The 288,358-nt window shown below is 40.2% G+C and overlaps 1 protein-coding gene and 1 long non-coding RNA gene across 4 annotated transcripts in view; both read left to right on the top strand.

The window, feature by feature from the left end:
- The first annotated feature begins 65,206 nt into the window (after positions 1-65,206).
- SLC25A13 (solute carrier family 25 member 13) lies at positions 65,207-270,712 on the top strand. Of its 3 annotated transcripts, none has more exons than XM_057550355.1 (18): positions 65,207-65,396; positions 98,577-98,630; positions 111,620-111,762; positions 158,138-158,253; positions 179,961-180,100; positions 195,137-195,283; positions 197,351-197,489; positions 198,236-198,329; positions 198,539-198,623; positions 201,970-202,054; positions 202,536-202,694; positions 215,392-215,444; positions 217,134-217,214; positions 240,873-241,013; positions 258,853-258,991; positions 268,937-269,095; positions 269,190-269,280; positions 269,553-270,712. In XM_057550355.1, the coding sequence occupies exons 1-18, from the start codon at positions 65,382-65,384 to the stop codon at positions 269,737-269,739; spliced, it is 2,028 nt and encodes a 675-aa protein (XP_057406338.1). In that variant the 5' UTR covers positions 65,207-65,381; the 3' UTR covers positions 269,740-270,712. The 3 variants fall into 3 exon arrangements, with proteins under 3 accessions (XP_057406338.1, XP_057406337.1, XP_057406339.1); XM_057550354.1 differs by having other exon boundaries at positions 201,967-202,054; XM_057550356.1 differs by lacking the exons at positions 65,207-65,396; positions 98,577-98,630; positions 111,620-111,762; positions 158,138-158,253 and adding an exon at positions 158,589-158,719 and having other exon boundaries at positions 201,967-202,054.
- A 5,207-nt stretch (positions 270,713-275,919) lies between these two features.
- The window catches only part of LOC130708603 (uncharacterized), a 17,836-nt gene continuing 5,397 nt past the window's right edge, over positions 275,920-288,358 (top strand). The window contains exons 1-2 of the long non-coding RNA XR_009008861.1: positions 275,920-276,038; positions 280,918-281,032. This is a non-coding gene — a long non-coding RNA (uncharacterized LOC130708603). The remainder of the gene's footprint in view (positions 276,039-280,917; positions 281,033-288,358) is intronic.

The raw sequence follows: 288,358 nt of genomic DNA, 5'->3' as shown, positions 1-288,358 counted from the left end.
CAGCATGGCAGTTTCCTCCATCCCTTTGAGGTCACAGCCAGTGCTGCTCTGTGGACTCCCTGGCAGTGGGTATTTGGGGACAGCCACGGCCCAAGCCTTCTGCAGCAGCTCCTGAACCTTATTGACAATGATCTTGTGTTCTCCTTGGCTCCCTGGGAGGAAGACTCATCCTGCTCAGCCCAGGCCTCCCACCAAGTGTGTTACTTGAGGCCCTCAACCCAAACAGGATGGTGGTTGAGTGCTGGAAGTTACTTGACCACCATTACCTCCTCCTCGCCCCCCAGCTGCTCAGTTCAGCCAAAGATGTCAGGAACCCACATCAGAAAGGTTTGAGTTTACTGTGAAAAACTGTGAATATCTTCTAAGTCTTTTTTTGCCCCCATGCTGCTTTGAAAAGACATATGAGATAGGCCCAGTGCAAAGAGGTATTTTTGCATCTAGTCTGGGAAAAAAAAGTCCTTGCCCAAATAGCTGAGAACATTTTTATTATGAAAACCTGGGAGGAACAACTATGAGGAAGATTGATGTCCCCATCAGCAAGGTATACTGGACAGAGGACTGAGTTCCTTGGTGGTGGTCTGTGCAATGGCCCTGAGGAAAATATGGCTGACACTGTGGGCTAGTATACAGAAAGAGAGGCCATAAAAGAGGACCCTGCCACTTCTACCCTCAGAAAATCCCACAAGAGGCAACTGCTATGGGGGACTGTTCCCAAAACAAATTCCGGATCTTGAGAGGCACCCTTAAAAAAATTAAATTTATTCCCTATATATCCATACCACCACCATCTACGTACTCTCATTTTTATGAGGCCACCTCCACCATCAACACTTATTAAACACCCTCTCACCTTGACACCCACATATTCATTCCTTTATTTATTCATTCAGCACCAGACTCTTTGCTAGGCAGTAGGGCCAAGTAAGACCTAACATCAAGCCTTTCTGTGGGCATCCAGGATTGGGCCTGGGCAGGAACCTCTGTTCCCACACTTACACTATCAACTTCCTTTCAATTCTTGTCTTTGCCTTCATTTTCCCTCTGAGATCTGTTCTCTGCCTAGTGGAATATTGGGATGACCATATAAATTAACCAGGCTGCTATATTAACCAAGTAGTATATTTCTTCTTCCACGTAAATTCAAACTCTTGGGTCCTTAAGGCCATTCAAGAATTATCCTAATGTTAAGATCTTCAGGCAATTTGACAAATACAGGGAGGATAAGGCTATAACGTGTTGGATCTATGTCCCTCAACCAATCATTGTAGTCAGTGGCTGCCTTTTTAGTTCATGCAAATGGCCAGCTCTGGTCAACAGGTTGAAACACACAAAAAAGCTCAAATTTCCTTAGGCAGAATTACTTGGTATGAATGTATCTTTTTTTATTTTCCATTATTAATGAATGTGTGTGTAAAAATGTATAATCAAATCTTTAAAATCAAGTAGGCCACAATGATATCATCAGGAAGAGAAAATAAATAATGTTAATACTGAGGCAGAATACCTCTCTGTAGATGTTGGGAAAATGAAGGGAAATAAATATCTGAGCCATATCCACTCATTATTAGAATAAACTTTCTCCCAAATAGAGATTATTTGCAGAATCATAAAGGTTAATTGCCCAGGACTTCCTAAGACTCAGATGGGACAGAGTCCAAAGTATGGCACAGACTCAAGGAACTAAAAAGTTTTCAGGATCCCCTCTTTTTATGTCTCTCTAAGAGTCAAATCAACCCAGACCAATAATAGCAACCTTATTATTAAACATTTTCTAGGGAAATTGATTTTATATGTTGTTTTATAGTCCCATTGCAGTAGTTAAAATATATGCATCATCAAAAAATATTTCTAACATCTAATTTAAAGTTCTAGATTAAACTTAAACCTGTATTCTAGAGGGGGAAGGGGACTGAGAAGAGGTAGAATAAAGATGGAGAGAAACAATCAGTTAGCCTCTTCTTTGTTATAGCACTTGTATTCTTGAAGCCTGTGTCTAATTCCATTTATAAAAATTTCTTTTCCATCATAAGTAATTCTAGATTAATAGGTTGGTTCAAATTAGCCATTGTCTCTTCAACTTTTCTTTAAATGTGTTAATAATAATCACAGTAGTATGGCAAATTCTAGTCACAAAGCACCTTCTTAGGCTTTATCTGTTGTCCTTTCCATTTATTCAGAAGAGACTGATGGGTGCTTTGAATATTTGTGGACAGCTGTTAATTAATCCTTTCACTAACTTGTCTCATTAAGAGTCACGGGTTTCATAATTTGAAAAGATACCTGCATCCCAATGTTCATTGCAACACTGTTTACCATAGCCAAAACATGGAAGCAACCTAAATGTCCTTCGACAGATGAATGGATAAAGAAGATGTGGTACATATATACAATGGAATACTCAGCCATAAAAAAAGAATGAAATAATGCCATTTGCAGTGACATAGATGGACCTAGAGATTGTCATACTGAGTGAAGTAAGTCAGACAAAGACAAATATCATATATCACTTATATGTGGAATCTTAAAAAATGGTACAAATGAACTTATTTACAAAACAGAGATATAGTCACAGTTGTAGAAAACAAACTTATTGTTACCAAGGGGGAAAGGAGAGGGGGATAAGTTGGGAGGTTGGGATTGACATATACACACTATTATATATAAAATAGATAACTAATAAGGACCTACTGTATAGCACAGGGAACTCTACTCAATACTCTGTAACGACCTATATGGGAAAAGAATCTAAAAAAGAGTGGCTATATGTATATGTATAACTGATTCACTTTGCTGTACAGCAGAAACTAACAAAACATTGTAAATCAACTATACTCCAATAAAAATTAATTTTAAAAAAGGAGTCACAGGTTTCAAATTAAGCCAGTTGATTTATATTTCTAATGTCTGAAAAAGATGTGGAATTTTGAGATGATGGCAGTAGTGTTGGTAGAAATAAGATTCTCCAGTTGTCTACATATTTTGAAAGGTGTTTATTACATAGAAGGGCAGTTTCTGTTGAAGGTAACTCTCCCATTTGTTATAGGATAGGTTTTCCTCCTGTCCTGGAGTTTCTGTGTTTGAGAGTCTGGAACAGGAAGTCTGTCATCCACACTGATTCCTGCCTGCAGCTTTAACTTTCTAGAGATCAAAGTGGATCTCTTTTCTATGTTGTCAAGAGTGACAGGCCATCATTGTACAGCACAGTAGATGAATTCTTAACACAAAAATAATAGTACTTCTTCCTCAACTCATTCAATAATATCAAAGTGATGGTCTCAAACAATTTAGTTTCATCCTTCAGGGGCAAGTCATTGAGATTAGTAATCTCTAAAATTACTTAAGAGAGGGACATGTTGTGGTATAATTGCTTCTGGATTAAACATTTTCCCCGTTATCCATCAATTTAACCCTTTTTTTGTCTGCATCTAATCATCATTTGAAAATATAGGTCATGTGAATATTTAAAAAATAAAAGAATGAAGGGAGGGAATTATTCTCAATGAACAAGGATAAGGTATTTGTATTCCTTAAGTTTCAAAATAGTTGTGAGCCTTAGAAATCCACTAAGTATTCCAGCTGGGGACCCAATCATATGGTTGTGTAACCATTTTTCTTAAGTGAACTTTTCTGGTCAGTTATTACCCGTTTCAGAGCATTCAGTTTGGTCCTTAATCAACAAAGACCAAGCATTTTAAAGTCAATAAAAAAAGCATTTCCAAGAAACAATGTCATTCTTTTTTCTAATAAAATCCAAACCTTTCAGTATTTCCATACCAGATGCCACATTTTACTACTATACGTTGTACCAACTTTTCTCATAGCCAATACTAAAACTACACATGTGTGTACAGTTTGAGTTCCACTTTAAGAAATATATTCAATAGAAATAATTGGGCACTACACAAAAATATATGTACAAAAATGTTCATCACACTATTGTTTATAAAGGCTAATATTGGAAAAATTAAATGTCCTTCAGTGAAAAAAACTGATGATACATTCATGAATTGAAATACTGTATAACCACAGAAGATGATGAAATCTATCTCTATAGACAGTGAAATATGTATATGTGTGTGTATGTCTATGTATTTTTTTTCAGGATATGTATGTATTCAGGATATCTATAGTTGCATAAATAAATGTATGAGGTTATTTTTTTGCTTTTCTCAAAACATGTTTTACATGATATGTAGCAGAGTGTGTGCACAGAAAAAGACTTCAAAGAAATATGTGGAAATGTTAACAGCAATTGTACCTGATGTCGTACACCAGCAGTTGTACCTGGGATCACAGGTAAATTTATTCTTCTACTTTATATGCTGTATAATTTTTTTTAAAAATATCTTTAAAAACTATGAAAGTAAGCATGTATATCTTCAATAGTTTGTAAAGCTATTTTCACTTTGGAGGAAAAAGAAGCTCTTAACAGAAAATATTTTATGAGGGTTTTGTTTCTTTAAAGGAAACCACTCAAGTCAGGAAAAACTTCTAGGCACAAAATACAGTGAATTTTATTCATCAGGAGTAATTAAAGAATGGGGCATTATAGTTAAATGAGAGTAACTACATGTACTTTATGTGAGTATAGGTCATGGGCATATCAAAAAGGGCACTACAAAGTGGCTTTCATCCAAACTTTTAAAACCTTCTTTTTAAAATTTCAGCTTACTTTGTTTTATCTGAAGTAGTTTCTTTTTTTTATTGAAGTATAGTTGATTTACAATACTGTGTTAGTTTCAGGTGTACAGCAAAGTGATTCAGTTATATATACATATTTTTTCAGATTATTTTCCATTATAGATTATTATAAGATACTTAATATAGTTCCCTGTACTATACAGTAGGATGTTGTTGTTTATTTTATATATAGTAGTGTGTATCTATTAATCCCATACTCCTAATTTATCCCTCCCCCCTTTTCCCTTTGGTAACCATACATTTGTTTTCTATGTCTGTGAGTCTGTTTCTGTTTTGTAAATAAATTCATTGGTATTATTTTTTAGATTCCACATATAAGTGATATCATATAATATTTGTCTTTGTCTGACTTACTTCACTTAGTCTGATAACCTCTAGGTCCATCCATGTTGCTGCAAATGGCATTATTTCATTATTTTTTATGGCTGAGTAATATTCCATTGTATATATGTACCACATCTTCTTTATCCATTCATCTGTTGATGGACATTTATGTTGCTTCCATGTCCTGGCTATTGTAAATAGTGCCGCTATGAACATTGGGGTGCATGTATCTTTTTGAATTAGTTTTCTTCTTTTCCAGATATATGCCCAGGAGTGGGATTGCTAGATCATATGGTAACTCTATTTTTAGTTTTTTAAGGAATCTCCATACTGTTTTCTATAGCAGCTGCAGCAATTTATATTCCCACCAACAGTGTAAGAGGGTTCTCTTTTCTCCACACCCTCTCCAGCGTTCATTATTTGTAGACTTTCTGATGATGGCCATTCTGACCAGTGTGAGGTGATACTGCATTGTGGTTTTGATTTGGATTTCTCTAATAATTAGCAATGCTGATCATCTTTCCATGTGCCTGTTGGCTATCTTTATGTCTTCTTTGGAGAAATGTCTATGTAGATCTTCTGCCCATTTTTGATTGGGTTGTTTGGTTTTATGACATTAAGTTGTATAAGCTATTTGTATATTTTGGAAATCAACCCCTTATCAGTTGCATCATTTACAAATACTTTCTCCCAGTCCATAGGTTTTCTTTTCATTTTGTTTGTGGTTTCCTCTGTTGTGCAAAAGCTTTTAAGTTTGGTTAGGTCCCATTTGTTTATTTTTGCTTTTATTTCTTTTGCCTTGGGAGACGGATCTAAGAAAACACTGCTACGATTTATGTCAGAGAATGTTTTGCATATGTTCTCTTGTAGTTTTATGGTGTCATATTTTATATTTAGGCCTTTAAACCATTTTGAGTTTATTTTTGTGTGTGGTGTAAGTGAGTGTTCTAATTTCATGGATTTACATGAGGCTGTCCAGCTTTCCCAACAACCCTTGCTGAAGAGACTGTCTTTTCTCCATTGTATATTCTTGCCTCCTTTTTCGAAGACTAATTGACTGTAGGTGTGTGGGTTTATTTCTGGGCTCTCTTTTCTGTTCCATTGATCTATATGTCTATTTTTGTGCTCATACCATGCTACATTGATTACTTTAGCTTTGCAGTATTGTCTGAAGTCTGGGAGGGTTATGCCTCCAGCTTTGTTCTGTTTTCCTTAGTATTGCTTTGGCAATTCTGGGTCTTTTGTGGTTCCATATAAATTTTAGGATTATTTGTTCTAGTTCTGTGAAAAATGTCATAGATAATTTGATAGCGATCACATTAAATCTGTAGAAAGCCTTCTATTTTTAATGACTGGACCAAAACCAAAAATAGGCATCTTTGGATTCAGCAGTTGTTACTAACGTGCATTGATTGGCTGTAAACATACCCAATTCCTCCTGTCTCTTCTCACCCACAGATTCTCATATATGAAAACGACTTGAAGGACTCTAGCCAGTGGTATTCATGCTGGGTTTCATAAAGTTGCTGACCTGGGCTTGTCAGCAGAGCAGAGAAGGGCGGAGGTCCCTCTTTTCCATCTTTTTAATCCTAGAATGATGCATAATGCTTCTTTTGAAAGAAGGGGTCTATGGCAACAGCAAAAACAGAAAGCTTTGAGACACACCCTCATACTACAAACAGGGAAACTGATGCCTAGATGGACTAAGTTACTTATTCACCAGAATAGAAATGCCAGGACAAGAATGCAGGATCCCTGACACTTGTTCTTTTAGTTACTATTTTCACAGCACCAGTTAGGCTCCTCACAAGAAAGAATCTCTATAGGACAAGCAAAGAACAGAGCCAGTGAAAGAGGAGTGTCTTTGTCCCAAATCTGAGGTATTCATATTCTGGCTGAAAATAATTAGCAGTGTTTCAAACTATTAAGATTCCTATGGAAGGCAGCAAACCAAAATATGAAAGTCTTTAAAATATCTAATGCAAGACCTCTGAACAGCCATTGTGTTAAATGTCACAAGAGATTTTCATCTTAGTATTTAGTGGCTGGCAGGAGATGACTCAGTGCCATGGAATTTAATTTTAAATTGTTTTCAGATAAATTCACAGAGTCCAATAGCATGAAACCTTGGAAGGTGACGGGGTGGCTTTAAAGATTTGAGAGTTTTTAAAGCCATATATCAAAGGTTACCTCTGACAGTTATGGGGATTTATCGTGTTCTCACCCCCAATTGTTTCTAAAAGCTCTCAACCATGATTCCCTGTGCAAGAAAATTAAGTTTGGATATCTTGCCATCTTCGCCTGCCTGGGACCTCAAAATATCTAACCCCATGTGCCTAGAAACTGCTCAAACATTCCTTTCTGGGGGCTGTCATTAAATCCCCATTTTCTGGATGGGGACACAGAGGGTGCAACCATTGGTCAAGGTTACCCAGTGAGTCAGCGGCAAAGCTGGGAATGCAACCCAGACTTTCTGACTCCCTTGCCCGTCCTCTGACCATCAAACCACATGCTCCTGACCAGGATGAAACAAGCTTGTCTGTCTCAGCGTTTGGAGGGAGCTGAGTGAAACTGCAGTTTATCCATTTCCCTTTCGAACATTCATATGCCATTTATTTCATCGGCTAATGGGCAAATGGCTCCAGATCATTTTTCACTCTAAAAAACTTATTCTTTATTAATTTTTCAAGGAAAGGCTATCTTAATTTGGAAAAGCAAGAAAGACCACTTTCCGCGCCCCCCCCCCCCCCCCATCGTATCACATTGTGTAACACTGGCAGTGTGGCTGCTTCGAAAACCCACAGAAGCTGCTTCCTTTGCCCTGCCGATGGCCAGTTCCTTTGCCAGCTTCTCCATGTGGCCTTCCTTGTACTGGGGTCGGGCGTCCCGTGGTTCCTGGCAAAAGCAGGTCCCATGGACAAGCCAGGCCTTGACGTGGCTGTTCCTTCTCCTGCTCTTTTTTTTTCATCTTTGGCTGCATTGGGTCTTCGTTGCTGCGCGCGGGCTTTCTCTAGTTGCGGTTCGCGGGGGCTACTCTTCGTTGCGATGCACAGGCTTCACATGGCGGTGGCTTCTCTCGTTGCAGAGCACGGACTCTAGAGCGCGGGCTTCAGTAGTTGTGGCACACGGGCTTAGTTGCTTCGCAGCATGTGGGATCTTCCCGGACCAGGGCTCGAACCCTTGTCCCCTGCATTGTTAGGTGGATTCTTAACCACTGCGCCACCAGGGAAGCCCTCTCCTGCTCTTTTAAATGCTCCTTGACCACAAGAGAACCCAGTTCTCCCACCAGCTACACCCCACATGCCACTTGAAATGTAGTCAGTGGTGACGATCCAAAAGGGCGCCAGCCAGAGTCCAGAGCAACTTTACTAGGGACTAGGGAAAAGCAATACCAGGTCTCCTGCCAGTGAGTACCATCTGCTGCCAAAGACCACAGGGGGGAGAAAGGTTTTTAACACTCTGAGCAGGGGTAAACGCTCTCTCTTTTTCTTGCAGCCCATAAAATTGTTTCTCCCAGCGTTTTATACGCTGTCATGTTTAATCATAAATTATTTCTTCCTCGAAATGAACTAAATTGTTTACTCCCAAAGACCTGTTGCCATTTGGGAGACAACTTTCCAAACTCTGGGTTAGGGTTTTTGACCAGCCTGCTCCGTGCCCTCTCCTTCTGTTGGCAGCTAGTCATCATGCTCTGCCACGACTTTGCTCCAGAGGCTGTCAGCAGCAGCGTGGAGCAGAGAGAAATGCCATCGGGGAGGAGAGAGGTGTGTCGTTATGGTGCTGTCTAGGCTCCTCTTTCTCCTCCCTTGCCTTCGTTAAACCTGTCTAGTCCAGGCCAAGCAGCCCGTGGTCCGGTGACATTCCCTGAAGTCTCCTCAAAATGCAGTGCTGTCCCCTAGTGAAGTGCCGCACCTTCCTCGGCGCCCAGCCGCCTGTCCTCTGACTGCGAGAGACTTGAGGACTGAGGCTATCTCACTACATTTCAGAACAAAGTCCCCACAGACACACAGGGTGGCCCAAAGTCAGTCTCCCTAAAGGTCTTAAAATTGTAAACACTTAAAAAGCTGATCTGCTTGTCATTCCCTTCACACATGGCTCCAAATGCATCATATCCTCCTATTCTCTAGCTCTTTCTGCACAAGCCATCAGGCACTGTGGTCCCATGAGAAGAAATAAGTTTGCTTAATGTGACAGCACTGGGATGTACTCCAGGGAGAGTGACAACATAATTTTGTTTACTATTCACTCCAAGTTCTAAAGAAGTAAACTTCATTAACTTTTCTGATAAAGCACAAAGACTCTATTATTTGCCTTACCCACAAAATTAAAAAAGGAAAAAAAAAAAACTTTGATGTCGCCAAGAAGGCAGGCTTTTTTTGAAGTTTCTATTGCTCTACCCAGGTGATCTAGAGGCTGATATTGCTTCAGTTGGCCTCTGACCTGTGATAGAAACGCCCAGGTCGGGGATTCTGTGCAGTGCTCAGCCGAAGCCTGTCTGCCTATCCATGTAGATTTAATGGTCCACCTGGCGGCTCGACTGCTGGAACAAAGAGGTTTTACATCTCTGGCTAATATTATGTATATATTTATATAGACAGAGATATAGAGATATGCATTTAGATATATAGATAGAGATTTCTCATTTACAGGGTAACAAAACTATGCAGATAGGTATTTAAAGCAGCCTCTCAATCAGAAAATAAGGGACTGGGCTTCCCTGGTGGCGCAGTGGTTGAGAGTCTGCCTGCTAATGCAGGGGACACGGGTTCGAGCCCTGGTCTGGGAAGATCCCACATGCCGCGGAGCGGCTGGGCCCGTGAGCCACAACTACTGAGCCTGCGCGTCTGGAGCCTGTGCCCCGCAACGGGAGGGGCCGCGATAGTGAGAGGCCCGCGCGCCGCGATGAAGAGCGGTCCCCGCACCGCGATGAAGAGTGGCCCCCACTTGCCGCAACTAGAGAAAGCCCTCGCACGAACCGAAGACCCAACACAGCCATAAATAAATAAATAAAGTAGCTATAAAAAAACAAAAACAAAAACAAAAACAAAAAAAAAAAAGAAAATAAGGGACTTAAAAATATACCATGGCCCATGGAAGCCTGACTTAAGTCATAGACGGGCCTAGAGAGACTGAAGCCCCACGAGGGGAGAGTGGGGAGGACAAATCAGCCTGGCCCTCCACCTTCCAAATGTGATAGAAGAACTTATGGGCCCTGTTTAGGCTTGTGTCTTCTTGATTCTCTGTCCACAGGGTGGAAATCTGCTCTTACGATAAAAGATCATGAGAAAAACTATCTGGAAAAATAATAATTTTTAGAAACTGCTTTCAGTTAAAAAAAATTAGCTAGAAAACGAAACCAAACCCCCAAATTAGATATTGGAGCAGATTACTTTATTTTTTTATACCCCCTTTTTTTCTGCTGTAAGCAAACGGTCGTGTGTATGAGTGTGTCAGCAAGCACAGGCCCCGGCCTCTGCTCAGAGAAATTAAACTGCTTTCAAAGGGAGTAGCAGGCAAGACAGCCCAAGAAAAGGAGTTTAAGGCCTTTTGCATTCATTAAAATTTATTTGGAGCACGATAGATCTCCCATATATGTCAAACAGTCATCTTTTCTCCTTTATTTTAAAAGCGGCATTTGAAGATGTGAGAGTAAAGAAAAATGTGGAAGTTTCTTTCACAGAACTTGTTCTTTTTCTTCCCCCAGCCCCCCAATAAAATGGTGTTTATGGCTTAATATTACAGAGTTGGAAAGAAAAGCTGTGAGTGGGAAGGCATGGGATTTAAAAATCTACAAACTGTAGGAATAGAACTATATTTGGAGGTCGAACTTTTTTTAAAAAAGGCAAACTTTGTTTTTTGATTTTATTTTTTTACTGTGGTAAAAAAATATATATAACATAGTATTCATCACTTTAGCCATTCATAAGTGTACAATTCAGTGGCATTAAATTCATTCACAATGTTGTATAACCATCACCACTATCTATACCCAAAATTTTTTTTACCATCTCCAATAAAAAAAATCTATGCTCCGGGAATTCCCTGGCGGTCCAGTTGTTAAGACTCAGTGCTTTCACTGCTGTAGGCCCAGATTTCATCCCTGGTCAGAAACTAAGATCTCACAAGCCGCGTGGCACAGCCAGAAAAGAAAAAAAAAATCTCTGCTCCTAGTTATTATTTAACTAGCCCAATGCCCCTGGTAACACCTCTATTCTTTCTTTCTCTATGAATCTGTGTATTGTAGGTATCTCATATAAGTTGGAATCATACAATATTTGTTCTGTGTCTGATTTATTTCACCAAGCATAATGTTTTCTAGGTCCATCCATATTGTAGCATGTATCAAAATGTCATTTCTAAAAAAAGCAAACTTTCACCTGTAAAGAGTCAGAATTTTGATCTATTTTCTTCTTATTTGCAGCCCTTGTTCTCTGGAGCTTGTTAATGCTCCATAAAGGAAAGCAGAGGTCTTTGATCTTATAAGGGCTTTGCTTTACTTACAGTCTTCTGAGCGCTTGCAAGTCTTTCCTTGTTGACTGAGAAGCCTAAGAGGTTCTGGATTTTGTTTTTATTTTGCTTTCAGATCTTCTGGTATTGTGAACTGACAAACTCCTCTCTTAAAACCAAACGACTGAAAAATCTGACACTGAGGCACTTAACGGTCAACCCCAAAAGCACATTTTTTGACCCTCCTTGACCTGAATACTTGTAATTTTCCTTCAGTTAAACTGAGGAGGGGTACAATGTGTAGGCAATGGGCATTTTACACAACCCACATTCATGACTCCTCCCTTTTTTAATCACCTAGTGATAAAAATGTCTAGTGTTTCTCAATCCCAATGGGACAAATGCCACCTTTTACAAATATTTTGTCAATCCCCCTTTAAAATCGTAAAATGAAATTCATAGGCAATATAACCTATATACACCTATTACTTTTTTTAAAAAAATCAAGACAATGCCTTAAGCATGATATAAATTAGAAATAAAAGAACAATAATTTCTAATAAAATGATATATATTCCAGTAATATGTTTCCCAATTTGCTTGGGAATAACTACATTGAAAGACATAATAAAGTAGTCAGAAGCTGGCATTTAGAGGGAGAGTCACTCTTGAATTCAACAACTACAGATACAAATGAAGACAAATGTGTTATATAGACAACTAAATCCCTTGAGTAATGTTGCAATTTTCCAACAGTTATGCAAATTTCCAAATCAATGAACAACTTAGAAAAAACTTCTGGACAGAGTATAAAGTTTTATTCTTAGAAAGTTTAGGATATATTAAAGCTGTAATAAATATATTGTGCTTGTATGTAAAATGGAGTTAGATTTTCAGTTCAAATAATGCATAAGTTTGTCCACATTCATGACTGTCCAGCTGGACATACGAAAGTCATATATGGAATGCAGAACAATTCTTTGTGCAGGACTGCCCCAAACTTGCATAACATTGACATCGCTAACATTTGCCCAGTAAATATGAATGGCCCCCAATCAGTGTGACAATCAAAATACCCTCAATTTAAAAAAAATAACCCGGAGGTAGAAGTATAACTGGTCTAGTCTTTTTAGAGGTGGGAAGCCAGCAGATAATTTTAAGTGCCTCTAAGAATTCCCAAGTATGTTTACATGCCCCATTTCCAGAGTGGGGTCTGGAGAGAGAAATGCTCCAGGGACAAATTCGGCAGGGAGGCTATTTGGGTAGTTGCCGTTTTTGGAGTGATTTTCTCATGTCCTTGCCCATGCCATGGGCCTGAGAGCTTACCCTTTGCCTTTCTCTTTAGACGCTCTGTCCACCACCACCTTTGCCAAGCTTCATAAATGTAGGAAAGTACATAAACAATTTTACTGTGGCATGGTGGAAGCTCTGGGGTTGAACATGCAAATTATGTCGTTACAGCTTCAAAAAAGGTTCAGGCTCTTTCCTCCATTTCATTTTCCCTTCTAAGTTCACCCTTAATTGCAGACTCCAGACCGAAGCTGCAAGTCTTGGCATAGCTCCCATACTATTAAAAACTCTAAGAATTCCTTTCTATATGTGTCCCCAATCCTACCTCCAACTTGGTTCCGTGCCCACACTAGTAGTTTGTCTGAACCAAACTTGGTGGCTTCCTGCATTCTGTGCTACAGTCACCCTGGAAACTGTACTTTCCACTCTCCAACAGGACAGCCCTGGGCATCTCTCAAACAATCTTGCCACATTTCAAAAATATGTTCTAAAAGAGCCAGATTCCTTCTATGCCTCCACAGAATCTAAAATTTTTCTCCATCGCCAATCACTTATGTTGTCTGCTCAGATCCTCAAGATAATCCTGTAAAGTAGATCAGGGAGATAGCATCTTATCACTGAGGTCACTGAGGTACAGATTAATTGATTTGCCAAAGTTACACAGCTAATAAGTAGCAGAACTGGGAAAATAACATAGATTTTGGGTTGCTTATTTGTTTTTGTCTTTAATTTTTTACATTTAATTCGGTAGGATTTTCAGGGATTATTTCACTAAGTCCATTAAAATAAAAAACTCTTTGGTGAACTATGTCATATTTACTCTTTCCATACTCATTTGAAATTTTGCAAATCTCTCCAAAAGCTTTCTTGCTTTTCATGCTGTCAGTACAGTCGGAAAACCCCTCATTTTCTAGTCTATCATCATATCCCCAGAAGTGCCTCTGCCCTTCAGATGGTTTAAGGTGCCCTTCCTTTGACCCTTTTCACCATTGTTATTTTTTCTGGATACACAGAAAACAGAATTGCCACACTGAAAGATATGTATGGCCTACATTTTGGTAACAGAGGAGTGATAATATTTTCTTTTTTATTTCTGAAGCATATTGTGGGCAGAAGAATACTCTGGACTTGAAACTTCTCAGAACGGCCATTACTCTGTTCACCATTCACTGAGGCCCCAACTTCCCATGCATTTCACCCTGTTCCTAAAGCCCTGACTGCTCTTCAGCCTTCTCCTGTCCTAAAATCCCACAAGACTTCAAGGCCTAGTTTGCGTGCTGTAGCCTCTATGAAGCTTTCTTTAAACTTCCAAAACAATCCCCCTATTTCTCACATAGCACATCGTCTAAAACCTGTTTACCACTTATTTAATTCTACAGGATATTATAATTAAATGCTCACAAAGTTTGTTTTATATTCATTCTTATTTTTGCTTTGCATTAAATTTCACACATTTCCCTGCTCATCATTGCAATTGTATCTCATTGCTTCTTCCTGACTTCATGTTTCTTCTTCCTGGTATAAACTGTCTCTGAGAGGATCTGTAAATGGTAAATTTCTTGAATTCTATGTTTCAATTAGGAAATTTTTGGCTGCAAGTAACAAAAATCCCTACTCGTATTGTTTAAAAACATAAAGGAATTCAATTATCTCACTTACCACCAGGTCCTGAGATAAGTGCAGCTTCACAAGCAAAGACATCACATAAAGGAAAGTTTCTTCTCGCCATCCCACTCTGCCATCCTCCACCTTTCTATTCTGCTCTGAGGTTGACACCCTTCTTGGCAATGGCTGCCACAATCCCAGGAATCACTGGCAAACATGACAATGTCCAAGGGAAGGGCACTCTGCCTCTTTTCCCTATGATCTCTTGAAAGGAAAAGAGACCTTTCATATAAGGCCCCTGGCAGATTTATCCTCACATCTTATTGGCCAGGACTGAGTCACCCAGCCCTTTCTATATGTACTAACCACTGTCAAGGGAAATGGGATTACTATGATTGGTATAGACTAATTAAAATTTACCCTTTGTCAGGCCAGAAGGTAGGGTAAACAACACTATCAACTTGGGACATAGATAACACTTGGTTTTTGTACAACACTTACAGGAAGAACTTTCCAGAATGCACTTAGTCCCCATAAGAGAGTTCTTGAACCAGGCAAAGCAGGATGCACCATGGGTAGTGCCCTGGGTCAGAGAGCTGGTGCCTGTGCTGGTTTAGCATGTATAAAGAAGCGAGGGCAGGAATACTTAACCAATCCTATAGCAACAGTTTTCAGTCAGAGCACTGGTCCTGATGGTGAGAATATGTGGAAGCAGGACAGCAGCCGCCTGGAGGAGTTTTCTTTCCAGTTCTGGTGTCAGCTAGAGATCTCAGAGTTCTCCTCACTGAGCTAGCTTTTTGCTCGGTTACCTAAGGGAACAGGGTGAGAGAATTTGTCTTGCCTCATCCCTGAATCACATGGAGGAAGAATGTACACTTCAGTAAAAAAAAAAAAAGGGGGCTCTACCAGCAAGAGAGAAAGCTCTTTTCAGTAGGCTATTGATATGCCTTATACCTTGAATACTTGAAACGCTTACCAACTATGGTTAAATCTTAATTTTAGAGTCAAAACTTCTTTTCCTTCAATTCTCTGATGATTTTGCTTCAGTGTCTTCTCTTACCCAGTACTGCAGATGAGAAATCTGTGGGTTATCTGTTTTGATTCTCTGGAGGAGCTTTTGCAACTTTTTAAAATCTTTTAAGTAAGAAAATGTCATAATTTTGTGTGAATTTGTGCGGTTGTTCATCCTGTTTGGCACACGGTGTTATCTTTCAATCTGAGAGCTCTTTTTTTTCAGGTGTTATTTATTTGTCATTTACTTGAAGATTTCCTTCATTAGCTCTATTTTATTCCTTCAGACTGGCCCAGGGGAACCATGCATCATTAAACAGGCTTTAGAATTTGCAGATATCTCATCCAAGTCTCCCAACTTCTCTTGAACATTTTAACCTATTTGTTGTTTATGCTCTCTTCTGTAAGGACAGTTGACCCAGTTTTTAGCTTATTATTTAGCTCTTTAGTTTTTCTTTTCTGCTGTTCAGTCCTCCATTTAGTTTTTCTAATAAACCTCATTATTGAAATATAACATGCATAAAGAAAAGTGAATAAATCCTAGGTGTACAGGTTGATGAAGAATCACTAAGTGAACACACATGTGTAACCCTCACAGGTGAAGAAAGAAGACAGCACCAAGAATGTTGTCTTTGCTTCTTTTTTCTTTTTTAAATTAATCAATTAATTAATTAATTTTTGGCTGCGTTGGGTCTTCTTTGCTGCACGCGGGCTTTCTCTACTTGCAGTGAGCGGGGGCTATTCTTCGTTGTGGTGCACGGGCTTCTCACTGCGGTGGCTTCTCTTGTTGCAGAGCACGGGCTCTAGGCACACAGGCTTCAGTAGTTGTGGCACGAGAGCTCAGTAGTTGTGGCACACGGGCTCTAGAGTACAGGCTCAGTAGTTGTGGCACACAGGCTTAGTTGCTCCACGGCATGTGGGATCTTCCCGGACCAGGGCTCAAACCCATGTCCCCTTCATTGGCAGGCGGATTATTAACCACTGCGCCACCAGGGAAGTCCTGTCTTTGCTTCTTTAATATATAGGGTATATATTTCTGATATGGAAACTTAGTAGATTGAAAAAGTAAAGAGACAGTGGAAAGTACTGCTAGAATCATCTTTAACTTAGTTTGCAATTCAAGCCAAGTGTTCATTCTATAAGTACAGCCATTCTGGTCCTGAGGCAAAGAAGAGTTTTTGTTCAAATGAGATAAATGTGAGATCCTCCATCTCTATAATGATCCAGTTCACAATGATATTGCTGACAAATTTTCTAATTATTCCATCTTGCTCATATGATTATTTTCTCACTCATCTTCCCTCTCTATAATATTAGTTCATGATTTTTTTATGGCCAAACCAAAGAAAGTGGAAGTTTCTGACCACACCCTCTCCTAAAAATCTAAGGATGGATTATTGTGCGAGGACCCTGCTGTGGCTAAGCTCCAGCCTGAAAAGGGGAGTTGGGAAGGTTAAAAGAAAATGACTGTCTCCTCTCAGTAAGAGATACATGGAAGTGTCCACTCTCCCTAGACCATCAAGTAAACTAGCTCGCCCATGCCCTCAGGAGTAATCTGGGAGGAAATGGTAGAGAGGTATACTGTCTTCCAAGTCTAATGCTCTGCTTGCTGCCCCCAAAGTTATCGTCATTCATTCTTCTTGTTGAGGACTGACCATCTCAAGAGAAGAAAGATCTCAAGGAATTGATCACAACTTGCAGCTCTTATGTGGATTCAGTGAAGTCTCAACAAATATCCAGGTCATTCAGTGGCTGGAAATCTATGTGATTAGTTCAATTCAACAGATGCTTTTTGAACACCTGTCATTTTTTTTTTTTTTATTCATTCAACAAATATTTGTCAGTCACCTACTCTGCACCAGGCTCTGTTTTAGGAGCCATATAATGGATACAATAAATAAGATGAGACCCTGCTTTGAAGGAAATTCCAATTTAGTTGGAAGGAAAAGTCACACAGAAATAATGAAAACCAATAACAGGAATAGGCATGTACCCTGGAGCAGTATAAACAAATGACACTGGGGGCAGGAGGAGGGAGGTCAAGAAAGGGAGATCATACTCAGATCAGTAAACCAGGATGGCTTCATAGAAGATGGCATTTAACCTTGAAGCTAGGTAGGAATTTGACAGAGATGCAGGAAAGAAGAGCATTCCAAGAGAGAAAACTGCATAAAGAAAGGCATGGAACTGAAGGTAGGCAAAATAGTTGGGTGTGGCTGGAATGAGAATAGAGACAAATAAGCAGAGGTAGATTGTTTTTTAAAAAAGAGAAAAAGTTGGTCTATGTGCACCATACGTATAGATCACAGTCCTAACCAAAGTCAGTGGAAGCTGTAACATCCTAAACAAACTATTTTATAGAAGATATAGAGCTCCTGGTTAAAGGTAAATGATATTTTTGTTAATCCAATATAACCTGGGTTAAATGCAAAGTGCTAAGACGAACGCTTTCCTTAAGGAATCCTCTTTTTAATAAGTGAATTAGAGGAACCAAAAACTTGCCCAGTTTTCCTACATAAAAATATGGATAAGTTAAAGTAAACATTAATGATTGAAGGGGTAGTTCTCGCTGAAAGGAACATGGAAGGCTCTGTGGAAAATGCACATTTAAGCATGGTTTTGAATGATGGGCCAGGAGCTGGAGAAGATGGAAGTGAAATCAAGCTCCTGGTTCTATTTGTAATGCTCATGGACAGCAAGCATGGAGCTTGTGAATCACTTGCCCTCCATAGACATAGCTACAGAAGCACTCTGACCCAGCCAATTAACTGTGGGTATCTAATGAACGTTTCATTAGCATAAATTACTATGATGGATAGAAACTTTATGAATCCTATGCAGCTCTCTAGGCATTTAAATAGGGGCTTTGTTTGTCTTCTGAAATCATTATTACAAACTAGAGGCATATTTACAATACAGTAGTAGAGGAAGGCTAAAGGGGGGTAGTGACCATAGATGAGGTATGAGCGACATGTTCTAAGGCCTTAAGTGCCATCTTAAAAAGTTTAGCTCTTATTCTAAAGACAATGGGAGTCATCAAAGCATTTTGAACCAGGAGCAGGCTTTCACTTTAGAAAAGTCACACTGGCAGTTGGAAGAAAGAAATGAGTGGTAGGTGGGCTGAAGACCTAGCACCCAGTCAATATTCCACTATAGCTGGGTAGCCGGGGCAGGGTGGGCTCGTAACATGGCATAGTAACTAAGACTGGTTTCAGAGCTGGAGAAAGCACTTACTGTGAACCGTCTGGTTATGTCATTAAGGTCCCTCACCACCCCTTGTTTGTCAGAACACTGCTCAAGCCAATTTTTTAAACCAAAAGGCTTAGGAATAAGAATATCACATGCACTGAGGAAATTTTAATTTAACTTTCCTGAGAGTGGGAAACCAACCTCTTGCAAAGTTCAGCACATTCCTCAAAGCTGCTCTCACTTTCCTGCCTCGCTGAGTCAGGCAGCAAAAGGGTTTCGTTGCTAAGACAACTCCATACAAGGCCCTCCATGCTGCGCTGCCCTCTGCAGCCATCTCTGGCCAAACCCTTTGGGGTTGCTTGGAAAATTACAAACCGAAACTAGCAAGCCTACTTCTTCACATATCTTTTACAGAAATCCCACTTAGATATCCCTTTCTATCAACCACTTTATTTCATTTTTTTAAAAAATTTATTTATTTATGGTTGTGTTGGATCTTCGTTTCTGTGCGAGGGCTTTCTCTAGTTGTGGCAGGCGGGGGCCACTCTTCATCGCGGTGCGCGGGCCTCTCACTGTCGCGGCCTCTCTTGTTGCGGAGTACAGGCTCCAGACGCGCAGGCTCACAACCACTTTATTTCTGTTGTCAGTCTCTCCAGCTCCAAACTCTCTCTTCTTTGAAAGGAAACATGGGCTTTCCAGGCAAATAAGATTTTATTTCCTGATATCTTCAGACCTCATTTCCTATTCTTCTGTTTGTTTGTAACTTATCTAAGGAAGGAGTAGAAAGCGAGGGAGAGAAGCTGCCTCTGATCTACTATACGTCACTCAGGGCTGGGTGCTCTGATGCATGAAAGTACCATATTTAAATGCATTTCCTTGTTGAAACATATGACATCATATATTGAATAAGAGCAATATAGAGCATCTGGCTTTCAAAAAGGTATCTGGCAAAGTTTCAGGTTAAGGAACAAGGTGAAGAAATGGGGACTGGATAAGGTTATGTGGTTAGAATGATTCAAATCTGACAATACCCAGAGGATGTTGATTAATGAACCACTGACATTTTGTAAGAAGGGCTCTATTCTTAACCGCCTCCTGTTCATCAAATTCATAATCGCTTGGATAGTAGCATACGCTGTTAATTTTGCAGATGACCAAATACATTTAGTGCAATGCTAAGCACTTAGTAACTGCTCAATAAATGTTTGTTGAATTTAATTGAGAGGAAACTGTTGATACTTTACATGACAGAATCACAATTCTAAATTAGTTCGTTAGGCTGAAAGAAAGTAAAAATACAAATACAATAATATTGAAAAGGGATGGATGAATTTTGTGCTCTTGGGCTCAAATAATCAATGTTACAACGGTAGGACTGAGAAAGCCCAATTTAACATATGAAAAAAAAATTAGAATTTAGTTGACGATAAGCCAAATATGAATTAATAGGCTGCTTTCCTCTCCTTACAAAAGTAATACAGGCTACATAGCATCATGGACAAATCAAGGGAGATAACAGGGTTTGCCATTGCACTATTTAGACAACATCTGGAAACTGTGTTTCATATTAGGCACTGGGTTTTAAGAGGATCATTAATCAAGAAACTGTGTCCAGATGAGAATGGGCATAATGGAAAGGGGCTCCCATGAGAAAAATGTAAAGACATTTGGATTATTTGTCCAAATTATAAAACAAAATGTATGCAGGTGTAAGGGTAATGATAGGAGTCTTCATGATAGCTACTTTCACATGTTGAAAGGCTATCATATACAAGCAAGATTCACATTATTCTTGGTTGCTCCGGAGGGCTTAGCTTAACTAAACTAAGATTAACATAGCTTAACTAGGACCTTGAAAAGAGTGAAAACAAAGCAAAGTTTGGCTGTTGATAAGAAATAATCCTTTACCAAATAAAATAGTCAACAAATGAAGCAGTGAGTGCTACAAAGTAATATTGAAAATCAGGTTACTTTTAGAGAGAAGTATCACATAAAGTAGTTTGTTGGATTTTTAAAAGGACTCTATATTTTGAAGTCCCTTCTGTCTCTAAAACTGCCTGATTGTGATTATAATTATATTGTCTGAAAGCAAAAAACAAATAGTGGTAAACCACCATCAATCAACTAATCATCATGCAGATCAATATGACACATGAAATATTCATTCAGCTGAATTCCACAAGTAATTTTTGACTGCTTCTTTTGTACTAAGCACTTTGTAGGTACTAATTTTTTAATTGAATAAGACTTAGTGATTTACCACAAGAAGCTTACAATCTTGTGGTGAAGAATGACCTAAATAGATAACTTCAACATGTTTCTTAGGCACTTGCACTAGTTTCCAATTGCTCCTGTAATACATTACCAAAACTTAGTAGCTTAAAACATCACAATTTTATTGTCTTACAGTTCTGAGAGTCAGAAGTCTGAAATGGGTGTCACTAAGTTAGAATCAAAATATCAGCAGGGCTGGTTCATTCTGGAGGCTCTAGGGGAGAGTCTGTTTCCTTGCCTTTTCTAGATTCTAGAGGTCACCCATATTCCTTGGCTTGTGGCCCTATTCCTCCAAGTTCAAAGCCAGAAATGTCAGGCATAGTCATTCCCACATTGCTGGTTCTCTATATTCTGCCTCCCTCTTCAGAATTTAAGGGCACGTGATTATGTTGGGCCCACCCAGATAATCCAGGATAATCCCCGCATCACAAGGTCAGCTGAACAGCCATGTAGTATTTAACTCAGTATTGTCACATACTCTAGTTTTTCAAGGGAAGCTGCAGATTTGGATAGTTATATATAAAATACCAGAAAATTTTACACTGCGACTCTTATAAAATACATCCGTGGACCAGATATGGCCCATAGGCTACTAGTTTGCAACCTCTAGTCTAAGATGAAGAAAGTTTTTGACTGATTAACCAGCAGTTCTTAACCTGGAGTCCAGGATAGAATTCAGGAGGCCAGGAGCCTGAATGTGGAAAAAAATTTATCTCCATTTTTATTTATATAACACAATTACATATCTTTTAAATATCTTTATATTAAATAATAGAATATAAATTATATGCTTTAGTTTTTACTAACCTCTAATAGAAATTTAGCAACTCCTTATTTATGAATATCAGCGACAAACCACAGTAGTATTAGGAATGCCTGTAGCTATTACCCATGGAAATTACAAACACTTTTATGTTACATTACAGTGTTGCAACATTTCAAAATATCTTCTATGCTCACCACTACCTTGAAATTATGGCAATTTGTAGATCCATCCTAGATCTAGTTGTTTAATGTATTAATAAAGAAGCACATATAATACCATTTCACGAATTTGCTTCTTTTTTTTTTTTTTTTTTAATTTTATAGCTACTTTATTTATTTATTTATTTATTTTTGGCTGTGTTGGGTCTTCAGTTCGTGCGAGGGCTTTTCTCTGGTTACGGCAAGTGGGGGCCACTCTTCATCGCGGTGCGGGGACCGCTCTTCATCGCGGTGCGCGGGCCTTTCACTATCGCGGCCCCTCCCGCTGCAGGGCACAGGCTCCAGACGCGCAGGCTCAGTAGCCGTGGCTCACGGGCCCAGCCGCTCCGCGGCATGTGGGATCTTCCCAGACCAGGGCTCGAACCCGTGTCCCCTGAATTAGCAGGCAGATTCTCAACCACTGCGCCACCAGGGAAGCCCCGAATTTGCTTTTATTTAAATATTTTGATAACTGTATTTCATCATATTTGGTTACCTTTACCATGCTGTTTTATTTTATATATTTAAAAAGATTATTCTGAGAAGAGTTCCATATGCTTCACTGGACTGCAAAGGAGTCCATGGCACGTGCAACACACACACACACAGACACACACACACACACACCCTTGAGCCAAATGAGGGGAATGAAGGAAAAAGGCAAGGAGAAATACGACTCAAAGCCAACACTCACAACTGTCCAGCTTAGTTTACACTTTGATAAAATGTTAGTATGTGCCCAGGGGGCACTTGTCAATCCCTGTCACTGAGGCAGTGACATTAACTCTTTCAGGCTTCGCAGGTACTGCAGTTAAGTCTAATTTCAACTACCAGGAGTGACTTGAGTCTTGGTGGAAACTGAAGCCTGCTGTTGTTAAGCTCTATTATTAAAGTAATAGCATCTTGTTCAGTTAATAGGTCACACAGGAACGTCATGTAGTTAGACATGAAGATTTTTTGTTTAGGGCTGGCTGGGCTGAGGAGCTACTGAGTGTTTGTTCGCATCCCGTTTAACCAAAGCCTCTCTCTGCTGGTGGATGATGGCTGGTTGCTTTGCAGGTCTGGGAAATGTGTTTGGCCTACTCCAATCTGGGCTGTCTGCTCTGCTTGCTTTGGTTTTGCAAATCTGAGCTCAGCTGTGGGTTTATTTAGTTCCAGGAGACTGGAGTTGGCTTTTCACATTCCTAGGTCTCGTGTGTCTGAAGACCTTCAGTTTGGCTTTACAAATGATCCTATGGTGTAACACTAGCTCCTGAATGGTAACATAAGTTTGGTAATAATAATAAAACAGAAATAGGGAGCTATCAGAGATTATTAGTACTGGCATATGAATTAAACCATATTGCAACAAATCTGTTTCAAGGGTAATAATCTTAGTTTGGACAGAATTGAATTCAAGACCTCAGCCTCGCTGGCATTTCCCACATCCACTTCCTCTAACTTTGAAGCTTTCCAGATCACTTAAATGGTGTACGCTCTCCGCTAGTCTCCAGATAGTCCTCTAAAAGGAAGTCATTCCTACCAAGCTCTGTTTGCAAATGTCTTGACATTTTTTGAGTTGCAGGTAGCTGAATGCTCCCAAAGTTATAAACAAGAGTGTCTCCATACCTGTCTGTGGTTCCTAAAGGCAGATATTTGTCTCTTTTGTTCATTGTGGCATCTCTGCCTGGCACACTGATAGGTGTTCAAAAAATATTAGTTTAGTAAATAAATGAATCAATGCAACACACTTATAATTACAATGCTTCCTTCAGAGGTTATTGAAAGGATTATTTAAGATACCATGTTAAAACCTTCATAAACTCCTAAGTCCTACATCAGTGAGTAAATTGAATTCACTACTGCCATAAACCATGGTTAACCTCATCCCCTCCCTTCATGTTAAGTCCAACGAGAAATGCAGAAAATACATTTATACTAACTTTTGGTTGTATAAGAGTCTTTTGGTTATATAAAAGTCTGTCCCTAAGCAAAACTATATAATTGGCATGCTGCCATTCCAGTCTCCTTTTATCAAGACTTTTGGGGAGCCCCCAACTTCCAGGGGTACAGGGCCTCCCAAAACCTTGTACATTTGACATAATTAGTTTTGAAGATACTTCCATCCTTATTCCAGACACAACACTTCTTAGCATTGCCGCGTCACCATCAAAACTTTTGTTTCCATGTACTATTCTTTCTCAGCATTACAAAGCTAACCTGAAATCCTTAATGTGTATCAGTGTGTCATCAGCAGGTTTCTGTTTAATGTGATATCTTGGGTGGTGCCCATATCTTTCATTAGGATCAGATACTTCAGCTATCCTGGCAAAATGGTGGGAGAATATTGGCTCTTCAAGATCATTTAATGTTATACCACATTGGCCCACATTGTTATACCTATTTTATCTGTGCATAGATCCAACTGGGTAACACACGCTGAGGCTTATTTTGCCTCTGCTCTGCCCTCGGACACTGGGAGACTTGGGCAAATTGCCCCCCTCTCTTTCTGCCTGAGCTACTTTATCTAGAAATTGAAAAGGGAGGAGGGGAGTGCCCCAGATAATCTAGTCCTGTCTGCACCTAAAAGAGCAATAATTCTGGGGTTATCTGTACTATGCTTCAGATGAAATAAATCAGGTTAAAAAGAGAAATTTATAAGAGATGCTGCTGTTTTTCTCACCTTCACTTGGCATCACACCCTTAATGAAATAGAGTAATTCAGGAGCCAAAGATACGATATATATACATACGCACACATACCTATATCTTAAAGCGATAAGAAGACAAAAAATGATTTTTGATTTTTGAACAATGACCAAACTCACATTCTGCAAAGAGAACTATATAAATTTACTGAACTAGAAAATATATACCTCACAGTGTGTTCTCATAACTGTTTTTACTTCCCCCACTTTCAGAATCTTGTGACACTCAGAATGGTTCTTCAGGCCAATTACTACCGGTCACACAGTTCTGCTGCAGGTTTCAGTATGTCTAGCCTGAGCTGTCCGAGTCTTCAGTCTCATCAGGATTATCATCTTCACTACCCATCAATGGGACAGGAAGGTCTAAACTCACATTTGTTGTGGAGGAATTACTTTCTACTTGAGATTCCTTCAATATGCAAAAGCATGGATAGCACCATACTTCCTATTTAATAACATTAAATATGCCTGTCATATTTTATGCCTGAAGAGCTTGGAGTGCTATTATTCAGTTGCTTTGTGTCCTGCATAGTGTACGCACATATACACATTTATGTTAGTGAGAGTAAGGCTAAATTTCTGCATCAAAGAGACACCCCCACACACACACAAAAAAAAGAATTAGTGGCTTAAAGAAACAAATTGCCTTCTCGATCACGTACCAGCCTGAAGTAAGTATTGCCAGTTGGTGAATCTGCTTACATGATGATCATTCAGAAACCCAGGCTAACAGTGGCTCAGCTGTCTTCAGTATTTGCCTCCAAGTAACACCCTAAATTCCATTTATGACCTTAAAAATAGACTGCAAACTGATAATTTTATCACTTTGTAGTTTAAAATGTGACCCATAAATCTACCTATCTCCACCTAAACTTTGCCTCTTTTTATTTTTAAATTTATTTATTTATTTATTTTTGGCTGCATTGGGTCTTCGTTGCTGCGCACGGGCTTTCTCTAGTTGCGGTGAGCGGGGGCTACTCTTCGTTGTGGTGCGTGGGCTTCTCATTGTGGTGGCTTCTCTTGTTGCAGAGCTCGGGCTCTAGGCACACGGGCTTCAGTAGTTGTGGCACACGGGCTCAGTAGTTGTGGCTCACAGGCTCTAGAGCACAGTCTCAGTAGTTGTGGCGCACGGACTTAGTTGTTCCGCAGCATGTGGGATCTTCCCGGACCAGGGCTCGAACCTGTGTCCCCTGCATTGGCAGGCGGATTCTCAACCATTGCGCCACCAGAGAAGTCCCTAAAATTTGCCTCTTTTTAAAAAAAAAAATCATGGCATAGTGACTAATTTAACGCTTCAGGTGTAGTGGGCAAACTGTTGATAAAACAGAGAATTTCCGTTTTTATTAGCTCCATTGACAACCTAATAAATGAATCTGGAGGCTTATTTATTATATATACAATTCTTCTTTATTATATGTATGATTCTTCTTCTGTTCAATAAAAAAGTCAAAATTGGTAATAAAGTCTGTGTTTTTTAACATCTTTTTTTACAATCATGTTAATATGCCAATGTCAGGCTGTCCTTTCTATAGAAGGAACTAAACGTCAAAATATAAACAAAGGAGTGAGTTCCTTTGTGTTTCATTTTCGTTGACACTGAATTTTCCTTCTGAACAAAAATAAAGTCCTTTTTTTCTCATAAGTAGTGACTTTAAATTGACCAGAAAGGAAAAATAAAAAGACAGCGATGTGTTGGCAAATGCCAGGAGACAGTGGTGACTGTTTGTATTTTTGTAGTGCATTGTGAAAGACATTTAACGAAAAAAATTTGAAAGAATACTAAGAATAAATACTTCTAATGGTCTCTGGCTCCCTTTTAAAGAATGACTTGAAAGATGATCAGCATTCATCTTTGATAAATAGATAGTCAAGATAAATAGGGATAAATAGAAAGTCAAGAAAATAAATCAGCTTATAAATGAGCATATTTACCCAAAACCCAGAAAATTTAAAAAGTTATGCTATTCACATTGATAGAATACAAGTTTGTTTACTGCCATGGAGAGCCAAGATATTTTATTGGATACAACTGCCGTATGGTTTCCCTGCTGGCCTAGATCTCTTAGGCAAGTAGACCCACAGCAGCTGAGCAAACACTCTGGAGCTTTATGCAGCTCAAGACCACCGCAAGGTCTGCTGGAGGAGCGGAAGGCAGCCACCCTGTGGAATCTGAGGGAGAGGCTTCTGAGAATGAGGTGGTCTTGGGGCGTCAGAAGCCTGCTATGGACTGAGTGCCAAGGTGTTGAGATTCCCAGATGAGCAAGGTCCCATTCTCACAGACCCCTGAGATCAGATAAAGTCTGGGGACCCCTGCTTGCCTGTGTCAGACAGCCAACGGCACTTGGTGCTAAGTCCCAGCGAACTGCTTCTCCGCCCTCCCACGGCCCTCCCACAGTAGTTTTGGCCCAGATTGGTTCCTGCTACATTTCCTTTCTCCATTGCCATGTAGAGAAGTGTGATGGGGCATGAAAAATAGTATTGCAAGCCAAATAATACACTCTACTTGAAATGACTGGCCTGGTATCTTTAAATAAAAAATAATTTTGCTTCTAATCTCAAATGCCAGTCTACAAACTTGCAAGAAACCCAAAAGACCACAGGATGGGGTGGTATAGACTACAGTGAGGTAGAGAACAGAAAAGGGAGATATCATAAGAGCCTGGGGAAAATGTGGATAATTAGAAAATGTGGGTGCTGTGTTGGGCTTTGAAGGCGTTCAGCTGTAACCAAGGCCTTCCCATGACACAAAAGTGCGAGACAAGGTTAGTTACACGTGTAATCCCTGCTTCTATTAAGTTCGTGAAAGTTAATTATACCAGTGTAGCTTTTAATCTTTTTTAAAATGTGTATTTATTTATTTATTTATTTTGGCTGTGCTGGGTCTTAGTTGCAGCACACAGGATCTTTGTTGCAGCGTGCATGATCTTTAGTTGCGGCATGCGGACTCTTAGTTGCGGCACGCATGGGGGATCTAATTCCCTGACCACAGATAGAACCTGGGCCCCCTGCATTGGGAGCGCGGAGTCTTACCCACTGGACCACCAGGGAAGTCCCCTAGTTTGTATTATTAAAGACAGTGATGATGCAGCCTGAAATCTTGTAGTGTATCCAATATTAACAGAAATAGTTGCAAACTAAGGTTATCAAATATATGAATACATAATCAATGCAAAATATTCTTTTTTTAAAATTTATTTATTTTTGGCTGGGTTGGGTCTTCGTTGCTGCGTGCAGGCTTTCTCTAGTTGTGGAGAGCAGGGGCTACTCTTCGTTGCGGTGCGCAGGCTTCTCATTGCTGTGGCTTCTCTTGTTGCGGAGCACAGGCCCTAGGCACCCAGGCTTCAGTAGTTGCAGCATGCAGTCTCAGTAGTTGTGGCTCACGGGCTTAGTTGCTCCGTGGCATGTGGGATCTTCCCAGACAAGGGCTCAAACCCAGGTCCCCTGCATTGGCAGGCGGATTCTTAACCACTGCACCACCAGGGAAGCCCAATGCAAGATATTCTTGTCAGGTAATTCAGTTGGAAAGCAGTCACTCTCTTCTTCTGTAGCCTGTGCCCACATGTGCACTAGCGTGTGTACACACATGCAGAATGCTCAAGGAAGGACTGAAAAGGGAAAGATGAGTATAGAAAAATAACTAAGGAGAATGTGAGGCAGAATTGGAAATCAAAACAAACTTACATCTGAAATGATGTGATTAATTAAATGATGTGGCCCTCAAACATCAAAGTAATGCAAGAACAGGGAAGTTTTCCAAAGCTCCTTTGTTGAATAAGGGAATCATTTCACTGTATGAATTACAATATACACGACACTAGTCCTCCTTACTAGTCATAACAAAAATTACCTGAAACATATACAGAGTGAAGGAAAGAATTTTGGTTTTGAATACTGAGAATTCAAGAAGAGAGAAGTTATTTCCTCTAAAGGCTGAAAATTTACCATATATATATATATATATTCTGTGACTGTAAGTAAAATTTTTTTCTCCTTTCCCTTGAGAGTCTGAAATAATTTAATCTTTTTGTAATTATTTTTTAGAAAACAGACTGTAAACATTCACATTATTAAATATATATTTAGTGGATAGAAAAGAACAAGAACAAAAATTTCAGCTGAGGAATTTCTGCCAAGAAAAGATCTGATTGAATTTTCATGATGCTTAGAAAAATAGAGTAGGCTGTATTCTGTACATTAATGCTCTTTGGAAAGTTATAGGCTAGATTTTAAATCCATTTTATGATAATAATGTCACTTTAAGTATTGTCATTATATGCTGTTAATTAAGTTAAATATAATTATTTAAATTAAATCATAAACCGAAGTTTCCTTCTTTTAAAATAGAAAAATCTAGCAGTTACCCCTTAACAAAGTGGTCAAATGTAGCATCCCTAGTAATGGGACAAATCGTCATGATGTTACTATTGATGGGATGCTATTCGAAGTACATAATACAACCTACATAGTATTCTCACCAAAATGTTTACCCTGAACATATACACAAGAAAAAAACCAAATCTAGATTACAGGACATTCTCTAAAAGAATTGGCTCTGACCCTTAAAAAAAAGTTAATGCCATAAAAGACAAACAGGAGACGGGACTATTCTAGATTAAAGGAAACTAAAGTGACATGGCAACCATATGTAAATGCATAATCATTGACTGGATCCTGGATCAAAAATAACTACAATAAAGATTATTTTGTAAACAACTGGAGAAATTTGAATATGGATTCTATATTAGATAGATCGTTATTAAATATCTTGGGTGGTTTTGTAGAAGAAATAAGAAATACATTCTTAAGAAATACATTCTTAAGAAATACATGTTGAAGTGTTTAGGGGTAAAGGGTCATGTCTGCAAGTTGCTTTCAAGTGTATATACAGACGTGTGTGTGTGTGTGTGTGTGTGTGTGTGTGTGTGGAGAGAGAGAGAGGTAAAAGCAAATGTTGTAAAATATTAAGAATTAGTGAATCCAGGTAAAGAATATATTGTACTATTCTTTCAGCTCTTTCAAATTCAGTGGATTTGAAATTGTTTAAAGACACTGGGTTACTAAATCACAGATGAACGCTATTTCTCTTTAGAAAGCTTTCAGGTAATAAATGAAGGAATGATAGAATTAGACTGTCTCCGTTTTGTAATCTTTAATATACTCATATATGTAAGCATTGAGCATCAATGGTCATAAAAGGAAAAACAATCAGATATTATACGCCTTTTAAAAGAACACACCACAATTATAAAGTGGCTTTGACAAAAAATATCAAACCTGAAACTAACCCTCTAGTTCAGCTGGTCTAAAACATCAGCAGAATCAGAATCACCTGAAACGCTTGTTAACCACTGATTGTGGGATTGAAAGCCCAGGGTTTCTGATTCTGTAGGCCTGGGGTAAAGTTCAATAATTTGCAGTTCTAACAGTCACTGGGTAAAGCTGAGGCTGTGGTCCAAGACCACCCTTTGAGAAGAACCTCTCTAGATCAACATACTAATTTACAGGAGCTACAAATGACAGAGGAACATGTCAAATAATATCATGGAGATGCTATCAACAAAACCAGACTGTGGGTAAGTAAAGGAAAAAACCCTGTTTCTTAAATCAATTGCAATTTAAATAAAGATGAAGGGGAACGTACAGGTTAAAAGATATACCAACCAATTGCAATTGTAAATTTTTACTTGGATTCTTATTTAACTGCATTTTTAAGTATGTATTACATTTATGATGTTTAGAAATTTGACTATTGACTGGATGAATTATGGTTAATGTTTTAGGTGTATTATTGGTATTTTTTTTAAAAAGAGTTCTTATTTCTCAGATATACATATTAAAATATTCACGAATGAAAAAGTTAGAGGGGAAAAAAGTTTAAAAACATAAATAAAGGCAACAAATCTATAATTCTCAGTAACTTCACTGATTTTTATTCTCCGGCAAGAGTATTGTTATCCTGCTTGTTTCATCTTTAATATTCCTATTTAGCTTTTTTCTATCTTCCTTTCCCCTGCTGGTGACTCAGCTCTTGGAAATCTGAGATAGCCATCACAATTATTTTCACAGCTAAATTCTCTTTGCTAATCTATGGTACACATGTATTGATTTCCTCATAATTTTGACATTCTTAAATGTCAAAATACTAAAACAAGAAGTACACCCATAATCAATATAAGTTCTATTTTAATTACAAGCAAAAATATCAAAAATTAAGTTTAGTTTTATTGTGAATATCAAATATAAAGCATGTATGATGAACATAGAGCTTAAGGATAACAAATGAAAACCTGTGCATCAACCACCCAGCTTAAGAAATAGGATATTATCAGTACCCCTAGAAGATCCCTGTGTGCCCCCATCTAAATCACCTCCCCTGAAAGTAACCACTATGCTGAATTTTGTGCTAAGTATTCCTTTGCTGTATTATATAATTTTGCTGCCTAACACTATAGTTTTGTCTATTTTGATATTTATATAAGCAGACTCATACCATAGTCATTCTTCTGTGTATTTGTTGTTGCTGCTTACAACTTTATGTTTTTGAGATTCAGCCATAAAGATAGGTACAGCAGTAATCCATTCATTTTCACTGCTCGATTAGTATTCATTTGTACAGATACTCCAAGATTTATTTATCACTTCTTGTGTTGATGGATATTTTATCTCTCTTTCCAAATTTTGCACCTCCTTATTTGATTGTACTATTACCTCCATTACAAGGTTACCCTAAAATGGTGATGCAGAGCTGACTTTTTAAAATTTATTTATTTATTTATTTTTAGCTGTGTTGGGTCTTCGTTTCTGTGCGAGGGCTTTCTCTAGTCGCGGCGAGGCGGGGCCACTCTTCATCGCGGTGCGCGGGCCTCTCACTGTCTCGGCCTCTCCTGTTGCGGAGCACAGGCTCCAGACGCGCAGGCTCAGCAGCTGTGGCTCATGGGCCCAGTTGCTCCGCGGCATGTGGGATCCTCCCAGACCAGGGCTCGAACCCGTGTCCCCTGCATTGGGGGGCAGATTCTCAACCACTGCGCCACCAGGGAAGCCCTAGAGCTGACGTTTTAAAGTCAGTTCTTCCTAACTTGAGTAGCATGGCTGCAGTGTTTCCCCTTAATTGTGGTGCTGGCTTTTGGGCTCAAATATATATTTATATCATGTTAAGGAAATAGTCATCTATTCTTATTTAGTTGAATGTTTTTGTCAAAAATCATTGCTGGATTCTGTCAGGTACCTGTTGAACATTTATGGAGATGATCATGTGATATTTCTAATTAGTTCTTTCAATTTAATAGTTTCTTAAAATATAAATGTTATTGATTCATGAAGTAAACTCCCCTCGTTAATGATGTTTTAATCTTAAATTTTGTTGCTAGAGTTTATTTTAGAGTTTAGTACAATATTTATAAGTGAAATTGGTCAATAGGCCTTTTTTTATATAATCTGTCAGATTTTGGAATCAGTATCACTTCGTAAAAATAATTTGGAATAGAGCTTTTTTTTTCCTTAATGTTGTGGCTATCTAAATAGCACTGTTATTGTATTTCCTTTAAAGTTTTGGTATAACTTTCCATAGAGTCAAATGGCCCTGGAGTTTTTCTTTGTTGATTTTCTCTATTTCTTCTAAGGACATCATTTTTTTTTTTTAAGTTTTTCTATATCTTCTGATCAGTTTGCTATTATATTTTCCTAAATGAAAGTTATTCTGTTCATCCAAATTTGCAAATATATTTTCACAGAGCTGAGTGTTCTCTTATTTTTCTTTTAATTTCCTCTGTTTCTGCCATGATTTCTCTATTACCATTTCTTTTTTATTATACAATACTCTGTTAGTTCCTGGTATACAACATAGTGATTTGATATGTCTATACATTTCAAAATGATCACCATGGTAAGTCTAGTTATAATATGTCACCATACAAACATATTACATAGTTATTGACTATATTTCCCACAATGTACATTTCATCCCTATGACTCATTTATTTTGTAACTGGAAGTTTGTACATCTTAATCTCCCTCACCTATTTCTCTCCTCTTCCTACTCCCCTCCCCTCTGGCAACTGCCTGTTTGTTCTCTGTATCTGTGACTCTGTTTCTGTTCAGTTATATTTGTTCACTTGTTTTGTCTTTTAGACTCCACATATAAGTGAAATCATACAGTATTTGTCTTTCTCTGTCTGACTTATTTCATTTAGCAGAATACCCTCTAGGTCCATCCATGAGGTCTCAAATGGCAAGATTCCATTATTTTTTATGGCTGAGTAATAGTCCATTGTGTATATATATATACCACATCTTCTTTATCCATTCATTTATTGGTGGGCACTTATGTTGTTTCCATATCTTGTCTATTGTAAATAATGCTGCTAAAAACATTGGGGTGCATGTATCTTTCTTATATAGTGTTTTCATTTTGTTTGGATAAATGCCTAGGAGTGTAATTCCTGGGACATATGGTAGTTCTATTTTTAATTTTTTGAGGAATTTCCATACTGTTTTCCAGAGTGGCTGCACCAATTTACATTGCCACCAACAGTGTGCAAGTGTACCCTTTCCTCCACATCCTTGCCAAAACTTGTTATTTGTTGTCTTTTGGGTAATAGACATTCTGACAGATGTGAGGTGATATCTCATTGTGGTTTTAATTTGTATTTCCCTGATGATTAATGATGTTGAACATCCTTTCATGTGCCTGTTGACCATCTGTATGTCTTCTTTGGAAAAATGTCTATTCAGGTCTTTTGCCCATTTTTTAATTGGGTTGTTTGGGGTTTTTTGTTTGTTTGTTTGTTTGTTGATGTTAAGTTGTATGAGTTCTTTGTATATTTTGGATATTAACCCCTTATTGGATATATCATTTTGCATTTCTATACACTAACAGTGAGCTATTAAAAAGATTAAAAAAGAAAACAATCCCATTCACAATCTCATCAAAAAGAATAAAATACCTAGGAATAAATAATATAAATAAATAAATAAATAAGTCCAACTGAGAAGGTAAAAGACACGTACTCAGAAAACTGTAAGACACTGGTGAAAGAAACTGAAGATGACACAAACAGATGGAAAGATATACCATGTTCCTGGATTGGAAGAATTAATATTGTTAAAATGATTATACTACCCAAGGCAATCTACAGATTCAGTACAATCCCTATCAAAATATCAGTGGCATTCTTCACAGAAGTAGAACAAATAATTCTAAAATTTATATGGAAACACAAAAGACCTTGAATAGCCAAAACAATTTTGAGAAAGAAGAAAAAAGCTGGAGGTATCATGCTCCTTGATTTCAAACTATATTACAAAGCTGCAATTATCAAAACAGTATAGTACTGGCATAAAAACAGACACATAGATCCATGGAACAGAATAGAGAGCCCAGAAATGAACCCATACTTACATGGGCAATTAATCTATGACAAAGGAGGCAAGAATATACAATGGGGAAAGGACAGACTCTTCAATAAATGGTGTTGGGAAAACTGGACAGCTATATGCAAAAGAATGAAACTAGACTACTTTTTCACACCATGCACAAAAATAAATTCAAAATGGCATAAAGACTTAAATGTAAGACCTGAAACCATAAAACTCCTAGAAGAAAACATAGGCAGTAAGCTCTTTGACATTAGTCTTAGTAATATTTTTTTTGGATATGTCTCCTCAGGTAAGGGAAACAAAAGCAAAACTAAAACAAATGAGACTACATCAAACTAAAAAGCTTTTGCACAGCAAAGGAAACTATCAACAAAATGAAAAGGGTACCAACTGAATGGGACAAAATACATTCTTAGGCCTTTTATTTATAAAAATGTCCACTTACATGTTCTCAGTAGAAACAGAGAAAAGGTAAAAATATGTAAAATTTTAACCTAGGGTAAGCAATGATCTGAATGTAATTGGATATTGCCTAAGAAAGGCAACAAATATTACTTTAACCAAGTTTCCCATGCTTTTTGACAACTCAGCTAATTTTGGTTCTTTTGTTTTACTTGGCTAAAATATTTATTCTTGTCCAGACATTAATCATTTACTATGTATGTTACCTCCTTGTCAGATATTGCTCCTGCTCAATTTATTTATTTGTAACATTAGGTAGATAATATAATGATACTGAGTAGTTTTCATAAGTTAACAATCCTAGATTTCAATTTGCTTTAAAAATAATTAGTTAAAAATTATTTAAATTTTTAAACAAATTAGTTAAAAATATTTGTTCTGTTATCTAAAGTGTAGTGTAGTTTTAAAGCCACAGTATCTGGTCTTCTGACTAAGGCTCAAGAAATACTTGTTGATAATATGATGTAATGAGAAATAATCCAAAGTGATTTCCTTAATTTTGCGGGGTTACAGATATTTCATAGACTTTCAAATAAGAGAATAAATGACCACTGAAAATAACAGAATAAATGCCACCAGCAGGAATTTGTGAGGAAAAAAGAGAGTAGTTTGAAAAAATGATGTTTTCCAAATGTTCCCCATATTTCGTTCAAGGCTCATCTCTCATTCACATTACCTTATTGTTTTTAAAAATGTTTTGTGCTTTTTTGTGTGTGAAATACTGAAGGTTACTTGGTTGATGAATTGTTTTTGCAAATCAAATGTTTCTTTAAAATTCAACAAATTTTCAATGAGGGTTAATTAGGCAGAGAAATGGTTCAGAACTCATTTTAAAACATGCATGATAATTAGGGAACATCAAAAAGTATTGTTAAATTCTAAACAGTAAACAACCTACTGTTAATGATTTAACAAATTCCAAACACTAACCCACAGAACAGAGAACTGACCTTGTTTTTTTAAGGCAAGTATAGATTAGGCTAATGATTTACTCAATTCCTCTTCTCAAAGAGTAGTTTCACCAAAGACTACATTTATCATTGCAAGGGTCAAAGTTCATGGAATTTTGGAGCTGAGAGAGACATTAGGTATCTCCCCATCCACCAGCAGATACACCAGCAGCTGAGGAAACTGACATGGCCAATTCATATTTGGTTACCAACAGGCTGAACTAGGACACAGTTTTCCTGGCTCTCAACCTAGGTTACTTTCTACTATATTTTGCTGTGTCTGTATTAATATATGTAAAAACACTCACAACACTATCTAATAAGTTTACTGTGGTGTATTATTTTCTTAATTGACATTTAAAAAATCTTTTATGTTGAGAATCACTGTGATAAATAACAGGGATACACCAATGAATGAGAGGGAAAGTTTCTCTCTTTCAGGAGTCCATGTTCTGGTGGGAAAAGAACATACACTTGATTAGAAAAGCATTAGAGCAAGAATGGGAAATCTTGCTAGGACTGATTAGTTTTCTCCCCTGGGCTTGTTAGGAGTGGTGGAATCTCTGGCTCATTATGTCGTTTTTGCCCCAAGATCTACCACATTTTAATTACAATTATAATCCCTTAAACTTCTGTGGCCCTTTTCAGGTTTAAAAATATGTCTCCATTACTGTAGCTGATTCTTACTGTAAAATGTGACACAGATATTATTATCTCCATTTTCTAATTTAAAATCTGTAGCTAAGAGTGGGTGACTTACCCAAAGCCTCACAGCCAGAAAGTTGTAGAACCGGTTCTAGAATCCCAGGCTTCTGGCCTTTAGTCCAATGAGTTGGTCGTAATATTAATCAACCTGAATTTCCAAAATTCCAAACATTTAGTTTTCTGGGAATTCTGAGGTTACTTTAGAAGGAAGATCCTTCAGTGGAAGTTTGGGTAACCTAAATATCCAAATAATAGCATGCTTTCTTGGAAAAGGAAAATAGTAGCACCCAAAAATTCCATGGAAGTGCTTGTGGCTCTTAATGAACTGTGAGGATGGCGTTTTGCTAGAAGCATGAAACCACAGTCAGCTTTGAGTTCCTCGGTTTGTTTGTTCCATTTCTTGTCATGGGTATAAGGAAACTTGAAAATAAAATATCACTGAAATTAAATGTGTCTGGAAAGAAGTTTACCAAAATGTTACCAGTCTCTGGGTGGGTGGATTACAAGTTAATTTCATTTTCCTTTTCTGCACTTTGCACATTTCCTACAATAATTGTTATTTTTATAATCAGAAATTATATAATTCATCTATAGCTATATATGATTCCCAACCTATTCAAAAAAGGAAAGAAATTTAAACTTTCTTAAGCTGGATACTTGGATGGACAGATACTTGGAAACTCTCCCAACAAATGAACACCCTTTAAAAAAAAAAAATCAATCTGTGAGTAAGCTAAAGAATTCATTCATACTCCAATAAAGATGTTAAAAAAAAAAAAAGAGTCTTTTCGACTCTGATGTCAGATGCATGTTTACTATATTTACTTACATTTCTTTTGTGGATTTTGAAAAACATGTTAATTCTTTAATGCATCTGAAATCTATTTTGGCATAGGGGTATGAAATAGGGAAATACCTTTTGTTCTAAGTTATTAAGCAATTGTCCTAGTATCATTTAGTGACTAATTCAAACTTTTGCCATTGATTGGAAATCAGAACTTTATAAAAACTCAAGTTTTATATGTAACAGGGGCTGTGTTTGGGGTTTCTGTTCTTCTTCATTGACTGTTTATTCTTGTGCCATCATTGCTTTGGTAATTGTAGCTTCACAATACATTTTAGTGACTGGTGGTGCCCATTACCCTTCATTAATATACATTTTCAATTGTCCATGTCACAAGTATTTCATTCTTTCATGTGGACCTAACAATCATTTTTTTTTAATTTCAAAAATAAATTCGTTGTTTTTTGTTAAAAAAAAAAAGAATTCCTTCAGGCATTCATTCATTCTTATCTAACAGATATTTATTGAGCACTACAGTGTGCCTAGCATATGGCACTTTGTAGTGGGACTGGGAATATAGCACTGAACAAAACGGATAAAAATTCTTGCCTTCAAGGACCTTCCATTTTAGAGGGAGAGACAGACACCCCCCAAAAAGATGAGTTTAATAGAATATGTTAAATGGTGCTAAATGATTAGAAGAAAAATTAAGCAGGAAAGGAGAATGGAGTACTTGGGGTAAGGGCATTTTGGATAAGGGTATTCATGGAAGGTGTGACTGAGAAGGCGACCTGAAAGAGGTGAGGTAGTGAGCCAATGGGTTTCTGGAGGGAGAGAAATCCAGGTCGAGAGAGCAGCAAGTACAAAGGCACAGCGCAGGACTGTGCTTAGCATGTTCTAGAAACAGCAAGGTAGCCAGAGTGTCTGGAAGACCATGAGCAACAGGGAGAAGAGTAGGAGATGCCATCAGCAGGAAAGGAATGTGATCTGACCTATGTTTTCGGATCACTTTGGCTGTTGCGGTAAGGATAGATTAAAGGCAAGCAAAAACAGGCAGGGGGAGACAGACTGAGGACCGCTGCAAGACCTCCGCAAGTGGTGTTGGTGGCTTGAACCAGGATGGCAGGAATGAAGGTAGTGAGAAGCAGATAACCTCTGGGTATATTTTGAAGGTGGGGCAAACAGGATTTGCTTATGGATTGAGTGAAGGTTTTAAGAGAGAGTCGACAGTGACTCAAAGTTTCCAATTGAGCAACTAGAAAATTGGAGTTGTCATTTCCTAAAATAAGGAACACTATGGGAAAAGAAGATTTGAGGTAGACAGAATTGAGAGCTCATTTTTTGCCATGCTAAGTCTGAGGTGCCTATCCTCTACCAAAGTAGAAATGTTGATTTGACACTTGAATATACTCGTTGGGAGTTCAAGGGAGTAGTATGAGCTAGAGATAAAAAGTTGGGGAGTTGGGAGCACAGAGATGACATGTAAATCCAAGAGGCCAGGTAGGAGCAACAAGGAGCAAGTGACACTAGGTAAGAGCAGAGACCCAGGGAGAGCCCTGGGTCCCATCTACATACAGGGAAATGGGGAAAACCAAGGGACAGCACATTCCTGGAAACCAAGTGAAAAACAAGTTTCAAGAAAGAGGACATGATCAGTTGGTGGTAAGTCAAATGCAGCTGAGAATGATTGTGCTTGAGGCCAGTTATTTCTCAGAAAAAAATGGATAGTGTCTGTTCCAGGGATTAACGATCCATAACAGTTATGCCAGAAGAAAAGCATTTTAGAGACTATGGTATCACTTCTTGACCTTCTGACTAAGATCAAGTGTAGAGGCCATGGTATAATGGAAGAATGAAAGATGGAAATATGGATTTGAGGACCAGCTTCACCACTTATTGGCCGTGTGATCTGGAAAAGTCATCTAAACGTTTCAATCCCAGGTTCCTGCGACTATAAGGTAGAAGCAGTACTAGCTATCTCATTCTGTTGCTATGACGAATAATGGAAATAAAACTCCTATCACTGTTCCTAACAAACAGTAGGCACTCAATAAATGTTAGCTTCCTCTTTGTTATTAAATGGCATAGTTGTTGAGGTCAATGTAATGGGTAGGTATATGGACAGAGCCTATAATATATTTTGGACTCCATGAAATTCGTCCTTGGTGATCCAACTCCCCATTTCTCCCTCTTTCTAATTATTCAGGTCCCAAATATGTGTCCCTTGCTAAACTTTTAACTTGGCTTCTAAAACTAAAAATCCCAAACTGAGGAATATTCATAAAATAATTGCCTAATGTTCTCCATATTCTTCATGAAAACAAAGAAAGGTTTAGAAACTGTTCTAGATTAAAGGAGAATAAACAGACATGACAAATAAATATGATATGTGACCCTGGACTGCTATTGGAGAAAAGGGGCTGCTCTGAAGGACATAATAGGGACAAAAATGAAATATGGACTATATATTTGAATATGTATTTTTAATATGTTATTAATACTAAATGCCCTGAATTTGATAATTGTGCATGGATGTCTATGAGAATATCCTTGATTTAGGAAATAGCACTAAGGCACATCAGAGTAACAATCATTAAAAGTAATTATATATAGAATGGAGAGAGAGAAAATGAAAAACAAAAGTGACAAAATGTTAAAAGTTGGTTAATCTGGGTAAGGGGTATTTCTGTATTATTCTTGCAACTTTTTAAGTTTGAAATGTTTTCAAACTAGAAAGTTAAAAATATCCCTGGGATATGCTTTTAATCACTTCATGCAAAAAGCTTCTTTCCCAGATCAGTTTTGGGACAATTTTTCTTTCACATACATTCTATATATTCTTTTATATATGTGGCAAATTTCACAACAACAACAAAATAAAAAATAATGAGGAATGTGTAAATGTCTGAATTTACATGGAAATGTTGTTAGGTGACACAGGAAATTGTAGATCCTTGACTTGAACCCCTTTGGTTAAAGAAACATCACACAGATACACACACACACACACACACACACACACACACACACACGCTAGTTATGCTCAGTTAATGTCTGAAAAGATACAAAAGTAATCTAAACAGTGATTACCTCTGAAGAGTCCAATTGTAATTTTCTCTCCAAAACTTTCTTTCCCCTTTGAATTTTTAAAATGATGATTGCTTTTCTAATTTAATATTTAATTTAAGGTGGTTAATAAATGATACTATTAAAATTTGAAAGCCAAATATCACTGTTAGAATTTGTGACCCAATAAGAAGGGAGTGGTTTTGAAAGAGAGAAGCAGAGCATTTCTCCTGCTGCAAATATAAAAATAAGAAAAACTAGAATTTGTCAGTTTTTGCCTTTTGCCTAGGATCTCACTGTGGCAGGAAGCAGAATTATCACCAATCATTGACAAAGCAACTGTTATTTAGGACTTCAAATGTTTAGGTAAATTATTCTGTACCCACAATTTTCTGGCTTCTGAAAATCCAAGCTTCCCCATGACTTCTGCTAATTCCCGACCTTCAGATCCTGTTTTTCTCTGCTCCTCCATCAAGAGCCACCTTGTTGCTGCCTAGAGTTGCTCTGCTGCCTTTTATGAGGAATCCCGGCACATTCATGGTTTAGAATTGAGTAACTTGAGTAAAGGCTTGAAGAGTGGTGGAAGCACCTTCACTGGGCATTGCCAAGCCTTCCACTGTCCTCCTCTTTCACATTTCACTGACTTCCAAAAATGTGTGTCCCCACCCTGTGACACTGCAGATGTGTGCCTACACTCAGAAGTGCAGTCAAATTCTAGGCTTCAATTGTATCTCTCTAGTGGACCAGCCTGGCCCAGCCAACCTCCCAGTCCCAACTCCCCTTGGAATTCTGGTGAATAAAGTGCTTGTCAATGAAAGTTTATGATTATGGTTTGTAAATGAAGCATTTGATCAGGCACAATTGTGGCAGGAAGGGAACTAATTCATGGAAGCCAACAGGTCTTTGAGTCATCTAAACACTCTTCCTGAAATGCCCTGTATCTCCTCTTCCCTGACCTCATCCCTCCTCATTCTTTAGGACATGAGTCTGGGCTCACTTTTTGCTGGAAGCTTTTTGTAACTGTCTCCCCCTTCTTCAGGCCCATCATCTTTAGACACACATATTAGTTGAAATCATGCAATTAAATGGGATGGTCCAAATGGTGCATGAAATACAGAACAGCAACAACAATAATAAAAATGAATAACTTTGTGATTAGAGATGCAGGCTATAGAGCTGAGCTGCCAGAATTCAATTCTGGATCCCCTACTGAATAGTTTCATCACTCAGACTTTTGCTAGACTAAGAAGAGGTGAAAGAGTACTATACATATTCCTTTAAAGATTGTGGGGAATTCATTTTATTTATTTTCATGAAAATGAGGATATGTAGGGAGTTGGCAGAAGTTTATAAGAATATGTACCGACAACGTTTAATAAGTCTTCCAATGAATTGCTGGCCTTGTTTCTCATCCTTAAGTATTCCATACCTATTCTTCATCCTTTTCACAGTTACGGTCATTGACCAAAAACATCTGTGTTGTCTCTCACCAGACCAGGAAAAAAAAGTCATGAAAGATCTTTAAAGATCTGTCTTAGTGGGAGTCCTGTAGCTAATTAAAATCCAAAATAGAGGGGCTTCCCTGGCGGCGCAGTGGTTGAGAATCTGCCTGCCAATGCAGGAGACACGGGTTCGAGCCCTGGTCTGGGAAGATCCCACATGCCGCGGAGCAACTAGGCCCGTGAGCCACAACTACTGAGCCTGTGCGTCTGGAGCCTGTGCTCCGCAACAAGAGAGGTCGTGATAGTGAGAGGCCCGCGCACCGCGATGAAGAGCGGCCCCCGCTTGCTGCAACTAGAGAAAGCCCTCGCACAGAAACGAAGACCCAACACAGCCAAAAGTAAATAAATAAATAAATAAATAAATTAAGAATCTGTGCCTTTACAGTGGTTGAGAGTCTGCCTGCCAATGCAGGGCACATGGGTTCGAGCCCTGGTCTGGGAAGATCCCACATGCCGCGGAGCAACTAGGCCCGTGAGCCACAATTACTGAGCCTGCGCGTCTGGAGCCTGTGCTGCGCAACGAGAGGCCGCGACAGTGAGAGGCCCGCGCACCGCGATGAAGAGCGGCCCCCGCCGCTTACCGCAACTAGAGAAAGCCCTTGCACAGAAAACGAAGACCCAACACAGCCAAAAGTAAATAAAAAAAAAAAAAGAAGAAAGAATCTGTGCCTTTAAAAAAAAATCCAAAATAGAAGAGTTAATATTTGCCTCCAAGTTGACATCTGTCCTGTCCATCTCAACTATGAAACTCCTCACCAAGTATGGTAGGCAGAATAATGGCTGCCCAAACATGTCCTCATCCAAATCCCTGAAACCCATGAATATGTTATCTTACATGGCAAAAAGGAATTTGCAGATGTGATTAAATTAAGGAGATGGAGCGATTATCCTGGATTATCCAGGATAATCATAAAGTCCTTATAAGTGGAGGTAGGAGAGTGAGAGTCAGGGAGGAGATTTGAAGCTGCTGTGCTGCTGGTTTTAAAAATATTAGAAAAAGGAACTATGAGCCAAGGAACACAGATGGCCTCTAGAAGCTGGAAAAGGCAAAGAAACAGATTCTCCGCTGGAGCCTCCAGAAGGAACACAGTCCTGTCAATACCTTGATTTTAGCCCAGCAAGATCCAATTTGGGCTCTTCTGAACTCCAGAACTGAGTGATGATAACTTTGTGGTGTTTTATGTTACTAAATGTGTGGTAATTTGTTATAGCAACAGTAAGAAACTAATACACCAAGTCACTTACGTTATTTCCTTCTCATACTTCTCTCTAGCTGAAACTTTGTTGTTCAGTTGATTGGTTTGTTAGTTGTTTCCACTCCACTCCACTCCCTCAGGAATATAAACTCCACAAGGTGAGGAGGGGTAGCCCTCAGACTGAGCCCACTGAGTCAAAGAATTACTAATGATGTTGTCAAAATTGTTTGACATTACTTACTAACACCAGAGAACAGGAACATGGTATTCATTCTGATGTGTTCTTAGGAATCTACTGTGTCCAGGGACATGGGAAGCATCTGGATGAAGAGAGGTATAAACAGCTCCTGATACCCAGGAGATATCAATCCAATCACATGAAGTAACAAGGTAATAGTGATGTAGGATTTGTTTGAGCAATTAAAATGCAAATAGAATAGCAATGTTTTAGAAGTCTGTGGTTTAAAAGAAAGGCATGATGGGGCATAGTGGTGAAGAGCAGTGCCTTTAGACTCAAGGCATTTAGTTGAGAATCCTGTCACTTCTTTCCCCAGGGTGACCTGGGGTACTTAATTTCTCCAGCCTGATATCCTTGTTAGTAAAATGGGGATGATGAGATCCATGCCATGGGTTGTTGCGATAATTATTATAAATGAGAAAATGTATACAAGAGTCTTTAGTGTAATGCCTGGCATAAAATAATAGCTCAATAAATCATAACTTAAAAGTCTGATTCATTTCTCAATATTCAAGAGCAATTTTTACGGAACTAGATGGTTTCTCAACATTTCCTCATCAGGATCCTCTAGAGCTGAGTTATCTTATTTTGAAGAGCTCTCCTTCCTTCCCACATCTCCCCACTCCTTTCCCCACTCCCAAATCCATAATTTCTGCTCAGTGCTGAAATGATTTGCCAAACCAGATTCTGTCAGTTAGAGTTTCCCTTTGCCTATTTTCCTTCAAGAGATGGACTCCAGCCAGAAAAAGGGTTTTGGAGGTTAGTTAGGAGACTCTCCAACTAAAAACACAAATGTGGTTTGGGGAGGGTACCATAAGAAGGCAGAAATATAAGACACAATGATTCTTTCTTTGTGGTCAAGATGGATGAGCTATATTTGTTAGGGCAATTTTGTTTGCCTATGTTCTTTTTTTTATGCTGTATATCAGTATAAAATCCCTCATTGTTCATTTTCTACTGGACCTTTCTCAATATAACTTTCACTGTTTTCTTTCCAACACCTCACTGCCAAGCTGATTAGAAAGGCAGCTGATTCTACCTCTCAAAGGTTAAACTGTGCAGTTAAACATATATGCAAAATTTTCTCTTTAACACATAAAAATGCTTTGTTTTATTTCTCTTCCATCTAACCCAACACACAAAAATACTCAATCTCATATTCTGAATTCTCACCAGCTAATGAAAGGAATAATTAGGAATGATCAACAGACAAATAGACCTATGGAACAGAATCAAGAGCCCAGAAATAAACCCAAGCATATATGGTCAACTAATATTTGACAAGGAAGCCAAAATACTGAATGGAAGAAAGACAGTCTCTTCAAAACATGATGCTGGGAAAATTGGATATTCACATGTAAAAGAATGAAACTTGACCCCTGTCTTACGCCACTCACAAAAATTAACTCAAGTGGATTAAAGACATAGATGTAAGACCTGAGACCATGAAACTCCTCGAAGAAAACATAGGAAAAATCTCCTTGACATGGGTCTTGGTAATGATTTTTTTGGAAATCACACATAAAGCACAAGCAACAAAATAAAAAATAAATAGATGGAACTACATGAAACTAAAAAGTTTCTGCACAGCAAAAGAAACCATCAACAAAGTGAAAAAACAACCTATGAAATGGGAAAAAATATTTGTAAACCATGTGTCTGATAAGGGGTCAATATCCAAAATATATAAAGAATTCACATCTCAATGGCAAAAAATCAAATAATCCAATTAAAAAATGGGCAACGGATTTGAATAGACATTTCTCCAAAGAAGATATATAAATGACCAACAGATACATCAAAAGATGCTCAACATCATTTGTCATTAGGGAAATGCAAGTTAAAACCACAATGAGATATCACCTCATGCCTGTTAGAATGGCCATCATCAAAGAGATGAGATAACAAATGCTGGTGTGGATGTGGAGAAAAGGGAACCATTGTGCACTGTTGGTGGGATTGTAATTTGTACAGCCACTAGGGAAGCAGTATGGAGTTTCCTCAAAAAATTAAATATAGATCTGCCCTATGAGCCAGCAATTCCAGCTCTGGGAATATATTCAAAGGAAATGAAAACACTAACATGAAGAGATATCTGCATCCCCATATTCATAGCAGCATTATTTACAATAGCCAAGATGTGGAAACAACCTAAGTGTCCATTGATGGATGAATGGATAAAGAAATTGTAGTGTGTGTACATACACACACACACACACACACAATGGAATATTATTCAACCATAAAGAGAGAGGCAATCCTGCCATTTGTGACAACATGGATCGACCTTGAGGGCATTATGCTAAGTGGAATAAGTCAGACAGAAAAAGACAAATACTGTATGATCTTACCTACATGTGGAATCTAAATAAAACAAAACAAACAAGCAAAAATGAACAAACAAGAAAAACTCACACCAAACTCAGAGAAAAAGAAATCAGATTTGTCGTTATCAGAGGTGAGGGTCAGGGAGGGGGAATTGAAGGAAGGTGGTCAAAAGGTACAAACTTCCAGTTATAATATAAACAAGTACTAGGAATGTGATGTACAACATGATAAATATACTTAACACTGCTGTATGAACATAGGAAAGTTGTTAAGAGAGTAGATCTTGAGTTCTCATCACAAGAAGAAAAATTTTTTCTTTTCTTTTTATTGTATCTATATGAGATGATAGATGTTAATTAAACCTACTATAATCATTTCACAATATATGTAAATCAAAATGATCATGCTGTATGCCTTAAAGTTATACAGTGATGTATGTCAGTTATTTCTTAATAAAACTGAGGGGAAAAAGAATGATCAAATCCTTTGATTCTTAGAGAGTTTAAATGCTGTTATTACACGTGGGGACAGATGTATCTCCTTTCATTTGTTTCCCAAATATGAAGAAATCAGGTAGCAGTCCCAGTCCTAAAGCCAGAGCTGTGCAATGGGAGTTTTCATCTGTAATCTCCTCATATGCTGGAGTCTTTCAGAAAATCCAACCTTCCCACTGAGTGAAGGGTCTCAGTAAATATGGCATCTCTCCCCCATTTATTTTGGCAGCTACCCAGAAATCTATAATAGGGTCATTTTCCTTTTGGGGAGGTGGGAAATTTGAGGAGAGTAGTCTGTGGATTCATGCTTGGAAGGATAGACCCCTTGAAGAGCTCTCGTAATTTATGATGGGCAGTGGCCGGGGGCTACTGTTAACCGTGGCACAGCCGCCCCCGGAGAACACAGTGACTCTCCAGTCGGCCTTTCTGGCTCGCCTGCTGAGACCCACGTGGAACCTCAGTAGGCGCAGTAGGTGGTATGTAATTCCTGGTCTCTCAGAAGGCAATGGAAACCAACTTCAAACGCTTGCAAAAGAATTCAGGCTGTTTAACAGTGGGGATCTTCCAGTGGAGGCGGGTGAATGAATGTCAGCCTCTCTCATTTAGAAATATAAACCGTGGTATATATTTTGCCAAGTGTGTAAGTGTGTGTGAAGACTGGAATCTGTTCCTATCTCAGGCAACTAAATTCAGTTCAATTCATCATAACTATGTATTGAAAGCTTTTTGTGTGTATAGCTCTGTACATTATTTTGTGGCAAATACAGAAATGAGTAATGAAGACAGAAGGAAAGGAAGGTCATATTTATAGAGTTCATTCTATGTATCTGCTTTAATTAAAAAGAATTTTTCTCACAACAACAGTGAGAGGCTGGGCAGTTTAGATGAAAGGTCCAGACTCATGTAATAAAGGGTCAAAATTACAGGGAGATAAATAAAGTAGATATTTCTCTTTTTTCGATGTCAGAGTCCAGAAGTAGGTGCTCCAGCACTGGTATGATGGTTCTGTTCCAGGGACCCAGACACTTTCTACTTGTTGCTCAGCCATCTCTAGGGTGTTACTTTCATCCACGGTCCAAAATGGCTGTCCACCCCATCTACATTCCCACCCCTTGCATACATCTGTTCTGCTCACAGCCTGTTTGCCAAAGATTAGCCTCATGGCTAAATCTACCTGTGTAATATAGACTTCATTATGGGCAGTCTCAGGCCAGGCTAAAAAGCGGAAATTCATTTACATGAGAGAAAAGGCAAAAGATACTGTGGAACATAGGTAGTTACGATGATTCTCATTTTACAGTTATGAAGCTGAGATTCATACGGGTCAAATAACCTTCCTAAGATCCACGACTTCACTATACTATACTGCCTCTCTGCAGTGCTGCGCCGTAGTCGCTTTAGGCTTTTGGTTAAGCTATTCCTGCAAGAATAGAGCCCTGAAATGCCAGAATTATGCCTTTCCACAATAAGTTCTGTATCCTTTATGTAAAGGGAAATAACGCTGCAATGGAAATCATTTAAGGTAGAGATTTAAGATGCTCAAGATCTCTCACTTAGCAAAGGAAAATAAGGTTTTAAGTAAATGGAAATTCCACTGAACAATGGGAAGAAGTCCAACAAACCAAGCAGCCAGGGCAGCAAGGTGGGTGAGACTTGCCTGGGAGAAGTCAAGGCAGGGCCCTCCCTCTCTATGGTTTTATACCCTCATCGTGACAGTGGTCACTGTCACGACTACTCAACTCTGCCATTGTGACATGAAACCAGCCATAAATTAGACAATACAAAAGCGAATGGGTGTGGCTGTGTTCCAATAAAATATTATTTGTGAACACTGTTATTTTGCCTTTCATATGATTTTCACGTCACGAAATATTATTCATCTTTTGATTTTTTTAAAAACCATTTTAAAATGTAAAAATTATTTTGAGCTTGTCAGCCGTTTAAAAACAGATAATGGGTGCATCCCTATAGTGGACTATAGCTCAGCAATAAAAAAAACAAACTCTTGATACACGCGACAACTTGGATGGATCTCAAGGGCATTATGCTGAGTGAAACAGTCAATCTCAAAGGTCACAGACCGTATGATTCCATTTATATAACATTCTCAAAATGACAAAATTATAGAGATAGAGACACATTAGTGGTTAGGGGTTAAACGTTGTTTGGAGATAGGGACATGGTTGTGACTACAAAGGGGTGGCATGAGGGAGATTTCTGTGATAATGAAATAGTTCTGTCTTTCTTGAAGTGGTAACTACATGAATCTAGGTAGGCATGTGATAAAATGGTGTAGACATACACACACACACACATTGTGCCAATATTAATTTCCTGGCTTTGATATTAGACTATAATTATGTAACATGTAACCATTGGGGGAAACTGGGTGAAGGGTACATGACATCTTTCTGTACTATCTTTGCAATTTCACATTAAAATGAACCTATCATTATTTCAAAATAAAAGGTTAAACATAAAAAATTCAAAACAAAGAGTGGTTTGGATTTGGCATGTGGGCTATAGTTTGTCAACCACTGGACTAGAAAAATATTTTCAGAATATAATAGGAAAAAATTAATATGCATAAACATAGAATATATAAGTCAATGAGGGGACTTCCCTGGTGGCACAGTGGTTAGAAATCTGCCTGCCAACGCAGGGGACACGGGTTCTGGTCCGGGAAGATCCCACGTGTCATGGAGCAACTAAGCCTGTGCACCACAACTACTGACCCTGCGCTCTAGAGCCTGCAAGCCACGACTACGAAGCCCGCGCGCCTAAACCCCCTGCCCCGCAACAAGAGAAGCCACCGCAATGAGAAGCCTGGGTACCGCAACGAAGGGTAGCCCCAGCTCGCTGCAACTAGAGAAAGCCCGTGCACAGCAGCGAAGACCCAACACAGCCATAAATAAATAAATAAAAATTTTTTTCTTTTTCTTTCTTTTTTTTTTTTAAACATAAATTTATTTATTTATTTTTGGCTGTGTTGGGTCTTCGTTGCTGCGCTCGGGCTTTCTCTAGTTGCGGCGAGCGGGGGCTTCTCTTGGTTGCGGTGCCCGGGCTTCTCATTGCAGGGGCTTCTCTTGTTGCGGAGCACGGGCTCTAGGTGCACAGGCTTCAGTAGCTGTGGCACACGGGCTCAGTAGTTGTGGCGCATGGGCTTAGTTGCTCCGCAGCATGTGGGATCTTCCTGGACCAGGGCTTGAACCCGCGTCCCCTGAGTTGGCAGGCAGATTCCCAACCACTGTGCCACCAGAGAAGCCCATAAATTTTTAAAAAATGACAATTTGATAGTTTCTATGAAAAATTTAAATAAGCATCCCTTTGGTCCACCAATTACACATCTCCGAATTAGTTCTATGAAAATACTTACACGGGACCACAAAGATATGAGTATAAGGATGTTCACTATAGTATAGTTGGTTTTTTAAAAAGGAAGCTTTATTGAGCTATAATTTATGTACCATAAAATTAGCTCATTTAAAATATACAAGTCAGTGATTTTTAGTAATTTACAGAGTCATACAACCATTACTAAAATCCAATTTTAGAACATTTCCATTACCCCCGAAAGATACATCCTGCCCATTTTTAGTAGCTCCCTGTTTCCACCCCTAGCCCTAGGCAACCACTAATGTACTTTTGTCTCTATAGATTTGTGTTTCCCGGATATTTCATTTAAGTAACAAATTTTAGTTTTAATTGGGACATGCTCAATACCCAACAATATAAAATTTCTTTCACTAATGCTCTAGTACCAGCTATGGATATGATATTAAATCATGCTTAAATTTAGCTTAAAGGCATCAAGAATACAGTTTCAATAAGGAGGAGATTAAAGGATATTAACACCATGTAAGAGAAATTGGTATTAACCCATTTGCATGTATACTGTCTTCCTTTAGAATTTGATAAGCAAAATCAGTTAAACTTTGTCCTAGAGAAATATCATGCAGCTGTTATACTGTTCCCCGTTCATAAGGGTTGCAAAATTGATCTCTGTATTTTCAATGTGGGAGGCATTAGTACTTTGACAGAGTTCTGTTACAGTGACAGTGTTCTGATTATGCCAAATGTCTAATGTACACCTAATGATTGTATTATACACAGAAGCTGCTATGCACTGATTACCAACTGCTGTTTATAATTTTTTGAATACATTTTTCTGATGCTGAAAAAAGGATGGAAAAAGTCACAAGAGGGAGAAAATGGAAAAGAAAGTGGTCCATAAACAATGGGGCTTCATATAGCTCCACGTGGCTACATCAAGACTCATGATGTCTGAGAGTCTCTGACAAGTTTTAAGAGCATGATAAATGTCTAGGTTTAATAGCAATAAGCAAATAGTAGCCTCAGATTTAATATGTACATGGGTGTCAAGGTTATTGTAACACTTGATATCATGAATCCTTGGCGACTTAGGCCTGCTGGCAACTGCTGAGCCTACTACGCCCCAACCATAAATCATCAGTCAACATAATCAATCAGAGATCAATTTTTTTCCTGTGGGGAAACTGCTTATTTAAATGTTCAGTGCTACTTTATATGTTTGTTACGATCCAATTATATTTTCAAATATTTCAGATGTTCAGTAGAGAGGGAAAATAAAGGACTTGGTTCCTTTGAGCAGGGTTGGTGTTATCAATACTGCAAATTAAGCCATCATGTGAGGAAAGCAAGAAGCAAAGGGTAGTCCCAAATGGGACTAGATTCTGAAACTCTACTATCTCCTTTCCATGTGGCATTAGAAGGCAATCATTTTAGAAGAAAGTGAAAGAGTAGTAAGAATAGAGGAACATCTTCCCCGTGGTGTGAAGAACATCTTCCCCGTGGTAAGAACCAAGGCAAGAGAGTGGGGGAAGAGTTTAAGAAACTGAAATTAGTTCAGCTTGACTAAAGCAGAGGTTGCAGTAAGGAAAGTGGCAAAAGATGAGGCTGAAGTGGTAGACAGGAGCCAGTAAGCCGCGTTAAGTTCCTAGGAATTTATTTGAGGACACTGGGGAACTATTAAAAGATTCTGAGTAAAGGAGTGGCCTGATGAGGTTTGGATTTTTAGGTTTCCCTTTGGGCACGGGGTGGAGAAGAGTGTGGAGGAGACTGAAGTTGGAGGCAGGGAGCCCAGGTAAGAGATTGTGTAGAAATTCCCTGGAAGAGGTGGTCTTGCTCTCACTACCACAGTGGTGGTGTAGAGAGCAGAGGTAATTACATGAAGGAATCTACAGCACTTGAACCTACGTGGCTGAACAGGTGCAGAGGGTGAGGGAAGGAGAGGAGTCACGGATGGCCTCCATTTTTCTGGCTTGGGGAGTAAGGTGGCTGCTGGTGCCGTTCATTGAGGCAGAGATCAGAGGGGAGGAATTGGTTGGGGTAGTGTCCAATTTGGACATATTACAGTATTAGTGACCAGAAGGCAAATACGTAAGTAATTATTATGAGTCTGAGGCTCAGGAAGAGAGATAAAGAAAGAGGTAAAGATTTGAGAATCAGACGTCGAAGCTACAGAGGTAAATGAGATGAGACAAGACTGTAGGGAATCTGGGACCTAAAGAGGGTAAAAATGTCACAAAGATAACATTATTGGACCTGGGATCACAGCCCAGGCCTTCGGACTCCCAGTAGAGTCGTCTTGCCTAAGAACCAGGTGGGAGAACAGCCCGACTTGGTAGTTAAGAGCCCCAAGTCAGGAAGCAGAGAGAGAGCAGTTTGAATCCCAGCCTGGCTACACATAAACCAAATGATATTAGGCAGGTGACCTAGTCTCTTTAAACCTTACTTTCTTAAGTTATGGTAAGGAGATAATAATAATATCAGCCACAAGGGTGCTGGAGATTAAAGGAAAAAACATTTCTAAAGCATCTATCTCAGTGTTTGACATATAGCAGGGAATCAACAAATAATCTTACTATCATGTCCAATAAATAGAAGGAAAAAGTTGGTATTATATATAAAAACAATAAATTTCTCCAGAAAGAATAGGGTCTATATCTGGAGGGCAAAGTGCCAACAGCATGGCAGTACTGTTTGATGTATTTTGGGGAGGAATAGGCCCATCCAGAAAGAAAATGATAAATATGCTGTTTATACAATATGTGCTCAGTGATAAATATTCTAAGCATGTACTTCAATAATTCTCTCATCAGAGCAGCCTTGTTACCCCCACCAGATACTGATAATTAATCAACTGAAATGAATCTTTCCAGAATAAACAAATCTGCTATACATGAATGATGATTATGTCTCTCTCAGTTGTGAAGGCTTTTCATAACTTATTCATGCCAATGTTACGAAGAGTTTCCCCTTAGGGAACAAAATCTTCTTTTTGGTGAGACCTCCTTTTAGACTGTTTCTGGTGATCATTTCAGCCATATCCACAGGATGTAGGTAATTGTAAGGATCCTAAGGGGGTTCTGGGGTGCTAGACCACTCTGTTCTCTAGGAGGCAGAGAGTGGGCCCCTTAATATGTTTCACAAACTCTTGAAGTCCTGTTAGCAGAGCTGGGATGGTTTGCCCTAACTGCACTCATGGACGTGGACACCACAACTATTGTGTCCAGATGCAAGCAGATGGCCCTACTGAGAAATCTCTGCATAAGCTGCAAAGGCATTCACTTCTGTGGCTAAGGAATATGGAAAGAAAGTAGATTGTGCCAGACAAAAAGAGACCTCAGCTTGGTCCTGAAGAAAATAACAACAGTCCCATGAATTAAATGTACACATACACTCTAGTTCCTAATACCATCTTCATGCTCATATTAAAGAAAATTCTCCACAGGTCTCTTGCATTTTTGCACATCTTATGAGCAGAGGCTCTGATGGCCTTGCTCCAAATTATCTTATCAGGACATTTGTATAACAAAGGGCCTTGGAAGCTCCTGGACACAGAACAGCATACTTACTGTCCCTTATAAAAAGAGTCAGTTTCCCTAACTAGGGTTCCCCTCCTGTAATGCAACCCTGTGCTTGTGCAGGTATCATGTGGCCTCTTTGCATTGCCCTGTGGGAGTTTGGGTTTAGGGAATCCAAAGCTGATATTCCGGCTGTTGCTTTACTGTGAGTAATAATCTGTTCTTTGTCTCTGACCCAGGAGTCTCATGTCTTCTGCCAGCATCCACGAAACTTGCTAGCTTGCAAGCAGACTAAAATCTCAGACATTTAACAGTTCTTAACACTAGATTTCGCCATGTCTATTATTTAACATGAGTCATTTTCAGTTTTAATGTACTTTAAAATTTTGCCTTTGTGTGTTCCAGTCCTTCTAAAATGAAATTTAGGACACCAAGAACTGATCTGCAGGCAGTAGAAAGGAAAGATATTTCTGAAAGAGACGTGGAAAGCCAAATAGTCAAAGTACGTTCTAAATCATCCACAGTATAGAAAATAAGAAATACTTGTCTATATTGTCTTTGACAAAAAAAAAGCCCAAAGAATGAAAAAAATAGAGGAATATTTTTCTAAAGAGTCAGCCATAAAAGTTCAGAGTAGGAAAAGAACTTACAAAGTTGATTCACTGACGCCCTCCATTGAAAAAAAAAAAAAGACTAACTCTCATTTTCTTCCTTTGCATTCTCCATAATGGCTTTTATAAACTTCTTCAATTTTCCTTAGAAACTTAAAAATTTGATGTACAAATGTATTTATCGCATTCTACTTATGCTAGATAAAAGTGATGAATGACTTAAAACACCCACCCATTAGAGAGTGGTTGAGATGCTGGTAAATTCTTATGATATAATATTAGGGAGCCATTCATAATTATGTTTTTCGAGAATACTTCATAGCATGATAAAGTTTTTATGACATATTGTTAAGTGAGAGAGTAAGATACACAAATTATGTTACCCCAGTAACATAACACATCGTTATAACACACACTCATGCATACAAAGAAAATGATGGGAAGAAAATTACTTTAAAATATTAAATTAGTTAAAACTGGGTTAGGGGAATATGGATGATTTTTTTTTCTTTGTTGTCTTCTATGTTGTCAAAAATCCCTTATAGTCTAATCAAATACTTTTTTTAATTTCCCTTACACAATAGAATCAAAATCAAAATCTTATTCTGGGATAAATAACTTACACTAAAGTTCAATCTTTGTTTAATCCACCATGGGGCTCATTTTAGCCTTTCTCCTTTCCATTTGTAACCCTCCTCACAGTGTGAAGTGCCCTGGGCAGTGCAGTTTTTAGGGGTGGGGTGGAGTAACGCCATCTAACTGATTCCTTGGCCTCCTACTCCGTCCTGCCCCTCCTACCCAACTCATCATACCCTAGCCTCATGTGAAGTCATATATATGGAAAATCCCTAGAATTCCTACCCCTGGGAACTCCAGCCTGTGCCCTGGCATTGCCAGATTTTTCTAAGCTGGCTGTCTAATGGTGCAAATGAGTGCACATTGGGGATATACTAGGCAAAAATGTCTTTGTAGGGATTTCCCTGGTGGCGCAGTGGTTGAGAATCTGCCTGCCAATGCAGGGGACACGGGTTCGAGCCCTGGTCTGGGAAGATCCCGCATGCCGCGGAGCAACTGGGCCCGTGAGCCACAACTACTGAGCCTGCGCGTCTGGAGCCTGTGCTCCGCAACAGGAGAGGCCGTGATAGTGAGAGGCCAGCGCACCGCGATGAAGAGCGGACCCCGCTTGCCACAACTAGAGAGAGCCCTCGCACAGAAATGAAGACCCAACACAGCCATAAATAAATAAATAAATAAATAAATAAATTTTTTAAAAAATGTCTTTGTGACTCACTCCCATCTCCTCCATCAATCTTTGCTGCATCAACTCCTCCACTTTCTCTCTCTCTCTCTCCACACACACACACACACGTAACTCTAGCTCTAGAACAGCACGATTCAAGAGCAGTATAATGCAAGCCCCTAACTAATTAAAATTTTTCTGTTAGCCACATTAAAGATATTAAAAGAAACATATGAATCTTAAGAATATATTTTATTTAACCCATGTCTAAATTATTACTATTTCAACATGTCATACATTTAAAAATTATTTAATGAGACATTTTATATCTGCTTTTCCATACTAAAATCTCTGCAATCCACTGTGTATTTTAGATTTTCAGTACATCTCAATTCACACCAGCCATGTCTCAAATGCTCAGTAGCCATATATGGCTTGTGGTTATACTATTGGACAGCAAAGATCTGGAGAGATCTTTTCTCTCTACAACTTCTGTCCCATGTCCCTTAGCCTGGGGCTTCCGAAAGTGCAATGCCTCATGGTAGCTTTTGGGACCGGCTCCACTAGGACAACTATCTACAATTAACCTGGGGCTTTAGAGGAAATTTCCTGTCACAGATTGTGACACACACCCCGAGGGAAATTGGGGCCTTTTGTGGTTCTGCCACCCAGAATAGGCAGTCACCTATCTGACCTATGAAACTTGCCAGGGTGGGGACTGGATCAAGTGGAGGTCTGTTCCCTTATTAAAGGGCACTCTGGAACTTAAGTACAGAGGCCATCACTGTCCTTAATCGATACCACCCATCCCACCCTCTCCAGAGTAAGAAGATCCCTCTTCTTCTACCTCATGCCTGAGATTGGATAGCTGGCTGACTGTCTAAGCAAATCAGGACAAGGAGAATGTTAATTGATTGAGCCTCTTCAAAATCAAGTGCGCTCATTTCATTGGTGAAGCAACTGAGTCCTGGAGAGGAGAAGTGATTTGCCCACGGTGCCACGGCTGCTAAGTGGCAGAATTGGATTGGAACTACAGATCTCCTGACCCTCAGTCCATTACATCAGGCCTCAGGTCACTTGTTTGCACAATGTTGATAGAGCTAATGAATAAGGTCACTTACTAGCAGAAATTCCAGGATCTACCCCAGAACTATAGGCCATTTACCTGCCCCATCTAGGTCAGTTTCCCTTTCCCAAGTCATCTTTTCACACCAAAGCTAAGAAAACAAACAAACAAATAATTACTCATCATGATAAGTGCCAAAAGGGCCAGAAACAGGATGCAGAGATAGAGAATAACAAGGAGTTTCCTGCTTCAGAAGGGAGGTCAGGGCAGGTCCCTGAGGACCTGAGGGATGAGAAAGAGGGTCTGGAAGAAGGGCTGGCAGAGCTCCAGACAGAGGGAACAGCAAGTGCAGAGGCCCTGGGGCAAGAAAACAGCCTGTAGAGGAACCAATGGCAGTCAGGAAGTGAGGGATGGGAAGACCTAAGAGGAAGGGGGGGGGCATGTTACATGGAGTCTTACACAGAAAAGCTAGACATTCAGTTAGAATTGGATTCTCCTGCCTCTTGATACATGGTGAGTTTCATTTTAATTTTAAATGTTGATGTTTAAAGATTTTCTTTGCTGCATTATGACCTTAAGAGAATTATCTCTGCCACCTGAAAGAGTCCTTGGGGGCTGAATGTGAGGGCCTCTATTTCTAGCGGTGGATCCCTAATGGATTCAGGCGGTAGTGGCAGGAAAGAAGATAAAGCACCACAAAGGCTAGTGGCCCTGAAACTGGACTTGTGATTGTGTCCAACTGACAAACAAGTTCAGACATGAACGATTTGATCCAATCTCTTCAAATTGGAAAATGAGAACTAACACTAATAGGTTGTTCTTAAATACTCAAGTGCTTTCATGTTCTCTGCCTCATTGGAGTTTCAATCTCCAGCTTCGAAAGTAGATTTTCCAATCTTTGTAAATTGATTTACCTCCCTCTCTTCCCCCACCTCTATACTTCCCTACCTTTAAAAGGTTCTGAGACAGTGAGCCTAGGCATAAATAGTCTTCATTTGTGTGATAGAAGGCTCTTAGAAGGAGTAACATACAATAGAATTATAGAATACCGGAGCTAGAAGGAATCTCAGAGGACAGCTGCTCTGACCCTCTCATTCTATCATTATTATTATTTGTAACATATTCCTATGTGCCATATGATTTATATACATTCAATTCAATATCTTAGCAACCTTGCAAAATGGGCGTTTTTATTTCTCTTTTACAGATCAGGAGACTGAGGCTCAGAGAGGTTGATAACTGACCAAGTGTTGCACGGTCATAAGTGGCAGAGCTGGGACTCAAATAGTCTGTCTGATTTCTTTTTATTTTTTTAAATAAATTTATTTATTTATTTATTTTTGGCTGCGTTGGGTCTTCGTTGCTGCACGCGGGCTTTCTCTAGTTGTGGCAAGCGGACACTACTCTTTGTTGCAGTGCGCGGGCTCTCATTATGGTGGCTTCTCTTGTTGCGGAACACAGGCTTCAGTAGTTGTGGCATGCGGGCTCAGTAGTTGTGGCTCACGGGCTCTAGAGTGCAGGCTCAGTAGTTGTGGTGCACGGGCTTAGTTGCTCCGTGGCATGTGGGATCTTCCCAGACTAGGGCTCAAACCCATGTCCCCTGCACTGGCAGGCGGATTCTTATCCACTGCACCACCAGGGAAGCCCCATCTGTCTGATTTCTAACTCACCATGCTAGCTGAAGCTAGTTAGACAAACAGAGAGATAGATTGATAAGGAAATAATAATAAGAGCCAGTGGTAGAATCTACATACTCCAACTTTTTTTACATTGTGATTAGCTGTAAAGAAGAATACAAAAGAGAAATAACGTCTGTATAGAGTTTTACTGTTACTGCTGTTGCTTTATTTTTTTAAATAAAAACATAGGTCTCATTAAACCAGTTTTGGTAAGATTGTCTTACTGAGCATCTATTTCTTCAAAGATTATAGAGCTCTTGATAGTTTCAGGAATTCTTGCAAAAGAAACTGCTGCACTGGAAGCAATGCTGCAGGTGGCCAGGCCCGAAGAACTCATTGTATGAATCGCTGGCTGTTGCTCCTTCCTGCTGGTCAGACACTGGCGGACTGAAGCACCTGCCTCTTTTGATATGTCCCTCCTGAGTACACTGAGGGGCCAAGGCGGCCTAAGCTTGATTCGCCACTACTTTGAGTGGATTGCTGGGCCCAGAGAACCTCAGCCAGATTCACAAACACAGACTTGGACTTGGTGCAAGACCCTGAGGTTTTCTGCTTCTGGGCCATAGAAACTGGGCTCATCCTCTTTAAAGACTTTTGATGTAATTCCCCCCGAGTAGTCAGTTTTGCTTTACTGGGATTGTGTGGGACTACGGTAAAAGGTACCAAATATTCTACTCTAAGAACTCTCATTTCTCTAGATTTGCTACACCAGTGAGAGCATTATCAGAACAAGGTGTGTTAGGCAGAATCATGGCTCCCCAAAGATGTTCACGTCTCTATCCCCAGAACCTGTGAATATGTTACATTACATGGCAAAAGAGACTTAAGGTAGCAGACGGAATTAAAGTTGCTAATTGCTATGGGCTAAATTGTCTCCCCCTCAAAAGTCATATGTTGAAATACTAACCTCTAGTGCCTCAGAATGTGGCTATATTTGGAAATAGCCACATTCTGAGGCTAAATGTGGCATTTAAATTGGTAATTAAGGTTAAGTGAGGTCATTAGGGTGGGCCCTAATCCAATATGACTGGTGTCCTTATAAGAAGAGAAGATTAGGACACAGATATGCACACAGGGAAGACCATATGAACACATAGGCAGAAGATGGCCATCTACAGCCAAGGAAAGATGCCTCGGAAGAAATGAACCCTGCTGATACCTTGATCTCAGACTTCTAGCCTCCAGAACTGTGAGAAAATAAGTTTCTGTTGTTTAAGCCACCCAATCTGTGGTATTTTGTTATGGCAGCCTCAACAAACTAATTAATTGACCTTAACATTGTAAGGTTATCCTGGATTATCTGGGTAAACCTGATGTAATTACAAGGGCCCTTAAATGTAAAAGAGCCAAGCAGAAGAGGAAATCAGGGTGATGTGATATGAGAATGAAACAGGAGGGAAGGGGGCAGGGCACAACTTTTAAAAGAATGACATAGGGACTTCCATGGTGGTGCAATGGTTAAGAATCTGCCTGCCAGTGCAGGGGACATGGGTTCGATCCCTGGTCCGGGAAGATCCCACATGCTGCGCAGCAACTAAGCCCATGTGCCAGAACTACTGAGCCCGCACGCCACAACTACTGAAGCCCGTGTGCCTAGAGCCCATGCTCCGCAACAAGAGAAGCCACCGCAATGAGAAGCCCATGCACCACAACAAAGAGTAGCCCTTGCTCACTGCAACTAGAGAAAGCCTGCGCAGAGCAATGAAGACCCAATGCAGCCAAAAAAAAAAAAAAGAATGACATAGCCATAAGACATGACTAAAACTGGTTAAAACTAACTAGATCCAAAATGGCGGAAAATTTGAATTCCAAATTTGAATTCCTCCAAACCTTGAGCCTCATTATACACTCATTGTAATACATTAGCATCTAAATGACACACCCACCAGTGCCATGACAGTTTTGAGGCTGACCATCAAAGATCAAAAAGTGGGCGGTGGCCCAATTTCTGGAAATCTCTGCCCCTTCCCCAAAATAACTGGAATACTCCTCTCATTCATTAGCCTATGAAATTACCCACCCCTATAAAAACTGACAGCCCTGTACCCTGGGGCCGCTCTCGCCTTCTGAGATGGCCCACACTCTGTCTGTGGAGTGTGTTTCTCTCTAAATAAATCCACTTCTTACCTATCAATTTGTCCCTCACTGAATTCCTTCTATGACGAGACATCAAGAACCTGAGCTTCATGGACTTCCCTGGTGGTCCAGTGGTTAAGAATCTGCCTGCCAATGCAAGGGACGTGGGTTCAATCCTTGGTCTGGGAAGATCCCACATGCCGCAGAGCAACTAAGCCCGTGCACCACAACTACTGAGCCTGCGCTCTAGGGCCCATGTGCCACAACTACTGAGCCCGTGTGCTGCAACTACTGAAGCCCACACGCTCTAGGGCCCACATGCCACAACTACTGAGCCCGCATGCTGCAACTACTGAAGTCCACATGCCTAGAGCCCGTGTTCCACGACAAGAGAAACCACCACGAGAAGCCCATGCACCTCAACGAAGAGTAGCCCCTGCTGCCTACAACTAGAGAAAGCCCGCATGCAGCAATGAAGACCCAACGCAGCCAAGAATAAATAAATAAATAAATACATACATACATACATAAATAAAAATTAAAAAAAAAGAAAGAAAGAAACTGAGCTTCATTAAGTCCTGAGACCAGGTGTGTGATCTCAGTTAAAAGACTGTGGTTCAAGTCCCAATCTGGGTTCTGGCTGGGTTCAAGTCCTGGCCCATGGGTTCAAGTCCCAATCTGGGTTTTGGCTGGATTCGAGTCCCAGCCCTGGGTTCAGGTCTCAATCTGAGTTGCACGGTTTCAAGAAGAGTTGGACCTGCTGTTGTCGGTTTTGCAGATGGTGAAGGAAGGTCATCAGCCAAGGAACGTAGGTGGCTTCTAGAAGCTGAAGCAGCAAGGAAATGGATTCTCTCCTATAGTCTCCAGAAAGCAACACAGCCCTGCTGATACCTTTATTTTACCCTTTTTGGGCTTCTGAAATATAGAACTGTAAGATAATAAATTTATGTTGTTGTGTTTTTTTTTATAGTAAGGAATTATTTTTATTTATTTATTTATGGCTGTGTTGGGTCTTCGTTTCTGTGCGAGGGCTTTCTCTAGTTGTGGCAAGCGGGGGCCACTCTTCATCGTGGTGCGCGGGCCTCTCACTATCGTGGCCTCTCTGGCTGCGGAGCCCAAGCTCCAGACGCACAGGCTCAGTAATTGTGGCTCACGGGCCTAGTCGCTCCGCGGCATGTGGGATCCTCCCAGACCAGGGCTCGAACCCGTGTCCCCTGCATTGGCAGGCAGGTTGTTAACCACTGCGCCACCAGGGAAGCCCCTTGTTGTGGTTTTTTTAAAATTGAGTTTTGTTTATTTACAATGTTGTGTTAATTACTCCTGTACAGCAAAGTGATTCAGTTATACATATGTATATATATATACATTCTTTTTTTAAAATATTCTTTTCCATTATGGTTTATCATAGAATACTGAATATAGTTCTCTGTGCTATACAGTAAGACCTTGTTGTTTAAACACTAAATTTGTGGTAACTTATTATAGCAGCAATAGGAGACTAATACTGTTACTGACTACAAGTTCATGTGCCTGATGCACAGTGAGGCCAAACAAACCAAAACATTGTTGTTTGGAGCAGAGAAAGGTTTATTGCAGGGCCAAGCAAGGAGAATGGGTGGCTCACGCTCAAAAACCCCTAACTCCCTGATGGTTTTGTGGGAGAAGTTTTAAAGGCAAATTTGGGGTGAGGGCTGCAGGGTGTGTGACTTTCTTCTGACTGGTTGGTGGTGAGGTAACAGGGAGGTGCTCCAGGAATCTTGTGCTGAGCCTGAAGTTACCATCTTCCACCTGGGTGGGGGTCTTAGTTCCTACAGGAGAACTCAAAGATATTATGTATATTCTTTCAGGAGGAACCAGGACTGTGTTCCAAAGCTGTACTATTGTTTCTTGACTGCTCCTCCCTTGTTTCTGCATTCCCTCCCTTCTCTGATTAACAACTGTTTATTTTTTTATAAATAAATAAATAAATATATTTATTTATTTTGGGCTGTGTTGGGTCTTCATTGCTCCGCACTGACTTTCTCTAGTTGTGGGGAGTAGGGGCTACTCTTTGTTGTGGTGCACAGTCTTCTCATTGCAGTGGCTTTTCTTTTTGCGGAGCATGGGCTCTAGGCACACGGGCTTCAGTAGTTGTGGCTCGCGGGCTCTAGAGCGCAGGCTCAGTAGCTGTGGTGCCCAGGCCTAGCTGCGCCACGGTATGTGGGCTCTTCCCAGACCAGGGTTCAAACTGGTGTCCCCTGCATTAGCAGGCGTATTCTTAACCACTGCGCCACCAGGGAAGCCCATTAAATTTTTTTTTTTTTTAGGCTGCATTGGGTCTTTGTTGCTGTGCACGAGCTTTCTCTCTAGTTGCGGTGAGCGGGAGCTACTCTTTGTTGCGGTGTGTGGGCTTCTCATTGTGGTGGCTTCTCTTGTTGGGACTTCCATGGTGGCGCAGTGGTTAAGAATCATTCTTAGCTTCTGGTGGTAGCTGTTGACCCTTGGTGTCCTTTGGTTTGCAGCTGTGTCACTCTAATCACTGCCTTTATAGCATGGCTTCTCCTGGTGTGTTTCTGTGTCTTCTTATAGGGACACCAGTCAGTGGATTAAGGGTCCATTCTACTCCAGTATGACCTCATCTTAACTAGTTACATCTTCAATCTCCAAATAAATCACATTCTGAGGTCATGGGGATGTGTTTGGGGGGGACACAACCCATAACATGGCCCCTTCAGTCAAAATTCAGTGCCAGCTACTTTTAAATGGTAGGGAAGAGGGTGGTCTGGGGACAGACAGGAGGGACAAGTATGACACAAGTCACTTATCAGGAGGGCACCTAAGCCTGTCAGGGCAAGACAAAGTAGCAGGTGCCCAGCCAACTTATACTTTATTCTTTCAGATGATGTTTCACATTGTTTATAGGTCATGTGGAAGTCAAGGAGCATCCTTCCTATTTCAGGGCTTGTGACAGTTTAACTTTTCAAAAATTTCACATTTTGAGGAATTCTAGAAGGAAGAAGAAAGCTTAATTAACTGAGTCTGACTCCAAATGTAAGTTGAAATACACTTTTATTCATATGTGGTTACATTTGCATCCATAGTGTGGTAGGTTTGGTGGGTGGACTAATGGCTCCCCCCAGATGTCCACATCCTAATCCCTAGAGCCTATGAATGTTACCTTATATGGCAGAAACTTTTTTGCAGATGTGAATATGTTAAGGATATGGAGGTGGAGAGATTATCCTGGCTTATCTGGGTGGACCCTAAATGCCGTCATAAGTGTCCTTATGAGAGGGAGGCAGAGGGCTATCACAGACAGAAGAGGCAATGTGAGGGAAGCAGAGTCAGAGAGAGAAGATGTTATGTATGCTGGCCTTGAAGATGGAGGAGGGGGCCATGAGCCCCTGGAAAAGGCAAAGAAACAGATACTCCCCTAAACCTTCTGGACAGAGCACAGCCCTGCTGACACCTTGGTTTTAGCCTCTTAAGACTCACTCTGAAATTCTGACCTCCATAATTGGAAGAGAATAAATTTCTGTTTTTGTAAGCCACCAAGTGTGTGGTCACTTTGTTGAAGCAGCCATAAAAAACGTACATACAGAATGTGATTCCTTGTATTTAAATTCAAATATGACTCTCTCTACATACACACATAAAGACATCAAGACTTGAAGAAAACAACAGTAAAATGTTAACAGTAGCTAACTGGTGGAAGAAATGTGAGTGATTTTCTGTCATTGCTATGATTTCCTGAATTTTCCAAGATTTCTAGAAAACATCTACAGATTCTTGATTCTTTTTCTATTTTATTCTTTAGAAGTTAAGGGAATATTATTCAGTCTTTAAGAGTCTTGCAATTCTGACACATGCTAAAAAACAGATGAACCTTGAGGACACTATGCTAAATGAAATAAGCCAGTCACAAAAAGACAAATACTATATGATTCCATTTTTATGAGGTACCCAGAGTAGTCAAATTTACAGAGACAGAAACTAAAATGGTGGTTGCCAGGGGCTGGGGCGAGGGAGGAATGACAGTGGTTGTTTAATAGGCTTAAAGTGTTAGTTTTGCAAAATGAAAAGAGTTTTCGAGATTGGCTGTGCTACAATGTGAATGTGCTTAACACTACTGAACTGTACACTTAAAACTGGTTAAGATAGTAGATTTTATGTCATGTATATGTTATCAACATTAAAATTTTTTTAAGTTCATTTATATTATAAAAGGAGAGCTTCAGTGATACCCTGAATAGATCTGCAGTATTCGATGTGATCTTGGTTACATGAGGTTGTATTTTCTCTGCACCTTTTAAAATCCTTTACAGCAGCCAGGGCTACCCTGTAAGTGACCTTTAGACTTGTCCCGCGCTATCCTTTTCTTTATCAGTTCTCCTGTTTTTGCTTTTGTCTTTATTCTTTCACTCCTTTCATGGTCTTTCTCTGCTGCCTATGAACACATTCGAGGCTTTTGGGTCTTTGTTAGACTTCTTGAGAGTATGTTAATAAATCACTCCTTTTTGAAATGCTTCTTTCTTTGGCTTTTACAACATCATTTGTATATTTCACATACACTCTCCTTACAGAGAAGAGGCACACACTTCAAAACACTCCTCCTGTATTACTGACGGCTGGAGTCTTTCTAACATCTACACCGGAGGCCACTGTGCAAGACTGGGTGAATTCCTTTCTCTCTCCCACCCCCACATATAATCAGGCACCACGCTGACTAATTTTACCTCCTATGTTTTCCTCTAGCCCTATCCCATCTCTGGTTTCAGGCCCTCAGCCTGTTTTATCCGAATATTCCAATAGTTTGGTCTTACCCCATCCTCTACACTGGAAGCAGAGGGATCCAGCTATACTGTAACCCTGGCCACACCACCTCCCTTAAAGCCCTTCAGTTAAGGTGCACACCCTTCAACATGGCACCCAACATCCTCCAAGACATGGTCCCAACCTGCCTGCTCAGACTCTACTTCCACCAGTTCCACAGCCTGTTACCTTTCATGACCAATCACTTTCATAACTTGTTGTGTTTCCTCAGCAGTTTCTGGACCTCCTGCTTCTCCTTATTTTCTCTGGCTGGAAAGCCGTTCCCCTCCACTTCGCTGGACTGATGCACATCCACAACTTAGGCATCATGTCCTCTAAGAGGCTTCCCCAGTCCTCAGCGTGCCCATAGCGCCCTGGGAAAAGGTTGTCGCCGTAACAGTTTATATGGACATTAACTGTTTGTGTGCTTGCTTTCCCACTAGCTCTTTAAGGGCTGGGACCATCTCTCAAGTCATTCTGGGGTTCCAACTCCTAACGCAGTGCCTGGCATATAGTAGGCACTCAGTCAGTGTTAATTAATTAAAATGATTAGTAATAAACACTTTTGTTGATAGGTTATATCCATAATCCACAAAACATTTAAAGCCCCTTTCACTGACCACCACTGCCTTAATTATAAATTTTGGTAGCAGGGACAAATGAATGAAATTCTTATAAAGAGGAAGAAGACCTCTGGGGATTATACATTCGATTTTTCCATTAAAATTTTGACCTGTTTATTTTAGTAGGGCCTATTTTGGGGCGTGTGTCTTTGACTTCTACCGCCCTACTATGCAGGGCTGAAATGAAGTAGCTCCATGTTCTGCACTACATACAGCTGTTTGGTACTTCGAGTTTGCCAGATCTGACCTAAAAGTAGACTTGCCAGAGGCATTTATTTTGCTATTTCCGATCGACTAGTCAATGCTTCGGGACTCCTTATAACGGAGAGGAGCCCCTCTGAAAGGGAACACCTGGCTACACACGGCACCAAGTGTAGTTCTCAACTTCCCCAGGCTGTGTGCCCCGCCTGTGGGTCTCGAGGGCCCTGGAGCAGCCCCGAGAAGGAGCCGAAGCCAACAGCTTCCCTCGTGAGGCCACCTGATCCCAAGAGACAGGCTTGCACCCCGCCACCGGCCCTCGGCCCCGCTTTAGAGGTCGCCGCTGCTGGACAGCGGAGCCGGGGTCACGTGCGCTGGTCCGGTCCACCGCCCCCAGACCCGGGCCCGCCCCGGCAGAAGGGCAGAGGCCATCGGGATCACGCGCGCCCCGGCGGCCCTAGCCGGGCCCAGCCAATGGGCTGGCGGCGCCCGCATGACCCGCGCCGGCTGGAGGGCGTGGGGAGGCAGGCCGGGCGCGCACGCTGCCAGGCTGTATCGCCGCTCCCGCCGCCGTCGGGACGGGAAGTGAGCGGCCCAGACCCGCAGCGCCAGCGAGCCGGTGAGAGCGTCCCGCAGCCGCCCGCGCCCGGTGCAAAGCATGGCGGCCGCCAAGGTAAGCGTCGGCCCGTTGGCCGGCTGCCCCGGGGGGCGCGAGGGGCCCGGGCGTTCACGCGCCGGGCTGGTGCAACCGGGAAAGCAGATAGAAAGGGGCGCGGGGCAGCTGTTCCACCTTGCAGCAGAGGGAGGAGGGAGGTGCCCGCCCCTCCCGGGCAGCACAGACGGCCGGTGAGAAGAACGGGGACCAGGGCCCGACCTTGCAGCAGAAACTTTGCTGGCTGGACCCTCCCACTTGGCCCGGACGGGGAGTCAGTGCCTGGCCTGCGCCTGGCGGGCTGAGCCAAAGCCGGTGAGGAGGAGCGGGCACGATTGCGTCCCGGGGCGGGGAGGGCTCGGGGTCTGCACGTCCGCTCTGCCACCCCAGCGCACAACTGCTCCTGACCCTGGTAGTTGCTGACCCGAGTTGCTTCCCTGGGGCACACTCCGCGCAGAAGCCTAATCCCAGTAGGTTTCAGAGGCTCCGCCCTCCCACGGGTGGGGAAGTCACCTTGACTTCCGTTTTGGAGACTGCTTGAGAGAGTTGGCCTGCGTGTGTGTGCGTAAAAACTCCAAAGCACCCCCATCCCCCCAGGCCCCCCGCTTCTCGTCCTTCTCTCCGCATCTGACAACACTTACATACCGGCCTCGAAGCGTTTGAGAGGCTTCTTTTTAGAAATGACAAAACAGATTGTCTTGGGAGCCTGTAACTCCTGTGAAGTTCTACTTAAAAGGAATTCTGCGTAAGGTGACTCATTCACTAACCCAGAGGAAAGGCAGCTCCGACAGCTTGACCTTTACCCTTTTACCATTTCTTGAAACCTGGACACCATTTCAGTTTCTTTGGACTCCATTTCAACTTTTCTGGCAGAATACCATATTTAGTCCCAATCACTTGAATCATTGGAATTTATTGCTTTTAATTTTAAGTTCACGAAGGCAGCCCTTTAATCAAGCCTGTACAACTTCTTAGCTCATTTTAAGTGCAGTGAACTTAAATATACCCAACATTTCAAACATTTGTCCTTAATCAAAACTCTGTGATAACCCTCAAGAGGAAAACGTGGCCAACACATCATATTCCTATTTATTCCAGCAAACTAATCACATTTGCAATGGAAATTGTAAGCAGACAGATATATTTAAATGCTGTTCTATGACTTAAGTTTCTCTAAGCTTCCTGAAATCTGCAGGCTTTTCGGTGTTCCTAGATTATGTGGCCTAAGTGGCCTTTCTCTTTTCCTTAATGACTCTGAGTTCCATCCTAAGGAGTGTGCTCTGGGTATGCATGTGCAGACACATGGGTATGTATATAACTGTTGTAGTTAGATTCTCTGAGGATCACTGGGATTCATTTTTGGAACGTACATTAGCCCTTTCAAACCCAATAGCCCTTGACCTTTTCTTTGCATTAAATTTGCATGCAATCAGAGTACAAGGCATGAATTATGTTCCCTCAAGGTGACTTCTTCCAGGAGAGTAGGTGGGAGTAGATACCCATACTTTACTGTCATTTTTATGTCTGTAGATGAGTTTAATAATTTTACTTAATTTGGAGATAAAGTGAGGAACTTACATTGAGGAGTATGCATGTAAATGGAGTATAAGACTGATTAACTAGTTTGAAATAAAATAAATGACATGGAGGGAGGTTTAACTTTTGGGTTGTATTTTTATTAAACTGTCACTTCATATCAATAAGTGCAGTTGAATTTTAGCCAAGTAGTGAGAGTCAGGGAAAATGAAACATTTCATTTTTACTCTTTGAGAACTTGTGTTTTTGTTTATTTATTCATTTAAACTTGCCTCTTTTCAGGATTTCTGATGGCTCATGTCATATATACATATATTTATAAACCAGCAAGACATATCAAAATCAAGTCAAAGTAGATGAGAAAAACAGGATAAACGGAAAATAAGATGAAGCCAGGACTAAGGTTACTGGAAAATAAGGATGTATGTACTTGCTAGAGGTGACTGAATTTTCTAGCAGCCAAAGCAAAGAGGAAGTGATCCGTGAGGTCAGTTACATGGGAGAGAGGTCTCCTTTTTCTGCTATCTGAGGGCAGTTTCTCCCCATCTCTTTTTATATGCAGTGAGCAAACTGCATTCAAAACTACGTCATGACCACAAATGTATGTTTGTGGATTCCATAAGGCCATTTCTTATAGTGTTTCTCATTTTAGCTCAAGGGCAGTAAATGTAGGTCCCCAAATGAGCTGTGCTGGTCCACCTTAGTCCAAGAATACCCCTTATTTAGTTGCCTTTGGACTCTTATTAGGGTGAGGTGATTCTGTCCTCTATTAGGCAGTGCTGGGCAGCCCCAATTAAAGGCCATGCTCTTTGCTTTTTCCTGGAGCACAGATATTCCATATTGAACACAGAGCCATAGGCTTAGCAATCTTATATGGGGGTAGGATTGACATCCCCTCGTAAAACTTGAGGAGCCTAACTAGAAGAGAATCCCATCTCAGTGGAGTGTCTAAGATTCTGGAGTCCCAGAATCAGAAACTGGTCTTTTATTTATTCTTTTTTTTTGGCCACACTGTGTGGCTTGCGGAATCTTAGTTCCCTGATCAGGGATTGAACCCAGGCCCTCGGCAGTGAAAGCGCAGAGTCCTAACCACTGGACCTCCAGGGAATTCCCTTTTATTTATTCAAACGTAACTAATTTTTCATGTCCCTCTTCCTTTAAATAGTATAAATAAGAAGGCTGAGAATCTGTTCTTTGGTTTGCTTTTATTTTGATTTCTGCATGATGGTTACTACTTAATGCAAGCGGTATTTGTTTTTTCATGAAGTAACATTGATCTGAAACTTGGTATTTTGAGATGAACTCAGAAAACTTCCATTCTCTTGCTGCCGCCTTTTGTAGGAATAATCCTTATGGGTTCCCTTGATAGATGGTAGATGAGTATTTCTTTAAAAAACTTCCAAGCACTGCTCTACATGTATTGAAATGAAAATGAGTTTTTAAAATTCTATTTTATATATTTCCATAAAAAATTCATTTTTAAAAAGTAGTATTAGAGAGGTTATCCTTTTCTTGTAGTTGTAGTCAACATTCCCTTTTTGTCACTGGTTGAGTTTATCCATTAAGAATGACGAAATTAAACTAGGAGGAACTGTTAAAAGTTAGAGATTGCTCACTGGAGTTCAGGTGTGAGAGATGTTCAGGTATAAAACTGGACTCCAATAATTTGGGTGAAATTAGCCTAGAACTAAAAGAAGAACATTTGGAGACAAGCTAAAGCGTTCATAATCATGAAAATTTGGTCTGTAGTGCTAGTACACTTAGTATTGCTATTCCATTGTTGGCTGAGTTGTTGCCATGATCGTTGACTCATTTAGAATTGTGTGTATTGTGTTCTTTCTAATGTTGCAAACGGGACTAAACTAAGGATATGAAAATGAACCGGACTCCGTTTGGACCCTCAAGAAAACCACAACCATACCACAGGCTAAATCCTCTCATGGAAGTGCCCCAAGTAGGGTTAGTGCCATAACAAGGGCTTATGGGAGCATCAGGGAAGGAGCCCGTTTCTGTCAGGGGAGGGGAGGGAACGTCTGAAAGGTAGTGGTATTTCAAAAGGAATAGTCAGAGGAAGAGGAAAAGACCATTCCAGTGACAGGAAACAGCAGATGAAAGAAAGAGAGGTGAGAGCACCTGCTGCTTTTAGGGGATAGCAGGTAATAAAATAAATAGGAGAGTAGCCAACGCTTATTGTTTACTAGACGTGAGATTCAGTTCTAGATGCTTTTCATATTAACTGGCTTAATGCCCCTAACAGTCCTATGAGTTACATACTGTCATTTCTGGTTTATAGATGAAGACTGAGACACCAAGGGGTGATGTAAGTGGCCTAAGATCTGATAATTAAAAAGTGAAGAAGCTGGGTTTCAAATCAGCCAGTGTGGCTTCAGGGTCTGTGCTCTTACCCTGTCCACCATATTGTTTGCCTGGTAGTTTAGCATAATGGAGAGTAGAGTTTATGGGAGAAGGGGGAGATGGCTTGGGAGGGGAAATTAGATGCCTCTTATTTAAGACTTTTATTTAGGTCTTGTAACTGTAGACCAGACTTTTATTTTTGAGAACCACTTACACAGTGCTTACTGTGTGCCAGGCCCTTTTCCCAAGTGCTTTACAAATAATAACTCCTTTATTTTTCATAATACCCAAAGTAGGTGTGGTCTATTTTTGTCCTCATTTTACAGGTGAGAAAACTGAGGTCAGGAGAGGTTAAGTAATTTCCTCACGGTTATACGGAGAATAAGCAATACAGCTTGGATTTGAACCCTGCCAGTCTGTGCTCAGAGTCTCTGCCTCACCTGCCCAGGCCTTAAAAAGAAGTTCCATTTGCAGAGGTGCATGTGAGAGTTCACATGTTATCAGTTATGGGCATGTGTATTTCCTGACCATTCCAGTCCAGTAGTTTGTATCTGTAGAATGCTTTGGCACTCAGTATATGCTTCATTGTTAAGTGGTTTTTGAACCAGATTGCACAGGCCAGAAATTGTCATATACTTTTTTTTTAAACAACTTTATTGAGATATAGGTCATATGCCATATAAGTCACCCATTGAAAGTGTACACGTCAGTGGTTTTTTGTATATTCACAGAGTTGTGCAACTATCATCACTGTCATTTACCTTTGTAAAAATTTTAACCCCGTGTTCACTAATTAGGACTTGGGCTATATATTTAACCTCCATGTTTTTCATGCTTCTCATCAATAATAATACCCTCTTCAGAGGTTTGTTACTGTGGATAAAATGTGATTGAGTTTATTAAGGATATTCTTCAGGTTGAAGGTTTTCTCTCCCATATGGTAAAAACTGCTAGGTATTTGGTGGTATAATAATAGTATAATAAAACAGATCAGTTTTTTGTACTGGACAGGAAGGAAAGAATGTTTGAGTTGTTTTTATGCAGCCACGATGCTGGTAAGTTTCTGTGCTTCCACTGATGTTTGGATTTCAGGTTTCTTAAATTGATGGTGCTGGATAGGCCTTGGGGTTTACATAACACAATGTTCCTCACTCCTCCCCTCGTTAATCCTGTTCCCTTTTACCAGGTGAAGAAATGGAGTCCCGGAAAAGTTTGTAATTGGTCCAAGTTCCCTTGAAACCCTTTTGCTTTTTGCACTATTGTAATCCAGGGGTTATCAGCACATTATAGTCCTCTGGACTGGTATAAAAGTGCTGATGCCTGGGTCTCACCCAGAGGTTCTGATTCAGTTGGACTTAGGTGTGGCCTGAGCCTCAAGGTTTCTGAAAGCTCCCCAAGTGAATCAAATCTGCTTCTGAGGCTGCCAGCCGCTCTTCTAGGCGGTTTTCGTGCTCTTTGCTTCAGCTCATCCTCTGATGATTCCTTCTTGGAATAAGGAAGGAATGCAGTGAGATAAATGCAAGTCCCTGGCGTGTCAATTCAAAGGAAGGATACACAGGGGTCCCTACAAGTTCTCTTCTTTCTTGACAATTTCTTTTCAGTCCTTCTGCCCCGTTTCACCTTCGTGCTTAGGCATCAAGTTTATATAGTTTTGTAGTTATCCTAGAATATGGGTTTTATCACCAAATTGATTGAAAGCTCCTTTTGTCTCCTGTAAGTCTCAGTGGTTTTCTGTATCCGTGTAGGTGCTTGAGGGGGGAAGTGTTGCAAAGAGCAAGGTTACCCTGGTCTTGCAGCCTTTTCCCTGGCTAACCTAGTTGGGTGCCCATGTGTTGTCAATGTTCCCCAGTTGGGTCACAGGGCTTTACAAGTGTTGTTTAGCAAATAGAGAACTGGGAGTGGAGAGAGGGATGGGAAGGGTTGAAAGCCCTGTAGGGTAAGAAAATCAGGGATCAGGTCTTCTTGGATATGGAGTTCTTTTATAATTGCTGGAGGAACTCTGACTCCTTCCGCCTCTTTTATCTTTTGTCCTATGACTGGCCTCTGCTTTTTTTTTTTTAATGGAAACATTAAAAATGTTTTTAACGGAAACATTAAAAATGAAAAAAAAATTTCTTTTAAAAAAAAATTTTTTTTTATTTATTTATTTTTGGCTGCGTTTGGGTCTTCGTTGCTGCATGCGGGCTTTCTCTAGTTGCGGCGAGCAGGGGCTATTCTTCGTTGCGGTGCGCGGGCTTCTCATTGCAGTGGCTTCTCTTTTTGCGGAGCACGGGCTCTAGGTGCGCGGGCTTCAGTAGTTGTGGCGCGTGGGCTCAGTAGTTGTGGCTCGTGGGCTCTAGAGCGCAGGCTCAGTAGTTGTGGTGCATGGGCTTAGTTGCTCCGCGGCATGTGGGATCTTCCCGGACTAGGGCTCGAACCCGTGTCTCCTGCATTGGCAGGTGGATTCTTTTTTTTTTTTTAATTAATTAATTTATTTATTTATGGCTGTGTTGTGTCTTCGTTTCTGTGCGAGGGCTTTCTTTTAGTTGTGGCAAGCGGGGGCCACTCTTCATTGCGGTGCGCGGGCCTCTCACTATCGCAGCCTCTCTTGTTGCGGAGCACAGGCTCCAGACGTGCAGGCTCAGTAATTGTGGCTCACGGGCCTAGTTGATCCGCAGCATGTGGGATCTTCCCAGACCAGGGCTCGAACCCGTGTCCCCTGCATTGGCAGGCAGATTCTCAACCACTGCGCCACCAGGGAAGCCCCAGCCTCTGCTTCTGTTGCGTTCTTAGATGGAGGCATTCCTTCCTGTGTTCTCCACTCTCTGTGAGGATTAGCTCTGCTGAGCATGGTCCATTCCTACTCACCCTGCTCATCATTTGCTGCTTCATAAGCACTTATCTTTCCCACCATGTTTTCTTGGATCCCTTTGTGTGAATCTGCTGATGTGGTTCTTCTGCTTGGGCTGTGCCCTTGTCACAGTGATGTAATTCTCTTGGCAAAGTACTTAATAGCAACGGAGCAAACCCTTTTTTTCATGGCCTATTTAACCAGACCCTCTTGTTAGGTCAAGTCAGCCCCATCAATGGTGGCTCTGGTCTCTTAGCTCAGAATTATTCCCAGTGGCTGATTTGTAGAGTGGTGGTCTGGTTTGTTGGTTGGAAACGTTTAAAAGATAGAGTACTCGTACTCACCATTTCCTTTGGAAATTTGCTGTGTAGTTGCATGAGTGAATATAGGCCTGGTGATTTCTTTTGACTTTAGGTGCTGACAACATAGCAAAATTGGCAGTGTTGAAATTCTTAGCAATTCAACGTAAATAAACCACTCTATTTAATGGCTGTTATTAAGTTGGTAGCTTTGTCTTGATTTCCACATGTAGTCCCAGTTTCCACATGTTTTCCATGAAAACTGTTGACTTGATATGAAAGTCAGATATTTCAATATACACACTGTTTTATGGTAAAATGTCTTTTGCATAAGACATAAGACAGTAAAATTTGCAAGAAAATTGTCTAAGTAAGTGTAGGGGAGGAAAAAGTTTCCCGCAAGTCTCTTAGGGTCCCTGGCTGGGTCTGAAAATTAAAATGACAAAGACAGATTAACAAAAGAAGAGTATACAAATTTTGCTGAATTTTTATGTGTTCATGAGAACCTTCACAAGACAATGAAAGTGACCACAGCAGAAAGCTTTAAAACCTTTTGGACAGTGAAAAATAAATTTGTAAAGAATTGACAAGACAAAGGGGTTTGGGCTAGGGTAGTAAATGGTGAAGAAGTAACTAGGAAGATAAGGGTGGGTTTAACAAGGTTTGTGTGTGCAGGTTTTTCGGCCCCAACTTCCCCATCTTTGGTGATGAGATTGTCTCCCCTCCTCCTGGAACAGGGACGGTACCCTTTGTAGGGGAGTTTATGACCTGTTTCAGGAAAGAAGGTTGGGGTTGTGTGTGGGGATGGTCAGAGTGACCTTCCTGTTTCTGCTGTTTTCTTAAACTCCTTCAGCTTAAGATATTGAATATGCCAAGGTGCCGCATTTTGGGGTGGCATGTCCTGAACCTCGTCATAAGCCTGATTTGAACAGGTTTTTAGACCTGGGTGCACATTTAGTGGTTTTTCTGAGTTGGACATGACTTGTGTCTGTCTGATCCCAGCCACAGTTGGACTCTGAGATGTAGACGACACCCAGCTGCTCAGTCAGTGCCACTTCCTCATGTGGGAAAACGCTTCAAGAACTTTTTTTTTTTTTTAATTTTAGATTAGTAGCTCTGGTTTAGTGAAAGAGCCCCGGACTAGAAGGCAGGAGAACCTAGATTACAGGTCCAGTGCTTCCACTGATGGTGAGGACGTGGACAAGTCTGCCTTCTCTGCATGCTCAGTATCCCCCTGCAGCACACAGGGCCCATCTGTGACGTCTGTGACAAGCAAATGAAGTATAACCTGGCAAAGCACTTTGGGGATTATGAAGTGCTCTAGGGACTGTCAAGTGATGTCTGTTGGAGACTGTGGGACATTTCTACCTAACTGAAAACTAGGGACGTAGGTATTATTTGACCTACCTGAACAAAAGATGGTGTGCTTTTCTTAAGCTCGTGATCTACTAAATAGTCACCATAATGGCTAGCCAGTCTGGCTGCTTCAGTAATCAGATTCTCTGAGTGGTCCCTTCCTGGAGCCTTGCTATTAGAAGTTTATGGTCCAAGGACCAGGAGCATTGGTTTTACTCCGGAGACTGTTAGAATTGCAGCATCTGTGGACTCATCCCAAATATTCTGTTGCATCAGAATCTGCATTTTAAATGGATCCCCAGGGGGTTGTGTACACATTAAAGTTTAAAGAATATTGGTCTGGAACTCTCATTACTGTGTAATTAAATGTAGCTGCCTTTCTAAACTATGGGTACAGTACTTTTTGATTTGGTTGTAAGTCAGTCCAACTTTTCGCAGAATTAAATACATAGTGATAAAACCCAGTATAAATTTTAGGATTCTTTGGGTTAATTTTGATTCCATTGGGGCCAGGGTATTATTTTGGATGGCGTCTCTGAATTATTATTTAAGGGTTGTACTCTTCTCCATTTCTTTACTACCCACCTGTACTTAAAATTCCTGAAAATGAACTTATGCCTATTCTGTTTTTTGACATTCTCTCCTTTGGGTCACCAGTGACCTCTGTTTTAAAACTGTTGGCCTGTCCTCCTTAGCTCTGGCCTCACAGGACCCCGTGTCCCACTCCTTCCTTCCTGGAGCGCCTTCTGTCAGCTTTCATGATGTACCCTCTCCTGCTTGGTCCCTTAACTCACACTTATTCTCCTTGGCCGGCTTCTTTTTGTCCTTCTGGTCTCCCCTGAAATGTTGGTGTTCCCCAGGCCTCTTGCCTGAGATCCTTTTCCTTCTGACAGGTGATACTCCATGGTACTCCCCATGGGGCAGCTCTCTCAAGCACTGGCCTTGCATTTTTGACTTTTTGTTGGAAATCTCAACTGGTTTGTCTCAAAGATATTCCAAACTCTATTTACTAGAATTGAATTCATCTTCTTGGTCATTCCTTACTTTTAGCTGCAGTTTAACTTTCCTACTAGTTAAAGTTTCTGGTTAGTTCGCTGAGTACTTGTGTGGGCAACCAGGAGAGACACCATTGGCAGGAACTTGGATATGGGCAAAGAGATGGGTCAGTCAAACCCTTCCCATTCCCTGGAGCAGGTGTGTCCCATCTCCTCCATTTATGTTCAGGTCCTCATTCCTTTTTAGGTCCAGCATTGCCATAGCTCCAAGCTGGTTTTGCCTTTGGTCTCTTCTCTGCACTTTCTTCTCCATTCTGCCCAGAACTGTCAAAGGAAGCTTGTAAGATTGGTCCTTGTGTCCCTGTTAAGAGCAGTCCTTTGTTCATGAGCACAGCACTTAACAGTTTTTAAAAAGTGCATTCAAGTGTGTTATTGATTCCAACTATATGCCAGCTCCTATACTGAGTGCTGGGCTTCCCCAAACGAGTAAGCTATTGGACTTGTTTTCAGGAACTCACAGTCTACAGAGATTAAAATGACCAGATAATGTGAAGACCCAAGCTTCATTATTTGATCTTTATAATCATCTACAAGATAGCAGGGAGGGTGTCATAACCTCATTTGACAGAGAAACTTAAGGTTCAGAAAGGTTATGCAAGTAACAGTGACAACAGCAGCTGACACAAGCCAGATACTGTTCTAGGCACTCTGTGTGTGAAGTAATTTAATCTTCACAACAATCCCACGGCATGTAAGCGCTATTATTGTCTCCATTATACAGATGGGGAAACTCATCTGTACAGAGTGGTTAAGTCTCTTGAGGCACAGAGAGATTACATGACTTGCCCAAGGTCACACAGCCTTCAGGTGGCAGAGCTATGACTGGAACACAGGCTGCAGAGTCCAGGAACATAACCACTGTACTACATTGCCCTCTTTAATTTACCTCGCTGCACAGTGTGGCGTCATTATGCCTAATATTATTAAGAATAATATTTAATCTCATTAGTCAGTTTATGCCTCCTTGGTCTTGGCTGTTGTCTCACTTTTCCAGTATTACCTCATGCCCATTCCCTTCTCATATCCTTCACAGGGGTTTGTAAATGTGACATGTCCAACCCCTGTTCGGATTCTGTGCCGTAAAGCTATGGCAACAGTGTAGCAGGAAAAAAGGGAGCCTGTTTGTTTGTTTAACTTAGAGCTCAGTCAGAGGCAGAATGTTTCTTGTCATTCCTCTATATTGGTGGGCAGATTTTGTTTGTTTTTTTAGTTCTTTCCTTCAGTTTTAGGGAAAGCGGTCTTAGTTTTATTTCCTCATCCCTTGAAGTATCTGTAAGGATGTTAAATCCCATGTCCTAGTTTTTATAGTTGGTTTGTTCTAATCAAGATTCAGACACAGTCTGCGCCTGGCATTTGGTCGATACGTCTTTTAACTCTTGTTAATGTCTAGGTTTGACTACCCATCTTTTTTTGTGTTTCCTTGCAGTTTATTTGATGAGTGAATTGGGTACATCTTTCCTGTAGTTTCCCACAATTTGGGATTTGCTGATTGCACCCCCCTGATGTTCGTCTGTCCCTAGTGTTTCCTGACAATTGATAGTTAGGTCTGGATGCTTGATCAAGTTTAAGGTTTTATTTATTTTTATTTTTTGTTTTTGGCTAGAATACTTCCTAGGTGGTTGCTGGCTGCCTCTCTCAGGTTACTGGATCCTTGGTACTGGATACGCCCATCAGGAGGCACGTAATTCCTGGTTGTTTCCTACGTTGTTATGTTTGGTGAGTGGGTTTGGATGTTGCCTTCCTGCTCCACCAGCATTTTGCGTAATGGTTTATTTTAGTTGGCTAAGTTTTCATATTCACAGTTGTTCTTTGTGGTGCATTGTGATGTTCATCCTTTAAAAACACACACGTGTGCCTGTGTGTATACACACACACACATATATATATATATATATATATACATATATATTACAATGAGTGTGTATCACAGTTACAACAAATAGTGGCTATTAAAATCAATTGGATATTAATTAATGGGTACAGAGTTTGTGTTTGGGATGATGCAATGGATAGTGCTCATGGTTGTACAACATTGTGAATGTCCTCAGTGCCATTGAATTGTACACTTAAAAATGGTTAAAATGTTAAATTTTATGTGTTTTATCACAATAAAAACAAATCAATTGAAACTGGATTGTAACATACTGAATTAAAAAAAAAAATTTAATCATTCCATGACTATTGTTCTTCCCCAAAAAGACTCAAAGTGAGATGGAGGTGGGGAGGTGAAATTCTTATTTACTGAAGAATGCCAACTAATCAAGTAGAAGGTATGATAGAATTAGAAAAAGAAGACACATTATTTGGCAACCTGCAGGTAATTGATTCAGGCACGTGTCCTCAGTGGATGCTAAAACCTTCAGTAAAAGATTGTTGGGATTCTCCCTGTCTCAAAGTATCTCCCTATAAATTACTAACTACAAAGGGGAAAAAGTACCGTTATAAGGGAGGGCTCGGCCTGAATCTGTGATCCAATTTAACATCATCAGAAAGAGGGAAAAGCGAGCATGGCGCACCCACTGGTGTGATGCGATGAGAAGCATACAGCGTGACCTTTAGAGATTTCTTGCCAAAAATGTTGAATCTGAATCTAATCATGAGGAAACAATTAGACAAATCCAGAAAATAGGACGTTCTGTAAGACCTCTGGTCTGACTTTAAAAATGCCAATGTTATGAATGAAAAGGCTAGATTAAAGGAGGCTCCCGAAGAGACATGACAACCAAATGCAGTGCTTGAACGTGGATCCAAAATAAATAAAACAATGGCCCTGTTGGAGCAACTTGAATAAGGAGTTTATATTAAATTATACTGTAATAGTTGGCTAGGGCTGCCGTAACAAAGTACCACAGAATGAGTGGCCTAAACAACAGAAATTTATTTTCACACAAATCTAGAGGCTAAAAGTCCAAGATCAAGGTGTTGAGAAGGCTGGTTTCTTCTGAGGCCTCTCTCCTTGGCTCATAGATGGCCTTTGTCTCCTTGTGTCTTTACGTGGTCTTCCCTCTGTGTCTGTGTCCTAATTTCCTCCTCTTATAAGGACACCAGTCTTAATGGATTAAGGCCCACCTTAATGAACTCATTTTACCTTAATAACTACTTTATATATCCTATCTCCAAATACAGATTCATTCTGAGGTACTGGGGGGTTAGGGCTTCAACATACGAATTTTGTGGGGACACAGTTCAGCCCATAACAGATATTAAATCATTTTTAAATTGTCTTGGGTGAGATAGTGATATTGATGTTCTGAAGGAAAATGGTCCTTGCTGTTTCTTGTATTTTATGTTTTCCACTAGATTTTAAACTGATGACAGGGACCTCAAAGTACCTGTTACATAACATTCAGACACTGTTTGTTGAATTGTTCTTTTACTTGGGGGACCCACCCATGGCAAAGTGAAAGGAAGACGGAGATTTTCTGCTGCATGCGTGTGGTTTGTTGGAAACTTCTCTTTTTCTAGTAAACCATTTTCTCAAGCCCCTCCATCCCTCACTAAACTAAAAAAAATAATAATTTGGAATACTTGAGGAGTTGTGCATGGGTAACCTCCAGGAGAGCGCACGATGGAGAATCATAGCTGCGGAGTAAACCTCGGCAGGGATTGGGCTGTTCAAGGTAGATGAATCTCCATGACTACAGAGAAGCTGCTTCAGAAGGAGGCTCCTGGAGAAATGTGCTTCCTTTTGACTTAGAAGGTCCAGCTGTGTTATAGCGAGACATTCCCAGCAGGTGCAAACAGTATGTCTGCTGTTTCAGACCAGCTGGTCCCAATAGCATACTGGGCCCTCCAGGTGGCTTGACAGGAAAGGCTGGTGATATATCCGGTCTCTTATCTGACTCTGCCAGGCCCACTGGCAAGGACTTTCATTCCTTGTGAGTCTTCACGAACTTATTTTATTGCAGGTTGCTGTTGACTCTGTGTTTCAAGATTCCATTTTCTTTCCATTGTGAACTGAGATGGGAATCTCAGTTCCAAAGTAAAAGCTCAGCTCCTGGTTTCCTTATGGTGCTTCTTGGAGGTTTTTGTTAGCCCATTTTGGTGTCCACCAGAGGTTTAAGAAGAGCCTGGTCTTGACCTTTGCCCAGCTTTCCATTGGGTTATTTGCCTTCTCATATTGACTTGTTCTAAGAGCGCTTTTAAATTAAGAACCTTGGCCTTTTGTCCTGTTACACATTATTTATATGTTTATTTTTTGCAGTTGTTTGATGTTTAATGGGTTCATACACACTTTTGATTTTTAAAACTTTTTATGTTACATATTTATTAATCTTTTCCTGTATGGTTTCTGCATTCTGGGTTGCCTATCATGTTTAAACACAGCTTTCCTGCTTAGTATTACATAAGAAACCACTCATGTTTGATGTCAGATGAAAGGTAGAAAACCAGTTTAATTTTTGTTGTTGTTGTTCAATCCCAGGAGGTCATGAACCTTCACTAGTGCCATTTCATCAGCCAGCATGACCTGCTGCCAGACCCTCAGCCCAGACCCTCTGCTGGCTCAGATTCTTAAGAGGAACTCTGATTAGTTCAGAAAGCCAAGAGAGCCTTCCCGTAGGGCTCAGCTGTCCACTGATGACTCAGTCAGCTGGGCCGCTATGAATATGGAAAGGATACAACAAACTGGCAAGTAAGGCACTGCTAGATTCTGTCCCAGCGTATGCTACTTTCATTCAGTCCTGATTCTCACTCACTCTCTCTCTGTAACAGGTGAGAAAGTAGGAAGTCATATTGCTGGTTAGCAATAGAGTCAGAATTCAGACGTCCATTTGCAAAGTCCATAAAAGTAGGTGTAAATAGCATTCTATGAGGGAAATCTGGTTAGAGAATCTGGAAAATCTTCCAGGAGGAATTGGCATTTGACTTAAGCCTTAAAAAAATAGTAGCATTTTTTAAACTTCTCATTATGGAAATTTTCCATAAAAAATTAGAACAGTGTAACAAACTCCCATGTCCCTTTCTAGCCAGTTTCAGTAATTACCAGTTTATGGCAGATGTTGTTTAATTTATACTACACCCTCTCTTGTCCTCTTATCCCTCTGAGTTTTTCATAGCAGATCCCCAACATCATATCTGTAAATATCACTGTGTATATCTAAACAAGATTTTAAAAATGCACAACCAAAATATCATTGTCACATCTAAAAAACTTTTAGTGCTTCCTCAATATGATCAAATATCTATTCTGTACACATTTTACATATTTCCCCTATTGTCTTACAATTTTTTAAAATTGTTTTTTGAATTGTCATCTAAATAAGGCCCAGGCATTGCAATTGGTTGATGTGACCTAATTTTCTTTAATCTCCAGGTTCTCTGCTTTCTTAATCTCCTGTTCTCTCTTTTTTCCTTCTGAAAGTCATTATCACATATGATTAAAATCATGGACTCTGTTCAAATTATGGCTCTGGGCAAGTTACTCTACCTCTCTGTACCTCAGTTTCCTCATCTGTAAAGAGGGCATGGTTGTTTTTACTTCCTGGGTTATTGGGAGGGTCAATGTGCTCATGTTTCTAAAGCTCAGAGCCAGGCCTGGACATAGTAAGCTTTACAGAAGTGTGGGCTTCCAGAGGGGTTTGGAACCAGGGCACTTGCTCAGAGTCATGTTGAAAATCGTGGGAGAGGAAAGAGGAGGGGTTGCTCTAGTGAAGTTGTCCCCAGTCTTTGGGACGAGGATCCTGGCTGTGCAGAGGGCTACTGTTCATTTTCTTTTTTTTTTTTTTTAAAGGATTTTCTTATTTATTTATTTATTTATTTATTTATTTATTTTTGGCTGTGTTGGGTCTTCGGTTCGTGCGAGGGCTTTCTCCAGTTGCGGCAAGCGGGGGCCACTCTTCATCGCGGTGCGGGGACCGCTCTTCATCGCGGTGCGCGGGCCTTTCTCTATCGCGGCCCCTCCCGTCGCGGGGCACAGGCTCCAGACGCGCAGGCTCAGCAATTGTGGCTCACGGGCCCAGCTGCTCCGTGGCATGTGGGATCTTCCCAGACCAGGGCTCGAACCCGTGTCCCCTGCATTAGCAGGCAGATTCTCAACCACTGCGCCACCAGGGAAGCCCTGTTCATTTTCTTTTAACTTCCTCCTGGGTTCTTGACTATTCTTCAATTATATGATGTTGATGCACAGCAGAATTTTGAACAGGTAAGGTATTATTTAGTGAAAGCAACTTTCTGTTGTCCTTTTTTTTTTTTTAATATCTCAAAGCTCTTAATTTTTATTTTATTTATATTTTTTATTTTTGGCTGTGTTGGGTCTTCATTTCTGTGCCAGGGCTTTCTCTAGTTGCGGCAAGCAGGGGCCACTCTTCATCGCGGTGCGCGGGCCTCTCACTATCGCGGCCTCTCTTGTTGTGGAGCACAGGCTCCAGATGTGCAGGCTCAGTAGTTGTGGCTCACGGGCCTAGCTGCTCCGCGGCATGTGGGATCTTCCCAGACCAGGGCTCGAACCCGTGTCCCCTGCATTGGCAGGCAGATTCTCAACCACTGCGCCACCAGGGAAGCCCTCTGTTGTCCTTTGATTTGCTGCTCTCTCTTCTCTGCGTTTATTAAGTTAGCTATTCTCTCTCAGCCATTTTACCGTTCTGTGGCATTATCTGGGCTCCAGCAACTTGTGATCTCCTAAGTAGAACCTTTCAGCACTTTATAAATATGTCATATACTTTTTATATTCCTTTGTTCCCCATCAGGAACATACACCCCAGTCTTCAGAACAGCACAATCAGTTTTTATTCATTTAAGGAGCAGTAGTAATTTGACACTGGCTAATATGTAACAAATTATATTGGGAGTGGTAATTACAATTGCAGCTGGTTGCTAATTACACTGTAACCTTGATGCTTTAAAAAAAAATTGAGACTGAGTTCAGCACGTAATAGTGAGAATAATATTCTCCATTAGGTAAATCTGGCTTCCACTGAACCACGGGTATTTATGTATGATAATGCCGAATCAGAAAGCCTTTTTTAAGCGGCTTTCACCTGTAATGTTGTCCAGTAGCACCATTCATAAGGACAGCTTAAAGTCCACGTCTTTGATTGCCAAATTCCTGGCACATCCTCCAGGTAGTATAATTAGAATGAAGATGACCTGGGCTCTAGGGTCACTTTTGGCTCTATGATTTACTACTACTCATTGAAGACTAAGTGTCTCACGTGCCGCAACTTCCTCATCTGGAGACTGGGATGTTAATGACTTTTCACCTTGAATAGTTTTAGTAACGTTTAAGTGAGATCAGGCATAAAGCCTTTAGCACATGCCTAGCATAGAGTTAAGGGCCCAGTAAAAGTTAACTGGTCAGTGTGAACTGCTGTAATCGGTAATAAATAACCCAGCTCCAAGACCTGACCTCTGCCACCCCTGACTCCAAGAGTTACCAGGGTTACCACTCTGATTTGTGATAGCATATAGCATCACACACTTTGTACCAACCACTCGTTGATAAGTCTGTCATTCCCCCTCAGGGGGCAGGGTCTCTGGTTATTTGGCGTTGTCCTCTCAGTGCCTGGTACATGGTAGGCTTCCCATAGGCGATCGTGTTGCATGAATGAGCAAGTAGAGCGGCGCTGTCTCAGGCAGTGGTTCCCCACTGGGGGCAGGGTAGTTTTGCCCCCCAGGGGAGATTTGGTAATATCTGGAGACACTGTTGGTTGTCGCATCTGGGAGAAGGGGTTGCTACTGGCATCTAGTGATTACAGACCAGGGATGTTGCTAAACATCCTGCGATGCACCCGACAGCCCTCTATAACAAAGAATGATCTGACCCCAAACAGTACGGCCAAGGTTGAGAAGCCCTGGTCTAAGGCAACTTGACTGTATTAGGTTGTGGCCCTGGGGGAAAGGCATGGGGCCTGGGGCCCATCAGCTCTTTGACCTGCAGTTTTCTTAACTACAAAGGAAAAGAATCCAACCTACTTCAAGGATTCAAAGAAAGGGAGATTATACAGATCTGTGCCTAGTGACTCTGCCTGCTTAGTTTCATCTTGATGGTCCTGGCTACCCATGATCTTTCTTAAAAATACACTTTATTATTATTGTTTTGGAGTGGTTTTAGGTTCATAGCAAAATTTAAAGAAAGGTTCAGAGATTTCCTGTACTCCTCCTGGCCGCCCCCCGCACATGCATAACCTCTCCCACATTATCATCATTCCCCCCCATCAGAATGGTGCATTTGTTACAATTGATGAACCTACAGTGACATATCATTATCACCCAAAGTCCGTGGTTTACATTAAAGTTGACTCTTGATGTTGAACAGTCTGTGAACACATTTTATAGTGATATGTATCCATCATTATGGTTTCATACAGAGTCTTTTCACTGCTCCAGAAGTCTGTGCTCTGCCTGTTTTCCTTCCCTATTTGCCAACCCCTGGCAACTACTGATCTTTCTACTGTCTCCATAGTTTTTCCTGTTTCAGAATGTCATGTAGTTGGAATCATACAGTATGTAGCCTTTTCAGATTGGCTTCTTTCACTTAGTAATATGCATTTAAGTTTCCTTCATGTCTTGTCATGGGTTGATAGCTCATTTTTTAGTGCTTAATAATATTCCATTGTCTGGGTATACCACAGTTTATCTACTCACTGACTGAAAGACATCTTGGTTGCTTCCAGCTTTTGACAGTTACGAATAGAGCTGCTGTAAACATCCATCCATCCAGGATTTTGTGTGGAGATAGTTTTCAACACCTTTGGGTGAATACTAAGCAGCATGAATGCTGGATCATATGGTAAGAATATGTTTAGTTTTGTAAGAAACCTCCAATTTGTCTTCCAAAATGGCTCTGCCATTTTGCAGTCTCAGTGATATTGTCAGTGTTCTGGATTTTGGCCATTCTAGTGGGTATGTAGTGGTATTTCATTGTTGTTTTAATTTGTATTTTCCTGATGACTGAAGATGTGGAGCATCTTTTCATATGCTTATTTGCTATCTGTAACTTCTTTGGTGAGGTGTCTGTTAAGGTCTTTGGCCCATATTTTAATCTTAATTGGGTTGTTTGTTTTCTTTTTTTTTTAAAGATTGATTGATTGATTGATTGCTATGTTGGGTCTTCGTTTCTGTGCTAGGGCTTTCTCTAGTTGTGGCGAGCGGGGGCCACTCTTCATCGCGGTGCGCGGGCCTCTAACTATCGTGGTCTCTCTTGTTGCGGAGCACAGGCTCCAGATGTGCAGGCTCAGTAGTTGTGGCTCACGGGCCCAGTCGCTCCACGGCATGTGGGATCCTCCCAGACCAGGGCTCGAACCCGTGTCCCCCGCATTAGCAGGCAGACTCTCAACCACTGTGCCACCAGGGACACTGGTTCTTTGTATATCTTGGGTAACAGTCATTTATTGGCTATTCTTGTGCAAATACTTTATCCAAGTGTTGGCTTATCTTTACATTCTCTTGACAGTGTCTTTCACAGAGTGGAAATGTCTATTTTAATGAAGTCCAGCCTATCATGGATCATGCCTTTGGTGTTATATCCAAAAAATCATCATCAAACCCCAAGGCCATCTAAGTTTTCTCCTTTGTTGTCTTCTAAGAGTTTTACATTTAGGTCTGTGATCCATTTTGAGTTAATTTTTGTTAACGGTATAAGGTCTGTGTCTAGAATCATTTTTTGCATATCGATGTACAGTACCATTTGTTGAAGAGACTATCTTTGATCCTTTGTCAGAGATCAGTTGACTATATTTATGAAGGTCTATTTCTAGGCTTTCTATTCTGTTAGATTGAGGATAATTATGTCTTTTTGGAGAATTGACCCCTTTATCATTATATAATATCCCTGTTTATCCCTGTTAACGTTCCTTGCTTTAAAATGGGCTCTGTCTGAAAGTAATATAACTCCTCTGCTCTCTTTTGATTAGTGTGTGCATGGTGTATCTTTCTCTGTTATTTATTTTGATCTATATGTGTCTTTATTTAAAAAAATTTTTTTTGTAGATGGCATATAGTTGGGTCTTATTTTTTGATGCATTCTAACAATCTCTGTCTTTTAATTAATTGGTACGTTGATGTTTAAAGTGATTTTGATTATCTTTATTGGTGTATCTGATCTTTGTGTATCTGTGGTTTGGTATCTGACATTGATTGGGTGGAAATTCTGAATCATTATTATTTCAAATATTCCTTCTGGTCCTTTCTTCTTCTGGTATTCCCATTACATGTATATTACACTTTTTGTAGTTGTCCCACGGTCTTGGATATTGTTCTGTTTTTTGTTTTTTGTTTATTTGTTTACTTTCAGTTTTTTTTCTCTTTGCTTTTCAGTTTTGGAGATTTCTATTGAAATATCATCAGACTCAGAGATTTTCTCCTTGTTGTATCCAGTCTACTAATAAGCCCAGCAAAGGCATTCTTCATCACTGTTACAGTATTTTTGATCTCTAGCATTCTTTTTTAGTTCTTCCTTAGAATTTCCATTTTTCTGCTTACATTGCTGATCTCTTCTTGCATGTTGTCTACCTTATCCATCAGAGCCCTTAGCATATTGATCATAGTTGTTTTAAATTCCTAGTCTGATAATCTCAATATTCCAGACATATTTGAGTCTGGTTTTGATGCTTGCTCTGTCTCTTCAAATTGTGTGTTTTTGCCTTTTGGTATGCTTTGTAATGTTTTCTTGGTAGCCACACATGATGCACTGGATAAAAGGAACTGCTATAACTAGTCCTTTGGTAATGTGGGCATAGGGTGTAGAGGGAAAGGAAGTGTTCCTAGTCCTATGACTAGGTCTCAGTCCATTAGAGAGCCTGTGCCCCTGGACAGTGTACTTCACAAGTGTTTCTCAATTTTTTCTTCCCCTCGGGTGGGAGGGGATGGCTGGAGGTGGCTGGAGTTGGGTATTTGCCTTCCCTCTGGTCAGCTGGCTCTGGTATTAACCCCAGCAGGTTAGACTCCTCTGAAATAATTTCTTCTGAGGCAGACCTTCTTATAAAGAACAGAATGCTCTGATGCATTTCAACTTGGTTCCTTTTCCTTAAGAGGTAACATTCACAAAAGTGTGGGGAATCCACTATGTCTAGGTCCACCTAGAGTTTTTTTTTTTTTTTTTAAAGATTTTCTTATTTATTTATTTATTTATTTATTTTTGGCTGTGTTGGGTCTTCGGTTCGTGCGAGGGCTTTCTCCAGTTGCGGCAAGCGGGGGCCACTCTTCATCGCGGTGCGGGGACCGCCCTTCATCGCGGTGCGCGGGCCTTTCTCTATCGCGGCCCCTCCCGTCGCGGGGCACAGGCTCCAGACGCGCAGGCTCAGCAATTGTGGCTCACGGGCCCAGCTGCTCCGTGGCATGTGGGATCTTCCCAGACCAGGGCTCGAACCCGTGTCCCCTGCATTAGCAGGCAGATTCTCAACCACTGCGCCACCAGGGAAGCCCCCACCTAGAGTTTTTTAAGTCTTTTCTTGTCCACACTGAGCCTCCAGCAATTGGTCATTGTGATCCTCTGGTTCTGCCTTTCTGTTTCTCCATTTTGGGGGACAGTGGTTTGCTTGGTGACATCACTCCTCTGATGGATCTGGGGAGAGTAGTTGATTTTTCATTTTTTAAGCTTTTTACTTATTTTTAGGACAGACTGGCAACTTCTAAGCCCCTTACATGCTGAACTGGAAACCAGAAGTCTCCCCATCATCTTTTGACTACCTTTCCTGTATTGGAGAAAATCCCCACATTACAAGGCCTGCCTGCTAGAACATATGAGTCAGAACTCAGTTCCCATCTTTCCCTGCAGCCAGGGCACAAGCATGTGATCTAGTTTTGCCAATTGGACGCTCATGTGTGACTTTGATTTGGAAGATGGCAACACAAGGAAGCAGCTTGTGTGTGAAGTTTCCATTTTGGCTGACATGATACGCAGCCCAGGCAACCTGCTTTTGTTGTGGGATCTGAGGTGCATTTCTCACCAGGTGATTCTGGGATAGTTTTGGGCATCACTGGTGGTGCCTTAGCCTTAAGCTGATTCTCCAGGCTTCCCAACATGACTGTGATCATCTAATAGAATTTTAATATACTGTTTTTCTCCTTAGCCTGTTACCTTTTATTGCTTATTTCTAAGTTGGATACATGTTGGACCTACCTCCTCATCTTCCTTTCGTATTTGGGATTAGAAATATATAACTTGTGTTTACAGCTTACATTTTTTAAGAGTAGCTATTAATCACTACCAACCTTATGTATCATTTTAGGATTCACAGAGCACTTTTTCTTCATTCTAATGAATCCTTAAGATAACTTTATGAAACAGATAAGTAGATTTTGTCATTTTGCCCTTTTTATAGATGAGGAAACTAAAACTTGGAGATGTTAACTGACTTGTCCAAGATCACCAAGTTAGCAATACATTGGAACCCAAATCGTTAAACGTGGTGATGTTTGCTTATGACAGGGTGAGCAAGCATCTCTTTCACCATAAGGAGTTGAAAATATAAACAGACAAATGTCTATTTCAGAAAAGACTTATACTGTCTCTTGTCAAATTTTAGTCTTGGGAACATTTACTGGAATGTTAGCTTTAGCTTAATAACAATAATAATAAAATCTAAAATTAGAGCATTTAAAGTTATTTTGGCCTAACAGAACCCACAGCTAAAACACCACTGTTCATTTAACTGCTGTACTCTTCTTCATACAGAATTTTAATGGTGATGGCTTTATTACTGTTTAATGTTTGTCTACAACACATTTCACAAGCTACTGAATCCTTCTGATAAATATCGCCAACATCCCTGAAATTACCCACTTGCATAATTACTCAGCAGGTTAACATTTGTGGTGTGTCTGGTGCTTTATAAGTCAACTGTTGAGTGAGATGAACATTTGAGAGTTGATTACACAGTAAGGTTGTGGTTTGAAGAATGCTTAACATGGCATCTTGTCTGTATATTAATTTATATTTCAGTAACTTTTTTATAATGACTGCTCTTCATTTATTTATTTTTTAACATCTTTATTGGAGTATAATTGCTTTACAATGGTGTGTTAGTTTCTGCTTTATAACAAAGCGAATCAGCTATATGTATACATATATCCCCACATCTCTTCTCTCTTGCATCTCCCTCCCTATCCCACCCTTCTAGGTGGTCACAAAGCACCGAGCTGATCTCCCTGTGCTATGCGGCTGCTTCCCACTAGCTATCGGTTTTACATTAGGTAGTGTATATATGTACATGCCACTCTCTCACTTTGTCCCAGCTTACCCTTCCCCCTCCCCGGGTCCTCAAGTCCATTCTCTAGTAGGACTGCGTCTTTATTCCCATCCTGCCCTTAGGTTCTTCATGAGCATTTTTTTTTTTTTTTTTAGATTCCATATATATGTGTTAGCCTGCTGTATTTGTTTTTCTCTTTCTGACTTACTTCACTCTGTATGACAGACTCTAGCTCCATCCACCTGACTAAAAATAAGTCAATTTCGTTTCTTTTTATGGCTGAGTAATATTCCATTGTATATATGTGCCACATCTTCTTTATCCATTTATCTGTCGATGGACACTTAGCTTGCTTCCACGTCCCGGCTATTGTAAATATAGCTGAAATGAACATTGTGGTACATGACTCTTTTTGAATTACGGTTTACTCAGGGTATATGCCCAGTAGCGGGATTGCTGGGTCGTATGGTAGTTCTATTTTTAGTTTTTTAAGGAACCACCATACTGTTCTCCATAGTGACTGTATCAATTTACATTCCCACCAAGAGTGCAAGAGGGTTCCCTTTTCTCTACACTCTCTCCAGCATTTGTTGTTTGTAGATTTTTTGATGATGGCCATTCTGACTGGTGTGAGGTGATACCTCATTGTAGTTTTGATTTGCATTTCTCTAATGATTAATGATGTTGGGCATTCTTTCATGTGTTTATTGGCAACCTGTATGTCTTCTTTGGAGAAATGTCTATTTAGGTCTTCTGCCCATTTTTGGATTGGGTTGTTTGTTTTTTTAATATTGAGCTGTATGAGCTGCTTGTAAATTTTGGAGATTAATCCTTTGTCAGTTGCTTCGTTTGCAAATATTTTCTACCATTCTAAGGGTTGTCTTTTTGTCTTGTTTATGGTTTCCTTTGCTGTGCAAAAGCTTTTAAGTTTCATTAGGCCCCATTTGTTTACTTTGTTTTTATTTCTATTTCTCTAGGAGGTGGGTGAGAAAGGATCTTGCTGTGATTTATGTCATAGAGTGTTCTGCCTATGTTTTCCTCTAAGAGTTTGATAGTGTCTGGCCTTACATTTAGGTCTTTAATCCATTTTGACTTTATTTTTGTGTATGGTGTTAGGAAGTGTTCTAATTTCATTCTTTTACATGTAGCTGTCCAGTTTTCCTAGCACCACTTATTGAAGAGGCTGTATTTTCTCCATTGTATATTCTTGTCTCCTTTATCAAAAATAAGGTGATCATATGTGCATGGGTTTATCTCTGGGCTTTCTATCATCCTGTTCCATTTATCTATATTTCTGTTTTTGTGCCAGTACCATACTGTCTTGATTACTGTAGCTTTGTAGTATAGTCTGAAGTCAGGGAGCCTCATTCCTCCAGCTCCATTTTTCTTTCTCAAGATTGCTTTGGCTATTCGGGGTCTTTTGTGTTTCCATACAAATTGTGAAATTTTTTGTTCTAGTTCTGTGAAAAATGCCAGTGGTAGTTTGATAGTTATTGCATTGAATCTGTAGATTGCTTTGGGTAGTAGAGTCATTTTCACAATGTTGATTCTTACAATCCAAGAACATGGTATATCTCTCCATCTGTTGGTATCATCTTTAATTTCTTTCATCAGTGTCTTATAGTTTTCTGCATACAGCTCTTTTGTCTCCTTAGGTAGGTTTATTCCTAGGTATTTTATTCCTTTTGTTGCAGTGGTAAATGGGAGTGTTTCCTTAATTTCACTTTTAGATTTTTCATCATTAGTGTATAGGAATGCAAGAGATTTCTGTGCATTAATTTTGTATCCTGCTACTTTACCAACTTCATTGAGTAGCTCTAGTAGTTTTCTGGTAGCATCTTTAGGATTCTCTATGTATAATATCATGTCATCTGCAAACAGTGACAGCTTTACGTCTTCTTTTCCAACTTGGATTCCTTTTATTTCTTTTTCTTCTCTGATTGCTGTGGCTAAAACTTCCAAAACAGTATTGAATAATAGTGGTGAGAATGGGCAACCTTGTCTTGCTCCTGATCTTAGTGGAAATGGTTTCAGTTTTTCACCACTGAGGACAATGTTGGCTGTGGGTTTGTCATATATGGCCTTTATTTGTTGAGGTAAGTTCCCTCTATGCCTACTTTCTGGAGGGTTTTTATCATAAATGGGTGTTGAATTTTGTTGAAAGCTTTTTCTGCATCTATTGAGATGATCATATTGTTTTTATTCTTCAGTTTGTTAATATGGTGTATCACATTGATTGATTTGCATATATATATATTTTTAAAAGGAACTCCTTTATTTATTTATTTATTTATTTATTTATTTATTTATTTATGGCTGTGTTGGGTCTTCGTTTCTGTGCAAGGGCTTTCTCTAGTTGTGGCAAGCGGGGGCCACTCTTCATCGCGGTGCGCGGGCCTCTCACTGTCGTGGCCTCTCTCGTTGCGGAGCACAGGCTCCAGACGCGCAGGCTCAGTAGTTGTGGCTCACGGGCCTAGTTGCTCCGCGGCATGTGGGATCTTCCCAGACCAGGGCTCGAACCCGTGTCCGCTGCATTGGCAGGCAGACTCTCAACCACTGCGCCACCAGGGAAGCCCCTGATTGATTTGCATATATTGAAGAATCCTTGCATTCCTGGGATAAACCCCACTTGATCATGGTGTATGATCCTTTTAATGTGCTGTTGGATTCTGTTTGCTAGTATTTTGTTGAGGATTTTTGCATCTATGTTCATCAGTGATATTGGCCTGTAGTTTTCTTTCTTTGTGACATCTTTGTCTGGTTTTGGTATCAGGGTAATGGTGGCCTCGTAGAATGAGTTTGGGAGTGTTCCTCCCTCTGCTATATTTTGGAAGAGTTTGAGAAGGATAGGTGTTAGCTCTTCTCTAAATGTTTGATAGAATTCGCCTGTGAAGCCTTCTGGTCCTGGGCTTTTGTTTGTTGGATGATTTTTATTTTCAATTTCAGTGCTTGTGATTGGTCTGTTTATATTTTTTTTTCTTCCTGGTTCAGTCTTGGAAGGTTGTGCTTTTCTAAGAATTTGTCCATTTCTTCCAGGTTGTCCATTTTATTGTCATAGAGTTGCTTGTAGTAATCTCTCATGATCCTTTGTATTTCTGTAGTGTCAGTTGTTACTTCTTTTTCATTTCTAATTCTATTGATTTGAGTCTTCTCCCTTTTTTTCTTGATGAGTCTGCCTAATGGTTTATCAATTTTGTTTATCTTCTCAAAAGAGCCAGCTTTTAGTTTTATTGATCTTTGCTATGGTTTCCTTCATTTCTTTTTCATTTATTTCTGATGTGATCTTTATGATTCTTTCCTTCTGCTAACTTTGGGGGGTTTTTTTGTTCTTCTTTCTCTAATTGCTTTAAGTATAAGGTTAGGTTGTTTATTTGAGGTGTCTCTTGTGTCTTAAGGTAGGATTGTATTGCTATAAACTTCCCTCTTAGAACTGCTTTTGCTGCATCCCATAGGTTTTGGGTCGTCATGTTTTCATTGTCACTTGTTTCTAGGTATTTTTTGATTTCCTCTTTGATTTCTTCAGTGATGTCTTGGTTATTAAGTAATGTGTTGTTTAGCCTACATGTGTTTGTATTTTTTACAGAATTTTTCCTGTAATTTATATCTAGTCTCATAGTGTTGTGGTTGAAAAACATACCTGATATGATTTCAGTTTTCTTAAATTTACCAAGGCTTGATTTGTGACCCACGATATGATCTATCCTGGAGAATGTTCCATGAGCACTTGAGAAGAAAGTGTATTCTGTTGTTTTTGGATGGAATGTCCTATAAATATCAATTAAGTCCATCTTCTTTAATGTATCATTTAGAGCTTGTGTTTCCTTATTTATTTTCTTTTTGGATGATCTGTCCATTGGTGAAAGTGGGGTGTTAAAATCCCCTACTATGGGTTGAGAATCTGCCTGCCAATGCAGGGGACACGGGTTCGAGCCCTGGTCTGGGAAGATCCCACATGCCATGGAGCAACTAGGCCCGGAGCAACAACTACTGATCCTGCGCGTTTGGAGCCTGTGCTGCGCAACAAGAGAGGCCGCGACAGTGAGAGGCCCGCGCACTGCGATGAAGAGTGGCCCCCGCTCGCCGCAACTAGAGAAATCCCTCACACAGAAACGAAGACCCAACACAGCCAAAAATAAATAAATTAATTAATTTTAAAAAAATCCCCTACTATGATTGTGTTACTGTCGATTTCCCCTTTTATGGCTGTTAGCATTTGCCTTATGTATTGAGGTGCTCCTATGTTGGGTGCCTAAATATTTACAATTGTTACATCTTCTTCTTGCATTGATCCCTTGATCATTATGTAGTATCCTTCTGTGTCTCTTGTAATAGTCTTTATTTTAAAGTCTGTCTTGTCTGATATGAGAATTGCTACTCCAGCTTTCTTTTGATTTCCATTTGCATGGAATATCTTTTTCCATCCCCTCACTTTCAGTCTGTATGTGTCCCTAGGTCTGAAGTGGGTCTCTTGTAGACAGCATAGAGATGGGTCTTGTTTTTGTATCCATTCAGCCAATCTGTGTCTTTTGGTTGGAGCATTTAATCCGTTTACATTTAAGGTAATTATCTATATGTATGTTCCTATTACCATTTTCTTAATTGTTTTGGCTTTTATTTTGTAGGTCTTTTCCTTCTCTTGTGTTTCCTGCCTAGAGAAGTTCCTTTAGCATTTGTTGTAAAGCTCGTTTGGTGGTGGTGTGTTCTCTTAGCTTTTGCTTGTCTGTAAAGGTTTTAATTTCTCTGTCGAATCTGAATTAGATCCTTGCTGGGTAGAGTAATCTTGGTTGTAGGTTTTTCCCTTTCATCACTTTAAATATGTCCTGCCACTCCTTTCTGGCTTGCAGAGTTTCTGCTGAAAGATCAGCTGCTAACCTTATGGGGATTCCCTTATATGTTATTTGTTGTTTTTCCCTTGCTGCTTTTAATATTTTTTCTTTGTATTTGATTTTTGATAATTTGATTAATATGTGTCTTGGCATGTTTCTCCTTGGATTTATCCTGTGTGGGACTCTCTGCACTTCCTGGAGTTAACTATTTCCTTTCCCATATTAGGGAAATTTTCAACTATAATCTCTTCAAATATTTTCTCAGTCCCTTTCTTTCTCTCTTCTTCTTCTGGGACTCCTATAATTCGAATGTTGGTACGTTTAATGTTGTCCCAGAGCTCTCTGAGACTGTCCTCAATTCTTTTCATTCTTTTTTCTTTATTCTGCTCTGCAGTAGTTATTTCCAGTATTTTATCTTCCAGGTCACTGATCTGTTCTTCTGCCTCAGTTATTCTGCTGTTGATTCCTTCTAAAGAATTTTTAATTTCATTTATTGTGTTGTTCATCATTTTTTGTCTGCTCTTTAGTTCTTCTAGTTCCTTGTTAAACGTTTCTTGTATTTTCTCCATTCTGTTTCCAAGATTTTAGATCATCTTTACTATCATTATTCTGAATTCTTTTTCAGGTAGACTGCCTATCTCCTCTTCATTTGTTAGGTCTGGTGGGTTTTTACCTTGCTCCTTCATCTGCTGTGTGTTTCTCTGTCTTCTCATTTTGCTTAGCTTACTCTCTTTGGGGGTCTTCTTTTCACAGGCTGTAGGTTCGTAGTTCCCATTGTTTTTGGTGTCTGCCCCCAGTGGCTAAGGTTGGTTCAATGGGTTGTGTAGGCTTTCTGGTGGAGGGGACTAGTGCCTGTGTTCTGGTGGCTGAGGCTGGATCTTGTGTTTCTGGTGGGCAGGTCCGTGTCTGGTGGTGTGTTTTGGGGTGTCTGTGACCTTATTATGATTTTAGGTAGCCTCTCTGCTAATGGGTGGGGTTGTGTTTCTGTCTTGCTGGTTGTTTGGCATAGGGTATCCTGCACTGTAGCTTGCTGGGTGTTGAGTGGAGCTGGGTGTTGGCGTTGAGATGGAGATCTCTGGGAGATTTTTGCCATTTGATATTACATGGAGCTGGGTGGTCTGTGGTGGACCAATGTCCTGAACTCGGTTCTCCCACCTCAGACGCACAGGCCTGATGCCCGGCTGGAGCACCAAGACCCTGTCATCTACACGGCTCAGAATAAAAGGGAGAAAAAAGAAAAGAAAGAAAAAATAAAGTTATTAAAATAAAAGATAATTATTAAAAATTAAAAAACAATTTTAAAGTAATAAAAGAAAAGAATGAAAGAAGAGAGCAAGCAAACCAAAATACAAATCCACCAATGATAACAAGCGCTAAAAGCTATACTAAAAATACCAAGAAAAACCAGAAAGATGGACAGACAGAACCCTAGGACAAATGGTAAAAGCAAAGCTATACAGATAGAATCACACACAGAAGCATACACATGCACACTCACAAAAAGAGAAAAAAGAAAAAATATATATATCGTTGCTCCCAAAGTCTACCTCCTCAATTAGGGATGATTCGTTGCCTATTTAGGTATTCCACAGATGCAGGTACATCAAGTTGATTGTGGAGATTTAAGCCGCTGCTCCTGAGGCTGCTGGGAGAGATTTCCCTTTCTCTTCTTTGTTCGCACAGCTCCTGGGGTTCAGCTTTGGATTTGGCCCTGCCTCTGCCTGTAAGTCGCCTGAGGGCGTCTGTTCTTCGCTCAGACAGGATGGGGTTAAAGGAGCAGCTGATTCAGGGGCTCTGGCTCACTCAGGCCGGGGGGAGGGAGGGGTACGGATTCGGGGTGAGCTTGGGGCGGCAGAGGCCAGTGTGACGTTGCACCACCCTTAGGCGCACCCTGTGTTCTCCCGGGGAAGTTGTCCCTGGATCACGGGACCCTGGCAGTGGCGGGCTGCACAGGCTCCCCGGAGGGGAGGTGTGGAGAGTGACCTGTGCTCGCACACAGGCTTCTTGGTGGCGGCAGCAGCAGCCTTAGCGTCTCATGCCCGTCTCTGGGGTCCGTGCTAATAGCTGCAGCTCGTGCCCGACTCTGGAGCTTGTTTAGGCGGCACTCTTAATCCCCTCTCCATGCTCACCGCAAAACAAAGAGGCAAGAAAAAGTCTCTTGCCTCTTCGGCAGCTCCAGACCTTTTCCCGGACTCCCTCCCGGCTAGCTGTGGTGCGCTAACCCCTTCAGGCTGTGTTCACACCGCCAGCCCCAGTCCTCTCCCTGCGATCCGACCGCAGCCCGAGCCTCAGCTCCCAGCCCCGCCCGCCCCGGCGGGGAAGCAGACAAGCCTCTCGGGCTGGTGAGTGCTGCTCGGCGCCGAGCCTCCGTGCGGGAATCTCTCCGCTTTGCTCTCCGCACCCCTGTGGCTGCGCTCTCCTCCGTGGCTCTGAAGCTCCCCCCCTCCGCCCCCCACAGTCTCCGCCCGCGAAGGGGCTTCCTAGTGTGTGGAAACCTTTTCTCCTTCACAGCTCCCTCCCACTGGCGCAGGTCCCGTCCCTGTTCTTTTGTCTCTGTTATTTCTTTTTTCTTTCGCCCTACCCAGGTAAGTGGGGAGTTTCCTCCCTTTTGGGAGGTCTGAGGTCTTCTGCCAGAGTTCAGTAGGTGTTCTGTAGGAGTTGTTCCACATGTAGGTGTATTTGTGGGCAGGAAGGTGATCTCCGCGTCTTACTCTTCCGCCATCTTGAAGCTCGGATCTGCTTTTCATTTATTAGAATGTAGGGAAACTGTAGGATGAGGAATGAGTGACTCAGTGAAGTCAATGAAAAATTATTTTTCTTAAATGTGATGAGACCCCTCTTTCTTTTTTCTTCTCCAGTTAATGGTAACTGTGTTTTGGGGGAATTTCTTTTAGAGTTATTGATTGTATCAGTCAAGGGTCACTTGCAGAGCACAGAATTCACACTTTATCTTTCTGGTTTTCCTTGCCGTACTTCCCACTGCCCCCCTTTTAAACCAGTCATTGAAGTTATGTTATTTTTGGCTGTTTTTATTTTTGTATTTGGGATGTACCTAGCTAGTTTATGTGTTTTGCAAATGCTGTTGCTGTTATTTATAATGTTTGTCTTATCAAAAATTTTACATATTCAGTGATCCTCAAATTCTGCCCCGTGGAACATAGATTTGGGGAATTGACCTGAAATTTCTATACTGTCTTTAAACAAAGGTTAACTTTTCCCAGTTTATGGAAAAAAATATAATGCGTAGTTTTTCCAGTTCTACCCCCCTTCTCCCTTAACCTCCACTTGGTGTGAATGTTATGTGCTTGTGTATAAAATTCTCTATTGAATTAAGTAGCGAATGGTGATAATTCATAGTCATCTGCCAAGAATCCTTTTTCTTCTTGGTGATTTACTCCCTAACTATGTTTGAAAATTACTTTATTTAAATCTCTTGATATAAAAATTTTGTTTTAATGGTGGCATCTATTCTTATAAATGCAAATTCAGAAGAGTAATGATAAAGCAAATCAGGCAATTAGATTGTAAGAATAGTATCTGTAAATATTTACATGCTATTAGTATATGAGAAATATATACATGTATATAAAACAATGGAAGTCAGCCTTTTGGAAAAAATCTAGAGTTTGATGAATCTTCCAAGAAGCCCAATGAACTAAGGATTGTCAGGTGATGCAACTTGCGCTTGCCGAGCAGGTGTTCTGAGTTGGCTTAAAAAGGGAGGCTGCATTTCTTGGCTCCCTTTTTCCGGCTCACAGAACTTGCTAGCTCCTGGTTTTGCCACCAGGTAGACTCCATCTCAGTACACCTTCAGAACGCTGGCATGTCTAACTGTAACTTTACTATAACTATGAAGTGTTCTGTGCACATTAGGTGACCTGACTTAAAAGTGCTGGGCCACTCTATGGATTGTTTTCTCCTGTGCCCTCCACCCTGGGAGAGTTACAGAGTGAAAGCTTTCTTTCTCTCACAGAGGTGTAGTCCTGGTGGTGCATTTTGGGATTAGTAAGTAGAAGAACGCTGTGGGAATTTAGGGCGGGAGAAGTTCACTCTGAAACTGCGTTGCCCAGGGAAGGCTTTATGAAGTGTGTGGCATAGTGAATTAATTTGATTTTAAAGGATGTGTTATTCACATGGAGCAAGAATAGTTCACTTTGTGGAAACTTACCTTTGCTTTTAAAAAGAAACCCAATTAAGTGCTGAGGGTCACCATATGCCTTTTAAAAAAATGTTTCGGTCTTGAGATGTAGAACTCGAAGGGAATTTCTTTGCTTTTGAAGGAGAGGATAGAGGCATTTCATGCTGGCTCATCTTCTCCAATAGTGTTCGTCCTACCCCACCTTTCTCAGAATATAGACCCAAAGGGAGGGAATCTTCTGAGACTCTTAGCACTGTCATCAATCTTAGGTTGGTTAGCAGCCTGTTTTCTTCTCGTTAATTGAACAGCAAAGAACGCTCACTAATTGAGGATTTTAACGAGATTACAAATAGCAAATAAAAATAGCATTGGTGGTTACAAGTAGTCAGCTGAAGTTAAGAGTTATCAGTCTTGCTTTGGGAAACAAGGTGACCAACTAACTGGTTTCAGGAAAACTACCTCTCCTATTCCAGTGATTAGTTAATAAAATTATTCCTGACAGTGGCAGGCCAAGAAGCTCAGGCAGTTACATATTTCGAGACAGAGAACCCATTGTCCAAAGATCTCAGAAGAGCCTTTGCAAACACACAGAAAGGATTTAGAACAATTTGCATAAGCCTCCTCATGGATAAGCGACATGGCTCCAGTATTGGGGGGTGGTTCCAGGAACCCCTCCTTGGCTGTATCATGGGGTGACGCTGTGCTTGGTGAGAATTCAGTCTCCTGACGGTTTTTGCCAGCAGGATGGGGTGATGGGACGCTGAATAAGCCTACTGTTTGGTTCCACATAAGGACTCTTTTGTGTTGGCCTGGGGCAGCCATGTTCAAGTTTGTCTTCTTTTTCCCCAATGATGTTTTTGGACTTTGTGGGCTGGAGAATTAAGCACAACACCTATTCTGAGCTAATCTGTCAAACTTTGCTCTGAAAGGTAACCATAGCCCCTTGTATTCTAGAATGTGGTAAATAGTAGTCATACAAATGGAGACAGGATTTTTTTTTTCGTTGAAGTATAGTTGATTTACATTATTAGTTTCAGGTGTACAACATTGCTATTCAATATTTTTTATAGATTATACTCCATTTAAAGTTATTACAAAACAATGGTTATATTTCTCAATGCTGTATAATTGGAGACTTCTGGTTTCTTAAAAGTCGGAGAGAGGAGGAGACTGCTTGGCGTGACCAGATAGCTGGGCATTCACACCTGTGCATTGTGGAACTGTGGGAAGTAATTCCCTTCTGTTAATATTGTTTGCCTTACTCACTAACTTCTCTAAGAACTGTGTTCTCTTGCATAGTTAACGAACAAGTTGTACTTTAATATTCGCCCATGAAAGGTGTGGGTCACTCTGGAGTGTAGTTTAAAATGCCAGGTGGTTACAAATCTGTTTCAACTTTTCTTTTTTTCTTATTCATTTTGGGGAAAAAATGGTATATATTAAACACTACATATTAGGAGCTTTACTGGTTTCTTGCACGGAATGTTATCATTCTAGAAGCCACATAAGGAGTCTAATTTAAAATCCAGAGAGTAGTTTATGCACTGGGGAAATTTAGTGCCTTAAGTGTAAAAATGAAATCCACTGATTTCTAACCTGGAGTTTATTTTCTTTCAGTCTGCTAGCTTGATTTCTCAGCTTTGTTCTAATAATATAAACATTTTTATGTTTATTTATAGGTGGCTTTAACCAAGAGAGCAGATCCAGCCGAACTTAGAACAATATTTTTGAAGGTCAGTATAAAGGAATCTGTTTTGTTTTTTGTTTGATTTGTGTTCTGTAACTTTGAAGATTATTTTTGAGCAGCTCTTAATTTCATTGTTATATTTTTAAAAAATCCCCCAAAGTATCTTAAGACTTATAAAAGAGATCCTTTACAGTTATATCTATTTTTTTAAATGTATCAGACAGATCCTTGTAGGCGACTGTTTGTGATGGCCGCATGGTTTATATTTTGCTTTCTTTTGTCTCACATGGTATTAGGTATTGAAACAGAGTTGCCGGGGGATGTAGTCTCACAACCCATTTACCTTTCCAGGATTGACTTGTGCAGTTTGATGATACTAATGCTTTTCCTCCTAAGAAGTTTAAAGCTCTTTGTAAACATCTTAGTAATCCTTCTTTCATCCAAAGGGGACTAGCCTTGTCTCTCCTTAGAGATTGTTATTGCTGTCATCATCATCATCTTCATCATATCATTTGACTTCAACTGTGGTGCCCTTGAGGAGGCCCCAGTATGAGTCATAGTAGATACTATATCCCAACAGACACCACACAAGTTTATTTCCTTAGTTTCTTATGCTTGCACCTACTTTGTGATATTAGGCACTGAGTGATTAATACTCTAATAAAAGCCTACCTCAGGTCCCAAACACTGGACCACTTTTAAGGTTATTTAACTGGCAATGAAGTACTAAAAAAAGAAAGAAAAAGCCGCTTTTGTAAAGAAAATTAAAAAATATATATATATGTGGACCTTTTCGAAACATGGTGAAAAGGTAGCTGTGCTATATATAAAGAGGATCAAGCCTTCAAGTGAGAAACTTATTATACTGCTGTGTATCACATATATGGCTTAGGAAGTTATTAATTCTGTGAGCATCACTTTCCTCATCAAACTGTGTCACTATTAAAAAATTGAGGAACCAAGGAATTTGAATACTGATAGGATTATTTGATATTAAAGAATTGTTACTAATTGATTTTTTAGGCCAGGTAATGGTATTCCGAATATGGGAACTATAGAGTCTTTTTCTTTTAGAGATGGACAATGAAGTATTTACAGATGAGATTATGATATCTGAGATTTGCTTTTAAATAACCCAGTTTTCGTGAGGTGTAGGAGAAGTAAGTGGGCAGTATGAGGATAATTTTTGCAATTGGGAAATGGAATATTGGGTTTATTATACTATTCAGTCTACTTTGTATATATTGATATATGAACATTTTCATAATGTCATAAAAATTTGTAAAGATTCAATGAAAAACTTATTTGAAAGTGATATGCATTAGATATGCACGTGATATGCATAAGATATTGATTCAGTAAATGCTTGAAATTAAATAATTCAAAAAAAGAGACAGACTCCAAGAGAAAATGGTTAAAAATATGAGCAAAATATGAGAAAAAAAATTTGTAAGGTGGATTGTATTATATATAAGAAAGCAGCATTCTTTATAAATTTGTTTTTTGCCCAGAAAGGTCAATACAGTGTAGAGATTCTAAGGTGGAAAAGAATTCTGGATAGTGAAAGTCCAGAAAACAGAAACACATTTCTTTCTCACCTAGACTAGTGTTTGTTGCTGTGCACGTTGGGCCCCCCATGATTGGGCTGAGGTGTGTATGAGTGAACCATAGACATTTTAAAGGTGTGTATTTAAGGTCTACTCTTATGATGTAATTCTGGAAGACCACTTGCAGAAGAGCACGTGAGTGGGTTGCTAAAGAACCTAGAGAGATGCATAAAACTTGTTAACTCCAGCTGGCCAAGTCATAATCATTCCTTGAACTCAGGATCTGTGTACTTCCGTTTTCTAAACCAGCAATAGCTGTGGGCATCCTTCTCACAGGAAATGGGAACAACTTAGAGTGTCTCAGTAGGTGGTGCATCTTGGATACTTACTGCTTTTGATGTGATCCAGTGCAAAGGCTCCATGTAAAAGCCGTGCCCACCTTTTGATGGCACGTGGTGGCTGGTGAGGCTGGGTTCAGATTCTGCTTTGGAACAACGTATCTTTTCCAGCTGCTACATCTCAGTAGCAGGCACGTCTTTACTGGAGACAAATGAGGTTGGTCAGGTAGACCCAAGGAGGGTGGCAGTCCATACAGAGTTCTGGAGAGCCACCTGTGGGACTTCTGTGTCAGTGGGCCTGAAGGCTGGGCTGGAATCTTTGGGACCAGATAGGGGAGTGCTGTCTTCCCTTGGCGTGGCTGGGACTACGTGGCTTTTGAGTGAGAGTTGATATGACTTAGAGTCCGAGAGGATGATGTGGGGCAACTGTCCCCGAAGAAAACAGTGGTCAGCAGTTTCTGGAAGGGATTGTGGATCTGGCAGAGGTTCGGGTGATCTCATCAGGCTTGGGTAGTGTGGTACCAACACAAATCCACCTTGGCTCCGCATGCTGAGGATCTCTTGTTTACTCTCTGCCGCAGACGCTGTTACGGGGGAAGAATAGGGAGCGAGGCGCCTGGGGGCTGGACCAGGCGTGTCTCTGCTGGGGCTGGGCTTTTCAGTTAAGCTTGGATCAGCAGTGAGCATGCTGTAAACCTGACTGCTTTGCTGACTTTCTATGACTCTTTCCTGACTTTCCTTATTTATAAATATCCCAGCCTTCTCTCTGCTAAACTAGTTAGATGATTCTTCTGTAGCTTAGGGGAGGTGGAGAGAAGCTTCACTGCACCCTTTGGACCAGATGTGCTGGTAACAGGGGAGTGGCAGCTGTGAAGAACAGAGAGAGCTAGCAGAACCAAAACAGATAAGGAGAGAGGGGTCCTGGAGGGCTAAAATGGGCCCAATTCTGGCTTATTTTAGTTTTTTGAAAAGAGTTAAAATCAATTCCACTTCATTTTTTGAAGCTGCTTACTGTATGTTAAGTACAGTGTCAGGTGTTGGGGATATAAAGATGCATAAATCATGGCTCCTGCCCTTAACTCTCTCACTGTGTGTGTGTTGAAGTGTAAAAAAATAATATGGTTGATCTGCGTTATATAGCATTAATTAGCAGGGAGATGATGTGGGGCTAATTACATCTTCCTAGAGAGGGTCATTAAAAGTTGCGGCAGGTGGTGATATTTGAGCTGTTATTTATCAGATGGAGAAGCTGGAGGAGGGTTGTGGAGCAAAGGAAGACCGTTCCAGGCAAAGGAAATAGCATGACCAAAGCAAAGAGCTCTAAGAGCGCCAGGTGTGGCAGTGGCCTGCAGCATAGGGTCTTAGGCAATGGTACTAGAATGGTAGGCAAGGTGGAACTTGGCATAAAGCATCCCCAGCCTAAGGTGTTTGAATGTCTTTATGCAGGCTTTTCTAGTGATATGTGGCGGGTAATGTTTTGTCTGGATGTAGAAGTTGAGGTCTAGGTGTAGTCAGTTTTGTTTCTAACCTAAACGTTGACATGGGGTTTTCCTCTGCCTAACACTTTCCGTGCTGCTTCATGTTAAACAGGTGTGTATTTGAGTGCTTACAGTTTAAATAAAACCCCATGGAAATTTGCAGTGAGTGGGATGTGCAGAAAAAGGAGACCAGATTTACAGGCATGCAGAAGGTAAAAAAAATCTTAAGTCAGCACAGTCAAGGGTCACTTGTGTGGTTAAAGCAAATGCCACAGGAAATGGGAGGAGGGAGCAGTCCCTGTGGCGGGGAGAGGTCAGAGAAAGCTCCTTGGAGAGGGAACTTGAGGAGCCCCGGGATCGCGTGGGAGCTGGAAGGCACTGAGGAGGGCAGCTGAGGCTTCTGGGAAACAGGACTACATTGGAGGGAAGGCCTGGAGGTGGGTTTGGGAGCAAACAGCCTCCAGATTGAAGGATTCCTGCTCATTCTTCAAATGTTTATTTAAATTCAACTCTGTGCCAAGGAGTCTGCCAAGTATTACAGTGTGGGTGACAAAATTAGAAAGAGAATTGGGAGTTTGCTATTTCTGCTAAGCAATAGGAAGCCATTGAAGGTTTTCTGAGTTATCCAGCGACATGGAGTGTGGGTCTGAGATTTGATTGGTGCAGCAAGACCATGGGTTAGGCAGCTATGGATGTAATTCTGATGTGAGACCCTAATAACTTGATGAGGGTTTTGGTAGCAGGGAGAATGGAGAATGGGCAAGTTAAAGACATTTTGAAGGACCATTTGATTGAAATGACTGATCTTGTATTCTTTGTCAACAAAAGCATAATATATACTTTAAAAAATGTTTGTAGGCAAAATTGGAAAAAATAATTCCTTCTTTGAAAAACTTTTTTCTTATGGTAAAGCAGTTCCTATTTTTTGAGAATTTAAAAGGCAGTTGTATATAAAGAAATGTAACTTGTAATCCATATATATTTATGTCTATATGTTTATATATACATGTATCCATTTCCCTCTCCCTGTTTCTTTGTCTCTGTGTATGAATATAATTATTTTCCTTAACAGGAGGAAAAATACTGTTTTGTATCCATTTTTTCCCTCACCTAAGATGTTATGAATACCTTTTCCGATAATTGAAAGCATTTCTGCATTATTTTTATTGCTATCATATTACTGTATATGGCTGTTTTACCATAATTTATCTAGCCACTCCCTATTATTGGATGTTTAGTTGTCTTCTCTGCTCTGCTATTATAACAACACTGTAATGAATACCCTTAAAACTACATTTTTGCATATAGCTAGCATTTTCTTAGGATAAATTCATAGAAGTGGCATCTTTGGATTAAAGAGTGGGTTTACAACACTTTAAGGCTTTTGGTTCTTGGCACACTGCCTTTCAAGAAGATTGTGTCAGTACACGTTTTTGGGAGTATGGAAGTTTTCATTTCTCCACATTACGACGTCAACTCAGATTATTGAAAAAAATTCAGCAGCAGCAATAAAAAAACCTTTCTGCCAACTTGTTAGTTGAAAAATTTTATCTTCTTTTAAATTTTTATCAACAGTAATATATTTTTCTGTATTAACTTTGTGATAATTGTATTTAAAATTTTTTGTTATAATTTACAAATATACAGAAAATAGAGTAGTACAGTAAACACCCACATAACCACCACTTAATTTAAATTAATATTTGTCATATAGTTTCACATATATATATTTAATGACATATTTCAGTGTAAGTTAGCTGTCACCATGATTCAGCCGAAATACGTTGGCATACAGCTCCAAATAATAACAGTTTCCCTCATGGCCATAATATATATCACTGTGCACTTAATAAAATTAATAGTAATTCCTTAATAACATAAAATACTTGATCCATATGGAAATTCTTAATTATACTTTATTCCACCCCTATAACAGGGAATCAGGGTGAAGAATGGTCAGACGTAGTGATGAGGTGTGCACAGCATTTCTCAGCGGCTGGAAAACAGTCAAGGAGGATTTGCCCTTCAGCCCTCAGATGTGAATGATTTGTGGCAAAAATGGGTGGCTGGATGATTATAGTTCTGGTGTATTCACAGTTGATAGACTATTTTGTTCCACCAGTGGTGAACAGGCCAGTTAGGCCCCCTGGCCTCTGAGCATACAGTGTAGTGACACATTCCTTTCCTTTGCTACTGTATTCATTGGGTGTGGTGGTCTTCATGTTGACAGCTGGTTTATTAGTCTTCATGTTGACAGCTGGTTTATTAGTCAGGGCTCTCCAGAGAAACAACCAGTAGGAGATATCTCCCTCTCTAGCTCTAGCTATTTATCTATCTAATGAGATTTATTATGAGGAATTGGCTCACACCATCCATTGTAGAGGCTGAGAAGTCCCGTGATATACTGTCTGCAGGCTGGAGACCCAGGAAAACCTGTGTTGTAATTCAGTCCCAGTCTGAAGGCCTGAGAACCAGGGGAGCTGATGATGTAAATCCCAGCCTGAGGGCCAGAGAAGATAGGTCCCAGCTCAAGCAGTGGGGAAGGAAGAAAGGTGTGAATTTTTCTTTCCTCCACCTTTTATTCTATTCGGTCCCCAATGGATTGGATGAAGCCCATCCGTATTGGGGAGGAAAATCCACTTTACTGAGGCCACAGATTGAAATGCCAGTCTCATCCAGAAACACCTTCACAGACACACCCAGAAACAATGATTAATCTGGGCACCTGTTGGCCAAGTTGACACATAAAATTAACCATCACAATTAGTATTATACTAGGTTGTGCAAGGAATCCTAAAAGCCTTCCCATTTTATAAGTATATATGTTTAATCATATTAAAACGTCCAAAAATTGTAAGGGAGAGAAGCTTCAGGTCATTTGTAAAATGTATTACCGAAGAAGGATTAAATGACATTTCAAAGATGTGGTAGCTGCAAGGTATAGTCCACTCCCCAGACAGGGACCCTCTGTCCATCAGTCTAAGGAAAACCTTTGACATGTTTACTTTAATCACAGGCAGACCACCCCAGCCTTGGTGCTGAGCTGGTTTTTAAAACTGCAGAAAACTGTGTTCTTTGTGTCCAAAGTAACATGTTCTTACATTTAGGAGATGATTTATCACCTCTAAAAAAATGAGGCAGATAAAATATCTGAGATTTTTAAATGTAAACTATTTTTTTTTTAAAGATATGAATTGCCAGGTAATTGGTACTGTGGTTTGTTAAACTAGCCAAGGTATTTTTTTTTAATTTATTTTAATTAATTTATTTTTGGCTGTGTTGGGTCTTCGTTTCTGTGCGAGGGCTTTCTCTAGTTGCGACAAGCGGGGGCCACTCTTCATCGCGGTGTGCAGGCCTCTCACTATCGCGGCCTCTCGTTGCCGAGCACAGGCTCCAGACGCGCAGGCTCAGTAGTTGTGGCTCACGGGCCTAGTTGCTCTGCGGCATGTGGGATCTTCCCAGACCAGGGCTCGAACCCGTGTCCCCTTCATTGGCAGGCAGACTCTCAACCACTGCGCCACCAGGGAAGCCCAATGTAAACTATTTACTGAGCGTTAAATGAAGTGCACAGATCATAAATGTACAGCTCCATGAATGTTCGCAAAGTGAGTACACCCATGTGCCCAGCACCTCCGAAGCCCTCTGATGCCCTTTCTAGTTAATACCCGCTCCTTCCAAGAGTAACTAGTTGTCTGACTTCTGTCACCATATATTAGTTCGCCTGGTTTTCAACTTTATATGAATAGAATAATACAATATGTATTCTTGTGTCTAGTTTCTTTCACTCTTGCTTTATTTGTAAGATTCATCCATGTTGTCGTGTGTAGTTGGTATTAGTTTATTCCATTGTGTGAATATACCACAGTTCATTTAAACATTCTACTGTTGACATTTGAGTTATTTTCCATTTCTTCACTATTCAAAATAGTGCTGCTGTGGGGTGGGACCAGCTTAGCGCTGTGGTCCCGATCCAACCCCTCTGGCCCTGATCCAGCCTCTAACCAAGGTACACACATGGGGGAAAAAGTGAAACCCGCACAGAAATGCAGCCCTAAAGCCCTCAGGCCCTGACCATGTCCCAAACCAAGGCAGAGACTGCTGTCATACCCAAGAGAAACCCAGCTCCCAACCCCAATAGAGCTGTGATGGCCACTGAGCAGAGAAGCCCTGGCTTGCACATGGCTCTGGCTGTAACCCCTACAACTCCAGCTCCCCCACCTACCAAGGCGGTAGCTGCCAGTACACCCTGGAGAAGACGCAGCCCATGCTCACATCAAGTCTATCTCTCCCACCAAAGCCACCGGGCACGTGCAGACTGCATATGGATGCTCCAAGGACATGCCTTCAAGGCCAGGAGAGGTAATTGTTTCACCTAATTTCATAGAGACAGAGAAAGTTAAACAAAATGAGAAGACAGAGGAAAATGTTTCAAATGAAAGAACAAGGAAAAAAAAACCTGGAGAAAAGACTAATGAAAAGTTAAGTAATTTACTTGATAAAGTGTTCAAAGCATTAGTACTAAGAATCTTAACTGAACTGGGGAAAAGAATAGATGAACACAGTGAGAATTTTAATAAAGAACTAGAAAATATAAAAAAAGAACCAGCCAGCACTGGAGAATACAATAACTGAAATGAAAAAAAAAATGCACTGGAGGGAATTAACAAGAGATGAGGTGATATAGAACATATAAGTGATCTGGAAGATAGAGTAATGGAAATTGCCCAATAAGAAGAGCAAAAAGTAAAACATTGTAAAAAGTGAGGATAGTTTAAGGAACTTCTGGGACAACATCAGGTGTACTAACATTTGCATTTTAGGGGTCCCAGAAGGAGAAAAGAGAAAGGAGTAGAGAGGGTATTTGATGAAATTATGGCTGAAAACTTCCCAGATATCCAGGTACAGGAAGCACAGAGGGTTCCAAACAAGATGAACCCAAAAAGACCCACACCAAGACATATACTTAAAATGGCAAAAGGTAAAGATAGAGAATTTTAAACGCAGCAAGAGAAAAACAAAGTCACATACAAGGGGACCGCCATAAGGCTGTCAGCTGATTTTTCTGCAGAAACTTTGCAGGCCAGAAGGGAGTGGCATGATATATTTAAAGTGCCTAAAGGGAAGAACTTACAACCTGGGATACTCTACCCTGCAAGATTATCATTCAAAATTGAAGGAGAAATAAAGAGCTGCTTGGACAAGCAAAAACGAAAAGAGTTCATCAGTACTAAGCTGACCTTACAAGAAGCATTAAAGGGTCTCCTTTAAGTGAAAAAGAAAAAGCTCCAATAAGAAATTATAGGAAGGGAAAAATCCCACTGGTAAAGGCAAGTATATAGTAAAGGCTGTAGATCAGCCACTTAAATAAGCTAGTATAAAGGCTAGAAGCCAAAAATTGTAAAATTAACTAAACTACAATAAACAGTTAAGAGATAGTCATGAAGATGTAAAATATGACCTCAAAAACAAAATGTGGCAGGGAGGAATAGAAAATGTAGATCTTTTAGAATGTGTTTGAACTTACATGACTTAATCAGTTGAAAACAAGTAGATATAGGTCAACATATATGAACTCCATGGTAACCACAAATCAAAAAACCTACAGTAGATATGCAAAAACTAGAGAGAAGGGAACAGAAATATATCACTACAGAAAATCATCAAACAACAAGGGACAAGACTAAAAGAAGAAGAAAAGAACAGAGAACAACTATAATACAAAACAACCAGAAAACATGTAACAAAATGACAAATAACATACTTACCAAAATAATATTGCTGTGGACATTAAAATGCTAAAAGCATGGGTTTTTTTTGTTTTTTGGTGTGAAATTGCTGGGTCTCTGCTTACGTGTATGTTCAGTTATAGTAGATATTGCCAAGCAGTTTTCTAAAATGCTTCACCAGTTGCATTTGCTTCACATTTTGCAAACATTGGTTATTTCTTTTTAATTATCTTGTGTATGAGTAGTGGTATCGCACTGTAGTTTTATTTTCCGGTTTCGGTGGAATTTTTTAAGGGGTTGGTAGCTTGACAGTGATTCTAAAGATCATTTGGGGAAAATCAAAGAGTGATTATGGCCAAGAAGACTTGCAAGAGAAAAGTAATGCAATGTTTTGTTTTATTTTTATTGGAGTATAGTTGATTTACAATGTTGTGTTAGTTGCAGGTGTACAGCAAAGTGAATCAGTTATACATATACATATATCCACTCTTTTTTTAGATTCTTTTCCCATGTGGGTCATTACAGAGTACTGAGTAGAGTTCCCTGTGCTATACAGTAGGTCCTTATTAGTCATCTGTTTTATATATAATAGTGTGTACATGTCAATCCCAGTCTCCCAATTTATCCCTCCCCCCATTCGCCCGTTGGTAATCATAAGTTTGTTTTCTACATCCATGACTCTATTTCTGTTTTGTAATTAAGTTCACATTCATTCGGCAGATATTTATTGAACATGTTTCACTATCTGCCAGGCAACAGTCTGGAACTTAAGGATATAGCAGTGAGAAAGGAAAAAAGTCCTGTCCTGGCAGAGCTTTCCCTCTAGTTATAGCAATTAAGATGCATGTAATCTTGCAAGAGTAGACAGGTCAATGCCTAGGATAGACCTGAAACATTTCCTGCTTCAGTGATGACAGGAGCTGTCATCCCATCCTGGCATTCTCCCATGGAGTTTGGTCAGAGTACATCTTGACCTTAGGAAGCCATTGATGACTGATCAGAAGTGGTACTGAAGATGGACTTGCTTGCCAAGCCTTTCCCTGGTGACCATATGATAATTTAGTATGTGGTAAACATTACATCCTAAATGGGGGAAGAGAGAATGATTTGATGTATGATCCTAGGACAACCAAGAGAGTAAGTAGAAAAGACTCAAGGTGGAGGATCCTTTCTTCAGACCACATAGAAAAACAAAGTACCAATAATGTACTGAAACTTAAAGGTAAAAGATAAACGTATTCAAGAAAAGCTAAGAGAAAACGTGGGTGAATATTTAGTCTTGAGATGAGGAAGAACTAGTTTCTAAACTTAGAAGTAATGGAGGAGATTGCAAAGGAGATAAAAATCTACAGACTCAATTATATAAAAATATTAAACGCGAATAATATTTACAACAAGTATGATAGACAGAGGGGGAAAAGGCTATGTTCTCACACTGTTGGTGAGACTGTAATTGATACAATCTTTCTGGAGAGCAGTGTGTTAATAACTTTCAAGAGCCTTAAGGATGCTCTCCTTTGACTCAACAATTTCTCTTCCCAGAGTCTAGCCTTAGAAAGTTGCCAGGAATTTGGACAAATGTTACATACAAAGCTGGTTACCTTAGCTTTTTAAAAAAAATACCCCGAACTGGAGATAATCCAGTAATAATCTAATGTCTACTGATGGGAGAAGAGTTAAACTGTGTTTTTAAATAAATGAATTATTCGCTACTATAAGCAAAGATAGGTATAATTCTAAATCATAGGATTGCTGTAATTAACAGTGACATTTCCTTTATATTTCAGTCTTGTTTTGCCTCAGTTGGGAAAATCAAAGTATAATCCTTCTACATTTGCAAAAAGCCAAATTCATTGCTAACTGAAGAATAGTAAGATTAGTGGGCCATCTTTGAGCTTTTCTTTTGTACTGTGCTAAAAAATGTTAAACAAAAACCAATAATCTAGAACATATATAAAATACCTGTTGTGTATAGGGCATTGTGCTAAGTGTGTTACATGATTGTTCATTTATTTCTAGTATCAACCTTAAGAGCAGGTAGTGTTGTTATCCCCATTTTACAGGTGAGGAGCCGGAGGCCCAGAAAGCTTTAGTTACTTACCTGAGGCCCTACAGGTGGTTAGATGCAGAGGCAGAAGCAGAGCTCTCTGCAGCCCAGGCCCGACAGACTCTAAAGCCCGTAACTGAGTATCTAACCAAGAGCTTATCCCACACTGGAATGACTGAAATGTAGAAATGACAAGTGACTTTTTTTTTTTAATTAATTAATTTTTTAAAATTTGTTTATTTTTGGCTGCGTTGGGTCTTCGTTGCTGTGCGTGGGTTTTCTCTAGTTGTGGCACGCGGGCTTCTCATTGCGGTGGCTTCTCTTCTTGTGGAGCATGGGCTCTAGGCATGTGGGCTTCAGCAGTTGTGGCACATGGGCTCAGTAATTGTGGCTCTCAGGCTCTAGAGCTCAGGCTCAGTAGTTGTGGCTCACGGGCCTAGTTGCTCCGTTGCATGTGGGGTCTTCCCGGACCAGGGATCGAACCCGTGTCCCCTGCATTGGCAGGCGGATTCTTAACCACTGCACCACCAAGGAAGCCCCGACAAGTGACTTTTTAAAACAGTTTTAATTGGGATTAACTGCAGTTACAGAGGGAACAGAGATGCTATCATTGCGCCTCTGTTCACTGTGCTCTCCCATCACTGTGGCTCCTGTCACCCAACTAGCTCTCTTCTTGTAGTTCATGGTCCTCATCTCTCCACCCCGCAAATCACTGTTTGATCCCAAGGATCAAGAGGCCCTCTCCTGCCCCATAGGAATATGTGTGATGTCCGTGTTGTTTCTCAGCATTTCCCACAGCCTCCGGTCCTCCACAGAACAGAAATGAGCAGATTCCACTTATGTGAACTGGATCGTCTTGCAGGCAAGACCTGGGGGAACGCTGTGAAAAAGCATCACGTGCCACCTTATTCTCTTTTTTTTTTGGCCACACTGCGCGGCACGTGGAACTTCCCTGACCGGAGATTGAAACTGTGCCCCCTGCAGTGGAAGTGTGGAGTCTTAACCACTGGACCACCAGGGAAATCCCGCCACCTTATTCTTGTTGACCATTTCTGCTCTAGATGGAGAGGACACTAACCACAGCAGCATTTCCTACCTGCTTCCATAAAATCTCACAGCAGCCCTGCTGTGAACAGTTTGCTCTCCAGCTTATCCTGTTTGTCATCCTTTTTTTTTTTTTTTTTTTTTTTTTTTTAACATTGTTGCCTTTGAAACAGGAAAGGGGGCAAAAGAATTGGATTGTTTTCATTCATGATTTCAGAATTCTACTTTTTTTTTTTTTTTTTTTTTTAAAGCTACGTGTTCTTGCTAAAGAACAAGACAAAATTTGTCCTTCCAGATTTCTGTAAACCTGGGTTTCTCAAGCTCAGCGCTGTCGCCAGTTGGCTGGGTGTCTCTGTTATTGGGGTGGAGGGTCGTCCTGTGCGTCGTGGGTATTTAGCGGCATCCCTGGCCTGTACCAAGTAGATGCCAGTTTCTGCTTCTGCCTCTCCCCCCAAGTTATGACAATCAGGATTGTCACCAGACACTGCCAGATGTCCCCTGTGGGGAAACGTGAAAACAGAGGCAGCTCAGAGCTAGAGAACTGCACCCCAGAAAGTCAGGTAACGTACAGAGAAGGCTAGTCCTTGTGCATTGTGCTTGGCTATTGGGGACATTGGTGTTTGTAAGCTGGACAGTCAGGCTAAGCTGCCTGCAGCTGAGAACCGCTGGTATAAAAATAAAACTCGGCAAACTTAATGGGGTTTTGCTTTTTATTTGGAGCGATGGGAAATAACTGTCCTTGCGAAGAGTATATTGTCATGTCTCATATTTTATCCATTGAATATTCTCAGCTTTTTCACATATTGGTTATATACTTTTGAGAACAAAATATATTTTCTCTCTTTTTTTAAACAGTATGCAAACGTTGAAAAAAATGGTGAATTTTTCATGTCTCCCAATGACTTCGTCATTCGATATTTGAATATTTTTGGAGGAAGCCAGCCTAATCCAAAGACTGTGGAACTTTTAAGTGGTGTGGTGGATCAGACCAAAGATGGGTATGTTTATTCTTAATTATCTCGTTTAATTGTTTTCTGTTTGAAACAGCTTTCTGTTGCTTTAATGATTAGGAAGTCAGTGTTTACCTTCCCATCTCTTAAGAGCATTTTCTCTCCCTATTACAATTAATACGTTATTTTAGAAATAATACCCTTAACATTTCCTTCAGTGTTCTTATCACAGTTGGGGATTCTATATGTGTATTTCTTGACATAGTTTAAACAACTATTTATAGTTTCACAACTCGTGTAGTTGAATGGTGTGAAGATGTACTCAAGTGTATGTAGTACATTGGTACTTTTGAAGGCCACTGTAAAAATTGTGAGTAAATGTAAAACGTAGCTCTGTGAACATAACTTTTCTACAGTCTTTCTCTCTGCTCAAGTAACTTTTAAATGTCACATATGATTAAATGTTCTAAATCTAACAGACAGAATAATGATTCCAAATCCCCAAGAAGGGCATTCTGCCCAAGCTGGAAGAGAGACACTGGACCATCTAAAATTAAATAGGACACTTTGCAAAATGCCTTTGGATTTTTTTTCCCTTACCAGTCTTTTCTGTTTACATTTTTAAAAATGAGTCATTCCTAAGTTGTGTAAGAATGCAGTTGGCTTTTACCATTAAATGCAGAATTTTGGGCTCCGAAATATTGGTAATATGACCGCCAGTGTCCCCTAATAACCAAGTATAATATATAAGAAGTAGCTTTCTCTGTATAAACTGCAGAAGATCCAGCCGTCTGGCCTTGCCATGTGCCAGCACCCCCTTTGATAGATTAGCCACCTGCCATTCTGGGGTGGTGTTCTTTAGCTCTGAACGTTCTCTGTCGGTCCTGTGTCTGATTTTCCCACATGCATGGGTTTGAGATGCAACCAAAGTAAACTCCAGTGCTGCAGTGCGAATGCTCTCAGTTTTACCAGCACCTTCCTTTTCTTGCTTATGCACCTGTTGTTCCATCATGCATGGAAGTAACCTCCTCTAAAGTGAAAGTCTTGCAGATGGGAAGGGAGTGGGGAGGAAATTGGCAGTTATACGTCTTGTAATATGCTGGCAGATTGCTGGATTATACTGTCTCTGTTTGTTCCAGTAGCAGTTACTTGGGTTACTTCTGTTTTCTACCTCCCCAAGGTGGGATTCTTTGCTTGATAGGAAAATGTCATATATGAGCAGGTCTTCCTTCCCTCACAGGACCTCTCTGGGGAGGTGCAGGGTGAGGCAGAGGTATATTTCACAGTAGTCCATTCAGGCTAAAGCTAGACAGAACATAGATTTATTCTAGCAAACATTTTTTTTTTTTTTGAGGAAAATTTGGTTGCTTACACATCCTCTGTGCTTACAAGATTCAGAAGAAGTGTGACCAAGCTCACATGCAATATGAATTATCAGACTCAATGTTTAAGATCATTTTTTTCTTATTTGATAGTTAAATTCTTTAAGCTACAGGAAATTGAAAGAATTCAGTGAATGCCCAATAGATACCTTTCATCTAGATTGACTTAACATTTTTAACACCGGTGTGCCTTTTTTTTTTTTTTTTTTTTTTTAACACATACACTTTCTGCACATGCACACACATTTCCTCTTTTGGCTGGACCATTTAACTATAAATTGCCGGCATCAGGATACTTCAGTGTTTATCTTCTAAGAATAAGAACATTCTTCTTACCATTATCATACTTAGGAGGATTAACAATGATGTGAAATATATAATATCCAGTCTATTTAAAAATGTACCAGATCTCTCCCCTCACTCCCCACCTCAAATGGCTCATTGCCTTTTGTTTTTTAAATCCAGGATCTAATCAAAGTTCTTGTATTACATTTAGTTGTTGTATATCTTTTAATCTAGAACAGAGCCTTGCCTTTCATTGTTCTTTCATGAAATTGAGTTAAAACCCAGGCCCAGTTATTTCATTGAAGGTCCTGCATTCTGGACTTGTCTGATTGTTTCCTCATGACTTGGATTCATGATAGATTTTGGGGTGCAGGTTAGGAGAGATTGTACTACCTATTGTATCTGCTCAGGAGGTACCTCGTCCCGGCATTGATGACACCATGGGTATCCTGTTTCCCAAGCAGCCTTTCACCCAGTCGTTTCGGCATCCATGGTGATCCTTTTCTGAGTCAGTTATTACATTGATGTTTGAAAAGTAGTGATTTTTCTAACTCTTTATTTGTCCTCTATTTATTGTCTACCATTCTTCGGTAAAGAAAAGCTTTCTTCCCTCCACTCCCTTTTCTTTCTCTTAATTTTTTATGTCATTATAAACTCATGGAATTCTTTATTTTAAATTCAGTGCATTATAATCTATTACTGTGTTCTCTGAGTTGTTCAGATTGTCCCAGTGAGGTCACTGGGAGTCCCTTTAACCTGGCTTGTACCCTCAGCCTTTGAGTGCTCTTTGCTTTTGGTAAATAAGATGTTCCAGGCTCGCTTTGGATTTGTCCTGCTTCTGACCAGGAAAGTACTCTTTTCTCAAAGAAGTCCTGGTTCCTTTTGTTTGGGACTGGTGCTTGGAAACAAGGACCTAGGCACTGTCTCATTGTTACCAGGGTAACTTTTCAGTGGAAAGAGCTGGAAAATATACTTTTAAAAAGTTCATAATGATATTTCCTATTTAAATTTAACATTACAGGAGTTTTCCTTCTCTTCCATTTTGTACCTCTTTCTTTCCGTGAACATTTTGGTTCCTAGATGCATTAATTTTGTATAATTGTAGTATCTTGTAATGTATTTTGCTTCCTTTCCATCCCACCCCCATTAACACACATGCTTTTCCTATTTCTTTTTACATATAGTCTTCAGAAATAGAGGCTTAAATTCATTAGACATCAACAATGTAACATGCATTTAATATATATAAAGTAACATAACATGTATGTTTTTTCAAGAGTTTATAATAAATCTGAAACGTTGGCTTTCTTTTCCTGATTTCCCAGATGAGAACTGAGGGATCAAGCAGTTTGCTACCAAAAGGTGCCCAGGCTTGTCTGGCTCTAGTCCTAGGCCTTTCCACTGTTCTGAGCTGCCTCTTCTCTCATAATCTCACAATCCTCTTTAACTTGACATTTTCTTTCTGATTTTTTGTTATCTGAAATCTTAACATTTTACTGTGACAGAGAAAATCTTAAATGGTCTCAATCCTTTGCCCTATGACTAACTTTTCTTTCTTTTTTTTTTTTTTTTTTGAAGTATTGACAGTGCATAGCTCAGGGAAAAGGGAAAACCATCACACACAACCTTCTCAGCTTGCCACAAATATTTTGAATTTTTTAGTATCTTCCATAATTTGTTAACCTGCATCAATGTTTTTCGTAATTTGAATTCATTTTAATTGTAATCCTCTTTTATAATCTTTTCGACTGTATCAATTTTCATTTTTCCATATGCTGTTCATATGAACAGTGTAAATAACTTCATCATTTTCTAACAGATTAATATACCATACTTTATGAAATCATGCCCTTATAGAGTTATTTCAGTTTCTACTTTTCTATAATAGATGGTATTAGAGTGAATATCTTCATGTATATGCCATTTTTACCTTCTGTTTAATTACTTCCTTAGAAAGAACTAAGAGAGGGATTCCTGGGTCTAAGGGTAGAAATATTTTATAGCTCATCATATGTATTGTGATAATTCTTGCCAAAAGGACTGAGAAATTGAAGAACTTGTCTCCGGTATTTAAGCTGACCGAGTTAGTAGCATAGGACCACTGTTTAAGACCCATGCAGATGTTCCTGTGCTATTTTCCCTAACCCTGACACACAGCTCCACAGTATTTACTTCAAAAATAGATATAATCATACATCTTTTCTCAGTGTAAAATGGTGAATGTCCTCATTTCCCCTTCCTTTCCCTTTCCGCAAGTCACACAACATCCTCCCAAATCAACTACTGTTCCTTGAAAAAATTACATGACAGAAGCCACACAATGGCCCACAAAAGCACAACGCACACGCTGAACAAACAATGAGGAAGTGCTGGAGGCCGTGCCATTAATCTGGTCAGGCTCTCTTGGGGTGTGATCACCTAGCTTGACTGGCCAGAGGGATTTTAGTGCATAACTTTATTAAAATTTAAAAATCTATTTGTAAATTGACAACTTCAGGATTTAAAAATAATGACAGCTGTGCTGGCCCAGATGTCATGGTGACTTGAAATACTCATTTTTAGTTAAGTACTGGTCCCCCAGCTGTGGTTTCTTGAGTCCAAGGTCCAGGTCCTGCATATTTTACTATCTCCAGTGTCTAGTCCAATATCTGCCCTCTGTTTTGCATCAGTTTGTTGACTAAACTTAGGTAAATGTACTGAGAAGTTTTTGCCCCCCTTATGTTATGAAAGCCCAGGAGTGTTGGGAAATGGAAGCTCTGGTTCAAATTCTAGGTTACTCATTGTTGGAGGCTCAATTATGGCCACCTGAAGATACCAAGATATCATAATCCCTGGAATTTGGAAATGTGACCTTGTGGAAAAAGTGTCTTTGCAGATGTGGTTAAATTGAGGATCTTGAGATGAAGAGATTAGGACACAACACTGGCAGGGGCAGGAGGCATTGTGACCACAGAGGCAGAGATTAGAGTGATGGGGTCCCGAACCAGGGAACACCTGGGGCCACCAGAAGCTGGAAGAGGCAAGGAATGATTCTTCCCTAAAGAATCTCCCTTTGGACGGAGCGTGGCTCTGCTGACACCTTGATTTCAGATGTCTGGTCCCCAGAACTGTGATAGGACGAATTCCTGCTGTGCTGAGCCGCCCACTTTGTGGTCAGTGATTGTAGCAGCCCTAGGAATTGAGTACCCTCACATAGATATCTTCTTTGGGAAATGAGAAGGCCTGTAGTTGCGAAGAATTTTGGGGGGACAGAGACCAGCCAGCCTAATACCGAAAGGGAGCATTTTTTTTCAATAGTAGCTTTTGGCTAGAACCAGGCATTTTCCAGGCAGAGACCCCTGCTGTAGACTGTCTCCTTGAGGGCATGGCCCTTTCCGGAAGACTTCAGCTCTGTTTAGGGTTGGGCTGAGCTTTAGTGTGGAAGTTAAACACCTGTGCACTGCATGAACTTACGGGCTTGTTGGCAAAGGGACCTTGTTTTTCTGGAGCCCTCTTGACGCTAATTTAATGACTCATGAGGCTGTGGCTTGGTCAGCCTTCCACGCTGGGAGCATCTTGTGGAGGCCTGTCCACTCAGTCATCCAGCAGCTATTTGAGAACCTCATCTCTGTGCCTGGCACTGTTCTGTATGTGCAGGATACCATGTTGAGTGGGAAAAAGAGTGCTTGCCTGCTTGGTGCTTCTAATTTAGTGGGACAGACAGGTGTTCATCAGAGAATCACAGATAAATGTGAACTGATGTTGTGATGGGTGCTATGTAGGAGAGACATGGTGTGAGAGATAGCAAAGGGGGCTTCATGCCAACCGGGAGGTCAGGAAAGACTTCCACTGAGTGACATTTGAGCCATGGGAGTTGGGAAGGTGCCAAGAGGTGGGGGGACAGAGGACAACATTGTAGACAGGGAGAACAGTGGCTGCAAAGTCACATTCTGAAGTGCAGAGGCTGGCAGGCCTGGAGCATGGAAAGTGCAGGGCACGGGGGGGGCGGGGGTTGGTGGTAGGCCGTGGCCAGACTGTGTGGGAACTTGTCCTTCATATTAAGGATTGGGGGTCTTTGTCGTAAGAGCAATGGAGAGCCATCAAAGGATCGTGTGAGTCTGGGGATTGGCATGATCTGCCTCTGTTAAACATGATCCTTGCTGTTAATATTCTTTGATTTCACCAGTTCTCACTCTCCCTTCTAATAGCCTGTTGTGTTTAGATTTCCCTGCATTCCACTGTTTTAATAGATTTAATGATGAGTTTAATCAGTTTGTGAAGTTCCTGGAGGGTGCCCGGGCCTGGAAGCCTTTTGTAGGTGGACCTCTGGGTGAGGAGGGTTTTCCGCGCCTCGGAGGAGGGAGAGAAGGGGAGGAAGTGGGTTTCTCAGAGCTCCTCCCACTCAGACCCTCTTACCTTAGCGAGACAGTGTGTATTCTCCCCTTGTTGTTGGGTTTGTGTGTATAATTTTTGAGATATCTTTTACGTTTGGTTGTCATTATGTTTTTGTTTAAAATGGGAATGAAGCTTTTTTAACTGCAATTTTAATACATCGTTCACATAGCTATCTACTAAGAGCAAGGGAAGAATAAATTGTGTGTGTGTGTCCCTTTGAGCTTTGCCAATATGTTTCTAGTTGTTGTTCATTAACTGAAGTCTCATTAGAGAGGCTGGGGCTCAAAAGCTATTTGACTAGTACCTGGCCTCACTTGGGAAGACTAAGCATGGCCTGAATCAGCCGGAGGTATTGGCTCCCTGGCCTCTTGGGCTCAAGATGCTCTCTGCCTGTTAACAGGTCCGACCCCTGTCTGTGTGGGGTGGGCCCTGGGCAGCTCTGGTGTCTAATTTGTTTGCTAGGATTGCTATTTTCCATCTCAAGGGTGGAACCTCTTTGCACTCCACGCAAGAACAAAAGTTGGTTCTTCTTTTGAAAAAGGGAATTTCAGAAATCCCTGATTTCTTTGTTCTTTTTCTCGGACATTTTAATTATGAAAAATTTCAATAAATTTCATACACAAAAGCGAAATCCTGATATCTTAGTGACAAGCTGACGCATCCAACTTAACACCTTGTCAGCCCCTATTCCTCATTGAATCAAAATGATAATGTAATCGTCATCCACAAATAAGTCTTTTCTCTTCAGAGTACAGAGAATCAATCCTGGGACAATTCCCATTTTGAGGCATGAGGCATAAGGGTGTCAAAGAAGAAAAGATTAAAAAAAATCTCAGGTTTTAAAATGTGTGGCTATATAAAGTGTGTTCTCTGCCTTTCCTGTGTTCTCTGCCTTTCCTATTTTCGCTGTTTATCCTTCTGAGAAGGAAAAAAAGAGCTCCTTTAAATACTTCACAAGGTGAAGGAGGATATAATAATGTTGTTGATGATAAAAGCATTTTCATATACCTGTTTTCACTTTGCGAGGCTGTCGCGATGAAATCCAGGCCTTGGCCGCATGCTGGGAGTTAATGAGGTTTACAATTGGCAATGGTTAAAGAGTATTAGGGTAATGTATTTACATCAGCAGTTCACAGTCTGAAATGCTCATCATCTGTCAAATACAGTCCAGAATCAATAAGAGGAGGTCTTTCAGTTTGCTAATGAGGAAAGTTTTCTACACTACTCGGGTGGACACAGATTTCAGATAAACGCCTGAAATTCATAAACCGTAGAATTAAGCAAAGGCATTTCTTTAATTAAAAAAAAAATTGGTACTAATCAACAGCAGTCACCTGAGAAGCTTAAATTTTCTTCTTAGTCATCAGACTCCCAAATTAATCTACCAAAACAAAAAGCCTCATTAGCAGCTCTCGTTGAATCAGTGTCATTTTTTTCTTTCTCTCAAAGTGTCTGATTAACCCCCTTTCTTTTTGCATTACTCACTTTGTGTTAATATTTGATGTCTGAAATCATAGGGGGGGTGCATGCAATGTGGCGGCTAGACGCTGTCTGTGCAGAGTAAATTAAAAAGAATTCTTAAAAAGGTTTCTATTATGTCGCTGGTATATTAGAAAACCTTTAGGAGTGTCAGGTGCCTGGGTTTATTTTTCTTCTTAATTCCTGAAAGCATTGATTAGTGAGTAGGTGCTGATTTCACTCCTCATTCATATGTAAGGATAGCCCTCCTTCTCTTCCCCCTTCTACTTACCAAGCCAGGCCCTCATTTGGAGAGTTTTGCTTTCAGGGGGAGGTGAGAAATGGGCCATAGCTGGAGGTGAAAGGGAGGGTCTTTTTAAAATGGGTAGAGGGCAGTGTAATGCATGCTGATGGGAATGACTGCAGAGAGTGGAGGATTGACAGTGTAGGAGAGAAAAGGAGGAAATTCTGATACATTCCGAGAGGGAGGTGGCCTCTTGTGGTAACATGGAAAGTTCATCTACAACAGCTGCTCTCAGAGTGTGGTCAGTAGACCCCCGGGGGTCTCGGAGACCTTTCTAAGGAGTCTGTGAGGTCCATACTGTTTACAGAAAAATACTAAGACATCATCTGCCTTTTTTTGTCCTGTTGTATTTGAACTGATGGTCTTAAAAGCCACGGTTTATAGAACTGCTGGTTAGCACCAATTCAGCAGCGACCCCAAGCCCGGCAGTATGAGCGGTCATCGTATGCTTCACCCGCACGTGTTCACAATCATGGTAGTAACGATGATGCCAATTCTGTTTCAGAGTGTCCTTGAAGAAGCAGTAAAAATTACTGACTTTTTATTAAATCTCACCCTTGAATACATGTCACTTACAAATTCTGAGTGACTAAATGGGAAGCATCCATGAAGACTGCTGGTTACTCTCCTGTGATGGTTGTCAAAGGAAAAGCAACTCAGGTGCTCACTGAGCTAGTCATTTCTTAAATGGAACACACTTTTTGAGAGAATTAAAATGTTCACGTGACAGCCTTCTGATACAGCCTTTTCTGATGTAATTAGTGGTGATAGTAATAATGTGGTTTTTTAATATAGTGTAATGCAATGTGCCAACGTTTGGAAGATCTGCATAACTTAGGGAAACATCTTTTCCAGTTGACCAGTACATGGTGTTAGAGAATCATGTATGAGTCAAAGGTCTATTCAAAGTGCAAGATAGACCCATGGATTTTAATGTAACCAGGTGGGAAAAGTTCATTGAAACAGTTTCAGATTCCACATTGTAGCGAATCTTTAAGAAACTATCCCTTGTTGGGATTTGGTGTTGTATCATAGAATATCCACAAGTATCTAAAAAGGCTATTAAAATGCTCCTTCCTTTTCTAACTGTGAATCTGTATGAGGCTGAAATCCTTCATATCCTTCAACCAGAAAAACATATTACAGCAGATTGAATGCAGCTGTCTTCCATGAAGTCCGATATTTAAGAGATTTGCAAAGACATAATACTGCTTTTTTCTCACTACATTTTTTTGTTTTAGAAAATAGTAATTTTTCATATAAATATGTTATTTATATTACCATGTAATAGGCTTATTCACTTTTTAACGAATTAATGTTTTAAGAATTTATCAGTTTTAATTTCTCACACAGTAAATACGATAGATACAAACCACATAAATAAAAGCCCTTTGGGATCCTCAATAATTCATAAACACGTAAAGGGGTCCTGAGACTTGAAAGTTTGAAAAATACTGAGCTAGAAAAATGGAAGATAAGGTACTATATGGGCCAGAGGTGTTGTATCGATGTGGTGGTGGGATTTGGGGGAAGTTTTCTTCTGATCTCCTTGGTTTTTCTCTGGGAGATAGATGAGAGGGAGGATGCCGGTGAGGTATTGGCAGTTTGAGGAGAGAGGAGAATATACTAAATATTCATTTAGAAGTGAATGGATAAAGGAACACAGCATGGCTGCTGGGTTGGACCCACTTGAGGTCCCACCTGAGGGCTTGTGGTCATGAAATTCAAAGCGAGACCAGTTAGTGTGGCTGTTTGTTTTCTAGCTACTGAGGCCAGCTGCTTATCTGCTGTCATGGAGCAGGAAGTGTTGGCTATGACTAAGGTTGAGGGCTTGGCCATTGATTAACCCAGAGTAGGTAAGGGCATGCAGGGGAGCAATTACAATGCTTGACTATAGATTTAATCTGGATAAGGGGCAAAGAAAGGACATTGGAATAGCAGGCAATGAGAAGGTGGTAGGCTCAATGAACTGTTGATTTCAGTGAGATTGAAGATTGTTGAAGTTGGGGTATAGAAGGGAGTGAGCAGGAAGACTAGAAGGTAGTGGCCAAAAAGTGAGATGCATGAAATTGAGAATAAGGAGGTATTGCAGTTACTGGTGATGGCAGAAGTCTAGAGTTTGACCGTGGGACTGAGTGACCAAGAATGGATGGAGAAAAGATCATTGGAAGAGGCAAGTTCAAGTAATGGGGAGGCCTGGGTGTTTGAAATTATTGAAAATATTGAGAATTAAGGTAGGAGTTGGGTTGGAGAGCATGTCAGTGAATCAGGAGTTAAAACATGGTGGGGAGGAGATGTGAATCTGGAGTTATTAGGTGATAGAAACAAGTCGGGGTGCTGAGTGCTAGTTATATGGTGGGAGTATTTAAACTGGGGGTTAGGAAGGAAGGATTGGGGGATGGTCTGGGAGAGGCAATGGGAAGGAAGAAGTACACCTCCCCTGCTTATAAGCTTGATGCAACCCAGGACTGCAGAGGAAAGCCCCTTGCTGCTTCAGAAGCATGGGCCTCAAATTGGTTACAGCAAATAGGTGAAGGGATATTTAGAGGACTCCTCTGAAAGGAATTCCCTTTAGAGATGGGATTGAGGATGAGATTTTGCTCACCATGTGCTGTGAATTCTAGGGGGCACATTTGGGGGGGGGTGGTTTCTGGGAGATGGTGGGTGACAGAATAGGGAAAGTGCAGAGTCCCTGTGGGGATTAGATGTGGGTGTTAAAGGGTAAGCTGGGAATCTGGGGCTGCTGGCAGGCTGCTGTCGACATGTACAGGATAAAGGGCACAGTGAGATTAGTCCTGATGAACTACAGATTGTGCCTGCTGGGAGATAAGGGATCTTTGCAGAGAGGCAAGGAAGCTTGGGGAGGGGCAATCTTATTACTTGAAGAATTTTTAAAGCAAAAATATTCTGTGGGATTAGAGCTCTGCTGATGTTTTTATCCTAGATGGTTAGATTAAAGGATGAAAGAAGCAAAGAGTTACTGAGCACATATAGGGTTCCAGATCTGGTGTAACAATTTCCACCCTTTCTCTTATTTAATCCTCATAACAAGTCCTTAAAATAGGTACTTTTACCTCTGCCAACCCTAACGTTACAGAGAGAGGTGCAGAATCATAAAGTTTAAATAGTTTTCTTGAAGTCATATATCTAGTGCTGGAACTAGAATTTGGACCCAGTTCTCTTTGGTTTGTGCCCAATCTGCTCTGGAACTTTGTGTGTTTAGAGAAGAATATTAAAAATGGAGCTTTGAATGAGAACTTTGCATATGTCTTTGCTTAGTAGTTGTGATGCCCTTTGCAAAATTCTTAGTCCCTAAGACTGATTATTTGACCAACTTAAGGTGGACCTAAAACCTTCATGAGAGCTATCCCAGCTATCATCCACACCCACAAACTTGGGGAAAACTGTCCTCACATTCCTCACATTTTTATTTTTTAGGCCAGGAATACTTTTTGGTATACTCTTCCCCTTTTACTCCTCACGGACTGAACCTTGAAGGTACCATTGCACACCGTATTCTCAGAAGGCTCACCTTTATTGGGCCAACTGAAAATACCAACCCTTCTTCCCAGCATGTCAGGATGCTCAGAAAATGTTTGAAGAGCAAATACTGTTCCTTCCCTCCCCCTTGCCTTGTTTGGTTGTCTGGTTTTGCTTTACCTGTACCATAGGTGTTTAAAATTCAAATCTAAGGTTTTAAAGGAAAGGAAATCAAATGTAAGCTCTGTTTCCTGGCTACTTGCAAACGTATTTCTCTACAAATGTCAGTGTCATTGGCACAGGATGTGGCAGTTGCTTAAATTAAAAGTCTTGCATTAAGCTGTGAGGAGTTCCTGAAGTGAAATGTGAGGAGATAGTGCCTGTTAACTTTCCCTTTGATTGTGGCATAATTGTCAGTGAGTCACTTCCTAATAAACAGAATGAGATTCTCAGACTTTAATGAAGGTTTTGGAGGGTAAAGCTGCCATAGCAATCTGGTGTAGAGATTTGGGGATCTTCAGTCTGGAAAAGCAAGAGGTGAAAGAAGATAACTGTTTAACTTTCATAGAAATTCTAGAGAAACTTTATTATATTATTTATTTATATTATTTATTATAGAGTCTCTGTAATAAAGGATATATGATAGTGTGGGCTTGTGTTCTATACCTGAGAGAACCTTGATACTTTAAAAATATATGTCAATTTCAGATTTTATTAATTCATTCAACAAATATTTATTGACGCCAACTATGTGCCAGGCACTGTTCTAAACAAAACAGATAAACGTTGCCCTCTTATATAGCAAATAGACAGTGTAAACCAATAGACATGTGATAGAGAGGCAGGTGGCTGTATCTGTTTACGCAAGGGAAGGAGATGGTGAGTGGCCACGGGCTCTGGGGTACTACAGTCGATAGGGTGGTCGGGAAGACCTCTTGGAAGCGACATGTAGGCAGAGACCTCAGTGAGAGTGAGCCACGTGAGAATCTACGAGTTGAGCTTTCTGGGTAGAGGGAATGACAGATGCAGAGAGCCTGAGATGAGAGTGTGCTTGATATCTTTGAGATGAAGCAAGGAAACCAGTTTGATTAGAGGCTGGTAATGAGCAGGAAAGTGGAAGAAATCAGAAAGGTATCCAGGAGCCAGATTATAAAGGTACTGTAGTATTTTATTTCAAGTGTAGGTAGAAGTCACGAGAGAGTTTTGAGCTCTGGACTGACATGATCAGAATAACAGTTTGAAAGGATCTCCCTAGCTGATTTGCAAAGAATAGAATGAAGTGGGCAAGAGTGGAAGAAAGAAAAAAGATAGTAGGACTAGAGGGCTAGTTGTGGAGATGATAAAAGTGATTGGATTTGGGATTTTCTTGATAGATTGGATATGAGATATAGGAAAGAGCAATCTAAGTGACTGAGGGGATTCTGAGGGAGGAATAGGTTTGGAAGCAAAACTAAGCGTTCTTTTAGGACATGATAATATTCAGATGCCTATTAAACATGTAATTGGAGACAGACTGATAGATGTTGAGATCTGGATTAATATTAGGGGAGAGGTCTGGGTTAGAAATGGGAGTCAACCAAATTACTTCCTTCACCTGAGCCAATTTTCAGCATCAGGAGTTGATGTTGTAATAACTTCTGAAGGTTCAAGGAGTTGTGTGTTATTTTTTTTGTGGGAATGGGGGCCTTTTTTATACTGAGTATTATGAACTCAAAGGGCTTTTATGCATTTGGTGTTTTTTAAAACTTGAGGTATAGTTAATTTACTATGTTGTATTTGAAGTGTACAGCAAAGCGATTCAGGTATACATATATATATATTTTAGATTCTTTTCCATTATAGGGTATTACAAGATATTGAGTATAGTTCCCTGTGCTGTACTGTGGGAACTTATTGTTTAACTGTTTTATGTTTAGTAGTGTGTATATGTTGATCACAAACTCCTAATTTATCTCTTTCCCCACCCTCCCACTATCCCCTTTGGTAACCATAAGTTTTCTATGTCTGAGAGTCTGTTTCTATTTTGTAAATAAGTTCATTTGTATCATTTTTTTACATTCCACAAATAAGTGATTTCATATGGTATTTGTCTTTCTCTGACTTACTTCACTTAATATGATAATCTCTGGGTCCATCCATGTTGCTGTAAATGGCATTATTTTATTCTTTTTAATGGCTGAGTAATATTCCATTGTATATGTACACCACATCTTCTTTATCCATTCATGTGTCGATGGACATTTAGGTTGCCTCCACACCTTGGCTATTGTAAATAGTGCTGCTATTTACAATAGTGAACATTGAGGTGCATGTATCTTTTTGAATTAGAGTTTTCTCCAGATATATGCCCAGGAGTGGGATTGCTGGATCATATGGTAACTCTATTTTTAGTTTTTTAAGGAACCTCCATACTATTCTCCATAGTGACTGCACTAATTTACATTCACACAAACAGTGTAGAAGGGTTCCTTTTTCTCCATACCCTCCCCAGCATTTATTATTTGTACACTTTTTAATGATGGCCATTCTGACTGGTATGAGGTGGTACCTCACTGTAGTTTTGATTTGCATTTTTCTAATAATTAGTGATATTGAGCATCTTTTCATGTGCCTGTTGGCCATCTGTATGTTTTCTTTGGAGAAATGTCTATTTAGGTCTTCTGCCTATTTTTTAATTGGGCTTTTTGTTGTTGTTGTTTTGATATTAAACTATATGAGCTGTTTGTATATTTTGGCAATTAAACCCTTGTCAGTAGCATTTTTTGGAAATATTTTCTCCCAGACTGTAGGTTGTCTTTTCATTTTGTTTATGGCTTCCTTTGCTGTGCAAAAGCTTTTAAGTTTAATTAGGTCCCATTTGTTTATTTTTGGGGTTTTTTTCCCATTACTCTAGGAGGTGGGTCCAGAAAGATACTGCTGTGATTTATGTCAAAGAGTGTTCTGCCTGTGTTTTCCTCTAGGACAGTGGCCCCCAACCTTTTTGGCACCAGGGACTGGTTTCGTGGTAGACAGTTTTTCCACAGACTGGGGTGGGGGGTGAGGGTATGGTTCAGATGGTAATGAGAGCGATGGGGAGGGGCAGATGAAGATTCAGTCTCTCGCCTGCCGTTCACATCCTGCTTTGCGGCTCAACTGTTGGGGACCCCTGCTCTAAGAGTTTTATAGTATATGGTTTTACATTTAGGTCTTTAATCCATTTTGAGCTTATTTTTGTATATGGTGTTAGAGAATGTTCTAATTTCATTTTTTTACATGTAGCTGTCCAGTTTTCCCAGCACCACTTGTTGAAGAGACTGTCTTTTCTCCACTATATATTCTTGCCTCCTTCATTGTAGAGTAATTGATCATAAGTGTGTGGGTTTATTCCTAGGCTTTCTATCCTGTTCTGTTATCTATATGTCTGTTTTTGTGACAGTACCATACTGTTTTGATCACTGTAGCTTTGTAGTATAGTCTGAAGTCAGGGAGCCTGATTCCTCCAGCTCCATTCTTCTTTCTCAAGATTGTTTTGGCTATTCAGGGTCTTTTGTTTCCATACAAGTTTTAAAATTTTTTGCTCTAGTTATGTGAAAAATGCCATTGGTAATTTGGTAGAGATTGCATTGAATCTGTAGATTGCCTAGGGTAGTGTGGTCATCGTAACAATACTGATTATTCCAATCCAAGAACACGATGTATCTTTTCATCTGTTTGTGTTGTCCTCAATTGCTTTCATCAGCCTCTTACAGTTTTCAGAGTATAGTTCTTTTGCCTCCTTAGGTAGGTTTATTCCTAGGGATTATATTCTTTTTGATGCGATGGTAAGTGGGATTGTTTCTTTAATTTCTCTTTCTGATCTTTCATTGTTAGTGTATAGAAATGCAACAGATTTCTGTGTATTAATTTTGTATCCAACTTTACCGAATTCATTGATGAGCTCTAGTAGTTTTCTGGTGGCATCTTTAGGATTCTCTATGTATAGTATCATGTCATCTGCAAACAGTGACAGTTTTACTTCTTCTTTTCCAATTTGGATTCGTTTTATTTCCTTTTCTTCTCTGATTGCTGTGGCTAGGACTTCCAAAACTATGTTGAATAATAGTGGCAAGAGTGGACATCCTTGTCTTGTTCCTGATCTTAGAGGAAACGCTTTCACCTTTTCACAGTTGAGAATGATGTTAGCTGATGTTTGTCACATATGGCCTTTATTATGTTGAAGTATGTTTCCTCTGTGTCCACTTTATGAAGATTTTTTATCATAAATGGATGTTGAATTTTATCAAAAGCTTCTTTCTCCATCTACTGAGATGATCATATGGGTTTTATTCCTCAATTTGTTAATGTGGTTTATCAGATTGATTTGTAGATATTGAAAAATCCTTGCATCCTGGGATAAATCCCACTTGATCAAGGTGTATGATCCTTTTAATGTATTGTTGGAGTTGGTTTGCTAGGATTTTGTTGAGGATTTTTGTGTCTATGTTCATCAGTGATATTAGCCTATAATCTTTTTTTGTGTGATATCTTTGTCTGGTTTTGGTATCAGGGTGATGGTGGCCACATAGAATGAGTTCAGAAGTGTTCCTTCCTCTGCAGTTTTTTGGAATAGTTTCAGAAGGATAGGTGTTAACTTTTCTCTAAATTTTTGGTAGAAATCACCTGTGAAGCCATTTGGTCCTGGACTTTTGCTTTTGGGGAGTTACAGAATTACTGATACAGTCTCAGTACTGGTAATTGGTCTGTTCATATTTTCCATTTCTTCCTGGATTCAGTCGTGGGAGATTGTACCTTTCTAAGAATTTGTCCATTTCTTCCAGGTTGTCCATGTTATTGGTATATAGTTGCTTGCAGTAGTCTCTTATGATTCTTTGCATTTCTGTGGTTTTGGTTGTAACTTCTTTTTCATTTCTGATTTTATTCATGTGGGCCCTCTCCCTTTTTTTCTTGATGAGTCTGACTAAAGGTTTATCAATTTTGTTTATCTTTTCAAAGAACCAGCTTTTAGTTTCATTGATCTTTGCTATTGTTTTTTTAGTCCCTATTTCATTTATTTTTGCTCTGATCTTTATGATTTCTTTCCTAAGAAACAAACTAAGTTTGGGCTCTGTTTGTTCTTCTTTCTCTAGTTGCTTTAGACTTAAGTTAGTTTATTTGAGATTTTTCTTATTTCCTGAGATAAGCTTACATCACTATAAATTTCCCTCTCAGACCTGCTTTTGCTACATCCCATAGGTTTCAGTTTGTCGTCTTTTCATTTTCAGTTGTCTCTAGGTACGTTCTGACTTCCTCTTTCATTTCTTCAGTGATCCGTTGGTTGTTTAGTAGCATACTGTTTAGCCTCCATGTGTTTGTGTTTCTCTACAGTTTTTTTAATCCTGTTTCTAGCTTCATAGCATTGTGTTCAGAAAAGATGCTTGATATGATTTTAGTTTTCAAAAATTTACCGAGGCTTGCTTTGTGGCCCAGCATGTGATTCATCCTGGAGAATGTTCCATGCACACTTGACGAGACTATGTATTCTGCTGCTTTTGGATGGAATGCTCTGTAAATATCAGTTAAGTGCATCTGGTCCAATGTGTCATTTAAGGCCTGTGTTTCCGAATAGATTTTTTGTCTGGATGATCTGTCCATTGATGTAAGTGAGGTGTTAAAGTCCCCCACTATTATTGTGTTACTGTTGAATTCTCCTTTTATGTCTGTTAACGTTTGCCATATATATTGCGGTGCTCCTGTGTTGGGTTGTATTTGGCATGTTTTAGTCAATTGTATGTATCTCATCTTTGGCCAGTGGGAACCTTTTTATATTTTCTCCTTTGTCCTTTTCGATAGGCTCCATCAATACTGGAGTATTTCCTTGCTTTGTGGCAAAGCAGGATGTTATTCTGTATTTCCTGCTCCAGACCTGGACTCAGCCACACATCCATGGAGCTGTATTCTTTTTCATGGGCAGCTGTATATAGAGACTTGCTTTGAGGCCTTTTTCAGTGGATAGAAGGAGGAAAAAGTATTCAGTTTATACTGGTATTTCAAAGTTAAATGGACAAAATTAAAGTGAAAATATTTTTAGTTCTCTGATTTTTAAAAATATTTCTCTCTTCTTTCACTGAAAATCTTGATTACCAGCAACATCACAGGATTACATATTTGCAATATGTAGGATATATTCAAAATAAAAACACCAGTATTGATGCTAACAGTTAGATACTGAAGGAAGCTTAAGATTTCTTTTCAACTCTATTTGTGCTTAGACTTCATACCACTAAGTATATACAGTGAAAATACTGTGTTCTAAGGTTATTTGAAATAATTCATTTCTCTGTGTGGTTTTGCCACCAACTTGATGTATGGTTAGGTTCATTCATTTCAGTTTGTTTTCAATTTTTAGGGACTGCTTTTTTTTCTTTTAGATCTAATTTAATTGTTGTGTATATAAAACAAATGTCTCCTAAGTCAAAACTATATAATAGAGGCAAGGTATACTCAGAGAAGTCTGGCTGGAGATGCCTGTCTTCTTCCCCCTGTCTCCACCCTCCCCCTTATAGCTCACTCTTTTTTCTTTTAGTTTTTGTATTTTTCCTCCACAGGGTGTTTCTCCCCCAAATATAAATAAATTGGTATGCATGTATATTCATGTTCATATTTCTCTCCCCATTCATACCCAAAACCAGCCATGTAAACTCTCTCTATACTGTATGTATACTGTAGTATTTGAGTTCTTTACTACTGTATATGCTACAGTGTATATAGTATATGTGCATGTGTGTGTGTTTTAGTCAGGGTTCTCCAAAGAAACAGAATTAATAAAGCGTATCTACAGCTGACCTTTGAACAACACAGGGGTTATGGGCACTGACCCTCCTAACAGTCGAAAATTTGAGTATAACTTATGGTTGGCCCTCTGTACCTGCGGTTCTTCCATATCTGCAGTTCTGCACACTTGGATTAAATCAATCTTGGATCATGTAGTACTGTAGTATTTACTATTGGGCTGGGGGAACTATGTATAAGTGGATCCTAGCAGTTCAACCCATGTTTTTTTTTTTTTTTTTTTCCAAATAAAAGTCTCTCCAAATTCGTTACTTTCAGGCAGTAACAGATTGTCACATTTAGCAGCTGTCATATATACACCAAAAATTCCGGAGAAAAAAAAATTTGAAAAACTATAATAAATGGAAAGAGAACTTTTCCCAGTTACCTTATACCATTACATAGATTGTAAGAGTAGAAAACAGTAGAAAATTGTAATGTATTGACTAAAATTATTAGTCAAGTGAATGGACATCTCAATTTATCTAGATTATCTAAAATCCTTGCATCTGTGAAATTTGTAGGGAAATTTTTCACTGTCAAGGCCCCCCACCATTTCACTGTGTTATTCAAAAAACTAAACTGATTTTTCTTTTGTAAAAAAATTGGATTTTTGAATCCTGATACTAGCAGGTTTGCAGAAGTTTATTGGGTTGAAAAGAAAAATTATTTTTTATAACATAATGAGATACTTTTTAGAGACTATTCAAGAAATAAATATCAACATTTTACATTGTAAAAATTTGGTCTAAATGTTGTAATCTTGATCTAAACAATTCCTATTTACTTCACAGGAAATCTTTTTTGTATTGGTTTCACATGTTAGCTATAAAAGTTTACACCCCTTCAAACGTAACCTTCTAAATGAAAAATATTCATTAATAGGAGTGAAGAGAGTTTTATGAATGGATGCTAAAAGAAGGTAGCTTCAAAATTAGATAAAATGTAAAAAGGCCTTGGCTTTTATTCAAGTGTATTGTTAAATTTGCTAAATTCCAAGTAATTGATCAAAGTTTTATTGGTTTTATGGGTTCTTCATATAGTCTACAAGTGGCTAAATAAAAAAGGGGGAATCAATAATTTACTCAATTGGCACTATTTCCTTCTGAAACAAAGGAAACTTTTAATAATTCAGCAAGTGGCCCTGATAAACTGCCACATTGTACACAGTCATAATGTAGATCTTAGTTAAAAATGGACAGAAGTCCCACCAAAAGTGGTGGGTTTAGAATGATTTAAATTAGTTAAATGTCTTGAAGATACAGTATTGGAAGATGAATAAGTTCTAGAGATATGCTGTACATCCTTGTGCTCATAGTTAACAATGATGTATTGTGTACTTAAAATTTTTTTCCAGAGGATAGATCTCATGTTAAGTGTTCTTTTTTTTTTTTTGAGATTTATTTTATTAAAGGGTGATTTATTTTACTTAAGGGTGGCAGTGGGAATAGTCATAGATTTCTAATACAAACCAAATACAAAAATCAAATTTTTTAAAAAGCCAATTTTTTCTGCTATTCCACTCAAATTTTAAATTGAGTTTTACATTGTTTCTTTTTTTTAATATTTGAATTTTATTTTATTTATTTTTTTATACAGCAGGTTCTTATTAGTCATCAGTTTTATACACATCAGTGTATACATGTCAATCCCAATCGCCCAATTCATCACACCACCACCACCACCCCCCCGCTGCTTTCCCCTCTTGGTGTCCATACGTTTGTTCTCTACATCTGTGTCTCAATTTCTGCCCTGCAAACCGGTTCACCTGTACCATTTTTCTAGGTTGCACATATATGCATTAATATACGATATTTGTTTTTCTCTTTCTGACTTACTTCACTCTGTATCACAGTCTCTAGATCCATCCATGTCTCAACAAATGACCCAATTTCATTCTTTTTTATGGCTGAGTAATATTCCATTGTATATATTTACCACATCTTCTTTATCCATTCGTCTGTCGATGGGCATTTAGGTTGCTTCCATGACCTGGCCATTGTAAATAGTGCTGCAATGAACATTGGGGTGCATGTGTCTTTTCAAATTATGGTTTTCTCTGCATATATGCCCAGTAGTGGGATTGCTGGATCATATGGTAGTTCTATTTTTAGTTTTTTAAGGAACCTCCATACTATTCTCCATAGTGGCTGTATGAATTTACATTCCCACCAAGAGTGCAAGAGGGTTGGTTCCCTTTTCTCCACACCCTCTCCAGCATTTGTTGTTTGTAGATTTTCTGATGATGCCCATTCTAACTGGTGTGAGGTGATACCTCATTGTATTATTGATTTGCATTTCTTTAATAATTAGTGATGTTGAGCAGCTTTAATGTGCTTCTTGGCCATCTGTATGTCTTCTTTGGAGAAATGTCTATTTAGGTCTTCTGCCCATTTTTGGATTGGGTTGTTTGTTTTTTTGTTATTGAGCTGCATGAGCTGTTTATATATTTTGGAGATGAATCCTTTGTCCATTGATTCGTTTGCAAATATTTTCTCCCATTCTGAGGGTTGTCTTTTCGTCTTGTTTATGGTTTCCTTTGCTGTGCAAAAGCTTTGAAGTTTCATTAGGTCCCAGTTGTTTATTTTTGTTTTTATTTCCATTACTCTAGGAGGTGGATCAAAAAAGATCTTGCTGTGATTTATGTCAAAGAGTGTTCTTCCTATGTTTTCCTCTAAGAGTTTTATGGTGTCCGGTCTTACATTTAGTCTATAATATATTTTGAGTTTATTTTTGTGTATGGTGTTAGGTGGTGTCCTAATTTCATTCTTTTACATGTAGCTGTCCAGTTTTCCTGGCACCACATATTGAAGAGGCTGTCTTTTCTCCATTGTATATCCTTGCCTCCTTTGTTACAGATTAGGTGACCATAGGTGCATGGGTTTATCTCAGGGCTTTCTATCTTGTTCCATTGATCTATGTTTCTGTTTTTGTGCCAGTACCATATTGTCTTGATTATTGTAGCTTTGTAGTATAGCCTGAAGTCAGGGAGTCTGATTCCTCCGGCTCCGCTTTTTTCCCTCAAGACTGCTTTGGCTATTCGGGGTCTTTTGTGTCTCCATACAAATTTTAAAGGTTTTTTGTTCTAGTTCTGTAAAAAATGCCATTGGTAATTTGATAGGGATTGCATTGAATCTGTAGATTGCTTTGGGTAGTATAGCCATTTTCACAATGTTGGTTCTTCCAATCCAAGAACATGGTATATCTCTCCATCTGTTGGTATCATCTTTAATTTCTTTCATCAGTGTCTTATAGTTTTCTGCATACAGGTCTTTTGTCTCCCTAGGTAGGTTTATTCCTAGGTATTTTATTCTTTTTGTTGCAGTGGAAAATGGGAGTGTTTCCTTAATTTCTCATTCAGAGTTTTCATCATTAGTATATAGGAATGCAAGAGATTTCTGTGCATTAATTTTGTATCCTGCAACTTTACCAAATTCATTGATTAGCTGTAGTAGTTTACTGGTGCCATCTTTAGGATTCTCTATGTGTAGTATCATGTCATTTGCAAACAGTTACCGTTTTACTTCTTCTTTTCCAATTTGTATTCCTTTTATTTCTTTTTCTTCTCTGATTGCCATGGCTAGAACTTCCAAAATTATGTTGAATATTAGTGGTGGGAGTGGGCAACCATGTCTTGTTCCTGATCTTAGTGGAAATGGTTTCAGTTTTTCACCATTGAGAATGATGTTGGCTGTGGGTTTGTCATATATGGCCTTTATTATGTTGAGGTAAGTTCCCTCTATGCCTACTTTCTGGAGGGTTTTTATCATAAATGGGTGTTGAATTGTGTCGAAAGCTTTTTCTGCATCTATTGAGATGATCATATTGTTTTTCTCCTTCAGTTTGTTACTGTGGTTTATCACATTGATTGATTTGCATATAATGAAGAATCCTTGCATTCCTGGGATAAACCCCACCTGATCATGGTGTATGATCCTTTTAATGTGCTGCTGGATTCTGTTTGCTAGTAGTTTTGTTGACAATTTTTGCATCTATGTCCATTAGTGATATTGATCCCTATTTTTCTTTTTTTGTGACATTTTTGTCTGGTTTTGGTATCAGGGTGATGGTGGCCTCATAGAATGAGTTTGGGAACGTTCCTTCCTCTGCAGTTTTTTGGAAGAGTTTGAGAAGGATGGGTGTTAGCTCTTCTCTAAATGTTTGATAGAATTCACCTGTGAAGCCATCTGGTCCTGGACTTTTGTTTGTTGGAAGATTTTTAATCACAGTTTCAATTTCATTACTTGTGGTTGGTCTGTTCATATTTTCTATTTCTTCCTGGTTCAGTCTTGGAAGGTTATACCTTTCTAAAAATTTGTCCATTTCTTCCAGGTTTTCCATTTTATTGGCATAGAGTTGCTTGTAGTAGTTTCTTAAGATGCTTCATATTTCTGTGGTGTCTGTTGTAACTTCTCCTTTTTCATTTCTAATTTTATTGATTTGAGTCCTCTCCCTCTTTTTCTTGATGAGTCTGGCTAATGGTTTGTCAATTTTGTTTATCTTCTCAAAGAACCAGCTTTTAGTTTTATTGATCTTTGCTATTGTTTTCTTTGTTTCTATTTCATTTATTTCTGCTCTGATCTTTATGATTTTTTTCCTTCTGCTAACTTTGGGTTTTGTTTGTTCTTCTTTCTCTGATTCCTTTAGATGTAAGGTTAGATTGTTTATTTGAGATTTTTCTTGTTTCTTGAGGTAGGCTTGCACAGCTATAAACTTCCCTCTTAGAACTGCTTTTGCTGCATCCCATAGGTTTTGGATCGTCGTGTTTTCATTGTCATTTGTCTCTAGGTATTTTTTGATTTCCTCTTTGATTTCTTCAGTGATCTCTTGGTTATTTAGTAACGTATTGTTTGGCCTCCATGTGTTTGTGTTTTTTACGTTTTTCCCCCTGTAATTCATTTCTAATCTCATAGCGTTGTGGCCAGAAAAGATGCTTGATATGATTTCAGTTTTCTTAAATTTACTGAGGCTTGATTTGTGACCCAAGATGTGATCTATCCTGGAGAGTGTTCCCTGCGCACTTGAAAAGAAAGTGTAAACTGCTGTTTTTGGATGGAATGTCCTATAAATATCGATTAAATCTATCTGGTCTATTGTGTCATTTAAAGCTTCTGTTTCCTTATTTATTTTCATTTTGGATGACCTGTCCATTGGTGTAAGTGAGGTGTTAAAGTCCCCCACTATTAACTATGTTACTGTTGATTTCCTCTTTTATTGCTGTTAGCAGTTGCCTTATGTGTTGAGGTGCTCCTATGTTGGGTGCATATATATTTATAATTGTTATATCTTCTTCTTGGTTTGATCCCTTGATCATTATGTAGTGTCCTTCCTTGTCTCTTGTAACATTCTTTATTTATAGTCTATTTTATCTGGTATAAGTATTGCTACTCCAGCTTTCTTTTGATTTCCATTTGCATGGAATATCTTTTTCCATCCCCTCACTTTCAGTCTGTATGTGTCCCTAGGTCTGAAGTATGGGCCTCTTGTTGACAGCATATATATGGATCTTGTTTTTTTTTTTTTTTTTTAATTTATTTATTTATGGCTGTGTTGAGTCTTCGTTTCTGTGCGAGGGCTTTCTCCAGTTGTGGCAAGCGGGGGCCACTCTTCATCGCGGTGCGCGGGCCTCTCACTATCACGGCCTCACTTGTTGTGGAGCACAGGCTCCAGATGTGCAGGCTCAGTAATTGTGGCTCACGGGCCCACTTGCTCCGAGGCTTGTGGGATCTTCCCAGACCAGGGCTCAAACCCGTGTCCCCTGCATTGGCAGGCAGATTCTCAACCACTGTGCCACCAGGGAAGCCCCTGGATCTTGTTTTTGTATCCATTCAGCAAGCCTGTGTCTTTTGGTTGGAGCATTTAATCCATTCATGTTTAAGGTAATTATCAATATGTATGTTCCTATGACCATTTTTTAAATTGTTTTGGGTTTGTTTTTGTAGATCCTTTTCTTCTCTTGTGTTTCCCACTTAGAGAAGTTCCTTTAGCATTTGCTGTAGAGCTGGTTTGGTGTTGCTGAATTCTCTTAGCTTTTGCTTGTCTGTAAAGCGTTTGATTTCTCCATCGAATCTGAATGAGATCCTTGCCAGGTAGAGTAATCTTGGTTGTAGGTTCTTCCCTTTCATCACTTTAAGTATATCATGCCACTTCCTTCTGGCTTGTAGAGTTTCTGCTGAGAAATCAGCTGTTAACCTTATGGGAGTTCCCTTGTATGTTATTTGTCGTTTTTCCCTTGCTGCTTTCAATAATTTTTCTTTGTCTTTAATTTTTGCCAATTTGATTATTATGTGTCTCGGCATGTTTCTCTTTGGATTTATCCTGTATGGGGCTCTCTGCACTTCCTGGACTTGGGTGGCTATTTCCTTTCCCATGTTAGGGAAGTTTTCGACTATAATCTCTTCAAATATTTTCTCAGGTCCTTTCTCTTCTCCTTCTAGGACCCCTATAATGCAAATGTTGTTGCATTTAATCTTGTCCCAGAGGTCTCTTAGGCTGTCTTCATTTCTTTTCATTGTTTTTTCTTTATTATGTTCAGCAGCAGTGAATTCCACCATTCTGTCTTCCAGGTCACTTATCCGTTCTTCTGCCTCAGTTATTCTGCTATTGATTCCTTCTAGTGTAGTTTTCATTTCAGTTATTGTATTGTTCATCTCTGTTTGTTTGTTCTTTAATTCTTCTAGGTCATTGTTAAACATTTCTTGCATCTTCTCAATCTTTGCCTCCATTCTTTTTCCGAGGTCCTGGATCATCTTCACTATCATTATTCTGAATTCTTTCCTGGAAGGTTGTCTATCTCCACTTCATTTAGTTGTTTTTCTGGGGTTTTATCTTGTTCCTTCATCTGGTACGTAGCCCTCTGCCTTTTCATCTTGTCTATTTTTCTGTGAATGTGGTTTTTGTTCCACAGGCTGCAGGATTGTAGTTCCTCTTGCTTCTGCTGTCTGCCCTTTTGTGCATGAAGCTATCTAAGAGGCTTGTGGAAGTTTCCTGATGGGAGGGACTGGTGGTGGGTAGACCTGGCTGTTGCTCTGGTGGGCAGAGCTCAGTAAAACTTTATTCCACTGGACTGCTGATGGGTGGGGCTGGGTTCCCTCCCTGTTGGTTGTTTGGCCTGAGGCGACCCAACACTGGAGCCTGCAGGCTCTTTGGTGGGGCTAATGGCAGACTCTGGGAGGGCTCACGCCAAGGAGTACTTCCCAGAACTTCTGATGCCAGTGTCCTTGTCCTCACAGTGATCCATAGCCACCCACCTCTTCTGCAGGACACCCTCCAACACTAGCAGGTAGGTCTGGTTCAGTCTCCCCTGGGGTCACTGCTCTTTCCCTTGGGTCCTGATGCGCACACTACTTTGTGTGTGCCTTCTAAGAGTGGAGTCTCTGTTTCCCCCAGTCCTGTCAGAGTCCTGCAGTCAAGTCCCACTAGCCTTCAAAGTCTGATTCTCTAGGAATTCCTCCTCCCGTTCCCAGACCCCCAGGTTTGGAAGCCTGACGTGGGGCTCAGAACCTTCACTCCAGTGGGTGGACTTCTGTGGTATATGTGTTCTCCAGTTTGTGAGTCACCCACCAGTAGTTATGGGATTTGATTTTATTGTGATTGTGCTCCTCCTACCGTCTCATTGTGGTTTCTTGTTTGTCTTTGGATGTGGGGTATCTTTTTTGGTGAGTTCCAGTGTCTTCCTTTCGATTATTGTTCAGCAGTTAGTTGTGATTCTGGTGTTCTCGCAAGAGGGAGTGAGAACACGTCCTTCTACTCTGCCATCTTGGTTTAGGCTCCTCTCAACCCATGTTGTTGAAGGGTCAAGTGTATAGAGGGATGAGGAGGAAAGGGAGGGGAGTTGGGGGTGGGGAGAGAGGGAGAGATTTATTTGGAGGAATTGCCTCATGCAATTATGGAGGCTGAGACCTCTCACTGTCCACCATGTACAAGCTGGAGACCCAGGAAAGCCAGTAGTGTAGTTCATTCTGAATCTGAAAACTTCCATGCCCTCCCTAGGCACACCATCCTCCCAGCCCTGTCATGTGCTCACCAACCTGGAAGCTGCCTGAACCCTGTATGTAGTTTTGAAATCTTTATGGAGGCCTCATGATCAGTTATTTAACTGCATTTCTAACCCCTCCCCCCTTTTTAAATTGGAGTATAGTTGCTTTACAGTGTTGCATTAGTTTCTGCTCTACAGCAAAGTGAATCAGCCACACGTATACATATATCCCCTTTTCCTTGGATTTCCTTCCCATTTAGGTCACCACAAAGCATTGAGTAGAGTTCCCTGTGCTATACAGTCTGTTCTCATTAGTTATCTATTTTATACATAGTAGTGTATATATGTCAATCTCAATCTCCCAATCCATCCCACCGCCCCCATTTCCCCCCTTGGTATCCATACATTTATCCTCTATGTCTGTGTCTCTATTTCTGCTTTGCAAATAAGTTCATCTATACCATATTTCTAAATTTCACATATATGCGTTAATATACGATATTTGTTTTTCTCTTTCTGACTTCACTCTGTATGACAGTCTCTAGGTCCATCCACGTCTCTACAAATGACCCAGTTTCGTTTCTTTTTATGGCTGAGTGATATTCCATGATATATATGTACTACATCTTCTTTATCCATTCCTCTGTTGATGGACATTTAGGTTGCTTCCGTGTCCTGGCTATTGTAAATAGTGCTGCAGTGAAAATTGGGGTGCATGTATCTTTTCAGATTATGGTTTTCTTTGGGTATATGCCCAGGAGTGAGATTGTTGGGTCATATGGTAGTTCTATTTTTAGTTTTTTAAGGAACTGCCGTACTGTTCTCCACAGTGGCTGCATCAATTTACATTCCCAGCAACAGTGTAAGAGGGTTCCCTTTTCTCCACACCCTCTCCAGCATTTATTGTTTGTAGATTTTTTGATGATGCCCATTCTGAGTGGTGTGAGATAATACCTCATTGTAGTTTTGATTTGCATTTCTCTAATACTTAGTGATGTTAATCATCTTTTCATGTGTTTGTTGGCCATCTGCATGTCTTCTTTGAAGATATGTGTATTTAGGTCTTCCACCCATTTTCTGATTGGGTTTTTTTTTTTGTTATTGAGCTGCATGAGCTGTTTGTATATTTTGGAAGATTAATCCCTTGTTAGTTGCTTCATTTGCAGTATTTTCTCCCATTCTGAGGGTTGTCTTTTCTTCTTGTTTATGGTCCTTTGCTATGCAAAAGCTTTTAAGTTTCTTTTTTTAAAAAATAAATTTATTTAATTTATTTATTTTTGGCTGCATTGGGTCTTCGTTGCTGCGTGTGGGCTTTCTCTAGTTGCGGCGAACGGGGGCTACTCTCTTCGTTGTGGTGTGCAGGGTTCTCACTGTGGTGGCTTCTCGTTGCAGCGCACGGGGTCTAGGCATGTGGGCTTCAGTAGTTGTAGCATGCAGGCTCAGTAGTTGTGGCTCACGGGCTCTAGAGTGCAGGCTCAGTAGTTGTGACTCACAGGCTTAGTTGCTTTGCGGCATGTGGGATCTTCCTGTACCAGGTCTCGAACCTGTGTCCCCTGCATTGGTAGGCAGATTCTTAACCACTGAGCCACCAGGGAAGCCCTGCTTTGAAGTTCCATTAGGTCCCATTTGTTTATTTTTGTTTTTATTTTCATTACTCTAGCAGGTGGGTCAAAAAAGATCTTGCTGCAATTTATCTCAAAGAGTGTTCTGCCTATGTTTTCCTCTAAGAGCATTATAGTGTGCGGCCTTACATTTAGGTCTTTAATCCATTTTGAGTTTACTTTTTTGTGTGGTGTTAGGGAGTATTCTAATTTCATTCTTTCACATGTAGCTGTACACTAACAACGAAAGATCACAAAGAGAGATCAAGGAAACAGTCCCATTTACCCTTGCAACCAAAAGAATAAAATAACTAGGAATAAACCTACCTAAAGAGGCAAAAGACCTGTACTTAGAAAACTATAAGATGCTGATGAAAGAAATCAAAGACAACACAAACAGATGGAGAGATATACCATGTTCTTGGATAGGAAGAATCAACATTGTGAAAATGGCTATACTATCTTTTCCCCTTTCTAGAGAATAGGGGATGGCCTGAAAATTTCAAGCATCTAATCATTCCTTGGCCTTTGTGGTAACCAGTTCCCATCCGGGAGTCCACCAAGAGATGCTTAGTAGAAGACTCATCAGATTGATTTCTAACATAGAGTCCATGTTCAACCTACACCAGAGAATTTGGCAATGAACCAGCTGCTGGTAAAGATGAATTAAAAGGGGAAGCAGGATAGCAAATGTACATACCACTGTAGTTCTGCTTCATTTTATTTTTATTTATTTATTTTTAAAATTATTTATTTATTTATTTTCTTTAATTTTTTGGCTGCATCAGGTCTTAGTTGCGGCACTTGGGATCTTTTCGTTGCGGCGTGGGCTCTTCGTTGTGGCATACAGGCTTCTCTCTAGTTGTCGCGTGCAGGGTTCAGAGCGCTTGGGCTCAGTAGTTGCGGCCTGCAGGCTCTCTAGTTGAGGCACGTGGGCTCAGTTAGTTGTGGCTCGTGGCATGTGGGATCTTAGTTCCCCAACCAGGGATCGAACCCACGTCCCCTGCATTGGAAGGTGGATTCTTTACCACTGGACCACCGGGGAAGTCCCTGCTTCATTTGAATTTTCTCTGCAAGTTCATCTAAATGTACATTTTCAAAAAGAAAACTATATTAAATGAGCAAAAAGAAAAAAAAGGGAAAATATTAAAAGTGTCACTAATTCACCCTGTAACGGTGCAAATTCAGGCTCAGCACAGCTGGTGATTGGCACATGGCCCCCAGGTGGCTAGTTCTATAGATTCATTCCTGGTGAATAATTGAACTCCCAATAAAGTGACTCTTCATTTTACATGATTTAGTTCTTTTGATTCCATTTGTAGCATTATGTTACTCTGTATCCAGAATGTGACCACTTCTTACCACCTTTGCTGAGAGGCATGACCATCTCTCACTGAGATTATTGTAATGGCCTCTTAACAAGTCTCCCCGCGTCTGTTCTTGCTCCCCTGTAGTCTGTTCAACACAGCAGCCGGAGTGATCCTGTTAAGACCTAAGTTGGGTCACGTTGCTCTCTGGCTCACACTCCTTTATGGCTCCCCATGTCACTACAAGTAAAAGCCAAAGTCCTTACTGTGGCCAGCAAGGCCTTACAGTGCCCACTCTCTCCTTCCCTTACCCTTCTACTTCATCTCCTACAATTCCTCTCCCCAGTTAGTCTGTTCCAGCCGCAGTGGCCTTCTTGCTGCACCGTGAACACACCATGCTCAGTCTCACCTCAATGCCTGCGCACTTCCTCTTCCCCCAAGAAGTAGGTCTTCGTGCTGATGACACCTTCTCAGGGAGGCTTCCCCTGAACATGCTGTTTTAAATTGTACCCCCCAACATGCCTTTCTCCTTATAGGGCAGTGTATCTCACAGTGGTTATCTTGTCACATAAGGATTTTATTAATTGGTTTATTGTCTCCCCCTCTGCCTTCTCACACACACTTGGCTGAAGCTCCAGGAAGGCAGGGATTTTTGTCTGTTTGGCTCACTGCTGAATCTGCAGATCCTAGACGGTGTGGCTGGCACACAGGAGCACTCTGTCTGTATTTATTGAATGAATTTGAATGGATTGGACACATAAAGTGCTATGAGTGTGGGAGGTATTATTATGAAGCTGATGAGGGGATGGGATTCTCAGGCTCTCTTCTGGTTCCATATTGAAATTCAACATATTAAAACCCCTGGTTTTCATTTTTTCCTAGGAACTCTATGACATTTTATGCAGTCTCTCTCTGTGACAGGTGCTGAAACTTTTAGCTCATCTTTTTTCTTATCCTGTTTCACTTTTATCCTCTCCAAATAGGCTGGTACCATAGTAGTCTGGGGTTATTCTTGTTTTTGTAAAATTACTGTGAGCGATTCTTTGTATTGAGAAAACCACCCATATGATTAGGTTCTTGACCCTTTTGAGACTCCTTCCCCTCCCCTTCAGCACCCTATGAAGGCCGAGGAGTTGGCTAGCTGGGGACCATTTGGCTCTGCCTCTCTCTTCCCTGCTTATGGGCTGGTGAGTTACAGCTTTCTTCAGCAGAGTCGAATAAATGCGGCCACGTCTCTTCTCTTTTCATAGATTTTAGTTCACACCGTTCTTCCAGTTATTAACTTAGAATATAATTTTTGCAATTCACTAAGGGTTTGCATTTCCATCTAGGGAAAACCTCCCTTGAAAGTACCTGGGATTTGCTGAACATGGAAAACCTCTTTTTGTGGCTTTATGATTTCCTGATTAGTGCTTTCTTCTAGAGTTTTTTTTTTTTTTTTTTTTTAATTTTATTTATTTATTTATTTATTTATTTATTTTTGGCTGTGCTGGGTCTTTGGTTCGTGCGAGGGCTTTCTCCAGTTGCGGCAAGTGGGGGCCACTCTTCATCGCGGTGCGGGGACCGCTCTTCATCGCGGTGCGCGGGCCTTTCACTATCGCGGCCCCTCCCGTCGCGGGGCACAGGCTCCAGAAGCGCCGGCTCAGCAGCCGTGGCTCACGGGCCCAGCCGCTCCGCGGCATGTGGGATCCTCCCAGACCAGGGCTCGAACCCGTGTCTCCTGCATTAGCAGGCAGATTCTCAACCACTGCGCCACCAGGGAAGCCCAGTTTTTTTTTTTTTTTTTTTAATTTAAATCAGGAAGTAAAAGTTACCAACTTAAGGAAAAAGCATTAAACCATTGATGTTGCTTTTCCACAATTAGCAGTAATTGTACCTAGAAAAAGCAAAAGAGTCTCAAAAGTCTTGTAGCTCAATTTGCTTTTGCAAAAATATAAAAGTACTCCCAACAGTTTCTAATTTTGATTATTATTTTTTCTTACAGTTGCTATTCTGTGTTGTAATTGCCTGCTTAAAAAAAACTTGATATTATTATGAGATCTTTAGAAATAGGACTTGCTAATGAATGCAGAGATAGTATGGAAACATATTGGACAGAAAATCTTTATTTTCTTGCCTTTTTTTTGGAATTTATATAGGTTCTTCCAGACAGTAAAATAAACTATAAACCTAAGTAGAGCAGACTTACATAGCTATAGAAATGCTTTTGGTTATTTTAATGAGAATCTGTGTTCATGGGTGGCCTGTGTTAATAGGTGTATTTATTGTGTTTTGTTAGTGATTATTTGTATAGCAAAACATAATTAAATATGAAAAACTTACATTTTTCTCTACCAGATCTTGTGCCAGTTCTTAAGTGAATTATGTTCATGTAGTAAAATTTAAATTAATCTGTATCAAGGATAGGGGTGGAAATAGCATTCTGTTTATTGTAGGTATTGGGTAAAATCCAGAAATACTACTTAATCAGAATATTGTAAGCAGAAATCACTTTTTTGTTTCAATTCTCATTAGTAATGTTTCTTAAGTTTTTAGGCTACTTTTCTCAGCAATGACAGTTTATACAATTTAGTTTTAATTTTTAAGTTTTATTTGAAATCCTAGACTGTCTTAGATAATCATTTAGAACATGAATTGTTACAGAGGCATCAGAGATGTGACTGAATCTATACTGATCCCAGTATATCTTGAACATGTTTTGCCTTAAGATTTATCTGTGCCATCAATTTGTTTCTCATGATTTACCTCATTTCAGAGCAGAATGTTGAAACCAAAATGGGGTATACATTTAATATCAAATAACTTTTTCCTTGCCAACCACATCTCAGCCCCTGGACTGAACATGGTGATTGGGGTTTTATTCAGTTATGTGAGCATTTGTGGAGCAGTGGGAGGTGGAAGCATGGCACCTGAGGCTAAGTCATTCCATTTTGTGTGGCCATTTCTTCCTTATTTTGAATTAGGAAACAGATGTGGGAAGGAGAAAAAAGATCCCAGTTCATCATCATAGTTATTTCTGGTACCTCAAGGCTCACAACCAAGAACTTATTTGTTCTTGGCCGAGCTGTCTCTGTACTCTTAGGTTGACTGAGGACAGCTTTGGGGCTGCCTCCTGAACCTTACTTGATCAGTACCCCCAGCCCCACTTCCAGCGTTTTGGAGCCCGCCTTTCTCCTTTTCTGGGAAAGGTGAGAAAGCACGTTAGAGATGGCCCTGCCATTTGATGATTCGTTTTCTTTTTGCATGTGTCCTTTAAAATTAACATTGCAAATTTAGAGCCCCTTTGGGATGCAGGTGATAGAGGACAAGTTGTTATTGTTTACAGGCTGAGAGATTAGGCTTACATGGAGTTATGATGTGTCTCAGAAAGTCATAATTCCATGGTTTAGGAGCGATAATCTGCTTGGGAATGTGGGTGGGGAGGGGGAGGCTCCAAGTGTTAAGACTATGTTTGTGGAGCCAAGTACATTGTTCTTCTTAGACAAGGATGCTTATTTGGGGTGGCATGGGATGGAGGGCTGATGGAGATTATTGGGGACAGCTGCCATTCTTAATGCAGGCGTTGCTCTAGAACATCCTGTATAAACTGCGTATTACCGTTTCTAAACTATAGAACACCTCATTAAGTTTTTAAATTTAAAATATTTTAGATAGTGCATGATTTATCCCATACTTTTTTTTCTTACTATGTGCCTTGATTTTTAAGGATCTTATTCTTTAAATTAATTTTGTTACTGAACTTGAGTGCTTTCTCTCTCCTTGTTAGAAATGAGAGTAAAAGTATTTGATGGTCTGAGATGGAATTGATGCAGTTATTTTACAACTTTGAGTAAATTTAAAGTAAAATTTAAGAACCTAATCCTTCTTTGCTTGCACTGAAATATTATGACCGTATAGATGAGAAGTGTTGCCCCTGAAACTTGGTCTGAGTTCTCTTGTTAATATAAGAGAAATTTCTGCAAATTCAATTTGGAATCAACACGTGGGCACTTTTAAGATTTCTTTTTCATGGTCTTAAATACAGAAAATCATAATCTATTTTAAGCTTCTTATAAATGATGGAGCACTTGTTTACATGTGTAAAATTACTCTAAGTAGTGTATTGAAGTTCATGTTAATGTTTGCTATTTAATGACACCTAATGATATTCAACGAAGGGTTATGCTAAGCCAAAGAGAAAATGTGTTACCCAGGCAACTGCCTCAGGCAGACTAGAGATTCAGACATATGGCTCTGTAGTACACATTATTTCAGCATCTTTAAGCATAAAGAACCACACATGTAATTGACTGTGAAAAATTACTGCTCAGTTACTGTATTGTATGGTCATAATAGAAGTAAATGAATACGTCATTGTTATTGGAACAAGTCTGTTGGGAACCACTTGTAGACTCTACTATTTAAGAAGCAAAAATACAATAAAAAGAAAATAGCTGGTTTAATTAACATGTAAAATTGGGTTAATTTGAATTCAGCTGGCACAGCAGATATTAATGTTGGCTTTTTTTGTGTGCGTGTGATATTCTGGCTCAAGCCTATGTACTTCTATTTCTTCTTGCCCACACCATGAATAATTTTATTTAAAAAAATATGATAAAGGCTATTTCAGTCATTGAATTTTTGCTTTGCTAAAGGCTTATGTTCTGATCATATCAAAAAAGGTTTTTGCGTGTATCCATAATGTAAGTTTTATAAGTGAAAGAAAATGTTAAAATACTTGAGTAACTGATAATGTTTTTTCAAAGGGCAATCAGTTAAACTTGATTTCATGTATTTTTTTAAAATTTAGTTTACTACTTTTCAGTCAGAGTGCCTAGCTGGACAGTTACTGCATTGGCAGATGCAAGACAGTAGCACATTTGCTCTTGTCACTTTTTGTGTGTCTGTGCTTATTTAGATGCTTCTGACTTGTTTCTGAATATCATTTTAATCATCGTCACCTTGCTTCAGAGTTTCAGAAAAACGCATTAAGCATTGTGTTCCGATTACAAAATGATTTAACTCAATCAATTTTTGGTGTTTTAAAATGTTATTTGGGCAAAGAACACCCATAGATAGTATGGGCATGTGAAGATTGTTCCTTGAGTTGTCTACTGTGCCATAGGTACTCACATAGTCTCTGGAGTGCAGGGCGCTTTTGTGTTTTTCAGCTCTAAACTAATCAAACTGGAGACTGAAGTCAGATATGCAAAGGGTTTGGCAGCATGTACTCTACTGGAAGCATTTAAAGTATATAACTGGTTTCCAGTGGCAATCTAACAGCTAACCTGCTACTTTATGCAGTGATAGGCCAGTGTACAGTGGTCTTTAAAAAATGCTAGTTAACAAATTTACTTGCCTGCTGGCTTTTCAGTTACTGATTTATCGGGCTTATCTGCAGTTTATCTCCCCGTTATCCTTCTTCATTTGCCATTTTATTTATTTTCATTTTTATTTATTTATTTGTTTTTGGCTGCTCCGCGCAGCATGTGGGATGTTAGTTCCCCGACCAGGGATCAAACCCATGCCCCCTGGCACTGGAAGCATGGAGTCTTAACCACGGGACTACCAGGGAAGTCCCTTTTTTAAAAATTTATTTTTATTTTTTGGCATTTGCCATTTTAATAATGTTGAAAGCCTTCTCATCCAGCCTTGAAAGAATAAGGGAAGATCTAGGAAACCTAGATTAAAAAAAAAAAAAAAATCTACTTTGCTTACCCAAGTGGATTTTCCAGTATGGTTTATAACTACTCTTCCCTTTTTTCACCACTGGTCTTTCTCCTTTTCAACTTTTTCCCCCATTAAAGGCAATCCCCAATTTAAAATGAGTTGCTCGTAGTGTTTTTAGTAACTTTGTACGCATTTTATTTTTATAGTTATTATAAAATATTGGCTATATTCCTTGTGTTGTATAGTATATCTGTGTAGCTTAATTTTTACATGATAATTTGTACCTCTTAATCCCCTACCCCTATATTGCCTCTCACCCCTTCCTTCTCCCCAGTGGTAACCACTGGTTTGTTGTCTATATCTGTTGAGTCTACTTCTTTTTTGTTATATTCACTAGTTTGTTGTATTTTTTATATTCCACATATAAGTGGTATCATACAGTATTTGTCTTTATTTGTCTGATTTATTTCACTTAACATAATACCCTCCAAGTCCATCCATGTTGCTGCAAATGGCAAAATTTCATTCTTTTTTATGGCTGAGTAGTATTTCACTGTGTATGTATATTTGTGTGTGTGTGTGTATCTCACCTCTTCTTTATCCATTCATCTGTTGATGGACACTTAGGTTGCTTCCATATCTTGGCAATTGTAAATAATGCTGCTATGAACATTGGGGTGCATGTAACTTTTTGAATTAGTGTTTTCTTTTTCTTCAGATATATACCCAGGAGTGGAATTGCTGGGCCACATGGTAGTTCTATTTTTAGTTTTTTGAGAAACCTCCGTACTGTTTTCCACAGTGGCTGCACCAATTTACATTCCTACCAACAGAGTACACTTTTCTATTAACAAAAACCCAAGTCTTTGGATAGATCTCAAAATGCTGTTTACCCCATGGTGTAATAAAGAGTATCTGTGGTACATATTACTGAACTCAATATTGGTAATTATTCAGAATAGGAACAATGTAATATGATAAGATAGCTTTTTTTAGTTTTTTTTTTTAATAATGATAGATTTAAGAAATAACAGGATAGAGTCTCATGGAGATAGAGAATATGATTTGTCTCTAGTTTTAAAAAGCCTGTGGTGGTTCCTTTCCTTGATGCAGCCTCACTCTTGTGGGGATTGTTCATGATTAAAGCTTTTTTATAACTCAAGGTTAAAAGATGGGAGGTTGGGGGAGGTGGCTGGACACAGGGACAGATTCTCCTGAAGTTATTGGGCGGTATTATTTAACAGGGAAGGAAAGAAGCAGTGGGGTGTACAGCATGTGTAGGTGAAAGACACTTTTCAGTGTGTAATTGAATGAACTATTGGCAAAAGTGAAGCAGAGCGGGGATGGATCATACTTGCTCGACATGTTTGATCCCGCTGATAAGGAAGAAAGTGTTAGAGGTAGAAGAACACCCTGTATAAACCCCAGCAGTTGGCACAGTCTGCCTTGGGCAGCTCGAGTACTGTTTGAAATGAACTGCAAAGCAGTGGCCAGACAGGTAGATCTGGAAGCATGGGCATATCACTCAACGAGTTAAGCTCGTAATTACGAGAGCCTATATATTTATCATCTTTTGGCAATATGCGGGCAGTGATATATGCAGAGGTGGTATTTATAAGCTAAATTCATGATAACAATACAGTAAAATTGCTAATAAAATCTTTAATAGGTTTTTAAAGCCAGGCAGTAGCCTGCTTGTTTGAACAATATTCAATCTGTCGGATTTCATTGGAGCCAATGAATTTAAATAGCCCCTTGGCAAACGCTGCAGTGAGATTTGAACCTGAATGCATGGTAGGGCTGAGGAGCCCAGCTGGCCTCAGAACAGATGCACTCCCGGGAATGCCAAGCCGGTGCCGGAGCCAGGGTGGACACGGATCCTCCCTCTGACTGAAGATGGAAGAAAATGGGATTGTAGCGTGAAAAGCACTGGAGAGAGCACCTGTAAGACATCAGGAAAGGGGGTCTGTTCCAACTTGCCCAGTAAGATCATGCTGCCAGTTAGGCAAGGGAAAACTACAGCTCGAGCCTCTTTCTACCTTATAACTGATGGTTTTTAGAGTATAAAATGAGGTAATAACTCATTGTCTCTTTCTAGAGCGTGTTAAGAACAGTTGCGTTAAATTTACATAATTAGGGCCGTTGAGGCTTAGTTTGTTTGCTCACTGACCATCAACTGGAATATTAAACAAAATCTTTATTTATGACCTCTTTCATCATCTGCCTAAGTAGCGGTTTTGTAACCTCAGTAACTTCGGGGCCTCAGAGTCTGTGCTTCTCTGGCGGCTGCAGGCCACCGGGCATCCCCAGGGCACACCTGACTTGCTCCTGGGCTTTAAAAGCTGTGTGGTTTGACTTCTAGGACAAGCCCCCCAGCTCTGTCTAGAGAGCGTATCCTGGATTTGATCACTTCTGTTTTTCTCTCTCCTGCTATGACCCCGGTCCCGCCCACTGCAGCCACTTCTAACTGGACTCGTGCTGCAGGGTGTCCTGAGTGTTCTTTCTAGGAGCTCACGTCACCCCCCTGCATAAAACCCTCCAACATGGCTGTTTCCCATGTGTGCTTGGAATGAAATCCACACAGCCTGTATGCCCTGCACCCTCCTTCATCCCCATCTCTCTCCCTGCCCCCCACCCCTCTACTCTCCAGCCACTCAGGTGTCTCCCTGTGCCATGGAACTTGGCAAGGTTGGCTGGTCGTAGGTCCAGCCCTCACACTGAGGTTTCTTCCACCAGAATACCCTTGCTCCAGATCTTCCCGTGCTTCCTCCTTTTCATCATTCAGATCCTAATGCCACCCCCCAAGAGGCATTTCCTCACCACCTATCCCCATCATTCTCTAGCTTGGCTGGGTGGGAAGTTAAAAAACAACAACAACAACAACAAAAAAACGGATGGTTGCTCTGATCCCTCCTTATACCCATTAAATAGGCTCGCTGGGGCTAAGAAGCACTATCTTAATGTATTTCTCAGTTTTGTCCTCTACACAGCAGTTATCTGATCTAGAACCATCTCATCTTTATGTAGGTATGTTTGAGCTCATTGCCTGCCTTCTCCACTGGAATGGAACTCCTTGAGGACATGGATTCTGTCAATCTTATTCATTTTCATAGTACCCTTAGTGCCTAGGGCATTGCCTGGCATATGATAAGTGCGGGGTGCGTATATGTTTGGGGGCCTGAACAATGTATATTTCCAGGGCATTTGGGAGGGAGATAAAAAGAACTGGAAAACCCCCAAAGCTATTAAAGATGTTAAAGTCATGGAGGCCAAAACTCTTTTGATAAACTGGCCATCACAGGAGAGCCCAGTTCTGTTTTTGTTTTTTTTTTTGGTTTTTTCTCTTGACATTCACAGATACTTGAACCTGGGTGGTCTGGTGGTTGGAACCCAGTTTTTGGCGTTAGATTTTACTTTTATCTCTGCCATTAATCCTGGACAGTTGTTTGGCTTCTGTTGTAGCACACGGAAGAAGGTAATAAGGAGAAGTTATTTTTGTGAAGCACTCTTGTGGTTAGGAACCTTAAGTAAAAGTGGAAATTGGATTTTGATATGGTGCATTGTCTATTACCAAACTTCCTAAAGTCTAAACAGATCAGCTCTTTATGTGCAGTTGCTTAAACTTTCATAGCCACAGAGTTGGCCTGGAGATAGGAGCCAGGCGGGAGATGAGAGGGACCACACAGGGTACAAGCCATTGCTGAGCGAGAGTAAGCAACAGCAGGGAGGAAGAGAACTGGAGCTTATCCACCTTGGATGGCCAGAGTTAGTGTGACTCTTTCAATTGTTTGCTTCTTTTTTCAGCTCTCCCCACCCCTACCCATTTTATTCAGTCCTTCTGCCACTACCCAAATTTAGGTCCTTGCTGTTCTGTTTCATAGAAATTTTTATTCTCTTTCTTACTACACAGATAATTCAATATGTATGTTATTGAAAAGATTAGAAAATATGGACAAGCAAAAATAAAAAACCTTAAATTTCTAATATTTTAACTACCTGGAGATACACCCATGACTAACACTTTGGTGTTCATCCTTCAGACTCTTTTTGTGTGTGTATAAGATACCATTTTTGTCCATTTTTAACAGAATGGGCTTGTTTTCTACATACATTTGTGTAACTGATTTTGTACTTAATAACATGCATTTGTTTATTGCAGTTTGTAGTGGTTGGATAGTTCTCAGTGTATGAATGGTCCTTTATTTAATCAGTCATGAACTGTTGCATATTGAGGTTGTTTTCACTTTTTTCACTGTTATCAACAATGCTGCTTGAGCATTCCTGTAGATAAAAGTTTGCGCACATTCATTGATTATGTTTTAAGGTAAATTCCTGGAAGTGGGATTGTGGTGTCAAGGAGTGTGGGCATTATCAAGACTCTTGGTGTATTGTTGGATTGTCCTCCGGAGAGTGTAGTGCCATAAACTTCTATCCCCTTGTCGTAAGGAGCCTTTCTTTCTCCTTCAGATCTTCATGATTCTTCCCTGGATTCAACCAACAATCTCCCCAACTCCAGGCTCTTCTCCCTCCAGTTCATTTAACTCTCCTCTGCCAGATTTAAGGGTCTGAGGCACAAATTCATCATGTCACTAAAAGTTCCAGATTTTATGTGCCGTTATGAACTCCATACCTTCCTTTGTGCTTGCCCTCCTTCCAGCACACTTGCACTTCTTGTGGCTCTTCATCTCCAGCCTTCCTTCCTTGGTTCCTGGCTCACCGTCTACCCCCCCAGACCTCCAGTTGTTTGGGGCAGAAATTGTACCTTTTTTTTTTTTTTTTTTTTAATTATTATTTATTTATTTATTTTTATTTTTGGCTTTGTTGGGTTTTCGTTTTTGTTTTCTGTGCGAGGGCTTTCTCCAGTTGTGGCAAGCGGGGGCCACGCTTCATCGCGGTGCGCGGGCCTCTCACTATCGTGGCCTCCCTTGTTGTAGAGCACAGGCTCCAGACGCGCAGGCTCAGTAGTTGTGGCTCACGGGCCCAGTTGCTCCGCGGCATGCGGGATCTTCCCAGACCAGGGCTCGAACCCGCGTCCCCTGCATCGGCAGGCAGATTCTCAACCACTGCGCCATCAGGGAAGCCCCAGAAATTGCACTTTTCATCTATGTGTTCCCGGCACTGGCCTGCGCTCAGCACATAGTGCAGGCGCTGAATTGGAGTCTATGGCCTTTCCTTTCCCCACCTGCCATCTCTACGTGATCATCTCCCCTCTTTTACAAGACTGATGTTACATGACCACATGGTCACATCTTCCCTCTGATGTCATGTGTTCCTAATTTCACAGACTTTCTCCATCTCCTCCTTTTTCTCAATATAACAATAATCTTTCCCTCCTCTGAATTTGTGGAGTAATTTATCTCCAGTTCTCTTATATTACCTACCATTTTTTCTATAATATCATAATTTTCCATCTATATTCTCTACTATAAGTCTTTCCAGGCCGAGAGCTCTTTCTTGCAAAGTTGAGAAGGGTGGGGAAGGAAGCCTACAGTTATGCTACTGTAAAGAAGCACTGACATCATTTTGGTACGTATCCTTCTAGTATCTTCCTCTGTCTATAGTAGACATGTAATCTTACATCATCCTAAGCATAATGTCCAGAGGCACTCCACTTTTAATCCTTTCCTCCTGGCTCAGTATGTGATTGCAGTATGTGGTGCTTTAGCTGTTTTACCGAGACTTTAAAGGACTTGTAACGTAGCTACTGTTATAAATGCCTTTCAGAAGAACAGTAGCTGTGGTGGTTTGGAGAACAAAAATGACTTGCTTAAAAAAATCTCTGCTCGTGTCAGAACCATGAAATAGAGTAGTTGGAAACCTACTCTCCCCTAATCTTTTTTTTTTTTCCGCTGGTTTGTGCACTTTCTCATAGATGTACTTTTTTTTTTTAACATCTTTATTGGAGTATAATTGCTTTACAATGGTGTGTTAGTTTCTGTTTTATAACAAAGTGAATCAGCTATACATATACATATATCCCCATATCTTCTCCCTCTTGCGTCTCCCTCCCACCCTCCCTATCCCACCCCTCTAGGTGGTCACAGAGCACTGAGCTGATCTCCCTGTGCTATGCGGCTGCTTCCCACTAGCTATCTATTTTACACTTGGCAGTGTATATATGTCCATGCCACTCTCTCACTTCATCCCAGCTTACCCTTCCCCCTCCCCATGTCCTCAAGTCCATTCTCTGTGTCTGCGTCTTTATTCCTGTCCTGCCCCTAGGTTCTTCAGAGTCTTTTTTTTTTTTAGACTCCATATATATGTGTTAGCATACGGTATTTGTTTTTCTCTTTCTGACTTACTTCACTCTGTATGACAGACTCTAGGTCCATCCACCTCACTACAAATAACTCAATTTCGTTTCTTTTGATGGCTGAGTAATATTCCATTGCATATATGTGCCACATCTTCTTTATCCATTCATCTGTCGATGGACACTTAGGTTGCTTCCACGTCCTGGCTATTGTAAATAGTGCTGCAATGAACATTGTGGTACCTGACTCTTTTTGAATTATGGTTTTCTCAGGGTATATGCCCAGTAGTGGGATTGCTGGGTCGTATGGTAATTCTATTTTTAGTTTTTTAAGGAACCTCCATACTGTTCTCCATAGTGGCTGTATCAATTTACATTCCCACCAACAGTGCAAGAGGGTTCCCTTTTCTCCACACCGTCTCCAGCATTTATTGTTTGTAGATTTTTTGATGATGGCCATTCTGACTGGTGTGAGAGGATACCTCATTGTAGTTTTTCTTTGCATTTCTCCAGTGATTAGTGATGTTGAGCATCCTTTCATGTGTTTGTTGGCAATCTGTATGTTTTCTTTGGAGAAATGTCTATTTAGGTCTTCTGCCCATTTTTGGATTGGGTTGTTTGTGTTTTTGATATTGAGCTGCATGAGCTGCTTGTAAATTTTGGAGTTTAATCCTTTGTCAGATGCTTCGTTTGCAAATATTTTCTCCCACTCTGAGGGTTGTCTTTTTGTCTTGTTTATGGTTTCCTTTGCTGTGCAAAAGCTTTTAAGTTTCATTAGGTCCAATTTGTTTATTTTTGTTTTTATTTCCATTTCTCTAGGAGGTGGGTCAAAAAGGATCTTGCTGTGATTTATGTCATAGAGTGTTCTGCCTATGTTTTCCTCTAAGAGTTTTATAGTGTCTGGCCTTACATTTAGGTCTTTAATCCATTTTGAGTTTATTTTTGTGTATGGTGTTAGGGAGTGTTCTAATTTCATTCTTTTACATGTAGCTGTCCAGTTTTCCCAGCACCACTTATTGAAGAGGCTGTCTTTTCTCCATTGTATATTCTTGCCTCCTTTATCAAAAATAAAGTGACCATATGTGCATGGGTTTATCTCTGGGCTTTCTATCCTGTTCCATTGATCTATATTTCTGTTTTTGTGCCAGTATGTCCCCTAATCTTGAGTGGTGTAGGCCTGTGAAAATGTGACTTCTGTGTTTGCTTCCATGTCAGCTGACCCGTATCGCACTGTTAGTTGCTGCAGGTGAGCATTAGTGTCATATCGTGACTGTTCCTGTTAGATGCTAGTTGCAGAGCTCATCACAGTTGTGTGATTTATTTTAGAGGACATCTAACATTGTCAAAGAGGTTTGGGAAGTTGAGGGCGGAAAAGGAACTAAGTGAGCTCACCAGCCAGGTCTGAACTTGATTAAGCTTGTATCCTTTGTTGTAACTTACGCTAATACCCATTAAATCTGTAAAGCAAGACTGGAATACTGTTTACACAAAAAAATATATATACATATATAAATGTTTTTAAATATCACGCTGTAAATGAATATAGTACTATATAATTATTCTGATAGCCTTTTAGTCAGATAACCTTGAAAATCCAAAATGATCTTGATGAACAGTAAAACATTATGATTTCATAGTTTATCTATATACCTCCTACATAGATGTATAATACTTGTATCTAACAGGATTACCAAATTACGTACTTTTTTGGTATCTGTAACATGCCTAAAATACCAGAGCATTCATTGGCCAGTTATGGTTATGAAACGACACTGACATTGCCAGAGGAGGATTTGTTCACCCATATAGATGGCCTTCAGGTTTCTCATACCATTTTTTTTTTTTTTTTTAAAGAAATCCACGTTCTTTTATTTATTTATTTATTTATTTATTTATGACTGTGTTGAGTCTTTGTTTCTGTGTGAGGGCTTTCTCTAGTTGCGGCAAGTGGGGACCACTCTTCATCGCGGTGCGCGGGCCTCTCACCATCGCGGCCTCTCTTGTTGCGGAGCACAGGCTCCAGACGCGCAGGCTCAGTAATTGTGGCTCACGGGCCCAGTTGCTCCGTGGCATGTGGGATCTTCCCAGACCAGGGTTCGAACCCGTGTCCCCCGCATTGGCAGGCAGATTCTCAACCACTGCGCCACCAGGGAAGCCCTCTCATACCATTTTGAGAGAGATGAGATTCTCTTTTCCTGGTATTTAAGCCTTTCTTAATTCAGATCTTTAAATTTAAGAAATGTCCTGTTTCTACATAACACTGTGCGATTCGTCTTAACTCACCCACCGTCTGTGCAGAGATAATATATCGAATGTGATTTTTTTTTTGCCTCGACAAACTGCCAGCAAGTTCAGCCGATCAGTGTGTGACTGTATGGTTGCTGGTGCTGCCTTGAGGAGGTCCTGGGGTGTGAGGAGTGGTGGCGAGAAGAAAGGAGCCAATCAGAAACACATTTCTCCTCTGTGCTGCTGCTTCAGTGGTCTGGAGCTGGGCGAGTATGCATCCCTAAGTGAAATGCTTCTGGGCAGTTTCATTCACAGCTTTAAGTAGCCTTTGTTTAAAAACTCCTAGTTCTGTGTTTCCAGTCTTGGCCTATGTATTAATATTAGTTTGCTAGGGCTGTCATAACAAAGCACCACAAACTAGGTGGCTCAAAGAAAAAAAAAAAGAAAAGAATTTTATTGTCTCACAGTTTCAGAGGCTGAGACCAAGGTGTTAGCAAGGTTGCTTCCTTCTGAGGGCCTGTTCCATGCTTCTCCCCTAGCTTCATTCGGGTGGTTTGCTGGCAATCTTTGGCATTCCTGGGTTTGTAGAAGCATCACCCTGATCTCTGCCTTCATCTTCATGTGGCACTCTCCCCGTGTGCATGTCTGGGTCCAGATTTCCCCTTTTTATAAGGACTCTAGTCATTTTGGATTCGGTGCCCACCCTACTCCAGTAGGACCTCATCTTAACCAATTACATTTGCAACAATTGCATTCTGAGGTTAGGACTTCAGCGTGAATTTTTGGGGGACATAGTTCAACCCATATTCACCTTTCTCCTGAGGTCCACACTAGTCCTTTTGGTTTCCTGCTGGATACCATAGTTCACTGTTCCACGGGTATCTCCAATTTAACACAGTTAGAATTGGTCTTACTCTCTCACAATTCCCTCCTTTTCCTTTTTTATTCTTTATCTTTGGTGGTGGTGTCATCATCCCACTCAGTTATCTAAGTTAGAAGTCTTGGAGTAACTCTTTTGTGGCTCTCAGCCTCTGACCTCCAATGGCTACCACGTTTTGTCATTCCTGCCTCAGTTGTATTTCTCCACTTTTCCCCTTTCTCCAATCTTAGTGCTTCAGCTCTGGTTTAGACCCCTGCTGTCTCTAGCTGTCAGGCTGTCTCCCCACATCTCGTCTTTCCTCTGTTAAATTCATCTTCCACAGCAGTTCCTTTTCTAAAATAAAGATATGAACCTGCTATTTATTAACCCTAAAAACCTCCAGTGACTTCTCACTGCCTGCAAAAAAAAAAGGTCAGGATTCTGTAACTGGCCTTTAAAGGCCTTTACAGGTGGCTGGCATGATAGCTCAACCACTCTTTTACTCGGCAGGACCATTAGATGCAGGGTCAGTAACACCTTTGTCCTTCTCTAAATACAGCACACCCCTCTGTACTTAGTTCTTTCCTCGGTGTAGATCGTCCTCCCCCTACCCTTCTCTCTTCTCTCCATCCTCCCTACCGATTGGAATTCTGTCTCAGTCAAATGGGAACCAGGACACTTGGTTTTCAGGCCAAAATGCCAGAAGCCAATTGTTTCACCGTGCACAAGCTGTAACTTCTAATAGTTTTCTCAAAAGTAAAATGAGGAGGTGGAAGGAGATGATCTCTAAGATCTTTTCAGCTTTAAAATTTTTTCTTTGAATGCCACAGCTTCATGGAGCATTCCTTAATTTCCTTAAATTTATTCCTTAATTTATTATTTATTTATTTATTTCTTAAGGCAGAATAAATCACTTCTCCTCTCTGCCCCTTGATGCTTTATTTCTTCTTTTACTTTTGATACTCAGCTCGCGTTCTGGCGGGGTTATATGCACATGACTACCTCTTCTTCCCCCAGCAGGCTGTCAGCTCTTTGAGGCCAGCCGGGAACCTTCCACTCAAATGTGTTTCCCTTGCCATCCCCACCTGCCCCTGGTCCTGCTCACACACACAAGATTCTCAGTGAGACAGACTCTGTAGTCGAGGAGAAAATGTTCTGGGCAAGTGTTCTTCTGTAATACGCGCTGTTCCTGAATGTTCCCCTGCGTTCGGAAGGATGTGTTTTTGGATGGTGAATGACATAGAGACAGTGTAATGAACACACCAGAGTTTTCCTTTCTTTGTGGCATTATTATAATCAGGTGACATTCTGGGAAATAGCTAAGTTAACATTGTAGCACTTACTTTGTATAAAAATGTGTTCTCTCTATAAGATTTTAGAGGTAATTAAGTGTTCTGTGAAACATGGGAAAGCACGTCTGTTTTCTTCTTCTATATCCTCGAGACTTGGACTATCCCAATGTATCATTGAAATATTTGTACATTTAAAATACAAAATAGTGGGAAAAAACTTAGTTCTAAGACAGCCTTTGTGGATTTATTTACTCCTTGGAAGTCAAAGCATATGTGGCCTGTTCTGTTCCTGCTAATGGATAGATGTGATCATATCATGACCTTGCTCAGAAACTTGCATCTCTGAACCTCTGATCTCATTTCACAGTGTTCTCTTATGTACTTTTCTGTCCAGATAAAATTAGTTTCTCACATTTTCTTGCACACTCCCTAGCTTTCTTGCACCTGCCTTTCTGCAGGCATTTTCCCTGCCTAAGGTGACCCCCTTTCTATGCCCATTACTGCATACCTGAATTCACTAATTTTTCGAGACCCAGCTCACATTCCATCTCTGCCAGAAAGCTTTCATTGGTTTCCTACCAAAATTCTGTTATCATCATCTTGGTTCCTGTCTTATGATTTGTCTTTCCTGTATAGTATTCTAGACTAGTGTTATCTGTCTTACCAGACTAAAAGTGCCTTGGGGTCACATTTCATGGTCAGTTTATCTGTATTCTATCCCCCGCCCCAATATCATCCTCCAGTTCAATCCTCATGTGGTCAATGGATATCAGTAATGAATGAATCTTTGTGAACCATTTTTACATGGTGTAGGAAGGTATTAATGAATGACTGAGCTGGTCTATTTTGTTGTTAACAACCATATATTAATCTAAAGTGTCTAAGCTTTATTTTTAGAATCTAACAACATGCCTGAAACAAAAGTGATATGTTGGATAAAAGTTACATTTGAAATTGTAATGCATTTAATGTGTCACCATATCCTCAAATCTGTTGTGTCTTTTAGATTCTGTGTGTTATTTCAGTCCACTCTATGTAAAAGGAAATGCTAAGTGTTTATACATGTTTTTAGGTTTGAATTTTATCTTTTGACAGTGACGTTTTATTTTTTCCCTTAGTGTATATTTGTGTATGCTTTTGCCTTCCACAAGCTACTGACTTTATGCTTTGTGCTTGTTTTGTGTTGCAGATTAATATCCTTTCAAGAATTTGTGGCATTTGAATCTGTCCTGTGTGCCCCAGATGCTTTGTTCGTGGTGGCCTTCCAGCTGTTTGACAAAGCTGGCAAAGGAGAAGTTACTTTTGGTAAGGGGCGTGAGTGTGTGCACACCTAAGGAAGTGCAGACCTGTGTGAGCGGTTTGGGTTTTTTCCCCAAGAATGAAGTGTATGGAAATGGTTTTAAGAAGTTAGCCTGTCCCTTTTAACAAAGATATCTCAGTGTTTTGAGGCTCCAGTTCTTGAAAAAAATGTCTCCCTTCGTGAAAAATTAAGTTTCTGGCTTAGTAGTTTTGATGCTCTGTTTTAGTTGTAAGGCGAGGGAGGGTGGAGCACAACTGAGTCACAGGGTCGTAGAAGGTGAGAGGCAGACAGGATTTGACTGTGCACTTCATTCCCTTCACAGTCAGTAGTGCTTTCCACGGTTAGAATGAAGATGTTAATAAAGTGCCTGAGAACAGAAGGGATTCATGTTCCCAGTACCTTGTGTCCTTACCTTGTCCTCATGGAGCAGCTTGAGTCCAGAGGCAGCGCGCGAGATGGTAATTTGGAGCGGTACGTGGAGAACCCTATTCTTCTAAATAACACGTTCCCCTCTGGCTGGGCTGGCAGTGTCTGCTGTGCTGCCCCCGCCTTTATTTGGGGAGCAGCACCATCTTCATGGGGCTCAGCTGCCAAGCTGCAGAAAACCCTGAAGTCTCCTAAGCATTAGGAGAAAGGGAAAACCAGGACGTGGTGGGGCAGTGGTACATTCTTTTTTAAAAATAAACTGGTTACTGAAGATACATTGTGCAGAAGACACCACATTTCCCTCGGACTGTGCAGTGTCCAGCATATGTTGTCTGTGCATGTGAACCTGGTGTAGGAAGCATTGCCGTGGAGAATTTTGGAGCCCTTTTGGGGCACACAGATTGTGCATTCAGGGGAAATGGGTAATGCACCCATTTTAAATGTCTTTGTTCCTTGTCTCTAATTTATTCAGACTTCTTGGTCTTGTCTTACTTGTACGTCGTGAGGAATGTACAGATGGGGGAAATACAGTTGGTGTAATAGAGCACCATCTGTTCTGGATGGTTCTGGAATTGGAGAGACTTAGCTCCTCCCAGCTCTGCCACTTTTGTCTCTGAGTCAAGTTAATTATCCTTTCAGGTCTTTATTTTCCTTATCAGAAATGAAGATAAAAACTACATGAAGTATAGGTAAGGCAGCCTTCCTCCTCCCCAACCCATTCCTCCACGTTCATTTGACATGACAGTTATTTAAGGCTAGATCAGCCAGGGCAGAGGGAAAAGCACATACATTTACCTGGTTTTGTTTCATGTACTCTGGAAGCTCAGATGCTTTCTGTTAACACTTCATGAGGATTATTTAATATTTAAAAATCCCTAGAATAATTTTAGTTTTTTTCCTCTTCCATCACCCAGTTCCTCTAGCCACAACTTTTCAATGGAACACCAATAAAAATGTTCCCATTAAAATCTCCAAATGATAAATGAGCAGCTAGCTCATGGCGGTGTTGATTTACCCAGTGGAAGTCAGTTTGATGAGAACGTTATGATTATGTTTCCTCGGGGTGAACAACCAGGGGAGCCTGTAAGTTTGCATGAGTTCAGCACAGGTGTACTCGCTCTCTCGTCTTCCTCCTTTCTGCAGCAAATCTGGAGGGAGGGCTGGAAGAGAGCTGGATTGGAGATGGGGGGCTGAGGAACGGACTTCCGGCGTTTTCCCGACTCCGATCAGTCTTCCGTCCATGGGCATGAAGTGGCGGGGCTGATGTTGCCACCAGCACACCACTGGCCTGGCGGAGGAAAGAAGCAAGAGGCTTTGCCAGCGCTGGGAGGGCTGTGTGTGTGTTAGTGTGATTAGGAGAAAAGAACAGGTAAAGCAGCAGAATGTGGGAGATGGGAGTCATCTGTGAATTGTAGAAAGAACGTGGCATGACAACTGTTTCTGCTTCTCACTAGCTGTTTGTTGATGGACAAGTCATTTCCGATTTCTGAGCCTTATTTTCCTTATCTACAAAATCAGGGTAATAACCTACCCTCCAGGACTATTGCACATAAACGGGCCATGTGGAAAACAAAGGCCTTTATAAAAATAATATTACTAAAAGAAATAATGTGAGAGAACAAAGGAGGATTTATCTTTTTCTTCTTCTTCTTTTTTTTTGATCCTTGAGAAGCCCTTTATTTTAACTTGCAGTTTAACCACTGGCCAGGTAGCTGGGAATTTTGCTTACTATCTGTGCTGTGTTGAACAATGTCCCATCTCTGAAGACATACGAGAGTGCTTAAGAAACTGGGGCTTCCAGGGGGCTACAGTTCTGCTTCTCTCCTCAGTTGCTTATGACTGTGGTGGAAGAGTGCATAGCCCATCTCCCGCTACCCTGCCTTCTGCAGGTAATTTGTTCCAGAATCTGCCTGTCTCACAAAACACAAACAGGGTATGTCCTGTATCTGTTTATGATGAGCCAATGGCGTCCTCACCCTGTGGGTGTAATAAAATGTAGCCTGGGCTTTTCTGAGCTATTAATCCCCATTTAGGATTAAACTGAAAGAGCTATGCGTAGTACAAAGAAGATACTCAAATGACCATCATATTGCAAAATAATAGCTGACTTAACATTTTTCATGAGGTCGGGTAGAGTCATTCAGTGGAGGTGAGTGCTGTATACAGCAGGCTTTTGCCAAGTGAACACAATCATACAGGAGGTGTGGCAGCCTTAGGAGTGTTTTGTCAGCAGGTACCTTTAGAAGAAGCTAACAGATAGGTACGTTTTTCAGGCAACTTGTAATGGGGTTGAAGAAATTTTTTAAAAAATGGAGTTGGGCAGAAAAGTGGACTTACCTAGTCAATCCTGGTCTCATAGCCCACAGTATTATAAGGGAATCCAGATCTGTGCCCTGGCTGTTTGTCCATATGAAGCTGTTTGAGAGACACACAGTGGCACTCCTTGCTCTGATTGCCTCCTCAGCTCCCTGTAAATCCTTCACTCAAGAGAGACCCTTTTGTATATCAGAAGGTTGCCCTCCTGAGTGTGCATCTTTGGGAGGAGTAGGCATGGAGTGGCGAGAGAGGAAGGGCTCCTTTTTTAACCTCCCAGGTTGGCATGGTCAGCTGTGGTCACGGGGTGAGCACTGCTTTTGCACTAAACAGTGGGTCATCTGGGGCCTTCCCATGGGTTGCAGGGAAGGCTGGCAAGGGGCCTCAGATCCCCCATGTCTCCCAGCTTTGCATTTCATCCAGAGGAGAGCAGTTACACTCTTTATCTGTTTACATATTAGGTTTCCACAGAAGAGCTCATTTGAAGCAGGGCTTCTAGGTCTAAGCTCAGTAAGCACCAGTATTTGTCAACAAGCCGGTAGTGTTAATGCTCCCACTAATGCTGATTCTGATAACACACTAAACAAAAATCAGATGGAGCGTTTCAGTGTCGCATTTCAGTGAAGCCTTGCCCCGTGTTCTCTGAGGCCTTGTTTATGTTTACCATATTTTCATGTCCAGATCACTCCCTGTGTTTGCTACAATGAAAAGATCTTGATGAGGCCAATTTTGTTTCTTTGATATCTAGTTCATTATGTTCTCCTGTTTCCTTTGAGGGAAAACTTATCTCCACTATTCTTGTTCTCACCATGTTTTCTTATTTTGATACCCGATATTTGTAAGTGCATTTTATGATGCCAACAGGTGTATAACATGATATCAGAATAAGTAGAAAATTCTACTTAACAATTTGCAATTCTGTGTGATTGGAGAAAAAAGTATTTTGTTCTAAATCTTTTCATTTGCATTTTTAGCCTATTTTATATGATAGTGATTTTTTACTCTTAATTTTTTCAAGTGTACTTTATTGAAGTAGAGCATACATGCAGAAGGATGCACGAATCCTAAGTGTACATTTTGATGACTTTGCACAGTGTACATACTTGTTTTACCACCATCCAGATCAGAAAGAGAATGGTACCAACACTCAGTAGGTCTCTTCCCAGTTACTGTTCCAATGGTAGCAAGGGATATTTATCACCACCAATTGATTTTGCTTGCTTTTAAACTTAATAAAAATGGAGTGGGCTTCCCTGGTGGTGCAGTGGTTGAGAATCTGCCTGCTAATGCAGGGGACACGGGTTCGAGCCCTGGTCTGGGAAGATCCCACATGCCGCGGAGCAACTAGGCCCGTGAGCCACAACTACTGAGCCTGCGCGTCTGGAGCCTGTGCTCCACAACAAGAGAGGCCACGATAGTGAGAGGCCCGCGCACCACGATGAAGCATGGCCCTCGCTTGCCACAACTAGAGAAAGCCCTCGCACAGAAACGAAGACCCAACACAACCAAAAAAAAAAATTAATTAATTAAAAAAAAATAGCTCTTTAAAAAAAAAATGGAGTGATACAGGATTTATTCTTTCATTCTCACTTCTTTTGCTCAAATTTTATTTGTGAGATTCATCCATGTTTTTGCTATGTGTATTTTTATTTTGTTCTTTTTCTTTGCTGTGTAGTATTCCATTGCATAACTTTACCCTAATACGTTTCCTCATTCTACAGTTGATAGACATTTGCACATTTCCAGTTTTGATTGCTACAAATACGCTTTGAACATTCTTTTATGTATTTTGGGGTGTGCATATGTGTAGGCATTTATAGGAGTAGAATTGCTGGGTCGTAGAGAGCTTCCCTGGTGACGAAGTGGTTAAGAATCCACCTGCCAATGCAGGGGACATGGGTTTGAGCCCTGGTCCGGGAAGATCCCACATGACGTGGAGCAACTAAGCCCATGTGCCACAACTAGTGAGCCTGCGCTCTAGAGCCCGTGAGCCACAACTGCTGAGCCAGTGTGCTTCAACTACTGAAGCCCACATGCCTAGAGCCCGTGCTCCACAACAAGAGAAGCCACCACAATGAGAAGCCTGCGCACCACAAGGAAGAGTAGCCCCCGCTCGCTGCAACTAGAGAAAGCCCATGTGCACAGCAACAAAGACCCAACACAGCCAAAAATAAATAAAATAAATTAAGAAAAAAAAAAGAATTGCTGGGTCTTAGAAAATGTATATATTTAGCTTTCCGTAGATCTTACCAAACAGTTTTCCGAAGTGGTTGTACCAGTTTACATTCATACCATCAGTGTATGAGAGTTCTAGTTATTTTACTTCTTTGCAAACACTTGCTGTTATCAGTTACTTTCATTTTAGTGATATCTCACGCTGTGGCTTTAATTTGCGTTTTTCTCATTACTTACGGGTTGTACAACTTTTAAAAAACTGTTTATTGGCCATTTGAGTATCCTTTTTAGTATGTGTCTGTTTTCTAGATACAGGGGCTTTGTGGGTTATATATTTCCTGATGTTTTTACTCTGTGACTTGCACTTTTACTCACTTCATGGAGTCCTGAGGAACATAAGTTCTTAATTTTAATGTAGTACAAATTATCAGCATTTTCTTTTATTGGTAGTACTTTTTTTTTTTAATAAATAGATTTATTTCTTTATTTTTTTATTTTTGGCTGTGTTGGGTCTTCGTTGCTGTGCATGGGCTTTCTCTAGTTGCGGCAAGCAGGGCTACTCTTCGTTGAGGTGCGCGGGCTTCTCGACGAGTTGGCTTCTCTTGTTGCGGAGCACGGGCTCTAGATCAGGGACAGCAAACTTCTTCTGTAAAGTGCCAAAGAGTAAATATTTTGGGCTTTGTGGGCCATAGGATCTCTGTCACAACTACTCAACTCTGCTATTCCTATGGATGCATGTGGCTATGTTCCAATAAAACTTAATTTGCAAAGACAGCTGGTGGCCAGTGGAACATAGTTTGCTGACCCTTCCACCAGAGTATTAACAGGAGCATACACAAGTTGATGATAAGACTGGGGATTAAGACAGTAGAATGGGTAAGTTGTGGTGATATTTGGGTATTTGTAATGAGCTATGAAACAAAGAAGGTTCTCTTCTTTGTGTCTAATATGGTTTGGTTAGCTTCATTGAGAAAGTGACTTTTGAACACAAATTTGAAAGAAGTAAGGCAATTGATCATATAGAATAAGGAAGAAGGAGGGGAAGAGACTGTCCCAGTGAAAGGAATAGCCTTTGCCCAGGTTGGAAGGCTGGAATGTTCTTGGCACATTTGAGGAACAGCAAGGAGGACTCATGTGAATTGAGTGAGGCAGGGGGTCCTGGTAGGAGGGGAACTCAGAGAAGTAATGGATCTGATCAAGGAAGGCCCTGTAGGCCAAGGTTAGGACTTGACTTTGATGGTAAGTGAACTGGGAAACCATTGCAGGTTTTTTTTTTGTTTTTTTTTTTTTTTAGCAGGAGAGTGTCATGATCTGGTTTATATTTTAGCATCATTCTGGCTGTTGGTTGAGAATAAATTTATAGAAGGGCAAGAGCAGGAAGAGAGAGAACAGTTAGGAAGCTATTGCAGTAATTCAAATGAGGCATCATGGTGGCTTGGGCGGGAGTGAAGTTAGGGATATATTGAAGAGAGAATCAATAGGGTTCTCTGATAGGTTGGATGTGGCCTGTGAAAGAGAGAAGAGGCAAGAAAGATTCTAAACTCTGGCCAGATCAACTGGAAGGGTGGAGTTATCACCTGATAACTTGGAGGGCTGCAGGCTTGGGGATGGTGGGAGAAAGAACAGGAGCTCACTTTTGGATGTGTTAGTTTATGCCTTTGGATATTTAAGTGAAGATGTCAAACAGGCACTTAGATATCTGAGTGTGGAATTTGGGAGATAGAAATTTGGTAGTTAGCAGCAAATAGATAGTGTTTGAAGCCATTTAACTGGATGAGTGAGTTAGAGGAATAAGTAAAGATAGGGGTGTCTGTTGAATGCTTACTATGTTGTAGGACTGGAGATACAGCAGTGGCAAGACTAAAAAATCCTGATCAGATGTTTTAGGGAGAGAGACAGTAAGCAAATAGAACATGACATCATACGATATATTCTCTATCTACAAGGTAAAGCAGGCTAGGTAGAGAGGAGGGTTAGAAGCTATCCAAGCAGACCTGGAGGAGTCTTTGCACCAAGGTGACGTGATACAGGCTGTGTATTGCAGGAGGAGATGGAGCTACAGGGTCTGGAGGTGATGGTCACTTGAGAGGTGCTTCGACAGTCTAGGCAGGGGTAATGCAGGCCTGGACTGGACCCCCCACCAGGGCGTTCTAGAGGATGAATCCTATATGACTTGGCTCCTGACTGACTGTGGTAAAAAGGAGATCAAAGGAAAGAAGAGAGACCCAGTAGTAGCTACTGAGTTTGTTCTGTTCCAATGACATGTGGTTTTACATAATCTCTTGAGAGAAGGGATATAACTGTCATTTTAATCTTGAAATTTATTGATCACTTACTATGAACTCGCCTTGAGCTAAGTGCTTTATATGTAATTGATTATTTAACCCTCAGAACCTAGGAGGTCTGTACTATTATAATCCTCATTTTTCTGATGAGGAAATGGCCTTGGGGAGGTTAAGTAACTTGTCTGTGGTCCTGGAGTTGCCTGTAGTGGAGCCAAGGTAGCAGCGAGAGGACGGCCAAGCGTTACTCACTGTGCCACACTGCCTCCCTCTGGTGATGACTGTGCTCTGTGAGGACGGCCTGCCTTTGTAATCTAGGTAGGTGCCGATTCATCCTTTGTGGTTTCAGTCTGTATCAGACGTTAGAGGGATTTAATAATTTTTCATGAAGAAGTAAAGAACAATACACGAATGAATTAAGATTTTGTTTATATGACCGTACTGGAAGGTAATTATAAGGAAGAATGTACCTGGATTAGAGTTCTCAGTACATGTAGAAAGTTGCCTCGGTTACAGAGACGTCCAAGGAATTTGTTGAAATGCACTTGTCGTGGGCTTTACCCAGGAGGCTTTATCTTTTGATGTGAGCAGAATTTTGAGTGTAGGGGGAATTACAGAGTGGTGGGAGGGGAAGGAGAGTTGGCCTTTGTGCAGATTGAGGATAGTAGAGGAGACCCTTGATTGAAATGTGGGTGCTGGGAGCCAGGGCCCCATGTGATGGTGCACCCACCACAGCCCTCTAAGCAGGAGTTTTAATTTGATAGGAGAGGCAATTGGGAGTCCTGCAGGGTTGTTGAGAGGACAGGGACAGGATCCGAATGATGCTTGGAAAAGGTGGGTTTTGTTGCATTGGTTGGAGTGGGGCAAAGCCGGAGGCAGACATGTCTGTGATCCTCGTGTAAGCTCCCCATACCGCTGTGAAACAGGCAAGTGGATGATCACTCCCATTTTGTGAGTGGAAGAACTGAAAGTCAGGGTTTTAAAGTACTTACTTGCCCTCTGAGCAAGTTGGTACAGGGTGGTTTTCCAACACTTTCATTTTCCCAAGTTTCTTATTTGTTGATGCTGGGAAAGCAAAGCATTATTGTTAGGAATTTTAAGAATGTGTGTGTGTGTGTGTGTGTGTGTGTGTGTATTTAGTGAAACTGTTAATCTGATATATTTAGTGCGCTCACCAGTGATTGGTTTTTTCATGATGCTAATTTAACATTAACTATTCCTGTTTATGAATATTTCTTCAGTAGTTGTATCTGCAGTAGGCTCCAGTAATAGCCTAACTCAGTAGTAGTGGAGGACCTGAATCTTACCTTTGTCTAGTGTAAGTCACAATTGACCTTCTGAAAATTCAGAGTATGTTGTATACCGGAATACTTCCTCAAGTTGAAATGTAAAATTTTTATTTGCTTAATGCCATCACATGTTTTTCTTTTCCTTTGACTTATCTCTTTCATTACTCTTAAACAAAATTTCATGAAATGTTTTATATGCAGTTGTAAAATTTCCATTCTTAGTATGCACCCAGTTTCATTACCGTGGTGGTGGTGTGTGTGTGTGTGTGTGTGTGTGTCCGCCTGCAGTTTTTCATTGAACTTTAGCAACAGGGATTCTCAACTCTCTGGTTCTAGATAAGTGTTAGGAAGTCCATGAATGGCCACAGTTGTTAGTTGTGTTTTGTCTAAATGAGCATTTGCCTTTAGCAAGTCTGAAAGGAGTCCTGCCAAAAGATAGGAACTGCTTTTTAAAGAGGGACAGCTGAATGAGTAGACGTGTATCTTATTTAAGACTTTTCCAGCATTGCTGTTTAAAAACTTCAATTGTAAAATAGTCTTTGCCCTGAGCTACACTGGGAGACTTGGCTGTCTTGCTGCTTCAGCTCTGTCAGTTGGCCTGGAATCCAGAAGAAACGAGCACAGTATTGATTTCGTATTATAAGCTGCTGTGCCCTCTTGTCCTTTAATCTTAACTATTGAGTGATACTGTGAGTTTGGATACTTTAAAGTGGTGTCTCCTGTTAACGTTGTGTAAGAGAGGATTCTCCTATTAGACAGTCGTAAGGCTCCAAAGTTTTAGTCTACGAAGGCTCTGAGAAGTCCTGCAGAAAAAGTAAATTAACTTTGTCAAACTGTTTGAACAGAACCTACCTTTCTTTCGTGTGTGAGACGTAAATAGAATCCACAGAACTAATGAAGCGATTTCTAATGTCCTTCTCTAGTTAATTCTTTGACGTGTATGTTGGTGTTTGGAGGGGCCCTTCCTGGGTTCACAGTTGGATTTTGTGCAGGAACACCTGCTGTGATGAAAGTGAATTGGAATGCTCTGGGAAAACGAACAGGCTAGATGACACGAGGAACTATGTGGAAACAACCCGCTTCAGTCATTCTGATTCAAGTTGCAGAAAATGATGAGAGCTAAAAGTACGCAGATAAGTTTTGAAGGTAGACACTCAAATTTAATAATAAATGTAAAAAACTAGAGGAATGCAGGTGTTGGACTAGAAGAGGACAAAACTTTAGCCATAATTTTTTAAAGCTCACTGCAAAGAAGGTCATTTATTATTACCTTTGTAAAGACACTTGGAAAATGAAATATTCAAAACGATAACTGAGGGGAAAATGGTTCTGAGAGTCAGAAGGACCAATTATTTGAGCAAAGTTCTTTGTTAATATTCATTCTGATTTTGATGTTTCACAAAAACAACAGGTTATTTTGGCGAGAGGACGTTATTACCCCGTAGTAGATTTTATTTCATATTTTTGGGGAACCCATGTATATTTTCTTAAGACACATTCCAGTAGAGAATGAGAATATTGAATAAGAGCAGTGTGAGTTTTGAGAGGAAATAATCTCAACATTGATGAGGATTGTGGCGTGCCCAGGGACCGAGTGTCTTGTATGAGATCCTAGAGACTGTGCAGAAGCTGTTCCAGTTCATTGGGTCAAAAATCCACTACTTACGAAAAGCTAAGTACGGATTTGCACGATTGACCATAATGGCTTCAATTTTGAAAGATAGTGGTATCAGAGAGCACTTCCAGTTGGTGGGATAATTTGAGAATCATCTATGCTCAAATGGCTAAAATATTGTACTTTTTGCTACTTCATCACCCCATTTTAAAAATAGGGAGGGGGGGGCTTCCCTGGTGGCGCAGTGGTTGAGAATCTGCCTGCTAATGCAGGGGACATGGGTTCGAGCCCTGGTCTGGGAAGATCCCACATGCCGCGGAGCGGCTGGGCCCGTGAGCCACAATTACTGAGCATGCGCGTCTGGAGCCTGTGCTCCGCAACAGGAGAGGCCGCGGTAGTGAGAGGCCCGCGCACCGTGATGAAGAGTGGCCCCCGCTTGCCACAACTGGAGAAAGCCCTAGCACAGAAACGAAGACCCAACATAGCAATCAATCAATCAATCAATTAATCAATAAAAAAATAAAATCTTTAAAAAAAAAAAAAAATAGGGAGGGGGGAAAAAAGGCCTGTTGAGAAGGTGGAGGAATGTCAATTGGAGAGAAAATCACAATAACCACGTGAAGCCACTCCTTAGTTAACTACCGCCTGAAGGTTAAGCGTTCTTTAGAAGACTCGGTATGGCAAGGCCGAATCAGGGGATGTCTGCACCTGGGGGGTGGGTGGGTGTGTGTGTGTGTGTGTGTGTGTGTGTGTGTGTGTGTGTGTGTGTGAAGGGAGAAGAGAACTTGTGAATAGGAAAGAAGGTGTGGAGAACAGAAAGCTAACGGTAAATCCTAAAACTTGAAGCACTGGGAGAATTTGACTATTTTAAACTGTACTGCTCACTTAAAAATAGTAAAATTATACCATTATTCTTTCAGTATAAGAGGAGATAAAAATATTGTTTTTCTAAATTGGAAAATTTGCTGTAATCTTGCTGCTAATGACTGATTTCTTCCAACAGTTGCAAGGCTGTTTTTGCTCTGATAGGTTGATAAAGGAAACAAAATCAAGAATGTATTGGAAGTTCTCAGAGAAAATTACAGTTTAGGTATATGTTGGGGGTGGATAGTTAGACATTTTAATTGAAATAAAACAGTTTAATACTAATAAGGGATCACTGTGGGTGTACATTTGGAGTACATTTGCTCTTGAGCATTTAAGTAGAGTTAAATGTATGTTAATGCTTTTGCAAGAAAATTATTTTTGATAACATCCGTCTAAGGAAACTAGCTTAGGAAATTGGTGTTTTAAACAATAGAGATATTATACTTGCATTTAGGGAATGAATTAGGATTCTTTGTACTGCTTTAAAAATTCCAAAGAGTTGGAGTCTTTTGGTGTGTTCCTCTCTAGTGGTAAGGAAAGTTAACAATAATTAACACAACAGATGATTAAAGCAAGCTTACACATCTGGAGAGTGACCACAGTCTGCTGTAGACCTCCAAACACCATTTTAACTGACCTACTTTTGATTTTATGAAAGACTGCTAATGATTTATTCTGTCCAATTGAAAATAACTTTTTTCTGGCAGATAGATTGAAAACATCTCAGTTGGCCTCTCTTGCTGTTTGATTTAGATAGTGCATGTGATAGAAGATTAATATCGAATGCTAAATAGCTGGTAGCCTTTAACATTTTTCATTGTGAACCAGCATTCACTATGATGACTTAAATAGTGAATTGATCTTGAGGATTTATAGATTCATTAGGCTTTAGAATAGGAAGGATTCTTATCAATAAGGCAGAGCAGGAGTTCTCGTTGTAATAGCGTGGGGGGGGGGGTGTTCATGACAACTGCGGGCTCCCTGGGTCCATCGCAAATCTGCTGACTCAGAGTATTTGGGCGTGGGGCTTGGGAATGTGTTTTGAACAAGCTCTCCAAGGGAACGCGTTTCACACTGCAGTTGAACAACGGCTGGTGTCATTTATGGCTTTATTTCATGGATGTGGAAACAGGCACAGAGAGGGGACGGTGACTGGTTTCGTAGGAACCACAACTTTGTCTTCCAGCACTACTAGACGGGTGACACTCTGTTCTAGAATGCCACGTGACCTCATATCAGGGTAGTCCCATCCCTCTCTATGTACAGAACTGGAAGAGGTTTAAGTTAGCCCTAATTTCTACATGTACCAACACCGTACGTGACTTCGAAATAATATTCAGCGCAGCTTGACTGTGTGTGTGTACGCAAGCGCTTTGTCTGCGTGTGTGCTCATTTTTTGAAAGATACTTATCACCACTGCACCCGCATGTTCAGAATGATAGTAATAATAATACAAAGTTTACAGGGGCTTATAGAGATCTCAGTTTAATGAGAAGAGCTGAGTGTGTGAAGTACTTATTCTGTACTTACTCTGTTTTAATGGCACCCATTTTCCCCCTAGAACTTCCTTGAGCAAGTCTGAATTGTAGCCAGAATACTTCTTTCCTCTTCAGACCCTTAACTGTGATTAATAGAAAAAGGCACTTGTCAAAAGGGTTTGAAATGGCAAACCTTGATATTGGCGCATGTGGCAGTAGAGATAGGTCTGTATCCACTTACTCCATTATGCTATTTAACTTCCGAATTCAACAATTTGTCTTGTGCTCCCTGCTTAAAAGATGATGGCCATATAAGCTGTTGTTAACCATATCAGCAGGGTGAAATATTATTTCCCTTCGAACGAAACCACAACTTTCTTTGAGGATTTAGCCCACATTAGAAAAAGCACCCCAGTGAAGCTGCCGAGAAGTAAAGGGCACTGTTAGCAACTCTCCCTTTGCCTCTGAGAGGGATGGATTACTTTCGGGTTTAACTGAAACATCCTTTTTGTGTTTATTGTATTAATGAAATTTTTAGGATCCATGAGAGAGAAATTGTGGTTCAGTGTTTGAAATAATGTAGCTTGATGAACCTTTTTTATTTTAATGGGAAACTTGTTTTCCTTGATTTGCAGCTTCAAAGAGTGAATCTTTTGGAAATTAAAGTGCATTAATTTAGTTATTCTGTATGGAAACAAAAACATAGAAAGTAAAAATTTGCATAAGTGAAGACCTCAATGATTTCAGATTATAGTGTGGTGGAGGTTAAGGAATAAGAGGCCATAGAATTTGTAAAAACAAATTCAGTCTAACCACTTAATGGCATGTGCAAGTAATTTGCCAATTAAATATTTCTAGTATCTGAAAGATCTTCAAAGCAAAGAGTGGTGGTTCTTAATCTTTCTTAATTTCGTACTTTCAGAAACATAATGGAAAATTACTTAGTTTTTTATCACTTTTCATTCAAAATTTTAATATATGAGCTAAAAGAGGATGATTTTAAGTATTTGAGGAAAATTATTGCTTTTTGAGACATGTATAAACTATGATATTTCCAATCACACTGTGCCTGATTTTTTTTTTTTTTGTATCTTTTGTAAATATTTGGTGCCCAGATAACAATCTTCATTATAATTAAGACTTTAGATTTTGGAATTTTACCATTTTAATGGTCACCTACTATGTTTAGAACATTGTACTGGGCACACTTGGCTACAACCCTCGAGTTATTTTACTCCCATTTTACACATTGAGAGAATGGAGTCAGAGTAAGTAATTTGCCTAATATCACTCATTAGTAGGAAGCAGATTTGAGGGTTCCAGGTTTTTTTTTAAAACACAGCTTTATTTAGATATAATGCACCCATTTAAAGTGTATGATGCAATGGTTTTTCATCTGTTCACATATTTGTGCAACCATCATCAGTTTTAGAATATTTTCATCACCCCAACAAGAAACCCCATACCTTAGCAATCCTCACTCCCCACTCCCATTTTCCCCAGCCCCTCCAGTCCTAAACAACCACTAATCTACTTTCTGTCTCTCTGGATTTGCCTATTCTGGACATTTCATATACATGGAATCATACAACATGATTGTATGATTCATCATACAACATGGTACGTCATACAACATCATACAACACCATGGTCTTTCATGACTAGCTTCTTAGTATAATGTTTTCAAGGTTCATCCATGTTGTAGCATGTAATAGTACTGTATTCCTTTTATTGAGGATGTCACATTGTTATAGATATACCACATATTGTTTATCCATCCTTCAGTTAATGGATATTCTGGTTGTTTCCACTTTTTGGCTATTGTGAATAATGCTGCTATGAACATTTGTGTACAAGTTTTTATGTGAACATATGTTTTCATTTCTCTTGGATATATACCTAGGAGTGGAATTGCTGGGTCACATGGTAACTATGTTTAACTTTTTGAAGAGCTACCAAACTCTTCCAAAGTGACTGCACCATTTTTACATTCCCACAAGCAGTGTATGAGGGTTTCAGATTTCTTCACATCCTCACCAACACTTGCTACTTGTGGGGGTAAACTGGTATCTCATTGTGATATCTCGTTTGATTTGCATTTCCTTAAAGGCTAATGATTAGAACATCTTGTCATGTGCTTATTGGCCATTTTGTCTTTGGAAAAATGTCTGTTCAAATCCTTTGCCCATTTTAAACATTAGATGAATTGTCTTTTTATTATTGAGTTGCAACAGTTCTTTATCTATTCTAGAGTTCTTTACCAGATATGTGATTCGCAAAAATTTTCTCCCATTCTGTAGTCTGTCTTTTCACTTTGTCGATGGTATCCTTTGGAGTACAAAAGTTTTCAGTTTTGAAGATGTCCAATTTATATATTATTGTCCTTGGTTGCTTGTGTTTTTGATACTATATCTAAGAAACTATTTTCCAATCCAGAGTCGTAAAGATTTATGCCTACGTTTTCCTTTAAAAGCTTCAGTTTTAGCTCTTATATTTAGATCTTTGCTCCATTTTTGAGTTAGTTTTTGTATGTGGTGTGAGGTAGGGTCCCACCTTACTTCTTTTGCATGGTTGTCCCAGCACCATTTCTTGAAAAGACTAATCTTTCCCTATTGAATTGTCACCCTTGTTGAAAATTAACTGACCATAAATGTAAGGGTTTATTTCTTGACTCTCAGTTCTATTCCATTTGTCTTATATGTCTATCTCTATGCCAGTACCACACAGTCTTGATTACTGTAGCTTTGAGGTAAATTTGAAATTCAACTTTGTTCTTCTTTCTCGAGATTGGTTTGGTTATTCTGGGTCCCTAGAATTTCCATATGAATTTTAGCGTCTGCTTGTCAATTTCTGCAAAGACACCACCTGGAATTTTGATAGGGATTACACTGAATCTGTGTATCACTTTGGGGAGTATTACCATCTTAACAGTATTAAGACCTCCCATCTATGAACATGGAATGTCTTTGCATTTATTTAAATCTTCTTTAATTTCTTTCAACAGTGTTTTATAGTTTTTAGAGTACAGGTTTTGCATGTCTTTTGTTAAATTTTTTCCTAAGTATTTTATTCTTTTTGAGGCTATTGTAAATTGAATTGCTTTCTTAATTTCATTTTTGGGTTGCTTATTTCCAGTATGTAGAGATACAGTTGATTTTTGTATATTGATCTTGTATCCTTCAACAGTGCTGGACTTATTAGTTCTAATGGTTTTTAAGTGGATTCCTTAGGACCTTGAATACACAAGATCATGTCATCTATGACCCAGCTTTTAAAAATCACAAGTCTTTCCACTACAACCATACTGTGTAGCCTGGGAAACTTATTGGGGGAAATAAGTTGACTTTTTGAGGCTATATTTAGGTAAGAAATGATTACCACTTTGTAATTATCTTTTTATAATCTTAAAAAAAAAAGTGCAGCAGACTTTCAGCCTAGAAACATTTGTGGAGAAAGCAAAGTCCCCAAAAATAAACCCAAAGGTTTTTTGAGCTTATTTGGTGAAGTCTTGCTTTAAATACTATCACCATTATTTGGTGATATTATGGGAACTATAGACCTTCCAAACATAGTTTGTTTGGCACATATTGAAATAACAATGATTATACTTTGAGATAAGCACTCTAATTTGTTTTTACTTTCAGGAGGAGTGGCTGAGCTAAGAAAACTATGATTTTAAATATCCAAAATATATATCTAGTGCTTCATTTATATTTCATTGCTAATTCAGTTTTGCTTCTTTGCCTATATGACCTCAACCTGGGGGTAAGATTTTAAGACCTTGTGCTTTAGACTAGAAGAGACCTTCTAATTTTTTTAAGTTAGTAATAAATCTGCCAAGTGATGCTTATTTGAAAGCCATCAGCAGGTGCGTTATGAATTATAGTCATATTTATTAATTTATTAATTTATTTATTTCACGGAACCAAGGGACCAAAAAGTGTAAAACATTTTTCTCTTTCCTCTCCAGTACTGCAAGTTAGGAAGTTAAGTTTGGAAAGCTCAGGGAATGGTAAAGGTTTAGTGATAGGATGACCCTAAGATCGACTCCTAGAGTCTTTTATGGTAAAGCTCATGGAATTTTCCATGAAAGCGAGAGTACAGAGCAGTTTTGAAAATCACTTTGGTTTTTAGTTTCTGATTTTCCAGCTATATGATGGAAGGAGTACTCTTACCTCTCAATGTCTCACCAAGGCATGGAGAAATCTTAAAACAATCAAATGTTAAGTGAGAAAGCTATTTGAGCCTCCTAAAAGGAGAAGAGAATATTAACCTGAGATGATATTACAGTGTCTTCCAAAGTGAGGGGGAAAGTTCCAGAACCCATTGTGACTATTGGGCTTAGAGATGTTTGTTTTCATGAACGTACAGGAAAATGTTGAGGCCAAGCATTTCAGAAAATCAGTGCCCCACAATGACTTCTTGGAGCAAGATGAAGTATTCAAAGACTTATGAATCTCTAAAATATTTTCAGAGAAAAAATGTGGGTTTTCCAGAGTGACAAAATTTAATATTTTAATTTCTTAAAAGAGTTTATTAGCCTTGAAAATGACTATAGAAATATTGGTAGTTTTCCTCTTTATCCATAATAATAATGCTCGTATCATTTGATTTGTTCAATTACAATGACTTGGTAATCTTAATGATATTTGAGTACACAAGCCTCTGTTAGGTAAGTTAGGAGAGTGAAAAATAAATTTTGTAAAGATTGTATCAAGTGGTAAAAAACTCCAGGTCTTTTTTTTTCTGCAGAATTCCATGACCAACTGTTCTTCCCGTAGCAACATTTTCTTCACCACAAATGTAGCATCAAGTCCTTAGGGTTTGAAAATAATATTTGCTGCTGGCAGGTGATGCCAACATCTGTAAGTGCCTAGACCAGGATCTGTCCTGTCTCAGTGGCTTTGGTCCAATATGTTTTGATTGGACCCTTAATTCACTTCAAAAGAAATGAACCCTTCTTCATGCTGTTGGTCTTTACTGAAAAACTCCCTCACAGATTCATCTGAATAAATCCTCCACGGCCTTTAGGACCCAGATCAAGTTTTACCTTCTCCAGAAAGCTTTTTTTTCTCCCACTGTTGTAAATGCATCCTTCCTTAAACTTCTGTTTCCTTGCCAAGAGGACTGTTGCTGTTTAGCACTTAATCCAGTATACTGTTTGGATGTGTTGTTTAGTTATTTCTTGTGGATTAGACTTGGATTCAGCACCGTGTCTTCTCCTGCCCTTCTACTTCCCGCAGGACCTGATACAGTGCTCCCAGATGTGCTGGCTAACTAAGGACTGGCATTCTTACAGTGACCAGTGTGTTAGAACAGCTGAGAACTGAAAATGGACCCCATTCTCAGGGTCGTGTAGTTTGTAAACTGTCCAACTCCAGGGAGCACTGGTCACATAGGCCATGAAGTGAATGTCAGTCACTGGATTGTACAACCTGCATGTCCCTTTGGGTCTACAAGTGGCCTGTGTGTACACTTACTGCATTACGTTAGCTATTCTGGAGAATCTTTCCTACCTCCTTCCTTTCATATTTTTTTGTCTGTTTCAATGGGGAGTTTAAAAACCCTTCTATAACCCTTTGGGACAACGTTTTTCAAAATGAGGTTCTGGACCCTTGAATTAGAAAAACCTGGGATGCTAATTAAAATGCAGGTTCTTCAGTTCACTTGAATCAGCCTAGGCCTGGGGCTGGAGATTTTAATAAGGAAGACTGACAATTCTTTGCACTTGACTAAAATCTTAGGAAATGATTGTTGTAATGGCTTTTCAGTAGGGTGGAAACTGTAGTGCCTCAAAGGGTTAATACCACTGTCCTGAACCTGTTGCACTATTGTAAACCTTTTCTTCCTCATTTAAGTTCAGCCACAACTTAGTGAATAGTTGCTCTATGCCCACCATTGTGCAGGCACAAGGGGAGAAGCAGATGTGAAAAATATGGCCTTTGTTCTCAAGGTGCTAATAATCTATGTAGAAAGAAAAGATGTATAATTAACGTGTATACTCACGCAGACCTATCTCCATACCTATACAATACTATGTAGAGATATCTTTTTAAAAACACATCAGTAGTGCAGGTCTGTAGGACTGACAGTTTGTAGAGTTGAAACATGTTTTAGAGATCACATATAGCTTTATACTTCAGGGGGACTAGATTTCAATACTTCAGGCAGGCATTTGCATAAGAGAGACAGACAAGCTCTCATGGAATAGTGGAGAAAGCTCTAGACTTAAGGTTCAAAGTTCACAGTTTTGAATTCAAGTCAGAGCTCTAGCAAGCAGTGAATGATAGTTAATTATAGGAAAAATAAGATTGTTGGTTAGAGTCAGTCACATTTTAAATTCATTTACTAAGTTTTGAGTAACCTAAATTTATTATGTATATTTATAGTTTTATACCATATAAATATTAAAATGGATAATAAATGCCTTAGCTTTATATGCCAATATTGGGTTAATACCTTCTGTTACTTTTCTTTGTATTAATACATGTAATTTGCATATATTTAGCCTAAAACACATTTTTACTACATTTAATTGATTTGAATATCCAGCTGACACACCCTTTTTATCACATGCCTGCTTTTGTAAATGTCTCTCATCTTGCTTATGGTGGTAGCAGGAGATATGGAGGGTCTTTTTGGGTAACTTCCTCATCACTGCTGTGGGAGTTCCTGTTGCTCATTGTAATAGTTTGCTGGGGTTGCCATAACAAAGTGCCACAGACTGGGTGGCTTAAACGACAGAAATGAATTTTCTTACAGTTCTGGAGGCGGGAAGTCCAAGATCAAGGTGTTGGCGGGATTGGTGTCTTTTGAGGCCTCTCTCCTTGGCTTGTAAATGACAGTCTTCTCCTTGTGTCTTCACATGGTCTTCCTCTGTGCATGTCTGTGTCCTAATCTACTTTTCTTATAAGCATGGCAATCATATGACATTAGGCCACCCCGCCCCAATGACCTCATTTTAACTTATCTCTTTGAATAACTTATCTCCAAAATATAGTCATATTTGAGGTCCTAGGGGCTATGACTTCAACATACAAACGCAACACAGCACGTAGATCTCATGTCCTGTCACCTCTGAATTCTTCTATTACAACATACCAAACTTTCATCATGAACTTCTGTCTTTCCAGCTCTATCACTAACTTCATCAAGATTTCCAGTGTTGGACTTTTTGTTCTCCAGAGTCATCATTTCTTTATGACTTTTACTTAGCCTTCCATCCACCCATGTCTCCAATATTGGGTTAATACCTTCTGTTACTTTCTATAGGACGTTGAAGGAGAGGTCAAGAAAAGGAAGGACCTCGTTTTTGACAGCTATCCCATGATTATTGCATTGAAAAGTTATTTTACCAGAATGCTTGGCAGAGAGGAATCTTTATTTCACCAGCTTGGCAGAAAAATGGCCACAAAGTCATTTTTGCTTGTATATTTCTCTAAAATTTTATTATAGTATATAAACATTTTTTTATAGAGTAAAAAATTGTGTGTTTTTTTTTCTTTTGGTCACATCTTTGTCATTTGAACATCGTTTCTCATTAGATCATTTATTGGTCTTGATTAGAAGATTGATTAGAAGATTGTGGGCCTTCCTTGAGTCTATCCTGGGCCTGTTTCATACAGAGGCATAGAAATTTAGAATGGGAAAGGAGCTACAGATTATCTAGGTTAATATCTATTCTATCACATATAGCCACTAGAATAATACCTGGCACATGGTAAATGCCTAAGAAATTTTAGCTACTGTTAGTAGTAGAATTTGAACCCAAGTAATTTGACTTTCAGTTCGGTAATTCCTTCTCAGAGGTTTTAGAGCCAAAAGGAAACTTGCAGAGTCTCCTCCTACTTAGTTCATTTCATTCATCACCCCCCACTCAGATCCTCAATTCTTGAGTCACTTCATTTTTCTTATGTCCTTTCTCTTTTTTCTCTTCTTTTTTTTTTCTCTTTTTTCCTAAAAGTGGAGAAGACAGAATAAATTCAAAGAAATTGAGGGTTACACTTAAAAACTTCTTATTTTATTGTCCTTATCAGGGCCAGCCTGAGGTTTTCTGCCATCTTTTATAAAATTTATGCCTGGCATAATTCTGATTTTTACTGCCTTCTCCGTGCAGATACACACCCAATCTTATACTGATGGCAGCACTACTGTTTCTTCATGGCAAGACTTTTAAAATTTCTGGAAACTTTAAAAGCATGGAATAAAAACTTGCGAGTGTAAGGGTGGATGGAAGTAGGAAATTTGGGGGAAACAGTGGAAACACGTGCCAAGGTTTTTTGGCACCCTTTAGAGAATTAAAGAATTTACTTCTTTTTTTAAATAGTTGCAAAGGGAAAAAAACAAGGTAGCAGGCAGTTTGCTCATAAAAGTGAGCAGGTTTGGTAGATTATTTAAAGATGTGAAGGCCAGGACAAATTCATTAATATAACTTGTGTTCCTTTACCCTCCAAACATACACTCATGTTGGGAGGCGGGGAGACTAGTAAATAAAAACGTGAAGCTTTAGAAAAGTAAGGTTTTTCATATTGTTGTTTTCTGTTCTCTCTCAGTCCTCTTACAGTTTTGTGGTAGAGGCTAAAAAGAGGGGAAGAATCAATACTACAGTACATTTGGTAGCCCATCTTAAAATGGGATTATTTGGACCATTTGAGAACTTCTGTCAAGCCAGAGTGTGCAGGATAAAGTTAAAGGTTTGGGCTGTTGGCTCTTCTTCCCATTACCTTTTAAGTGTGGCCTGATGAACAGTGGAACTTTTTAAAGCTTAAATAGAGTCTTAGTGCTGTTGAATATATGCTTCAAGATTTATATCTAACTGATTTCTAAATCCTCAAAAACATTTTAATAGCTTGTTAAAGAGGAGTATATTTAAGACTTGTATAGTGTTCTATGTGTTTCTGTATGTATAAGTATGTTTCCTGCCACTAAAGATTGAATTATATCCCCTGTGCCTAGAAAATAATATTTGTTGAAACAAAACAGATGATGATATGAGATTTAGCTTATTACTTTGTTTTGTGACTACCTTTTAGGGCCTTTTGTGTGTGTGTGACTTCTTGATTTTTTCCTTTTATTTTATTGGATGGCATTATTAACTTTGACTTCATGAGACTCCCAGTTCTATTTCTGCCATGATTTTATAATCTGTGTTTTTAAAGTTGAGTTACTTTTTCTACAAAGAAAGTAGCAATATCCATTTAGTAACAGGTTTTATAAGGAAGAACCCGATTTGCTTTGTTTTAATCAACCTTTCTTTTCTCTTTTCAGAGGACCTTAAGCAAGTTTTTGAACAGACCACAATTCATCAACATATTCCATTTAACTGGGATTCAGAATTTGTGCAACTACACTTTGGAAAAGAAAGAAAAAGACACCTGACATATGCGGAATTCACTCAGTTTTTACTGGTGGGTCTAGCCCTTATAAAAAGTTAAAAAAGAGTGAATAAGTAAAACTAGGATCCTGATGCACATTTGCTAACCCTGGCCAAACCATCCATTTGGAAGTATTTCTTTATTAGTATGTAGAAACTATAGGATTAAATAGACTCTTACTCTGCAGAACCCGTTCCTACTTAAATGGAATACACATTGAGGACCCAGGAAATCAAGTGATTTGCTGAAAGGTCACATAAATCAGGAGGGGCAAAATCAGAACCTGAACTCTTGGCTTATGACTGGTTCCACCAGTAGTTACCAATATTTTGTTTTCCCTTGGGAAATGGCCAGGTGTCATCATCAGCATCTAACCATAGAATCATTTCACCTGAGGCCTTTTTATAGACAAGACACTGGATCTAGACCTTGACTGCATATTGGAATCACCTGGGGATTTTTAAAAACTATTGTTGTTTGGGTCCCCCACCTCTAGAGATTAGATTTTGTATGTGTGTGTGATGGAGGGCAGGGAGGGACTGCTTGGGCCTTGGGGTATTTAAAGCTTTTCAGGCACTTCTGTTGTGTTGCCAAGTTTGAGAATCACTGTTCAGAGCACTTAGCTGTCCGTATCCGGGGTTCAGCTCTGTGGGAGTTATCTGCATTTCTGGGACGCCCCTGGCCCAGTCCCTCCTGACTTCCTCTCTTCACTCCCTGCTTCGTGATAATTTCACTAGGCCACTGATGATACTAACAGAAGGCTAGTAACCAAATACGATCACAGTTTAGTTTTCCTCCTGAAGCATAATTTTAAGACTGTGTTGATTTGGATATTGTTTAGTCACTAGAGATCAATATCTAGATAATGTATAGGTCTGTGTGATAAACCACTCTTTCTTTCAGATTTTTATGCGTTTGTTTGGTTTCTCTAACAATTTTATTTTATTAAATATAATATTTTAAAGACTTGTTTAAGGGAATTAGTTTGCTGTGTGTAAGTCGTGGGTCTTGAGGAAAAATTTGCCAAGGAAACCATCTTTTTCTTCTTTTTTTTAAAAATTGAAATGTAGTTGATATACAATATTATGTTAGTTTTAGGTGTACTCTATAGTGGTTTGACATTTGCATGCATTCTGACATGTTCACCATGATAAGTCTGGTAACCATCTGTCCCCATACAAAGTTATTACAGTATTGACCATATTCCTAACGTTGTGTATGACATCCTCGTGGCTTCTTTGTTTTATTACTGTAGGTTTATAGCTCTTAATCTCCTTTGCCTATTTTGGCCCCGCCCTCCCCAATCCGCCTACCCTAAACACCTTCTCTTCTTTGTTGTTAGTAACATCAGCAGTGGGTATCTTGGTGGCCCTGCTTCCTTCGTGTGCCTGTGACCTTGCCAGAGTCTTCTGAGGAGTGGTTGGAAGCACAGCTGTGGGGCGGTGGAGGTGGAGGGTACAGGGGCACATGTGCACCGTGCCGTGTGCTTTTCACTCAGCATTTTGTGGTCTCCATTCTTAGGCACAGTGTATGTAATAGGTTGACTTTAATAGGTGCTTCTCTTTTTGACTTTCACTGGTATCATTATGATATCTAAAATTTGTCACGCTTTGTAGTTTGCTTTTATTTTCCCAGTCTTTGAAAACTTAAAAAACAAGATGTCTTAAACATGCCTTTGTATTTATTTTAAAATGTGTTAATGTCTATGAATTCCCATTTGCAGTTCTATATAAACATAAACCTGCTTAAATAACTCAGGTGAAGAATGGAATGTGAGTTGTTAGGTTTGTGCTGTTGTTTATACAAGACATCGGGCGCAGTAGGAGGTGGTAACCATTTTGATGAGGAATAATTACAATAATGCTATTGAGACAAATGCCTCCAATTGACTTTATGGAACACAGCCTAATTAACTTTTAGTCTTAATGTGATGTTAGCAGTAGTAAGGATGATCGGGTTTCCCTTTAAGCAAATATCAGTTATGCCGAATTGAGTCAGCTGTAATCCACTCAGCTGCTTCTAGGCCTTCCTCAAGATATGGACAAGCCAGAGGCAAAGATGAGATGACTCAGGGATTACTGATTAGGTTTCCAGCTGCAGCTTGTGGGGCATTCACTTGTATTGGACTCCGATCTATACTGGTGAATACACTCATCCCTCAGTGTCCTGCGTGGGACGATTTTGACTTTGTAGCCAGAATGCAAGTGCTAAACTTTTACTAGATTAAAATGGTCTTGGTAGGTAATTAGGACTTTGCTGTTGTGTCCCACTCCAGGCCCAGATATAAAGGAATTAATGGATGTATCATGGTAGACTTGCTATGAATGCCGATGAAATGCCAGTTTTGGTGTCTACCATTGGGTCACTGTCCCACTGCCCCCATTCAAATGCTTCCTTTGCTTCCTTTGAAGTCTCTTCTGAATGAAGGTAGAGCCTCAGACCTCAACTTCAAATACTTTGTTCTTTGGGGCTCTTTTCTGGATACAGGGACCTTCTTAAAGATGTAAGTAAACGTAATCTCCTATGTTTGGGGCTCTTGCTTTATCAAGCATGTGCCCGCCTTTCTGCTGTGGGGCACGGCTCAGAAACACAGACACCAGCTCCCTGTCTGGCGCCAAGTTCGTGAAAGAACTGCCACCGTGCATGCCACTTGCCTGTCACCTGAGGAGGAGGAGGAGCAGCCAGCCGTAGGGTCAACTTCACGGTGCTCGTGACCTCAAGGAGCCTGTTGTCGAAAACACCGGTCAGTCCCACTGAAGGGCCTAGAAGGTATCAGCCTCACACTCTTGTGTTAACCTGTGCTTATGTATGTGCACGTGTTTGTGCCTGGTGAGCAGTGCAATTCTCTGCAAGGTCAGTTTTTTTCCCCTTCATTTAAAAAATATTTTATTTTATTTTATTTTTAATTATTTATTTATTTGGCTGCGTTGGGTCTTTGTGGCTGCGCACAGGATTTTCTCTAGTTGCAGCGAGCAGGGGCTACTTTTCGTCGCAGCGTGCGGGCTTCTCATTGCGGTGGCTTCTCTTGCTGCGGAGCACGGGCTCTAGGCGCGCCGGCTTCAGTAGTTGCAGCACGCGGCCTCAGTAGTTGTGGCTCGCGGGCCCCAGAGCGCAGGCTTCAGCAGTCGTGGCGCACGGGCTTAGCTGCTCTGCGGCACGTGGGATCTTCCCGGACCAGGGCTCGAACCCGTGTCCCCTGCATTGGCAGGCGGATGCTTAACCACTGCGCCACCAGGGAAGCCCTAAAAAATATTTTACTATACGGAAGCTGGTGTGAGTTTGTTATAAGCCACCATGTGGCTGTGAGGACGCCACATGTTCACATGTTCGTCTGGGTACTGTCTGAGGGGGTTGGTGCCGGTCGTGGGCATCGATTGGATGCCGAGCTGGAATGTTGTTTTCTGTGCTTTGGTTATAAAATTCATAAAGTGGTGAATCAGTTTGATATACTTGGAGCTAAATTTGCCTTGTTTATACTGTGTATCTAAATGACAGTGTTGAAGCAAGTAGCAGGGATGCAAAGCCTCCCTTCTAGAGTCTTGGTAGGGAAGGACTTCAGAAGGGAGTGGAGTCGCAGTCCGGTTTCCCCCAGCCTTAATACTGTTGCATCCACTGCTGCTATCTTTTTTGTGCCGGGTTCTATCGTCTCCACTTAACTGCATGAGCGATGGCGTGTACCTGTGAATGTGAATATAGTTTTATATGTTGCAGTGTATGTGCGTGTATTTTAAAATAGTCTATAAGCCTTTCCAACATATCTGTACTCTCAGCTCTTAGGGCAAAGCTCTCATTTTATGGTTACTAGCTGAAAAATGGATTTTAATGTACTGAAAACAGTATATTTAGAAAGCAGTTCTGAGAAATTTTCCTATTCTATACCTGATGGAACTCCTGTTCATAAATGATATTAACATAGAACTCTCTACCCTGTCTTGAAGTATTTTTGTGATTGTTACTCGCATGAGGCAAGCCACCCAATTCATCAAATGTTTGCTGAGGATGCAGGATTTGTCGAGAGGCCTTGTGCAAAAGGCTCAGAGGTGCAGAGGTAGCAACTTTTGAAATACTTAAAATGTACAAGTCTGGGCGGGTGTTCCTATGTTTAGTCGCCTGACAGCTCAAAAGGCACAACTGCAAACAGATATAAAATGTATACCCTATGAGGATGCTCTTTTATAACAAAAATCCTTAAGGGTTTGTAGCATAAACCCTTATGGCAGGTGTAAACCCGAAACCAACATTCAAAGTGTGGTTAGAGCAGCCGTCCAAAGTACAAAATTAAAGGGCCAGGTACTACTATAAGGTCTAGTTAACAGACCCATTTTACAGATGAAGAGTCTGAGGCCTTTTACTTTAGAGTCTCTTAGCAGTATCTCATTTGTGATTTTGATTTGCATTTCCCTAATGACTGATGATGTTGAGCATCTTTTCACATGCTTGTTGCCACTTGTATGTTTTCTTTGGAGATGTGTCTGTTCAGATCCATTACCTTTTTCTTATTGGATGGGAGTCGTAGGCAATTGTGAGCACAGAGGGAAAGAAAGGCCTCTTAAGTTTTTCTGCCAAATTATTCTGTAGAGTCGGTACTGACTCTCAAAAAAAGAAGTAATAATAGCAACGACCTTTATAATTTACAAAGTAGTTTTAAATATCCTGTTTCTGATGCTAGCATCCCCCAATACCCTGAGAGGTAATTATAATTATTCCCTATTTTATACAAAAGAATAAACAGACTCTAGGGTAAAATTTTGCATTTACAGGTAATTTTATGGGGAAATGCTCATGGCTTTCAATAGGGTCCCAAAAGAGTATCCCAAAAGAGTACAGACCTGCTGTTCTAGAGCTTAACTTCTTCCATAAGATCACAGACATGTGAGGGATTAAAAAATATGATGCCATTACCACTATACTCCACTATGTTGTCTCCAGGGCCATGGCTATGAAGTTAGTTTCTGTTCCTGGAAGGGGCCATGTTTCTGAATGGGGGTGTACAGTCATGCATTACTGGACATTTAGCATTCCTGATCCCTGCCATTAATTGCCAGATATGATTATAAAAAAGCCGTAGTAGGGGTACGTGTTACGGTTGTTTCCAGTTACTTTTTTTTTTTTTTTGGTCACACCGTGCGGCTTGCAGGATCTTAGCTCCCCAACCGGAGATCCAATCCAGACCCTGGCGGTGAAAGCGTGGAGTCCTAACCACTGGACCGCCAGGGAATTCCCCTCCAGTTACTTCTTGATAATGGTTTATAATCATGGGTATATATTTCACATATAATTATTACAGTTTAAAAATCATCTACACATAGGAGTTTCTAACGGCTCTGGTCTCAGGATAGAAAAGTCTCAGATTACTACCCAGTGCGATACGCTTGTTAACTAGAAAACTGTTGCTGTTAACTACCTCTCCTGTAGCATTTTCCAGCTTAGAAAGTGCTTTGGCTTGTGTTGGTCTTTACAGTTGCCTTAGGTGTTAAGCAGTTGCTGTTGTTTCTATATGAAAGATGAGCACGTAGAAGCTTGGAGGAGTTTTTGTCCAAGATGAGACAGGTGGAACAGAAGTTGGTTTTAATTTTCCTAAATCTCTAGCAGTGTTTTCAAATTTTGTGTAAAATCTTTCTGAAGTGATTATTTTAAAAGGCGGTGCCCTGGGCCTCTGTCCCCACCAAGGGTCTGATTCAGTAGGTCTGGATAGGGCCTAAGAGATTGCCTTTCAGACAAGCATCCTGAATTGTGATGTTCCAGATGGTCCGAGGGCCACACGCTGAGAAACATTGGTCTAGATGACAAAACCCTGACTGTTTAAAAGCACAGAATCTGGTGCTCAGGTCTCATCCTAAGGCTGATGGGGAGCTAGGAGAGGCAAACATGATCAGATTGGTGTTTCAGAAGGACTGCTCTGGCTGTTGTGTGGACAGTCAAATGGAGAGGGGTCTGACTGGGAGAGGGAGACCATCTGGCCATTTTCCAATCCAAGAGAGAAATGACTGTGGCCTGGGTTGGATGGTGATGGTGATGAACTGAAGAAAATGGGTTCAAGAAAAGTTCAAGAGATGGGCCTGACCAGGCTTGGTGATCTGTTAGGATGGGGACGGTAAAGGATATGCAGTACTCATGGTTCACTCCTGGATTTTAGGCTTGGGCAAGTGGGAGGATGGTGGTGATTTACCGAGATCGGGAGCACAGGGGGATGGGACGGAGGACATGTTGGTGAAGGCCTGTGAGGAGTGCTTTGCATGTAATCACCATTGACGTGTGTGGCTGGGTTGTTTCCACCTCATCACCTCAGTTCCTTGGGGTTAGGATCCCATAGGAGCCCTACCTATGGCCCCACAGACTTGAGCATTTTTCCAAGAAAATTCTCTTCTTCATTTCATGGAGCCAGGAAATTTCTTCTGTTTCCAGAGGCCTTCCTCCTATTACTGTAGGAAGAAGAGTCATGCAGAAATCAGCAGTGCTCTAAATTGTTGCGAGGCCAGATTTTGAAGGTGGGATTCCATTAGTTAGCCAAGAAATGGGATAGCTGGCTTGGGAGGGAGTTGGGCTAAAAATCCTCTCTAATATCTTCTCATCAAATAGAGTTTAAGACTGAAGTTGCCTGACCCAACAGAAAGCCCTCATCACAAGGGTGTGAGTGTTTTACCATAACTTTATTCAGGTCCTCCTTTTGTCAGGAGATGGATGGTGAGACCCAGAGAGGTGAATCATAGTTGGTAGAGCTAGGAGTAGAACCTGGGACTCAGAGCTGTGTCTGGTGTCCCGACCAGCCATTCATATTTGTTAGGACCCTTGTCATCAGATCATGTGAGCCCCAAGAGAGCCCTGTTGGATGCCAAAGCATATTCATGCAAATAAGGCAACTGAACAGTTTTGGTTCTTTTTGTTAAATCAAACCAACCAGTATTTTGGCTTATGGGTCAACATGGCATACAGACCAACCCAAGTCTTTTGTGTGAAATGGACATTTTGGTTTTCAGGTTCTGTGCCCTAGAGAGCAGAGTTCTGGAAGTCAGCAGCCCCAGGTGCTGGTGGTTACCACGTGTCCCTCTGGAGGCCAGAGATTTGCTGCTCCTAGTCAGCTGTTCTGAGTCATAGGGTTGCAACTATGTATGTCAAGGTATCCTGGTTTAAGGCAAAACTTTCAGCACAAAAGGCTGTGTTGTTAAAAAAGAAATTGTTCCCCCTGCCAGCCCAACATCACCACCAAACAAAAGAAAACATAACCTTCAACCATGGCAACATCAAATTCTCAAGCTTTGGAGTTGAAAGAGCATTTCAGGTGTTAACAAAAAACAATCCTTTGTAGTAGAACTTGCTGAAGCCACAATTGTTTATACAGGTCAGTGGACCACTAACAAAGTCCTTGCTTAGGATTGAGTAACCCAAGCCATTTGTGCCCCCCCCTGGGTCCCCCTACTTGCCATCTGTATTAGTTAAAATATCTAGACCCTGGATCTTTAGTATCCAGAGACCATGATTATATTTGCATTCTTAACATGGGCGTGATTTTTATGTTGATTTTAAGTTGGACCAGATGGGGTCTGTGATACAGCTTTGGTACTGCTTCATAAATACAGCACCACTTGATGTTCCAAAATGAAATAATGAGTAAAGGTAGCTAATGTTGTTTTGCCCTCAGCTTCTCCAAGAGATGAGATTGTGTTTTGTGTCCAAATGGAAACCACTGCTAATTTGGCACCGAGTGACCAGAGATGGGGGAATAGCCTGGTCACTTGGAGAATTAGACGCAGGATTCATTTCATTCGCACTGCACTTTCTGCTCTCTGGGCAAAGGAAATCAGAATTCATTGTGCTGTTGTGTCCGTGGTGTTCATCAGCTTGCTGTTTTGTTGAATAGCCTGTTGTGCAGGCTTTTACAGTAACATCCTGGTAAAAATGAACACACCATATAGCTGTTACCCACTGTGAAGTTTAACATTGAATCAGAAGAGCAAGGAAATTGAGATGGAAAAGCTCTGTACTTGGTTGTTGCCAAGGTGTTGCTGTGTGTGTAGTGTTACTAAAGACCCTTTTAATTAGAGACCCCACCCAGTGAATTGGGGATGAAATTTCACGCTGAACTCTGGAAGTCTGACTGCATAGGCTGAATGTGGGGAGCACAGAAAAATGTTGAGAATGGGAACTACTTATCTCTCTACCTATTCCATTGCCAAGTTCCGTTTTTCACTCAGTTTAAAAATATGTGGATCTTTATTTTAACTAGAATTTTTTCCTCCAAATTAGCATAGGATTATGAAAGTGATACTTATATATTAAATAGTAGAGGTCCTGATACTTGATGTAATATAGAATTTATTTGAAACAGGGCTAAATATAATACCATATTTTATAAGCAAACCTTCTTTATACATTTTTATTCCTCATTTTCATAAATAATTACCTGCATTTTCCCCAGAATTCTTCTACCACCACCCCTAAAATGGAATTCTTTTAAATTATATCTTTGTTGATAACCCGTTGTTATTAAAGTTTTAGATATATATTTTTTAATTTCAAAACTGTACAAAACACAAAAATGCAAAGTAGTCGGGTGTTTTTTGGTGTCCTTGGCTTTATAAGTCTAATATAAATCATCTGGATCTGCTGCTTGTTTTGAGGGTCTATTGGTCTTTTTTTTTTTTTTTTTTGGTTCCTGATAAATTGTTTTCAGGTTGAAGCACAAACTTGCACGTCTGAATAGAGGTGGAGAGAATTTTTGCATTCAAAATATACCCACTTGAAAATTGGAGATTATTAAGGAAATGACAGGCCTGGAACTCTTAGAAGCATGAATGTTAAACCAAAAGTGGTGTAACCCCTATATATGTGTATTTCTGTACAGTTAGCAATTCTGAAGAGTTTGATTTTTTTTTTTTCCCCTCCTGCAGCATTCTGAATGGGTGTGTTAAAGTAGTTGGAAACTGCTACAGTAGAAGCCTAGTCCATTAATCATCACGTACCGGAATAGAGGGAACAGAAAACAGTTCACTGGCAAACGTAGAGAGAAACTGGGCCTCCTTTCACGTGCTGGAGCAGGACTTCCTTAGAGGTGGCCGTCCAGCTCCTTGCTCTGCGAACTTCTGGCCTTAGGTGAAGGAGGGCCCTTTCTCTTTACAGTCCTTCCTGGCTCCATCAGCAGCGTTTAGGAAGCGCCCTGTGGCCTGTTACTGATAAGAGCTCTCTCGGGAGAGCCATGCCTTCATCCCAGCTCTCTGGGTTTTCCACAGGGTCTCAGGCCGTCGATTTTATTGTCTCTACTCACTTATTTAGGTATTGCTTCCATTTTTGTCATCTGCCTGCTCTTTCTATGCATTGTAAGATGATCTCATCCATTTTTACAACTTTTTTTTTTTTTTTCCTTCTGGTTTTTGGTCGGCCTTCCCCTGAAAGGAACGGGCAGCCCACGTAGGATAAGGATATGGCTCTGGAGCCAGACCTCCCGGCTGCATATCCAGTTTCATCCTTAGCGTCACGCGACCCTCAGCTGCTCTTTACCTAATTTTTCCATCTACAAAATGGAGGTGGTGGGTAATCCCACCTCATAAGGTTATTGAAAGATGAAGCAGGAAAATGCCGCTGTCCCTGGAGCATAGCCTGCGCTCAACAACAGTAAATGTTAGCCTTTTGGGTTTTTTTTTTCCCCCCTAAAATCCTGTTGTCTGCATTTCTCAGATTTACATTTCGACCTGTACCTCTGGCTTTCTTTTGTTTGTAGCTGGAGGCAAAGCTCATCTCACTCCAAGTTTCTCCCCGTGGTCAACTAACTACCTCATCTCTTTCCCCTTACGTATTTTCTTTTGTGGTCGATTCTCCTATCTCTCCATCATCCAAGGTGAGAATTCTTTAAGAAACTCTTGTTCCATTTTTATATATAAATCACCACCCAAACTTTTCTTAAAATCTCTTTTCCAGTTATCTGTCCAGATCACTTATGATCCCCTTACTTATGGTTTTACCCAAGGCAGCGTAAGTTAATGGTTGGATTTCTCAGGTTTGGAATCCGACAGTACTTTGGTAGAGATATCAGCTCTCCCACCTCCTAGCTGTGTGACATTGGACTAATTACTTAACCTCCCTAAGCTTCGGGTGCCTCTGGGAGATGAAGGTGTTACCACTTCACAGGACTATTGTGAGGCTTGAATGAAGTCCTGTCTTTGAAGTTCTTGGCGGAGCCCATGGCCTGGAGAAGTGTTCAGGCACTCAGCTGTCACTGGTATCCTCCACCCTAACTGGTCTTCATTGCTCTGTTCCTGTTGTTGGTTCAGAATGACTTAGCAGAACCCTGTTCCTTACTTACTAGGTGATTTTTTTTCAAGACTCCAAGAACTTACATTGGAACGGACTTTAGAGGTTTTTAAACCATTCACCTTGACCAAAATCAAAGCTACTTTTTATTAAGTGCTGGTCGCACGTGACATCTAGTTTTTACCACCCGGTGCAGTCAGGTGTTGCTGAGGCTCTGAGATATAAACACACTTCCCTATGCCCTCCCAGCTAGGCGCGCCATGACTGATACTTGAGCTCTGCCCATTCCGGTCCCAAACTTCAGATTTGTCATTATAACAGATTGCTTCCACAACCCCCTGTATAAAATGAAATAAAATAAAATATGAAAAAATAAATAAATAAAATTCCTTGACATATGTTTCTCAGCCAGTAGTTGAACAGGTATTTCCAGTGACTGGGAACCCCCTACTTTGCAAGGTAGCCCATTTCATTGCTGAATAGTCAGGTTAAATACTTCTGTGTTTTGTGCTAAAACCTGATCCCTCTATCTTCTCTCCATTGATTTTTTTTTTCTTTAAGAAATGCAGAGAACCAGTCTAACTTCTTTTTTAACCTGATAGTCCTTTAAACCTTTAAATGTTTGAATGTAACTATTGCTTCTCCCATTGTTCTCCTCTCCCACGCACGAAGGACGAGTTTATCAATTCTGGTCCCTTTCGTTTTGGAAATGAACGGTAACTACCCATGCTCTATACACCATGCATGCCAAAAGCTCGCCGTCCCAGCTTTACCCCTCTGGACTCAGATCTAGGATGCTTCACCGTCTTAGTAGCCCTGAATAGGGTTAGGTTTTCCTTAAACAGCTGTAGAGGTGCCAGTGGAGAGCTCTGATGTTAAGTCAGTCTGCCATGAGTAGTGAGCCTGGCTATTTGTTTCAAAGGTCATTCATTCTTGAATTAAGTATTTATAGAGAACCTGTGTGTGAGCTCCCCCAGGCCTCCTTATTGGTCTTTCTCCTCCTCAGTCTCTTGAGGGGGAAGGCCCTTTAGATTTGGTTTCTCTCCTCCATAGTCTCTGCTGTTGTTAGGAGGACAGTCCTGGTGTTTGAGAGCGCATCAAAGACTTTTTTGCCTTAATGAAAAAGTTTTGGGAATTTTATTGTTTTCTCGTGAAAATAGGCTACAGAAAAATCTAGAGCATTGGAATACTTTAAAAGCAAATTGACTGTTTATCTTTTCATAGCTATGAAGACTCCTAAGTGTCAAATAAGATTTTTAATCAAATTCCTGACAGCAGCATTATCCAGGCTTCCCGTGCAGTATAGTGAGGTATTAGGAACAAGGTCAGTGCAGCGGGACTGCCTGGGTTTGAATTCCAGCTTTGCTGCTTCCTGTCAGTGAGATGTTCGTTTCCTCAACTGCTACAGTGGGGTTAATAATAGTTCCTACCTCATTGGGGTGCTGTGAGCATTAAATCAGTTTATCACTACAGAGCACTTGAGAACACTGGCAGGTAATGTATGCTTACAAAATGCTGTTACCGTGGCTGTTTTATCATTTGAGGTAATAGTTTTCATTTCCTCACCCAGAAGAAGAAACAGTCATGACATAATAAACAGATGTTCTTCAGAAGGCAACCCCCATCTTCAGTAAGCTACTTTTAAGTTTGGGGAAACACGTAACTGAACGTTTTTACTCTACTATTAGAGAACTACCTGGATCTACTTTGTTTTTCATGGAAATTAGTGTCCCCAGTCTTTAAGAACTGTTGGAAATGTGTTCTCAAGTTGTTCTTTGTTAGGGTTAAAAGTGCTTTCTTGTACCGTGATTGCGGGATTCCCGCTACTGAATGTTTAAGCGTGCACAGAAATGCGTAGTGAGGCCGTTTGTCCTCATTACAGACGCACCCCCTGTCCTGCAGCGGGAGCATCAACCCCCATTTGGGTGTCTGTTTCCCAGTTAGACATTCTGGGTGGATTGGTCTTAGTGTTCCGGCTTCCTGCTCTCTGAGGAGTTGGAGTGACCAGGGAAACCGATGCTGCTTTTGATATAATGATCTGAGGAGCCCCGAGACTATTTTAGTTATAAACTAGGGGAGTGGTAAATAACTGAACGCACTTTCTGGTATTGTTGAGAGTAATCTTGGCTTACGATAGCTTTAGCCGTGGGTCTAGCAATTCAAGGAAGACTGTGTTCATTTACTTTCAATTGAATACATACTGTGGTCATTTTTCGCTACAGGGTGTTTAACAGTTGGTTTCATCCTTCCTTTTAAATTGGAGACACTTGTACAGAGGACCCCTTTTCGTTCAATACATTGTCATTTGTTCACTCAGTTGGTTCTATACAGTACCTGTCACTGAGGATTATGTCCATGGTTTATTGAGTACCTGCTATATCTAAAGCATTCTGCCTGCACCATAAGTAGGATGAAGAGGACACAGTCTCTTTTTCCTGGCAAGGCGGGGGAAAGACAAGAATGTAAATAACTGATTATAATGTAGGATGGAGTCAGACAAGTCTTATAATTGAGGTTCAAGCAGGAGGCCACATGATCAGTTATTTTCAGTTAGGAGGCCTGGTTATATTTACCTAAGTGGTGGCATTTGAGCCACCAAGTGGTAGGATTTCAGGAGCTAGAGCAGGAGGCTATAATCTCCGCCAGGTGGAGGGAAGAGTGTGGACAAAGGCCCGGATGTGTGGAAGGTCTGGCCAGGCTGGGCATGGGGTGCCAGAGACCAGGCTGAGAGTAACTCCTTGAAGGGTCTGGAGAGCCTTGCTTTGGAGATCTTTACGACGAAAGGTTTCAGCTGAGGGTGATTGAAGTCAGGTTTGAGATGCTGAAAGGCAGCTGTCGATGTGTGCAAGGTGGATGCAGAGGTCAGAGAGGAGTGCCAGACTGACAGTTGGGCCCATGGTGACCATTCAGCTGTGGTCTGAGGAGGCCTTGAACCAGTGGTCAGGAGTAAAAAGGAAAAGATGCATTTGAGTGAACTTTCAAAGGTCCAAGTGGCTTAATGTAGTAACTGGTTTACTCTGGGGGAAAGGAAGCTGGAAGAATTGACAATGACAGGTTTCTAGGGTAAGTGACCAGGAAAACAACATGCTAATAATTAAGCTTTGAACACGGGAGAAGGACCAGGTTTGAGGGCTCGGTGGGAGACATATAGTCGTGGATTTAGCGACGTGTAATTTTATGGCCTTTACAAGATACCCCCATGAGTATATTCGCTAAGCAGTTAGAAATTCTGGCGCAGCAGATAGGAGTGAGAGACTTGGATCTGGGAGTCAAGCCTTATGAGAAATCTTAGAAGAAGACCTAGGGAGGGGAGGTCTTTGCCTAGGAGCGTTGAGTGAGAAGACCTGAGGACAGAGGGCTGACAGGTGCCTCCTATTTAAGGAGCGAGTGGAAGAAGCACTAGAAAGATTAGGGTCCCAGACGAGAGTTCCAGGAGGGATGGGCTGGATCAACACTGGCAGGTGCTATAACCGAGAAGAGGCTTTTGAATCGGATAAGAACTCTGATGCTTATTATTGTTTTGTCTTTAAAAATGTGTTATTGTAGACACTTTCAAACTCCATAAAAGTAAGAATAAAGATATGATGGGCCACCGTGTTCCCACTATACAGCTTCAATTATCAATATTTTATCAGTCTTCCTTTATCTCCCCACCTTTCTGTGGGAGGAGAAGGGAGATAGGATACTTCAAGGCATTTTCAGATTCATGTCATTCCTCCCACGCTTTAGTTTGCACTACTTCATGAGGACAGTTAGTTTTCATAAAACTGTAAGTCATTATCTCACCAAAGTTAAAAAAAAAAAAGTTAATTCCTCAGTATCATCTAATAGAACTTTTTTAAATTTAAATAATTTAAAGTCCTTGAAAGCCACATCCGGGATGCCTTTTAATTTCACAGAGATTAGATCTCACTCTAAGGGCCCATTTGGGAAATGGACAGAGTGTCTTGAGGAAGAGAATATAATACTCTCTGCAGAAGGCATGCTTCTCCTACACAGCACATGATGGCTTTTGACGGGAGACCGTGTTTTATTTTTTGATACACTTATCCCCTGAGAATAGCAATAGAAATCTAAGGTTGGGCTTCCTGTCCTTAGATCATATGAATTAAAACGTATATCCAGTGGCACTGCCACGGTTTTGCCACCTCTGATGCACGTACCATCCAGTTCCTAATTCTAGAGTGTTGGTCCTCAGTTGGGACATATGGTCCTCTCTGGAGACATTTTTGATTGCCATGGCCTTGGGGAAAAGGGGCCACCAGCATCCAGTGGGAAGAGGGTAGGGATGCATAGGACAGCCCCCATAACAAAGGCTTAACCTACCCCAAATACCAATAGTGTAGAGGAACAGCATATTCCTGAGCAGAACCACCCTTTTCAATCTGCTGTTACATCACGTGTTTGTGAACCAAGTTACCGTTAAAAATTTTTCTCTGTTCCTTGGAGAGAGGTTCATGTCCCTGTAGGTGTTTTTCCTTTGATCATCTGCATCCCCTAAGCAGGGTTTGTTCAGATCTTGGAGCCTACCAAGCTTCATTCTAGTTTTTATTTTCCTTGTGTCTTTGGACTAGAGCAGAACATGGAAGTGATTTGGTCTCTTTGGGTAAGAAATTTAAGGAGTGTACGTTCTCAAGACATGTTCACCAGTCTGAACAAAGTTCTGTCTTTGGAAGGAGGTAACTTGGGAGTGCTATTGAACAGGTGTGGGGCTTAGTAAATCAAGATTTAATGTATATATTTCTTCACCCCGATTTGAAATTGAGCAGTCATTTGTAGTAAATGGGAAACATAAATGAAGTATTTCACCTTCTTTGTTTGCAGGAAATACAGTTGGAGCATGCGAAGCAAGCCTTTGTTCAAAGGGACAATGCCAGGACCGGAAAAGTCACAGCCATTGACTTCCGAGACATCATGGTCACCATCCGCCCTCATGTCTTGACACCTTTTGTAGAAGAATGTCTAGTAGCTGTAAGTTGTTTTTTAATTTCTATTAGAGTATAGTTAATTTACAATGTTGTGTTAGTTTCAGGTGTACAGCAAAGTGAATCAGTTATACATATATCCACTCTTTTTTAGATTCTTTGCCCATATAGGTCATCACAAAGTACTGAGTAGAGTTCCGTGTGTTATACAGTAGGTCCTTATTACTTATCTATTTTATATATAGTAGCGTGTATATGTCAATTCCAATCTCCCAATTTATCCCTCCTCCTAGGTTGTAACTTGCCATAATGAAATAGCTTATTCTACCTGGTGTAAGCTCAGTAAATAAGGGATTGTAAGAACAAGTCTTACAGATTGTGTAGAGTTTCTTCTGTTTAAACACTAACATTTTTTTATTTTCTTAGTGATATTGCATCCATTACCAAACTTACAGAGAGTGCTTTGCCAGTTTTAGTGGGTAGGTTAACTTGTTACCTGGATGATACGGACTATCTTAAAGAAATGTATTACCTGGCTTTTTTAAAAAGGAAAAACAGACATATAATCGCACATTAATTTGCTTTATATTTTGAGGTATGTCAAATGCTGATCTTTGCTTTTACCTGTTCTCCACGGCAAAGTGGTTTTTCTAAACAAGTAGTGCGCATAGATGTATTTGAGGAGTCAGCAGAACAGGAACCCTAACCCTTGGATTCACTCATTCATTCAGCATGTGTGTGGAGGCGACACTGGCACATGCAGTGGGCGGAGCCTTGCTGTCCTGTGTCATGGAGCTTCCCTCCTAGTGGATGTCCAGCCACTCTCCTCCCTCATGGACCCTGAGGGTGTCCTGGAACATTCCGTGGTGGTGGTTCCCAAGCCTTGGTCACGGAGCTTAAGAATCATCAGGGATAGTTATTAAAAGTGCAGATTCTGAGGTCTCTTCCAGGCCTACCCATTCACCATCCACAGGTGGTAAGGTCCTATAATCTAATTTCTGAGGCTTCCTAGGTAATTGTGATGATCCCCCAGATTTGGGACCCTTATGCAATGGTAACTCTTCCTTTGTTAATCCCAGGGAGAGGACTTTTTGGGTGTTTTCACCATCACCCGAGTTTCCCACAATGCTTACCATAAGGAAGAACTCAGGGGAGCTTTTCATTTTTCCTCTTTTTTTTTTTTCTGGTCCCTCTCTTTGGAGATGCGGTGATCTGACAAGGCCTTTTCCACTCCAGCACTGTGTTAATCTCGCTCCTTTTCTTGGCCCCCCTTCGCTATCCCAACTCTCACATCAGCTATTTCAAACGAGTAGTAAGTGAAGATTTATGTGGTCGTTACCTTATAAAGAAGTGCTTTCCTAATAAAAATATTTTGCCTTGTTAGGGAAGGTAAAATATTTGAAACCTCAAACTGAAGTTCCATTCATAATGGACATGCTGTCTGTTTTCCTTGTCCGCATGAAGAAATATGGTTTCTTACAAATTCTGATTATCAGAATTCTGACCAGTCTTAACCCCCATCAAAGCGTATGACATCTCATAATTTTACCATAATATGCTTGTTTGCTAGAAATCCTACCAATATAAAGTCTGTACTTAAATGCTGATTTATTACTACTTATAAGTAACATGACAAATGATGATATTAATGTTAGACTGACCACTTTTCATAGTATGTTTGTGTTGGTATAATAGGGTTTTGCATGTATAAGTATACACATGTATGCATGTGTATAATAGAGTTTTGCATATCTCAGCTTTTAAGAATTGCTCATTAGATGAAATAAACAAACTTATGAAACATTTCCAATTGAAATTTGAACTCTGTAAATTACTACTGGTCCTGTTGTTATAATCCTACACATGTATTTAGTTTTCTAGGACTTTGTGGAGAGTACAAGTTCTGGTCATGATTAGTTGCAGTTACTTCTAAAAATCATTTATAGCTTTTTTTTAATGTGAAAGAAAAATGCTTATAAACATTTCTTTCTATACATGCTTTCTTGATTACTTCCAAAACTAGCATTTGATGTACATACTTCTGAATCGTCTTCATTCTATAAATGCTTTGTTTATTTTTCTTCTCCCTCCTCTTATTTTCAACTTATTTGAGGCTGCTGGAGGTACCACGTCCCATCAAGTTAGTTTCTCCTATTTTAATGGATTTAATTCACTGCTTAACAACATGGAACTCATTAGAAAGATCTACAGCACTCTGGCTGGCAACAGGAAAGATGTAGAGGTGACAAAGGGTGAGTGAGAATCTGAACTCTTGCCTGCAACTATCTTGGTGAGTTATTATTAGGGTAAAGAAGGCAACTAGGAGTTTACGTTTTAAAGTTTTCTGTCCCACTGACACATAGTACATGTGTGTTCTCCACCCTTAGATCAGACAAAACAATCTTCAGCACATTTTAAATAAACCCAAGACAGTCTTTGAATGAGGGAATCATGTAAAGTTCCTTAAATGTTTTCAAGTCTTACTAAAACCTGAGCTAAATTGGCATCCTCTAAAGTGACCTTCAGAAGTACACAAGGAATTCCATAAACTTACACTGCTGACGGTGTGTGTTGATTGACGATCTCTGATCAAGATACCGGCATTTTAATGGTTTTTTTTTTTTTTTAAAACAGAGAATTCCCTTCGGAATTCCACAGCTTCATTAATATTACGTCCTGGGACCTATGCATATTGAGTTTCATATCTCCTTCCTGGTTTTCCCTGACTTGCAATTTGAATGGCTTCCTGTGTCATTTATTCAAAGCCTTTGGATGACACCAAGCTTTTAGAGTCAGTATTAGAGAAACTATTCTGCACACTCTTTCCAGATAAATGAAAGAACTGCAAAAATTCTTACCCTATTTGGATTGACTTGAATTCTATGACTGTTAATAATAAAGTTTGGTGATGTTCGCTCATTCCTGTGCCTTGAGTTAATGCTGCATTTAGTGGCTATTCCTTCTTGAATCTTTCCCTTTTAACTCTTTTTCCATACAGAGGAGTTTGTTCTGGCAGCTCAGAAATTTGGTCAGGTTACACCCATGGAAGTTGACATCTTGTTTCAGTTAGCAGATTTATATGAGCCACGGGGGTAAGTTGCTCTTTTTTTTTTTTAATTAGCTTAATAAAGGGAGGTTAGGAGGTGGGGTAGGAGGATGGCAGCAAACCTGGAGAAGAAGAAGCCATATTAAAGATGACTCTGAAATACGGGAAACAAGAAAAGAAACGTTTTAAAATTCCATAATGTAAATTTTAATAAATTTGTATTTTGTTGTTGCTTGTGCTTGCTTTTCCCTCTAGACGTATGACCTTAGCCGACATTGAACGGATCGCTCCTCTGGAAGAGGGAACTCTGCCCTTCAACTTGGCCGAGGCCCAGAGGCAGGTGGGTAAAAGGGAGCACACTTGCTTCCTGGTGTTTCTTTGATAGGGTCACCCAACCCCTTTTCACGTGCAATTGCCTTTTCGACACTGGTCTCTGACCTACCATTTCTTTGCTTTGCACCAAAAATCCAGACCATTTCAAAAGGCTGGAAAGAGAAATTGCTTAGAGATGTTCTGAGAAACAGATAATTGGCATTTGCTTTTCCTGTGAAAGATGGGGTGATTTCTTAACCGCCTTAGAAGCCTAACCCTCCCAAAAGAGGCAGAAGATCTTTCCTTCTTCCCTCAATCTTGTGCTAGGAGAGGTGGGGCCGGAGTCCCGTTTTGGTGTCACCGTCCCAGCGTCGTGTTGCGAAATGAAAGCTGGGCTCTGCCCCACAGAGAGGCACTTCATCAGGGCATCGCCCAACTGCCATGCCTGCCGGTTTTCTGAATATCAAAATGAGATAATTTTGTTTAGTCTGGAGTCATAGTTTGAAGGCTTTTAGACCTATTTTCTTTGTGAAAGGACTCATAAGTTATGTGGAAACAATTTGAGGAATGCTACATTTTATTTTATGGTTAACAGAAACCAACCTCTTGAATTTGTGGAAGTCAGAAACCGAAGACCTGGGACCTCTTACATTTAACTCTTACTCGGCTTTCTATAGGTCAGGGTTAGAGAATAAAAGCCTCCAGAGCATGTGCTGTGCTTACATGGTGTTTGTAAAATAAATCCACTCACAGACGAGCGTCGTTTTAGAAAAATACCTCCTTTAAGGCAAAGCCATCTCCGAATCCTGTGAGACTTAACAGTTTTTGGCTGGGAGCTCCGGGTCTGTACAGAGACGCCAGTTTGACCACAATGGGTTGATGCGGGCTGCATTTTTAGGACGGGCAGGCCTCGGGCCAGGACGCCCTCCTTTCAGCTCTTTCCCACCCGATGGCAGCGGCAGGTTTTGTGTGCAGCGTGTAACTCAGAACGGTGGGTGTGAGCTCAGTAAACCCTAACTAGGCACCTCTGGAAAACCAGCTGGCTGCTGTTAAAAGAGGAAGCCGATTTCCCCGAGTGCAGGAGAGAGAACTGTATAATCACGTGCAGAGGTGGAAGCAGCTCCGCTCTCCTCTGCTTTGATTTTTAAACACTGCTTACCAGATGATTATCTCTTCGTCTCTGTGCTACTAGCTCCTGTAGAAATTTGGGGATTAAGAAAAAGCAGAGAATTTTTTTTTTTTTTTTTTTAAAGATTCCTCCTGTTCTTGAGCTGGCAGTGGTATCCCACAAGTTTTCCTCTATGCACTCCGCAGCTTTTGAGAGTTTCAGATGATGGGTGCTTGTGGATCCTGGCCATGAAAGGGTTAGACGAGATTGATGAGATTTACAGCAGGAAATGATTGGCTGCTGCTTTAGAGCAATTCACTGGGGCCTTGCCTGGAATATTCTTTACTATGTGAACCCCAGTGGGCCTGACAACATCGACAGACTCAAGCAATGGAGGTCATCTACCTGGCAGGCTAGGTGCTAGCATTTCTCCTCCACAGAGGAGTGCAGGAGGAGTCGTCTGCCTTGTGTCGTTTTGTGAGCACGCCACATTTCTAGCTTTAGAAAAGTTAAATGAAAGTCTGGGATTTCATTTATTTTGTCTTTGGATGAGTTAGTGATAGTGGTAGGTTCCTCTCCCCACCAACCTATTATTTTCAAAGTATTTTCACTCATTGTTTTGATGCCAGCACCTTTCTGAGTACTGCATATTTATATCCGTGTAAATAAAACAGTGCCTTTCTAACGGATGCATCTGTCAAAATGAAGTTACTATAGTTAACAGATATAGATGGAAATCATCCATCTATACGGAGATAGCGTTGGATGCACCCCGTGGAATCTGCAGAAGAGATGTTTTACTTTCTTAAAGATGCATATTTCTATGTAAAGCTGTTTTCAGTTAAATAACTTTGAAGGAGATTCCAAATTATCTCATTGTATTAGAATTGTGCTACATTGACAGCAACTAAAATTCAGTGGGTTGATAGCTGGTATTGGTCATTATTTTCATTGTTCACCGATCTTAATTATCGTGGCTTTTGAAAAAACAAATGTTACTGAATGTATTTATTCATTCAACAGGTATTTATTAAGCACCAGCTATATGCCACCCTCATGTGACAGCTCTGTGTGACATAAAATTACTATTTTATTTATGTAGACAGAGAATTGAAATACTCTGAAATGTTCTGGCATCAAAAACACCGTAAGAATAATAGGTCAAAAGAACAACCATAATACAACAACTGACTGGCCTGAAGTATGAATTTAGAAAAGATGGACAAAAAAGGGGAGAAAGTATCAAATCACCTGTAGTACAACCACCTAGTTGTAGCCACTGTAAACATTTGGATATCTCTGGGGGATGAGATAGCCAAAATGTTAGTGTTATGCATATACATACCCAAATAATTTTTTTAAAAATCGCATATTCACACACAGTCTTTAACATTGGTTTTAAAAGATTATCATGAAACATTTCAAACATTTTAAAAGGTAAAGAAAATCATACCATGAATACCTGTCTACTCACCATATTCTTTTTAGCCTGTTTTTGCTTTATAATACCTTATGAACACTTTTTCTGAGCATCAAATATCTTTTACAATATTGCTTTTTAATGACATACAATTTTGTTTTAAAGCTATAGCATTATTTTTAACCAGTCCTCCATTATTGGACATTTAGGTATCCTTAGAGTTTTTGCTCTTAAAACAGTACTTTTTAATATTCTTGTAGCTTGATCCTTGTTTATATATATGATTATTTTCTAGCCTAACTTTTTATAAGTAGAATTGCAGGGCCGAAGTTCATGTACATTTTAAGGGTTTGGGTGCGTATTGCCAAGTTTCCCTTCAGTTTATGCTTGATTAAATGGCAGATTTGAGAAGCTCTGTTTTTTTTTTATCATCTCTTGCCAGGTTGGATATTGCCATTAAACAAACAAACAAAAAACCCCAAAACCTATCAATTTGACAATTTGATTGTTGAAGAATGATGTCTCATTAATGTTTTTAAATTTGTATCTCTTTGATCACTAATGAGAATTGAACATTTGAAAATGGGTTCATATTCATAACATTTTGGGGGGCACATAACGGCTTTCATTATATTCAAACTTGATTTTAAAAATTAATAGCAATAATTACTTTTTATTAATAAGAACTTACAAAATCTAATCATACCTTCCTCTTTGACATTTTAGTTGTATCATGAGTTTAGAACCTAGTTGTAACTTTTAAAAAATAGCATGTGCTCATTTTTGTTCTGTCTTCCTTTCTGTCTCCTGTTTTCTCACTCTGCAATTCCTGTGCGTGCAAAGAAGAAGGCCTCAGTCGATACATCTCGACCAATTCTCCTACAAATCGCAGAGTCGGCCTACAGGTTTGGTCTGGGTTCTGTTGCTGGAGGTGAGTCATGGATGAGTGCAAATTTTTCATTTTTGTTATTCCTCTTTTTCCTCTGATTTTCCACCTTGAAATATTGAAGGACAAAGCCTCCTCTGGTCTTTCCCTGAGCTAGTTACCAGTCTGTATCTGTGTGATAGGATAATAACAAAGGGAACTTTTTCCTCATACCTACATCTGATCAGGGACTTAGAAGTGACTTTTTTTCTCTTATTTATCTGCAGATAGGCTTTCTAGAGACAGGTTAATAATGAGGTTAGGCTGTAGTGATGTGCTTTTTTAAATTTGAACTGTCTGTGATATCCTCTTATCAGGAGACACTTGAATGAAACGCCACAGTTATTTATTAAGGGTGTAGAGAGTTTTAAAACTTGTATATACAAAATTTGTTTTTTCTTGCATCCATCTTCTCTTTGATGTTCACCACCTCCCCCTTTCCTCTGACCTTAATTTCTTCTGAAATATTGTTATTCTTTGATTTTAGCTGTTGGAGCCACTGCTGTGTACCCTATCGATCTGGTAAAAACTCGAATGCAGAACCAGCGATCCACTGGCTCTTTCGTGGGAGAACTTATGTATAAAAACAGCTTGGACTGTTTTAAGAAAGTGCTACGCTATGAAGGCTTCTTTGGACTGTATAGAGGTTAGTGCCATGTGCTACATTCATGAAAGAGGAAATAGTAGTCAGAGGTTTGGTTTTTCCATCTGAATGCCTGAAATGTATTAGAGAGACTGTGTTAAAATGGAAATACAGCAGATTCTCAATTATCCATGCTAATGGGTGTAGGCTGGAGGCATCTAGGGCATGGCTAATCAAAACAGCCCATAATCTGAAAGCCATTTATATTGCTCTGCCATATGTTTTATTTCTTAAAAATAATTATTTTCATAAACATGTCTAGTGAGTTTTTAAAAGGCTTGTATTGTTTGTGTTCTTGAACTAACTCGACTCACCACCTAACAGGGAAAGGCAGCTGGGGGACAGGACAGAGCCTACTTGGGACTAATGATTCTCCTTGAATATTCCACAAAAATGCCTATCAAGCGAGTACCCAGGGATTCAGTGCAGCGCTCGTTCCTTGACTGTCTCTTTCTGAGTTAAGGTTGCCCCTTTCCCTTCCTCTGACTCTGTACCCAGTGGAGTTGATTCACATACCTTCTCTATCCAGCTGCTTCTGTAATCATCTAAGGCTCATTAATCAACAAGCACAGTAGCAAGAAGTATGTCATCACAAATGGAAAGGATCCCACAGACCCTGACTGCTTGACCACTGGCACTGGCCTAAAGGACATGACAACTTCCCGGCCACTCCCTCTGTGATTGCCTTCTACAAAGAGAAGTAACTGTATTTGCATCAGCTAAAATCCAGTATCGTGAGGCAGCTCCAGCTGAGCCACTTTGCCATTTGGCGACTGCAAAGCAGACGGGGTCTTCCCTCCCTTTCCCTACCAGGAGATAGTATTTAGTACTCTGCAGAGACAGACCTTGAAGCCGGCAGCCATGTAAGCCTGTGCCTGTAGGCCTCTTCTGCCATCTGCTGACTCTAGTCTTCCTCTTAAGCACCCAAGTTAAAAATAAAACAACAACAAAGACCCCTCTTGAAATCTCTCACCTTAGCAATGAGGAGGTTTCAAACTCCAGAGAAGCTCCATTTCGCAGGTTCTTTTGTGTAGGGAGATAACCTCCATCAAAGGCCTTTTGATCTTTCCTCTGCCCTCTTTCCCTCACCCCCTGCCTCTTCTCACAATTGGGAAGGTCTTTGACCCCAGGTGATTGATGATGACCCTTACAGGGTCACTGCCTTTCATTTGAAATACTTTTCCCTCTTGGTGACAACAAACCTCGCAAATGAAATGTCTCCCGAAATGTCTCCCGAGTAGTACAAGGTTAATGTCACAGTTGCTGCTTTGCAGTGATTCAGGCAAAGGCTACTACTACCTGTTCATGTGGGTTGTCTTCTGTGGGGAGAGCTTTGAGCCTCGAACCGGACAAATGTCTCAGCCTTGGCATTGCTTCACAAACTACTTTTATGGGCTTCCCTTGGTGTTGGATTAAACGTCAAGGGTGCCTTTAGAATTGTGAGAAATAATTTTTGTCCTGCTGAATGCCTTTAATGTGCTTGTGTTGACCTGGTTTGTTTGAATTTTGAGTCCCTTCTCTTTCCTCTTTGACCACACCTGGCGGGTCTTGATTCTTGGTTGCATCTGGAATTCCTTCCTCAACCTATCCTTTTGACCCCATGGACAAAAGAGCTTAAAGCGTACCTGAGTACTGAGCTACTCTGGGCCATCCCATAAACCTCATGCTGTTTCAGTTATATCGGTGAGACTGGCGGAACTGGTTTTAACTCCTCAGGGAAGGGGAGTAAGCCGGCCTGTTAGACAGACATGGAGGCTCCCTTTGAACACCAAAGAGGCAGCTCCTCATCCTTCTCCTGGTTTAGAAAGAGCCGTTTATCTAACCTGTTTTGGGTGCCTGATCCCTAAGGGGTTCTCTTGTCAGAGCATGATAAGTAGAGTGTGAATATAAGGTGATTAGTGCTAGGAGTCACCTGTGTTCATTTCTCCCTGACTTCTTATCTCTTCTGGTAGACAATTTTAGAACAAAAGATGTACTCCAAAGCTTTGTTTAGTTTCTGTTTCGTAATTTGCATCTTGAGAGCAAAGAGGTGATTGGCAGTTTAGGTTTTGGAAAAAATGGTATATAGTCTTGCTTCATAAATGAATTATTCCTATTCTTGATTGGTTGGGGACTAATTCCCTTTAGTGCCTTGCACATAATCATTGATTAATAATTGTGCGTAACTGTATATTTGTAAATGCTTATCATTGGACAAGAGAGGGATCAGATGAAAACGGGAAACTAAATTACCAGCAAAAAATTATAATAGGAACAAAAAAGACCCCAACTGTTTCTGAGAATCAGTATTCTAACCTTCGTGTAGAAAGTCAAGATGTAAACCACCCAACATGTGATTCTTTGACTGTAAATTTCTTACTAAATGTAATTTTGTTTAAAAGTTTAATATTCCAGGGGAAAACAGTTAAATTTAAATTTTGAGAATTTAGAATTGCTGCTGTTCACACTCTACCTAGCAATACTTGAGAAGGTGACAGAGTACATCTCTAATTTATAAACATGTTTCAAAATATTGAGCCTGTTTTTTCCTATTATGGAATTTTGCTTAACGTGTAATTTTTCTGCATCAAGACATATATAATTGCTAATATTTCCCGAAGAGTGTAACTTGGGAATGTTGCATAAGTAAGTTCTCTCCCCTATTTTAAAGCTATATTTGGAGGAAAAGTTGGCAGTTGGCCCTGAAAGAAGGTGCTTGCAGCATGCATCCTTATTACAAGGTTAATGTAACATCGCTCTTCTTCTCTTTTTTTCCTTCTTACAACAAGAATACGGAACTCTAAAGGAAGCGGTTTTGTATTTAGAAATAGTTCCCTGTGGAGGTCTGAGAGCGAAGGCTCTTTTTTTTTTTTTTTAATTTTTTATTTTTTATTTATTGTTTATTTATTATTTTTATTTTGGGCTGTGTTGGGTCTTTGTTCCTGTGCGAGGGCTTTCTCTAGTTGTGGCAAGCGGGGGCCACTCTTCATCGCGGTGCACGGGCCTCTCACTATTGCGGCCTCTCTTGTTGCGGAGCAGAGGCTCCAGACGCTCAGGCTCAGTAGTTGTGGCTCACGGGCCCAGTTGCTCCGCGGCATGTGGGATCTTCCCAGACCAGGGCTCGAACCCGTGTCCCCTGCATTGGCAGGCAAATTCTCAACCACTGCGCCACCAGGGAAGCCCAAAGGCTCTTTTTGAAGAACTCATTCGGCGCGAGTTGTTTTCCTCTGTCCTTTCTCTGGCAGTTGCCAGCATCCGTGGGCGGTCCTGGAAGTTATCCCATCATAAGCAGGGACCACGCTTGAATCACGGCCCCGTCGTCAAAAGGCAGCTGATAACACAGCTATAGGGATTGTTAGCACTGTCTTCAGTTGATGCTGAGTCCTGGGAATTTTTGTGTTGTGAGTTGGTGAGGTCTTCTCTCCATGTTTCTGTGCAGCTCCCTGCTTCTTTGTCTCTCAGAGCCTCTTATCTTCGGGGGTAAGTTTGGTTGTTAGAAATGATCCCCTTAGAAATCCTATGAGACTGACTCTGCAACCCTTCTCTATAATGCAGACTACTTTCTTTACAAGAAAATTATTGATTTTCCTAGGTTTTTCTGTAATTTTTGAAATCCAGACCCTTTAGGCTAAGTCTATCTGTATCACAGGAAATAACACCCAAGAAAATCCAGATCTCCCTGAAGTCACTTGTAAAAGTCTTCCTCTATTTCCTCCCCAGTCTCCAGATTGATTTAATGCACTCAAGTGTTTAAAATCCTTAATGAATTACCTGACAGCTCATTTGGTTTGAATGAACTACATGACCAAACGAGTCAGTTATTGGCTAGCTGTAGACTTGGCATATCAAAAAGAAACAATTGATTGGGTAATCATCCATAATTAAATGCTCTTAACGTCCCAGGAATAACTAATTTCTGCCTCTGATTTTTTGCTACACTCTCCTCTCTCAGATGCTTCAGGTAATGAGATGAGTACCCTTAGAAATTGGAAAATGTTATGGGGAGGGAGGACCATGGGGAGAAAGATGGATTCAGGAGAAATACTTCCTAAAGGAAGGTTTTAGTTTTTATTTCTGTTCATGGGAAAAAAAGAAAACCTGCCAGAAAGGGAAATTAGATCACTTTGTGAATTAAACTTAATTTGGAGTACTACTTAGTCTTTGAGGCAGTTGGCGGAAAAAAAAAAAAAAAAAATTTTTTTTTTTTAATCAGCCCATTGACCAGGCTTGCAGAGTTTTAAATGTGTCTATTTCGGGTTGTCTGCGTGGTGCAAAAGCAGTCGTCTTCCATCCTGGAATGTTCTCAAGGTGACATCTAGAGGATATTGTGATATCTCAGGAAGTTTTGTCAGATAGCTAGTTTAAGCTAGGTCTCTTGGGTGGTTAATGGGTCTATGGAAGGCAGTATCCAAATTATGTGGATCCACAGTGAGATTCCTTCTTGCTTAATTCTTGTAGATAAAAATTCTATCACCAAAATAAAGCAGTTGGAGGTTGTACAAGTCTGTTTTGCATAACTTAAGAAGCCATGCATCTTGGCACAAACCACAGTGAATCCGTACACTGCACTGAGTCATGATGTCCATTCATGTCCACCAAAGCTTCTAATGAGTGAAAAATGGTTTGGTTTGAGTCTTATTTTCTTGGCCAATTTCTGCACATTTTCATTTAGGGTGTTAAGTTGTGAGTAGATCAAAAAGCAGATATTTGGGTATAGGAAATCAAGTGAAAATGAACAAAAGACTTGGACAGTTCCTGAGTTGGGTAATCAAATCTCCAGAAATCTACCGTGAGCACAAAGCATTAAAAGGGGAGACTAAGGTGACACAAACTTGGAACTGAAGTGGGTGGGAGTATCGTCAGAGGCTTGAGAGGGCCGGATGAGAACAATGATGAGCTTAGAAAATTGGGAAAGATGGAACTAGCCATAACCTGGAGAAGAGAAGATTAATTAGTGAACGAATTAGTTCTAGGCCTCAAGAATGATAATTTATTACCAGCTACTGCCAATGCTGAGACTGAGACAAGGGAAATAGATTAAATCTCAGCAGCGAGGAAATTTAGATAGAAGAGAAGATAACCAGGACCCTGAAAGTTGCCATATACTAGAGTGAAAAACTGAAGGAGGAGAGGGTATGATTCTTCTTCCCAATGATCTTCACTTCTAGAAATCCTCCAAATAGGGGAGGAGTCACAGGAACCAAGGTTTTTCTAGACCATGACAGTATCATTCCGTCATGCTTTAACAATCAGTCTCCCAAAGGCATCCTGAGCCATAGCTAAAATAATAGACGGTTCTTGACATGTTGAGCAAAAATATTTAACCCAGATAAACAAGCATTTAAATCTTAATATCTGCCATGCCCCCAGCTCCACTGTACACTCAGCTTGGAGTGATATCCTGAGAGCTGGTGGAAAACTGGATAGTAACGAGGGCCATGAAAGGGGATAGTGTAGTTGGGAGAGGAGGGGCATGCCTCATGCCTGGGGGCTGTATGAGTCAAAAGCAGACAGACACAGGGGAGGGGTGGGGGGGGGGGGAGAAGAAAGCTTGAACAAGTGAAGAGAGAAGGCCATGGAAATAGGAGCAGGAAGAAAAGCTGTGAGGCAGGGCACACAGAGTGCTGATAGCTCCAGAATAAAGGTTAATCTGATGTTGAAAGCAAGGAGGGCTCTCTGGGAAGATGGGGACAAGCGTAGGGGCCTCCGTGGCGAGGTCAGGAGGCTAAGAATTTAACATCGGAGGGGTCGCCTCTGGGTTGAAACTCGATAACATAGAAGAGTGCTAGATGTGGTTTCAGCTACAGCAACAGGAGTATTTTATGCATTAATATCCCCTACCAAGCTCTACTGCCTGTCTCTGCCTTGGATGCCTTGGACGCTGTCTTACGTGCTTTAAGCTACCTTTCTCAGGGCCGGGCTGGCCACTCTTGAGCTTGTCTTCTGTCTGACCTGAGACAGAAATGCTGCTTTCATGACGGGTCTCTCCCTTGCTGTGGCCCGACGTCATCTGTGCTCCTCCGTGTCTTGTCCAGTGTGGCCTGTCGGGACAGCTGCCGCACGGCGGTTACAGTTGTTCGTGGACCCTCAGCCCGGCTCCTGACCCGCTGCTTTCTCTGAGCCTCGTTCCCCGGTTGAGCCCTGACTCCCACTTGCCCGCCAGGTTATAGTCCGCAGCTCAGCTCTGCAGGTCAGCGCCTTCTCCGGTGAGAGCTTCGTATTCCCTGGAGAGGGAGGCGTGGAGGCAGATGCGGGTGCCCACCACATAGCCGCCCTCCTCTTACTGTGGGAAAGGGCCCAGCCCTGCAGCCTGCTAGCCCAGCGTGAGCCGGCACCCAGAGAAAAGTTTCAGAACATTCTGGGCTGGAAAAAAGTGCCTTTGTTGGAGCCATAAATCCACTAGAGTGCACAGGGAGAAGCTGAGCATCCCGGGGCCGAAGAGCCCTGCTTTGGGAGGCATCATGGACCCGAATTCAACTCAGCGCCACAGCTCGGTCACCACATAGTGAGGGGCTCGGGAGAAGCTGCTTAGCCTCTCTAGAGCCCAGTCTCCATGGAAGAGGGAGAGGATAGTGATGCTGATGGAGGTGAAGAACAACAAAAGAACACCTCTGTAGCACTTACTATGTGCTTGGCACTCTTCTGAGGGTTTTGTGTATATTAACTTGTTTCATCTTCGAAACTACCCCATGCACATGGTACTGTGTTTATCCCCATTTTACAGATGTGGAAACTGAGGTACAGAGAGGTTGGGTAACTTAACCACAATCACACAGCTACTAAATAACAGTCAGAATTCAAACCCAGCAGCCTGGCTCCAGACTCCACGCTCTTAGTCGCCCGGCTCTTCTCCTCAGGAGAAATGACGTGGTAAAAAGTTGCCTATCATCCGAGGTTGAGAACTGTTTTAGTTCTTAACTGAAACATTTTATTTTAGCTTAAAAACGTAGTTGAAGATGTGGTGTTACGTCTGTGCTGCTTCCTTATCTTTGCCTAAAGTAAGTGGTGCTGCTAGACACTGTCAGACCGCGTGTGCCCTCGCTGCTTGGTGACAGCTCTCCTAAGGATGGGCACGATGCCATGGGGAGCGGCATTGTACGCCTAACCTACTTCCCTAATTCCTGTACTCCCATAGGCGCCTAATTCCGGGCTGTGAGCATTATTCAGGATGAATTGCCTCTTGTAAGCAAGAGGATAATCAAGAATATGCCTTGAGCAAATAGGTAGAAGGAAACTTTCATCGCCTTTTTTGAATACGTAATATAGGTTGTGAACAGTGTCTGGCTGTTTGTATACATTTACTCATATCATTATCATAATAAACCAGTGAGTCGTAATTAGCATCCTTGGTTTACTAATGAGGAACTTAGAGTTCAAAGAATAGTGTCCCCAAGATCACTCAGCACAAAAGAGGTGCAGACCTAGGATTCCCGCCCAGGTCTGTCTACCTGCATGGCCCATGCTCCAAGCCATTCATTTTGCTGCAGAGCCATTGGAAACAAATAGCCTTAATTAGGCCAGCATTATTAATGAGTTTCTTTCGTAGTCCCTTCTAACTCTGAGATTCTAGAATTATATTTCTAAAAACTTTTTTGAGCAAGACTACAGCTTAGTGGCCCTCTGACCAGCACACTGCTCTCGGGAACTTCCTTTTGGGGGTTCTGTGTGAAGCCTACAGTGGAGGTTCGTGGTATGGGCTTAGTTCCCACACCTCCAGCTCAGTTCTTTCTCATTGGGTTGCATGAAGGATGGGAATCAGAGGGGATAGTGTGATTTATATCTCAACCCCATGAAATCTCAAGACAAAATACTGTATTAATATTGTACCCTGTAACTCTTTTCTCGCATTAGCAGCCTTCTGGTGAAGTTTGCCAAGGAACCATTGCCATATGTGCTGATGGAGCTGAACTAAAATGAGAAGATTAGAAAACTAACCACACTAATAAATTTCATTTGAGGCAGTTGGAAAACAGACTGCTGTTTTGACAAGTTAGAAACAGCACACACATCCATTCTCTGTTTCTAATGGTTAAAATGAATTTCCAGAATCCAACAGAAACATCTTGTATTAGAAGCCTAATTTTTCTGCTGAGTTACCCAGATGTCAAACATACATGTGCTTTAAACTCCAGTGTGACGGCGTTGAAGTGCCTTCACCAGACTGGCTGTTTTAGGCATTACTGAGCCACACTACCCTTCCTCCCTCTGAGGTCAAGGAACCGGGAGATTTATTGAAATTCCCACCTCTCTGACTTTCCTTGTCCTGCAGGTCAGGGCCCCTCCCCTCCCAACGGGCATTTGCCCACGACTAATGGTGTCAAGGCCCACATCTCTACTAGCTCTCAGATTGTCATCCACAGCTACCCTTTGTTCCCTAGTTTGCCAGGGTTGTCACCACAAGAATGGTACTTAGCCAGTACCTCACTGAGTGCCAGCATCTGGCCCAGGTCTTAGGAATGGATTTGTACTTTGGTTTTGTTCTTACTGGGTTGAAGTTACTCATTTAATACAGTGGAACTCAGGGCCTTAGATTAAATTACTTTAACCTCCTAATTACTCTTCGTGCCTTGGTTCTCTGCCCTTACCATCTGTCCTTCACCTGCCTCCAGAACTTTTTACTTTTTGAACTTGACTCTTTAAAAGCCACCCCATGTGTCTACAGAATTTTTTCCAACCCCCTTAGTGTGGCCTGGGGAGAAGCAGCGCAGTATACCGGCTAGGAGCACCCCCTTAGAGCCAGACCACCTAGGGTTGAACCCCACTGCCCCACCTAACAGCTGAGCCACCTTGGGCGGGCTCCAAGAAGTCTGCCTCAGTTCCTCATCTGTTGATGGGATAAAAATAACATGTGCTGAGTTATTGTTATTGACTACTTGTGGTGTAGATTAAATGTGTTGATTCACATAAAGCGCATAGAGAAGTGCCTGGCATGTACTGGCTGTTGTCCTTATCGCTGCTACCATTGTTTATTACAATGTCTGTGATCTCACCACAGCCTCCAGTGATCTCGCCCTCACCCTGGCTGTGCCGTGGTCTTGAGAGATTTTGGTGCCTTTTTACGCTCTGTCCTCTCTGCCTGGATCACCTTGCCCTCTGTTCTACTCATGTCTCTCTTCTCCAGTGAACCTCTGCTTATCCTTAAAGAATCAAGTTAAGTATCTCCTCTTCTTTGATGCTTTTCTCCCTCCTGCAGGCAGAATAACTGGTTCTCTCCACTGTGTTCCCATAGTACTTTGGTGCCCCGGGGCTGTGATACTCAGCACTCTGTTTTTAGGTGGTGTGTCTCCTTTCTGGCACACAGAGACACCTAGGGCTCCCTTTTCTTCTAAACTGACACTGGCTCCAGGGGATGCCACAGATCTTACTATGTTCATCCCAGTTTCTTCCAGTAGCAGGCACAGAAAGCATTTGGTAAATGTTTGCTGAACAAATAAATATTTGCTGCCCTATATATAGTCTTCAAAGCAGGGTTTTCTCTATTGTTTTGCTCTCTGCTGTTCACAGTGCATTACTAAATTTATAGTGAGAAATACAAATCTCGATAGCTTAAAAGGCTGGCTGAAGTGATTGTATCTAACGCTGTAGTCATTTGGCTCTGTGGGCTGTTTTTTAGTAATCATTTAAAAAGACCATCACAGGGTAGTTAAAGAGACAAGAGATCATCATTTAAATCACAGTGCTATCAGCCCATCCATGGCTTGGTCTGCAATTTAATGACGAGAATAATACATCTAGCAAGTAAATATTTAACTAAACACTTTGGTGCTTGACCTGAATGCAGAGAGTAGAATGGAAATTGTAAATGTTAAGATGTAGTTTAACCAGGTTATCCCTGAATTTTACTGGTAGAAATTAATGTCGTACTTTCATAAAGTAATAATAAAGCCTTTCTCCTCATAGATGTTATCTCATGGTATAAGTAAAGGATTAATCAGTGTGCACAGTTTAGGAGGAGAGAATTCTTACTTTGAATAAGAGGCGTTTGCTTTGCCCAGATGGTTCCATATTCACATTTTCTGTGCTGTTTCGGTTCATTTAGATTAAAAAGAGTATAGCCCGTACTCAAGCTAGCAGAAGCATAGGGGAACTTTTGGTAAGAGTTCACATGAGAGAGAAGGAAATCCGAGATCTCATAGGGATCCCAGGGCAGGAGTTTCACTGGAATCTGGCCTCAGTGGGACCGGAAGATGGTCAAGGCCGTCCCTCCCGCCTGTGCACCTTTCACGGGCTGTGTGTTTTCTCTCTCTCGGGTGTCTCCATTCTATTCGCTACGCATTTTCTCCTGCCAGTCTTCTTCCTTTTCGTATCATAGTTGCTACTTCCTTGTGGCATTATCACACACATGTCTTCAACTGGCCACTTTCCCCGCCCCATCTGGCACCTTCTCAGTTTGTGCCTTTGTGCTGACTGGCTCATCGCCTTTGAGAACTCTGTCACGCTCCTGGGAGAAGGATCCTGACTGAGTAGCTCTACTCTTGGTGCCAGGTCACAGGGCCCAGGTTGCTGAACTCATTGGCTGTACATCTTTTAGGTGTCTTGCCCTTGGGGATGAAACAGGCTCAAAATATGGCCGCCTAGAGAAGACGTTGCAAACCCAACTGTTTATAGGATCCAGGCAGCTTCGTTATATCAGTGAACAAATGAGGCTGGATGTGAAAGGCAAGCACACATTTGCCTGTCAGGCAGAGGACAGAGTTGGGTGTTGTCTAAAGGCAGAGACTCTTGAGGAGGATGGCTTATATTTGAATCCCACTCTCACTACTTATCATCTGGGTAACTGAGAACAAACGACTTAATCTCTATATGCCTCAGTTTCCACTCTACAGGGTGGTTTTAAGGATTAAATGAGTTAGTAAAGTGCTTAAAAGGTTGCCTGACACATACTAAACAATATGTTGGCTGTTTCTAGAGGAAATTCTGATTAGCATCAGCATCCTTCTCATTTAGTTTTACAATGAAATGAGCTTTCTCCACTTCTGCCTAAAACATGAAGCTGTCTTGGTCTGTTTAGTTTCTCCCTTTTTGTAAAGCCATAAGCCCAGAGAGATATTTCTCTATTGTGAGGATATCAACAGAGCAAGAAATGATGAACGATAGTTGGTACTTGTCCTTATTGCCATGCTGGCATTAGGGCGTGGCGGGGACCTTGCTGAATTGATGCTTGGGTCCTGTCTAAAGGGCAGAGCCTCGCCCAGCTGGAGATAGATTGCTGTGATGTCAGAAGGAGGCCCAGAGCTGTCAGACCCATTAATCAATCAGTTGATCAATCTAGTCATCCATTCAGCCATCTATCTATCTATCTTTATCATCTCAAATTATGTTTAAGACCTGTGCTACTCAGCAAAACACATCTGCAAGCTGGATGCACACATCCCTCGAGCTAGTGACTTTTGGCTGTAGGCTGTTTCTTTAAGAAGATGATGTGGGCAGGGCTGGTCTCTCCGAAGAGGCTGAGGGTAGACCTTTTAATATAGCGAATTAGGAAAGTGTACTTACTGGTGACGGATAACACCATGAAGACCCTCCCAAGGACAGCAGCATGACACGGCAACAATATATTCTGATCCTTGGGGTTAGCTTACTGAGTGTTTCCAAGGAAAGGCATCTGTCTTTGATTTGATTTTCTTAGAAAGAACAGATGAAAAAGGTAACTTTTTTTTTTTTAGTTCAAATATGTAGGTCCACTACTGTCATAACTGCCTTTCCTAGAAGTGGCCCTTTCCTGTCAAAGACCACACCTCCTCCTTGTGCCCTGATTCTTAATTTCCACTCCACCTATCGTGTCCAAAACTGAGCTCTGCCATCTTCATGTGTACCAGGTGTTAGTGCTAAAAACTGAGCTCTAGCAGTCGGAGCCAGTTACACACACACACCCCACACCCCATACCCCACACGCACACCACACACACACACACACACACACAAACACACCCCATCACTATGCCCTGTTTTCTGCACCACATCCAGAGTGGTCTTTTGAAAATATGAAGTAACACATCACTCTCCTCCTAATGGAAACGCTTCTTACCTAACTTGGAGTATATCGGGCTTCGGGGTCCTGGTCTGCAGCGTGGCATCGGGCCCCACCCGTGCCTCTCCCTGTGCCTGCCTCCTGTGAGGCAATGTACTGACACTCTCCCTCAATTTTGAGCACACCAGGCTTGTTCCCACTCTGCTGTCTTTGCCCCGTCTGTTCCCCTTCCCGAAATGCAGTGCATGTTTCCCCAACTTTTTCAGCAAGGCCTCTCCCCTCCTTCCATCTGAGACCAGTCAGAGGGAGCCTCGTTTGTCTTGAGCTTGTCACAGAGTCATAGTTGCTAAATGTATGAATGGCTGAACCGTGGGCAGTGGTGGGGGGGGGTGAGGAGCTGAGAAAGGTGTTAGAGAAAAAGAATATTTTCACTAAAGTCCACTGATTTAAGAGGCGGGAGGGAAAAAAGCAAATCTGTGGAATAATGAGATTTCCTGTATCACTAATACTGTTGATTTACCCAGTGTGCGAACGATCCAGAATGTGGGGGGGAATTTACTCAGGCCTGATGTGGTTCTTAGACATTAGTACCTAAACATTCCATTTCAAGTCCTCTCCTTCAAGGTAAGAGCAGAAAATGGCAGCGAAGATTGCCCCGGTGTTTACATTGTGATCCCCCTCTTTAGAGCTGTTGATGTGTTCAGTTAATGTTAATTTATTTAATATGCTTCTACTTTTGTTGTTTTTCAGGTCTGTTGCCACAGTTATTGGGAGTCGCCCCAGAGAAGGCCATAAAACTTACAGTAAGTCTTTTGATTCGATGCTTCAGATGAAGGGAGTTTGCACATACTCAGGAATCTAGCAGAGATTCTTTTTTTTTTTTTTTCCTCGTTTTTAAAGTATTTGTTTATTTATTTATTTATGGCTGTGTTGGGTCTTCGTTTCTGTGCGAGGGCTTCCTCTAGTTGCGGCAAGCGGGGGCCACTCTTCACCACGGTGCGCGGGCCTCTCACTGTCACGGCCTCTCTTGTTGCGGAGCACAGGCTCCAGACGCGCAGGCTCAGCAATTGTGGCTCACGGGCCTAGTCGCTCCGCAGCATGTGGGATCTTCCCAGACCAGGGCTCGAACCCGTGTCCCCTGCATTGGCAGGCAGATTGTCAACCGCTGTGCCACCAGGGAAGCCCTAGCAGAGATTCTTATGTGAAACAGCAGGTCTGTGTTTCCTCAGAGGCGCTAACGGATTTGAACATAGAGGTGCTCACCACACATAGCTTTTTATTATTCCCCATTTAACAGCGAACATCTGGGAATGTGGTAATATACTTGAACAAGGTTTTTGGTGGTTGCCCCCACCGTCATCATTGTCAGCATCATTATAGTAGTGGCAGCAACAGCAGCTAAATTTCCTTCAGTACCTACCATCGTAGGTGCTTTCCATGTATTATCTGTTACTGTTTTAATCTCAAGCAAGGTGTGACCCCCAGTTTACGAGTCAGGAAAGTGAGGCCCACGGGGATTAAGTATTTACCTGTGTTTGCACAGGTCATTAGTAGGAAGACTAGAATTCAAAACCAGATTTTTCTGACTCCAAAGCGTATTGTTCAAGTACACATGCTATTTACAGAATTCATGTTCGGGGTGTATTCTGTACACATTTGCCAAAGTGACATGTTGAGGGGTCTGAGTTCTAGTTTAAGTTGATCCTCCATCAGATTGGTTCTCCAGTGCCTGACTCCTGTCTGACAGGTGGTAAGTATTCAGTATGTATTTGTGCAATGGATAAATAATTGCATTTTCATCACCAAGGTCATAAAGCCCCAGAAAGTTAAACTTTACTTTTGGATTGGGCTGTGTAGCATTGGTGCTGAAATTCTTCTTTTACCATCTTATTTTGTGACCTTGAGACAGCTAATCTTCTGACTGATCCTTAAAATTGCTTGTAGTACATACCATTTTGAGAATGTTATACTTAATTAATTAATTAATGCTCTTGATGTTCTCTGAGAATCCTTGAGAAATTTTTTAAATACTGAATTTCTACTAAGCTAAAAGATCTGCTCAGCCAAATTTGTCTCGATGATGCTGTTTTAGATTAAATCTTGTTAGAAGACTTGAAAGTGATTTTTTAATCAAATCCTATAAAACAGTTTTTAAGTTATAAAATGTATGTTTTAATTTTGTCTCTATTGTTAATATGTCTCTCTTTTTATGCTGTTGTAATTGCAGGACATATTTGAACTAAGCTTGTAAGCCACCTCTCTTAATTGTTTTCTCCGTGAAATATCAGGAATACATATTTATATATTTTACCTTTCAAAAACTATGTATATGCTATTAAGAGCAAACTCTTAAGATACTTCATTTATTCAGTTTATGATTACTCCAGTACAGTGACAGAGAAAAATAACATTTATTTACAGTTGTATATTTATATGTGTTTAATGGCTTTCTCTATATTTTTCATCATCTTCTATAAATATTTTTCTTCAAGGTGAATGATTTTGTGAGGGATAAATTTACACGCAGAGATGGCTTAGTCCCACTCGCAGCAGAAATTCTTGCTGGAGGCTGTGTAAGTACCTTTTGCGGATCTCTACATTGAAAAGTCTTGTTTCACGTACATATCACGACCGTGCTACACAAGTGTGGACTAAGGCTTCTGTTCACCACAGGTCCCGTTCAAGGGCAGAGTCTACTAGGGGACCTCGGCTTTTCCTAGACAGGCGGACCACTCCTGAGGTGGAAGGGTAAACGTCTCTGGTCTTACTGCCTGTTAAGTCATGCCATTGCTTGCAGTTGGTTCTGCAGGAGAAGTCATTTGTGGCAGAAGTGTTTGGCCTTTGAACAGATCTTTGCTAACCTTTTCTAGAGTGTATTTTTCGTACATTCTTTCCTCACGGCACCCTCTGCTGGGTCAGGCACTGAAATTTGTAGTTTGAAGTCAGCAGCCATAGCTCTCTGCTTTGCTTTACTTCACAAATGCCAGCAACTCTTCAAGTTTCCCAGTGCTTCCAGGGGAAGGATGTGGGAGGTGACTAGCTGAGTGCGCTCTGCATTGTCAAAAATGCTTGGAACGAGTATTTCTTTATATGCATGAACAACCTGCCTCTTGTTCTTGAGCTCAGCAAAACATCATGTCTTGTTTTATTTCATGTACAGGTTTGTTCATGTGAATGTAAATACCTTAAGTAAGTAAAACTCTTATACAAAGACTGGTGCTATTTAAAGATAAGGTTGGTTAAAAAAACGGTCTTTGATCACTAGGGCAATAAATATTGGTATATTTTCCATCTACACCTGTGTTTCTTGTACAAAAGATAAGGTCACTTTTTTTTTTTTTTTTTTTAATTCGCTTGTTCTGTGCAGGAAATGGTGTTCATAAAATGATCTTTTCTTGAAAAGTCATTGAGTTTAGAAGTTGGGAAAACACCCGAGAATATTAAACCTTTGTCTGGAGAGGGCTTATTGTCCTAATATTGAATGGGGTTCCCTGAATGTAGCAGGAGCTACAGAGTCCTAGCTCCTGGGAATTCTTAAGAGATGGACGGAATTTGGCTACAGCCTGACTCTTTCTGTTTGATCACTGACCTGTCAGAGACGGCCAGGTAAGATCCTCTTGTCCTGTAACTTTAGGAGCATTCAGGATGGAAAAAAGGAGCCTTTAATGTCCTAAATAAAAAGGGCACACAATAATAATCAAAAAGAATATTAGGAGTTGCAGAAATGGCTCTTGCCAGTAAGTACTCGTCCTTTAAAACAACTGTAGTTTCCAGTTGAATAACTAGATTTTCTAATTTTCAACAGGCATAACCATGGGCTATACCTAGTCCATCCTTGAGGCTATTACAAGGGTCCCGAGAGAGCAGGGCATTTCAGTAGGTCAGGTGGGTTTGTTTGGTTTTTTTTTAGAAGTCAGGTTTTAAACTTGCTGAAAAGACATGATTACATATCTCTGTAAGAATTTAAAATGGAAAACTATGTGATACTACTCAAGATTCTGGCAATAATCTTGAGGCTTATTTTCTTTTTAATGAAAGCATTTTGCCCGCACACAGGCCTGGGTGCCAAGGAGATCGGTCGTGGCACGTATCGTCTGCTGTAGGTGGTCTTGTTTTCTCGTACGTGGTCGCCCATTTCAAACACAAAGCACCGATTGGCATCAGACGCGGTGCCTAGTTCTTGCAAAGTGGTGCAGCCCTTTTCAAACCTGATCTAAACACAGGCTTAAAATTGGAGCCACTGGGGCTTTACAGCTACTTAAAATATCTGTGACATGAGGTTTGCCATCCTTCATCTCAAAGGTGGGGAGACAGTGGTCCTCAGTGTTTCAAGTCTTCTGTTTTGACTCCCCCCTACTCCTCCCTCCCCCCGAGTCATTGCTTTGAGAAGTAAGAGTTTATTTTTCAGGTAAGCAATCCTGTTGGTGGCAAACAACCCAGGTCCTTTAGATCTCTGAGTAGTGGGATGACTGGTTCCAGTTCAGCACGTGTTTTTAAAGCAGTAGCAGCATCTTTCTCTGCAGGCTCTGGCGGAGTTGTCCCTGCCGTTCAGAGCCAGTCACACACCTCCTTAGAGAGCCCTTGTGAGTGCCTCTGCCTCACTGCCCAGTTAGGACTACAGAGGGGTTAAAAGGTAGTGTTGCATGGGCAGTTCCCCTTAATTCACCCAAGCATTGCCAGGCATTATCTTTTAAGTCCCCAGGGAGCTCACCTTACTTTATTATCACCGAGGATTAGGAATATGGCTGACTTTTGCACTTATAACCTCAACTGCTGATTTCTTTGAAGATGGCTTTTTTTGTTTATTTTATAATCTGTTTTCTACAAAAACAGGGAAAAGATGCAAGGAGGTCCTAGCTAAATCGTCTCCTAGCTAAACTAAGGCCTGTTTTATTATTTATTTATTTATTTATTTATTTATTTTAGAAAAACAACAAGAATCATAGTAAATTTGAAGGAAAATGTTGGAGGAAAAAGAATAAAATTGATCTCATTCATTAATTTTTGATATAATGAAATCTGTGACTGAAGAGATTAAAGAATACTCTTCTGTTTCATTGGTGTATGTAAAAGGATGAATCTAGCATTAAACTCACTTTTTGCACTAGTTTAGAGCACTATTAAAAATTTGACCAGTTTTCTGAGCATTTTTGTAGATTGACACTTAACAGTAGTGATATATTCAGCACAGCTCAAGGCTACACTAGGTGCCAAGACTGGGGTTTATAAACTCTAATTCTGAAAGGTGTCTTGTGGTTTGTGTTTTCTGCATAAGTTGGTTTTCTACTTTCTGAATTAGACTAGGAGTTGTAGGAGTTTTGACAACTTGTTTGACAACAGTTTTGACAAGTTGTAGGAGTTTAGGTCTTTGACAAAGACCTGGAGCCTCAGGTGTCCCTGCACAAGATATATATATATATATATATATACCTTCTGTTTTTTCCATCCTTTCTTTCCTTTCCTGGGTCAGGAGCTCAGCCCTGGAGGGAGATGTGACTTAGAGTAGTCACTGTCAGCAACGGTGGAGGCTCCCAGTAAATGGGGCAGAGGACAGAGGGCCTGTCACCACTACCCATCTCCAGTTAGGTTCCCAGTGACTTTAAACCTGACATGTTACCTCTGAGTATGTTGTTGTGATTGCAGTGTTGCTGCTACTTTAAGAAAAAATAACATATGTAATACCATGTGGTCTGTAGGCTACAGTCCTTAAATTCTACAAAGTAAGTCTTCTATGCCTCTAGTGGAATAGAGGGTTGAACTCCTGGGGGCACTGGGATCTTTAGTTTTTGATCCTTTGATCTTAAGGTTGTCAGATAAGGAAATACAAATGGCGCCATGACTGGTTTCAGGGACGATATAAATATGATTAATTTATTTGGCATGAAAATCTACATTGAAATGAAAAGAAAAGAAATGATATTCACTGGGTGGAAAAATATGTCAAAAAGGGATAAACCTCTGTCTTATAAAGCTTGTATTTAGTAAAAATTATTTGCATACCAATAAAAATTAATAGTATTCTGTAATAATTTTTGGAAACACAAGTGAACATGCTTCCTGAACAATAGTCCTTTGATAATGGATCCACTGTATTTTTCTTTCTTTTTTATGTTTATTTTATGTTGGAGTATAGTTGATCTACAATGTTGTGTTAGTTTCGGGTATACAGCAAAGTGATTCAGTTATACATATACATGTATCTATTCTTTTTCAGATTCTTTTCCCCTTTAGGTTATTATAGAGTATCAAGCACAGTTTCCTGTGCTATACAGTAGGTCCTTGTTGGTTACCTATTTTAAATATAGTAGTGTGTACATGTCAATCCCCAATTCCCAATCTGTTCCTCCCCCCCTGGTAACCATAAGTTCCTTCTCTAAGTCTGTGAGTCTGTTTCTGTTTTGTGAATAAGTTCGTTTGTATCTTTTTTTTTTTTTTTTTTTTTTAGATTCCACACATAAGTGATATCCTATGATATTTGTCTTTCTCTGTCTGACTTACTTCACTTAGTGTGATTATCTCTAGGTCCATCCCTGTTGCTGCAAATGGCATTATTTCATTCTTTTTAATGACTAATATTCCATTGTATATATGTAGCACATCTTCTTTATCCATTCGTCTGTTGATGGACATTTAGGTTGCTTCCATGTCTTGGCTATTGTAAACAGCGCTGCAGTGAACATTGTGGTGCATGTATCTTTTCGAACTGTGTTTTTCTCCAGATATATGCCCAGGAGTGGGATTGCTAGATCATATGGTAGCTCTGTTTTTAGTTTTTTAAGGAACCTCCATACTGTTCTCCATAGTTGCTGTACCAATTTACATTCCCACCAACAGTGTAGGAAGGTTCCCTCTTCTCCACACTCTCTCTGGCATTTATTGTCTGTAGGTTTTGTGATGATGGCCATTCTGACTAGTGTGAGGTGATAATTTCATTGTAGTTTTGATTTGCATTTCTCTACTAATTAGCAGTGTTGAGCATCTTTTTATGTGCCTCTTGGCCATCTGTATGTCTTCTCTGGAGAAATGTCTATTTAGATCTTCTGCCCATTTTTTGATTGAGTTGTTTGTTTTTTTGATATTGAGCCACATGAGCTGTTTGTAAATTTTGGAGATTAATCCCTTGTCAGTTGCATTGTTTGCAAATATTTTCACCCATTCTGTGGATTGTCTTTTCGTTTTGTTTATGGTTTCCTTTGCTGTGCAAAAGCTTTTGGGTTTAATTAGGTCCCATTTGTTTATTTTTGTTTTTATTTCCATTACTCTAGGAGGCGTATCGAAAAAGATACTGCTGTAATTTATGTCAGTGTTCTGCCTGTGTTTTCCTCTAAGAGTTTTATAGTATCTGGTCTTAAATTTAGGTCTTTAATCCATATTGAGTTTATTTTTTGTGTATGGTGTTAAAGAATGTTCTAATTTCATGTTTTTACATGTAGCTGTCCAGTTTTCCCAGCACTATTTATTGAAGAGACTGTCTTTTCTCCGTTGTACAGTCTTGCCACCTTTGTCATAGATAAATTGATCATAGGTGTGTGAGTTTATTTCTGAGTTTTCTGTCCTGTTCCATTGATCTATATTTCTGTTTTTGTGCCAGTACCATACTGTTTTGATGACTGTAGCTTTGTAGTTTAATCTGAAGCCTGGTAGCCTGATTCCTCCAGCTCCGTTTTTCTTTCTCAAGATTGCTGTGGCTATTCGGAGTCCTTTGTGTCACCATACAAATTTTAAGATTTTTTGTTCTAGTTCTGTGAAAAATGCCATTGGTAATTTTACCATCGAGATACATACGTGTGCATTTGGGTGTGGGTATATGTGTAAATATATCTAATGCTTATGGGAGCTTATATTCATTTTAAGTGGGAAAAATAATTGACATGCTCACATCACTGGTTCTGAAAGGGATTGGTGAGAATATCACCATGGAAAAACATGGCATGAAGAGCAATCTTAATTGCTCTCACCTGCAAGTAAGTGTGACCCTAATATTGTGGCCTATGTTCCCATTATTGTGGTGATTCTCATATACATGGTATTTTTTGCTTGTTTGTACAGCCATGTATCAGATACCATTTTTAAGGAACGTTTTTATAACTCATCTTTTTTTTTTTGCATTACGTTCAATTGCAGTTAATTTTTATGATTTTTGAAAAAGAAAAAGACACAAACACCCATGTGCCTGCCACTTAGCTTAAGATGTCAAACTTGACAAATGCAGCCAGAGGCCCTCTTGTATTTACCTGTCCCAATAGTTTTTTCTCCCTCATCTCCCAAGAGATAAAACTATCCTGAAATTGGTGTTTTTCATTCCCATGCCTGTTTTTTATACTTTTTGTGACATCTGAGTGTATCCCTAAGCAAGATGAATGTTTGCTTTTGGATGCTTCATTCTGACCCAGTGCTACAGGAACATAGACCCAATGATTCCCATACTGATGCCTTTGCATTTTTTTCTTACTAGTGCCTTGCTTGGAAGAAAAGGATAGTAAATGGGAATATTATTTTCAAATGCTGTAATGTGCTGGCATACAGTGAGTATGTCTTATAGATGTGTGGATTTATACGATTTTATATAAATATAGTTGGAATGGTATATTTATTTAACCAAGTTTTATGTAACTTGGAGTTTCTTCGCTAAAGTCATTTCTTCAATCCTACCATTTAAACTCATGACGAATACTGAGTAAATTTAAAATTGTGACCCTCCCCACTGCCAGTACACACGCTCCCTACCTGCCCTACTGTCCCCGCTCCTCCTCTTCTTCCTAATGGGAATGATTTCAGTGTTTCTCTATCACTGAGGAGGAGAGGTGTTCTAGTTATCTATTGTTGTATAACAAGTCATCGTACAACTTAGTGGCTTCAAACAGCAATTTATTATTATCTCTCCTGGTTCTGTGGGCTGACTGGGTTCACCTGGGCAGTTCTCCTTTGTGATCTCCATGTGGTGATAGGCAGACAGCAGCTGGGGCTGGAATCATCTGAAGGTTCCACTGGAATAGATGTCCAGGATGGCTCACACTTGGGCTGGCAGTGATGCTCACTGTTGCCTGGGAGCAGCTGGGGCTGTGGTCCAGAGCACCTACTACGTTCCTCTGTTACATACCTTGAACTTTTCAAACCTTGGCAACTTGATTCTAAGAGAAAGCTTCCCAAAAGCAGGCATTCTAAGAGTCCTGGGCAGAAACTGCAAAACTTCTTATGACCTAGCTTTCAGTAGCGCTTCTTCTGCATTCTACTGGTCAGACAAGCCACTTAGCCCAGCCCGGATTCAAGAGGAGAGAAATTAGACTCTACTTCTCAATGAGAAGAGTAGCCAAGAATCTTTAAACTACCACTGGAAGGTTCAGTAAGCAGTGTTGTAGGATGGGAACATCCTCGTTGCCCTCCACTTTATGAAGATTTCATAGTTATTCACATGTCTTCTCCAAGGACCTGTTGCTGATTCTAGAACCCATTCCTGTCCCACATTGCTCTTGGTTGAAGGGAACAGAAACTCACTAAAAAAAAGCAATAACTAAATGAAAGTCTTCCTGAAGGGTGTACATGAAATGAAATCGAAGGCGCTTGAGAATTGAGGCAGCTCTGTGCACTGGCAACTTTCTCTATTTTCTCTGGGCCTTCTTGGTCTCTCTCACAGGGACTTTGCATCTCTCTGCATATTTTTTTAAGACTTTACTTTTTTAAGAGCAGGTTTAGATTCACAATTTTCAGAGAAAGATACAGAGATTTCCCATATACTCCCTGCCCACCCCCCCACATGCATAGACTCCCCATTACCAGCATCCCCACCAGAGTGGTACATTTGTTACAGTTGGTGAATCTACATTGGCACGTTAGTCATTCAAAGTCCATAGTTTACCTTAGGGTCCATTCATGGTGTCATGCATTCTACAGGCTTGGACAAATGTATGACATATATCCATCATGATAATATCATGCAGAGTGTTCTCACTGCCCTGAAAATCCTCTGTGCTCTGCCTCCCTGCCCCACCCCTAGCAACCGTTGATCTTTGTACTGTCTTCATAGTTTTACTTTTTACAGAATGTCTTATGGTTGGAACCATACAGTTTTGTAGTCCTTCCAGATTGACTCCTTTCACTTAGTAATGTTCATTTAAGGTTCCTCCATGTCTTTTCATGGCTTCATAGCTCATTTCTTTTCAGCACTCGGTAATATTCCTTTGAGCGTACCAGTTTATTTATCTGTTCACCTACTGAAGGACATCTTGGTTTCTTCCAAGTTTTGGCACTTGTAAATAAAACTGCCATAAACATCCTTGTGCCAGGTTTTTGTTGAAAACGTAAGTTTTCAACTCCTTTGGGTAAATACCAAGGAGTGCAATTGTTGGATCTTACAGTAAGAGTATGTTTAGTTTTTTTTTTTTTTTTTTTTTTTTTTTTTTAATGAGGATCTTGAATCAGATGCGTATGTTTGATTGATTGATTGATTGATTGATTTTGGCTGTGTTGGGTCTTCGTTTCTGTGCGAGGGCTTTCTCCAGTTGTGGCAAGCGGGGGCCACTCTTCATTGCGATGCGCGGGCCTCTCTCGTTGCGGAGCACAGGCTCCAGACGCGCAGGCTCAGCAGTTGTGGCTCACGGGCCCAGCCGCTCTGCGGCATGTGGGATCTTCCCAGGCCAGGGCTCGAACCCGTGTCCCCTGCATTAGCAGGCAGATTCTCAACCACTGCGCCACCAGGGAAGCCCTATGTTTAGTTTTATAAGAAACCTCCAAGCTGTCTTCCGAAGTGGCTGTACCGTTTTGCATCCCTACCAGCAAGGAACGAGGGTTCTGTTGCCCCACATCCTTGCCAGCATTTGGTGTCGTCAGTGTTCTGTGCATCTTTTTACTTCGCTGATCCATCTCTTCTCATCCTCATGGTGTTCACTTCCTCAAGAATTCCCGTCATGTTTTTGCTGGCCAACTGGGCTCTCACCCTACAGTATGATCTTCAGCTTCTTTTCATCCTCAGCCCTAGCTAATTGCTCAATTTTGTTTTGTTTTTCATTTAATTTTTGAGAGGAAATTTGATTGGCAATCCTCATCTTTGTGTGCCCGGTTGTAGAGCCGTAGTCATGACCCACCCAGATTTTAATAACTTTGCTTAACAAATCCATTTGTTTCAACTATTTATAAATGTGTTCAAACCCTTCTTGTACCATTTTGGTTTTAGCTTGAATTCTGTAAGTATCCTGTGAATAGTAGTTTAGGTACTTTTGTTATAAAGTATACCCAAAACCTTATTCCTTATGTCTGAGCTTGAAATCACTTGAGATTTCAAACCCAGTCATATCAAACCAGGAAGAAAATTTCCTCCTGTAATGAACACATATGCTCTGGCAATCAGAGCGGGTGAGTCAGAGTGCCTCAAGTGGATTTAAGTCGTACTTTTGTGATCTTTCTCTTCCCAGGGTTTTCTGTGGAGATATGGCCTCATGGTGTAGTTTTCTTAGGGCAGAATTTTAATTTCTCTGTGCAAGTCTCTGTGCACATATCCTACTTAATAAATATAGAATGATATGAGGCTCAGTCATTAAGTTGAATTTCTGTGAGGTTGCTGCTGTGTAACGTGTCAAGTAGCCATGATTTATTATGTTATAATGATGCTATGGAAATAAGGTTATTATTTTTTTAATGCTTAACATTATTATAATTTATTTGTAGTTTAATGAAAATCTAATGGTTAGTTACATTGTTTTCAAATTTTGTTATTATTATTTGGAGTATCTCTGGGAGATTTTTTTGCATATCCCCCAAAATGTAAGACCATATTGTAAGGTTTTCCCCCCCCCCAGTGGTAATTTATAGTTTAGTAGATGACTTCTAACAAGATTCTAGTGAATTAAATTATCCTTGTTTCATAAGCTTTACATTATTTAAAATACTTTTCATTCATTTCTGTATTTTTACAAATGAAAATAGTACCAAACATACATATTTTATTTTATTTATTTATTTAATATTTATTTATTTATTTGGTTGCACCGGGTCTTAGCTGTGGCTCGTGGGCTCCTAAGTTATGGCTCACCGGCTCCTTAGTTATGGCTCACCGGCTCCTTAGTTGTGGCACATGAGTTCCTTAGTTGTGGTTCGTGGGCTTCTTAGTTGCAGCTTGCCGGCTCCTTAGTTGCAGCATGCAAACTCTTCGTTGCAGCATGCATGTGGGATCTAGTTCCCTGGCCAGGGATCAAACCCGGGTCCCCTGCATTGGGAGCGTGGAGTCTTAACCACTGCGCCATCAGGGAAGTCCCCAAACGTACATATTTTAGTCAAGATCATATCATAAACATTTTCTGTCTTTCAACATATGTTATAATGGTGATTATTAAGAAAAAAAATAACCATATTAAAGCTAGGGTAAAAAACAAAGCAAAAGAAACTGCCCATAATTCTTCAATTCTCATAGCATAAGTTTTTTTAATCTGTACTTACGCTTTATCCCTGACTTCCAGCTCTACTGACTGCAAGGCTTAGAGACTATATCAGGTATTATGTATGACCTGTTGTCTTTGTCAAATGTGGTCCTGCTTTGCCACTTGAGCTTTTCTTTTATAACTGTGCTGACAGCTAATTGTCTCCTGGGGACCTTGGGTAAATGTTGACAGAACTGAGACATCTATAAATGTGCAGGACAGGACCCCTGTCTCACTGTTATGCTCTGTATCTAGCCTTGTGCCTGACACATGGGAGAGGCTTAAAAATAGTTGTGGAATGAATAAATGCTTGACTAGAAGGTGTTGGTGATGAGGGCAGTAAACATAGGGTAGTCATTTGATACACTCTGTTGCTGTTACCTTCGTTACAGATGGGCAATGAAGACACAGTGCCTCCAGGGATTGGAGCAGGGCACAGGAATTGATGGACCTTAGGGAATAGCTGTAACATGCCTACATATGTACATACCCAGGATGTTTCGCAAGTAATGTTTTCATTGGTCACTCAGGAAAGGAGCCATAAAGCTTCTATTTATTTTATTTGGCTTCATTTCTAAGAATGGTAAATAAACTAACACACAAATATATGCAGAACCTTAAGAACAGGATGAAGATAAACAACTTGGGGCACTTGGTATAACTTACTCATTATTGCTTATGTTCTTAGTAGAAAAGATTTTATCGAATGGTTAACATGTGAAATTATGTCAGAATCATGAAGGAATCATACAAAAGAGTGGCTTTAAAAAAAAGACTAACAACAGTGAGATACCACTATACACGTTTTAGAATGGGTGAGATCCAGAGCACTGACGGTATCAAAGGCTGGTGAGGATGTGGAGCAACGGGAACTCTCATTTGTTGCTGGCAGGAATGCAAAATGCTGCAGCCACTTTGGAAGGCAGTTTGGAAGTTTCTTACAAAACTAAACATACTCTCATAGTAAGATCCAATAATTGCATTCCTTGGTATTTACCCAAAGGAGTTGAAAACTTATGTTTTCAGCAAAAACCTTTACAGCTGCTGCAAACTGTATGGTTCGAACTATAGGACATTCTGGAAAAGGCAAAACTATGGAGACAGCAGAAGGATCAGTTGTTGCCAGGAGTTGCGGGGGAGGGAGGGATGAATAGGCAGAGCACAGAGGATTTTTAGGGCAGTGAAAATACTCTGTATGATATTATAATGATGGTAATATGTTGTTAAACATTTTTCTAAACCCATAGAAGATGCAACTCCGAGAGTGAACCTTAATTAAACTCTGGATTTTGGAGGATTATGAAAATAATTTTGCTCCATCACAATTTGCCCAGTAAGTCTTCTGGGGGATAGGACTAAGGCACTGGGCTGTGATAAGAACTCTGTGGCCTGCCTGCTTCTATGAAAAGTTCTTTCTCCTTACTTTTACTTGAACTTGGAGCAAAAATAAAAGGTATCTGATGGCAGTAAGGGTTCATAGCACTGGCCTACCTGGCTAACGGCTGCCTTTGGTGGCTCAGAAATGTCATCTTACTAGAAGCAATTCCATCTCGTGATAGACACTCAGCCAGCCAGATGTCTCTCTTCTGTTTTCCTCCCTTCCCCTTCTTTGTGAAGGTCTCAGAGCTATTTGGCTCAACACAGTTCAAACGCTGAACCATCCTTCTGGTTTTCTAATAAATAGGGGAGGGATTTGTTACGATATGAAGATATGAACAAAGATTGGGTCACAGCTTTCATACAGTTAAGATACTTTAGACATTGAAGGTCTGTAAATCATTAAGACATTCTGGTAGTAGTAGTCAAAATAGACATATATAACAGGCAGAGCCCAAATGTGAACGTATTTGACAGCTCTGTAACTTAACTACTTTTTAATGTCAGCCGAACAGATTCCACTTTGGTTTCTTGGCCAGGCTTCTATAGGCCTGTTAAAACCCTGTGAAGTTGAAAATTTGAAACTTAGTATTTGTAAAACACGTAAACAGAGTACCCTTTTTTTCTGTCTTACCATGTAGTTAAGAAATTAAGAATAGGAAATTTCAATTTGGTATCTGTCTCAAAAACAGTTAAGTGGTGCGAATCTATTTTCAAAGTTCTTAACAGTCAAATCACAGATTTTTTTTACTTAAGAGCTTAATTTACACATCAAATCAAAGGAGAAAATCCCATACTGCTTTGTGTTTAGAGGCGTGCATTTAGTCAGTTTAACTAGCTGTATTAGTTTTCTAGGGCTGCCATAGCAAAATGCCCCGGGCTGCATGGCTTAAACAACAGAAATTTTTTTTCTCACACTTATAGAAGCAGGAAGTCCAAGATCAGGGTGTCTGCAGGTTTGATTTTCTTCTGAAGCCTCCCTCCTTTGCTTGCAGGTGGCCATTTTCTCACTGTGTCCTCACATGGTCACCCCTCAGTCTGTGTGTTATCTTTATCCTGATCTCTTCTTGTTCTAAGGACTCCAGTCATGTTGAATTAGGGCACACCCATATGACCTCATTTTACCTTAATTACGTCTTTAAAGGCCCTGTCTCCAAATATAGTCACATCAGAGTTAGGTCTTCAGCATATCAATTTTGGAGGGACACAATTCAGCCCATAACACTAGGGGTTAAGATAAAGATTCTTTTCTCAACTGCAATAAGGACTCAAGTTCTTGACTGAAGCAGGGTGATGACCCCTCATGAGGGCACTGGGTCTGACACTTTCCCTTCAGAGCTTGATAGAGTGAGTGGCGTCTTGGCCTCATGCCCCTCACATTTGCCGGCTTCTCTGTGAGGTTGCTGAGCGCCTTCCTGTCTTCAGTATTTGTGAACAGCAGCTGAGTGCTATTGGGCGCTGTGTTTTAATTTAATTCACCCACTGTTATTTGCGGAATATCTGTTTTGTACATGTGATCTTTATATACCGTGATAATACCCGCACTGCGTACAAATTATTTTCATGTCTCCATTTAACACTGGAGTAGAGAGTAAATGGAAAATATGTTGAAGCTTAGATTTCTTAAGAAATCTTTGTTTTCCAATTTATTCAAATATCACATTCCATTATCACTTGAGTATTCATTTTATATGTATTGTATGTCATTAGGCATTTACTAGTGTAGACCTTTTTTTGTAGTTACAATTTTATTTGTATCAAAATAATCAAAATAATGTACTTGGGTTTTAGTTTAAAAAAACTTAAATTCCATATCTTCATATTAATCTATTTTTGACACATTTAAGCACACATTTTAGAATGTCATTGTGCAATTAGATATTCTTAGCACATGTCACTTGTGAAAAGCACTTTAAATCTAAGTACATTCAATTGAGCATAATTAGAATATCAAGATACATATTCTTCGTATACATTTTGCCACTTAATTTTTTAAGTAGCTATAAGTATCTACCATGTGAATTCAAATTAAAGGGAGGTGATTAAATTACAGTTATAGTTAATGCTTTTAGTTTAAAATATAGCAGGAATAACACTATTTTTAAAAAAAAATACACTGCTACGTTTTCTGTGGACAGCAGATTGATGACAGAATCGATTTTTTGTTGCTGGTGTTACATGCAAGACTTAATATTCTCTGCATATTCTCAAGACTGTTGCCTAGAATGGTGAGGACAGGAGCAGGAGTCATAAGGGCTTTTTCATCTTTTGAGTTCTTTTGACTCGACGCCCCCACCCCCCCCCACAACCAAGTCCCGAGAAAGAATGTTCGAGGATAGTATCTTGGTTAGTAAAGAAGCATTAGAGAAAGGCTTGTTTAGTTCATAACAGGTGAGAAAAAATGGATTATAGGGAAATATGAACTGGGGCTCCTGAACTGATCTTTTAGATAATGTATTTAGGCTGCTGATATGTCCTGTGATTGTAATAGTGAGCAGACGGCCTTGGCAAGTCATTTTTAATTTCCATGTAACTTTTCTTTTTTTTTGGTGGGGGGCCATGCCACGTGGCTTGTGGATCTTAGTTCCCCAGCCAGGGATTGAACCTGGCCCCAGCAGTGAAAGCGCAGACTCCTAACCACTGGACCGCCGGGGAATTCCCTAATCCCATGTAACTTTAAAACTTACTTGTTCACAATCATTGGACCTAAAGTATGTTAAGATCATTTTTGGGAAGATCACTGTTCTTGGAATACTTAGAGAAATTGGGCAGTACATTAAGATTCTGGATTATGTTGCCTTTCTAAATATTTGATTTCTTGAAATTCTACTTTTAAGAAAGAAGTAAGTATCACTTCCCTCAGTAAAGTTAACTATGCAGAATCAGAAGTGTTAACGATGAAGTTAATCATTACATAATATGGCAAAAGGAATTTGGGTGACAAAAGTGGGAGATAGAGAAGAAAAAATCAAGCTTACAGAAGCACCTGGGCACTGAGCAAAAGCTATGATAGAAGCCACATTTCAGGTTCTTTGCAGACTATCTGTCTAGCCCATTTCAGAAAGAGGGGGTATTAGAAGAAAAAAACCTGTATTTTACTTCAAGCCCTGAGGACCGTATCATGTGAAAAATTCGAGCATTTGGAAAGAGTGATGCTTTGTGTTGGTAGAGTGCCATTCACCTGAGAAGCTTGGTGCTCGGGCTTCATGCTGACATAGTTGTAGCTTCCACAGCCCTGCTTCCCTTTCTGGTTGCTCTCAGCCCTCCTGGATGCAAAGGTGAATTTATGAAGGTCGTGGACTTTAGACAGGACTCACGCAGCTAGAACTGTCATATGGAGATGTGCACTTTCATTTGTACTGGTGGCAAGACGAGGTGTCTAGCATCCACTTGGGATAGTTTTAAAGTCCAAATATTAGGACTTGATCTGGAACATTAAGGGTGATTGTGTTACCTTTTCCTTCTAGCAGTCGTATTACCTGATTAGAAGGAGTGCACAGTGCGTCATTTTCAGCAGTGGGGAATCTTCTATACTATACCCTATCTAGTCTCTCTTGGTCCCTTTCGTGACCAGCAGTGCACATTTCCAAAGTGGCTTGCCAGTGTTGAGGGCAGCTCACACCTAAATGGAACAGAGATCAGTCCACAAACATGGTGTTGTAAATTATGTGGGTTATCTATCTGGCCATTGTCATTTTTACCGGGACATGATTATTAACCATTTCTCAGTAACAAAATTTCAGAATTTAAAATACCCACAATTTATTGAATGTCATCTTGAATTTAATTAAATAAAATTGAATGAATTTAAATTAAATAAAAACCATCTGGTTATGTAGAGCTCTGTGACATCACCCATCACTCACAGGAGTTCTTTTTTTTTTAATTAATTAATTTATTTATTTTGGGCTGTGTTGGGTCTTTATTGCTGCACACGGGCTTTCTCTAGTTGCAGCGAGCAGAGACTACTCTTTGTTGCGGTGCACGGGCTTCTCATTGCAGTGGATTGTCTTTGTTGTGGAGCGCGGGCTCTAGGTGCGCAGGCTTCAGTATTTGTGGCATGTGGGCTCAGCAGTTGTGGCTTGTGGGCTCTAGAGCACAGGTTCAGTAGTTGTGGTGCATGGGCTTAGTTGCTCCGCGGCATGTGGGATCTTCCCGGGCTCGAACCCTTATCGCCTGCATTGGCGGGCGGATTCTTAACCACTGCGCCACCAGAAAAGTCCCACGTGAGTTCTTTTCTTCCTTTTTTTTCCTTTTTTACCTGATATAGCTGCTTCCTACCAGTCTTCAGTGTGACTGTGCTTTCCTCAGAAAGAAAGTTTAATTTGCAAGTTTCTAGGGAAAGAAAAATTTGAAAACTCAATTGTCCTGGCTTTGAAGGAGTTTGCTAAACTAAATTCACCTAAACAGAGTTTTGTCATGTATTTATTAATGGTAATCAGTACCACTGGTTGAGCACTGTGGTGTGCTAGGCACTGGAATCAGTGCTTTATACACTTGTTTCCGTTTACTCCTCACATAATCCTATAAATAACAGCTAGAATATGGGCTCTCTGAGGGTTTTGTTCTCTCCTATATACCTGCCCCTGGAGTTGGCACGTTGAAAGCATGAAGAGCATTAATGTCCCTGTGCCCATTTTACAGGTGAAATAAGTTTGGAGTGTGTAGGTTAAGAAGTTTGTCAGAGCCTAGGCTGTCAGCCATGGGCCACGCTGACTCGCAGCAGTGCCCCCCATTTCTCAAGCAGCTGCTCTGTGTCAGGCACTGTGCTAGCTGTGGTGCATGCTACTTTATTTAGTCCTCACAATGAGTCTGTGAAATGCTTTCATCTCTTTGGTATAAATAAAGAATCTAAGTCTTAGTAAGTTTGAAGAATTTGTCCAAGGTCACATACAAGGAAATTATGAAGCCTGAATTAAAATCCAGGTTTCTCTGATTCACTTGCTCCTATGCTGAACCACTGTGCTATATTTAGGTAAAACCCACACTAGTGTAATTATTTTCTAAGCCCGTTTGAATAAAATTGAAAATAGGTCACTAGTTATGCATTTCTGAGTCTGAAATATTCCTCAAGGATTCAGATTTGGCATGATTGGGGGATTTTACCTCCTATTGGCCGGGCTTCCTCATGATTTATTGACTAATCTACAGAGAAAAACTTGATGCATCTGATGAAAATCAATGATACTGTACCTGGGAGAAAACCTCTCTTACATATTTCTTGATGGACTTCAGTGTCTCTGAAGCATTTGCATATCTGGATCTTTTCATTTATCTAGTCTTGGCTAAATTTTAAAAGTTACCGACACTATAAATGTGCGTTAATGCGGCACAGGATTCTCCACGTGACTTTTTGTTCAGAATATTCCTATCTTCAAACATCTTCATGAAACCTGGCTGGGATTTTATTTAGGAAGACTGCTCTGAATTTTAAATTAGTTTATGAAAAAATTGACACCTTTACAACCTTGGACTATTACATTCATTTATAGGAAATTGACATTTTTTACATTTGCATTTAAAATTAATTTACAGGCCAAATGACACCTTTATAACATTGAGTCTCCCAGTTTAAGAACAATACTTGTTTCACTAGTATTCAATCTGTATGCCCTTTGTATTTTAAAAGTCTATATTTTTCTTCATTTCAGTTCTGTACATTTCATGTTAGGTTATTTCTTGTTAATGCCACTTGTTAAAAAAGAAAAAAGTTAATGTGTAAGATTTTTTTTTGGTGTAGCAGTTTCACATTTCTCCTCTAAAGATATATAATGTTTTTGAATGTCGGGCTCTGTTTTTTTTTTTTTTAATGCTACAGAATTTTTTGTCACACTGATGCAGGTATTCAATACAAGTAGGCAATAAAATATTCTTGTTCAGTACCTGATAATAGCCTGGGTAAGAGTCCACATAGCGCCAAACTGAATCTTTCCTCACCTACAGTCCTGTGCATACAGTCAGCTCTTAATAGAGAACCTAGAGAACCACTGTGGAGCTGCCCATGGCTCTGGGTACCCTGGGGCGGGCACAGATAAACAGCCCTACGCAGTGTTTAAACACTGGCTGCGTGCTGCATCTAACAGCCTGTTTCGAGTTGAGGGATAGAAGGCATGAGCAATTGCATTGGGCTCATCCTTAGACGTCATTAGCTGCTTCATCCTCTCGTCTGTGTTGCAAATCAGACTGACTTCACCATAACTTCTACTTGAGAGCCAGAGTATAATTTCACTGTTGCTTCTGAGGGCTCTTTTGTTGTTGATTTGGTTTATGCTTCAGAACTTTAGTTGTGGTTCCTAATGCCAAATCCTGATCCATTTGATTCTATTTTCTTTACCTTTGAAGCCTGTATAGTAAGACTAAGACTAATAGTCAGTTTCTGCTCTGAAACAAAATCATCCCACAACTCTGTATGTGTCATTAAAGCAAATCTGCCAGCTTTACAAAACTATCTTCCACTCTTCCTCCTCCTCCACTCAGAACTTGTGCTGCTTTGCTTAAGTGAAACACAATTATCCCCAGTTCTGTTTATCTTTTCACTCTCCCTAGATCTTTTCTCCTTAATTCCCTAAATTTTCATTCTACTTTGCTTGCTTCCATAAATGACTGCCATTCTCTCTTTTCCACTTCCCTTGAGAAAGGTAGCTTACAGGAGCTCTCTAATTCTTCAGCATCCCATCCCCAATCACAGATCACCCCATGCGCTGGACTTCACCTCCTCCTCCTTGTGTCAGCAGCCACTGTTGGCCTTCTTCTCCCTTTGGGAAGCCCCTTTCTTGACTTCTGAGCCTGCATCAGTGTGCACTGTGGTGTATAGCAGAAGATTGTCATCACTTCTTAGGTCTCCACTCTTGGTGTTTCATCTTCCTCCCACCCCATGTAAGCTCCTGCCTTCAGTTAGCACATATGTGGGGTGACGCCCTCATCTGTGTCTCTGTCCTTAATTCCCAACTCACCCTTCTATTGCCTTCTGGGTATGTCATCTCTTTAGGTTCTTTTGTTCCCCCCTTTTACATATATGCAAAAACTCTGTTCCTTTCTTCAACCCTACCCACTCCTTTTGCCCCACTTTCAGCATCCAAGCCCTGCTGATCTCTGTTGCATCCGCCCACCCCCTACTTCATTACCAATGTAATTGTTCTAATTCTGGCCTTTTTTCCGCTCTCACCTAGTCTGCTAAAGCCCTAATTTTTACCCCTGCCCCAGGGCTCTCCCTCCTAATAAACTCTCCCCTCTGCTGCCCGGTCATCTTTCTGAGACACAGATACTAGTCACAGCACTCTCCAGCTCCTAAGCGTCATTTGCCAGCTCTCTTCCCACCACAGGCACACACAAAGGCACTTCCCCAGAAGGCAGCCCCATTCCCGAGTGTAGCATTCTAGGCCTTCCATAATTTGGACCCAGTAGTCTTATTTTTCACCATCCTCTTTCATACCCCTTCCAGGCCATCTGAAGCAATGATTCTTCCATGCTGCCATGATAAGCAGTGGAAATAAATGCTCAGGCTCTGGCGTCCAGCAGGTCTAGCTTTGAATCCAGACTCCACCTTCCTAGCTGTGTGACCTCAGGCAAGTTACGTAACCTCTTTTCAGCCTTGGTTGCTCACTTATAAAACTGGAATAATATTATTACCTACCTTATGACATTATGAGGACCGAAAGAGAAAATTCTTACAAAGCTCTTAGCACGATGCCTGGTACATAGTAAGTACTCAGTAAATGCTACGGGACGATAATGTTGATCTCATCATAATTATCATTCTAATTAAAATCTCTTTGGACAGATGTGCTGGGTCTCTTTACCCTCTAAGTGTAGCAAGGTCTTGTCACTGTCGCTTTGTGTCATTCTTTGCCTGGATTACCTAAATGCTACTTGCACTTCAGTCACCAGTTGATGCATTATCTTATGTGTTTTACCACCTCCCCAGATTATCCAAGTCAGCAGAAATCTCTCCCTCCTTTGAATTGCCATGGCAATGTGTCTGGACTTTAGCTTTTATCTCATTTATCTTTTCTCACGTGCCATTTTTTGTATTCATAAGGAGTCTATTTCTTGGACTCAGTCTTTCCTCTGCTTGCTGCTTGTGTAACCCTAAGGGTAAGTTGCTGTATTAGTTTGCTAGAGCTGCCATAGCAGAATACCACAGACTGGGTGACAACATAAATTTATTTTCTCACATTTCTGGAGGCTGGAAGTCGAAGACCAAGGTGTCAGCAGGGTTGGTTTCTTCTGAGACTCCTTTTCTTGGCTTGAAGATGGCCGCCTTCTTACTCTGCCTCACATGGTCCTTTCTCTGTATATCTCGGTTTCCTCTTGTTGTAAGGACAGCAGTCACGTTGGATTAGGGCTTATTCATAGGATTTCATTTTACCTTAATTACCTCTTAAAAGATCCTATCTTCAAATACAGTCACATTCTGAGGTACTGAGGGCTAAGACTTCAATATATGAATTTCAGTGGAACACAGTGCAGCCCGTAATAGTTGCTTTAATCTTTCTGTGCCTCAATTTCCTCATATGTAAAATCTGGAAAAACATATGTTTTGAGTAGCCTGAAGATATGTATACATGCAAAGCAACACCCTAATAGCCTATGATGGATGCTTAAGGAATATTTATTATCTCTACTCCTATTTCAAACTCCTTGAGAACAGGAATGCTTTCTCACTCATCTTGTGTCTTTATTGTTGCTAGGACAAACTTTGAACATGATTGCTTATAAATATTTGGTGGATAAATATATGAATGAACGATCAAGTAGGAGAAGTGAGCCTGCAATAGGTATATGTGTTTCTCTTTAGATGGATACATATACTGGATAGCAACTAAGATTTCAGTCACAAAGACGATACTGAGAAACCTGAAGACAAGTCAGTCTCCCCACTGTAAACATAATATGCCACACGGAGCCAGTTCCAATACGGAAAATCGTCACCTGGCCTACTTGTCACAGACTCCAGAAAGTCACAGGGAAATGATTTGTGACAAAATTGCCCACATACAAAACGCAGTGTCTTCACACAGCCAGAGCCTTCAAGTGATGAGGGACACAGAGACATCACGTGCACAATAGGTGTTCCTGTCCACTGTCTGCAGATTCGGCTCTCTTTGATCTCTGCAGAGGAGGGACGTGGGTAAGGTACTGTGAATGGATAATAGACCAGGAGGCTGAAGAGGAGCAGTAGTGCACTGCTCAGCAATCCAGTCGTGATGGTGCCCAGACATCGTGCATCTGATGATAAGCATCTTCTCTTGGTGCCTTGGAGTCTCTCATTTCCTTCCAGCTTGACTCCAAAGAGCCGATTCAGCTTCAGCCCCTCTACAATGTGCCACTTTGAGTCTGTAGGTTCTTTCTTTCTGAGCCCACCAGAGGTAACTAGTATGACATTATTTTTTTCTTAGTATCACTGCACTCTTTCTTCCCACTGCCTCTGTTCCCTGCAGCTCTCTGAAGGGAACTTTTGGATCATCCTTAGTGATTAGACTTCACGGTGCGATGCTAAAAGATTGGTATCTATCAATTGGCTTGGAGTCAAGGGAGTTGAGTATAATTTCTTATTTTATTGTATATAATATTAACTTTTGTGGGTATTAGTTATGATATCAGATAATGAATAAGATAGCAATTCTATACCTAACAATCATACCCTTTAATAATGTTACCACTTGGAGATGTATAAAAGGTTTGTTATGAGATCGGATGTAAAACGTATGAATGTTACTCTCTGAAAGAATGTAGAAAACTGGAATTAGAAATCACAGCTTTAAGCCATTTTAAGCAGCCTCTCAGAGTTGAAAGGCAGCCTAGAGATGATGTAGTGAAGTAAAATGATTCTCAACTCTCACCACACGTTTTAGTCACATAGGAAGGGGCAAGTGTAGAAATCTTATTTAACTTATCAGGAGTAAGATCTAGAAGTCACTATGTTTGAAAAGCTCTGGTAACATGCCACCAGGGAGGAGAGCCATCAGTTTGGGAGCTAGAGGAGAGGAAACCAGTGTGTTTGGAGTCACTGTTTGAGCACCATGCTGGCCTGCTGTACATTCGCCATCTCTTTGATCCTCGTAACAAGTGAGATGGTACGACCAGTAGTGACTGAGGATCAGTTGTCACACGTGATACTCAACTGCCCCTTAGCCGCTGTTGGCAGCACTTGGTGAGTGTGCGTCGCGTTCCTTCTGATCTTCAAGAAGATCCATGTATATGTACGCTGACTGCTCGCCATTCTACCCGTGGTAGACACGGTCTTACCCACTTTTGAGCTTTTAAAAGTCAGCCTCAGGTTAATTCCAACTCAACGAATCTTTCCCAGCACTTCTGCCCCATGAAACAATTTTTAAAATTGTATTCATTTTCGCAACATGAGAACTCAGGTCCAGAAGCACAGACATAATCCTTACTGTACCCTCAGTGCTGTTACTAGGCCAGGTCCTTTTCATCTCTTCATTATGCCTCCCATCAGCAATCCCCTCCGTGTCGCTTGGAAAGATGCAGGTGCCAACTCACAAAATACTCAAGGGCTGTAGACTGGCAGGGGTTGGTCTTCCCACCTGCCTGCGGGTCACAGCAGCCTGGGAGCAAAGCATGGCTCTTCTGAGCCCTGGGAGCAGTGGAAGCAGAATGGCTTCGTGTGGACCAGAAGAACACACCAGCCTCTCCCTCCCACTTTAGAAGGGCCTTTTGTGGGCCTTCTCATGAATACAACCAAGGTTTTTTCTACCACTTCTGTAGAGTCACTCAGGAGAGATGAAGGTGATGGGTGAAACATGATTTAAGCAAGTACAGAGAGGGAGTCTGTGGCAGTCTAAACACAGGGGAATACTGCCTTCTCCATAGTTTGAATGTGTGGAGAGAGGGAAAATCCTAGTCTGTTTTTAGGAACAAATGTGTCTTGACTAAGGTATCAAGTTGGTAAAAATGGAAAAACGATTTGATTGAGTTAAAGGATGAACATTTTTCTTTTTTCTTGGTTAACACTGCTTCTCATATTAGATAAAAATGAATACTGCTACATAACTTCTTTGTAGAAGTAACACATGATCTATGCAGAAGAAACAAAAAACACAGCAGAAAAGAAATCTGTAACCCTACCACCTCAAAAGCACTACACTGGCATCTCTCTTCTACATGATGGTCAGGGATAGCAGGGGGAGAGGCGTACGTGCATTTACGCATCTGAGGGTTTTTACTTCACAATGTGTATTGAACATTTCCCACCTTATTTTAATTGGCAGCATAATATCTCATTTCAGGAACATACTCAAATGCATTTAATCTATCCCTTGCCAGTGCATGTTTATGTTTCTAATTTTTATTTCCAGGTATTAAACAGTACTTTAAAGACCATCCTTACAGCTGGTTTTGATTAGCACAAGCCATTTTGTGAAGGCACGCACGTTGGTTGATAGGATCAGAGGATCTGGCAAGAAGTAGTTTGGTATGATGTTGACCCAAATTGTGCATGTTACCATGATAGCATCTGCTAAGCTGTAAATGTCAGCACCATGTCTGTGGTCTGGTTCGGTGACGTCGCTGTATAATGAAGATTCTGAACTACATTCTATGTCAGCCTTAGTTTGGATGATATAAAAATATATTTGAGACAAGGAATAACAAGTTGAAGTATAGTAAGAATGTAATTGCTTATAATAAATATAGGCTTAGCTTCAAAATAGCTAGCTTAAAATTCCCCTTATAGTGTGCACTTTAGAGATTTCCACTGATGATCTTAGAGGTGAGGCACCCAGCCATTTGCTGGAATGAACACACATTGTTCAAAGTTTGGGTTGTAATTGATTTAATGCATATTTTTACTACTTTGACATTTATCTTGTATGAAAAGAGCAATTCTATACACAGGTAATACGTAAATATAATACATAAGTCCATAAAATGGTGTTTGATGAGCGATCTGATTTTTTAAGAGAAGAAAAAATAGCTTTCATCTAAGTTTGCATGTCCTCTGGCAATTGTTGAAATATTGACAGAATTATGAAGTACATCATGCGAGAGCCTGTGTCCTCTCTGCCCCCCTCCTGTTCTGACAGGCAGATTCGTGTCTCTTTATTTGGATACCACTTGACTTTCATTTTATGGCTGCCTTTGTGTGCTTGGCTTTGAGTCCTGTGGCGGCAGTTGATTGTGCTTCAAGGAATGTTTGTCATTTTAGTGTGAGGACTTGGGTGAGGCCAACAGAAGCCTCTCTGTGTTGGGCCAAGTCTCTGGTCTTTGCTCTCTTTCACCCTCCACATGAAGGAAATAGAGCCTGACCCAAGTCCTCCCAGGCAGTAACTATAATTTGATTCAAACTCATAATCGCTGTTTTAATTGATGGGACAAGGATTGAAATTACAGTCTATTGAGAATAGAACATTCTGAGCTCCTTTGAGGAGAATCACTCTGAACCACCCCGATTTATACTAAATGTTTTCTTTTTCTCCCTTTTAGGCAGGAGCCTCCCAGGTGATTTTCACAAATCCTTTGGAAATTGTCAAGATCCGTTTGCAGGTAGCTGGAGAGATCACCACTGGTCCCCGAGTCAGTGCTCTGTCTGTCCTAAGGGACCTGGGCTTCTTTGGGATCTACAAGGTAACTCTTTTCAGTCATTTATTTGAGTATATGCTCGTCTCCTAAACTAGTAACTGCTCATAGGCATGAAATTGATTCCTCACATTTCCATACCTAGAGAAGATCTCCTGCTGGAGCTCATAGGGTACCTTCATGCCAGTTAGAAGGAGCTGTCCTTTCCTGCCATCTGCCAAATAACTGTCCTTAGAAAACATAAACCGAGGATGAGTATGATGTCATGACCCCCACAGACACTGTTCAGTGCACAGCTCTTTGCCACAGCACTGGGTGGAGTTTTGTTTGGATCTGTTACTGATACAAAAACCGAATTCTCAGTGCTGTTGTCTATGAAGGATAGCTGCCAGGATCACAGGGCACCATCTTTCGGGAGACGGGCTGAGCTCAGTTTACCCACGCGTGCGAAGCCCATACCAGCTCAGGAATTTATGTTCTGATCCTGTACATTCCAAACGTATCCCTATGCGTGCCTTGTCATAATTATTTTGCATCTTAACCATTTATCATTTAGAAAATAGTTTTTCAGAATGATCGCAAAACCAAATTTTAGAAAATTCTTGAAATGTGTTATTTACACTCTTTTACCAAAGAAGTTGTAATGAACTAGAATTAGCTTCGTATATGCCCTGTTGTAAGGCTTCATCAGACATAAGGTGTTCACCGTTTTTCAATGAGAAGATTAAAACAAATGTTTCATGGCCAACATGAATAAGTAAACCTTTAGGGATATAGGAAGGTAAGTCAAACAACTACTTAAAATGTTGGTTTTCATTTATTTACACATAGATATATAAAATCACATTACCTAAAATTAATATTGCTTTTTTCTATACACACATATCAAGAAATATTTTATTCAACTTTCTCATATGAATTTTGAATCAGTGTCTTGATCACCACTTAATCCACATTTTAAATCAGCCATTCACATGGTTTTGCAAAGTCCATCGTCTTCATTTTCGTTCCAAGCTGGCAAGAAGAAGTCACTTTTGGACTCTGTGCAATATTGTCCCTAGAAATTTTGTCCCACAGACACATAACATTACGACAGTTGCTTTCTTTCTTTTCTATTCCCAATTTATCCTGAATGGATATTTAATGGTCCCACATGTAACATATTGCTTTTTAGAGTGAACTTTAAATGCCTTGCTCTGACATTCAGCACAGCATTTGTAAAAGTATTCCCCAGGAATACTTTTTTACCCTTTTCTTTTTAACTCAGTTTTTTAGGTGACCTTGGTAAACATACAGTGTTAGTAATAACTGAGGTTGTTTCAGGTAAATCTGCCTTCCCCAAATAGAGCTCTGTACTTCTCAAGGTCAAGTGGTTGGAAGAGTACCCCAAGATCTGAGACTTTGTGAGGATCAAATATTATGTGACACCCTCTTTTCTGGGGTTAGTTTTTTGGGGGAACCTTGCCTTATATTTAGGCATCTTGTAGTGTTTAGGAATAGACATACTGATTTTTTTTAAGTAGCACTTAAAATGCTCAAGGTGATTGTGCAGTGGAACACAATGTGATAGCTGTTTCATTTACCAAATTGTTATCCAGCTGTAAGAGATAAACAGTATTGTCATGAGGCATAGCATTCATCAATTTGAAGAAAAATCATCTTCTGTTCTGAATTTTTAGTCTCTTGCAGACTATCACACGATGTAGCAGCATGTCAGTTTGACAGGCTGCCAAGCAGTCTTTCAGTGGGTTGTCTGGTAAAAAGCACTTAGGTACTATGGCACTGACTGCTATCAAAATGTCTAGATGGATAAAATGGTAAAAACTTGTTTGCTGACACACAAACAGAGACTGTTAAACTACCTGCAAATGAAACAAGACTGAGTTTTAGTCCTTTTCATCTTCACAGTGTTTCATAATCTTGATCCCCTTTAACACCCCTTGGAAGTAGTTGGTCTCCTAATTTTGTAGTTAGGAGAATAGAGCTGCCAACGGTGGTATCTGAGCTGAAATTGAGGCTCAGAAGTTTCTTGTTTCCACTTTTGTACTAAAATGGCTTTCCTGAAATGAGCAGGATTGCTCAAGTTTGAGCAAGAGACCTCTCCCATATAAAGTTAGTTTAATTACTAGCCTGGTGGTTTAATCTAGTTCAGAGGCATTCCACAGGCCTGGGTGCTGCCTTTCAAAACACTGCTTTTGGTGTATTGGTAATTACCGAGTGAAGTCACTAACAATTTGAGCTTTGAGCTTCTGGAAACTTGATTGCATTGCGAGAGAGTGACCTGGCAGGCAGTCTCCTCCGTTCTGCTGGCCATTTGGTATCATCAGCTAAACTCCCTGAGACCTGCGAGGCTGGACTTGATTCAGCAGAGTGCCCCTCTCCACTCAGTCTGATTGGTCTTGTATTACCACCCTAGCTTATCCTCATTTGTTTTATCCCACCTTCCAACCTCAGGTTTTGTAGCTTATCCTCATTTGTTTTATCCCACCTTCTAACCTCAGGTTTCTTGTGAGTTTCCTTTCTCCAGGCTCACCTACCTTGCCCCACCTACCTTGCCCCACCCCTCCATGGTCAGAAATCACTCTAGTGGTTCTAGATCCCACCTTTTAGGGGCATCACAGCTTTAACCTTGCTATGTAGTTTACTACGTTTTTTGTTTTTTTTTTCCCCCAGAGAGCGCTCTTCAGTGATAAAGCTTTTCTCTGTTTCTAGTCTTGGTTGGGTAGAAAAATGCAAATGACCTGTGGTGACTAATACTTTTAAATCTGGTATGTGTCCCTCTGGGTGGGTCTTGAAAAAGAGAACTTCTATCCTAGTTTAAGGTGGGACAGGTAATCTTCATTTTCCCTCCCTTGGACCTTTTGTTTGCTGTTGTTAACATGACAATGCGGGACCCAGGAGGGGTTGAGTGTAGGGTCTGTCTGTGTGTTTAGACCTGCAGTGCTTAACCTCACTTAATTGGACTTAACCAGGCTTTCTGTTTTTCTCCTAAATTGACTTGCAAAATACCCAACTATTCTGCAACTTCCCAGTAAAAGGTAATTAGAATACTTGCTTTAGAAATACATTTACAACTGAAAAAAAAACAGTGGACGTGGTAAACATTTCACATTCCTAAAGTTAGAAATAGTTTAGAGCAGAGAGAGCGAACTCTGTAAACAAAGTACCCCCCATTATAGAGACATTGTTATAGCCTAGAGTTGGTAGGTGATTGAAGTAAAGGCAGGATAATTAATTGCCTTTGAAAGAGCTGTTTGAATATAATGTAGTTTTTTAAAATCTGCAACAGGTACTACTTTTCTTAAGAATATGTGAGGTGGTATTTCCCTTTCACTAGGTAACTTTTGTTTTATTACATAAGCCCCTAGAGTATAAGTAAAATAAATTCTTATCTAAGAAAGTGATACACATCTACTTTTGAATGGTACCTTTTCCTTAGGAGCCAACAGAGCTTTAATAAGGAGAAAGATTACACCTTCTGAATGGAATAGAACTTATTTAACATTAAATGGCAGCACAGCTCAGATAGACTAAAAGATGCATGCTTATGAAGCAATGGAGTAGTTCATGGCTATTTTTGAGAACAAAAAATGGTCAGTGAAGCAATAATAGCAAAGATCCATCAAGCTTTGTTGAAAATTGTTTTCAGATTGTATAATCACAAATTAAACATGTCCATCTAAAGCATGGAAAGTCACCAAGGAATAGGAGCTCTGTCTACTGTTTTCTAATCAAAGGCCTCTGTCCCACTGCATTTGACAGAGAAAGTCATCCCTTGGTACCTGTGGGGGACAGATGCTCAAGTCCCTTCTATAAAATGGCGTAGTACGATGAATACAGTTGGCCCTCCATATCCACAGGCTTCACATCCAGTTGTATTTTTCATCCACATACATGCGTGTTGTGTATGTGTGTTCATTCATCGTGTGTATACAAGTGAATCATTGGCGCTACTGTTCATAATATCAGAAAGCAAGTGATGACATATGTTCTTGATTATTCTGCTAGTTATCTCAAAGGGATATTGTTTGGTCTTTTAAAGTAAAATACAAGTTTATGTTTCCAAAAAATGAAATAATTCAGAAATGTCTTTAAGAAAGTAAAATTTTCTCTTTACCCCTTACCACCCTATTCTCTCTTTAAAGGATTGCCACTGCTTATGTTTTTTATATATCTTTAAGAAAAGAAAACCTTTCTATTTAAATCTGTATTTATTTCTCTCCTCCCTCTCTCCCTTTTCTCTATCAAAAATTGATTTCTCTATCACATCAATGGTGTATCTCTGTGTTTTAACAAAAACAGAATCCTCCTAAACACACAATATATCTTAATTCTCTTTTCTCATTTTATTTAATAACTGTATATAAGTTTCTTTTAAGTTTCTTTTTCTTTTTTTTTTTTTTTTTTTAAAGCAGTTTCCTATTGATGGGTATTTAAGTTGTTTCTAGTTTGGGGACATTACAATGACAGGGTGAACATCCCTGCATATAGTGTGACATACTTTTGTGAGGATATACAATGAATTCTTAGCAATGAACTTGTTAGGTCAAGGGGCATGTGCATTTTTTTAGTGTTAGTAGATTTTGTCAGATTTCGTCAGTTTACCACTTTTATCTTGGTAGCATACAAGTACGTAAGAATAATTTCTCAAGATAGCAGCTTTTAAAAATACCTGCTGTTATGAGCTCATGGCCCCATATGAAGAAAACAATTGTTTAGTCATGGCTTTGAGGACATCGTGCCATGCTGATTTTCTAACACCAAGGGACACTACATGGTTTTACAACCACCCGAGTGGCAGTTCTCTTCTGATTCATCCACCTTTCCCTTTCACCCAGACCTCTGTGAAAGCCTCCTCATGGGTTTCTCTATTTTGACTCTTGACTCCGTCAAAACCGTAGTCCCCACAGCAGCCAGAGTGATCTAGTTAAAATGTAAGTCAGGTTAATTCATTCACTCGACACCCGTCCCTTGAGGTCTGACTGTGTGCCTGGCACTGGTCTCGCCATTTAGAATGTCACTGTGCAAAGCCAAGCCACTGCTCATTTCGGTGGGTAGAAGTCAGCCGTCAAGAAACCAAATATATGCCATCAGGTGGAGCTAAGGACCTTGAAGAAGAAGGAGGCGGGGTGAGGGGATGGAGAAGGGCCGAGGCTGGGTGGAATTGGGATGTTGCCTTTTTAATAGGGTGGCCAGGGAAGGCCTCTCTGAGGAGATGATATTTGAGTAGAAACCAGAGGAAATAAGAAGCTAGTGTGCCCTACAGAAACTGTGTCTCTGGTGAAAAACTGTCTAGCAGTTAGACTAGAACCTACTGCACTTAGACTAGAACCCCAGCTCCATCCCTGCTGGCCCCGTCCTCTCCACCCTCCATTCTGCACCGCCCGCCTACTCTGCGAGCTATGCTGGCCACCTTTCCTTTTCAGATACTCCAGGCTCATCCCCTCATTTTCAGTTGACTGAAGGCTCTTCCCCTCACATCTTAGCTCAGCAGATGCCTGTTGAGAAGGACACCAGGTCACTCGCTGTCACATCCCCCTCTTCCAGGTCTCTACGTAGCACCCATCACCATCTGATAGTTCCGTCTGTCTCTCTCTCACCCTCATCCAGAGTGAACTGTGATACCAAAGACCTAGCTTGCTCAGTGCTGCTTGTAACAGCTTCTGGCACATAAGTAGACATTTGATAAATATTTGTTGAGCAAATAAATGCTAAGCAAAAGCCAAGTGTTTCCAAGTTACTAGCAATGATATGAAAGCATGGAGAGAGAATAAGTTGACAAGTAATGACCACAGAAGACCAGGATACTGGGGAGGTCACACGTAAAGGAAACAGCCAATTAGATGAAAGATCGCTTTCCCAGGTTCCGAGGCCTCCATTTATTCACCTGGCAAGCTCTGCCGTGGGCACTGGGAAAATGAAAATGAATTATAGCGCATGTTTTTATAAAGAGTTTCCCAGCTCATGGGGGCGGTCAGACACGTAAAGAGACCCTTGGAATACAGCACATGTGGTTGAGAAGGGCTGTCAGAGTGCTGCGCACAGAGTTCTAAGAGAGATGGAGCTGACATAGCAAGAAAGCCAGGGGGCTTTGGAAGGGGAGATGACATTAAAAGATGAGTCATAGTTAACCAGGTAGAAGGCAAAGACAAATGGCATGATAGGGTTTGTGTTTAAGGAGGGGTAATTCAGCGTCAGTGTGGGGAGTGCCACATGGGAAAGCAAGACAGAAGGCTGGGAGGCCAGTTAGGAAGATACAGGCTGGGGATGGCAGGGAGGAGGGATGACCATGACCTCAACTAGGGCGTCATGGTGGGGAGAGGCAGTGGGGGGATATATTTAAAGGATGTGTGAGAGTTAGACTCACAAAGTCTTGGAAAGTGATGAAAGGTGAAAAGTAAAGGAAGATTAAATCAGCCCAGATTTCTGGCCTGAGCACCTGGATGGACAGTGATACTGTAAGTTTTATGATTTCATAATATTTGAGAAGCTGCAAGAAACCTTAAAAGACCTTCTGTCTGGTGTTACCTTTATAATTGAGGAATCGAAGCCCAGAAATCTTAGGAGAATCAGCTAGGTGATTGGTAGGGGGGGCACGGCTAGGCCTGAGACTGTCTCCTGACTCCCTGTCTGGTGTTCTTCTTACTCTACCCTGTTGAATGTAGGACTAGAGCCTTGTCAGAGGGATGGGAACTTTAGATGGTCTTTTAAGGGTCGTCCACATGCATGAAGCTATGGGAGTGGGTAAGATCCCCAAGCCGATGGGACACCAATGATGGAACTCAGAAACTACCCTCATTAGGGTGGCAGGAGTAAGTGAGTATGGGGGAGAAAATAGCAGAAGCAGCTGTCAGGTGGAGAACCAGAAGAAACAGTGCTGTGGGAGCTGGTAGAGAGATGAGATGTAAGCAGAAGAGGAAGAAGTTGAGTTGATATCAAGTGCTGCAGACCAAGGGGACTGAAGTCCAAGAAAAGGCCTTTGAATTTAAAGACGGAGGCCACTGGTTATCCTTAAGAAGTCAATTTAAGGAGAATGGTAGAGGTAGAAACCTGGTTGAGAAAATATTAGCAGATACAGACCTTTCAACCTAAAGATCTTACTGTGAAAGAAACAAAAGTGAAAGCATACAGCAACTGGAAGAAAAAGTAGAGGCGAGGGATAACGTTACAGGGGAGAAGAGGTTGAGAGATTTGTGGTTTGTTTTAATTTGTTGGAAGAACCATGCCTGTCTGTAGACAGAAAAATGAGACACTGAAAATGGAAGGATTTGAAACATCTGAAGATATAGCAAGAGCAGACATTGTGGTAGGACTTTCAGGAGGGACAGAGGCAGGGTCCAGGATTAAAAGCGTGTGTGTGTGTTCACATGTGCGCGTAAGCTCGTTAGAGCTAATGTTTGACGAGGGCTCGCTTTGTGCTAGGCCCCATGTTTAGAGCTGTATACACTTTACATCATTTAATCCCTACTACAGCCTATGATGCAGATAGTTTTTGTTTTTGTTTTTTTTCAGCTCCAAGTTAACAGTTGAGGAAAGGAAGGCTTGATGGGTTTAGGTAATTTTTCTAAGGTCATATACCTTGTAAGGAAGTGGGAGGCTGGGTTTGAAACTCAATGCAATCTCTCTTTGAAACATGAGTTATCACCTAGAGATATCTTGAGCCAGATGAGAGAGAGCATATGTCTGATAGATAATTCAGGGAAGTTCAAAGACAAGGTTCTATGCTACACACGGATATGGAGCAGTTGGCAGTTTTGGGGTCATTGTTGATGCGAGCGTGCTAGGAAAATGGAGATTGAAAGAATTGAGAGGACACCAAACAGCATGAATGTGTGATAGCTTAGGTCAGGGTAGTTATATGATCATTTTTTCCTCATTCCTTTTAGTACCCAATACTTTTTAAAAATGTTAGTTAGAATGGCTCAATTTTGCTTTGTTTTGTTTTTTAGGATAAGCACATGTTACCTTAGATCTGATATCAACTCTTTAAATTATAGAAATTAAAGTGATTTTATCCATTGCGAGGCAAGAGGGCCCTTCTGTTTCCTTAACTCTTGCATTAACCAGCATAGCAGTGCAAACCCCACGTGCCCTGCAGAGAGCCGCATAACCTGACAATGAGCCAAGCTGCTACCCAAATGATAGCTATTTGTGTTCTTTGAAAAATAACTTTGTGCCTTCCTGATAACTTTGTCATAAATATCTGCTGTAAAGTGAACATTTGGGGCATTTTGTCTTATTAAAAGACAGTTATTTTAGAAATTAGTGAGAGGGTATCAAGTACCTCAAGGGGCCAGGTTTTGTATCTAACACGGTGTGAACTTGCGACTAATATTGGAAATGATGTAATACTGTCCCTATTCTGCTTAGAAGTTTGCATTAAAAGGAAACAAACTGGAAAAAAAAAAGACTTAAAAAAACCTTTCTGTCCCTGTGTTTCAAATGCATTATCAGTAAAAGAGGATAATAATGATACCTACATTTGGAACAGCAAATAAAAGGAGACATCCTGAAAAATATTATTTTTATTGAACAGTGCTGGAAGGAATGGAGTGTGCTGAAGGGGGCTAGAAAATATTCTTTAAAATATTAAAAAATGGTTAATGTTTTATCATTCTCCCATTCACTCACCAAATATTTGTTGAGGATTAACAATATGAGGTGTGCTGAGTTACAGAGACGAGTATGGCCTCATTGCCTTCAAAGTGATCGGTATTAAGGGAGGTGAGAGAATAATTCTAGTGCCATAAAGTTCTTTCAGAAATTAATTTTAAGAGGTAGTATAGTTTTTAAAACACGAAAATTCAGATATAAAAAAGTATGTAATAATAAAACATTAGTCTCCTAGCCTCATGCTGTGGGTAACCTAGAGGCAAACATTTTTATCCAGTTAGTGTTTTGTTTTGTTGTTGTTGTTTTGTTTTCTGCTAAGTGCCTGCAGGACTGGTTTCAACGGCTCTTTTTTTTTTTTTTTAATAAATTTATTTTATTTATTTATTTATTTATTTTTGGCTTCATTGGGTCTTCATTGCTGCACACGGGCTTTCTCTAGTTGCGGCGAGTTCGCAGTGTGCAGGCTTCTCATTGCGGTGGCTTGTCCTTGCGGAGCACGGGCTCTAGGCTTGCGGGCTTCAGTAGTTGTGGCTTGCGGGCTCTAGAGTGCAGACTCAGTAGTTGTGGCTCACGGGCCCAGTTGCTCCGCGGCATGCGGGATCCTCCCGGACCAGGGCTCGAAGCCCTATCCCCTGCATTGGCAGGCGGATTCTTAACCACTGCGCCACCAGAGAAGCCCTCAACAGCTCTTTTTTATTTTAGCTCAACCTTTGGAATATAATGTGATGTTCTTTATATTTAGAAGTATTGAAAGTGGTGCTACTACTAGTCCACTGTTCATAGAGGGCTCTGAATATATTTTCCAGAAGTGATAGATAGATTTCTACTAATCTGTCCTTATATTTCTCTGGTTTCTAATTGTGACCGAGTTCTGTATTTAAAAGATGGCTAATTTGAGAAATGTGCATCTACTATAAAATTAAGGAGATATGTCTTGTGGCAGCCAGAGTCCCATGTGGGGTATGATCAATTTAGCAAACTAGTTTAAGCTTACTTGATAGGATTAGGTCCTCTGCCAAATAAAAGATTTGCCCTTAGCCTGATAAATGTAGAGCTCTCCTGTGATTCAGGTATGAAACCATATAGGAGTCACATTCCAGCTGCCAGTTGTTTAAAGACTATATCAGCTAATTCTGTTTTCCCCTCCGACAGGACGGTGTGCTTTTCGTTGATAATAGTAATTGTCTTTATATCATCACTTTTTATTGAAGATCCTTGTGCTAGGTATTATACTAGGTACTTTATATTAATCACTGAATTTAAATTTAATTCTGATGTCAGTACAAATATTACTCACTTTTTTTGGAGAGGAACTTGAGGTACAGAGATTTTAAGAACTTCGCCCAACATCAGGTAGCTAAGTGGCAGAGTGGTGATCTGAGCCCAGGTCTCTGACTCCAAAGTCTGTATTCTTGCTCCTGCAGTATCCTGCTGTTGATTCAGATATAGATCCATATTTAAGATGATACATTTTGACACATATGTGTGTGTGTGTGTATGTGTGTGTATATATATATTAAAAAACTGAATCATTTTGCTGTACAACTGAAACTAATACAATATTGTAAATGAAATATAGTTCAATAAAAAAATTTTTTTTTAATGCTCCCTCATACTATCTGGACAGCAACGAAAATTGCTTTGTTTCTGAGTGGAGGGAGAGAGAAGGGGGAGGGGAAAACCCACCCCTAAGAATCAGGAACTCCAAGCTTGTCTCACATAGGTTTGCAGACTGAATTTATATTTCTTGAGTGATATGAAAACTCTCAAACTGGGATATTTTAAATAATCTTGAATTGATAGTGCCTCCAGCTACCTGGCAGAAGCAAACACAAGTTTCGTTAAGAGGAACCCACCTTCAGCCCAGATGTTAAAGAATTTCATAGATAATGTTCCAAGGAAAATGGGCAGCTCATAAACAAAAGTCTCAAATCACACAAGGAAACAAGGCACTTTAAAAAGAGATGGCAAAAACAACTGACAGCATTTGAAACCTCCAAAGATTTAAAATTTAAAAATTATAGCTATAAAGTGAATGTTTTTGCTTTAAAAATTAAAAAGGTGAACATATTTATGATGATTGAAATTTAAAATTCAGCATTTCAAAATTCTTGCTTTAACAGCAGATTAAACACAGCTGAAGAGAGAATTACTCAGAGAGACAGAGAGTGAAGACACAGGAAAGTGTGAGGAGGTCTAATGGGTATAAAAGAAAACCAGGAGGAAAGGGGAAATGATGGCTGAAAATTCTCCAGAACCATTGAAAGCTATCAATCCATAGATTCAAGAAGTACAGCAAATCCCAAGCAGGATAAATAAAATTAATCCAGACTAGACAATCAGAATGAGACTGCTGAACACTGAAGCTGAAGAGAAGCTCTTAAGTGGCTAGAGAGAAAAGCAGATTGTCTTTAAAGGGGAACAGTTGAACTGATGGCTAGCTTAGAAACAGGAACATTGGAAGCCAGAAGTCATTTGAATGGTATCTTCAGTGTGTAGAGGAAAAAACCTTTCAACATAGAATTCTATACCCTGTAAAAATGTCTTCCAGGAACAAGGGTAAAATAAAGACAATTTTTAGACTAGCAAAACTCAGAAAGCATATCACTGGTAGAACCGTACCAAAGGAAATTCTAGAATGTACTTCAAGTAGGAGGAAAGTGATTCCAGATGGTAGTTTGGAGGTGGAACAGGGGATGAAGAGCAAAGAAAAGTGGTAAATATTTAGTCTAAATAACATTGTCTGAATTTAAATGTGTGTGTGTGTGTGTGTGTGTGTGTGTGTGTGTGTGTATGCATACATATATATGTATGCATGTATGATGGTAATTACAATGCTTAGTGTTATCTGAGCTAGAATTAAAGTCCATAACAATGATAAGATGGAGGGGTTGCTTATAATTTAAGTAGTCTAATGTGCAAGTATTATATAAGAGGAAGGTAGAGATAACAGACTGTAAGTTAAGTATTTATAGTAAAAATTTCAGGCTCTAAACCTTGGGACTAGAAACAAACCATGCAACTTGCAAATAGGTAGCAGGGAGAAGCTGGGGAGAAAGCAAGAAGGGAAAGAAAAGAAAAATTGAAAAGATGGGACGTATTTTACAGAATAGCTTTGTGAAGGGGACAGAGCTTCTCAGAGACCAAAATTCCATGTAATAAAACTCTGAGCCACTTATTGGATTTCCAGTCCATCTAAATGATGAGCATCACTGATGGCAAAGCAACATGTAATAGTAGAACAGTAGAGAATTAGACCTGGCACACGAGTGGCATCTCCTAACAAAAAACCTTGAGTTACCAAGGTGCTTTTGTTAGAATTGCAATGAAATTAAGGAGACACCAATAACCTAAAAGTCCCTGGACTGAAGAAAGAAAGTAGTAGGCATTGATATTTTATATTCAAATTGAAGTAATTTCAGTGTCACTTATATGGAGTCTCCAATTGCTGACTGGTTGATTTGGCTTTAACGCCAGTGACACAACATAACGGAGCTTGGCACCAGTAATGTTTCTCAGCAAGATACTGAAATGCACCCTGTTCAAATCCCTAACTGTCCCTTGACCGGGCAGGAGAGGTGCTGCCAGGCTGTGTATACAAGGGTTAACTCGCTTGGGAGAAGCCAAGAGGAATGCTAAGGGATCAAGACATGACATGCTGCCCATTGTTTGTAGCTCCAGGATCAAAATATACAATTATACATGCCAAATAAATTCTAAACCTGTAAGGTAGGAAAAGAGGGGTGGCTCTGACTACAGGTGCCAGAAGCATTAAATAACCTTCCCAGACAAGGTGCACCACTGTTGTCTTGAATGCTGCAGGGTCCCCCCCGGTCTGGCATTTTCCCCCATGCTAGACAATGTGCATTCACTGCAGGAGTCTCTGTTAAGCCTCTGTCTCCCAGACCTGCTGGCTCCTGGTGCCCAGCCCTGACACAGAGGTGCCTTTGTGAGTGTAATTACCTTCCCCTGTATTAGAAATAGTCTGTTTCAAGCTGTATTTGCAGGTACAGCTAGAGTAAGCAGGAATTAGCATGTGAAAAGACCTGCCCTGGCCCTGACTTCTTTATCAACCACCATCCTTCAGGATGGTTTTTTTCGCTCAGATTGATTGGGCGGGTGTGATACCATCCAAGATGAAGAGCTTTAAAAGAAGGAAAAAGACACTGGAGATAGCAGCGTATGTGTGTAAGATAGAAATCCTGTTGTGTTTTATCTTTTGACAATTTCATGCGAGACAGAGCTGCTGGAGTAAGCTTGGGTGGATGATTCCAGCAACTTAAGAATTGATTAAAGCTCCTTTGGGCTTTCACCATAGTGTCCACATCCAAAAAAGCATGAGAAGTAAAACAGATATTTCCTTTGCCATGGCGATACCGTGGCCAGCGTCTCTAAAGCTGTCTAATTGGCCTCTGTGCATCATGGACCACTGAAGTTAAATGAAGTTCCTAGACCTTAACTAGAATGGTGACGGAGAGACTTTGGAGGGATATGGAATTGGAACGGAGCCAGAGTTGATAATTAAACTAGATCTGAGTTTTGATTCTAGTTTATTCACATATAGGTCTCCCCTGAGATGCCTTTTATTGTTCCTGTCTGTTATTAGTGGGCCTTTTATTAAAAAGGAAAAAAATAATAATAATAATTTCCCCTTTTTGGAGAAAGAGTGCTTTAACGAAGAGTAAGAGATCAGGTGATTGCATTTTTCATTTATTAATTTCCCCCAAGTGATTTTACTGTGTGTACAAAGGAACTTCAGGGCCAACCAGGGAACGTCCAAGGGCAGGGCTGCCTAGAGCAGGGAAATGTGGGGATTTTCTTAAGGGGAGGAACATTTAAAGATTTATTTTAGGTGGTACACACTTTGTCATTTATTAATTTTTTAATGGCCAAAGTACTTCTTTTTGTGTTGCTGACGCAGGCTCTTGGGCAGCATGGAATGTTTCCCTTTATTATAAAGTTGCCTGTTCATAATGGCTGATCACTTAGTAAAAATGGTACATGGGGCAAGTAGAATTCAAGTCAAACAGGTTTACGTTTTGATGTAGGACTGGAGGATGGGTGTTCACTGAGAAGTGAAGGATTTATCAAGGAATCTGGGGAACATTCTCACTGTTGGAACTTTAAATGCCTTTCTCACATCCTGTCTCCCTTTTCATTGTGCCAAACTGGCACCTGCCTTTGTGCCTTAGGCCTGGAGGAAGTCGGCGGGTGGGGGAGGAGGGGTGGGGAGGAGACCAGGGAAATTTAATAAGGCTGTGCCTTTTTCTTCAACCCTTTGCAAAGTTAGCTTTCCTTGGGAACTGGGCTTTGATGCCTGGGGTGTGAGAGAGGTGAGAGACACCTCATGACTCAGGAGAAGTGATGTGCTGCCGGGAGATGCCTGAGCAGGTGCTGGGCTGTGGGAGGATGCAGGCTCCGGGAGAGGAGGCAGGGACCACAGACCTCCTCATCCCCACCGGCCCTCACACTTGTCCTGGACTCGATACTTTACATGGGACTTTAATAATTATTTCCTTGTGTATTCCTAAACCCCTGTCCCCCTCCCTGCCCCGAAGAAGGCAACCTTTGGCCGTTTTGACAGGAGAGGAAGGTTCAGAGCTCAGTTTCCCCCAGTGCTCTTTCATTACACAGCCACACAGCCATAGAGGGGAGGGTACCTCTCTCAGGTCCTAGGGCTGCTTCATACCTTGCTCAGTGGAAATGAGAGTTTCTAAATGTTTTCACCTGCTGGCTAGATGGTCCTGCCTCTGTGGAGCAGACATAGTGGCCATTCCACAGGGTATCTTTCTTCCTTCACTTTCCCTTTCCTTCCTGCTTTTCAGATAATCAAAAACCTGAAACGTCTTACAGAGTCTCACCTTGGCTCCAGCATGCGTAAATTATTTAAGCACATTGTCTGATCCCTGGTAGGAAAAATACAGCATACTTCCGACCATTTTTCCTTTAGTGTTTCACAGTGTAGCTCTGCCTTTTCCTTAGATGTGGTCTTTCTTTGTTTGTTTGTTCATCTGTGTTTTGATCAAGTCATTTTTCTTCTTAGTCATCTGGAACTGTTTTCAAACATCTCTTAAAGCATGTCACACCTCTTATTAGGCTCTATTCTCACACTGATACATGATTTACTGTCACAATTTCAGGAAAGCAGAGTTCCTTCTTGGGAGAACTCAGCTGCTTCTTCACTTGGCCTTACTCTTCTTGTGTCACAGGGATGTTTCTAATTTCAGGTCACGTATCAGTGTATCCCAGGCCTCTCATTTCTCTCTTTAGTTGTGGTGTTTTCTGTGGGAGTTGGCAAAGCCAAATCAGTGTCACCAGGAACATGTCTTAGGCCCTAACAGCCCAAAATTTTGTTGTTTTCTAAATTAAATCAGACAGTAGTTTCTGGCTCCTGGTTGCTTACACTCTGAAATAGGCAACACTGACGTAGGCAGATACACAGCATTGAGAAAGTGTAGACAGTGTGGAGCCGTGTGGAATCTACTCCTTGTCTATCTTCTACTTACTTGGAAAGGGTGGTGTTTGGGTTTAAATGAATGAAGAGGAGGTAGCTAAGAGGTTGATGTGCCTAGCTTAGCAGTCATCAAAGACGATGTAGAGTGATAGGTGTGCCTTGATTGATCAGATGAATGGGGCATTGAGTAGCTTTACCTGAGAGGAATCAGGCCGACCAGGAGAGGAAAATGGGAAAGTGAAGTCATTGCAAAGCTTTGACAAGGGTGACAATACCGGGCCTAATCCACAGGACAGCCAAGACCATGATGATGGTGGAGTTTTTAAAACAGCATATAGAAAAGAAATTTAGGCAGTATGGCTGAGGAGATGTTAGACCGTACCGCCCCCTCCCTCTCCCACAAAAAAGAAAACCAAAAAACTGGATAGCATGAATTTAAGGGGGAGAAAAGCATAACTGAACCACAGAAGCATGACCCCGACTGTGGAACGGTTGATAATATTACTGTGGAAGGTGATGCTCCAAAACATATATGGTGGGTGCAGTGTTTATCTCTTGCTGGTGAAAATTAAGGGCACTTTAAGTTTTTAATACTTTCCTATTTTGTCTGTGATAGGCACTTAATATTTTCTAATCAGGGGGGAAAAACATGTTAAAGGGAAAATATTACCAGCAAAAAAAGAAAAAAAAAAAATGAGCAGAGCGTATAGACTGAAATTCTATTGATGCAGAAATTTGGGAGATGAGGTCCATAGTAAAAACTAATAGATTTAGTAAAAAGCAAGATTTGTGTGAGGAGGAATTTTATCATCCTAAAAATTACTCCAAAGTGATTTGTTTAGTAAGTCAGTAATATGGCAATTTTTTTTTTTACTATATTGAAGGAGCCAGACATGAAGAAGATTTAACTGATCTTAATATGAGTTGGTCATTTGGTATTTAATTTGAATGTCTCCTGGACAGACTCTGCATGTGAGCAAATAGCGAACAGAACTTATGGGAAGGTTTGTAGGCAAAATAAGGAAAAGGAAGTGAAAATAGACAAATAAATGAGTGATAGTATTGCCCTTACACAGTAACTCCCTGGATTATAACTTTTTGAAAAACTAATCATCAGGAAAGGATTGGACGCTACATGGATACTGGTGTTATACTGTACTTTTTCCCCTTGAAAAAACTGGGAGAGGTGGAAAAAACTTGAGTGTCCTGAGTTTTGGACCTGTCTCTGGCACTGCCTCCAAGGAGGTCCCTTAAGCAAGCCAACAGCAAGGCTCTTAATAAACGTGCGATTGATAGGTTAACTGTCCTGGGCATCAATTTGCACATGTATAAAATGAGGAATTTGGGTGTGGTGAATTTTGTAGTTCTTCTTTTCAGTAACGCATTTAACAGTTTGGGTGTTAACAGAAGTGTGGGCTGATTGGCCATACGTGATGATGGGGGATCTGTACTCAGAGTGGCCAGAGGCAGCTTAACACATCCATGGGTGAGTTGATTGAAGAATAGCCGACATGACAGAATCCAGATTCCAAGCATTTGTTCTGGTTGGAAGGATGGGCCAAACTAGGATGAAGTTTAATAGGATTAAACACAAAGCCCTGCTTATGTTACTTGTTTAGGACAACTAATTAAGTTACAGTAGACCTAGGTTAATAGCGGTTCATATGAAAAAGACTAAGGGCTTTATTACCCACAAGCTCAGTGTGAGTCAGGAGTGTAATGCGGGTGTCAGAAAAGCAAAGGCTGCAGTAACAGATGTGTAGTGTTAAGGAACTTTGACAGATTAGAGGCTGGCATCAGGCAAATACCCGAGAGCCAACATCACTAGACCTCAATAAATGTCACTGGGCTTGGCTAGATCTGTGGAATCTGGATGGATTCATTATTTTCCTTGAAGAATCTCTAAATTTGATGAAAATTTTTAGGCATTAGAAATCTGTGAAAGAAATGGTATTAAATCATTAAGTATTGAAAAGGGGGGCTTCTGAAGGTAGGTAGGTTTAGCCTACCTAAAACACAGTATATGTCTTGTGGTTTTCATTAGAATTTTATATCGTATTTCTGGGCATGCATCAATTTTCAAGGCCTCCCCATGGCATTATTTTGGCACCAGAAATTATTTGGTGAAGACTTTGCCTTAGTTGCTAATTGTTCTACACAGAGCTCTTGAATATATAGGAATTATTATAAACATTTTAAGGCTTTAGGACAGGCATTTATCAATGTTTCATAAACCCTGGGGCAGTCGGGCTAAGTATATGAATAAATTGGGGGAATCCATGAACCCCTTGAAAAGGTGTCTAATTTTTTACATATGTGTAATTTTTTCTGGGAAAGAGTCCAACATTTTCATCAGAGTCTCAAACAATATGAAAAATAAACCCCTTCCCCTACCACCTTTATAATTTGTCCACTTTCTAGTGTGTAAATACAGAGGTATCTTGGTTGTTGCTGCCCATCTAATGAGAACAGATCCTCCTTGAAATGCCAGTGACCTGCCGTCAATTAGGGATTTAAAAGGATGTGGCAGGCAGACCTCCGAATATGTTTTCATCGAAATCTTACCATTAGAATAAACAAGAACTCTCCGCTCGCGCTTATACCACACAGTAAAATGTTTTATTTTAAAATACAAGATTCTGATTTATTACTTGCAGAATTTGGGTTATATATATATTTTTTTCTGTTCCCCTTTCAACTTGTAAGTACAAATTTGGTCTTCTCCAGGAATATTTTGTTCTGAGGGAAGTTCCAAAGAAGCTTGATCTTCTCAATGGGATATGTGTTTCATGTGGTTTTTCTTCCTTTTCAAACGTACAGGGTGCCAAAGCATGCTTTCTGCGGGACATTCCTTTCTCGGCCATCTACTTCCCATGCTATGCTCATGTGAAGGCTTCCCTTGCAAATGAAGATGGGCAGGTTAGCCCCGGAAGCCTGCTCTTAGCTGGCGCTATAGCCGGTGAGTGTCCTCAGAGCTCTGTTCCCACCGTGCCACTGCACTGGAATTTTTGCTTATAGTTCTCGACAGGGTACATGTGAGATGACTTTAGATTGCTTTGAAGAGCTACTGTAATGAAAGGGAAAGAAATGAATCTTACTTCTGGCGGGTTAGACTATTAGACAAGCTTAATTTCTCAACTCCAAAAAAAGCTCGTTAACAATTGGTGCATTTGTAGTATTGTTGGATTCCAATTCAGGTTCCATGTCATTTCATAGTTTCACTTCATGGTGTAAGAACAAGAACTGTTCAGTCAGAAGTTTTTAAAAATGTTAATACTTATGCCTTAAAGGTGTCTAACCAAAATAGTACATAAAACTTGTCCAGAATTTAAGCAGTAGTTATTGTCATTGAGAGAAAAGAAATGGAATAGAACTAGAAACAGCTTGGGTCTATTAGATACCTGATTCCTGCTAGCTGTGTAAGGTTGTAAGATTGGGACGGGGGGGGTGGGGGGTGTGGGGTGTGTGTGTATTGAATCTCGGAGAGAAATGACTGTCTTCTATAGTGCTACAGTGAAAGTATCAACAGAAGAAAATAGATGCAGACGTTGGCTTCTACATTCCCAGTGTAAATCCTTAGAGGAAATTTGATTATAGCCCCAGCAGGAATGAGTTCATTCTTTGATGCTTCTCCTTGTTTAGAGACCCTAAAGGCTAGAACAATCTGGATTAGCTCTCCAGGTGATGACAAACACTTAATGAGTTAACAGACCCTAAGGCAGTCATGGGGTGCCTGGGTCCAAACAATTTTGATACAGGTGTTGTTCTCTTCAGACATGTGGCTTGAGTCTCTTGAGAACTACCCCCTGCTTTGAGAAGTTGTTTGCTGTTTTGTGAGCCCCGTGTCCTGCCTGTAGCCTGGGGAGCCCTGGAGGCGGGAACCCATGGAGCTCCTCTGTAATTCTTGGTTAATCCCTTTTCTTCAGAGGTGGTGATGTTGGTGTATGAGGCAGGGCTGTCCTCTCCTGGCTGCTCAGGGAGCCTCGTTGTATGAGTAGCAGTGAGACCACTCTACCTAAATCAGAAAAGCATGATCTCAAGACTCAGCCATAGAATTCCCTTTTTTAATCCCAGTTTAGCCGTTGACTCACTCACCATTTCCTTTATATGTCATTTACAGATGTATAAACGATAATATCTTTTGAACCGAAAGGGTATAATACAATTTATTTCCAGTTATTTACTTGAAATAAGGTAGGACCTACTGGGGAGAAGTAACATACCACTTAGTAGTATGTGACCTCGGGCAAGTTACTTAAGCTCCCCAGGCTTGGTTTCCTCAGCCATAAAGGGAGATGGTAATTGCACTGACTGGAGAGAGTGGTTATGAGGCTCTAGTGAGAGCACCCATGTGGAGGACTTAGCTTGTAGCCTGGCAGAGAGTAAATACTCAGTACATGTTAGCCATCATTATGTTGAATCCAAGAGAATCTGTCTGTAAATCACTCCAAAAATCAATTGCGAAATCAGAAGATAAGTATTAGAGCTCAGATCAAAGTCTAGGACATTCTCCAAGCTTTGTTTTCTTTGAACCACAAAAATATTGCCTTTAACTCTTCCCTTGGAGAAGATAGCTACCCAGACATAATTTTTGTTTCTGGGTACAAGTTTTCCTGGGTGATCCGTGCTGCCAGAACTGTAGAAATTACGAGTGGATTTTTTTTCTCTTTTAAAGTTTATTGTCTTCCATTTTTTGTAGGATTATGAAAATATTGACCATTGTAAAATATTTGGGAAGTATCGGAACACGTAAATAAGATAACAGTATCCATTATTCCATGACTCTAAGATAATCACCATTTAATATTTTTGCTAATTTCTTCCCCCCTTGGATGGTTTTTAACAGAACTGTGATCACATTATAGGTATGTGGTTTTCACTTAGTATCGTTTCGGAAGCATTGTTCACCATCACAGCAAAATGGTTCATGGCATGTGCTGTGGGGTCAGACCATCCGGGTTCAAATTCCAGTTTCCCTGCTGAGAATTGTATGACCCGAATGACTCGGCTTGTTTCTCCACCTCTATATGGAAATAAGAATAGTCTTAGTCTCGTAAGATTATTATGAGGATTAAGTGAATTAATGGATATAAAGATCCAGGAAAGCACCCGGCACATAAAAAGTATTTTTAAATGTTCAATAATAATATTAATTTTCTAATGTCATTTAAAACTTTGTAAACAAAATTTTTAATTGCTGCATACTTGTATCATCTTCAATCTTAGATAACAAAATTTTTTTTCAAAAAAAAATTTAAATACATGGTATTGTTAAAAAACATCTTTGTGCATAAGGCTCTTCCCCCTATTTTGGATTGTTTTCTTGGGAGAAATAAATTCTCTTAAGTGAGTTTGCTGGTTTAAAAAAAAAAAAAAATTATGATTGTTTTTAACGCATTGCCATGTCCTTCTTGAAAGTTTGAACTGCTTTACATCCCCATTCTGCTATTATTTCAGCCCTCTAGCCATCCTGTTGTCTTTCAGAGTTGTTTTCCACATACCTTCTGTATTAGTTATTTGTTGCCACATAATAGGTTACCCCAAACTTAGCAGTTTCAAACAACAAATGTTTATTATCCCAGTTTCTGTGGGTTGGGAGCAGCTTATCTGGGGACCTGTAGCTCGAGTCTGTCATGAGGTTGCAATCAAGACGTCAGCCAGGGCTCTGGAAGGCCCGACTGGGGTCGGAGGACGCACTTTCAAGACGGCTCAGTCGCACGCACGGCATTGGCAGGACGCCCGGCATTGGCAGGATGCACGGCAGTGGCAGGACCGTCAGTTCCTTGCCACAGGGGCTCTCCGTAGGTCCTTGCATGTCCTCGTGACACAGCAGCTGGCTTCCCCCAGAGCAAGACCAGAGAGAGCGGGAGGAGGGAGAGGGAGGGACAGGGCAGGAGAAGTTGGGGGAGGAGGGAGAGAAGAAGAGGGAGCAAATAGAAGCTGCAGTGTCTTTATGACCAAGGCTTGTAAGTCGCACTCCTTCATTTCCACACCGTCCTATTAGCCCTACTGATCAGCCCTCCGTAACGTGCACGAAGACGATGGAGAGGTGTGAACACCAGGAGGTGAAGATCACTGAGGCCCATTTGGGAGCGAACTGCCACGCTGACTATAGAACGTTTACTTTCATTTTATTGTCCATCTTCCCCTTCCCTGTAAGGCAGGATAATGTAAGACAGACTTTGTCATTGGTTTTTTCTTGAAAGGACAGATAAGCCACAAAGCTTGATGGTCTTTATCTTCCACAAACCTGTATAAACTATGTAATGAGAACTAAGCTACTTTCTTAGTTTCATAACAGATATCAGAAGCCAATGGCAACTGTCATAACCTCCATTCTCATTAAAGTTAGGGATGTTTCTGTTATCCAGTTTTTTAGCCTTATTTGGAGGTTCCAGTCAATGTGGTAAATATGAAAAGGAAGTAAGAGGCATAAATATTAGAAAAGAAGAAATGAATCTATCATTATTTGAAAATGATTGTTTACCTGAAAATCCAAATTAAAATGCCTAAAAATGTATCAGAGTTAATAAGGAAGATTAGTAATGTTTTTTTTTTTTTAGTAAGATAAACACAAAATCTATATCCAGTGATAAGCAGTTAACTGATGTCCTGGGAGGAAGCAGGGCCACCCTCTGCTGAGGGTAGAGCCTTGCAGGCGTGCTCGGCCAGGGAGCTGAATTCGGTATGGAAAGGGCAAGAAGACTGTGGTCAGAAGTGTGCCCAGTGCAACACCATCAAGAAGGGCAGTGAGCACAAAATGCACCACACGTGTGTGGGCTGTTGGCTGCAAGCCAGATCAGACCCCCATGTTCCTCTTGTGGATACCAGGGGAAGAAAGGCATTTCCTCAGGAGAGGACACAGTCATGGGGTGGGTATGCACAGAAGCCCAGGAAGTAGGTCCTAGGGCCAGAGTGATCTTTGTTTTCATTAAGAGAAAGGAGAAAAGCTGATCTCAAAATAAGCTATGAGGAATAGTAATTGACCACTAACTTATTTATTATAAGAAATGTCTTAATACTATTTTTTATATGTTATATAAAATACACATTTTAATATAAAATATAATTTTTATATTTTATATTTCAATTTATCTCTTACACAGGATACGTATATTTTTTGTTGAACAATACTATTATACATAAGATGGATCTGGGTTCAGTGAACATGATTTTATCTTTTATGTTTTGACAGGAATTTCAGTTATTCAGCAAGTATTACCTTACTTTCTCCAAAAATTTGATTTGATTTAAAGTTAGATTGCTTTAGTAATATACAGCTTTTTAACAGGTGGTTGTTAGTATCTTAAAACGTGGAGAATATTAAATTTGTTTAGGTCTACATATCTAGTAATAAACTGGGAAGATCTTTAGATACTGGGAACGTCTCCATTAATTCACAGGATCGAGTTAAGACCAACAGATATTTGAATTTATGTTCATCAGCCAAAGTGCCTCATGTGTCAGAAGGTGAGGGTTGAAGCAAGGGGCCTGAAATTAAGGGACCAAATTCTGACTCATCTAATTAAGTGTTACTTTTTTGATTAATGAAAGGCATTTCAGTATGGTTTAGGGATAATATCAAATGAAGGCTATCGAATACTTCTCAAATGTTATAGACTGACCGCTCATCCCAGATGATCTTGTCAGAGTGGAGAGGTAGAGGAACAAATCAGACTGCAGTGATGGTCTTGTGATCTTGTCTTTGAATTAATTAGCTTTAGACTAAGTAGTAATTCAGGAATATCTTTAAAAGCTGTTCAAAACACAGATATGGAAGAGTTATGTGTGTGACTGATCATGATGCTTTTACAAATGTATTAGAAGAATTAAGTTGGGAGAAAAGTACCATTGGCACATAATTATATAAAATGTAACAATTTTTTAATTATGTGGACATAAAACTTAAGATAATTTAAAAGCAATTCTTAGATCCTTAAAAAAAAAAAAAAGAGTAATGGAGAGGTTGGATCAAGGTAATGGACTGAGCATGTTGATCCGTCTCTCCTCCCAAATACCTTAAAATGTTAGAAAATACATGTTAAAAAACTCCTTATTAGCACCAGCCTTCAGAAGATAGGAACCAAAACCTGAAACAAGTGAAAAATGCCACAGCCCAAAACACCGGCAGGAGAAACGACTTTTATTAATGTAAGAGCAAAACCAGATAATTTTAACCTCGGAGTGAACAATAGATAAAATGCCTTGAGCGTTGGGGGAGGTTTTAGGGTAAATCATTAACAAGAGTTAAGGAACTGCATGTACTGCAGGAAGGTCGGTTTGCTCCTCTTTCTTCTCCTTTTTATATGGAACTTCAGGCAACATTTGAATCGAGGCTAAAAGCCCAGAGCTGTATTCTAAAGGAAGGAAACACTTGCCTGGAGAGGGCAGTTGTAAAGAACTGAAAGAAAGCAGGGCAAGGCTTAACGGTAATTCCAGACCTTTACCACAGATGCAGGGGGGAAAAAAAAAGAACTAATAGCAGCTCTTCCAAAGAGGGGTAGGAAATAATTCCTTCTACCTCCAGAGTGAAGCACCCCGCATTGCAGGATTTGGAAGGTCCCTGCCCTGCCAGCCTATCTTAGCACCGGCATGCAGTTACGGGCCTCACCCATTTCACAAACTCTCTCCATTCAGGAGAGAGGCCTGTGGGTGAGGCTGGCCCAGAGTGTGGTGGAAGCTGTCCACAGCACAAATCAGCCTGTCCTTTGAACTTGAATGTCAGTAGACAGCCAGGGGTCCCCTCAGACAACAAGGAGCAATAAGGTAAGTAAACAGAAGAATTACAGAGAAAACAGGCAATTCAGGGAACAGAGGAGAACTTTTAAGAACTATAATTAGGGTCCTCAGATTTGAAAGAAACACTCAGTAAGGAGGCTTTCTTGAAAGTTAATAAAAAGATTGCCAAAATTAGAAATCCATAAAAAAAAACACACACCAAATTTGACACATGGAAAGTAAAGTCATGGGAAAAAACAAACAAAAAACTCTAGAATATGGATCACAAATACAGAGATGAAAAATAACAGAAAATTTAAGAGATACGTAGGATGAATCTGAGACGTCTAACATCTGTTTAATAGGAGTTATCCAGGGAGAAGCAATAAGGAAAAGAGGACAGAAAACCAATCAGTAATGGAAGATTGGCTTCTTGTCTGCGGTGCTGGCTTCCATCAAAATGCTGAGGAGAGCAGGTCTTGATCTGCAGTTACGTTGCCAGCAGGCACGCTTGCCTTCAGGAGCAGGGGCCAAACCAGGGTAGTCCCTCCCAGCCAGGACTCACAGGTACCCCTCACAGACCTCTCGGAGGCAAGGTGAAAAGTGAACTTAAGAAAGAGGACAGTGTGGGCTATATGAAACAGAGCAGATAAAAGTTAAACCCGAGAGTCGGTCTGAATGACTGCTAGCCTTGGCTTATGTGTTTTTGTACAAGAAGCGTCGTTGGGAGGCAGGTAGTAGAAAGGGAGACAAAGGGAGGGGGCACCACCTCCTCAGCTTGCAGAGATGTCAGTGCTCATTCGTTGCACACACTGTAACTCACACCTGTGTAACAAACGCTTATGATATTTAGACAAATTGAATTAGTCAGGAAAGGGTGGAAATCAAAAGGGAAACACCTAGAAGCAGAGAAAATAAAGACCGTAACTAACCCAGGATGGCAGAAATCAGTCTACAAGCCACAACTGAATGCGTTCAGTGCCCCTAGTCAAAACAAACACTTTTAGCCAAGTTGTGAAAGAAAATCTAGTCACCTGAAATTCGAGAAAACGGTGACATAGAAAGATGGAAAGAGAATGGATTGAAAAATATGTACCAGGCAAATACCAACAATAAGCAAGTGTAGCAATATTAATGTCAAACTAAATGGAATTCAGGAGTTTAAAAATAGCATTCAGAAGCACAGAGGCATATTTTACACTTGGAAAAGATAAAGTTCACTAAGAAGCCTCTCTGTATTATCAACATAATATCATCTTATAAAACCTCAAGTTAAAAGTATGAGAATGTGGTATTTTCTCTTTCTAAATGAAAATCATTACACTTTTCTTAGAAACTGATACATCAAGTAGGTAATATAGATAAGGGTGCAAAGGGATTCTGGCAAACTTAACCTTGATCCAAAATACATAGATATTAACTCTGTGTCCCATAAACAGAGAAGCACATTTTTTTTTTTTACAAATACTAATGGGATATTTGTGAAAATTAAGGCTGACTTACCCCAAAGTTGTATTTTTTGTCATATGATATCTGTTTATTGGTCTTTGCTGGGTTTTCTTTTTTTTTTTTTTTTTTTTTTTTTTTGAGGTACAGTGGAGGTACAATATTATATATAAGTTTTGGTTGTACAGCATAGTGATTCACAATTTTTAAAGGTTATATTCCATTTGTAGTTATTGTAAAATATTGGCTGTATTCCCTGTGTTATACAATATATCCTTGTACCAAAGCTGTGTTTTGCCAATCATGCTTTCTTTTTGTTGTAAATGACCTTCTACTCTCTAGCTGCTGGGCACCCCCTTAAAGCGTTATAATTTTTTTATTGACTGGAGAACACCCAAGTTGTCCCAGTCACACAGGTAGCAGGTGGCCCCAAGGTCTCACCATTTGTCTCATCACTGAAGCACCAGCTGGGCAACGGTCCCCTTCCTGTTGAGGAACCTAAAAGCTGCCTCCCTGTTGCCTAGCCTTCTCTTGCTCTCCCATCTTTGGGAAGAGAGAAAACTTGACCTCTTTTTGTTGTTGTTGTTGTTGTTGTTTTTATTTGGTTGCACTGGGTCTTAGTTGTGGTACGTGGGCTCCTTATTTGTGGCATGCGAACTCTTAGTTGCGGCATGCATGTGGGATCTAGTTCCCTGACCGGGAGTCAAACCCGGGACCCCTGCGTTGGGAGCACGGAATCTTAACCACTGCACCACCAGGGAAGTCCCAAGACTTGACCTCTTGCTCAGCGTTGTCTTTACCCTTTTGCAAGCCGGGAGAGACCAGGCAAATTGGCTCAGAGTCTTTGCCATCCCTGACCCCCCAAATCAACACATCTCCGGTGGCCAAGCTCTTCCTGGTAGATGCTGCCTTCCTGGCCTTGCTCTGGAGCAGGCTGATGCTATTCTCCAGGTGAATTTAGCAAATCTCCACACCAGAAATCCCCTGTCCACAGGGATATCCACAGTCCCTCCGAGGCCCTGGCAGCTGTCCTCCTGGGAGAGATGGGAGCTGGGGGCGGAGAGGATGAGAGTCATGTGCAGGCCGCCATGTTTCCAGTACCCCGCCCCCGCCAACACACACACCAATCACTTTTTACCAGACAACTTGCTAAACATCTTACACGTTTCTCTTGGCATTTTTATTCCACTGATCAATGTCTTTCCTCCCTGCCCTCCCCAATACTTCTCTCTTTTTTCATAACAAGTAGCTATTTATGAAAACTGCCCTAACTGAAGGAAACTTTTTACCCATTTTATTGCTTGTATGTCTTTCACATTCACACTCTGACATGCCTGCCCATGGTTATAGGGAGGATTTTATTGCGTGTCTAAAGCAGACAGCCTTGCTAAACTCTTTCTAAACCAGGAAGTGAAACAAAATTGGTGGTGTGAACACAGTGGGTTTCTAAGCATTTTTCATGTTTCCTTCCATTATGTTGGAGGATAAATTCCTGGCTCAAAGTTGAAATAATTCCTCTAAGCTAATAGGAAATTCAGTATGACTTATCCAGTGAAGCACTGGATATAAAGTGAGCTTTCTCACATGCAAAAACGTGATGCATTTTATAAAAACTGTTAGGATGAATGTTTGAGGAGCTTAGTGTAGATGGAAGAGGAAAAGATACAGCTTAGTGATATAAATGCAAACGTGTACTCTGCAGATTTCCCCCGGGCACATACGCACACACTGTAACTTTAAAGCTGTCTGTTAGAAGGATGAGATGGAGTTGTGAGCCAGACCACGTTGGTTTGGACAGAAATTCTTACAGAATTATTAAGCCTTAAAAAAAGCAAAGGAGATTTATGCATCTGCATTTGACCAGTTTGGTTTGGAATAGGTTCATAATGGAAAAGTAATAAAACCATAAGAGACAGTGTCTTCTGAGTACAGTCTCGCTTTTAAAATATCTAAACATGGGCTGCCCCAGTTTGGATAAAATGACTGTAGAAAAATTTCCCATTGGTAATTTTGGGAGGGTTTTTTTTGTTGTTGTTGTTGTTGTTTCTTTTTCATTGATTATCAGCCAATATAAATTCTAAGCTTTCTGTCATATTTTTTCTGGAGATGTCAGTCATAGGAAAGAGGAATCCTGAAGTGTTATCTGTGGGGGCCTCCCCTTCAGGTCACTCCACACACACACACACACACACACACACACACACACACACACACACACAGTGTTTGTTTAGCTGTCAGTAAAGTCTTTTTCTGATGTAAATGAAGAGGTTAGGGTTTGGAAGGTGGGGGGGGGTGGTTGAGTGTGTGTGAGAAGGCACCTCCGGTGACTGTCAGAAAAGCAGGAAGAGGAAACGGATAACAAGCTTCACCTCTGAAAAATCAGACCTAGTAACTCTGATTTCCACGGGAAAGCAAAAGAAAAAACAAACAAAATCTTTCTCCGTTTGTTCTCAGCCACTCGAAGTCATCGTCTTGATAATTCCTTAAAACTATTTAAGAATATAAGCGCAACAAGCAGAGGCTGGTGATCTGGAGACAGAGGCGTGTTGCTCCTCTAGGTGTGTTGGAGCCTCCATCACTGCGGACGAGAGTCACAGCTGTGCTTCCCAGAGGGGACAGCAAAGAGGCATTTGATTTCATCCGATTCTTAACTTTCTTTCCACGGCCGGCAGTTCAAAGCACAGTTCTTTTTATATAGTGAGAATGTGACCGGACTGCGAAGGTGTTGTCTTTCCTGCAGGTATGCCTGCGGCATCTCTAGTGACCCCCGCTGATGTTATCAAGACACGATTACAGGTGGCCGCCCGGGCCGGCCAGACCACTTACAGCGGAGTGATAGACTGCTTTAGGAAGATCCTTCGGGAAGAAGGCCCAAAAGCTTTGTGGAAAGGAGCTGGAGGTATGGAAATAATTTGCTCTTAACTAAACCTTTGGTGTCAGGTGAATTTTTAAAATCTAATTGAATCTGTTATTTCTTTTTTTTTTTTTCAAAGCTCGTGTGTTTCGTTCCTCCCCCCAGTTTGGTGTAACTTTGCTGACCTATGAATTGCTGCAGCGATGGTTCTACGTTGATTTTGGAGGAGTGTAAGTATCCTGCTAAATTTCAGCTGCTTCTAATACTCTGTTGTCATTGAGAAAGGTATGTCAATTTAGTCCCTATGATGAAGTAGAAAAGATGTAGGAAAATCCTGAAGTCATGTTATCAAACTCATTTCAAAAGGGAATATACAGCTAACTAGAATTCCACAATTCCTCTCTGATCCAGACGTTAGCAGTTTCTGAACGTTGTTTTTACCAAGTTAAAAAACAAAACAAAACAAAAACTCAGATTCTCGCTCTATTTTCTCTCCTTTTAGGAAGCCCATGGGATCAGAGCCAGTTCCTAAATCCAGGATCACACTGCCTGCTCCCAATCCCGATCACGTTGGGGGCTACAAACTGGCAGTTGCGACGTTTGCAGGGATTGAAAACAAATTTGGGCTTTACCTACCTCTCTTCAAGCCGTCAGTATCTACCTCACAAGCCATTGGTAGAGGCCCGTAGGAGGACCGTCCCTGGGCTATTGCTATGGCTTTGTTGTTACTGCAATAAAGAATGCCCCATCTTGGACTGAAGCAACACTTCATTCCTTTCACTTCCATCTCCTGTTTAAATTCAAGTCGAGGCTTTTTATAAGGTGAAATCATTTATTTTCTGTGTGGTTTCTTAACCTAGATCATTGTGAAATTTTTCATAATTATTCTTTGGGCCTCTGCTCACAAACCTTTGTGTCTGACATTTGCTGGGATTTGGTCAACACTAACCTGATTTGGAGGAAGAAGCAAGTCTGAAAACAAATTAGAACCATTCTCCTTAGGATTAGGATTATAGTCCCGAAGAGGCGATTGAGAGGGGATCATGGTGCTCAGAGCAAAAGTGTTCTGTGTCTGTTTAACCTGGTAGGAGACTGGGTGCATATTTATGAAAGTAAAAAATACTGGAAGAAATGAAAACATTATCAGAAATAGCCAGCCTGGCTTCAGATTTTAAGCATGCACTAATTCTGTCTCTGGATTATATTATGAAGCTTTTATGTGAAACATGTTTTTTTGTAATGAAAACCACATTGAAGATGTTTAATAATCATATTCTGTTACTGGTACTAAGACTACTAGGGAGAAGTCTTTTGTGCTTTAGCGAGAGTACTGTTGGCACTGTTCTCTGTAGATGGAGAAACCAGGATACGCAGCATCTCTCCTGATTCTGGGTGACTGCTCATATGAGGCACATGTGCTGATTGCTGCCTATTTCAATAAACACTGTAGAAAAACGCGTGCCTGCCTGTTACTGGTACCTACCCTCGCCGCCTCCCAATCCCCCGTAATTGGCATCCATCTGCTTTTAAAATCCATTTTATCTTGAATCATGGAAGAAAAATACATTGCAATACAAGTTTTTATTTCATTTGTGGTGCCTTGCACAATGGTCAGAAGGCTCATGTGTTTGTGAAGAAGGAAATAAACTATTTTTAAAGCTACTGAATTGTTTGCTCTTGTTATGTCATGTGGCGAACGACCGCAATAATTGTCATCATTGGACTCTCTGTGTTTCATGTTGAGGGCGATTTGTTCGTATTGGCACGGATATGTCCTCGTCTTTCAAGGTGACGTGTACCCTTGTCTTCAGTATGCCCGTGTTCGGCGTGAATAAGAGAAACTACATTTAACCCCAGATGAGCGAGGAACCTAGCAAACTGACACTTGTTCTAGTCATTCTCGGTGCTTTTGGCAGTTTCTTATCATGAGAATTGATATAAAGCTTCACTGGCAGTTGGGCTTGAAAACTGGTATGAAATGGCAATGGTATTTTCTAATTTTCTCTGACTCTTCCTCATACCAAAACCATATACCACTGTGTCTGACCTTCGGTAATATTTGGCCAACACTGTAATGACCAGTGGAAAGGTGTTATTCTTGAACAGAACTTAGGGCTCTTCTTCTTAGGCTGCAATCATGCTCCTGAGGAGGCTGCTGAGTAACTTATCAGCAGTGAGTTTGAACTTTCTGTTTCTCCGAAATTCACCTCCAGATTGCACAGCCATCTTTCAGTCTCTTGTCTTGCTGTAGGTCAGCAGGTTGGCATTCAAAGTTATTGTTCAAAATTGGAAAATGCAGACACCATCCATGAGTCTGTTTTGTTTTGTTTTTTTCAGTGAACAAAAGCTTTGTTATTCTCACCAGAGATAGGACAAATAAATACATGGCTCCCTCATGGTTTTGGTTTGGCAAACACCAAAGAGAAACCCCTCCGTCTCCCTGAACTCACCCCTAATCCCTGCTCAAAGTGACAAGTGGTATTTATATTTTAATCTCAAAGACCAGTCACAAGACTCCAAATATGTCTTAGAAATTTAGGTGGTGTTACAATAACAAAGCACTCAAGCTTTGGTATTTTGAATGTGGAGAAAAGTCCCCGGGTGTAAATCACTGCATTCCTTTTCTTCACGTGCTTGAAATTTTATAGAAGATCAAATTTTCATGGTATAAACACTGACCCAAATCTCAAGACATGGTGCATTGCCCTGCTTGCTTCTTTAAGAGCTGCTGCATTTGTTGGGAGAGTGTCTTGGCTTCCCTTAGACGTACCTGTAGCTGAGGGCGATTCTCTTTAGTAAGTGAGAAACCCGAGGTACCAGGAAGCCAAAGGAGATAGGGCCACAGGGCTGTGTTTCTTTAAAAATCCTCGGCTTCATCTGTTCAGGGATAGGCAGTGACCTGAGACACTTTGAAGGAGGCCTAATTTCCATCTGAGTTGTGCTCAGTGGGTGGTGTGACTGTGACATCCTTGAATAGAACTGCAATCACCGTGTGGTGAAAACCACGTCAAATTTGTTCTGGGTTTTTCTTCTTCCTGAAGTGACAGCACAATACGTCGGCAGTGCTGTGGGTGCCGTTTGCAGCTGCTCCTTTTCCTCGATGCTGAGGAACTGAAAGCTGCGTGACTCCCACCCATGGGGACCAGCCTCCCCCCATGCCCTGCCAGCGCTGGAGTGTCTCCCTCTGCCCTTGGTCCACCCTGGTGACTGCTTGGGGGGTGGGGAAGAGGCCTGACTTTTGTAGCAGCTTTTTTTTTTTTTCTAGGAGGGGAAAAAATGTGGAGCTGACCACAGAATGAACACACTGATTCTTGGGTTCCAGTCGTGGCTGGGTTTCTTGAGGCTGGGTGGCATGCTGTCGCCAAGCTCATGCTACACCTCATAACCCACAGCCATTCGCTGTGCTCCCTGGGGTCGCCTTAATCCCAAGCAGCCGGGGTTGCACAGGGGAAAATAAGAATTCTGGCACAGAGAGGAGTCATTTAAGTGCTTATTGCATTTCAAGCTTCAGTTTTTACTTAGCTAAAATATTTACCATTGCTGGAAAACAATGTTTAAAATTTTGTGCTTATATGTTATTTAATGGTGTGGCCTATGTAAACCTCAGGATGCTTACATTTTGACAGTCTTCTGGAAATGTTTAACAGCACATAACTCAGTGAGCAGGGAATAAAAACCGGGAACAAATTGTGCTTGAAACTTTGTAACCTCCCCTGGCTAGGTATTCGGCAAGGCACGTTGGAATTCTCCAGGTAGAGGCAGGGAGATCTCCAGTAATGGAATTTGGTGAATCCTGTCTCGTGGCCCCATTTATCAACCTTCTAGATAAACCCTAAGAGTCATCATGTGCTTTTTACCGCAGAGGCCATCCTTGTGGGGATGAATTTGTGTCTTTGCCACTGAGCAAAATCCCATTTTAAATTCAGGGTAATCAGACGCTTTCAGGATGTGGATTTTTCCGAAGATTTTTAGAAGACACGTTCCCTGGTAAGAGCGGTGAAATGTTCTTTCCACAAATGGTACTGCCCACAAAGGAGGCGTGCCTTTTGTTTTACCTTTTGGGAATAACCCAACCCTCACCAAAGTGTTCTGTTTTTGATGTTATGAGGACCACGGTGGGGGGAGGGGGGTGTTTAATGGTTTCATTTTAAGGTCTGAGGCAGCAAAAAGCATTGCCACTTCTATCTTTTAAAACAGTGGCAGTCTTCAGCTTGAAAGCCCAGATTGGGCTCCATGAGGGAAGGGACTATGCTTTGATGCTAGTTCCATAGTGCCTGGAACTTTTAGTAGACTCTTATTATTTGGATGGATGGATGGATGGATGGATGGATGGATGGATGGATTTTTGAGAAATGGTTTTTTTTTTTGCCAATGAGTAATCTCTATTATTTTCCTATTTTATAGGCCTTTTCAGTAGTGGTTTTAATGGCTGGAGTTAAAACCATAACTGAAAACAATCATAGTCTTATGTATTGTTCAGTTACTTTAGAATTCGTAAGTACTTCTTTTATTAAAGCAACTACAGCTATTTATTTAAACTGATTTTAATTAGTTGGTTACTTTGAGTCAGGAACTTTCATATGAACTATATGATATTTAAATTTCCTGGTCATGGTTAAAAATAAAGAGTTAAAAAATCATATCCTTTGAGATTAGTGTTACATTAGGGTTGAGCTATATCATTAGAAAACAGTTTTTATCAATAAGTGTTAATTATTTAGAACTCATTCTCTGTTCTTCACTCTCTTGACGTTTGTGTCCTTAGGAGCACGGGGGCGAGCTTTCCTTTAGAAGCTGCCGAGGACAACGGGAACTCTCTTTCAGAAGGGTTTGTTTTTAGCTAATGCATTAATTGACTCCAAAAAGAGTCCAAATGGAACACTCTGCTTTCATCTGCTGGGGTAACCTAATAAAATAATGTTGTTTGTTTTTAGATTCCCGGCTGTTAAGGGGGTTTTGCTCAAGGCAAAACCACCGTCCCCTCGAATAACTTTAGAAGGAGAGTTAAGAAGACACGCTAATTGTGTCTGTCTGAGGTTTGCTCCTTCGAGGGCCCAGACACACCCCTTGCACACTGGTCTGGCCACCAGGGCTCTGGTGCCCACCGCTGAGTTGATTCCATTGGACGGGGCTCCTGCCCCTTTGGAAGATGCTTGATTTTGCTGTGAGCAGTTCTTAAGCGGATTTAAAAATGGACTAAGCTCTCGGAGCAGGCTTGGGGGAGCACGCTGTATATGCTATCCGTCTGTCCTACAGAATGGAGAAAGGGAAACACAACTTAATGAAAGAAGACTGATTATAACAAGCTCCTTACCTCCCATCACCCCCTCCTCCATCCTTTGCTACTTAGCCAAGCTCTTGCTCTGGTGTCTTATTGGGCTGCTTTCAAATGAGAGGGGAACAAGTAATCCTGCCCCACCCCTGGAGTTCTTTGGCCAGGAAGAACTCACTAAATATGAGTATTACATGCCAGGCATGCTCTCATTAAATCCTTCACGCGTCCCTTGAAGTAGGTACTGTTCTTTTCCCTGTGTCACAAATGAGGAAACCAAGGCTCAAGAGAGGTTAAGTATCGTGCTCATGGTCTCAGCTAGCAAATAAGGATGCTAAGATTTGAATCCAGGTCTGATGGCCCCCCAAGCCCTGTTCCATATGAGGATTTCTCAACAAAACTCAGTACAGGAAGTTTTTATGATAGTCTATGCCTAGAATTTCTTATTGTCCCCTGGTTCTCAGTATCAGATGTATCATTCCTAGCTTAGAGGAGAAGGGAAGGGTGATCTCAGATTATTTACCGTAGTAAGTGCATTTGCTATCTCAGAGAATTCCAGAGCCTGAGGACCTGGTGAATCCTGACAAGCCTTTTGAGGTTCATCTTAAACTATTTTACAGCCTATTAAAGTCAGTAAAGAGAGAATTAAGGTAAACTTGAAGCATTTGCCCCACGGGTTTAAAATTGGAAGGTAATGTGGAAAAAGCAGAGATAAATTTACAAACTGTTACAGTGCAATATGATATGACGTGAACTGAATTGGACCATCTTAAAAATCTCTACTATAATTAGAAAATGCCGTTCTTCAACAAAAGTTGGAAATAATGGAAAACCAACTTAAAAGTAAATATCTATGGGTACTTGGCCTCAAAGTGTGTCTGGAGGGAATGGAGACAGTTTACAGAATGTGGGATTTGCTGGAATTACTTTTGGACATAAAATCTCCATCACGCCTAATGGTGGAAAAGTCTTACTCTATTCCCAACAAGTTACCTGTTATCCCTAAAGTTAAAGGCGGATATCTACCACTGCGTTTTGCTGCCCCCTCACCCATTCTTAAATAAATGAAAGCATATTACTGACTAACCCACACCAAATATTTATAGTTTTTCCTCGGCAAAAGGGATAAAAATACATACATATATATATATATATATACACACACACACACACATATATAAATACATATGCATATAAACACATATATAAATACATATACGTGTGTGTATGTATGTATATGTGTATTAAAATGTCATATTCCTTTTTCAAAAGAGTGATATATTTCAAAATGTGAATTTCTGTTTTGAAGCTGAATTTACCTGTGTAAGTTCTAAGTATACAGATATGCTTTATCAGTTTGAGAATTTATGGAGAATTAGCCACTCCATGTAAGAGGCTGCTTTTTCTGATGACCTCTTCATTTGGGCCAGCTCCAGTGTTATAAAAAGCTTACACTCTGTTAGAGTAACATCAGAAATAAGAAAGATCAAGGATGACGGAAATTGAAACAGGCATTCTTTTTTCTTCTGAAAACAGAAGTGAAGCGATTGCCAATGTTTGTTGAATTTTATTACAGTGAAAGCAGAGATTTCTCCACACTTTCGGTCTCAGCCTTTGTCCAGCCTCACTATGCAGTGTATGTATCACCTTCTGAACTAAAGAAGCAGTTCACACTTGACCTAGAACTTGAAGTTACCTGTGACCACTACTTATAAAGTAAGTGACTTCTTTCTTTTTTTAAATAGTTTGCCTGTCTGAGAGTGAAAGTAGAGAAACCATCATTTCTGTCCTTTTCTGGGACTTGAAATTAAGTGTGGCATTTTTTCCTTTTACTCCATTTAGAAAGTGTCTTGATTGGCTTAATAACCAACCCTTCTAACACCACACATATCTGGCTAAGTTATTACAAATTATAATGGCATTTGACATGAGTTGGTTATAAAGGATAACTACTATCTTTTATCAAAGCTGTCTAACAATAAATTTCAAAATAATCATTATTTTCAGGACCCTGAAGTAATTATTAAATGCTTTAACCTCTATAGACAGTAAACTCTAGTTTACTTTTTTCTACCTTAAAAATTATACGTTTGGGAGATTTCTGCTTCTGGCCATGATGGAATAGTAGGGAAAACTAGAAAACTGGGTGAAACATATGACACAGTAGTTCTAAAACATTAAATATTAGGCAAAATAGGACTGTGAACTCTGAGGCGGGAAAGGAAACAAACAAGGTGAGACCTATCATTGCACCAGCTTACTGCCTGGGGGCAGGTTCCAGCCACTGTGCAGAGAAGGGGAACCCAGACAGGGCCCAGCCATCTCCCCGAATTGAAAAGCTGGAGCTCAGAAATCAGGGGGCCAAGATAGCTAGAATTTTAAGACAAACTACCAAACAGGAGGGAGCTGCTCTGAGAGCTCTGGAGTTTTGTAGAGAGTTCCCCAATCTTTGAGTACTGATCTATGCATTTGTGGGAGGAAACGATACCAAACTTGGGAAAGAACCACTGGAAAGGAAGAAGCAGAAAAATTCTGGAGTTCACAGAGGAGAAAGAGTTTGTGTTCCTGCCAGCAGGAGTAGAAATTCCTCCATAATACATAGAACATCAGGTAGAATCCTCAGAAAAATGTCATATTATGAATAGCGCTAAATAAGAACTACGATGAAGGCGGCTTTGCCCTTAACAAAGCTTAAAAGCAGACCTCACAAAGATCTGATTCCAAGTAATTTAACTGCTTGTCAGAACACAATTTGATACTATTTCAAACAATATAACAAAAAAAGCCCACAACCCACTATAACAAATTTAATTTAAAAATCACCCATCATAATAAGGAAAATATAAACCATAAAAAAGTGAAAAAATCAACCAACAGAAATGTATATCATGATGAAGATGGTGAAAACAAATGATAAATAGAAAATCTTAAAAGTTGCCAGAGGAAAACATCCCATAACTTACAAGGAAGGATGATAATAAGAGAAGATTTCTACTTGGAAACTATTTAAGGCAGAAAGCCACAGAGTAACATCTTTAAGGTATTTAAAAAAACAAGGCCAACCAAGAAATCTACACCCAGTGAAAATATCTTTTGAAAACAAAGGCAAAATAAGGTAGACAACAAGTAAGAGAATTCACAGGGCAGCTAGAATTGCACTAAAGGAGATGTTAATGATAGGTCATCAGGCAGAACAAAAGTGATATCAGATGGAAATTTAGATCTATACAAATAAGTGAAGAGTTCCAGAATTGATAATAAATGGATAATTAACTTTTTTTCTTATTTTTAATTTTTTTAAAAGATATTTGAGTCTTTAAAGCAAAATCAATAATGATGTATTGTGAGGTTTATAGCATACATAGCAGTAAAATGTACAATAACAGCACAAAAAAGAAGAAAGGAAAATGAAAATACACTGTCAAAAAGTTGTACTACTACTATACATGAAGTAGTATACTATTATCTGAAGGTAAAATGTAGTAAGTAAAAGACGTATGTTGTAAACCCCAGAGCACACTAGAAAATGAAAACCAAACAGATTTAGTTAATAAGACATTAGTGGAAACCTTAAAAAAAGAAAAATCCAAAAGAAGACAGGAAAAGAAGAAAAAAGAAATTAAAAAACGGAGTAAATAAAAAAGAGCAAGATGGTAGATTTAAACCTAACCATATTCATAATTACATTAAATGCAAATGGCCTAAACACTCCAATTAAAAGGTAGAGATCAGATTTGAGGGGAAAAAAAAAGCAAGGCCCAACTATATGCTATCTAAAGAAACTCACTTTAAAAACACAGATAGATGGAAAGTAACTTGACAGAAAAAGATATGCCATGTAATCACAAATTTCAAAAAAGCTAGAGTAGGCTATGTTGATATCAGCCAAAGTATATTTTAGAAAGAGAACTAGTAGTAGGGATAAAGAAGAACATTTCATACTGATAAAGATGTCAATTTATCACAGAGACACAAAATCCTAAATGTATATGTACCTAATAACAGTGCTTCAGATACATGAAATAAAAACTAACAAAATTAAAGAATAGAAGAAATACACAATTATACTTCCAAATTTCAACACACTTCTCTTGATATAACAGGTAGAAAATCTACAGTATATAGAAGACCTGAACAAATTTATCAAATAATTGACCTTATTCATATTTATAGAACACTCCACTCAACATCAGCAGAATATACATTCTTCTTAAGTACATGATATATTTTACCAAGATTAACTATAATCTGGGCCATAAAACAAGTTTCAATAAACTTAAGAGGATTGAAATCACACACATTACATTCTCTGGCCATGACAGAATCAAATTGGAAATGAATAACTAAAAGATACTTGGAGGGGCTTCCCTGCTGGCGTAGTGGTTAAGAATCCACTTGCCAATGCAGGGGACACGTGTTTGATCCCTGGTCCAGGAAGATCCCACATGTCGCGGAGCAACTAAGCCCGTGCGCCACAACTACTGAGCCTGTGCTCTAGAGCCCACGAGCCACAACTACTGAAGCCCACATGCCTAGAGCCTGTGCTCTGCAACAAGAGAAGCCACCGCAATGAGAAGCCTGTGCACCACAACGAAGAGTAGCCCCCGCTTGCTGCAACTAGAGAAGAGCCCATGCACAGCAACGAAGACCCATCACAGCCAAAATAAAAATTAATTAATTAATTAATTATTAAAAAAAGATACTTGGAAATTCCCCATATATCTGAAAAATAAATCATATAGTTCCTAACAACACTTGAGTCTAAGAAGAAATCACAAGGATAATTAGGAAATATTTTAAACTAAATGAAAAGAAGAACACAACATATCAAAAATTTTACAATGCATTTAAAACAGTGCTTAGAGGGAAATATATACTATTAAATGCTTACATTAGAAAAGATGAGAGGTCTCAAACAATTATCTCATTTTCTACCTTAAAACAAGAAAAAGAAGAGCAAATTAAATCCCAAAGATGCAGAAGATAATAAAAAGCAGAAATCAATGAGATAGAAGACAGGAAAACAATAGAAAAGAACAGTAAGACGAAAATATGTTTCTTTAAAAAAATCCCAAAATTTAGAAACCACTAATCAGACTGATCAGAAAAAACAAAACAAAACAAAATAACAACAAAAATAACAACTAATGTGATAAAAAGGGAATGCTATGAACAAATTTATGCCAATAAATTAAACTACATAGATGAACTAGATTTCTTGAAAGATATATACTAGCAAAGTCACTGAAAAAGAGATATTGTTACTACCTCTATTTCAGTAATCAAATTCTTAGTTAAAAAATCTTGTCCCGAAGAAAAATCCAAGCCTAGATGCACATAAAAGGGACAATCCCTTATGACCAAAAAGGGTTCATCACCAGGATGTAAGTTAGGTATAACACTCAAAAATAATGTACTATACTGATTAAAAAGAAAAATCATGATTATTTAAATTAGATTCAGAAAAAGAATTTGGCAAAATTCAACACCCATTTTAAAAAAAAAAAAACTCACAAGCCAGAAATAAAAAGAAATGTAATCTGATAAAGGGCATCTACAAAAAAAAAAAAGCTATAGCTAATATGATACTTTATGTGAATGATTCAATGCCCTAGCCAGTGCAACACGATAAGAAAAAAATAAATTAAAAATTACACTGGGGGGCTTCCCTGGTGGCGCAGTGGTTGAGAATCTGCCTGCTAATGCAGGGGACACGGGTTCGAGCCCTGGTCTGGGAAGATCCCACATGCCACGGAGCAGCTGGGCCCGTGAGCCACAATTGCTGAGCCTGCGCGTCTGGAGCCTGTGCCCCGCGACGGGAGGGGCCGCGATAGAGAAAGGCCCGGGCACCGCGATGAAGAGCGGTCCCCGCACCGCGATGAAGAGTGGCCCCCGCTTGCCGCAACTGGAGAAAGCCCTCGCACGAACCGAAGACCCAACACAGCCAAAAATAAAATAAATAAATAAATAAAATCAAGTAAAACTTTAAAAATAAATAAATAAATAAATAAATAAATAAATAAATAAATAAATAAATTAAAAAAAAAAAACTACACTGGGGAAAAAGAAGTAGAACAGTATTCAACTGCATATGAAGAACATTTTAAGAAATCTACAAAACATTTATTAGAACTAGTAAATGAATTTAGCAACACCACAAGATACAAAGTCAGTATAAAAAAATCCACTATATTTCTATATACTACCAACAGTATCTGAAAATAACATTTTAAATATTAAAAAAAATGGGGAAATAATAGTCTTTTCTACAAATGTTGCTGGAAAATTAATTATGCATATACATAAAAATTAACCTTAGCCCACAACCACACCATACACAAAATTAATTAAAGATGCATTATACACATAAATATGAGTTAAAACTAAAATATTTCATAAGAAAACATAAGAGAAAATCTTTATGACCTTGGATTAGGCAAAAATATTTTAGATGAGTCAAGATTTTAGAAAACATTCTTAATGAAGAAAGCACTGTCAAATTGGAATTCTATGTCCAAAAAAAAAAAACCTTCATAAATAAAGGCAAAATAAAGACATATTTAGACACACAAAAACTGAAATTATTCTCTTGCAGAATCTTACTACTGGATATGCCAAAAGAATTTCATTGTCTGAAGAGAGATGACACGAAATGGAAAGCCCAGATCTCCAGAAAGAAATGAAGAGAACCAGAAAAGAAAAATGTGAAAGTAAGTAGTTTTTAAAACCTTTTAGAATTATCTTTATTTTATAAATACTTTTAATTCATAAAAGACTATTCACTGAAGCAAAAATAATAGTGTATTGTGGGATTTATAGTAAATACAGAAGTAAAATACATGACAACACAGGAACAAAGGACAGAGAGAAGGTAAATGGATTATTCTGTTACATCATTTGAAGGTAGTCTGTTATTAGTTAAACATGCATACTGCATTCTTGTGAAATCACTAAAAAGAATAAAGGTCAATAGATGAACTGTAATGCAATACTAAGAATTATTTGGACCATCAAAAAGAAGACAGAGGGGAAGAATAGAAGAACAAAGAATGAATGGGATCAATAAAAAAACAATTACTAATACAAAATAAAAAATCAGCCATGCCAAAAATTACATCAATTATACATGGACTAAATCCCCTAATTAAAAGGCAGAGACCATTAGACTGTATTAAAAAAAAAAAGGACCCAACTTTAAGCTGTTTACAAGAAACACACTTGAAATATAAAGACTTAAACAGATTAAAAGTAAAAGGGTGGGAATGACATCAGCCAAAATGGCAAAGTAAAAAACTCCAAATTCTGCCCTTCCATAAAAGTAATAAAAAACGGGCTGAAACTCAAAATCAACTCTTGTTCTTGAACTCTGGAAATTAACCAAAGACTTGGATCAACTAAGGGAACACTGACTGAAGAACAATGCGGATTCTCTGAAAGAATCATGAACTTTGTGTCATTTTAACTTACTCTAGTCCCATCCCCCCTCTGTAGTCCAGCAGCAGCTCTGAAAATAACAGCTCACATTCCCAGTACTACAGGAAGCAGAAAGTACTTCATTCACAAAGGATTCTAATTATTTGTTCTGACCTGTCTGGTTCCTCCCAGGTAGACAAAATACGTGTCTTTATTGCACCTAACTTGGAACTGGTGTAGTACTAAGGCTGCTTCCTGGTGCGGGGGTATTTGTCAAAAACATTCACAGGCTAATATCCTAGTTGCTGCTGGCTGAGATAATAAATAACAGTTAAGACAAACAATAAACTAACAAAAAACTTGAGAGGACAGGCTAGGGAATGAGATCTTTGAGGGCTATGAATAACTCTGACATACCCCTGGGAATCTGGACAAACACACACACACACATACTCAGAACTGTGCACATGCTCAGGAAAGTCCTGAGAAGGCCCTAAGATCTCACCTCCTGTTGACATTGAGGCTCTGTAGAAACAGGAAGTGAAGGCCAATGCAGAATTGTAAACTGCCTGGCTGATAGGTGAAGATGCACCTCAACACAGAGAGACATATAGAGTCCTTTGCCATAGACTAGAAGAGTTTTTTGGCTCCAGGCATGTAAGGAGCCAATCATTAGCTAAACATTAAATTAACAGAGACTTCAGGGGCTGCACATAACAGAATACAGACTGCACAGAATTAGTTCAGAAAATTTGGCAAATAAACAACAATTACAATAAGCAGCAACAACAACAAATCCTGGGGAGGGAAAAAATCTGATTTCCAGAGTTGCACATTACAGTATTATAATTACTGGATATATATATACAATATTAAGTTTTCAACAACAAAAAAGTACACATGCAAAAAAATAACAAAGTATGGCATATACAATGGAAAAAAGTCAATAGAAACTGCCTGAGAAAGCCCAGATACTGGATTTTTCTAGACAAAGACTTTAAATCAGCTATTATAAATATACTCAATGAATTAAAGGAAACCATGTCTAAAGAACGAAAGGAGGGGACTTCCCTGGTTGTCCAGTGGTTAAGAATCCGCTTTCCAATGCAGGGGACGTGGGTTCGATCCCTGGTTGGGGAACTAAGATCCCACATGCTGCGGGGCAACTAAGCCTACATGCTGCAACTACTGAGCCCGCGTGCTCTGGAGCCTGTGCGCCACAACTAGAGAGAAGCCCATGCACCACAACGAAAGATCCCGTATGCCGCAGTGAAGATCCTGTGTGCCACAACTAAGACCCGATGCCAAATAAATAAATATTTAAAAAATAATAATAATAATAAATTAAATTTTTTTTTAAAAATTAAAAAAAAGAATGAAAGGAAAGTATGAAAATGATGTCTCACAAAATAGACGATATCAATAGATAGATATTATAAAAAGAAGCCATGTAGACATTTTGGAGTCAAAAAGCACAATAACTGAAATGAAAATTTCACTAGGGAGCTCAATAGCAGATTTGAATAGGCAGAAGAAGGCAGAAGAAAACATGAAAAACCAATTGAAAGTATGCAGTCCAAAGAACAAAAAGAAAAAGGACAGAAAATTTAAGAGACCTGTGGGACACCATCATGCATGCCAACATACACACAATGGGAGTTCTAGAAGGAGGAGACAGAGAAAGAGTAAAAAGAATGCTTGAAGAAATAATGGCTAAAATTTTCCCAAATTTGATGAAAAACATTAATCTATCCCTTCAAGAAGTTCCATGAAATCCAAGTAGGAAAAACTTAGAGATCCACACCTAAACACATCATAATCAAACTGTCAAAATCTGAAGCTGATGAAGGAATCTTAAAAGTTACAAGAAAGAAGCAACTCACTGTATCTGGAAACATAGAGACCAAAAGGCAGTGGGATGAGATACTCAAACTGCTGAGAAAAAAAAAAAAAAATTGTCAATGAAAAATTCAACTTCTGACAAAATCATTCTTCAGAGATAAAGGAGAAATTAAGACTTTCCCAGATAAGCAAAAGCTGAAAGTTTGTCCTAGCAGATCTGCCCTACAACAAATGCTAAAGGGCGCCCTTCGGGCTGAAATGAAACACTAGAGGGAAATTTCATAATAATAAAAGGGTCAGTTTATTAAGAAGATATAATAAACTTAATATGTATGTACCTAGTAACAGAGCTTCAAAATGCAAAAATAAAAATGGAGAGAACTAAAGAACAAGTAGACAAATTCAAAACCATAAGTGGATATTTTAATATCTCCTTCTTGGTCACTGATAGAACACATAGAAAACAGTAAGATTATAGAAGATTGAAACAATACTCTCAGCCAGTTTAATCTATTTGACATTTTTAGAACCACATACCCAACATACAAAGAATTCACATTTTTTTAGGTGTACATGGAACATTGACCAAGTTTGACCATATCCTAGGCCATAAAATAAATCTTAATAAATTTCAAAGGATTTGAAATACAGAGTATTTCTTACTCTGTATGTTTTCTTACCAAGCAGAATCAAACTAGAAATGAAAACAAAGATATCTGGAAAGTTTTCCAAATATTTGGAAATTAAACACACTTCTAAAAAAATAACTCATGAGTCAAATAATACCACAATGGAAATTAGAAAATATTTTGAACAGAATGATAACGAAAACATAACATATCAAAGTTTCTGGAACACAGTAAAGGCAGGACTTAGAGGGATTTTTATAACTTTAAAGGCCTAAATTAGAAGAAAAGAAGTGTTTTACAACCATGATCTAAGCTTCTACTTTAGGAAATAAGAAAAAAGAAGAGCAAATTCAATCCAAAATAGAAAGAAGAAAAAGTGGACAGACACTAGAGAAAATCAGCAACTCCAAAAGCTGGTTCTTTGAACAATGAATAATACTGATAACTGGCAAGACTGTTGTAAAAAAGACAAATTACCAATATATCAAGAAGTAAAAAGGGGACATCACCATGATTCTATATTCATGAAAAGCTAATAAGAGGGATAGTATGAACAACTTTATGTTAATACATCTGAGAAATTAGATGAAATGGACACATTTCTTGAAAAATACAACTTACCAAAATAGAACCAAAAAAGCAGAAAATCTAAATAGCCCTATTCTATTCAATAAATAAATTTGTTACCAAAAACCTTCCCACAAATAAAACTCTGGGGCTAGATGGTTTCACTAGTGAATTCTACCAAACATTAAAATATTATACTCTTTCACAAAAGAGAGGAGCTTGGAACACTTCTCAACTCATCATATGAGCATAATCATGTTCCAAAAACCTGACAAAGACATTACAAGAACAGAAAATTACAGACCAGTATCTCTAAGGAATAATTATGGGAAAATCCTTTAAATGAAAAAAAAAAAAAAAAAAGACCATATCGATGGATGTAGAACAGAAGCATATGAAAAAATTTAGTACCTGTTCATGATAAAGCTTCTTAACAATCTAACAATAAAATGGAATTTCCTTCATCTGACAAAAGTGAAACATTGAAACTTTTTGATACTAATATTAGGAAAGAGGTAAAGATGTCTGTTCTTATTTCTTCAGTACAACACTGAGCTGACACTCTGAGGTAGTGCTGTAGGGGAAAAAATTAAAAATAAAGATTGGAAAGAAAGAAGTAAAGTCTTCATTATTCTCATATAGCATGACTATGTACGTAATCACCAATCGATTACAAAATCTACTAGAAGTAATAAGTATATTTATCAAGGTTGCAAAATATGAGGTCAATATACACAAACAAATTTTAATTCTGAAAACTAGCAAAAATAATTTGAAAAATAAAATTTAAAAATAACATTTATAATACAATGAAAAATTGAAATATCTAGGAATCTACAAAAAGAGATAAACAACCTATACACTGAAAATATTAGGTAGATTAAAGAAGGCTCAATAAATAGGAAGATACACTTTGCTCACATATTAGAAGATTCAAAATTGTTAAGATGTCTACTCTCTCAAGTTGATATATAGATTAATGAAATCCCAACAGCAATCCAAGCAGTATGGTTTTCTTTTAAGAATTTGATTCTAAAATTCATGTGGAAACACAAAAGGCCTAGAAAAGCTAAAACAATCTTTCACAATGAATAACAAAGCTGGAGGACATACACTACCTGATTTCAAGACTCAGTAAAAGCTATAGCAATCAAGACAATGTGGTATTATATAAGGACAAACTCAGTGAAATGGAGTAGTGGGTCCCTAGACAGACCATTAAGGTAAATGTGACTTTCTGGCTACTGTGGTTAACTGACACCACCTAGCCATTGTTACTTCGAGGTCTCATCATTCCTACAAATGTTAAAAAGCCCTGCTCTGTGACTGTCTCTCCTACTATCAGCTCTGGCCTGGCCACCACTAAAATTCCTAGAGATGCTTATGCCACTCTCGCTAGCTCCTTGCTAATGGCTTTGGGAAAGGGCGTGTACTCTGGGCGTTCTTAGGCACCCTAACTCTTGGATGTGTCTTCTAGCCTTATATATAATATATCCATTCTAATCTCTCCACTTTCCTCAACCTCTTTATTCCGATCTGTACTATCAATCAGGGCAATTCAAACACTTTCATTTCATTAAGTGTAGGCTACAGCTTTTTCAGACTTCTAAGAGCCACTGTAACAGCCATCCTATGCCTTGGGGTCCTTGCCAGAGTATAAAATCACATATTCCAAAAGAGTGTCTCAAAGTCAATAAATTCTTACCTATCTGGTCTTACATTCTGACCCCCTTAATCAGACTCCTCAAAATCCAACCCCAGTGCTACTCCCCTGGCCCCTAATGGCACATGCTAATTCTTGTAACTCTTTTGGTGTATAGTCTCTTTACTCCCTAATCAGGTCACATGTCCCCAGCCAGGTTATGCTGGGAGAGCCATCAGAGAGCGATGTCAATCTGACCCTAAGAAGGAGAGACGGAAAGAAGGGAGGGAGGAAAGGAAAGGAAGGGAAGGGAAAGGAAAGGAAAGATTAGTCTTAGACTGAAGTACAGTTCCGAGAAAGTTTCAGCAATGCTGGCAGGGAGTCCTTGAGAACTCCTCGAGTTCTCCTCAGATAACTTTTACATCTCCCAGGAACAGGCCTGCCTTACTATCCCTGGTATGCTCAGGCTTGGCTGAGAAGCATGACATTGGTCAAACGTGCTGGTGGATTTTAGAGCAAAGCAGCTGGAGCTGTCAGTCAATTATGTTCTTGGCAACAAGAGATCTTAGAGGCAAATTGTCATGGCTACCACATTCCATCTGGGACATCAGCTGGGAGAACTTGAATGGCTGTGGGCTGGCTGGATATCTTTCTCTATATCCACATGGCCACTCTGTGATGAGCTTACGCCTTTGTACAGCCTAGAGGTCTTAGGGTAGTTGCCCTTCTTACACAATAGCTTGGGGAATTAAGAGTGAGTATGCCAAGAGACCCAGAAGGAAGCTATGTCTTCATATAACCTTGTCCGGAACCCCACATAGCATCACTTCCCCCATATTCTATCATTACACAAGGTCATCCCAGATTCATGATGGGAAAACGCCACACAAGAAGTGGGAGACTATCTTGAAGACTAGCTATCATGGTGGGATATACCCATATACAAGCTCTTATAATTCTTCATGTGCCTACTACAAGCGACTGGCCTTAGCACTTTTCATAGTCCTCACTCATTGAATCATTCAGACTTTGGTCTATAACAGCTCATGGCTTATTGATTTGTTCTAAGGTTCTTTAGCATACGTTTGAGAAAATTTTTTCCCCAGTACTTTTCATTGGATTGCTTTTTAAAAAAATTTTATTGGAGTATAGTTGATTTACAATGTTGTATTAGCTTCTGCTGTACAGCGAAGTGATTCAGTTATACATATACATATATTCATTCTTTTTTAGATTCTTTTCTCATATACGTTATCACAGAATATTGAGTAGAGTTCTCTGTGCTGTACAGTAGGTCCTTGTTGGTTATCTATCTTATATGTAGTAGTGTGTGTATGTTCATCCCACACTCCTGATTTATCCCTTCCCCACCACGTTTCCCCTTTAATAACCATAAGTCTGTTTCCGTTTTGTAAATAAATTCATTTGTGTCATTTTTTTAAAAAGTTAGATTCCACGTATGAGAGATACAATATAGTTGTCTTTGTCTGACTTACTTCACTTAATATGATAATCTCTAGGTCCATCCATGTTGCTGCAAATGGCATTATTTCATTCTTTTTTGTGGCTGAGTAATATTCCATTGTATATATGTACCACATCTTCTTTATCCATTCCTCTGTCGATGGGCATTTAGGTTGTTTCCATGTCTTGGCTATTGTAAATAGTGCTGCAATGAACATTGAGGTGCATGTACCTTTTTGGATTATGGTTTTCTCTGGAGTTATGCCCAGGAGGGGATTGCAGGATCATATGGTAGCTCTTTTTTTTTTTTTTTTTATTGGAGTATAGTTGATTTACAATGTTGTTAGTTTCAGGTGTACAGCAAAGTGAATCACTTATACATATATCCACTCTTTTTTAGATTCTATTTCCATATAGGTCATTATAGAGTATTGAGTAGAGTTCCCTGTGCTATACAGTAGGTCCTTATTAGTTATCTG

This window comes from Balaenoptera acutorostrata, chromosome 7 (genome assembly GCF_949987535.1).
Source record: "Balaenoptera acutorostrata chromosome 7, mBalAcu1.1, whole genome shotgun sequence".
In the NCBI taxonomy this organism is placed as follows: domain Eukaryota; kingdom Metazoa; phylum Chordata; class Mammalia; order Artiodactyla; family Balaenopteridae; genus Balaenoptera; species Balaenoptera acutorostrata.
The sequence above is the reverse complement of the archived record's forward strand: the minus strand, read 5'-3'. Positions and strand labels throughout refer to the sequence as shown.

Excerpts from the sequence above, each read along its gene's own strand:
- SLC25A13 (XM_057550354.1), top strand. Across the intron at positions 158,254-179,960 it reads CAAAGGAGAAGTTACTTTTG|AGGACCTTAAGCAAGTTTTT; the intron begins GTAAGGGGCGTG and ends TTCTCTTTTCAG. Across the intron at positions 195,284-197,350 it reads TAGAAGAATGTCTAGTAGCT|GCTGCTGGAGGTACCACGTC; the intron begins GTAAGTTGTTTT and ends AACTTATTTGAG.